At 37.2% G+C, this 288,358-nt stretch overlaps 6 protein-coding genes across 11 annotated transcripts; 5 read left to right on the forward strand and 1 right to left on the reverse strand.

The window, feature by feature from the left end:
* The first annotated feature begins 856 nt into the window (after positions 1-856).
* LOC128513862 (charged multivesicular body protein 4b-like) lies at positions 857-11,260 on the forward strand. The gene is made up of 7 exons (XM_053487412.1): positions 857-999; positions 3,110-3,287; positions 5,320-5,428; positions 7,568-7,628; positions 7,912-8,019; positions 10,391-10,513; positions 11,040-11,260. The coding sequence occupies exons 1-7, from the start codon at positions 867-869 to the stop codon at positions 11,258-11,260; spliced, it is 933 nt and encodes a 310-aa protein (XP_053343387.1). The 5' UTR covers positions 857-866.
* Positions 11,261-13,745: 2,485 nt separating this feature from the next.
* LOC128514272 (charged multivesicular body protein 4c-like) lies at positions 13,746-18,924 on the forward strand. Its single transcript, XM_053488045.1, has 5 exons — positions 13,746-14,138; positions 15,651-15,828; positions 16,594-16,702; positions 18,252-18,378; positions 18,483-18,924. Exons 1-5 carry the CDS (start codon positions 13,889-13,891, stop codon positions 18,542-18,544), a joined length of 726 nt encoding a protein of 241 aa, XP_053344020.1. The 5' UTR covers positions 13,746-13,888; the 3' UTR covers positions 18,545-18,924.
* Positions 18,925-29,608: 10,684 nt separating this feature from the next.
* LOC128513888 (GTPase IMAP family member 9) lies at positions 29,609-36,327 on the forward strand. The gene is made up of 3 exons (XM_053487441.1): positions 29,609-29,736; positions 33,188-33,967; positions 35,151-36,327. Exons 1-3 carry the CDS (start codon positions 29,706-29,708, stop codon positions 35,174-35,176), a joined length of 837 nt encoding a protein of 278 aa, XP_053343416.1. The 5' UTR covers positions 29,609-29,705; the 3' UTR covers positions 35,177-36,327.
* A 7,851-nt stretch (positions 36,328-44,178) lies between these two features.
* On the forward strand, positions 44,179-138,179 carry asap1b (ArfGAP with SH3 domain, ankyrin repeat and PH domain 1b). 4 transcript variants are annotated; one of them, XM_053487825.1, is made up of 31 exons: positions 44,179-44,337; positions 44,498-44,574; positions 47,253-47,379; positions 87,757-87,829; positions 90,552-90,697; positions 97,343-97,417; positions 98,895-98,944; positions 101,668-101,797; positions 103,176-103,261; positions 104,078-104,153; positions 104,412-104,498; positions 105,260-105,360; positions 108,002-108,071; positions 108,277-108,364; positions 109,055-109,103; positions 112,073-112,236; positions 116,023-116,156; positions 116,259-116,350; positions 116,488-116,674; positions 118,249-118,334; positions 119,045-119,160; positions 120,799-120,866; positions 121,424-121,531; positions 121,654-121,873; positions 127,035-127,103; positions 129,716-129,874; positions 133,199-133,277; positions 134,029-134,093; positions 134,207-134,715; positions 134,964-135,086; positions 136,970-138,179. In XM_053487825.1, the coding sequence occupies exons 2-31, from the start codon at positions 44,519-44,521 to the stop codon at positions 137,042-137,044; spliced, it is 3,468 nt and encodes a 1,155-aa protein (XP_053343800.1). In that variant the 5' UTR covers positions 44,179-44,337; positions 44,498-44,518; the 3' UTR covers positions 137,045-138,179. The 4 variants fall into 4 exon arrangements, with proteins under 4 accessions (XP_053343800.1, XP_053343798.1, XP_053343797.1 ...); XM_053487823.1 differs by lacking the exon at positions 129,716-129,874; XM_053487822.1 differs by lacking the exon at positions 127,035-127,103.
* Positions 138,180-138,454: 275 nt separating this feature from the next.
* On the reverse strand, positions 138,455-140,884 carry eef1a1l3 (eukaryotic translation elongation factor 1 alpha 1, like 3). Its single transcript, XM_053487826.1, has 7 exons — positions 140,672-140,884; positions 140,390-140,569; positions 140,014-140,310; positions 139,765-139,915; positions 139,417-139,673; positions 138,948-139,182; positions 138,455-138,800 (listed from the first exon to the last, which is right to left on the reverse strand). The coding sequence occupies exons 1-7, from the start codon at positions 140,813-140,815 to the stop codon at positions 138,688-138,690; spliced, it is 1,377 nt and encodes a 458-aa protein (XP_053343801.1). The 5' UTR covers positions 140,816-140,884; the 3' UTR covers positions 138,455-138,687.
* A 6,182-nt stretch (positions 140,885-147,066) lies between these two features.
* On the forward strand, positions 147,067-219,528 carry fam49bb (family with sequence similarity 49 member Bb). 3 transcript variants are annotated; one of them, XM_053488014.1, is made up of 12 exons: positions 147,067-147,384; positions 176,578-176,660; positions 197,000-197,081; positions 203,351-203,472; positions 205,428-205,533; positions 207,033-207,172; positions 213,424-213,501; positions 216,007-216,123; positions 216,253-216,332; positions 216,426-216,552; positions 216,856-216,926; positions 217,532-219,528. In XM_053488014.1, exons 3-12 carry the CDS (start codon positions 197,009-197,011, stop codon positions 217,593-217,595), a joined length of 978 nt encoding a protein of 325 aa, XP_053343989.1. In that variant the 5' UTR covers positions 147,067-147,384; positions 176,578-176,660; positions 197,000-197,008; the 3' UTR covers positions 217,596-219,528. The 3 variants fall into 3 exon arrangements, with proteins under 3 accessions (XP_053343989.1, XP_053343991.1, XP_053343990.1); XM_053488016.1 differs by lacking the exon at positions 147,067-147,384 and adding an exon at positions 147,534-147,551; XM_053488015.1 differs by lacking the exon at positions 147,067-147,384 and adding an exon at positions 174,475-174,595.
* Positions 219,529-288,358: the final 68,830 nt, after the last annotated feature.

The raw sequence follows: 288,358 nt of genomic DNA on the forward strand, positions 1-288,358 counted from the left end.
TTCTTATGGCACTGCTCACGGTTGGGTGTTTTCCTGTAATATGAAGTGTGCTGTTACGGTTACGTTGTGTCCTATTCACATCCTGCTTATAATTACAGGCTCTTTATGTTTTGTTTGTCTACTTCTAACCAAGTCTACTCTTTGGATTGCATACAGGCGTCTCCCTTTTACTGCATTGTGCCACTGCTGCTGCTTTGTCCTTTTACATGTTATGTTTTTCCCCTCTGACTTTGATAGTTAAATGTTACCATCATTAATGTAAGTAATGTTAACAACATTACTCTTCTTTTAACTGCTTCCTTTGCCAGTTTGTTTGCCCTTTTGTTTCCCTGGATGCCGATGTGTGCTGAAATCCAGATAAATGTTATAATTTTGCTTTACCTAGTCTCTTCAGTGTATGCGTTCAGAATTTTAAAAACTATATTTGATATATGTTTGAGCGCACAGCATTAGTAAATCATACATCAGTGCGCAAGACGGAAGAAACATGAAAAGTGAAAGATCTGGCACATCAGGCGACGGATACTCCCCACCCTGGAGATATATCCATCGTTTCTGTGGAAGTTCTGTGGAAGGTACGGGCCGATGCTGCCAGCTACGGAAGGAACATGGAGAGACTGAATTTCCTGGAACACTTGTTGTGTAGTGGTAAACCATGCAATTGGTTGTGCACATGTCAATTTAGCTGTACCTAAATTATAGGGCTTATGATTTTAAGCCCTCCCCAAAGCGTAAGTGTGAGGGATAAACTGTACACATCTGCACACTGTTTGGAGTTGAATTTGGAAGGTGGACACACTAAAAGTTCTGGATTCAAGAAACAGAGTTAAACTATAAAATACACCAGTTATCAGAAAGAAGCCACTATGAATCCTCAGGAGGCCATTGACAAACTGCGTGAAGGCCAAGAAATGCTTACCAAGAATCAGGAATATCTCAGAGGGAAAATCAAGCAAGAAATAATGATTGCTAAAAACAATGGCATCAAAAACAAAAGAGGTACAGTATGCTTTAAATTGTGGATTCAGTAGTTGAAATATGTGGTTAACAGCCAAATATGCGCCACACAGACTGCCTAATTTATACAAACCTTTCAGAACTGTTGATCAACTTCTCGAAGGAGAAAAGAAGAATACATTTCACTCAACAACTAAAGCTTTCTTAGTTATGTTTATTCAAGTATAGTTATAGCTTACAGATCTTCTCGATGATGATGATGATATTAACAATTACATCAAATAATCATATCATAACATTATTTTCAAACATTGCCTTTCGGCTTTTAAAAAAAAACTTTATCAACAAATTAAAATTGAAAAACTTGAAAAAAATAGAAAAAATTAAAACTGCTTCCTGACTCACCTGTTGTTCCATTAGTGTGAATCTTTTAACTGTGTTTTTTTTTTTTTAGATGATTAATGTCCATACTGGTGAAAGAATTTTTTTTAGTGGCAAAAAAAAATAATGTTTATTCAGGATTATTTTTATTATAAAAACAATAATATTTATGTAATAAAGTGACCTTTAATATTCATCTATTTAGGCTAGATAAGAAAATAAGGTATAGGTTTACATTTTTAAAACATTTGCTGTATTTACTGTAAATGTACAGTTATTTATTTATTTATTTATTTATTTATTGGCACATTTGGCAGCAGGTAGATAACAGTGTGAGTGCAACATCTTGCCATGAATCAAGTATTTTCTGTCCCTGACTGTACACCTTAAGTGTCACAAAAATATCTTGCTGGTTGAGAGTCTTTTCATTTTCCAACTCTAGCCACACCTTACATCATGAGCTGTATGCCAAAATCATCAATATTAAAACAATAAAAGGCTTGAACTACTTCAGTTGTGTGTAATGAATCTAAAATATACGAAAGTGTAATGTTTATCAGTACATTACAGAAAATAATGAACTTTATCACAATATGCACATTTTTTGAGAAGGACCTGTATATTTACAAATGAAATGAAGTTGACCAGACAAAACATGAAATATTTTGTGTTCATATTGTCTGCAATGAAATACAAGTCAAAGTAAATTTAGAAATCACTACTTTATTTATTTTTTCCATACTTTCCCGACTTTTTTTGATTTGGGGTTGTAGAAACTTTTAATTAATAATTCACATCTTCCTGTTTGTGGTATAAATATGACGTGACACAAAGGCCTATTTCTCTTGTCCACTCTTCAACATGGAAAAGACAAAAGAACACCTCATTCAATTAAGGCAGATGTGCGTGGACCTCCATTAGTCAGGCAATAGATCCAAGAAAATAATCACTCGCCTAAACTTGCCCATATCTACAGTCAGAGGAATCATTAAGCACCGCATGCCCACTGTGAAGTATGGTGGAGGATCTGTGCTGCTGTGGGCCTGTTTCTCTTCCAAAGGCCCTGGGAACCTTGTTACAGTAGGATGCAATGGCATCATGAAAACTGAAATAACAGGACATTTTAAATAAAAACCTGATAACCCATGTCAGAAAGCTGATAATGGGCTGTCGTTGGTTTTTAACAGGATAATGACCCAAAATGTGTGGTGAAATCTACACAAAATGTTTTCAGCAGACACAAAAGCTCCTCTCATGTCCATCTCAGTCCCCAGACCTCAACCCAATTGAAATCCTGTGGGGTAACCTGAAGCAGAGCGTACAGGAGAGAGGACCCTGGACTCTGGATGATCTAGAAAGATTGTGCAAAGAAGAACAGGCAAAGATCTCTCCCTCTATTTGTATTCTCCAATCTTGTGAAATGTTATAAAAGGAGAAGTGCTGTCTTGGAGCTGTACGAAGTATTAACATCAGGGGTGGCAAAAATTGCTGCCACCATGATTTTATGTAAAAAAAAAAAAAATCTTAATGTGGGAAAAATTTTACTTCCATAAAAGGTTCCATAAGAACATATCTTAACCAGAGGTGCCAATAATTATGACCAGCACTGAATGCTCCATTTTTTGACCTTAAAGCTTGCAAAAGAAAAAAGTTTATGGTATTCTATCATTGCATGATTTTTGTTCTTCTTCTTATTATTATTATCCATCTTTGTATAGTTGTTGTTAATAATAATAATAATAATAATAATAATAATAATGTTGTTATATAGTTGCACTTCAGGCTCTGAAGAGGAAGAAGCGTTTTGAGCAGCAACTGATTCAAATTGATGGGACATTGTCCTCCATTAGGGTTCTGCAGGAGGAACTAGAAAATGCCAATATAACTACAGAGGTCCTGAAAAACATGGGCATGGCTGCCGAAGCTTTTAAAAGAGTTCATGGGGAGATGTAAGGAACCCTCACTCACAGTGACAGGACATAAATCTTACATATATAAGTAAATTGTGAAGCTGTTTGTTTAATAATTTATAATTCTTTATGTCTTTCTAAAATAGTTAAAAAGGTAAATTAAATTTTCATAAAGTGTTGGGCCACTACAAACTGCTGAATCAGCTTAAAATCAACTCTGCCTATTTTAGACATTTGTGAGGTAGTGAGGTAAACTTCAATGGACATGTTGGGGAAGAGAACAGAGGTGATGTAAATGTGATGGGCAGGATTGGTCTTAAGGACAGGAATGTAGAAGGACAGATGGTGGTGGACTTTGCAAAGAGGATGGAAATGGCAGTAGTAAATACTTTCTTCCAGAAGAGGCAGGAACATACAGTAGGGTGACATAAGAAGCACTCAGGTGGACTACATCTTGTGTCGACGTTGCAATCTGAAAGAGGTTAGTGACTGCAAAGTGTTGGTATGGGAGAGTGTAGCCAGACAACACAGAATGGTGGTGTGTAAAATAACCCTGGTGGTGAGGAAGGTGAAGAGGACAAAGGTAGAGCAGAGGACAAAGTGGTGGAAGCTGAGAAAGTAAGAATGTTGTGTAGTCTTTAGGGAGGAGTTGAGACAGGCTGTGTTTGGTCAGGAGGTGCTTTCAGTTGACTGGACAACTACAGCCAATGTGATCAGGGAGACAGGTAGGAGGGTACTTGGTGTATCATCAGCTAAAGTGCAAAAGTGGACAAGAGGACTTGGTGGTGGAAAGAGGAAGTCCAGGAGTGTATACAGGGAAAGAGGCTAGCTAAGAAGCAGTGGGACTCTGAGAGGATGAAGAGAGTAGACAGGAGTACAGGGAGATGCAGAGTAAGGTGAAGGTAGAGGTGGCAAAGGCCAAACAAAGAGCATATGAGGACTTGATTGGATAATAAGGAGAGTGAGGTGGATCTGTACAGGTTGGCGAGGCAGAAAGGTTGAAATAGAAATGTACTGACAGATGCCAGGAGGGTGATGGGAAGATGGAAGGAGTACTTTAAGGAGTTGATGAATGAGGAAAACGAAAGAGAACAAAGAGTAGAAGAGGACTGTTGTGGAGCAGGAAGTAGCAAATATTAGTAAAAGTGAGGTGAGAAAGGTGTTGAAGAGGATGAAGAGTGAAAGACCAGCGGTGCTCTACGGCTTAGAGACAGTGGCACTGAAGAAAAGACTGGAGGCAGAGTTGGAGGTGGAAGAGCTGAAGATGTTGGGGTTCTCCTTGAGAGTGACAAAGATGGATAGGATCAAGAATGAGTTTATCAGAGGGACAACCCACGTTAGAAGTTTTGGAGATAAAGTCAGAGAGGCCAGATTGAGGTGGTTTGGACATGTTTAGAGGAGAGATTGGGAATATATCGGTAGAAGGATGCTGAGGTTGGAACTGCCAGGCAGGAGGTCTAGAGGAAGACCAAAGAGGAGATTTATGGATGCAGTGAGAGAGGACATGAAGTTAGTTGGTGTGAGAGAAGAGGATGCGGAGGATAGGGTTAGATGGAGGCAGATGATTCGCTGTGGCGACCCCTGAAAGGGAACAGCTGAAAGACGAAGAAGTAAGGTAGTGAGGTAAACACCATTTTTTCTAAAAGATATCCTGTTGATTGGTGCTTTAATGATGGTAGTAATGGTGGGTAGATCTGTCTAACTTATCATGCCAAAATCTCACATTGGTGTAGAACTGTAAAGGCCTTGTAAGGTAAAGGAGAACTTTTCAGAAACACATTGCATTGATTGCCAGAGACAAGTAGACCCGAACTATACCAGCAAAAAGCTACAATTTTTTTACTTTGATTTGTTTAATTTGATTCCCCATTTGGAATAAAGAAAGCAAAAGTAACATAGTCCATTCTTGAACTGTAACGTGAAATGGATTTTCTAGCTTGTTTAAAAAAGATTTTTTTAAATCCTATGTTTTAGTCACATCTACTACAGTAAACTGAAATTAAATAGTAGCTAGAAGGAAATTCTCCCAGAGTCAGATTGTGTACTTTGAGTCTTCTTGTGTGTTTTTCAGAGACATGGATAATATCGACTCTCTCATGGACAACATTACAGGACAGCTGCAAATAGCTCAGGAAATCAGCGAAGCTATTTCACAGCCTTTTGGTGATGAGTTTGATGAGGTAACACCTCAGTAAAAGTCATGTGTTTCACCTACTGCAATGGCTTATTGATTTAATAGTTTGTTCATTTATGATAGTCAAGTCAGTTTTTCTTCTTATTTCACTCTGTCCTTGCATAGAGAACAGAATGTTGGGAATATTGTGCAATGGTGGAAAAAGTATACTATTGCAGATGACAAAAATCTAACTGGACAATAGAGTAAATAAATGTAGGCATCTATGTAACATTCTTTACTGTTAAGTCACTTCAGGCTGGCAATGTGAATGTAGTCTTTACTATATAAGACTACCTTCACATTACCAGCCTAAAGTGACTCAATTCGGATTTTTTCCCCCCATTTTTTTTAGCTTGCACAACTCCAAGCTTTATCCATGAAAATTCTTAGTTCAAAGAGCTGCTAGTGACAAAATTCTGAGAAAATGTTTAGAATTGTGGGCATTTCCCAATAATTCTCTTTAAAAAGTAGTAGATCCTAGTAAAGATAAAAGTTATTCATCAAACATCTTAATGCTTAAAAGAGTGATGCGAAGGACTTTTATGAGCCATAGGAGTTTCTCAAGCACAAGACAAAATGACATAAAGGCAAATAACAAAGTACTTGCTCTTATGATAATAATATGATAATAATAATGTTGTTGTTGTTGTTTTTTTTATAAATTTTGACTGATCAATCACAGTCTTTATAAAAATGCATCATATCTACAACAGTGTCAGTCCCGCCTCCTCAGCCTCATTTTCTGCTTTTCCTGCTCAGTTCAGCTAAATTCTTTTAATGTTCATGAAAACTGCCCCAGATGTTTTTTCAGATTAAATCTGAAATGGCAAAGAGAAGAGCCAGGACATATCGATGTGTGCAGATAAAAGTCACTTGTAAATGTAAATGTGAACTGTCATGACACACAAATCAGATTTGAAGGAGTCTGGGGCAGGGTTATTATATTTAAAAGAAAAATACAGAATGGTACTGGGAACAGCAGTTTGGTTTATTACTTTCCAGATTTGTGAATCAGTGACAGTCATGTCAAGCTGTGACCCCTAGATGTTATCTTTTAAATGTGTGATATTTTTTTGCCCAACTTGTGGACAAATATCTGTAAGACATCATCAACTATGATCAAGAAGGTGCAGGTAAAATGCAGTTACATGTAATAAACATCATGCGTTTAAATGCATTTTAGGTAGAAGCTTAAGATAGATAATAATAGCATTATTGAATCAAAGTCACACTTACACAAATTACACAGACAACTAATTTTTTTTAACGAAATTTTTTTATGGAAATAATGTTACTGTTCCACTTTTCTGCTTATATAATGAATTGGTCACCCTAATTATGTTCTTGTGGAGATACTGATTGATTGCATGGCTAAAATAAAATGTCTATCACATCCAGCCATTACTGGGTTCAGGATAAAATATTATAAAGAGGAAAAATATATATACACTACTGTTTAAAAGTTTGGGGTCACTTTCTAACTCCATGATCGTTCCTGATTTTTATTTCTTTCTACATTGTAAAGGAGTGCTGAAGGCGTCCAAGAAATGCATTAATCTCCTTTAAACAGTTAATGGTGAGATGTTTCTGCTACTTCTGCTCTGTAAAGCCTCTAATCTGAGGTGCTGTTAATTAGTCATTTTTCAGGCTGATAACTCTAAATGAACTTCTCGTCTGCGGCAAAGGTAGGTTTTGGTCTCGCCCTCCTGGGACGGCCTTTATGAGAGCCAGTTTCATTATGGTGCTTGACGGATTTTGCAAATGCACTTGACAATACTGTTCTTGCAAGAACTATTACCGAAAGGCTGACCTCTGTGTCTTAAAATAACAACCAACTGTTGTTTTTGTTGTTGTTACGTAATTACCTAATTCCAAATGTGTTATTTTATAGGTTTGAAATTCCCAGTATTGTTGTAAAATGTAGAAAATAAATTTATTAACAAAAACTAAGAAATTTGGAAGTGACCCCAAACTTTTGAACGGTAGTGTATATATGGACAAATATTATAAAATTATTTGTCAGAAAGTAAACATATTTTATTTTGAAACTAAACATGAACAGTAATACTTAAGTAAGATACATATTAACTATTAACTATTTACATATTAACTATTTTTTGAAAGAATATCTGTCTATTTTTAGGATGAGTTATTGGCTGAAATGGAAGGGATGGTGCCCAGCCCAAGACCTAGTCATCGTAAACGTAAGAATCTTGGATCATTACTCATCATAAAGAGACTCAACCATGCTGAAAGCATTACTAAGAGCATTATTACTGGAATATTTTGCCTTTTTTTTTTCATTCAACAACAATACCATTAAATAAAACTATTTGTAATAAGTTATTAGCCTAGTTGTATCACCAACCTTGTAACCACTTTAGGCACTTAAGGCACCATAATGTTAATTAGCTTTATGAACAGTACAGTTGTCTTGAAAAAAGTAGCTTTAAATGACATTTGATGCAGACTTTGTTTTTATTACAGCGGCAATGAAAAAGACAAGCCCTACACGTACAGGAGTGACCAACAACCAAGTCACAGGGATCCATCGTAAGCTTGTCCCTAGAAGAACAGAACAGGACATCCATCTATGTAAGATAAACTTATGTATAGTCTACTTATACACAATCTTCATATTATTGCTCTGCTTTTGTATTCTTATCTTTTTCTACTTCACTCCACAGTTACAGCATTTATGTAGTTAAACAGTATTTTAAAAGCAGAAACAAAATGTTTAATTTTTTCATTTATTATTAATGGTGCATATAAGTCAATGAAATATTTACATGTATTTGAATAGGTAATAATAAGGGAGTGATTATTTTCTATACACACTGCACGTGTAAAATCAATAAAAAATCATTTGATCATAGCAGATCTTAGTATTGAACAAATACAGAACTTTTTTCACCATACTTTACTTTTAAGAAGTAAATAACATGACATTATCATAAAAAACTTTTACATTTTAATATAAAATGCAAAAGAAAACATGGTTTTAAAAATCTAAGCTATACTCAAACATATGCTCACTTCTAGAAATATTAGTAGTAGTAGCAGTAGTACTGTAGTAGTAGTACTACTATATGTATATTTTACATTTTAAAATGTAACCTATGTAGCCTAACCTATACGAAAGTATACTGTATTTAGCAATCCAAATAATTGAAAAGAATGAAGGAGCAATTTGTTCTGGCTTCTAGTACAGTGTGTTCTTCCAGGCTCCATCTTGTGGAAATTCTGTAACACACAACACATTTATTTAAATTCTATAATGGTGATGAGGGATTCAGAGGTAAGAAGAGAGGCAGATGAAACTATGCACCTATCATACTCATAAATTTTAACAAAATCGGAATATATTTTGTACATTTATGAATTACATTTAAAAATATATTTATAATTTTTAACAAAATTGGAATATATTTTGTACATTTATGAATAACACTTAAAAATAATCCAACTATGAAGTCAAATTTAATTACTACCATTAAATTTTGGCTTAAGGAACCAAATGACATGCAACCAAATGCATAAAAACTCAAGGCTGTTAAAAGTTCTTTAGTAATAAGGGTGGACACACTGAGTTATAGGTAATACTTAGCTATGACTTATAATTTAATTATAATTGGAATAAAATAGAATGACAATAATCTTCACAGACAGCTACTACACATCCTACATTTGCCAGGCAAACATCCTATTTAATTTTTTTATTAATTGAAGTTCATAAAAAGACATTTAAAAAAAACACTAGATGGAAGGTGATGTCATCAGAGTCATTTGGCCCATTCAAGTTTAGGGGGCAAAGGTGTTTTACTTAAGCAAGATCACATAAGAAGGAGTTATTTACTGCTGGATAAAACATGGCTGCAATGCTGTTGTAGGCATGAGGGTGCAGTCCAGATGCTGAAGGCATCATGAGATAATGAGATAAAAGTCGCTCTGAAAAAGGACATCTGCCAAATGGCAAAAATGCTAATATCCAGCAGTACAGCATGACCTCATGTATGATATTGCCCCCTTTTTTTTTTTTTTTACATATTATGATTTGTTTCTGCAGTTAGCAAGTGGCAGAACTAGGGCTGTGTATTGGCAAGGGCCTCACGATACGATACGTATCACGATACATGGGTCACGATACGATAAATCATGATATATTGCGATACAATACATATTGTGATATATTGCAATAGTTTGTATTAGTATGTGTGTAGGCAGATGAATTAAAATTCCTATTCCAATTAATTTTCCATCCATTCCAATTCATTAGAACGGCACAGTGTGATTGAAGTCCATATTGTTATAAAACACTTAACACTTAAACATTCAACTAAAATGTATATGCCACTAAAGTTACATATAAATTAAATAAACAATTTATAAAACTAAAATAAATTTAAGCAAAAAAATTTAAGTTCATTAAGTAAACATAAAACTGGAACATAATGCTCTAATATGAGGTATTCAATGTCACCAAACTGTTAGACCAAAAACTCTCTTGCCTCCAAACTATTAGAAACTTAAGTGTAGTACCGATACTTGAGGTTTGACTATCGATACACTATCGTAAAAGAAATTATCGCGATAGTTAGATGTATCGATATTTTTGCACAGCCCTAGGCAGAACTAACTAAATGCGATTGGTGGAGCTGGCGACCGACAGTTAGTGAACAACATTTTATAATAAGTAAAAAATTAAATAATAAAACATGGAGGTGTTAGACAGTTCTGTAAATCAGATATGGTTCTCTTTATATTTCCACTTATTCCGCTTTGGAATAACAACTCAGTTAACCCCAGGTCCCAGGGTAAAATCCTAAATAGTAGCTAATTGTACTTCTGAACTCTTTTGTCACTTAAATCAATTACAAAATCTGTTAATTAGCTTTATGTACAGTTGCCTTCTTTAAAAAAAAGTAGCTTTAAATTACATTTGATGCAGACTTTGTTTTTATTACAGCGGCAATGGAAAAGACAAGCCGTACACCCACAGGAGTGAACAACAACCAAGTCATAGGGATCCATCGTAAGCTTGTCCCTAGAAGAACAGAACAGGACATCTATCTACGAAAGATAAACTTATGTATAGTCTACTTATACACAATCTTCATATTATTGCTCTGCTTTTGTATTCTTGTCTTTTTCTACTTCAAAACTTAAACAAACTGAGCACAAACACAGAGCGGTCAAAAGTCAAAAAGACTCGTTTGTATAAATTGATTATCTTATCAGTATGCCCATAAAAACATGAGTTTAAGGACACATTTTGGACTGTTATAGATTATTTACTTTAATATTTTATTCTTCCTTGTTGGAATGAAATCATTAATAATATATAAAATAAAATAATAATATAAAACCAACGTCAATTGATTCAGTCTTGACTCTTATTTGACAGAGTTGGGGCAATGGGTAATGTAAATGTTTACAAAAAGGTACATTTTTATGAAAAAGAAAACCTTGCAACAATCACTAGACCATAAAAAAAAAAAAAAAAAAACAGGCATCGTACACAGTAGAACTGCCACTGCAGGTTTCTGTAAGATTGCTGAAATTACTGGAATTGGGTTAAGTACTCTCCACCACATTATTAAATACCTGGTGAACAGTTCTGATTGTTGTTGCTCTTTTGGCTGTTCCCATCAAGAAGTTGCCACAGCGGATCATCCAATCTGCATACAACTTGACACAGGTCTTATGCCAGGAGCTCTTAATGACACAACCTTCCAGTGGCTGGGTTTTCAGCTTTGGCCAGGCACCAAATAAAGACTTCCTCCTAGACCTTCTGTTGAACAAATGTTCTGTCTACGCCATCAAAATGTGGCCGTGAAAACAGAGCCATTATTTCAAGTTTATTGGGGATAATAAGGATATGTTTTCTACTCATTAACATGATTTGCTGTGTGTCTCCACTGTGACTACCACATTTGTTGCTGTTGTGCAAATTTTGTTTCATTAAACTTCTGAAACAGCCTGTAGCCATTTTTTTTATCTCAAGATTGTAGACAACAATGTGACACTTTCTTTGCCACATTAAAATCTGGCCAAAGCTCAGACAGTATAAGACCATAAATACTTAAACTAAGTTTGGATCACTTCCAGAACATGTTATGTCCAACTCTGTTCTCTATTATGATAATTCTTTTTATATATGTATATATATATTTCAAATATGGGGAAATCACTTTTCGGGGAAACGGAAGAAATGTTGAACATATAACCCGGAAACTGTAAAGTGGAATAAATAAAGTTGAGAAATGTGAAATAAAATGGAGATATTGCTTTTCAGTAGAAGAAAAACTAAATTCATGTATGAGAAATATAACCTAAAATGTATGGAAACAATTTGGAGAGTGTTAGGATTTTTTTTTTCTGGGAGTAAATTTTGATAAAAGATTGTCATGAAAAGAGCATGTGAGATGTGTGTGATTAATGAGGGCAACTTATCAATGTCAAAAGATGCCTTGCAGGGAAGAGATGGGGGCTAGTATTGAGTCTCTGAAGCTTATATATACCGCCCTTATAAGAACAAAGATGGATTATGCTAAGGTTGGAACTGCCCGGCAGGAGATCCAGAGAAGACCAAAGAGGAGATTTATGGATGCAGTGAGAGAGGACATGAAGTTAGTTGGTGTGAGAGAAGAGGATGTAGCCCTACTACATCAATGTCCTAAAATGGGAGACAACTTTTTGAGCAGATGAAAGGTTGGAAAGGTTTTCTAGAGAAAAATGATTAATTCAATTCAATTTAATTTTATCTGTATAGCGCTTTTAACAATTGTCATTGTCGCAAAACAGCTTTACACAATCAAATCTAGATGCAAGTTGAGCATTTTATCATGACTACCCAATTGAGCCCACAACCAAAACTACTTGAGCTGACTTAAATATTTGAATTACAAGTTGAGTCAACTTAAGATTTCGAACTGGGTACACTTTGTATCAACTATGTAATGTAAAATATTTTGTTTGGCCAAAAAAAAAAAAAAATTCTAAAAGGTGAGTAAACTTAAAAAAGCTGTGCAACTTGTCACTAAACATTTCTATGTTGAGGCAAGTTTTTTTTTTTTTTTTTTTTACAGCGTAATTGTTTAACCTTTCTCCACAATACCTTTCCCCTCCAACTTTGACAATTTGATATTGACTTCAACATCCACTTTTTTGGTTGCTTTTTTTTGTATGGCATGCCATTTTAACATTTAATTGCTAGTCTGGATACGTATTACAGATATCCATAATTTAATTTTTCCTAGTCAAAATTAAAGTTTCAGATATCCACAATTGTCATTTCAGATATCCACAATGTCATTTTTTCTAGGACAATTGACATCAGCTTTTTCCATTCATGTCTATGGAGTATCCCTTTACAGATACCTTTAATGCAGTTGTAGATATCTACAATGTGAAATGTGGATATCTACAACTAAATTATGACTATCCATAATTCTGATTAGTTTGAAATATCTACAATTTAATTATTCCAATTCAAAATATCTTTATCTCCCCTTAACTAAAGGTATCTATAATCTCTTTTTGTTTAGAAATCTTAAATTTTATTTTAATTAGGTTTTTCGCCTGCCATGCGGAAGGCCCGAGTTTGATTGCCACCCAATGCCCAACCCCCAGCCATTGGATGCAGTGCTCTTCCCAAGCCCGGATAAAATTGGAGGTTTGCATCAGGAAGGGCATCCGGCATCAAACCTGTGTTAAGCTGTTCTGGTGACCCCTCCAGGGGAGCAGCTAAAGGGCCAACAACAAAAACAACTAGTCAAAACTATATTTTAGATATCTTAAACTAGTCAAAACTAAATTTGCATTTATATTTAGGCCTACATTACATCATATTATATTTTTTTGTGCTAACACTTTTCAAATTATTTGTTTGCTGGGCAAGTATCCATTGGGAAGCCTTGTATAAGCTACATCATGCACAACATGCACAGCGTTCGATTGGAATGACGTCATGAATTTTAAATCGGTGCACAACAGTGTGCGTGACGTGAGCGCGTCAGAGGGAAGATGACGCGCTCACGAGAGAGGGAGAGACTGGAATGCCTGTTGTGAAAACCCATGCGATTGGTTGTTGACATGTCAATCAAGCTGTGCCTCAACAAATTATTTTTAAACCCGAGGGGAACTGTACAGGTTTAACGTTTATTATTGTTTAAAGAAAATACGTATTTAGTATTATTGGTTGTTTAACTATGCAGTATTTACAATGACTGAGCGTTTTATTGTGATTTTAGGTTAAAATATAACATGAAATACAGCTGAGAGTTGACTCTCGGACCCACCCCTCAGGTGGCTACGTCACTCAGGTGTGTCATTGTTTGGAGTTGAATTCGGAAGGTGGACGCTTAGTATTGTTGACTCTTCAACCGCATTCACTAGACTTCAGTAAACCTTCTGGATTAAAGAAACAGACATTCGAGACCGCAGTTATCAGAAAGAAGCCGCTATGAGTAAAGTTGCAAAGTTGTTTAAAGGGACTTCGAGTTCCTCTGGAGGGAAATCGAGCTCATCTGGAAGTAAATCGAGCTCGAGCTCAAAGGGCAAGCATCGGTCGCGCGCAGGCCCGACGCCTCAGGAGGCCATTCACAAACTGCGCGAGACCGAGGAAATGCTTAGCAAGAAACAGGAATATCTCGAGAAGAAAATCGAGCAGGAAATAACAGTTGCTAAGAAGAACGGCACGAAAAACAAAAGAGGTATGCTTTAAATTGTGGATTCAGTAGTTGAAATGTGTGGTTACATGAAGCCTTAAGGTTATTCCTTCTTCACAGACAGACATGGGCCGAGCAAACCATCTGATCTATACAAACCTGTCAGACCTGTTTATCAAATATTCGAAGAAATAAAGAAGAATACATTTTACACAACAAAGAAATTGTTTTTTTTAAACTATGTTTAGTATGGTTAAGTTTATTTATTTAGTTATAGGTTACAGCTTGCCCTGCTAATGATGATGTAAACATAAACAAATAATAATGTCAATAAATAATCATAATAAATAATAAATAAAGTTTAACAGCTAAAGGATGACTCTAGGTAGCATTGTTTTCCACTGTTGACTAGTCCTCCAGCTTTTAAAAAAACTTTATCAACAACCAAAAATGTAATAATAATAATAATAATAAAAATAACCCTAACCATAACCCATTACAGATGAAATATATTTTGTATGTTAAAGGTACAAAAACGTACATTTTCAAGATTATTCTTTAAATAAAAGAATAGTTGTTTATTTACTAAAATGTTCTTCAATATTCTTTTGTTTAGGATAACCCGAGAAAATTAGGTGTATGTTTACATTTGCTGTATTTAAATGTACTGTCCAAGTTCTTTTTTTTTTTTTTGCACAGTTTTTTTGCTGTTATAATTTTTGTTTTGAGCAGCAGGTAGATAAAGGCATGAATGCAACACCATGCCATGAGACAGTTTTTTTCTGTCCCTCACTGTGCACGCCTACCTTCAGTTGCACCCAAAATATCTTGCTAGTTGAGAGTCTTTTCATTTTCCAACTCTAGCCACACCTTACATTGTGTCACTCTAATGGTGTAGTTTCAGCATTGGTTTAGCACAAGTGGATTTAATGTTGAGAAAGTACCTTCAGTTTTTATACCGTTCATGGCATTGGAAATGTGGAAGAGTAAGTTCCGTTGATTTGTTTTTAAAATATACAATGCCTTAATTTTAAAATTTGGAGCGCAACACACCAGGAAATACTTGCATTTACTGATTCTCCCTCTATCTCTTGCTCTCTCACTTACACACAGTCCTAAGCATTTTATTGGTTTCTTACTTTAAAAATATATAACAGATTTTTTTTCCGCATAACTACACATCTAATGTTGCTAATGGTGAAAGCAAAACAACAGTGACTGATCATATGCTATTATTATTTGATTAGTGTAAAGCCAAAGGACAACTGTCTTGTTTGACAGTGGCATGAAAAAAACCTTATTTAATTGACTCATCTTTCCTTTTTTTTTCACCAAGCTAAGCCAACAATAAAAGTTCCACCACACATTCACCACATAATATTTAGCCAGGTGCTGTTTCACTCACTGAGAGATGGGTGTTCAGAGGCAGTGGACATTGGCAATTTTATTTTTTTTATGATCTCAAGGTTTGCAAAAGTAAAATTTATGCCATGTCATCTTTCCATAGTTGTTGTTAACAATAATAATAATAATAATAATAATGTTGTTGTTATATAGTTGCACTTCAGGCTCTGAAGAGGAAGAAGCGTCTTGAGCAACAGCTGATTCAAATTGATGGGACGTTGTCCACCATTGAGTTTCAGCGGGAGGCCCTAGAAAATGCCAATACAAACACAGAGGTCCTGAAAAACATGAGCATGGCTGCCAAAGCTATCAAAGGAGTTCATGAGAAGATGTAAGGAACTTTCACTCACAGCATTGGGACATAAATGTTTCATATATAAGTAACTTGTGAATTGCAAGAAGCTGATTGTTTGTTAATTTATAATTCTTCAGGTCTTCCTGAAATAGTTTAAATTAGAAAAAAACAGCAATTGTTTTAAAGTGTTGGGCCACTACAAACTACCAAATCAGCTTAAAATAACCTTAAAATCAAAATTGTATATACACCAAAAGTGAGGTATACACCTTTTTTTTTTCTCTAAAAGATATCCTGGCAGTTGATGTTTTGAGGACAATGGGGTGGTGGGTAGATATGTCTAACGCATCACTCCAAAATCTCCTATTGGTGTAGAACTGTGGAGGCCTAATTTTTATCCTAATTAAACCATTAAGTAACCCCTAATACTGTGTGGATGGAGCAGGAGTTACAATGAAGGAGACTACTTTAATCAGGATATAAATGTTTTATTGTGGGATTAGGCAGGACTTTACTAATAAGTTTGCATTGATAACTTGACTCAACTATACCAACAAAATGCTCCTATTTTAGCAAAAAGCTACTATTTCTTTCCTTTGGTTTGTTTAAATTGATCTCCCGTTTGGATTAAACGAAGCAAAATTAACATAGACCAGTCTTTAACTGTAACATGGAGTGGATAGCTTGTTTAGCAAATTTGTACTTGACCACAGTGCATATCTGTGTAATTACAATCAGATATTTTTCATTCCTACATTCGACACAGATTATTCACCTTGAGCCTTTTTCTGTGTTTTTCAGAGACATGGGTAACATTGACTCTCTCATGGACGACATTACAGAACAGCAGCAAATAGCTCAGGAAATCAGCGAAGCTATTTCACAGCCTTTTGGTGATCAGTTTGATGAGGTAACACCAGCGATGTAGCTTATTGATTTAATTTATGTTAATTTATAATAGTCAAGTCGATTTCTCTTCTCATTTCACTCTGTCCTTGCATAGAAAACAGAATTTTGGTAGTATTATGCAATAGTGTAGAGTATAGTATTGCAATGTTCAAATGACAAAAATCTAACTTGACAAAAGAATAATTAAGGCATCCACGTAACATTCTATACTGTTGATACAATAAGGCTACATTCACATTAACGAACTGAAGTGACAAAATTTTTCCCCCCTGATTTTTAAGGCTGTCCGAATACACAAATCTAAAATGCTGAAAATGTTTAGTGTAGTGTTGCTCCTAGTGATGAATATCAAAGAAAATTACTGTATTAGAATTGTGGTAATTTTAAAAAAAAAGTAGATCCTAGTAAAGGTAAAAGATATTCATCAAACATCTCAACACTCAAGAGTTCCTAATGTGAAAAACTGTAAGGAGTAGTAAGGAGGACCTTTAAGAGCCAGACATAGGAACTAGACAAAATACTTGCATCCATATTTGCATACAATGCAATTCTGTCACTTACTTGGATTTGTCAGCAATCACAGTAAAGAGCCAAATCATTTTTCTCCAGTTACTTTTAAATAGAAAATTACTACAATGCTGAATAAACTCAAAATAAGTAAAAGCAAGTGAATGGTTTTGGTTAAAATTTGAAAAATAGGCCTGTTATTTTTATATAAAGGCTTATACCATAATTTTCTACTTACGCACTGGTCATGCATTTTTCATACCTGCACCTGACTCAACCTCGACCGACATGAACCGCTTAACTGGAACTGGCACCCACCCACTCGCAAAAACACAACGTAAAACAATGTAGTTTATTAGCATGAGACTGATAAATAGGACAGAGGAGCACAGAAGACAATGAAGGAGAACTTCACTTTTGCCCCCTGCTGTCAAGTGTGGGAGGATAAATAAATGCCTCTAAAATGCAGTAAAGTAAAAATAAAAATTATAAATTAATTGTTTCAGACTTTTCTTGCCAGAAGTGTAAGCGCAGTGTAAACAAAAGCTACAGATACCATTTAGAGAGAAAAGTGAGTCTCTAATAATAAATCGTTCAGCTAAAGATAGATAGTAATAGCATTGTTGAATTACACAAAGATAACTCAACTAACTAGTTTGATTTCTGTTTGTTTTGTTTGAATAAAATTCCTGTTACTGTTCCACTTTTCTGCTTATGGTATTCACAGGAATGAACCCAGTAGTGTATTACAGACTTTAAATACTTAAAATGCATGAACATAGATGCTGGTCTGTTTATTCCTTGTTATATAATAACTTTCTTATCTCCTGTGTTATCATGGAAATATTGATCAATTGGATGGCTAAAATTCAATAAAGCACATCCAGCCTTTACTGGCTAAAATCCACTACTGCTGGGGCAAGGAAAAAATATTATGTAGTTAATTGTCATAGAGTAAATATATTTTACTTTGAGACTAAACGTGTACAGTAATGCTTAAAAAAGAAGTATATGAACTGTTTTTCCTGTCTGCCTATCTTTAGGATGAGTTATTGGCTGAACTGGAAGAGCTAGAGCAGGAGGATCTTGAGGAAAGTATGAAAACCATGGGCGGGCTGCCCAGTGTACCAGCATCTAAACTGCCCAGCACAAGACCAAGTCATCGTACGAGTAAGAATCTTTGTTCTTTTAATCATGCACAACCATGCCAAAAGCATACTGAGAGTGTTACCAATGGAATCTTTTTTGCTTTTTAAAAATTTTTTATTCAACAGCAACTAAGAAAAGAGTGGAGGAAGAAGATGACATGAGGATGTTATCAGCCTGGGCTTCCTAGTCAACACTAAATACACCTACACAGACAAGTTTGTAAGAAACAGGCAAATCGTAAAAGGTTAAGGGACTACTAATGGAATAATTAAATAATGAAATTCCAAATTCCCAAATTTTGGGCATGTACTGTTTATTGTAAAATCGAAGTATCGGTTAACTGAAGGAATGTAGAGTAGCTTGTAAATAGCATGTGAATTAGATGTCTAGTGAATTCTTACTATCACATGTGGAAATGGGCTATAAATAAATGACATGTAAATATAATGAGACACCAGAATCTGTGTAACATGTAATTATTTAATTCAGATTTTTTGAAGTTATTTTATTTTGATCAAATTATTTTCTTGTTTATTTCAATAAAGTCCAGTTAAAAATTGTTTTAAACACTGCTTTCTTGTCTGTCATTAAACAAAAATACAATTTTCCCAAACTTTATTAATTTCAGTCCAAAATACTGTAAAGGTAATAGGGCCAGGGGTAGCTCAGTGGTTAAGGCATTGGACTACGGTTCAGAAGATCCCAGTTTCAATTTCCACAAGCACCAAGTTGCCACTGTTGGGCCCTTAACCCTCAACTGCTCAGATGTATAATGAGATTTAAAAAAAATGTAAGTCGCTCTGGATAAGAGCGTCTGCCAAATGCGTAAATGTAATTCAACTGAAAACAGTCACTCATCATTCCCAAACAGTTCATCATACCTAAATGATGAACTGAGACCTTGTTTACACAAATCATTATTGATTTCAAGTGGATTTCATTGCTATTAGCAGTGGTAGCATTGGAACTGGTGAGCCACACTTTCCCAGTTTTTACAAAGTAAAAAGGACAAAAGGTACATTGGCCAAAAAAAGCAGAACAAAACCGAAAAAACAAAATAATGAAACTGAAAACAAAATAACAAAAACAAAATAACAAAACTGATTAAATTGTCATTGTGTTTTTCGATTTGTTCATTTGTTTTCAGTTTTGTTAATTTGTTTTTGGTTTTCTTAATAAGTTTTTGTTTTATGGTTTTGAATTTACTCTGTTTTTTCTGGTTTGTTATTTTGTTTTCAGTAGTGTTATTTTGTTTTGCACTTCTTGGCCACCGTAAAAAATTCCAATAATTTTATATAACAGACATGTAAGTTTCAAAAAGTTTATACAGTGGTGTTTAAAATAATAGCAGTGTGTTGAAAAAAGTGAGTAAAGCTCCATATCCAAATAATAACTTTCAATTTAAATCACATAAATGCATTGGACACCCAGCACATTCTATTCTAAATCACAACATGAAGAACAATATGCTAAATATATTATTAGTTTAATGTAAGTGAAGAAAAACAAATATTAGTTTTTTTAAAAAAATAGCAGTGTGGAGTTCAATTGGAGAGGTCAATTATTTTTTGAAAAACAGGTGTAAAACAAGTTCTTATTATCTAAGGATAAATGCAGAAAAGGTTATCCTGTGCCTTTCTCTCTAAAAATCTGAGTAAAATGGGTTGTCCAGACATTGTTTAGAAGAACAGCATATTTGATTCAAAAGTTGATTAGCAATGGAAAAACATACAAAGAAGTAGAAGCAGAATATGATAGGCTGCTCTGCTGAAATAATACCGAATCATTTTTAAGCTTTAAAATGGAGACCAAAACCAGAAAGACGTGGTAGAAAACGGAAAACTACCATTCAAATGGATCGAAGAATAACAAAATTGTCTCAAAGAACATCTAAAGTTACCTGTTAGTACTGTTACTTTTAGGAGACGTTTATGTAAAGTCAAGCTATCAGCAAGAAGCCCCCGCAAAGTCCCATTTTTAGAAAAAAGACGTGCTGAAGAGGTTACAGTACGCTAAAGAACACATTGACTGGCCTAAAAATAAATGGTGCAATATTTTGTGGACTGATGAAAGCAAGATTGTTTGTGACTTTTTTCAACACACTGCTATTGTTTTGAACACCACTGTATGTGATTAAAAAAAAATCCACAGGAATTGAATTAAGCCGTGTCAATCTTGGTGTTTTTCTTACTGCTGTTAAGATACGCTAATAGCCTGCTCTGAGCATACAGTGCAATATTCCAAACCTCAAGAAATAACCAGTATTTCCTGCTTACTTATCAAGTAATTAAAAAAACAATATCACTGTCCACTCTAAAAAGCTTCTGGCAGACAACATTTGAGCCGTCACCGGGTGTCCTCATTTCTTTTGTATATTCTCATTCTCTTTCAGGTGGACGTTTTTAATTTGCTTTGTCAGGTTTGGGGTGTTACCTTATTAATTTAAATTTTTTTATTTTACCCTATGTCACATTCTGCTCCATCATTGTTTAGCCCAGTGACATAGTTGCAAACACTGGGAGTTGATCAGATGTTGATTTATGGTTTATGTAGTTGGCCCTCATCAAAGCTGGTTGGCGCAAATATAGTCGTGTGACACACTGTTGTAAATTTAGTCCAAAAAGGTCATTTGTGAATATCAATGTATATCACATCATGACATTCTCTATTTGTAAAGAGATTCTCATCCACTTACAGTACATGCACAAAGTTCATGCTCGTACAAAACAACATCGTACCGCTTTTTTTGTTTGTTTATTTGTTTGTTTGTTTTTTCCTGAATTAGATGTCAACTTCTAAGAATTATTTGGGTACATGGAATTATGGATAACCGAACTTTCCTATTAAATAAGGTCTAATGCCTTATGGAATTGTCTCCCTAGACAACTTTGTAATGTTTGATGGATAAATTGTAGATTATGACATTACCACTCCTTGACCAGACGTAGCTAGCTTAAAGTTAATGTTGCTTTTTGGGAAAGCAGTGCTGTCTGCAGATTCATGTGTAATGTTATGGCTGGTCTATGTGTACAACCAAAAAATAAATTAATAACTATATGTTTTATAACTCAAACTGCTAGCATTCCAGCGTGATGTAACAATCATCTGGCTGGGCTTTAGTAAGTTACTCCCCAACATTCTGTAATCAGATAAGATTACTGATACAAATGGAGCTGATAAGCTTGTGTGCTCGCTGTGGGAGGAGAATTTATAGTATATCGTGTATAAAATTGTTTTTTAATGCTTGGTTCTAATGACTATACTTTTTGTATCCCTATTTTTATATGCTTTGTGAGGTTTTTGTATGAAAAAATAATTGGCAGAAAGCTAAATAAATTAACGTGGCATTAGTAGTTGTGAAGTAGTTGTGTCACCAACCCAGGCACTTGAGACATACTGTAATGTACAGAAAAAACACAATATATAAGACAGGTGACACTTAACTAATCCCAGTAGCTAATTCTATTTCTAAACGCTTCTCATTGACTGAAACAGTCAATTCATTTTATGTACAGTTGCATTAGTGAATAAAGTAGTCTTTGAAAGACATTTGTTTTGGTTACAACAGCAGTGAAAAAAGGCAAGCTCTAGTCCACAGAGGAGGCCATCGACTAAACCGTAGGGGTTTAACTTAAGCTTCCCCCAGGAAGAACAGGAGGGGGGCGTCATTCTACAGAAGATTAACTTATGATTTTGCTCCTCATACTTGATCTCCATATTATTACTCTCCTTTTTTCTGTTTCTGCTTCCGTACTTCAATACGCTGAGCACTAACACAGGGAAGGAGTCTTGTAAATTAAGTAGAGATAATGATTGGTTTATGTAAATTGATGGACTGTTCCTATTTAAATGAGTTTGACAATAAAAACATGACTTTAAACTAATGACACATTTCATTACTGTTTTAAATAAATTGATATCGGTTCCCATGCTGAGGTGGCATCCTATCATAGTACCATGCTGGAATTCATTGAGCTCCTGAGAGCGACCCATTCTTTCACAAAGGATCTATGTATATACAGTACTGTATATACAGCTCTGACCACTGCAGAATAATCTCTTTCTTATGTTTTCTTTCTTACAGATGCATGTATTTGGTGAGATGAACAGGTTTGTTTTATTTTTCGTGAACTGCTGATATATTTTGAATTGAGGATTTATTTCTCCTGAATTCAAAATATAACTATTTTCATTTAGAGTGTATATTTAAAGGAAATGACAAAACATTGCAACATCAAAATAACACTTTGTAACTTGGTAACTTTATACCATTTTTGGCAAAAAGTAAACAGCTCAGCTTTGCTTAATTTTTCTGACCATCCATTATATTGTGGCGTTTTTACGCCCGAAAGGATGGTGGAGAGACGAGTTATTAATTTGCTGCCCAATGCAAATGGCTGGGAGTATTTTATTGACTCACACAAGGTAACCAGCAGCATAACAACACACACACATCACACATATCCTGGCTGAAGCCACCAAACCAAACACCCTTCCCCAACAGGGTGAACACATAACAGCCCCCCCCGCAAAGCATGATGGTTCCCAAGCGAAACCCCGCCCCCGTCACACTGCCCCCACCCGAGCTGTGACCGTCCCCGGTCACCATGGCTCAGTCCAACAGACGTGACGGTGGTCGGCGCCGGCGTTGGGAACGCCGGAGTCTGGTTGCGGAGGAAGAGGGCCCGTCGCCCTCCTCCTGAGGCGGACTGGCCTCCACAGCATTCGACGATGCCCTGGCGTGGGGCTGATAAGGAGCCAGACGATCCCGGTGGAGCACGACCAGTCGCGACCGCCCCGCCAACCGCACCCGGTAGACCACGTCAGAGAGCTGTGCGACGACCGTGCAGGGGCCCACCCAGTGCGACATAAGCTTAGGTGAGAGCCCCCTTTTCCTTCCGGGGGAATACACCCAAACTTGCTCCCCAGCAGCAAAGTCTCGCCCCCGGCTGTGCGTATCGTACACACGGCGCTGCTTAACCCCGGCGTCCGCCAAGTGTCTACGCGCCAGTTCGTGGACACGGAACAGTTTGTCTTTTAATAAACAAAAATACTCCACACCTGGTTTCGTGGGTAAATCCACTTGTGGGGGGGACCCGAACACTAGATCCACAGGCGTGCGTAACTCGCGACCGAACATCAACGCAGCTGGCGTCAGCTGCGAGGACTCCTGCACCGCTGTACGATACGCCCAAAGCACGAGAGGCAAATGCTCGTCCCAATCTTTTTGCCGGTCGCTGGTAAGCACGGCGAGTTGGGTGGTGAGTGTTCGGTTGAACCGTTCCACGAGGCCGTCACTTTGTGGATGCAGGGGCGTGGTGCGGGTCTTTTTTACTCCGAGGCGCTCGCACACCGCCGCAAACACCTCCGCCTCGAAGTTACGCCCCTGATCGCTGTGCAACTGCTCCGGGACGCCGAATCGACTGAACACCTCGTCCACCAGCACTCGAGCCGTGGTGGAAGCGCTCTGATCTGGAACAGCGAACGCCTCCGGCCACTTCGTAAAATAATCCATGGCCACCAGCACGTAACGATTCCCGCGATCAGAGACGGGAAACGGCCCCAGAATGTCCACGCCCATACGTTCCATGGGCGCCCCCACCCGAAAGTCTTGCAAGGGTGCTCGTGAGCGCTGGGTAGGGCCCTTCTTTGCCGTGCAGACATCGCATCTGTGAACAAAAAGTTCGCTGTCAGTATGACAACCCGGCCAGTAGAACCGAGCACGCAACCGCCGCAGTGTCTTAGTTACCCCAAAGTGTCCCGAACCTGCGTGCCCATGAACCATCCCCAGCACACATGCCCGCAAAGTCCGCGGCACCAGCAGCTGAAAAGATTCGCCAGCGCCACACGGCCGTTCCCACTGGCGGTAGAGTAAGCCCCCCCGCAACGCTAGTCGGGGAAACTGCGAGTGGAGAGCTTTTTCTTCTGGACCCAGGTGGGCAATGGCGGCATAATCCGGTCTCTGGCCCGCGTTAACCCAACCTAATACCCGCTGCAGCGCCGGGTCCTTCTCCTGTTCGACCATTAGCTGCTCGCAGTCCATCTGTGGCACAGGCGAAACGACCACCGGCGATGGTTTAGGTGCCGCAGTGACTCGGCTGCACGCCGGCTCGGACGGCCGATTACCGACGGGGGCTTCGGAAGACTGCGCAGGGAGAATGTTCTGGTTCACGGGGGTCGGGGTGTGTTCGCTGTCGTGACCACCCACACGCTCTTCAGCCCGCTCGCAGTGTCGACAACGTTCCTTGCTACACGGCCGGCGGGATAAAGCGTCCGCGTTACCATGCAGTTTCCCAGCTCGGTGCTGGACGGTAAAGTCATAGTCCTGCAACCGCTCTAACCAGCGCGCCAACTGCCCCTCGGGCTCTTTAAAACTAAGTAGCCACACCAGCGAAGCGTGATCGGTCCGCAGCGAGAAGGATTGCCCGTATAAATATGGCCTAAAATGTTTTAGAGCCGCGACGACCGCTAGCAGCTCGCGCCGCGTGACGCAGTAATTCTTCTCCGGTCCAGACAACGCGCGGCTGAAGTAAGCGACAACACGCTCTTCGCCCCCGGCAACCTGAGACAGGACGGCTCCCAGCCCTACATCGCTCGCGTCCGTGTCGAGAATAAACGTACGAGCTATATCAGGATACTCGAGAACGGGCGACGTAACCAGAGCTTCCCGTAACCGAGTAAACGCACGCGCGTGCTCCCTGTCCCAGCGAAACGGCTGGTTCTTTCTCGTGAGCGCGTGCAGCGGGCTGGCAATCGTAGCAAAGTCCCTCACGAACCGGCGATAGTACGACGCTAACCCGAGAAAAGTGCGCAGCTGCGACACATTTGACGGCTCAGGCCAATTCCGTACCGCGGCAATTTTGGCTGGATCGGTGGCAATCCCTCGAGCGCTAATGACGTGTCCCAGAAAGACAGTTTCTTGCCGTAACAACTGGCACTTTTTGGGATTGAGCCGCAAATTCGCCCGCCGGATAGCTAGAAACACCTCCCGTAGGTTAGCTAGCGCGACCGCAAAATCCTTGCCGTGCACCAATAAATCGTCTAAGTAGACGACACAACGGTTGCGAGGGATCTCGGCCAATACTCTCTCCATCAACCGTTCGAACGTAGCGGGAGCGTTGCAGAGGCCGAACGGCATGCGCCGAAATTGCCATAGCCCTTGTCCGATAGAAAACGCGGTTTTGGGTCGTGCTTCCGGGGCGAGCTCTACTTGCCAGTACCCGCTACGCAAATCCAACGAGCTAAACCACGCCGAGCCCGCAACGTGTTCCAACGCATCATCTATTCGCGGCAACGGATAAGAATCTTTACGCGTCACCTCGTTTAACCGCCGGTAGTCCACACAAAACCGCCACGATTCGTCCTTTTTACGCACGAGTACAACGGGTGAAGACCACGGTCCGGATGCTGGCTCTATGACGCCCGAGTCGGCCATCTCACGCAGCTGCTGCTCGGCTATAGCTCGTTTAGCTAACGGGAGGCGTCTCGGATGTAACCGAACAGGAGCTGCGTTACCTGTATCGATGTGGTGCTGCACCAGATCGGTATGCGTGCACTCGCGCTCATCCACTGCGAAAATATCTGCGAACTCGTGCAAAAGGGACTTCACAGCGTCGGTCTGCGTCTGATTTAGCCCCACACTGCTACGCTGCATCAGCTCGGCCATTATTCTCGCTCGGACAGCTACCGGATGTTTACACGGCGCGTCCACCGGAAGTTCCGCCCCCTTGGTGCGTGCTACTAACCCGTCCGGCTGCGCTTTGGGCACTAGCAACCTAGCTAAGCCGAAACTACCACGCAGAGTCCCGTCCGCGAGATTTAGTACCGCACCCCACCTTTCCAAAATGTCTAATCCCAAGATACAATCATCCTCTATATCCGCCACAAAGAATGGGTGAAAAAGAATGATTGCACCTACTTGTAATCGCACTGTGCGACAGGCCCGTATCCTCAGATAACTCCCCGACACGGTGCGAATGTTCACGGCCGGGTCCGGCAGCACACGACCGCGCTCTCCATGCTCCAACAATCCCCCGCGCAGCAGCGAAACTGTAGAGCCGGTGTCCACGAGCGCCCGCAGCGAAACGTTGTCCAGGCCGCAGTCCACATAGACCCCGGCGCGATTTCCGACACGTCCCGACCGGAAGTTAAATCCGGCAGTTGGGGAAACAAAGATGGCTGTGGGAGGCGGTTTCCCCTCGGCGCCCCCCGAAGCTAGTTTAACGGCTGCTGGGGTACGCTGTCCTCCGGCCGGAGAACGTTGCAGCGGTGGTCTGGCGGTCCCTGGCCTCGGCGTCGTCCCGGAAACTCGGAGGCTGGGTCGAGGCCCAGCCGTGACGGGTAGCCCTGTCCCCGGCTAGGTTCACCTACCCAGCGGCCGCGAGCCACCGAAGATCGCTCGGCTCTCTCGCCGCGGTGTTCCCCCAAGATGGGCTCGGCGCGCTCGGCCTCACGCAGCGCCTCGGACAGGGACGCCGGTGCCGCTAACCGGAGGTGCTCGCGAAGCCGGTACGGCCGGACTCCCCGAAGGAACGCGCGACGAGCTAGCTCCTCCTGCTGGCCGTGTCCGAAATCCGGATAGCCCTGGCGCGCGAGAGATCGCAGGTCCATGGCGAACGCCCCTAGTGGCTCAGAGGCGCTCCGCACGCGGGTTGCCAACTCCTCGCCCGCGGCCTCGTTACGATCCCCTGCGCCGAAGCGGAAACAGAGCGACTGCTGCAGCTTCACCCAATCCCCCCGCTCATCAGCCCGGAGATCTTGCAACGCCCGCAGCGCGTCACCCTCCAACGAGAGAGCCACCCGGACAGCTGTTTCCGCCGGGGACCAGCCCGCGAATTTGGCGGCTAGCTCTACCTGGGCGATGAACGCGTGGGGGTCGCCGGCGCCGTTGTAGGCCGGCAGGCGTAGCTGCAGGTCGCTTCGCTGGCGGACGGAACACGGAGCTGTAGCTTGCTCCGGCGTCGGCGCCATGTCACTGGAGGAATCCGCTCCGAGGTCTAATGCTGGAACCTGGAACGCGCCGCTCCGCTCCGGTCGCCGCTCCTTGCCCGCGCTGGCCCCGTCAGGGAGGGTCTTCTTCCTCAGCTGCTCCGCCACTCGGCGGCCTCTTTGGATCCTCCGGATTTCCTCCGGGGTGCGCTCTAACTCGCGACTCTCCATCCCACTTCTGACACCAATTGTGGCGTTTTTACGCCCGAAAGGATGGTGGAGAGACGAGTTATTAATTTGCTGCCCAATGCAAATGGCTGGGAGTATTTTATTGACTCACACAAGGTAACCAGCAGCATAACAACACACACACATCACACATATCCTGGCTGAAGCCACCAAACCAAACACCCTTCCCCAACAGGGTGAACACATAACAGCCCCCCCCGCAAAGCATGATGGTTCCCAAGCGAAACCCCGCCCCCGTCACAATATATATATGAGATGTTTGAATGAGTTCTATCAGTCTGTTGTATCCCGTGTGATTTTGGTCTGAATGTGAGAGATGCCAATAGGCTTAATAAGCTTCTCAGTAAAGCAGACTCGATTGTGGGAATCAGACAGGACTCACTAGAGACAGTAATGAATCAAAGGCCACTTAAAAAATATATAGACAATGACTTTGACCCACTCTGTGTTTTCTTAACAAATCCATTAGGTGCTCAGTATAGAAAAAAGACACATACACCACATACAACCTTATTGTCCTGCATAAAGCAAAGAAGCAATTAATGAGATTGCCGAAATGGTTGAAATTGGGCTAAGAATTGTCCACCACATTGTTAAATATCGATGAATCATCAGCTTCACAGAAAAAAATTGTTGTTGTTGTTTGGAATCGCCACAGTGGACTATCCAGTCCGCATACAACGCATACAACTTGACACAGGTGATGCCATGACACAGGAAGCACTTGAAGTGATGCACCATCATGTATAGTGCCCACTGTACAAGCCTCTGAAGGCAGTGTTATGATTTGGGATTGCTTCAGGTGGTCTGGTCTAGACCAATTCAATGGGTTTTTTCCATATGTCATGGGCATATTCATTAGGCTCAAAATAAAAAATTAATAAATAAATAAAAGTAACACTAAAGGCAGTCCAAGAAAATATAAGTGTATTCATTTTTTTATGTGAAATAACTTTCATTCGAAACAGACTACTCCTGTTCATTCTTCGTCTATTGCTTAATGACACACTAATTACATGCTACTGCATCTATGGTATTATAAAGCTTTAAATATATTATTATTAAGCCTATTATGATGCAAATTACTATTATTATATACTACTATCATATTAATAAATATTATATACATTTTACTAAAGTCAACATATGTACACTTGCTAAGATGATTTTCATTTATTTGGCAGGCAGCTGTAGCCACTACATGCAGTACCGGTCCCAAGTCCAGTTAAAATAGGGGGGTTGCATCAGACAGGGCATCTGTAAAGCCTCTGCCAATTTGTTGTGCAGATTGATTGTCTGCTGAGACGACCCCTCAACAGGAGCAGCTGAAAGACAACAACAGTTTGCACCAAACAAGCCACAACCTTAACCGTACATGTTACTGTATGTAAAAGTTTCCTGGAATTTCCAAGAGACATTAGATTTCTATGATGCTCTCCAGAAAGCAGCACGGTGGCTTAGTTTTTAGCACTGTTGCCTTGCATCTCTAGGGTGAGGGTTTGATTCCCACCTTGGGGCTGTGCACATGGAGTTGGCATGTTCTCCCTGTGCTTTCCTCTGGGGTTTCTTCCCACAGTCAAGAGACATGCATATTAGGCTAACTGGCATTCCCAAACTGACCTTAATGTGTGTGTGTGTGTGTGTGTGTGCCCTGCGATGGATACATCCTGGGATAGGCCCCAGGCCCCTGTAACCCTGTTCAGGAAAAGTGGTATAAAAGATGCATGAATTAATTAATATTTGGTCTTAAATTCTTTATGATGGACACTCATCTTAATCATATTACAATGGACAAACAGTTCGGATAAACACTGCTAACATAAGCTATTTAAAAACAGAAACGCATTGCAGCCCATAATACAAGTGCAAGTAGCTGACTGATGATGTCTAATATAATGTAATGCAGTAAAAGAACACGTGACTTAACATTTTGCACGGTCCGAACACGTGTACAAATGTGCGCCTGCGCAGTGCAATGTAAGCGGAGGGCGCGGAGTCGAGCTACGCAGGCTGCGTGACGTCGAACACATCTCATGTTCTCTCGGCGGCGTGTGGGCGTGGTTAATGGATAAACCACGCCTACATAGTTACACGTTTCGTCAACCAATGAACCAGGAAATCCTTCTGTACAGAATAAAGAAACGATTAACTTAAAGAGCTTGAACAATATCATGGCGTCTAACAAATCAACAGAACTACATGGTAAGTGCTAAAGGTACTGCCTTAATAATGTAATCCAATGTAGGTGTTAAATCTAAGACTTTTTTTTTTACTTCGCTGTTTGACACGAGTTTGACACCGTCACTGACATTTCTGACACTTTTGCACAGACCTTACTTAACTGGCTAATAAACACTGTTTCGAGATTTTATTATTTATTTTTTAAGGTAGTAAGTGAGATATCTGATATCTTTAAGTCAGACTTACGAGTTACTGAAGCTAATTAAATATTTACCATCATCCAGAAACCTAACCCATTTACAGTGTATATAATCTCCCTATGGCGTGGCACAGCCCTCCTGCCAGGTAAGGTTTTACATCTAGCCTTTACATATGGTTTATTTAGAAATCGGGCCGGGATTTTATTTATTTTATTTGTATTTTTTTGTGCCGATGTCATCAGAGAATGTATTTCTTCACAGTTTCCTCCTAGCTGATGGGAAATGACGCCTGTGAATGTAGTTTCCCAATCTTATGATAAATCTGTAAAAGAATTCTGTCTCACATGATCCTTGAAAGAGTTTGGCTGATTTTCACTAATAGTGTTTTTAATATAATACACAATCCATACCAAAAATATTAGAATCTTTACTAATTTATTGACCTATATTTTAGCTGTGTACATTTAAATGACGTTAACATGTATGGAATTTGGTAGACACCCAAGAGCAACTTACATTTTTTATCTCATTTCACATCTGAGCAGTTAAGGAGGCTCGGTTGTTCGCACTGTCGCCTTGGGTCTGTGTGCATGGAGTTTGCATGTTCTCCCCGTGCTTGGTGGTTTCTTCCGTCTACTCCGTTTTCCTCCCACAGTCCAAAGACATGCAGATTATTTTAATTGGCGTAGTGTGTGAATGAGTGTGTGATTGTGAATACTGTATGTGTGTGTGCCCTGTGATGGATTGGCACCCCGTCCAGGGTGTACCCCGCCTTGCGTCCTAAGTCTCCTGAGATGGGCTCCAGGTTCCCGTGACCCTGTATACAGGATAAAGAGGTATAGACGATGAGTGAGTGTGAGCAGTTGAGGAGTGTGAGCAGTGGCAACATGATAGTGGTAGTGGGGTTTGAACTTGCAACCTTCCGATCAGCAGTCCAAAATCTTAACCACTGAGCCACCACTAAGCTTTCCCTGGTGTACCACACTATGTTAGAGTTCAAATTAAATCCTTAATATGAGCTTAAAGTCCAGGCTTCAACCTGAGTTTACAGTATCTACATCCAGATCAGCTGGACAGTGTAGGAATTACAGCACTTTATACATCCCTTTTAAGCGACTAAAAGTAATTGGACAGCTGACTTGACTTCACCAAGGGATGTGTTGTTTAGGCAATATCCCAAATATCACTCTGATTGGTTATTCAGAAGAAAGACTGCTTTTGTCTGAATAATCAATTAGAGTGATATTTTCAAGAAGACCAAAAAGCACAAAAGAGCCCCAAAAAACAACTCTGGTGCATAACAGATGATTTCTTTCCTTGGTGGACGAAAAAAAAACCTTTCCCAAATCAGGAACATCCTGTCGGAAGTAGGCATATTGGTATGATCAAGTCAATTAAAAGGAAAAATCAAACGATCAAAGAATAAATAGAGCAGATCAGATTAGACTTTTCTGAACTGTTTTTATGGCTCCTGTGGACGGATGAGACAAAAATCGACTGTTCTATAGTGGTTTTACATCTTACTTGTCATGGTAGCTCCAAAAGGGAAGTAGACCTCAGCACTGCAAATGACATGTCCCTGATCATGTACACCGGACTGCCTTAAATTATTGAAATGCAAGTTGAGAATACTGACATGAGTTTCTGTATGGCCCTTTTAAATGTAGTGTGAACATTTTAAGGCATACAAATAATAAACCCAGGATAATTTGAATTAATTTTTAGACGTCAAAATTGATCAAAAGTCTTGTAAATGGGGGAAAGGTCTTATAGGGTCCTGTATCTATTATTTATTCAATTCCAAGTTGGTATTAGTATAGTACAGGACCAGTCAGAGGTTTTGGACACACCTTCTAATTCAATGCTTTTTGTTTATTGATTTATTTATTTTTTCCATTCCACAACAATACTAAAGATTTCAAAACTATAAAATGTCATATGGAATTATGTAAATAAGTAGCAACAACAAAAATTATAACAGTCAGCTTTTATTTTAAGACACGACTGTCAGCCTTTCTGGACTAGTCTTTGCAAGTAACGGTATTGTGTCAAGTGCATTTGCAAACAACATCAAGCACCATGATAAAACTGGACCTCCTGAAGACCTTCCCGGGAAGGCAAGATCCAAACTCTGCTGCAAAGGAGGAGTTCATTTAGAGTTACCAGCCTCAGAAATCACCAATTAACAACCAGCACCTCAGATCAGAGCCGTGATAAAGGCTTTACAAAGCATACATAGCAGATACTGTACATCTCAATATCATTTTATATTTCAATGTGTATTTTATAGTAATGATGTACAATTACACAATTAACATATTTACATAATATTTTTCATTTTAAATGCAGCTGTGTCGTCTGTGCAGAGGAAAATAGGTTGGTAAAATATGATTCAGGGTTCAGATGTTAGACGTGGTGGAACAAAAGCGATGCAAACCTAGGGCTGGGCAATTAATCGAATCAGAACCTATAATCGATAAAATTTTCCCAGGTCAATTATTTCAATAACTTTGAAAACACTACCGTGTGTGGAGTCACGTGACCCCGCTCCGTTACATTATTCTGCCGACATGTCGAGCATGGAGAGCTTAAACACTGAGACAACTGAGCAACAAGAGCAAAAATCTCTCACTTGTAATATGTGAGCATATTTATAAAACTTGTCAGTGAACTATAAGGGCAAATAAATAAACAAACAAATAAATAAATAAAATAATCGTTCATTAATCGTAATCGAGTTAAAATGTTAAATTAATCGAGATTTTGATTTTAGGCCAAATCGACCAGCCCTATACAAACCACTAGAAGAAAGAATTTGAACGAAAAGTAGAGGTAATGTACATTTTGAAAAAGCCGTACCTAGCCTGTGGTGAATCATTCTTAGCTCAGAGGTATTGACATCATAATGACATGGTTGTTGTTGCTACTGTCATTAAACTTTTTTTTTTCGGGCCACTAATTAGCCACACCTAATTTGTTGTTACACCTAAAAATGTTGCCCTTCTTCATTGTCTTTGACCAGAGCACTGGTTTTGACTTAATATTTTGATAGTTTTTTTAAAACCTGGTCCAACAACAACCCAACCGAAGTGTATAAAATACATCTAATAAACTTATTAGCATGTCTAATTTTGACTAATTCCCATTCCGCTGTGGCATGGAAGAGAGTAGCAGTAGAAGATTCACAATGTGAACACAATGTTATGTTTATGTCATTTTCATTTGCAAGCAACAATAAAAAAAAAGTTTTTTTTCTTTATTTTTCCTTACAGGAACTAATAATTTAGATCATGAAGAGGACAAAAAAAAAAACGCGTCCAACCATCTCTCCGAGCTGCGTCTTATCCTTCTGGGCTGGCGGTGGCCTGGGAAAAGCCTGACCGGAAACACTATCCTGGGTTACGAAGAGTTTCGGCTGGAGCGAGCAGCTGAATTCTCTGTGAAGCGTGATGCAGAGCGGCTCGGTCGCAAGCTGACTGTCGTGGACACACCAGGCTGGTTTTCAGCTCAGACTACTCCAGCTGCTTATCAACAGGAGATGACCCGCAGCCTGTCGATGTGCCCGCCGGGGCCGCACGCTTTCTTGCTCGTCGTGCCTGTGGGCATGTTCACGGACACTGACAGAACGAGAATCGAGGAGAACCTGGTGCTGTTTGGTGAGGCCGTGTGGAGGCACACCATAGTGGTATTCACATGGGCCGAGGTGCTGAAGAACATGCCGATCGAGAGACACATCCGGCGCCAAGGTAGTGCACTGCAGTGGGTGCTGGACAAGTGCAAGAAGAGATACCATGTCATCAACAATGATGCTTTTGGAGAGCACACGCAAGTCCCTCAGCTGATTGAGAAGTTGGAGAAGATGGTAGCTGAGGAGGGAGGGTACTTTAAACCCATGACAGAAGAGGAGAAAGCAAAGATTCAGGTTACGGTTGCGGCTACTGATGAGAACTCAAACCCGAATGAGGTGAAAGAGAAGCGTGAGCTTGGAGCCAGGCCCAAACAGAACTGTTCCTTTAGCTCAGTGCAGTCTGTTGATGCAGAGAGTCCACACAGTAAGTTTAATGCCTTTTATTTCGGTACTTGGGCCGATCCCTTTTACAAACGACCACATCCCTCAAGTGTGATATCGGGTTTATATGTTTCACAAACACAATATATTATTAAAATTTCAAACAATGATTTAACCAGTAATGTGGCTACGCCAACACATATTTCTCTGTTACTGTGAGCGACCAACATATAGTGACTGACAATTTTTAAAAATTCTTTCCTGTAAACAATCCTGTGACTCTCGGGCCTCTGAGTGGTGCAGTGGTAAAGCACTCGCGCCATCATACGAAGATCGAGTTTGATTCCCGGGTGATGCTGTAACCTCTCGCAGCCGGAGGTTTAAAGGAAACATGTGATAGTCTTCAGCCCTGACTGAATTGTAGCATTAGCTTAATGTGGGAGCGCCCCTAGTGACAGGGAGGAATTGGACATGACTAAATAAGGGAGAAAAAAAAGTTAATAAAAAAAAATTAATCTCATTTTATATTTTCACTTATTTTGCTTTACAATATCAGCTAAATTGTGGGTCCTGGGGTTGAATCCCAAACAGGCTAAAAGCCGTGCCTCCGAGTGGTGCAGTGGTAAAGTGCTCGCCCTATCATCCAGAGAGCGCGAGTTCGATTACTGGGTGATGCTGTAACCTCTCGCAGCCGGAGGTCTAGAGGGAGCTGATTGGCTGAGCTTTCTCAGAGGGGAGGGATGAGAGGTACTTAGTGCTCCCACATTACTTATGGCTCTACAGCCAATCAGGCGCGTCTGTGAGCTCATGCAAGCGGAAGGTGCGGATAGCGCTGTCCTCTGAGTGTCACAGTGTTTTTTTAAGATGACCCAATGCTATCAGATATGTTTTCTTGCTGAAAGTGCATGTTAAAAATATAGAGCTCTTTTTCCTCAGAATGGTGCATCGTACAGACGTACTTTCACCCATGCTGGAGTCTGACAATTACTGTAGTGTAATTAACAGTTGCAAAACAACTTGGTTTATAGTCTATAGTTGAACGGCCCAGCCCGTGCTGTTGCCGTTATGCCGTACATTATCACCACTCCTGGAATGCCTCTCATCCAATTAGATTGCTTGACCCAAATAAATTATTGTATAATTAATATTATATGAAAAGTCTTGAAAGCGCCTATTTCTTAGACCTCTAATTTCAAATCTTTTTCTTTTGTGTTTTTTTCCTACAGATTTGATGGAAGAAATGTCTGATTGAGAAAAAAGAGATCAGAGAATTTATGCTGCTTCGTTACATTCCTTGATCTGAGGTCATTTGGTGAATATCTGCAGCTACAGGAAACGACTATTTATTTAAAAACAAGTTATGAATTTAATTTACGGATGTGCTGTATATCTTTTAAAAATTTAGACACCCCTTATCAATTGAGCTACACTAGTTATAGTTAAGTCATGAAAGTTAGTTTGTTACTCATTTTGTATTGTTGTTAATTTTTTTAAACTTCTGCATTAGTAAATCAGTGTCATATCAAAATATAGAATAAATATTGTTAGCGCAACATTCATAACCTAGATGCATAGCCCAATGTTATAATGTTTTTTTTTTCTTTTTAAAACTTTTTTTTCTTCTTTTAAATAATTTACTTGTGCCTGAACTGAAATCAACAATGACCACCAACGGGTGACAGATTATTGATTTGTGTCCGTCTCTTTTAAAATTGTTACTGTTGTAAATCTTTATTCAGCAAAATATTTTTTGTTGTTGTTTATTTTGTAGATGAAGTCACTGCATACATTCCTGTACCTTTTATTACTGTATGTACAACATGCTTTTAGAGAACACTTTTAAATGAATGAAGTAGAAACATTGTTTCTTTGATTGTTGTATTTAAGAACGGTTATTTAACTCTCACCCTTTAAGTGGATCTTTTGCTTTTATACTGTACACTGGACAATGGAAACGCTTGCACCAAGATGCACAATGAAACAACTTAACAGCTACACCTAACTGCAAAGTTTTGTTTGAACAAGTTAAACACTATTTTTTTCTCAAGGCAGAAAATAACACTGTACCACAGTGTAATACCGTCATGAAGGGCTTTGATCATTTTATGGAGCACAAAAAAAAAGGAAATTGACAGTGTAGTCACATCCATGACATTAAACAGATTGTTCCAGTTCTTCCATAAAACTTGGACATTGGAGCCATTTGGAGTATATTTAAATATATCGATCCATAGTTAAATAAATTAAAATAGGTTGAAGCAGGTTTCATAATTACTAACTCTGTGTGCTGTAGTTTTGCACTTAGTTTCGAAATTTCAATTAATTCAAATTCCAGACAAGAACTGCTTCAATTAAAGGTTAAATGTACATTTTTTATGTAAAATAAAGCCTATTGTATTACAGACTTTTTCTATATTCTTCTTTGTCTTTCGGCTGTTCCCTTTTTCTCACACCAACTAACTTCATGTCTTCTTTCACTGCATCCATAAATCTCCTCTTTGGTCTTCCTCTAGACCTCCTGCCTGGCAGTTCCAACCTCAGCATCCTTCTACCGATATATTCACCATCTCTCCTCTGAACATGTCCAAACCACCTCAATCTGGCCTCTCTGACACACTCTAACATACATCTTTGCCACTTCAGACTTCCTCATACCGTACCACGGCTCCTCTCTCACCCCCCTGTCATACGCGTTCTCTAAATCTACAAAGGCACAATTTAACTTCCTATTACATTATCTGTACTTCTCCATCAGCATCGAATACTCATGCCTCTTTTGTAAGAAGGTATTTACTGTAGCCATTTCCATCCTCTTTGCAAAGTCCACCACCATCTGTCCTTCTACATTCCTGTCCTGAAGACCAAACCTGCCCATCACATTTTCATCACTTCTGTTCCCTTCCCCAACATGTCCATTGAAGTCTGCACCAATCACCACTCTTTCACCTCTGGGGATGCTCTGCATTACTTCATCTAACTCACTCCAGAATTTCTCTTTCTCTTTTAACTCACATCCTACCTGTGGGGCATAACCACTAACAACATTGAACATTATCCCTTCAATTTTCAGCTTCATAATCATCACCCTACCTAATGCTCTTTTCACCTCCAGAAAATTCCTCACAGAGTCTTTTTTTTAGAATAACTTCTTTTCTTATCCACCCCGTAATAAAAAAGACTTGAAGACTACTCCTAAGCTTTCTCCTGGTCTCCTGGTCGCACAGTATATCCAACTTACTTCTCTGTATCATTGCTTTACCTTCCCTGTTATAATTTCAGCGTTCATTGTCACTTTTAAACTCTTGCCTTTTCTCTTCTCTCTCTCTCTGCCTACGAACATGCCCTCCTCTTCTCCTTTTTCGACCAACAGTAGCTCAATTTCCACCGGCACCCTGTAGGTCAACAGCACTCGGGCATCTGATCTGGTATGGAAATCATGTTATGATTTGCATGATTGATTCAGCAAATGTTTTATGCCGTATGCCCCTTCCTGCCACAACCTCCTGCATTTATCCAGACTTGGGACTGGCACAAGAAGAGACTGAATTGTGCCCCCCTGTGGTTGCATTACAGACTTTTTCTATATACTGTACATGTAATTCCTTCATTTTAGTAATTAAATAAAACAAATGTCAAAAATTGTCTTTTTCAAATCAAGCTAAATATAATTTTAAAAATATTATATTTTATAATCCATTATTTGAAAGTGATTCTGCTAAGCTGCTTTGCGACGATGATATTTTAAAAAGCGTCATATAAATAAAACGGAATTGATTTTATTAAAAAAATAATCAACACTGATTTTAAAAGTGTTTTAAGCATCATGTTTAATCAGTGGAATGGCTGTGTTTTTTTTTTTTTTATTTAAAAGGATTTTTAAATTGCTGCAGATAGGTGGAGGCAAATATCCCATTAATGTTTTGCATGAAACTGTAACTGGGTGTTCCTACTTTTTAGGATGTTAAACATATTGCATCTAAAGTGCTGCTATATAGATCTCTCAATTAAAACAATTTACTCATGCACTCACTCATTGTCTATACTGCTTTATCCTGTATACAAGGTCACGGGGGACCTGGAGCCTATCCCAGGAGACCCAGGGCACAAGGCGGGGTTCACCCTGGACAGAGTGCCAAACCATTACAGGGCACACATAGTATTCTTCTTCACAGATTAGAAAATGTAGTAGGAATTAAGGGTACAGCCCTCTCCTGGCTCAGATCCTATCTGACCCATCGTTATCAGTATGTAGACTTAAATGGTGATTATTCTGAATGTTCTCTAGTGGAGTTTGGTGTTCCACAGGCTTCAGTTTTAGGCCCACTGCTTTTTTCCCTTTACATGCTTCCTCTGGGCAACATAATTCGTAAGCATGGTATTAGTTTTCACTGTTATGCTGACGACACACAGTTATATGTCTCAGCAAAACCTGATGAGATAAACCAGCTTAATAAAGTTAAGCAATGTGTGCATGACATAAGAAATTAGCTGCTAAATAACTTCCTTCTGCTTAATCCAGATAAGACAGAAGTTCTAGTCATAGGACCGCATACAGCTAGAAGTAAGATTCTAGATCACTCTGTAACTTTAGATGGCTTTTCTGTTCCATTGAGTGCAACAGTAAAAGACCTTGGTGTGATTATAGACTCCAGCCTTTCATTTGAAGCTCATGTAGATAATATTACCAGGATAGCATTTTTTCACCTCAGAAATATTGCCAAGATAAGAAATATATTGTCGCTAAACGATGCAGAAAAACTAGTTCATGCTTTTATTACCTCTAGGTTGGACTATTGTAATGCCTTACTGTCTGGTTGTTCAACTAGGTGCATAAATAAGCTTCAGCTACTCCAGAATGCAGCAGCGAGAGTCCTCACTAGAACCAGAAGATATGAGCACATCACCCCTATCTTATCTTCACTTCATTGGCTCCTTGTGAAATTTCACATTGATTTTAAAATACTACTCTTGACATATAAAGCATTAAATGGTCTCGCACCGCAGTACCTGAGCGAACTGCTAGTGTCTTACGATCCGCCACGCCTACTTCGATCAAAGGATGCAGGCTGCTTGTCAGTACCGCGTATTATGAAAACTACAGCTGGGGGCAGAGCTTTTTCTTACAAAGCCCCAAAGTTATGGAATAGTCTTCCAAATAGTGTTCGGGACTCAAACACAGTCTCAGTGTTTAAGTCCAGGCTAAAAACCTATTTATTTAATCAAGTATTTTTATAAATAAGTAAACTGGTATGTTTGGATGCTGTCCTCCCCACTCTCATTGATCACTCAGGTTTGTTGACGGTGAGGTGATTGTTTGCTTTACATCTCAGGGAGCCCTTATGTCTGTGTTTCCTTCTGGCTCTCCCTTTTAGTTATGCTGTCATAGTTAGTCCTGCCGGGGTCTCTGCTTGCACTCTACAGTAAATATACATTTACATTATACATTATGTGACTGTGACCATACCTAACTGTTATCTCTCCTCTTCTTCTCTCTTTCCCGCTCTTTCTCTTTCCTCTCTCCTCCTGTCTCCCCCTTTCACGCTTTCTCTCTCTCTGTCGTGCTACACATGTCGTTCCCGAGCTGCCAGTGATCCAGACTCCCTCTGCCCTCCGGACCTGTCTGACCCATCCTGGTGCCCCGCTTCTGGTTGGAGATCTTGTCACATGGATGCCCCGTGTGTCTCTTTGGGATGTGTCTCGTGCCTGGGGATGGTTCTTTTTACCTAGAAGACGATTCTGGCCTTGACTGGTGTTGGCAGCTGTTTCTCTAAGGACTTGACAGTTCGATAGTTCATACAAGTCTACCTGAGTTTTCAATAACTAACTGGACTCCATATTAACATCAATTAACATCAACTGTTATGCTGAACTGCCTGCCAACTAACACACAGTATGAATGCAGATCAATTCCTGCTCTCTGTTTCACCCAGATGAGGATGGGTACCCTGTTGAGTCTGGTTCCTCTCAATTTTCAATTCAATTCAATTAAATTTTATTTGTATATCGCTTTTAGCAATTTTCATTGCCGCAAAGCAGCTTTACACAGTCAAAAAAAATTAAGGTCAAGGTTACCTCTCAAGGTTTCTTCCTATTACTATCTCAGGGAGTTTTTCCTTGCCACTGTTGCCCACAGCTTGCTCACCAGGGACTATCTGACCATTTTGATTCATACACATTCAAATTCCATACAAACTTAAATAATTCCTTTGATTGTGTAAAGCTGCTTTGGGACAATGACAATTGTTAAAAGCGCTGTACAAATAAAATTGAATTGAATTGAATTGAATTGAACGGAACATGCTGTACACTCACACTCAAATGCTCATTCACACCCTATGGGCATTTTGGGAACGCCAAACAGCCTTTTCTGCATGTCCTTGGACTGTGGGAGGAAACCGGAGCATCCGGAGGAAACCCACTAACCACAGGGAGAACATACAAACTCCATGCACACAGAGGCGGGAATCGAATGTCAGTGCTATTCAGTTAGCCACTCTGCCACCTACAATAATTTAATTCATTTAATTTAGCGCTTAAGCCAGGGTACTATTAAATATTATAGAGGTTTTTGTAAAATATAACCTATGACTTGTATATTAGCTCTCATAATCATAGAGGCAACTTTTTGCACATATTTCCAAACCAGTGGCAGGCTTCTAACTTAGTTACAGATGGGGCAGTAAAAAATGCGCGTCAGAGGGACAGTATTTAAGCGCGCATTGCAGATGAGAATCTATAAATGTTTGTTACGAAGTACCTAATGTTAAACTCTGCTCCAGAGCTAGCTGGGAGATGAGGATTAGGCATGACTTCATACTGTATGCAGCATGTTTTACTAACATGGATAACATGTATAGTCATGAATGTCACTCACTGCTTCACTCTTAATGATTCAGGTGGAGAATTTCTCACATATGACACATTTGAAGTGTCACATTGAAGTGTTTAACTCTACGGTAGATAAATTAGTCCTAATCTCAAGTAAGAATTACAAAAATGCTTAATAAGTGAGAAATAAGGAACTTGTTTTGTGGTTTGGATTGAAATGAATCATTCTCACCATTAAAAGTCTTTAACTATACAGTATGTGTATACACTGATCAGCCATCGTGTTATGACCACCCATCTAATACTGGGTATGTCCCCCCTTTTGCCACCAAAACAGTGATGCTCTGTGTTCTGATTCCTTTCTAAGGGAACCAGCATTAATATTTTCAACAATTTGAGCTACTGTAGCGCTTATTTTGGATTGTACTACACTGGGCAGCCCATGACCCTGTTAATGGTGGACTATTTTTCTATCTTTGGACCACTTTTGGTATGTCCTGACCTCTGAAGACTGAGACTGAGATACAAGATTGCAGTTTTAGAGTTGCTCTGACCCATTACAATTTGGCCCTTGTCACAGTAGCTACAGTTACAATATCTTGTTCCAGTGGCATCTGGAAGTGGGTGGGATATATTAGGCAACAAGTGAACATTTTGTCCCTGAAGTTGATATGTTAGAAGCAGAAAATGGGCACGCTTAAGGATTTGGGTGTCTTTGACAAAAGTCGAACTGTGATGGCTAGATGATTGGATCAGAGCAACTCCAAAACTGCAGCGTCTGTGAGATGCTGTCGGTCTGCAGTGGTCAAAACCTACCAAAAGTGGTCCAAGTTAATGGTTCAGCACTATCGATCAGGTTTTGTTAGTGTGTTCAAGAGTTCTAAACCCAGTTCCAGGAATTTCAAATGTCCTTTAAAGCAGCCCAATAATTTGACCCTTTAAAATAGAGACTTTTTTTGCCAGGCATGTGTAATATACTGTGACATTATGACCACTCACAGGTAGCTGAACAACATTTTTCACCAACATATACACCAGCAAACTGGCAACAGGATCAGGGGCACACAAGGCTCACCCATAATTGTGGGGACCTTAGGCCAGCCAATCAGGTCTAATCCCACAGAAAAGTCAATAAACCCACCGGCGCTACCACACAACCCACAGCACCAGGAGGATCTGCTGCCAACCTTCTGGTGCCACACGCCACAGTGCACCCCAGAGGCCCACAGTGCACCCCAGAGGTGATTTTATTGTTAATGTCATGCAAAGAGAGCAAAGAGCAAGAATTTTCTAAAGCAGAGTGTACACTGGCAACAACAAAACAAAGTTTCAGGTGGTTTACATTTACATTTACATTTAGGCATTTGGCAGACGCTCTTATCCAGAGCGACTTACAAAAAGTGCTATAATGTTTACATGGTTTAGAACATAAAGTTAATAAGAAACATACAGTTCCCTTCCATTAGGTAAAATGTTTTGCATTTCTGGCAGACAAGTGTCAGCTCTGGTGGTTGAGACCAATATTTTGGTTTGTTTTGTAGCATAAGGTTCTAGGACAAGGACACAGGTCCTGCAGTCAATGAGACAATAATGAACTGCACTTTATACCACAATATATTTGGACAAATGTAAGGGCATCAGTCCAGCAGTTCTAACTGAGCCAAAATTGGGTCAGGTAACAGTACAATAAGCCCAAGCACAACCAGCAAATCTACATTAGAAATCCTCCAGAACAATAAAATATCCAGGTGTTAGGATGGCCAAATCAAACTGAAATTATGTCATGGGTTCTTAAGAAAGTTGTCCATAAATGAACATCCATAAACATTAATGAACCAAATCATTGTTGTAAAGTAGAAGAGGCCAAAGGTTTCTAAAACAATGTATGAGACTGAGACACTCTTACAGAGAACGTTTTTTTTTTTTTTAATTGTTGCTAAAGCTGGTTCTATAGTACATGTTACTTAATGATAGGGTTTAATACATTTTTCCCCACAGGATTTCTAATTGTATACTTTATTGGAAAAATCCTTACATCCTGAAATCTGTTGTATTTTTCTCACTAGGATTATTATAATATATATAGATAAATAAAAACATAAAAATGAAGGGACATGATTTTTCTTTTTTACTTATGCATTTCTGATCTTAAGCAGTTCCAATCATTATCAATGCTCTTCTCTTCTCACTTCTCATCATACTCATACAAGTTTGTTTGTGTGTTTATATTTTTATTTTTAAGATGTTTTTGGAAAACTCTTATCTGGTCTTCCTGCTTTTGAGGCTTTCCAGTGATTTGCATCTTGTGGTAAACCCTATGTATTTATTTCCCTCGACTGTTAACACAGGTCCACATAGCTCCTGGAAGGTTTTTCTGTGCCTGGTTTGATTTAATTTCAGACTAATGATGGCTTGCATCAGTGACAGCCCTTTGGACTTCATGATAAGAGTTAATAATCACAGATTGCAAATGATTTCAAATACTGTTTTCTTCGTCCTTTTCCTTTTTTTTATTGCAAATAACTGCATCCTCTATTATGTCTGAGGCAAATTATGATTTGCATAATCAAATTTAGAATCCAAGAATATGTTTTAATATGGATCATTAATTTCGTGGGCTACAGAGATCTTATTGGTCAACTGATCCAAATTAAGGCTATAAAACCCTTGTCACATGCATGCCTTCTGCCTCTAAATAGGTTACATACTGCTGTTAGATGCGTTGGCCATCCAGAAGTAAGCAAAGAGCACATTTTTAGAGATAACACAGATTTAATGATGATTTGGTGTTGAATGGCTGCTGATCTGCTTTATCTCTGAAACACAATTACAGTATGAAAACCATTACTCAGTTCAACTGTTAAAAGCAAACAAACAAACACACAAAATAATGCACTCTAACATACAGTGGGTGGCAGAGTTTATGCCCATCTCCATGTGCCATCAAACCACTTTTCTTCCCTTGTCTATTATTCATGGCATTTTTACTGTATTATTAGATTATAGTCAGTATACAGTAGTTTCTTTGATATGTGTTATTATCAGTTTATTGACAAAATATACATTTACTGGCAGGGATTTTTCTACTGTGATTAAGAAGTGTGTAAGTCATCAGGCTGTACATGTAGCTGAGCAGTCGAGGCACAAGACTTTTGCATTAAAATAGTAACTGATTCTTTTACCGATTCTTACTAAATAGATAGACATTCAGATAGGTCAATAAAGTGAGAGAGAGAGAGAGAGAGAGAGAGAGAGAGTTTAACCTGTGAAACTCTAAGCAACATGTGAGGAAACTCCTCCAAAGCTCTGCCATTTCCTTCCACAGTGCTAGTGCATTTCCTCATTTCCTGCTGCTTTAGCTATTGGATCCTGTGCCTATTGTCATTGGGTATTTTTCTGCACACATTGTAGCTTCTCCCTTCCTCTCAAATGGTGGACACACAGACGGACACACAGCCGTTCCACTGAGCTCTGATGATGGCGGTGAGCATAGAATTGCCATGAAGCATACAGGGAGAAACTTATCTTGCTTTGACACTTTATTTGATGTTCATGAAATACGCAACACATACCAGGAGCTTTCGGGTAAGTGTGTCTAGCTCAAGACTAACTAATTAAAGACAACAAGTCTACTTCAACACAGGAGTGAAAATACCATGCCATGTAAATTTCTCATTTCACTATGAACTAATTCAAACAAATAGACAAAACTGTAACTATGGTATTTTATATATTATTTATCAAGGCCAGAAACTGACCGCAAGTGATGAGAGCATCAACCTCCCGCTTAAGTTTTTCTTCAAGGGATCCTATATGGAACCGGTAAGAAATTTAGCTTTTAGCATGCAAATATAGTTCATTAACTCGATAACCTTCTCCAAACAACCTATTGACGTTTTTTCCCATATATTAATTGATGATTGGTGCAACAGTCAGTGCTTGTTCAATATCCAGAGGGGCACAAAAATGTATACAAACCTCAACAGTTGTTATCTCTGCCATTTTTTTAAAACTTGAATTTAACTATGGCAGCAATGTGTAGTGTTACGTTTCCTCTAAAGATGTCAGTAATCACACCATCGTTGATGCTATCATGTGACCGTCAGGACCGTCGTGTTGTAGTGTGTATACCTCCTTTGTGCCTCTCTGCATTGCTTGCTTATCTGACTCCTAATATTGCCTTGTTTGTCTCTTAGATATTGTAACATAACAAACCCCACAATATTTTTTAAAACCAAACTAAAATATGACAACTAACACTGCACAAATGTTAAATCAAAGACATTCCTGCATTTAAAAAATGGCAAATTTTTGGTAAAAAAAAAATCCTGTCCTATTTTTTTTAAATCAGGTATTGTCTTGTAAATGAAAACAAAACAATTGCAGCAAGGCAAAATTTAAGAAAAATAAAATGTAAGATATAAAAATTTATTTTTCTTTAGATGATCCTTACGAATGTAAAAAAACTAACACATTTAAACAATTAACTGTATAAGGTTTTGTACACAATTTATTGTGTCCTTGTCAAGTTATTGAAATAGGCAACAACAACAATTATTTCTTTTGTATGCTGATATGTTTATTCTTTTACCCAGAAATCATGAACGAGTCTAACTTTTGTTTTTGACTCTACATATTCACATACTGTACATATAAAACTGTTTGTTTGCACAGGAAGTCCCATCACAGGCTTGTCATAGGCTTTCCTGTTACTGGGGTACACCCTGGACAGGGTGCCAATCCATCACATATACACATTCAAATCATCATGAATCACACTATAGGCAATTTGGGAAAACCAATTAGCATGTCTAATGGAGTGTAGGAGGAAAACTGGAGTACAAAGAGGAAACACATCAAGCATGGGAAGATGCAAACTCCACGCACACAGACCCGAGGCGGGAATCGACCCTGGAGGTGTAAGGTCACAGTGCTAACCACTAAGCCACTGTCACGCTAGGCATGCTTTTATATGTTTTGAAGAGCTATTATCAGCTGAACTGTCACTTGCTTTTCTTTTTTTCTGTTAAGTTTAAAAGACAAACATGCAGCTTTTTGTGATGGGGAGAAATAGTTAAAGACCTTCCTCATGAAACCTGTCTCATGGTAGAAAAGAAGGCTTTACATCGAACTGTTACAGGGCACTAAGACTGGAGTCGGTGGCGTAGTGATTAGCACTGTTGCCTTGCACCAGGGTCCGCCTCGGGGTCTATGTGCATGAAGATTGCATGTTCTCCCTGTGCTTGGTGGGTTTCCTCTGTGTGCTCCGGTTTCCCCCCACAGTCCAAAGACATGCAGATTAGGCTTACTGGCATTCCCAAACTACCCGTAGTGCGTGTGAATGACAACAATGATAATCACCACTAATTACGATGATAATGACCACTGGTGGCATGGTACTGTAGCTTAGTGGTTATCACTGTCGCCTTGCACATCCAGGGTCTGGGTTCAAGTCCCGCCTGTGTGCATGGAGTTTGCAAGTTCTCTTCGTGCTTGGTGGAATTTCTCTGGGTACTTCTGTTTCGTCCCACAATCTAGGCATGCAGATAAGGCTAACCGTTCCTAGATTGCCCGTAGTGCTGGAGTGTGCATGTGTGTGGGTACTGCTATGGATTGGATGTGCCCTAAGTCTCCTGGGACAGGCTCCAGGCCCCCAAGACCCTGTCTACAGGATTAAGCAATACAGATGGATGAGATGGGTGGAATAGAATAGAAAAAATGCTAAACAAACAAAATATTTATTTAAACAAGCACTAAAACACTCATTATAATCTCATTACTAACTTTATTTTTAACTAACGTCATATTTTATGCATGTACAGTAATTATGTAAAATCGATCTTCACAGCTCAGTCCCTGCCCTCCCTCAAAAAAGCGGCGCGTGACTCCGGGCATGCGCAGTGCTTCATCCGTCACTGTGGGCGGATGAAGCAGAGTGTGAGATAGATAGAGAGAAAGTGTGTGTGTGTGAGAGTTTACACCGTGTGAGAGGGTGAGGTTTAGTGTCACACAGAGAGTTGTGCACTTAGTCTCTAAAGTCTGGTGGATAAACACACAGCATCGTCGTCGTTGAATAATTCGTGGACCACTAACGGAAACCGTTTGTTCTGTGAAATGCCGTTTTGTTAGCAGCTATCGTTAGCGACGCCTGTTTGAACATCATCACCGGGAATGTGGGCATCCGCCGCTAGTCCGCTTCACGGCGTGTGATGGAACTGGGAGCAAACCGTCGAGACGTGCTTGTTAAAGCTTAACCTTTCACACAGAGAGTAAACGCAACAGTATTTAATAAAATATTTTAAAACTATATTTAAAAAAAGCGTTTGTTTGTTTATTGCCACGCGAAACGTTAGTTTGTTGCGCGTGCGGCTGGCATCTCGTGCGTGCCTCTACACACACACAGCGTCTCGGAAGTTTGTTATCTGTGAATGCTTTCCGTATTCTGAAGAAACATCTCCACCTTTTTTTGGTTTGTTTGTTTGGACTACACCTCACTGCAGGATGCCGGATCAGATATCGGTGTCCGAGTTTCTCTCGGAGACGACGGAGGACTACAACTCCCCCACGACGTCCAGCTTCACGACCCGCCTTCAGAGCTGCAGGAACACCGTCAGTGTTTTAGAGGAGGTAAGAGCTGCAAAACACGGCCTGCATATACAGTATGTGTGTGTGTGTGTGTCAGGGTGTATTATCTAACCGCAGTGATGGCGATGAGGCCAAGAAAAGCTTAGAGGATAAAACAGATGCAGCGTGGGCGATATTGTTCTTTTTTTTTTTTTTACCAGCTGGCATTTATATAAGCTTCTCAGTGCTTTGCAGATGGAGCTCTCAACCTGGATTCCTTATATTAGTATTTCAACTTCGTAGTGCGAGTAGAAGTACTAGATGCTGCTATTTGTCTTTTACATCATATTCACTTTTTGTTATCATTATTATTATTATTATTATTATCAATCATATGCCACTTATTTTTTATTTTTTTTGCTCCTGCCTAAGCCCTTAGTAGTGCAATCAAAAGCATGTTATAAATAAACCCACCTTTGTAAAAAAAAAAAAAAAAAAGGCTTTGGCAGTGCTGCCAACTCTTTCCATGAGAAATGCATGCTACTGCATACTCAGAAATTTCCTAGAAGTTGCCAGACGATGTAGACTAATTTGCAAATTCAATCCACCATCGTGATAATTTGCATATTAAAGCGCAGAAATGAGGAAGGAAGCTTTTCTTAGAGTAGATAGAGTAGAACTTATCTTATGTTAACGGGTTGCTTTTGGTCCTGTTTTCATGCATATTTACATATTTTGCAATGCTGTCACTTTCATTGGCTATAACTTATTGCACATCTGTTTTCTGTAGTCTATCCACTAACATTCATTCTAATTCAGTGATATTTGCACGTATTTATTTTATTCCTTATATATACACAAAGTGAGACAAAATTTTATACACATTTTTGCCTGACTGTTTTTTTCTTTATATATATTATGCTCTTTCTATCTTAATAATTTCTGTTGTAGTGAGGTTGTCTTCCAGGTTTTTTTTTTTTTTGGACTATACTATACATGTTTGACAATCTGTCATTGCTACTACGTGTTTATTGTCTATTATGTTACTACCCTTGATACTGGAAATTTCCTTAGGAATCAATAAAGTGTCTGTCTGTCTGTCTATCTATCTTCTAAATAAAGCTTGTGATGGATCAGGGGCCTCTCCTGGGATCGCTCAGAGTGAGAAGGGACGCTATTTTTTTGCAGGGCACCATGCACACACATTTATATACTCATGTACAACTATTGTTTATGTAGTGCATGCATTCTCCAACTGGCGTGTTTATGGGAGCTGGGATGAATACAGAGAACCCAGAGGCAACCCACATGAGATCATGTAAAACTCCAGACAATAACAGAACTCCGGGTTAAAGTGTGTGCCTTGGTGCTGTAAGGTGGCAAGGCTACCTACTGTATGACTTTGCTGCCAAGTGTATTTGAAAAACACAAAATAAACATCTGAAGAACTTGATTGCTTTTGCCTAGTCATGTAAACATGATGCCAGGTGTATGATGATGTTAAAAGGTGGTCACTTGTTTACACATCTTTACCTCGGCTACAGTGATGTCTTTCTTTCATAAGTTTGAGCAAAACTGCAACTAGTTATTTTTTTCCCTCATCGTCAAAAAGAAGAAATAATTTTTAATTAATTTTAATTAATATTATTATTACTATTATTTTACCATTATAGCTTAGTAGTTTGTGTTAAAAACATTTTCAACGTTTGAACTTTCAGAACCTCACTGTCGAAATTGAAATTCATTAAGCTACTTATTAATGTTGTTGGTAGTAGGAACTAAGAGGAGATGTGCACTGCTTCTGCATGTTATTGCAATGTCTTGCAATGTTGGTCTTTTTTAAATTGGCTAAAATGGGGAAGTAGCACACAGTAAGTGCACAGGAACTGCATTTCTATTTTGTAACTTTTCAAGTCAGCACTGTAATGTACAAAATACATGAAGACATCATATAACGTTTCTTACACTTGTATAAAAATAAATCGATATTTGCTAAATGCTCATTAAAGGCCAGACCTAAGAATCACAGTTTTTAAATTTCAAAAACATTTTGGCAGGAATGTTAGCATAGACTCAACTGTGAGTAGAACCTAAAACTAATTCATTAGAAACCTAGTTACATAGTAGGACTGCAAATCGCTATCACAGATGAAATGTTTACTTGTTAATCTAACTGGTGAATACACATGTCCATGTGTCTTGTGTGTTCCAGATTAAAAAAATAAATAATTTGATGGACCATCTTTACTTGGACTAGTAAATGCTGAACTTTGACCTCTTTATAAAATAAATAATTTTTTTTTCTTGATATACTTGTTAGTTCAATGTGTCTGGGGTGCTTGACTTTTAAACACCCACTTATGTTATATGTGCCAAAATGTTCAGCTGTCAAGTTAGAATTCTAAAATAGTCTATATGTAACTGCTATGTAATGTCTAGTACACCTGCTGTACACTCGTACAGTAGTTTGAAAAAGATATATGATGCGTATACATGTCATCTTATTGTTTCCACCCATATAATAATATACAATGTTCCACTGAGGTTCCCGAAACCTTTGAGGAACTTTAAAATTCCAGTTCCTTGCAAGGAACTAATTATTTCTGTAACAACTCTGGATTGTAGCTCCTGTACACAGTTCCTGTCCAAGTTCCTGTTTTGAGTTTCCACATCTCTGCATGAAACATTAACTGAAGGAACGCAAGCTGTGCTACAGGTGCAACAATCAGCACATGGCAAAAGCACAGCAGGCCAGTGATCCTAGAGGCAATGGAGACCTTGATTGCACTTGCCTAGTCATGTAAATACGATGCTTGATGCTAAATTTAATGTTGATTTTTTTCACAAAGCACATCTTGTACCGCTTGCCTGGTGGTACATGCTGTAGTTTCATGGCAAACTTAATGTTGAGTAGAAATTAATTATCACAGCCATGTCTCCTGTAAAACCAAATTTAGTAACTATTGGTTGAACAACCAATTGGCAACAACTTTATGTAATGTTAGGTTGTATTTAGTGGAATATTTCATTAAATAACTGAATGTGAAGAATTTACATTTGTAATGTTTATTGTGAGCACTGTTCTGACGAGTCACATTGACATGATGTGTTTGGGTGTGTGTATTAAGCAGTATAAGAGTTTAGACAAGCGAGAGGGGTTTCGCGTTCCTGTAAATTTGCAAAGCACAAAAAAGCTTCATAAAAAAAAAAATCTATTTTCAGTCTATTTTGAATGGCAACAGTTCACTTATGTGTATTTCCCTGTATTCAGATCATACTGCATTCATGTGTTCACATATTTACTTGGCAACAATCCCAGATGCTAAATAAGATAAGATAAAATAAGATAAACCTTTGTCACACCAGTGGGGACATTTACATTATTACAGCAGCAACAGGGGAGGAGTAGAAGAAGAAGAGAAAAACTAAACAAACAAAAAAATTAACAGCGGCAGGCATGTACAATACTAATTGGGATACACTGTATTCATTTATGCATTGATTCTAACTGTTATACAGAGACTCTGAAAATAGACTGAAAGCCACAGAGAAGTATATTAGACAAGAGCAATAAAATATCTAACAGTAAATTTGCTTTAAACTATTCATTTACATTTAGACTACCTAAACAGCTGATGTTAAGTTTATTCTAACCAGAATAATAATGTCACAAACTAATGTATACAATGAAGTATTGCTTTCCATTATTGCACATGAGGCTCTATAGTAAGAAAAAGCTTTTTTTTTTTTTTTTTTTAAAGAGGGTTGAAATTCCTTTGTAGAAAGCATGTGTTGTGTGTGTGTTTGTTTTTTATTATTTTTTTTACTTAAGTACAATAATTGTTTCTTTTGAAAAAATAAGTATCATGTGAGAGAATCATGATCTCAGTTCCCAATTTAGAAAAAATTGTTTACGTTTCACCAAGAATCATGCAGCTCTACTTTGTACTGTAACCTCGTGTCCACTCACTTCTGGCCAGCTTCACATTTTTACAATTATTAGTATTGTTTTTATACCCAAAAACATTTGGGTATCCACACACTCCTATACAACAGGTGGCAGTATGCATCTAGTTGGTTTGCAGTCTGCCAATACAGCGGAACCTTGAATTATGAGTGGGCTTGTATTCTAAAGCACTCGTAAATAAATTTCCCCATAAGAATAAAAATAATGTAAACTCAAATTATTCGTTCCACAGCCCAAAAAAATAAATGCATAAAAAGAATTATTGCAAAATATAAAGTAAAAATAAAACAAATTAACCTGTAATTTACCTTTTAAAAAAAGTAAAAATAAATCCAGACAGATAAGTGTTTCTGTTGCTAAGCGCAGGCGGTGTGTGCGTGTGTGTGTTGTGTGTGTGTGTGTGTGCATCTTACACAGTAAACCTTTCTTCTTTCTTATTTAAATTTCACACAAACACATACACACATTAACGGAAAGACTGTTTTGTCAGAAAAATTTGCAAGGAACATCGCTTATGACACTTTTGTGAGCGCATACCATGCACGCATTGTGAGCATTGTTTTACTTTACTGCTGTAAAGTAAAACAAATAAACCTGCACTTTACCTTTGGAAAGAATTGCGACAGAGCAGTGTTTCTGTGTAGAGCAGTGTTTCTGTGTAGAGCTGTGTGTGTGCGTGCCTGTGTGAAGCACAGGGGTGTAAAGGTGTGAGAGGGGGTGTAAAGGCGATAGAGAGAGATATAATGGTATCACATACAATGACAGGCTGAAACAGAGAGGAAGAAAAGGGATTTTTAACCTCTCTAATAAGAATTCTTTTGCTTTACACGCGCGCTGTACACGCACGCATACAGACACAGAATAAAATATGTTTTACGCACACACATGTGGTTGTTATAGTAAACAGTACATGCGTACAAGGATGTTGATAATACCAGTAAGAGACGCGCACTAAGACCCAGCAGGGAAGACTATTACCCACAATTCCGCAGCGCAAGAGAGGGAAAAAAAACTTTCTCAGTTCTGTTGTGATCAGTTGTGATCACATGACGCTAGGCATCAAAACAAGAAGCGCATGATACTCGATACTCGTAATCCAAGACTTGTTCGTTTTTCAAATCAAATTTTTTTTTTCTCCCCAATATTAGTCGTAGCCAATTCCTCCCTGTGACTAGGGGGCCCCCACATTAAGGCTACTACTACCACTCAGTCAGGAGGGCGAAGACTATCCTGTGTTTTCTCCAAACCGCGTGACGTCAGCCGACCGCATGTTTTCGAACTGCTTGCTCACTCACCATTAGGGGCGGAGTAACACACCTCGGAGGAAAGCGCTAGCCGCTCCTTCTGCGTGCGCGAGCTCACAGACGCCCCTGATTGGCTGTAGAGCCGTGATTAATGTGGGAGCGCAGGTACCTCTCATTCCTCCCTCCTGAGAGAGCTCGGCTTTACCATTGCGCCACTCGGAGGCCTTCAAATCAAGATTTATTAAAAATCTTTTCTCGTCTTGTGGAACACCCGCAAACCGCGATACTTGCAATCCGAGGGTTCCAATTACTGTTTGAAAAACATCTTTTTAAGTGGACTGTGCAAAACCACGGTGGTTTTATTTCCCCTGATGATGGTACAGAGCATATTTACTTCTTAAAAATATCAGATGTATATTGTGGTGGGCTGCCACAAATACGAACCAATGATTGACAAGGGCATGGAATCGCTTGGCCCCTTCTTCCCCATGCTTGTTCTGTCTTACAAGCATACTGACAATGGTCCTGTCTGTGATCAGTATGAGTCTTAAACCAAGTCTTAAAAACCCCCCAGCTTAAAAAGTGCGAGCAAATTAGTCATGAAACTGACACACATCAACCATGATAACCTCCCTGATATAAATAGAGCCAACACTGCCAAGTCTCTAGTGCAAAAGCAACTTAAGTAAGAGATGTCAGATAACCATATAGCTGATGTGTTACATCACAATATCAAATGTTCAAATGGGATTATTGCATATTTCGGATGCCCTCAGCATTGGTAGACAGTGTAGACCACTGTGAAGGTGTGTCCAGACTTTTGACTGGTAGTATACGTATGTGCACTTTGTTCGTAATATTAGCATAATTGTACTGGTGCTGTCTGGCTGACACATGTCAGACACAAGACATCAAAGACTTTAAAGGGATTCTTCTGCTTACTACTGTACTAGCATATTGTCTTATAAAAATGTGTTATAATTGTGTGTTTTTAAACTCCTTTAGCCTGAGTCTGGTTAACCTTGGAAAATATCATTTGTATCGTTCACAAAAAAAACTGCCAGATATTTCTATTCTTGTCAGACACACATTCTAAATCTCATGTAATGGACAGTTATTGTACATGGCTTTACCGTTCCTGGTTGTCTGTCTGTAAACGCTGAGTCATATTTCAGTACAGGGTCAATATTTAATGCTGCTGTAACCTGAGGTTAGAACAGTTTTCAGGGAAATTAGTAATGTAGTGTACTAATGCTGCACAATTCGATAAAAAAAATGAACCATCACTACCACCCAAAAAAAAAAGGCCAAGATAAACATTTAACACAGGTTTGAAAAGTCAGATAACCAAGTTGGTTATTTTTAATTAAAAATATAATCCTAAATATAATCCTAATGCATTGGTTGGATTTACATAACTTTTGACCTTGGTACAGATGAAGTGGGAAATTGGATGGGCTTATCTTTTTGTTAGTAACATGCAAGGCAGCTAGTGTGTGTTTTTGTGTGTGTATAAAAGAAATAATATTTAAAAAAAGGAATAAATATAGTGTGTTAACCTTGTCTTTTATTACATAGTACGATTTCGGAACATATGAGACAATGGAGAATGGTTTTAATGTATTGTAATCTGGGACAAAACTGGTCGTAACATCTCTTCCTCTCAATATTTTAATTTAATTTATGGCGCAGATTTAACTTAGTTGCATTAAATTCTGTGCAGCAGGTTTTGCGTGATGCTGTAACAAATTTCACAAACTGATTTCTGGTCCTCAAATGTACGAAACATAAATATATAATTGAAAGAGAGTTTCAATAATAGTCCTAATAATAAATTGCATATTTTTTTAACTGAATAATAATAAAAAAATAATCCAAACCATAATTGCCCATGATTTATAAAAAAAAAAAATAATAATAAAAATGAGGGGCTAGGCAAGGGTGCAGTATCGCCCAGCCGTAACCTAAATATCAGCAGTACCATTCTATACATTTACAGTTACATCATCATCATCAATGGCATCATAAACTTCGTCTAGTAGCAGGAGATTTTAAATGGCAGTTTAGCTACTTCTGCCAAGAAGCCACAGATGGGCGTTTTAACAGGGCGTTAATCAAAAACGTACATTTACATTTACTTGAAATAGTTTAATGAAACAGAGTCAAGCTTTTGTCATAGCCATTTCAGTCTTCTGACCCAAACCACATGGAAAACCTGTGAAGTGAGTCGAAGAAAAGGGGACCAAGGAAACTTCAGCCATTTGGTACGGGCTCAGTTTTCTTTATTTGATCCATTCTGACTGATTTAGTTTCTCTGGGGAACATCAGTAATAAATACTTTTGTGTTCTCCATCGTCCATAACATTTAAAACCACTTGTGTAATATTGTGTTGGTGTGCTTTGTGCCACAGAGAGAGCTCTGGCATTTTGAGGCACGAACTTACAAGACCTCTAAAGGTGTGCTGTGGTATCTGATACCAAGTTCTTGGGAACAAATCCGCTGAGTATTGTAAGTTGCTAGGTGAGACCTCTGTAGACTGGACGTTTGTCACATCCTACTTATGCATGATGAGACTGAGATCTGGGGAATTTACTGACCAAGTCAATACCGTGAACTCCCTTATGCTTCTAAATTTGAACAATGTCTGCATTGTGGCTGAAAGAGGCTACTGCCATTAGTAAATACTGTTGTCATGAAGGAATGTATTTAATAAGCAACAATGTGTAGGTAGGTGGTATGTGTCATACATCCACCTACCTACACATAACATTCACATGAATGCCAGTACCCAAGTCCTTCCAGCAGAGCATTGCCGAAAGAATTACACTGTCTCCGCCAGCTTCCCTTCTTCCCATAGCTCATTCCAATGTTATTTTTTTTACTCTATGTAAACAACGCGCATACACCCAGCCTGGTCTCTGTCCAGTTTTTAATTGTCCAGTCTGTACACCTGAAAGTGCAGGTTTACAAGTGTTACTAATATAGTGATTAATGAAAGTATATTATTTATGAAATAGGCCAAACACAGGTTTTTCTGATGTACCCAGAATAGGCCAGACAGTGGTGCTTAATTCTTCACTCAAGTGAACACATTTTTTCTGCTCTAGGACCCAGCTGATGCTTGGCAATATGAAAAGTGATGTTAAGCAAATGTATAGCAGCTTAGTGATGAAAACCAACTTTATGAATCCTCTAATGCACAGAGGTTGCTCTCAAAGGCATTTGGAAACAGGGACTGTAGTCTTTGCTTATGATGTTTTGTAATCATTTGTTTTTAGGTTTATGACTCAATAGCAAACAAAGATGTTTCCTGTTCAGCAAAGTTACTAAGTAGTTTGTCATGTGCTCCCATCAACAAATTAAGCATTCCCAGATTACTGAAAGCAGGAAAAACATTTTTTCTTTCCATTGGAGCCTTAACTTCTAACTTTTTTAAGCTCATATAATTTCATGCCCTAGCAGCAGGTGTGTTTGTGATTTTTATTTTTGTTTTATTTTTGTGTCATTTTGACTACATGCTTATTCCAGTGATCACAGACTAGACTTCCTTTCTGTGGCTGTTTTTATTTTGAATGCAATGAACATAACAATAGATGGTAAGATTCTAAGATACCTTTCAGCTTAAAATAGCAATATGGTAGAATTTGCAAGTTTCCCAACAGGATGCAGTGTCATTCCCTCACTATAAGTAACACTGAACTATTAGTTTTTTTCCATCTTTTTCTTTTTATACACCAGAACATTCAGATGAGTTAAAAATAGTTTTCACAACTAACACTTTTGGCTTAAAATGAGGGATGACTATAAGGAAAAAAGCCTAATCTCTTCTATTGTTGGACTATTGTGGAGTACAAATTGAGATTATATTTTTCCCCGTATTCCCTAAGAACTTTGTTTGTATACGTGGCATCATAAACTTTGTCTAGTAGCAGGAGATTTTAAATGGCAGTTTAGCTACTTCTGCCAAGAAGCCACAGCTGGGCGTTTAACAGGACAATGATCAAAAACTTACATTTACATTTACTTAAAATAGTTCAATGACACAGAGTCAAGCTTTTGTCATAGACATTTCAGTCTTCTGACCCAAACCACATGGAAAACCTGTGAAGTGAGTCGAAGAAAAGGAGACCAAGGAAACTGGAGTCATTTGGTACGGCCTCAGTTTTCTTTATTTGATTTCTGATTTAGTTTCTCTGAGGAACATCAGTAAGAAATACCTTTTTGTGCTCTCCATCATAAAATGACCATAGGAAGAGTGGGTTCTGTTTTCTGCAACCTCAGATGTTTGGGTCTCTTCATCATGTGATTTAAGAAAGTTTCTCTTTTCTCTCAGCATCAAAGTGACTTGCTTTTTTGCCATAGATAGATAGAAGTTTGTCATGTTGATTTATCTTTAACAACATATGCGGTCTTTATAGATGAAACCCAGTGTGTAAAGCAAGAGTCAGAGCTATTACCTATTTAAACAGGTTTATTTTTTCTGTTTCATGTAGTAGTATGTTATTTAGCATTTAAAATGTGGTTTGGGATGCAACCATCTCTTGTAGCTGTCAGGTAAATCAGTGCATTGGAGAAGGGTGCAAATTTTAAGAAATTGGAGTTTGTAAATTTTAAAATTATAGACATTTTCAAAGTCTTTATTTTAAATATGCTTATTTATCTAATGCCGATGTGTATTAATGAAGTAAATGGTAGATTCTCTTGTTCATGCTTGACATTTGTTATGCTACATGTGATCTTGTGTGATAAATGTCTTACTCTGTCTCTTTATTTAAAATGTACAATGCGAATTGGGCAGTTAAAAAAGATGTACAAGCATGACATGAATTAAAAACGAATATATCTAAGAATACATAAAGATTACCACTCAACTCTCAGGGTACTCAGTTTTATCCTACAGTCCAAAGACTTAATGTTTCCAAATTGTCCATAGTTTGTGAGTGAGTATGTAAGGGTGTTTGTGGATGGGGAAAGGATGGGAATCACCACTTACCTTCTGATACGTTATTATAAAGATACTTGGGTTAAAATTGCGATTCTATAAGTATTACGACTTGATAAACATACAGATTCGATATTTAGTTTTTTTTTCCTGATTTTGTTAAAAGAATTAGTTACAATAATTAATTAAATGTAGCCCATTAAACATATAAAATGTATTTATTTTCACTTAAAAACCAAAAGCAGCATTTAAACAATACAAATACAAAAGAGGTTAACTTTTACCTGAGCAGTATGTATTTGTCATCTGTCATAATTATTATTTCTAAACAAACTGAGCAAATAATTCTACTAATTAGCATTTGCAGTGTTTTGAGACACTTGTGAAATAAGTAGATTTGAGACTAATTCGCTTGCAAAGTTTGGGGAAAAAGGCTGATCGGAGGTTTTTAACATGCACTATTTTTGATAATTTATAATTTATAAAAAGGCATAAAAATGCATTTTTGCCATCCGAGTGACGCAGTGGTAAAGTGCTCGCCCTATCATCCAGGGAGTGCTGGTTCGATCTCTGGGTGATGCTGTAACCTCTCACAGCACAGGGATGAGAGGTACTTTGTGCTCCCACATTAATCACGGCTCTACAGCCAATCAGGGGCATCTGTGAGCTCGCGCACACGCAAGGAGCAGGTAGCGCTTTCCTCCATGTGTGTGACCCCGTCTCTAACTGTGCGTGAGCACGCAGTTCGAAAAGATGCAGTCAGCTCGCGTCACGCGGTTCGAAGGAAACACGTGATAGTCTTTGGCCCTCCCGGCTGAATGGTAGTAGTAGCCTTAATGTGGGAGCCCCCTAGTGATGTGGAGGAGTTAAACGACTAAATTAGGGAGAAAATCGGGAAAAAATAAATAAAAAAATAAATGCATTTCTGTTGCGCCAATCAGAGGCTTCTGCGGTTGCTACAAGGTCGGTTATATCTGAGGTTGTTACTTTGATCACTGGTTACGGCCAATTAAACTAAAAAAACAGCCAATTCTGGTCACTTGCAGTGGGTGATCGACTGGTTCTATCTATTACAAACGTAAAAAATCTAATTTGGATTTTTGAAATTTTGCAAGAAAGTTGCCTCAGCATGCAAATATATAAACTGAGCCGAACCGACCACAGGCTTAGTTGAGTATTCGAGCTGTTTAAAACTTATTTGATTTGTGTCAGTGGAAAGTCAAAAGAAGCAAGTTTACATTCTTTTTTATTTTTGCATTTTGTGAAAGATTTAATGAAGACATGTGGCACATGGGTTGAAAAGAATGTTATCAAGGATGGTAGCAAGAAGACAAGGAAGTCACTTTTAGTTTTTAAAGCAGCCGGTGCCAAAGGGAATCGTAAATTAAGATTACGTGAGGTTTAATTTAATTAAGATTTTGCTTGAATTGCATGTCTTTTCTAAATGTTTAGATTGTAATCTATAAAGACTTCTTTATCTAGGTTTATGGTCAAGTACCACATTTAAATTTCACATCAACAAGTGCTTTAGTTCTTTTGTTATGTAAATTTAGGCTGTTTATACAAAAATGTTCTTCTTATCGAAGAAAAGGAAGAGAAACATATGCATTGGGTGTTTATCCAAAGCAGAGCTGTTGGTTTAAAATAGTTTCGGCTTTCTTGGATGTGTAGATGGATGACAGATGCAAAATGTTTTTGCACAAAAGCTGACACACTGAGAGTGGGATGGCAATGGTTATGCTGTGATGAAGGATGGTGTGGCAGATATCCAGCATTTTCAGCTGGCTCTTGGTGTGTGCAGAAGCCCTGACAGTACTCTTAGCCAGGCAGAAACCATGTTTTCTTTTTCTTAGTGTACGTACGTTTATAGCTTCTTAACACCCTGAGGTTCCTTAAAGCCCTCTGGATATGAGGTGACCCAATATTCTCTGCTGTTACAGCTGCTGTGGTATAAGTAAAGGCTATGGCAGTAATATAATATTTTGGTTTATAATAGGTTAAATTTATAATATGCATCATAATATTTCGATTTGGAAGTGAACACAGAGGCAACAATGCTACATGTAACAGGATGGAAATTAAATATTCAGTACAAACTTTATTTCAGCGGTTAAGGGTTTCCCACATTCCTGAATTTCATCTCAAATTGGGGTGATTTTGAAATCATAGGGAGAACACTAGAAAGTTTGTGGGAATTTAGTATAACATGTGATGATAAATTTTTTTCAGACAAAAAAAAAAAGGTCTGTAGTGAAAGTGTTTTTAAAAGTAGTTGTCGTGATTAATATTTCTTAAATGTTGTACTAATCCCATGGCTAAATCTACCACTGATTAAGATTGTTATTTGCCTCATGTAACTTACAGTCCTGTGAAATCCTTTCTTCGCATATTAGGAAGCCCAGTTCGGAGCACAGGATCAGCAAAGATGCAGTGGCTCTGGAGCAGATTGGGTTAAGGGCCTTACGCAAGAGCTTAACAGTGGCAGCAACCCAGAGCCTTAACCATTTGAGCCACCCCTACCACATTGTGTAATAAATTACTAAATAGGGTGCTTTATGACTGCATGACCAAGATGTTAAAAATGAAGGCCTTACATTTTTTTTTTTTAACATTCTCTTCTTTTCTTGCTAGTGCTAGTATATACTTTACCATTGCATGTGTTAGTTTACGGTTTTTAACCACTACTGTATAGCCAGTGCCTAGGATGTTTCTGTCTTGTTTATATCACTTTGTTGCTTGTCTTTTTAAGAACAGTTCCATGTGACACCGAAGATAAGACAATAACATGTAAAGAAAATATGGTACAACAATCATGTTGCTGAGAACAGGATGTCCCTCTAAAATTGAGAGGACCAGGTGAAAGCTAGTCAAGAAGGCTGCCCTGAGGCCTACAGCAACATTAAAAGACTTTTAATACCGATTTCTGGAAAATACTGGTTGTATACTAAAATATATTTTTGGTAAAACATATCACAACAAAGAACACCAGGGAAGAAGATGGAGGTGGCATTATCATACTTAGGGGCTGCTTTTCTTTACCTGGAGCTGAGGCTTCAATCAGAGTGAAGGGAATAATGGACAGCTGTAATCAATCTGTGCAAAAAAATAAAAATAAATTTTATATATATATATATATATATAATATATATATATATATATATAAATTAAGGCTTTTGCTATAAAATTGAAAAGAAAGAGAAATTTCTGCTTTCAGCATGGCAACTACAAGGGCTGCACGTTTTTGTCCAAAGTTCACATTGTTTTTATTTTGACACATTGCGATTACAATATGTATCTTGGTTAAACAGCGCATAATGCCATAAAGCATTAAGTCACAAATAATAAAAGAATGTTTACAAAAAAACAAAGCTGGTTGTTTTGCACCAGCTGCTACCTGAAGCAAACATCCAAATCAGCAAACAAATGGATTCACCAAAACAAGACCAAGGATTTATAATGTCTTAGCCGAGAGTCCAGATCTGATCCTAAAATGAAAATCTGTGGCCTGAGGAGGACTGTTATAGAAGATGTCCAGAGTTTAAATGCTTTTACAAAAAAAAAAAGTCTAAATATTGCTGTAGTGCCAAACTCCAAATAACTATACCATCACTGTGTCTTCTGAAAATGAAGACAGCAATTTGTTGGCCAATGTTTTGCCTAAGAGATGATGTTCTTTCCTCATGTCACATGTAAAAAAAAAAAAAAAATACTCATAGCTAGGGATTTGATTTGTATCCATGTTTTACATGGATTTACTGTATATTGGTAGCTCTTTATGTAGAAAGCAGAAGAGTATTTGACCAGGCTGTTTTTTAGCTTGATCTGCCAATCAGTCTTGGATCTAACTTTGCCAAACACAGACCCCTCATGAGTGGCACGAAAAAGATGCATTTGCATATTGTAAGTTTGAATCCTAATACAGGCATCTGTTGCTGAAAGCTCTCAGGGGAAGAGTGAAGAGTGCATGCTTACAACTGTCATAGCACCACTAGTCAATTATGTCTGTCTGAGCTTCATTCCCACTCCCTATGGTCTGTGTGTGTTTGTGTGTGTGCAGCAGTTCAAGAAGCTTGTGTTTTAGATAGCTTTCACTCTCTGTTTTTATTTTAGTCTTTAGTTTAATTTTATTTGTACAAAGAAGTTCTGACCAGTAAACTGGAGTAAGTACTGTTAACTTGCTTGCCTAAACTATGTAATAATCCATGTTTTATTATATTGATTAAATTGACATTTTTCCTAAAGTTATGAAGCGTTTTTGTAAACCGCCGATTATAATTATTGTAACAAAAGAAAATATGAAATGAACACATACATTTATAATAAATTTATTTAGGACTATAGATATTTATAAACTCTATGGCTTAAGAAAGAAAGTTTTTGAATAAGTTTAAACATTGTTCTGCTTTAAAGAGTATTGCTGTTGTTTCAGTTGTGCAGCCCGCTTTGTACATTTAACAAAACCATATTTCTGCATTGGTAAGTTCATTCTCTAAATTCAACGAAGTAAAGTTAGAGTACCATTTGAAAATTTTCGTAGGATACATAAAGCGCTATAATAAGAAAAACCTTCAACTAAACTTTAAGAAATTAGTTTCTGTGTTCTGTAATCCTCTCTGGGGTCAGCAGCATACAGGAGTGTGTAAATACTTACGAGGGCACAGCCCAGATTGTTGCATAATTTTTCTTCTTGCTTGCATGTTTATCTCCTGCTTATGCATTTATTAGCAGAAGTGTGTAGGAGTGTGAGTGTGCATGTGTGCGCCAGTGTGAGTGTGCATGTTCGTGTATGCCTGTGTGTGTGTGCATGTTGCTGTTTGGGAGCTGTGACTCACTCTCTCTCATCCAGCCGCCTTACAGATGGTCATCTCTATCACTTATGTGTGCTTCACTGCCCTAAACCTCATCTGTGTGTATGTGCCCGAGTGTGTGCATGCCCATTCAAGTGGATCAGAATGAAGCATGCACAGTGACCCTAATTTTATATTAATGTGACAACCAACTGCTGAAAATAGCCCTGTTATGTTAGTATTGGTTTTGTTTGATCCTACTCGTTTTAGTCTGTAGACTAAAGCGTTTTGCACTTGACTGCAAGGACATGTCAATGTTGTCTGCTTACGAAATGGCTTTTGCATGTTTTCATGTTTTCTTGGTTTTATTTAAGTGCTACAAGTATGTTTTGTGACTGATAACTGTGTTGCCTCATATCCTGGCAAGTAGGTATATGGGTAGAAAAAAAGGACAATGGACTTTAAACAGTATTTCCACACAAATGTTAGATTTTCTGCTAACAACTTTCTGTTGCTGCCCAACAGCAAAATACAGTAGGGATGCACCGAAATTTCGGCCGCCGAAAATTTTCGGCCAAAATAGCATTATCGGTTTCGGCCGAAACGTAAGAAAGCGCCGAAAATAAAAGCCGAAATTGTCGCCACGCCTCTCCCATCCTCCCGTCTCGTTCGCGCTGTCATTACGCATCAAACACGGAGTATGTCGGCGGTTTGGAAGCACTTCAAAGTTTCAGATGAGGACAGCAAAGTTGCAATATGTTACAGAAAGAATTTTTTTTTAGTTTTGTTATTGTTAAACAGCCTTATTACTGTTATTTATTATCAATAAAAGTTTGATTGCTTAATTAATTAGTAGTTTTTTTAATACAAACAAAAAGAAAATATTTTAAACATGTTTTTTAATGAAGCCATTTTCGGTTTCGGTATCGGTTTTCGGCCAAGTGCATCCAAAAATTTCGGTTTCGTTTTCGGCCCAGAATTTTCATTTCGGTGCATCCCTAAAATACAGTGGTGTTGAATTTTGAATTACCATATTTTTTCTGTTACTGGTAACAGTAACTAGATTTTTTTCAGGGATGACGGACAGGAATAAATGCTACTGGTGTTGTTTCATGATGAATAAAAATATAAAATTTCTGTGGTATAATAAAAAAAAATAAACACACTTTCATTTTAGGCTGGTTTCTCTTGGTTAATTTAAACTAGCATATCACAGATTAGTTTCCTGTAACTGCATGTCTTATTGTGTTTTGTTCTTTACATGTCTAACTTTTGAAGGTAAGCCAGATGATCAGATATACACACGATCTGTAGGTTATTACAATTGTCACATCCATAACACTGGAGTTTTCCCAGTCCAGCACTTGTGTAACTGGAAATGCAGACATTGCATATGGTCTTTGGAGAGGTCCATGTTTCACACACAAAGCAGGCAAACAGGCCGTTTCACACACAAAGCAGGCAAACAATGTCAGAGACATTCTGATTTACAGTATTTCTGACTTAGAAAAGAAAAATGGTGAGTTGTTCTTTTATGGTTTATAAACAGCTTCCTATAAAAGACGGGATGTAATCTACAGTATTTTAAATTAGTCTCAGTAATCTGGAGATTCCCCAGCTTTTTGGGCAAATGACCCCCAATGGACATTTTTCTGTGACACAAGACTTGATAGCTATACATTAAAGTAAAACTACAGTAACACATCAGCCTTTATTTTGCAGTTAGATTTCTGCGTGATGTAAGTGACTAAAACTAAAGAACTTTACTTGCTTAGCCAGTGTAGTGGGAAGTGAACAAAAGGGTAGAGTGAGACAGACTGACCCTAAGCAAAGTGGGTTGATACTTTACACATGACTTTGCATTTGCTTACTGAACCAGTGGCAACAAGAATGACACTGATCACACAATTTGCTCTGTACAGTGGCAATTATCCAAGGCGTTATGTGAATGACTTGGAATTAGCTGGTTTTCTGCATTCATTTGACAAAATATATAATCTGATCTTCATCTATTTGACAACAATAGACAAATGCAGTGTGCTAAGGCTGAACAGTTGTACAGACAAACAATTATAATTTCTCATCTTTATTGAAAACACTCATTAAAAGTTCACAGTTCTGGAGGAAAAAGTATGTGAACCCTTGGAGTTAATAGCTGGTCAGACCTTCTTTGGCAGCAAAGCATGTGCTTTCAGTAGCTCTGGATCAGATCTGCCACGTTCATGAGAAATGTTTGATCTTTCCTCCTTACAGAACAGCTTCAACTCACATATTTGTAGGCGTCTGGTGTGAACGTCTCTCTTACGGTTGATGGATGAATATATATTTTGGATGAAGATCAGGGCCCATATTGACTAGTCGTCTCAAGGTAAAAAAATGCTTTTAAGTGGCCAAATATGCTCAGAGTAAGACAATTTTGGTCTTACATTTAGGACTAAGAGCAGCAGATTAACATTTCGTACAATTAGGAAATCAGTACCATTTCCACAAAAATGTAGAAGCGCTCCGGGAGGTGTCCTAACCTGGTTAGGAGTAGCGAGGAAATGGCATTCAGACAGAGACATGAACGGAGGAAAGATGTTTTAATAACATTGAGTAACACTGAACTCATAAAAGGTCCATTTGGACAAGAATGGAATTATTTATTTATCAACTTATTTATTTTTAAAACATCGTGTGTGGTACTGTAGATAACTGGTCTGTTAATGAACCTTCCATATGGGGTCTCCGCAAGTAAATACGTTACCATCTTTCTGTGCGAAAAATTTAACGTAAAATTTTTTGGCGTCCTCACAGAAGCCTTTGGACGCTGCAGAACTTGCGGACAGGCAGTTATTTGCGGCAGCTCAGGGTGCGTAACGCCGCATCTCACTTCGAGTCAAACTACATAGGTATACTCTGCATAAATTTTTTTTTTAATTTTTATTAATTAATTAATTTTTTAACAGTTGTAAAGATGCAGCTTTGAAACAGTGACGCAGCCGACAGTGTTGGCATAACAGAGTAGATCATGTGTAGATTTATACATTTCCCCACTGCACAGTGTTAAGTCAACAAAAAAAAACAAGCTGAGTTGTGGGCATCATGCATGGCACACATATTAAAATAATTATATTTATATATACATTTTATGTATTTAGATTAAATTATTTAAGTGTACACTCCTGGTTTAAATTTTTTTTTTATGAGCATCACTTCATTTACACACCTTGCACCCATTTTTCACACTCCTCGGGGGTACATGCTGCAGACTGACAGGTGGCACTAATGCTTTCACAAATTGCCATCTACTTACTCTTTATCTTTAGATGTAAGAGTAGTGCAGAATTTAGTGTTAATCATTTCTTTAAATTTTACTCCCCCCTCTGCAAGCAAAACGGTCTCATCCTCTCTCCAGATTCGTTTTCGTTTTGAAATCATTTTGTATAAAGATTTCACACAACTGCCGCTAATTTCACAATTTTGCTTTTCCGCCGTTTAAAACTACAAAAAAACTGTAAAAAGTACAACACCCACTTCAATGTGCAGCCTACTTTATAACTCTCAGTGTTGTAAAAAGTGACATCACATGCTTTCCTTGGCGCAATCCTAATCCTCCCTGAAAAAAAGAGTAGGAAGCTTCCTAAATGACGATCGGACATGTTCTACAGAGAAACACAGTATGGCACAATGAACGGGCTCCTCCTTAAAAAACTAACCAGGACGATTAACCCTTAAAACTAAAGCAGCACGGATCCATGCGGCACCACAGCACTAAACCGATTTAACAAAAAAACAACTGCTTGTATAGAATACCTGCCATGTGTTAACAGGGAGGCTTCAGACATCTCAGTGTTGTAGTTGGGTTTTCTGATGTGACAACTTTAGTTCTACATGATACTACTTTTAAAACGTATAAACTATATTGCTTATGGAATATGGAAATGGCATGGCAAAATTGTAGAACTAAAAATATGCTTATCATTATTATTATTGGTCACAGAAACAACCAAAAACATGAACGACCAAAAACATGAATCTGTGCTATTTCTTTGCCTATGAGACTCATTTTTTAAAAAACATTTTAAAATTATGTTTGTATAATTGGTTATCTATCTATCTATCTCTCTCTCTATCTATCTCTCTCTCTCTCTCTTTCTCTCTCTCTCTCATATATATATATATATATATATATATATATATATATATATACCGCACTTATTAAGCCCCCTTATTTTATAAAGTAAAATAGTGTAAACAACCAAAATTAGGCAAAAAGTCATTTTTTAGAGAATTTTTTATTATATTTGTTTTCTATAAGGATGCCTTCAAAATTATTCTAGACTTATTAATTCTTTATTTTTTGAGACATCCAATAAACTTTCCTGTATTTTTGCATATCGCAATATAAATTAAAGAAAAAAAAAGTTTTTGCAGTGTCAGTTTTTCCAATATTGTGCAGCCCTAGTTTACATGCTTTTTTTTTTTGCGCTACTGTATGTTATCTACATCCAGAAGATTTAAGTGCAGCATTCGCTAGGTGTAATGTCAGCAGCAATATATCCACCTCTCTTAGGTTTTCATGTGTAACTGGAAAATGTAGTAATTTCTAGGGATGGGTAAAATCAGTTATCATGCAATATGATACCGATTCGTTTTCTATTGTGATTCTGATGATTTTCGAAATATCCTGATTCAATATATTTTTTGTTACCCAAACTGCAATGTTTTACCACTTAAATGCCTCCAAAGTCTCAAAACAACTGGAAAATGTTAGTGTGTGGAGTAATAGAGAGCATGCACCTGTGCTTGACTTCTAATGCGTGTGAGTCTTGTGATTATTTTGAGGCTGGTGTAAGCGTGTGTAATGAGAGGGTTTTGAGCCTAATTTGCTTGCATGGTGCGCTACTTTTAATAGTGAAACGCTATAAAAAAATTTTTTGTTTTGTTACACCACTCAGAAACTTGAGAACTCTGCACAGAATTGTTTATATCCACAAGTGATCAAACTGAAAAACAGCCAATTCTGGTCACTGGCTAATCGACCTGCACTGTTAGAAATGTGAAAACAATAGTAATAATACAAAAAAAGTTTTGAAGTTGGCGTACCAATAGATGAATTGCCACACGCAAATAACTAAAACAAATCATGATTCATAACTGTATTTATATATTTTTCCCCATCTCTCGTGATTTCATGCACAGTGATATAATTGTGGCAGTGAAAAATCCAACCTTACATTCAAAATTATTCACTGATCTAGAAAATCCAGAAGGTTGCAAAAGAGAACAGAGCTTTCAGTAGGTTTGAAGGTGATGTGAGAGATAAAAAAAACATAGATTTTTTGTGTTAGTACTCAATAACGGTGAGTAGTTATAGATATGTGTCAGTATAATTGCTATGTGATTTTATTATTTTTATATTAAATGGTGCAGCCCTAAAGACAGCCCTCCGGTCTCGTTTATTTATGTGCATATTTGGCAGACCATGCTGTTGTATAAAAATAATCCTCCCTGGGTCGGTATGATGTCTTTATTTGCTTTATACCACTGGGATTTCTTAAACAATTGCGATTTTTCATTCATTAATCTCTCACCAGTATCTCATTTAAAGAATATCTTGAAATACTGAGAAATAGGAAAGTGCGTGTACACTAGGCATGGGCCGGTATAAGATTCTGATGGTACTGTATGATAACCTTGGATAAAAATATCACGGTTTCGCGGTATCACGGTATTGTAATTACTGTTATATTTAAATAATGTTATATTTAAATGTCTGGGTAAAAAAAAAAAACTCTTTTATTTTAGGAAACATATAGAAACAGAAAACCACACCCCTTCTGCCACTTGTTTTTGCACATGACCCCTGACTTCTGTGTACATCTTGGGGATTTCATTCTTTGAAAAGAATTTTCTTGATGGCACTTTGTAAAAAGGTGTTGCTGTTTTCATTAGTTTTAAAAAAACAGGTTTCTCCACAATTTGAAAAGGCATTATGTCTTTTGCAATAAAGTATGCCACCGCACTGTTCAGGTCCTTTGCAGCCTTGGATGTGGGTGCATAAGCAAGCTGTTTCTCAAAAGTTTCTTGGATTGTTGGCTGACCTGCAGCTTTTGAGGAGGATGGTCCTTTGCTGCTGAAGCCACAGCTGCTCTACAAAGAAGAAAAACAAAGACCTACATGTTAAATTTAAGCTAAATCTGTAACTAGTCTTTTTTTTCCACTTCATCTTTTAATCAGTGTACTTTTAAAAATAGATGTGATGTGGTAATTTTAATTTAGTTATATACTAGATTTAACAAAAACAACTAATTACATTATTTATTTTTTTTGTGTGTAAAAACAAATAGTACTGCTAAAAATATCAAAATAATGCTCTAAAATAAATTTTAATTATTTAGCAGAGTGCGAGTGTACTGCGCACACACAGTCTCATCAGTTCACGAACACTCAAAGACACGTGAGAGCCAGCGAGTTGTTGTTGTTGTTTTTTTTTAATTGCGTGATTTTGAAAAGATGTTAACGTGGCAGAAGGCTTAAAAGCAAAGACGTGATTTACCTTAACTTAATTGTTGTACTAATGTTCAATCACAGAAACGTAACGTTAGTACATATAGTCTGCTATTCCCCACTCTGTAAAATAACGTACAAGAGGAAATTAGTTGATGTTAGCTAATGTTTATTAATTAGCCGTGTTATCTAACTCGGTAACTTGGATGTTTGCAAAAGTTCATTTCAAGACAGCTTTAAGTTAACAACTCACCTTGAATTTAGCAAAGAGTGCTGGATGGTGCTCCCGTAGATGAGAAATCATATTTGATGTATTGCCTCCTTTAGCAGCGACTCTTTTTAAACATGATTTGCATGTCGGTTGACCTTCCTCCTCCAAGCCGTGGCCGTCAGAATTTTTCCGGTACCCAAAAAAATCCCACACCGCTGACTTGGTCTTTTTTGACGGGGGGAAAAGTTGTGGGGGTTCACCTCCTTCGGCCATCCTGAACTTAAATTACTGCTGAGTCTCACTGACTGCGGATCACATGCACAATCACATACACGCGCCTGCCAGCAGTAACCGGTGGGGGAGGGGCTGTATTGTTTTCGCTGCAGGTACGCGCGCACACAACCTAGTAGGGAGTCCTGCGCTTTCACTTTGACGACACAAAAAATGCACATATCGTAGGAACGGTATAACTTTTTTTGTTTGCGGTTTTGAAACCGTGACTTTTTCAAACCGCGGTAAACCTTGAAACCGGTTATCATCCCATGCCTAGTGTACACCAGGGCTGTGCAGTTTGTTTTAGTTAAAATTTTGGTTCCCAATATTTATGGAAAAAAGGTAATTAAAAGTTGTTGATTATTGTGCTGAATTTCTTTTTGCAATTATGTTCTCGTTTTAATTTTTTTATTAATCCAGCTCATATATTGGCTGCACAGCAGAACACTGCCCCCTCACCTAAAGCCAAAACTTACCTTCAGCCAAGCTATGGTATAATCAGTTTCGCCAAACACACTACACAAGATAGTTTACTAGCCTGTTAGCATCCTGTCACACAATCAGGCAGTTTGATTTTTTGGTTGAGAGATAGCCTTTGGTCAATGAGAAATGTAAAATTAATATAAATGTTTGGAAACACATTTGTTTCAGGGTGTCTGATAAACACTTAACAAATAATGTACAAAATTTGATGTTTTTTTCCACCTCATTATTTCTGGAACAGGAAAAAGAGCTTTAATTTCTGTATTCACACTCCCACTTTGGCCTGTCTGTGTTCTTTTCCTCTATTTCTCATACCCGTTAGGTTTTCTGACTGAGACATGTATGCTTTGCAGTGACAAGGTGGCAGTCAGCTATTTTGAGTGTCTTACATAACAGGACTGCATTTCTGACCACACTGAGTACTGAGGAGTGTACTGCCTTCATTGTGTTTTCTCCTGGATCTCTCTCTCTGCTGCCACACACAGCTAAATCACTGATGAAATACATTTTTCAAGGCTTTAGGCCCCTCTACTTTGGGTTATTCATGTACGGTACAATTGATAGCATTTGTATTGAACACAAATGTGAAATATTATGTTTTTAAAGAAGCACGTTGCACATTTTATTTTGGTTGATTTAGAGCCATATGTATTTAACTATGTTATGTGAAACAACTCTTCTTCTAAAAAGAAAAAACTTCTCTTCTGAAAAGAAAAACTCAATCTTCTTCAGGAGAGCTAAATCTATGAATTATTCAGGTCTTGCATTATTTAGACACACTATTGCTCTTTTTAAATGTCTAGTCATTGCAAACTGGTATGGTTGATTTATTTATGGAGCTCAACTTGAGTATAAATTGTGAGAGGAAAATGCACAGCTCAGTAAATAAGACTAGTAATAAGAAATAACTCAAATGACCATGTACTGTGTGATCATGTACTGTCAGTGAGGTCTGGGCTTATCAGTAAACTGTAGCACAAAAACATTCAACATTAAAATTAAGGTGATTCTTTTTGTTTTTCACCAAGTTCCTTTCACATACTGTATAAATTTGCCACTTGTAGCCATTCCATGACTTTTGTCTAATTCTATGCTGTCCTTCTAATTATAGCTTTTAGATATCTATCAGAGGCTGTGCTCACACTGAGACTTTAATCAGACCAAAGACCAGGCAAAACAAAAATAAGGATAAAAACAGTATGAATCCAGCTTTAATCAGAAAGAGAGAACAAAGAGTTTCTAGGTTCAGATTAAGACAGGACAGATGTTGAATACTCTGGCCCATATAACACTTAAAAACATCTCTTTTTCAGAAGACTACACCTACAGTATATAAAATTAGGTGTGTGTGTATGTATATATTTCACTTTTTAAATTTAGCAGAACATGTGAACTATAAATCAATGTTAAATAAGAACAGTGAATGACAACTAGACAAAAAAGAACATGGAGTGATGGACAGAATATATTTAGGATTTTGTCAAAGAGAGAGATTTGTAATGGTGTGGCACTAGGTTGGAACTCAGGATTAATTGGAAGGAGTCTGTGTGTGTGTGTGTGTGTACATGAGTATGTTACTCTCATAAGACTCATAATCTGTCTTTATCCTTTAATAGCATAGGGTGTTACATTAGGTATGCTGCTGTGCCGTGTCAGAAACTATGTATGTTATATCCTTCCCCTTCTCTCAATAACCACAGGCAGGAAACCAAAAAAGCCGCCCAGATTGCAGCCATGGTTAAAGGGTGTTCAGGATAAAGAGGAAGCACATAATCTTTTTTCATGCAGGGTTTTAGAGATTATTGGTCAAGAATTTGACCTCACGTAGGATGTGGGATGGACTCCTGCAGTTTGTCATATTGTGTTCTATTTAATCTCATAGTAACACACTTTCTGACCCCAAAGTCTCAAATGGATTAAATATTTTAAAGAGGCAACTGTCAAAGACAAACTAAACATTATAATTTTATTATAGGGGTGTACCTCAGTTTTCAAGTCATGTCAGTACATTTTAGGTACAGTAAAGTGGGGGAAAAAACCTGAAATTTGTTTTTATTTATTAGAAATTAAACTTGAAACTAATCGTCAACGAATTATTTTATTACCATGAAATATTAACAAGACCATCATCATCCATGCAATTTTTTTTTGCATGGATGATAATGGTCTTGTTAATATTTCCACACAACTCTGTGGACTCTTCTTTCTTGACAGAGTAAATTGGGACCATGTCTTTCGTGACATGAAATGCAACTGAAACTGAGAAGTCGTTTTTGGGTATTATTGCAAAATCTGACTTTATGGAATAATGTCAAATCAGCATGGTTGGCACAGCACGTTACTGCATTGAGTTTTTTTTTTTTCACACACCACTCAACAGAGCTGATCAATGCTAAAGTCTTCTGTGTTTATACAGGTCCTTCTCAAAAAATTAGCATATTGTGATAAAGGTCAATATTTTCTGTAATGTACTGATAAACATTAGACTTTCATATATTTCAGATTCATTACACACAACTGAATTTAGTTCAAGCCTTTTAATTGTTTTAATATTGATGATTTTGGCATACAGCTCATGAAAACCCAAAAGTCCTATCTCAAAAAATTAGCATATTTCATCTGACCAATAAAAGAAAAGTGTTTTTAATACAAAAAAAGTCAACCTTCAAATAATTATGTTTAGTTATGCACTCAATAGTTGGTCGGGAATCCTTTTGCAGAAATGACTGCTTCAATGTGGCGTGGCATGGAGGCAATCAGCCTGTGGCACTGCTGAGGTGTTATGGAGGCCCAGGATGCTTAAATAGCGGCTTTAAGCACATCCAGAGTGTTGGGTCTTGTGTCTCTCAACTTTCTCTTCACAATATCCCACAGATTCTCCATGGGGTTCAGGTCAGGAGAGTTGGCTGGCCAATTGAGCACAGTAATACCATGGTCAGTAAACCATTTACCAGTGGTTTTGGCACTTTGAGCAGGTGCCAGCTCGTGCTGAAAAATTAAATCTTCATCTCCATAAAGCTTTTCAGCAGATGACTGTGGGTACTTGACACTGGACTTCAGGCATTTTGGCATTTCCCTCTCCCCAGTCTTCCTCCAGACTCTGGCACCTTGATTTCCGAATGACATGCAAAATTTGCTTTCATCCGAAAAAAAGTACTTTGGACCACTGAGCAACAGTCCAGTGCAGTCCACTGCTTCTCTCTAGCCCAGGTCAGGCGCTTCTGACTGTATGCCAAAATCATCAATATTAAAATAATACATAAATGTAAATACATACATACGACAGCATGATTCATCATGCTTTACTCCAAACAAATGGTACGTACAATATAAAAACTGAACCTTACACATAAATTAAAATATTGAGTAGAAGGGAAGTTATGAACAGTGTTGCCAACTTAGCGACTTTGTCGCTATATTTAGCGACTTTTCAAATCCCTCTAGCGACAATTTTTTTTAAAAAGCGACTAGCGACAAATCTGGCGACTTTTTCTTGTGTTACTGGAGACTTTTGGAGACTCTGATGTGTCTGTACTGACTCTTCTCAACTTGCCACAGCAGCTGCCGCCGCCGGCCCCTCCCCCGTCCCAAAGCACTCACAGACAGGCCTGTCCTCTCGCAGAAGTCGTCCCCCCCAGCTGCAGTTACTGTACAGCAGGAGATGCTCACTCCTACGAGTCTCGACTGCAAATGAATTGCCCATGCGCAAATCCGCCGTTAAGTGATCCCGCCCTGTCTTGTAAGCGGAATGTAAATTAAAAATATCCTGTTCCGATGCATATTAAAAAATGTTCTTTGTCTAAAATAAATTGCTGCACAAGAATAAATCGCTGCATTCAGTGTTGCCAACTTAGCAACTTTGTTGCTGGATTTAGCGACTTGTCAGATTCCCTTGACGACTTTTTTTCAAAAAAGCGCCTAGCGACAAATCTAGCAACTTTTGGACAAACCTTAGCAAGTTGCTCTGATCAGTGAGCGCTAGCTCCGGCTGAAAGGAGCAGCAGATTCCCGTGACTGCACAGCAGCTAACATGGATGTAAATGAGCTGCACATGTGCAAACGGTGTTGCAACGGACCTATCACTTACCTGCTTCTCCTTTGCTTGAAATAAAACTATTTAATTTGACCATTTATTTTTCTTATTTATTTATTTTTTCTTCCGATGCACTTATATTAGTCACTGTTACAAAGCTTAAGTTTATAATTATATTGGACACATGAGGAAGGATTAGGGAACACACGCAAAATGCAAATACGACGTAATTACGTCATCAATATGCAAATATACGCATGACGTCATCTAGCGACATTTGGCGACTTTTCGAGCAGACTTTAGCTACTTTCCGTTGAAAATAGTTGGCAACACTGGTTATGAACAGTTTTGTGTCATTGTGATTATAAAACACAAGTTTTGATGTTATGGCATCACTATGGGTGTTTTAAATAGACTGCTGGACAGAATTTAATTAATGCGATGCTATGAACAATTATGTAATTTTATAATCTACTTTAATAAGATACTAATAAGATACTTGTCAATGTAAACAAACGCCTGCACCGATTGATATTAATTCAAAAATCTAAACTCAATATTTTTTCTGGAATTACATAATATTTTCACAGCTTTCACATATTTTCAATCTTTATTTAATCTACTTGTTCAATTTCTTATCTGTGATTTTCTCTCCAATTACCAAACAGGGAGTGTATTTGGCTGACGATGAAAGTGCAACTTTCAAACAAGCAATAAGATACTCAACAAACAAAAAGACACACTACAAATTTTTTTTTTTTGTATTACTAAGTGTGTGCAATGTTCTAACAGTGGCAGTATGGGTGGTCATGGAGTGTAAAATTATGTGCATTATGTGTATATCCAGTGTAATGACTCATTCAAACAACAAATCACTGGTTAATTTTCTTCTTAGAACATAAAGTTTTTAATGCTAATTTTGCTTTTATTTACACTGCTAATTGTGAGGAGAACTGTGGCTCTTTCACTGGAAGCTTATTGTGTATGCCTCCTTAACCCACTTTTCACTACTGGCATGAGATTGAAGTTCCTCGTGTCTGGAATAAAGAGTGATCTTGTCAGTGTGTGAGGTCTGGTTTATCTTCCAGTCTTGGTTGCCATCATGGCACTGAAACCCCTCCTAACTGATGTGTATTTATTTGTACGTCATGTAGTGGGGAAGTAATCAGAACCTCAACAACTTCACACATCTTACGGTCACATCCCATGCAAGAAACTGTGCACTGACCATTGCAAGTTGGATCCTGCCATAACTGCCCAGCTCTTGGTGGTCAGTAGACTACACACAAGGGTCCACCAGTCTTGCAGCCTGCAGCATTTAATTAGACTCGACCAATTTAAATCTGGTGTGGCGTCCAGTTCCTTCAGTTAAATATCATAAAGACATTTTGGTGTACGCACTATATCAATGATTAGTGCTCTGTGTGTGTGTAGAAATATTACACTCTGTTGACTTTAAATAATAAGTATTAACATTTTACAATTGATAAAAATAGGTTATTAAGTTAATAGGTCATTAATTCGAATATTCATGTTATTTTTTTATATGGAACATTTTTATATGTTCATTAATATAAGAATTTGGTGTTTTTGCACCAGTAAGTGCTTTGTCATTGTCACGGTGGTGGTGAATTTAGAAACTACAGCAGAAACACTGGGTGTGATGAGAGAGAGAACACACTGAAGAGAGCTGCTTTGTAATTTGATAATACAAAAAAAGACATCTAACTCTGGTGCAAACTTTAGCAAATGGACCAGGTGTGAAAACAGCCTAAATTTAGGCTGTTATGTGTTTCATTCGCTGATGGCATAGAGCTAGAACTAAGTTTGTAATGCTTTCCATGCCAGACTAAATAATGTCAGGAATTTTTTTTTCAGTCCCTGTGACTGAAAAAAAAAAAAATCTCCTTACATTATTTAGTTGGGCAATGAAATGTCTCTGAGCCGAACTCTGTTTGTGTGTGTGTGTGTGTGTGTGTGTGTTTCTGTATGTCTTTGTGTATAGAACAAACATGGCATACTGGAAATGTAGGTCATGTTCTTTGTGGCTGCAGGGAGTAAACAGAGATAAATGTTAAACTGGAGCAGATCGAGAATATCCACAGTGGTTTTATAACCTGACAATGTGTGTAATATGGACGTATCATGTGTACACCTCTTTTATAATACTGATGTGAACAGAAGTCATACAGGAGATTTTTATTCCAGACCTTTCCAATGACACATTAGATTTGATTTATTTATAGACCTGTTTTTTTTTTATTTATTTATTTTTTTTTATTTAAAGTTATTGAGATTTTTATTTAGGATATATGATTTAGAGAAAGTGACAAATTACTTTAACTTATTAAGAGGCTGTGACTAGATAGGCTAAGCTTTACACCTTGTATAGGTTCTAACCCTTACTGAAAACACCCCAGAAGATCGGACATTTTGTAGCTGACCTAACCCAATCATGTAGCACAACAGGGCGTTCGCCAAAGTCGCTCACATCCTTATACTCAGAGGTGGGTAGTAACCAGTTACATTTACTGTTACATTTACTTGGGTAACTTTTTGGAAGAAATTTACTTCTATGAGTAGTTTTACTGCACCATACTGTTTACTTTTACTTGAGTAGATTTGTTAAAAAGAAACGCTACTCTTACTCCGCTACATTCAGCTACACTCGACTCGTTACTTTTCTAATCATTTATTCTAAACATACAGCGGTAGAGCGGAACGCCCATAAATCCATGCTGCTACTAGTGATATTGCGGTTAGTGTACAATCTTGTGGTGAGTATATAATGTTTTTTTTTTAAGTTTGTATGATTATATGTACAATTAAAGTTAACATATAATGTTACTTTAACAATCTATGAATATATAAGTCTTGTACATTTTTATACATCCTAAAAAATATGATACATCCCTGGCATCATATACAAAGCATGTTTCGCTTGCAAAAATATAGCTTCATATTACAATGTCTTCGTTATCTGCCAATTTAACAGGATTTTTAATATACACTAATATATAATCATTATAATAAAGAAAAATCAGACATTACGATGAAACAGTTATTTAGTACTTAAGTAGTCTTTCACTGAATAATTTTTTACTCTCACTTGAGTAATATTTTGGATAACTACTTTTAACTTTTACTTGAGTAATATTACGTTAAAGTAAAGCTACTCTTACTTGAATAAATTTTTTGGCTACTCCTCCCACCTCTGCTTATTCTTCCCAACTAGTTGTCACTAGTGCGACACAATATATATATATATATATATATATATATATATATATATATATACACAGTGCTCAGCATAAATGAATACACCCCCTTTAAAAAGTATAAATTAAATCAGTAGCTCAATGAATAAAAGAACAATTTCCAAAATTTTCACAAGGCTGAGTTTTTTTGGAACACTTGTTTAACTCCATAACATAAAATTAAGGTTAATAATATAACTTGGATCACAAAATCTTCAGTTTTACTCAAATTGGTTAAAGCAAAAATGAATACACCCCGCAACAAAAACTGCTCCATCTAGTATTTTGTATGACCACCGCGATTTTTAGGGACAGCACCAAGTCTTCTAGGCATGGAATAAATAAGTTGGCGACATATTGCAACATCTATCTTTTTCCATTCTTCAAGAATAACATCTTTTACAGCCTGGATGCTGGATGGAGAGTGATGCTCAACTTGTTGGTTCAGAATTCCCCACAGGTGTTCGATTGGGTTCAGATCAGGAGACATACTTGGCCCTTCAATCACCTTCATGCTGTTCTTCTTTAGAAATGCAACAGTAGCTTTAGATGTATGTTCTGGATTATTGTCGTGTTGGAAAAGTGCACGACGACCAAGTGCACGGAGTGATGGCAGCATCTTCTCCTTCAGTATAGAGCAGTACATTGTTGCACTCATGCAGCCCCACATAAGGACACTGCCACCACCATGTTTCACTGTAGGCAACATGCATTTTTCTTTAAAAACCTCACCTTTACGACGCCATACAGTTTTAAAACCATTAGTTCCAAAACAGTGATCTTTGTCTCATCACTCCAGAGTACAGAGTCCCAGTAGTCTTTATCTTTTTCAGCATGGGCTCTAGCAAATTCTAGGCGTGCTTTTTTGTGCATGGGCTTTAGGAGAAGCTTCCTTCGTGGACGATACCCATGCATGCCATTCCTCTGCAGTGTGCGCCGTATGGTGTCACGGGAAACGGTCACTCCAGTTTGGCTTTCTACTGCTTTAGCTAACTGCAGTGAACTTGCATGGCGATTTTCTTAAACCCTTCTCATCAGAAGACGCTCCTGTCGAGATGTTAACTTCCGTGGACGGCCTGCACATCTCTGTATGATGGTTGCACTTCCATCTTTCTTGAATTTTTGGATCACTTTTGCTACAGTATTTTGACTAATATGTAAAGCTTTGCTGATCTTCTTGTAGCCCTCGCCTGTTTTGTGTAAAGAAATCATTTAATTTCTCAGATTTTGTGACATTTCTCTTCCACGTGGAGCCATTGCTGACAGCATGAAATGGAAAGGGCTTTTCTTTAAATAATGCCCTTTTATAGTCACCTGTCTGCTGGACACCTCTTAAATTAATCATTAGACTCACCTGTGGTTGAATGCCTGTTAATTAGAATTAAATGTCTTAAATGTGGCTTTTCTCCTAAGACTATAATTGGGGTGTACTCATTTTTGCAACATGGGTTTAAATGAATTTGTTAGGAAAATCACTTTTTTGTGTGCAAATTAACAAATCTTGTTTGCAATCAATGGCCCATATTTGTGGGAGTATTTTGTAGTTTATAGTATCTCATAGAAAATGTTGATTCTGAAAGGAAACTAAAAGTTTTCTGACAAATGTAGTGGGGTGTACTCATTTATGCTCAGCACTATATATATGCATATAAGTTGAATTGGTAGGTCCAAAACCGGGTCAAAATCTGGATCTGTGGCCTTTTATTCTATCTGAAATTAGGGATAAACTGCAACCTTACCGTCTGCATTCAGTGAGCATCATGTCTGTAGATACAGTACATGTACAAAACACACCAATGCTGCAGCAATGACTCATGTCTGGTGTTAAAACAAAAGTGTGGTGAAAGCTTCTCTCTGTCATTCCTACACACTTTTCTGGCTAGGCGCTTTTCACACATTTATGTTGCCACAGAAACATCACTGTCAATCAGTATGTGGTCTGACATACAGTTCTGACAAGACTTCAAGGAAGACATTTTGTACTGTAGCCTCTAGTATTGATTAAATTATACTTAGTGTATATGTCTTTAATCTGCTTTTTCTGAATGCTTATTAAACAGTTCTGAATTAACACAAGATATGCAAAAAATAAATAGAAGCCTGGTTTCCACAGGGTTTAATAACAGAAAGAGAAATAACATAATGCTTTGTTTTTTTTCTAGCTAACTCAATGTGACTTTTTATTGTGAATCAGCTGAGGATTTTTTTTCTTTTTTATGTTCTGATCTCCTTCTGGGTCAAGCTCTGTGAAATCACTGCAGGCTTCCCAGCTGACCATCTCAGATTTGCTTCATACTTTTTGCAAATAATGAAACTATTCTAACTAAATAGTGTGTAACATTTTGGGCTTTTTGTTAGCTTTGAACTGTTCGTGCTGGTTCAAGGGCATCAGACATGTTCGGCTCTGGGTATATCGACATTTAAATGAGGTCCTGAAGATTTGTAATTGAGGTGTTTTCTTTTTTTCTTTTTTTATTTAATTTTTTTATTTTTTAAACTTATTTGTTCCCACCAATTACCATCAATAACCTATATTTGAAATTACTGCTTATTTAGCAATTAGTGTAATTTTTTTAAGCATGTGCTAACGAACAATTAAGACTATAATGATTACTCTAATAAATCAAAAGTATGTCTTTTTAAGAACTTTCCTGCTGTTTTAAAAGATAACAGTCAAAATCCAAGGATAACCAAAGAGCAGCAAGAAAACATAAGTTACTTATAGTCCTGAGGACAATAAACACATTGGATGTCGATTACTGCTACTGTGGAAATTTCACACTTCAACGAAACTGACACGCTAGAAAACCTATACTATTGAAAAATATACTGTAAAATGTGTCAATGAGTTGATTAGAACATGAACAGTTTAATTCCTAAAGTGATTAATATTATTCAGTAATAATTGTTTATTAATTGCATATGCCTGTAGGTTATTAACAAATTACTAATATTTTTTTATATTATGAAAAGCTCCAGGCAAACAATGTTTAGGAGCCTTTGGCTTCTAAACCGAAAACATTTTAGAATTTTTTTAGGAAAATTTTGAGCCACACTACAACTATTTTCATAATGTGTACACTGACCACTGGAGCCAAAGAGTACAAGAAACTTGGTTAGCTTTGCTTGTCTATACTTATGCTATTAAACAAAAGGAAGTTTGATATATAATATATATAAAAATGTCATGATATTCATCAATTTGTGTCTTGTGATGTGTTAGATCTGCTTATACTAGAAGTACTTAAATTGTTTTAAATTACGATAACAGGATGTAATGAATAGCGGCACGGTGGTGTAATGATTGGTAGAGTGGTTAAATGTGGCGATAATATGCGAGGACAGGCTATAGAGCATAGCATCTCTCTGTTTTAGCAGGGCAGTAACTGAAAATTTTATGTATGTATATTCTGTCATGGTTCTCAGTTACATGGTAATAAAGTATAACATTTGGTTTGACGTTTAAAAAAAAAGTTAATTAAAAAGTAATAAAGGTCTGTCGTGTTTTTATGTCATTATGATTGGTCAGACACAAAGCTCCGGCGTTCAATGCTAAAACAGCAAGTCACATAGAGAGAGTACTGGGGAAACCACCGTCACTCAGCAGGACCTCCTCCTCTCCAAATCAGCAGTTTCAACTTTGGCTGTCTGCTGACGAGGACCTTTAAGGCAAAAGTTCTCACTCTTAGCTGGGCAGACCAAATGGAGTGTGTGTAGGGGTTGGAGGTCCGTGAGCTCCCAGGCAGGGTCGGCCAGCAGCATAGCTTTAATCGGCCTCCTTTTCAGGGTGATGACATGCTCGACATCAGTCTGGATACGCATGGCTTGTCGGAGCACATTAACCATTGTCTTCAGATTATCGAAGAAATTTCCATCTGGGCTTGTGGCTGATTTTTTGGTTTTTTATAAATTTTTTTTTTGACCCTGAGAATTTTCATCGATTTTGACAGGCCATCATGTTTTGATCAGAACAGACAACACAACAATGGTGTTGTATATAAACAGGCAAGGAGAGACTTGTTCCTTTCCCCTGTTGAAACTGTTTTATTTCCAGTTGCTATGGTTCAGTGCTCATCTTCTGTCCTAAAAGCCAATTTTAAAAGCCAATTTTGTGCTCTATGTAAATACGATTTGAAATTTACACAAATTTAAGAAGAGGCCTGAAACAATGCAGGTCTTCAGAAAGGCCTCAGACCCTAGGAGTTGACTTGAGGTACCTTAAAGTGGGGAATAGTGCATTTTTGTTTCTCTCCCTGACCTCAGTGAACCCTGTTTTTGTGTGAGGAATATGGATGTATTGGTGTAAACAGCTGAGACATCAATAGGAGTGGAAAAATGTTGTCTAAAATTGTAAAGAACTCACAGTAACACTAAAACAACAACAACCGAGATCAAATAGTGATGTACTGTTAGAGGCCCTGATTATACTGCATAAATATTATTTAGTACAACAAAATCCCTGAAAAAAAAAAAAAATAATATATATATATATATATATATATTAAAATATTCTATTCTGAATTTTTTTAAATATAACACTTTAATACTAACAACAAACAGATATAAACATAGATGGGTTGATTAAATGGATAATTGGTAGAGATAATCCTTTGTACAAATAAAATAGTCACCTAAACAACATAATTTTTTTTATTATAACTTATTATTGTACAATAAATGTCAATAGCTCTGGTTCTGATTTTTCACATTAGTTGTATGAAGTACTCAGATGTGGAAATTACCATCATTGTAGTATTTTTTATATAACATATTATGACTTTTTTTTAGGACTTAAGCTCTACTTATAATTAAAAACTGCGGCAATTGCAGGTGTTTTACAAAATGTCTCTTTGCGTCTCCTGGCAGTCACTTCACAAATTACTTTGAAATTTATTTTGACCCCTGGCGTTCTGCTGCAGCGGTAGGCGCAGCGGTAGTAGGCATTCTGGTTGACTACCTACTGTATGTGTTGAAAGGTTCAATATGATAGCTAAAGGTCTTCCTCCGAATGTGGTTGAGCCAATTCAAAGTGCTTGGGACTCATCCACTACAGGTTTATACACTTAAGTGTGGTGAGCTTTTAAATAATGGTGTTAAGAGTATAATATTCTTTCATTTTAGTGCCTTATGAGGGAGGTTGTGTTTTCTATTATTTGTCTTTTTAAGCTCTCATTATCAGCTTGTCATGATGGTTCTGACAGAGTGTCACCCGGTGCTCATCCACTGGCAATGTTTAAAAAAATAAATAAAAATATTTTAAAATAGGTGTACGCCGTCGGCACAGTTAGGTTCAGTGTTCCGTCTTGGAATTAGTTTATTTATTAAGGCCCTCTGTGGTCCTACATTTGAGCCAATTGAGTCTGTAGATTTCAAAAGCCTTTCATACAAGACTTTCTTTTTGCTTTAGTATCTGCTAAACGAATCGGTGATCTCCACGCTTTGTCCATGCACCCATCTTGTACAAAGTTTGGTGCTAATGGTTTGAAGGTTTCTCTTTGGTCGAGCGCCACTTATGTATCTATGGTTGTCTCCACTGATTATAGCTTTACGGTCTTCCACCTTCATAGCTTCTGCCCCACTCCCTTTTCACCTGAGGAGCAGGGAAAGTTGCATAATTTATTCCCTGTATGGGTCTACATGGGCCATACAATGAATAAGCTAGGGCTGCAACAACTAATCGATAAAATCGATAATTATCGATAATGAAATTCGTTGTCAACGAATGCCGTTATCGATTAGTTGGGCTGCTTACGTCACTGAGGCGCGCGACCACAAGATGCACAAATACACACAGATACACAGCCGCTCGCGCAATGGAGGTTACAGAAGCGCCGGCAGGAAAAAGCGCGCGCCCCGAGTCCTTCAAAGTTTTATAGCAATTTACATTAAACTCCTCTAAGAAGACGGTAACCTGCACGCTATTCAAGACCGAGATTTCATTGCATGTCATGCACGAACACTTAAAAAGAAAACATGTTGGCGTTACGGATGGCGAAACGTCAGCAGGGTCGGTAAAAACTGTATCTCTTCATCGTGTAAGTTGTGTAAGTTGTATAGTTTAAGTGCTTTTATTTAAACTGTTTGCTAACTTCGGGACAGTCGCGTCGCGCTAGATCTGTTCACGTGTATCTCGCTAGCATCGCATTGCGCAATCACCTCATGAGCAATAGTGATTAGTTAAATGGCGCTATTTTAGATCAGCTTAAATTACACGGTGTGAATAACAGTAGAATATTACATTTAGTGATTGTTGTGGTTTTCAGCGAATGCAAATAACAGTATATTTGTGACTATTAACTTTTTGCATTTCTACAGTTTTTTTTATAGTTCAATAGATCAGTGTATTTTTTAAACTATATATATATATATATATATATATATATATATATATATATACTACATTTCATTTAAGGTTTAAAATGTCAAAATTAAAGATTATTAAACTCTATATGTGGCTTTTGCATTTTTAAAAGTTTTTTTTATACATAAATAATACCCTGATTTATGTTTTTTTTTTTTTTTTTTTTTTTTTAATAGTTATAAGCAAAATATAAAATTAAAGAAGCGGTTAAGTTTTATCCGATTAATCGATTAATCGAACACATAATCGCCCAACTAATCGATTATCAAAATAATCATTAGTTGCAGCCCTAGAATAAGCGCTTATGTAATCCAATGTTTGTCTGCGTTTCTAGTCCAGTAAGGGGTAGGATGTTGTCTAAATATCGACTTTCTGATTATGAAAACTCTTATTATATCTCATTAGCTTGTAGCAGTCTTAGAGGCTTCTGAGGCATTTGAGGAGATAAAATATCACAGTTTTTCTTTTTTTTAATAATCCTACACATAGCGAACTCTGAACTATTTACACATTGCCATCCTGTGTGGTAGGGGTGAATTATTTGCCAAGTTTGTTTAGAACTAATTATGGTGAATGACAAAGATACATGCTGCTCAAAAAAAGAGGCTTTGTTGCTTATTTTAAATTGAATGTTAAACTCTGGTATTTTAAGTTATTTTGTATTGCTTAAAGCTTCTCTTGACTTTTTTTTGTCAGAAAACTAATGCTATAAGGAATGTGCTACATATACATAATCATTAAACTTTTTTAAAGGCTTAAAACTTTAACAAATTGGGGAAATTTAATATCGAATTTGGAAAGTTATACCATAATACTTATAGAATCGAATCAGCAGCTAAGGTGGTGATATCGGGAGGTAACTGGTGATTCCCATCACTATTGGTTTTATACAGACCAAAGTGACTTTCACAGTTTGTTGTGTTGCTCTTTTGTTAACATCTCTACCTGAGCTGAATCACCGACTTGTTATACTGTACTGAGCTCTACTGGCTTTATACATCCTGTAGTGTGCTGAGGGAACCATTCGGCTCATGGTGACAGTGTTTCATGTGGTGCTGACACTGCAAGAACATCCTGTAAGCTTGTGTCATTATAACAGGCTGTAAAAGCTTTTCCTTCAGTCAGAGAGAGAGAGAGAGAGAGAGAGAAAGAGAGAGAGAACAGCTCAGCTTTTTTAGAGGAAAATGCCTGCATTGCTGTGGGAGGATTACTGTCTCAGCAGAAATCCTTAGGCAGGCTTCACAAAAATGAACTCTGACCCTTTTGTCCTTGCTTATGAATCCTCATTAAAGGTGCCATCGTCAATTTCTTTAAATGTTTCTTTCACTCATGCAAATAGTAGAAATAACAATTTTATTGGTTTGTAGTTCTGTACACTTTTTAAATTGCATGAACATCCCATTAGTGTGTAGATTTCTGTGACTTCCTTGATGAAGTTAGATTCACAAATGCCTTTTTTTTTTTTTTTTTTTAAGGTGGGTAGATAAATAGACATAAATACATACAGTATCAATCCAGAAGGAAATTCCAGAGGGGATTTTCTGCAGCTTATCAGACAGGAGAGTCGAGCCACTTTGTACAGTCTTCTCTAGCACACATCCCGATGACTTTCAGAGGGTTACGTTCACGAATCTGTTCACGAATCTGCATAATTCCTTATGCAATCAGATCAGAGTCTCTGCAGTTGTCAAAGAAAACAATCCACTGGTGGTATAACATGATCATTCAGTACATTTAGGTAGTGAGCTGATTTCATGTTAGTGTCACAATTAGTCCTTTTTACTGTCAAGTGTTACTTAGCCTAGACTAAAAGTTCACACTTGAAAAATGGTTCATAACATTCGGCCTGATCAAGGATATCCTCCAGCAAGAGGTATGTGTCTTTGTGTTAAAGGCAACAATCAATAGTAAATTTCGAATTTACTGAATAAAATAAAAAAACCCAACGACAGTTCAGACTAACCGGAAAAGTTTTTTTCAAATGTCAAAAGACTTCAAATTCAAATGCCGTGATGCTGTAGTACTTCTTGTATATCTTGAGTCACAAACCTCTCATCCAATCACTGATAAGAGTTTAATTCGCATACTACCTACCTTTTCCAGTTTGTCTGAATTATTATTATTTTTTTGATTTGTCATTGTGTTTTCATTTTCGGATTTGTAAATTTTTTTGGTTTGTTAGTTGTTTTTTTTTTTTTAATCCCTCTTTTGTTTTGAGAGCTTACTAGTCAGTAAGCTAGTTTTGTTAGTTTTTGGTTTGTTAGTTTGTTTTAAAAAAAATCCCTTTTACGTTTTGAGAGCTTACTAGTCATAGACGGGGAAAGAGTGAAAAATCTGATAAATAAATAATGATCAGTAAAGACTAAATATTATGTAGCTAAACAAACTACAGTACAAATAAGAAATGGCGTTGTTAAACGTTTGTTTTTTAGTTTTTTCCGTTTCAGATTTTTATTTTATTTTTTTTACAACAATCCCTTTTCGTTCTTTAATTCTAAGTTTAAACAACTTTTGCACATGACAGCCTCTTCTGAAATCTAGATTAGATTCTCATCTAATATATTACATTACTCTAGATTCTAAACTATACTGAACATCAAACAGGATACCTAGTCTTATATCAGCAAACACATAACAGTGATGATGAATTTTATATACCCATGGAGTTTAAGCAATAACTGAGTAGAGCTTTAATTACAAGAAGAGGATTCTCTGGGGATTAAATGTCAGAGGAGCTGCTGTTGTATGTGGGTTTGTGCTAGCATTAGCCACAAATCCATAGACATAAAAAGTTAAAAGTGCATGTAAAATCATCTGAAGTGATTAAATCGTCAGAGCTGTTAACTATTTATACTATTTAAATAGATCAAACAGAGCCTGTATTTTTTACATCACAATAATGTATGTGCTGGAGTGTGTCATTCTTTGAGTCCAGTTGTTTCTGGAGTCAGGACTGAGCCGAATGTACCACTTATTGTGCACACGTGCCAATAATTAATTAATAGGGGTGCTTCTTGAAGTTTACATTAAATGCAGGTGGTACTGGTATACGGGATCTTACAATGAAGTTAATCAAACCAACGAGATTTCCCCAAATTTCCATGGTGACCTTGTCTCCCTTAAATTTGCAAAACTTTCAGCTGGCTCTACAGCGTTGGGGAATGATCTTAAACTTGCACAACATGTACCCCCTTTGCACCGTTGTCTCTTAGCACGCTTGTTGTTACACAACTTGGCAAAACAAGATACATCACATTAAAGAGCTTGAAAATCTTTGCTATTTTCTAAAAGTTCATGTCAATGAAAAATAACCATATCAAATGTGTCCACAACTCACTCACTCATGTAAAACATTTGAATGGTGCAAACATTGTAAAGGAGTCTGTACTGTATACTGTATGTGTGAATGACCGAACGGTCGAGGTGGCTCGAAGCCCACTGCAGTCATTCTCGCGGTCTTTCAGCGAGTAGATTCTTGAAAATCGGCGGATAACTCTTCACCAACCAAGAAGAGATGCAGCTGTTTGCGCGGCCTGGACACATAATTATTTATGAAGATGAATTGCACATTACAGGAACTCAGTGGTGAATTATTGCTTCCTTCTGGATTGAGTTCCTGGCAGGCCAGTATTTCAGACCTGAAGCAGGCAGTCTGATCATGTGTCCAGCGTACTGAGAAAAGTTTCTACCTTTATAGTATACAGTACAAGCACTAGTGAAACACTAAGCATTTCATTAGAGAAGCATGGCATTAAATAGAGAAAATAAATGTAGGTTTTACTCTCATAACAACCGAAAATTCCAGTCCTGAACGCTTCTCGTATATTGTAGTACATTTCTTCCTTAGCTGGTAGGAGGTTTAATTTATTTTTATCACAGCCCAGTTTGCTTCTTCCCCAGAGTGAATTTGACACTATTATTTACAAATTCAGGACTATTCTGCATCTCCTAGTCCATATTACTGACAACAACCAATCACAGATACTTTTTAGGAGTGATCTGACTTTCTCCACACAACTCTTTCAGACAGTATTGTAACATGGATACTGTAGCTTGCTAACTAACAAATAGTTGATAAATGCAGATTTGAATATGTGGTTAGGTGCTTTACACACAGCATCAAACAGCCTGGTGGATTGAACACTTTTTTTTTTTCTTTTATATATATTTTTTTTTAGCAATCATGCTTGGGTGCAGAACAAAAAACATCAAGTACAACCTCACTTAGATGTCTATAAATAAACTCTAGTGGTGACTGCAATATCTTGACTTCGTGTGATTTCCAATGAACTAACTCTCTCTCTCTCTCTCTCTCTCTCTCTCTCTCTCTCTCTTTCTATCTGAATAAATTGCCTTTTATATTTATTACTGTTTATTCTTTGTTGCCAGGCTTTGGATCAGGACAGAACTTCACTGCAGAAAGTTAAAAAGTCTGTCAAAGCCATCTACAGTTCTGGCCAAGGTAAGGATAAACCCCCACACATGAAGGAACTTGATATATTAAAGATTTCTTTCATCAGTCTGCATTTAACCCCACATACTCTTTACACACACAGTAAATAAACACACATGTGAATGTACAAGGTACAGAGCCATCAACAAACCGTTAGAGCAATTGTTGGGTGTTACCACAATGAAACTCATTCCTCACATATTAAAGAGCTACATCCTGTATTGTTTTGAATTAGCTAGCAAGGGTTTGACTGTGTTTTATTAGCAGGTAGTTCAGTGCTGAAAAATGCGAAGTGAAATGTTATAAATAAAAGATTTTGTAAATAGTTGGTGTGTTTATTGTAGTGTTGCTTATGAACAGTGAAATCTGTTTGGCTTTTAGTGGATCTTGAGATAACTGTAGCAAATGTACAACAATAGATAACATGTTTTTTGAAAACTTTAAAAAGCAGATTTTTTTTATTGTACTTTTGGTGTATTTCCAACATTATGCCAACTCTTCTGACACCCCTCATACACCTACACAGTTTTTATCCTGGCTGTGTTATTCGTGTGCACGAGCACGCACACACACGCACGCACGCACGCACACGCGCACGCACGCACGCACGCACGCACGCACACACACACACACACATACTCACACACACACATACTCACACACATCTTACAAACACATTTTATACTAATGAAGATGTATTATTAGGCTGTAATAGATCAGATGCTAAACTGCAATTCGTCTTGAGTCACTATTTAGATTTGTTCTATTATGTAATATCAAAAATAGAGCTCATTAGCTCATGTGATAGAAAGGGTACTTGTAGAAATGAAGTATCTCTGATTATCTGGCGTGGCGATTTCTGTTATTCCAGCTAAATGAGATTACTCATTAGTGTAAACAAACTCCCTGGAATAAATGCAATCTTCCTTGAAGAGCACTTCGTATTGTTAAACTTTCATATTGTTAAACTTCAAGAATATTACTCTGTGCAGGCACTGTGTGCCTCATATCTAATTCTTCATTATAAGACCAGGAAACGAGAGAGCAGACGAGACTAGATCACATTTAAGACTGTTTGGACTGTACATAATGTATCATAGTTGGACCGTTTTGACTTTTGATAATAAATGTCGTTTGTAGAGTAGTTGTATAAATGCAACATCACACTGGAGGTTGTGATTTTGTACTGAATATCAACATTGCTAGAAGGCTGTCGTAGGCACAAGGGGGCTGATATTAAGTATATTAACATATATCACCAGGTCATGAATTGTTTGTTCACTTAACCAGTTATTTTGCTCTTTCAACGCACGTACTTCTGTAAAGGGTAGAATCAAAGTTAATCTGGTGACCGGCAGAGCACAGGGGTAAAAATAGTTTTAAATACTTAACACCGGTGCTTTGTAGCCAAAAGGTGAGCAGAATAAATGTGCTGACATTTCTGAGAAACTTATGTGATTTACTTTATATTCCACTTTAGAATATCAGCGCACTTCTGGTTTCTATTTGAATCCCAAAATTAAAATGGATGAAATGGTAAGCTAATGTGCTACAGTATGTAAAATATACAATCTCTGGTAGTGCCCTTGACCAGGGGTTAGAGAGGGATTTAGGATTCAGCCCTGAGGTTACTTAAGCAATGAACAAAATGAATTAATTAAAAAAAAAATACGTGTCAGAGGCAATTTGAAAGTGGTTGTTAAGGAAACAAATAGTTTAATACATTATCAGATGTGTTATCAGTTTTTACATAGCTGGTTGTGAATGTGTTTTTTCCCCCAGACATCTGCTTTCCCCTCAGTTCTGTAGTACATGTAGTGATAATATAGAGCATAACACCAGGACGTTTAACTATGTATCACCACTCATCAGAGGCGTCTTGTCCAGTGAGATTAATCGGTCAAAATTGGTAATTTTCTTTCGTTCTAACACTTTGCTTAAAAAATTAAATTTCCTGCTGATAAGATAGTTACAAATTCCAGTATTAAAATCTACAATGAAGGATATGCACTGTAGTAGCAATAATCCATAACAATTACTTAAAATTTAAAGATGACAGGTAGCAATTATGGCAATTAAGTTAAGAAAACCGAGATTAAATCTATTTTTCTGATTCTATCAACTGTTAAGGCGTTTAGGCGTTTGAGATCAGCGCTGCCACACAGAAAGAAACGGCCTCTTCTAAACACAGATGTTATGTTACGTACATTGGGTGAGGGGCCAAGCATTAATGTCAAGCACCAGCTAGCTAGTTAGACAGCTAACTCTCTAAGATAAGACTTGTTTTTTTAAAGAGCAAAAGTGCCTCCTGCTTATCCAATAATTTTCCAGCATAACTGGTCTGCTCCCATGCCAGGCAAAGTAAGTGTTGCAAATAGCAGAGTTCTGGCTGAGATAAAAATGAAGTGCTCCCACTTTTTGGCCATTAGGGTGTTAGAAACAGTGGACATAACACGGCACAGAAAACCCATAGGCGTGTCATCCACTACTGATGCATGCATGTTACTTTGCTACTTCTGCTGCCACTCCTAGCATACTCTTAACTTTATACTGTAAGCCACAAGGGCTGTTTATACACTTAGAAGAACATGACCTTGTTAACAAAAAGTAAATAAAACAACTATCGGTTTCTATCCAAACAGATAGTAGCACTAAAAGAACTAGTTATCCGAAAGTAACAGTCCAAGCTTTAAATATATAAACATAACTGTGTGTGTGTGTTTCTCTTTAGAACATCTTCAGAATGAGGACACGTATGCTCAGGCGCTGGACAAGTTTGGTGGTAACTTCATCAGCCAAGAAAACCCTGACCTGGGAACAGCCTTTGTTAAATTTTCCACTCTGACAAAGGAGCTTTCATCCCTGCTAAAAAACCTGGTGAGCTTTTACATCACTTCCTTATGGTTATAAATAGAATTTTTGGTTATGTTTCTTGCTTTCTAGGAATCCTTTTTTGTGGGACCTATTTGCTTTTATATAGTACTATAGATGTGTTTCGCAGAGAATTTAATTACACACTCATAAGCGCAGTTTGAAAAAAATACTTCGCCATCTGTTGAATTTTGAGATAAACTAATGTTTTTTTTATTTTTTATTTTTTTATGATGTAAGGGCATTTTCCATTTGAAATTCAAAGTAGCATATCTTCTCTTCCCATGGGCCGATTGTGATTAAACAAAGCGTATATGTTACCTCCAGCTCCGCCAAATACACCCGTGAAAACCCCATTAAAAGCAGTTTAATAGTTTTTATGTGATCCACAGACAGACAGACAAAATCCCTAAAACCATCTTGATGTGTTCTATTACTCATCTTACATTCCCCAAAATAACTTTTTCATGAATATCTTTAATGTACTGACCCATTAACTTTACGGTTTTATTATATGTATATATTAATTATAATTTGTAGTCTGATGTTTTGCTTGGAGGTGTGATTTAACTCGAGCTCACAGAATGGATGGGGTGTAGTCTGTCTCAGCTGCCGGACGAGCTCTTCAGAGTGTTGTACACCGGTTGCTCTGCGTTGGTGTTGGAGGCTAGTTGCATGCTGAGCACAAAAATGTGTGAATGTGTGTATGATTTTGTGCTTGTGAGTGTGGGTGTTAATCGCTCTCGCTTCCTGGTGGTAGCATTGAGAAGAAGTGTCAGAAATATAATGAGTAGGAGACACTGCACCAAATACATCTCCTTTTGTTCATAAACTCACATGTATTCACTCTCACACACAATTCATGCAAGAAGGGTCTATAGAAGTGAAGTCAGGTGTGGAGTCATCTCTCAGCTGGTGTCTGAATGAAGGAAGAGAAAATGATTTCACACCTACACTTTACTTTTGTTTTCTCTCTCTCTCTATCCCACCCCCCACCTCTTTCTCTTGCTGTATGTCCTTGTTTGGTCACTAATTCTTTTTCTCTGGTTTATAATTGGTTTGAATTTTAGCTGATGTGTGAAGCTTCTCCTTTTTTAAAAACTCAATGTGAAAATGTATGAAAATGGCCCTGTGGCAGTCTCGCGCATGTTCTACATAGACGCTCACAGAGAGCCAGAGAACATTTAAAGCATCATTTTATTTAACATCATTGAGGGTGTTTGTGTGAAGGGAGTCATGATTGAACGTGTAAAGCACAGTACAGTGATAAGACTCTTAGCCCCAGTAAAACATTTAAATTGTTATACATGTTTCATTCTCTTATTCTGCACAATCAGTCCAAGTTTACTTTAAATCCCCATTGTATATGTATGTAAGTCTACTGTATATGCGAGTAGAAAAAATTATATTTTAAACAGGATTATAACTTAAATAGAGAAATAGACTCACTCTTATGGGGAGTAGAAGAAAAAACAAACAAACAGACAAAGAAACCAAGCAAGGCAGATGCTAAAGAAGCACATTCAGACAAGTGGAAAAAAAATGTCTAAAAATAAAATATCTGTCTAGATAAAAATTACAAAAATAATTCTACAATCAGGACTGCTGGAAATGTCTGCTGTATGTTTATTTGCTTTATTTTTTTATTTGTATTGCGATTTTGTATCATGATTTTATAAATAACCGACTTTGTTTGTATTGTCAGACTTTTAGATTTCTAAACAAACTTCCGAATTCTAAACAAACATCTAAACAAATAATTTGCCTCAACCACATAGGATGTGAAATGTACATTGTTTAGAGTGCAGCACCTATAGGATTATAGAGGAACAACAACATTTCACCACCTCAAATTCAAATAAATAATAATAATAAAATAAAAAATTGGAGTCACTGTCAAAAAAATAGTAAAATGTATACGACCAGTCAAAAGTTTAATACTGAAGATATTTACCCTATTAAAGAACACATATGGAATTATAATAAGTTTGTCATATATTATGAAAAAATCATATAAAGAAAAAGTAAGAAACAAGAATACAGTATGTTAGCTAGATTTAGCTTTGATAACAGCTTGGCACATTCATGGCATTTTTTCATCAGGTTTACGAAACAGTCAACTGGAATGTTTTTTTTTTTTTAATTCAACGGTAAACCTTGTGAAGAGTTGAGTTAGTTTGTGATATTTCAGTGTTTCCTACAGGTTTGAAATATGCTTGCGGCAGTTGATATGGTGAATTTTATTTTATGATGTTCATTTTATATAATTTTAACCAACTAAAGAAACATGACTTAATAATAAAAAAAGGGTTACATATGCAAAGAAATAGCACAGATTAATAAAATCACATGTTTTGATGGTTGTTTTTGTAGCATAATAATATGAATATGCAAATAATTTAGTTCTATATGTTTGCGCTAGGGCTGTGCGATATGACCAAAAGGAACCAATCAAGATTTTCTTGAACAATATTGCGATTTCGATTTGACACACACAGGCATGTTTTACCGTGTGAATATGAAACATTGTCTCTATAACAGACCTATGGCAAAAAGTAAGTGTGTGTGTGTGTGTGTGTGTGTGTGTGTGTGTGTGTGTTAGGTCTGTAGCTAACTTTAAGTATCAAAAAAACTAAGACACACTGTTATGTGCTAAAATGCCTCCCTGTCACGGATTGCCCCCACTCCCCCAAGACACATATAATCTCTCAATCTCTATCTAATATTAGATTAGAACATAAATTCATAGCTTTATGATTTACAAATTGCACCAATGAATTTAATTATAAAATAAATATAAAAAAGACATGTTGTATAAGGAAAAAATATATAATTTACATATATTTTTCATATACAACATGTATATTTTTATATTGCTTATTTTATAATAAAAATAATTTCATGTAATTTATCATCATAAACAATATTTATTTAGTGTAAGTATTTTTGAATTACATGGCAAACCCCTAAAAAATAAATGTGCCGCAAAATAGATTTTTCTATTAATGAATTTTGTATTAATCTGTCACGTGCCTAGCATTAATTATAATAGTAATAATATATTTGATAATAATATATTTGATGATAATCTTATGAATTTTTAATTTAATTTTAATTAAATCGTATTGTATCGACAGCCCTAGTTTGCGCCATCATTTTCTGAGAGCAGTACAATTTACACATTTTTAAGTAATAATCATTTTCGTATGACGCATTAGAAAACCCAAATGCACTGTTTGATGTTGAAACTTCTGTACAAGTGTTTTTTTTTTTTTTAACCAGTCCAGTGTTGTGACGATGAGTGTGAAACTGTTTCTCTGCAGAGCATGTGCAACAATCTTATACTTTTTACGGCAGTTTTTATCCACTGTATTTACTGCTTCCAGGACACTGTTCAGGTGCTACCGGGAAGGGAGTTCAAGACTAACGGGACTTTCTCATGATTGAATGTGTAAAGCACAGTACAGTAATGAGACTCTTAGCTGCAGTAAAACACTTAAATTGTTATAAATGTTTCATTTTCGTATTCTGCACAATCAGTCCCAGTTTAACTTAACTGCTGAACTGTTTATTCAGTTGGTGCCAGAGGAAACTGTCCACTAGTAGATAATAAATCATGGTTGGCAGATGGACCGATTTTTAAAATGAATTAACAAATATACTTAGGGTCTGCCAAAGTATTCTCTGTTTGTGAGAAACAAAACTCTCATGAGGAGCGTGCCAGAGAAATAAGACCCAGACCTACCTCTGCTACAGAGGATAAGTTTATAAAAAATTACAAGCCTCAGAATCTGCTGATTTTGATCAATTCCGATCAGAGCACACATGAATGCTTTTGAGTTGAGCAGACATATTTCATTATCCACTGTTCAGAGGAGACTGCATGAGTCAGGCTTTCATGGTCAAGTTGCGGCAGAACAGCAAGCAGAAGACACTTGTTTGGAACAAAAAAAAAAAAAAAAAAACATGGAATGGAGATTAAATCAGTAAAAAAACTGTCCTTTAGTCCGACAAGTCCCAATATGAGATTTTTTATTCTATTCTAACTGCCATGTAGTTGTGCTAAATGCAGTTAGATGTAGAGAGGATGAACAGATGGTTTCTGAATGTGTAAGTTTCTACTGTGAAGCATGGAGACCAGCTTGTCTCCCACAGCATTTTGCAGTGACGTGTTATCCCACCTGGTTTGCACATAGGGAACCATCATTTACTTTAGTTTGTGTGTCTTTTTGGTCCGACAGTCTGTGTGTTTGTGTGCGTTTATATATAAAATTAATTCAGTTTCCGTACCAGTCAAAAGTTTGGGCACACTTTTTTTTCCCCTTCACTTAAACATATTATTGAAATCATTGAAATTATAGACCAAATATGGAATTACATGGTCAACAGAAAAAATATGAGTTAAAATATGAATAATGTTGAGTACTTGTTGGCTGCTTTTTCGTTTTTTCAATCCACATCATTCCAAATCATCTCAGCTGGATATAAATCAGGAGATTGTGGAGGTCCGGTCATCTGATGCAGTTCTTGGACAAATAGCTGTAATATAACCTAAAGGTGTGTCCCTCAATTTTGTCACCAACAGCGTCACCAGCAACCACACATTCAGGTGTTCACCCTCTCCAAGTCTGAAATGCCTGTTAGAACTTATGAATCTGATAAGAGAAAACCATGAATGTGCCAAGCTTTCATCAAAACTAAATGCAGCCATGCTGACCAATCTAAAATATATTTTTTATTTTTATTTTTTATAAACACTTTTTTGTTTACTACATAATTCCATGTGTGTTCTTTTTTTAGTTTGGATGTCTTCAGTTAGGGTTGTGCCGATAGACGATACTATTGTCTATCGACGATAGTCTCGTCTATCGACGATAGTCAGCTATATGGACGATACAGATGTCGCCATTAAAAACCCACGTTTCAAGAAAAGGAATCCCGTGACTTGCCACGGCTGCGCACGGCAAGCTGTGAAAATGCCCTTCATTACCTGTATGGGGCAGTCGTGTTTCAGTCTGAAGTATTGTGTGTCTACTGAAGCCGAAAATGTGTTCTCTCTCCTAGTCACCCATTGACAGCAAGCGACAGAGCTCATAAACATGTCGAGCTCAAACTGTAAATACTGATAAGTATTAATTCTTCATTTTCTTCTCTCCTTCAATGATGATACTTCTTCGACGGCGCTTTCTTCATTCAGTATAATTATTATTAGTAGTACTGCTCCGAATTTATTATTGTGATTTTTCCTTATTATTGTAACGCACCCGCGCGTGTGTGCAAAAAAACTACAATGAGGTATGATATGTTAGCCAAATATATATTTGTTTTATTGTGTTTATGCGCTTTAAATATACACTAAACAATAAACACTGCCTTGTGCAAAGTGAAAGTGAGTTGCGCGTGCAACTTTTTGATCAAAAGGCTGATAAACGCGTGCGCAGATATGAGCAGATTTATCGATAAAACAACAGACATGAAATGAAAAAAAAAATAACCACAAAAATATGTACTACTCTCTGAATACAACGCGACAGCACGCAGAATCCCTGGGCTTTGACTACTATCGTGTATCGGCGATCTTACAGGCTGACGATAGGACGATATGACAATGGGCATTATCGCGCAACCCTATCTTCAGTATTACTGTACAATGTTGAAAAATGATCAAAAAGAAGGTGTGTCCAAACTTTTGACTAGTAGCATATACTTTGTTCTGAGGAGTTTCTTTGTGACGATAAGTAGATGTGCAAAGATGTCAGCCGAAAGGATCTAATTTTGATGGACATGAGGGCCTCTATTCTCTCTCTCTCTCTCTCTCTCTCTCTCTCTCTCTCTTTTTCTCCCACATTCATACCACACATGCACAGTCTGCAAGAAGTTCGTCAGTGACAGATTTAGGCCCTGCTGAGTGTTCTAGCTCTGAATGGAGATAAAACTAGGAACACATTAGCCCTGGCACCACAGTCACGTGATGTTGTGCAGGCTCTCCATTCAGTTGCTCCTGCTGTGCCATTTAAGACGGGTTCATTTTCCCATGCTATCAAGTCACCATAGTGTCAGTTCTGGCCAGTATTTCTCAGGAGGAATGCAAGGCTGCCAAGACAGACTATTATGACTATCTTGGCCTATTTTGTCTAAGGCTGGCCAGACTTAGTGTGCATCCTGACGTGCGCGTTGTACTCTTAAAGTGAAGGTTGAAGGGCATATAAACTAAAGGCTGGATGCCACCATGGACAGGGGAACACACAATGATTAACAATTTCCGTTACTCGATGGCGACCATGACAGTCAGACAAGCCCGGAAATGGCCATCAAGTGACCTACAGTATTTATGAATGACAGAAAGCCATCAGTTAAACAATAGCAGATTTATGTATCCCATGTCTGAAAGGGGAAAGTAACATTCCTTCAGGTTGTAGTTACATCTATTGAATCCATGTATGCAGTGGACATCATAAAGTGTTACAGCAGTCCTGTGTTACAGTATTGAACATCTGTATTGTGGTCAAGACTTGCGGTCACTAAAAAATTTGTCCTTTGGGGTCGTTTGCCCAAAATGTTTGCTAACCCCTGGATTAAGGTATCACTAAATGGCTGTTAAGCATGTTAAGCTATGAATCATTAATTTAATCCTTCTCTTTCTTTGTATAGCTCCAGAGCCTGAATCATAATGTGATCTTCACACTGGATTCTCTGCTGAAAGGAGAGCTGAAAGGCGTAAAGGGGGTGAGAGTTATAGACTGGCACACAAACACGCACAAAATCACACAATAAAATATGATCTGAAGGACTAAGCAGTAGTGATGGGGGGGGGGGGTATAGAACGTCAGGAATGAACAAAGAATTTTCTGAAAGGCAGAGCAAGAGACCGGTTCGTCTGTGAATGTCTTTATAAAAATAAGTGTTTGATTTAATCTGTATTGCAGCATAATCATCATGAGAATTTTAGGATTCTTCAAAAAATTACTTGATTAAATTTGAGGAATTAATTGGGGAGTAAAAGTTCGTAAACCTTGTTTCTCTCAAACACAAATTGCTTTTGTCATCATTTAAGGTAAAATTTTACATTGCCCAACAGACATATTGCATATATGTGGCTAATTCGGCAGAGCTATTAAGCCATCGTTTTTGCACACTTGTGTGGCTACAGTACAGTACAGTATGTGTGGTTTTTAAGGTTGTAAAGATTAGCTTTTAAAATTAACATTCCAGGACAGAGTGGAAAATTTACATTCTACATCCAGGACAGAGTGGTGGATGCAGTGCAGAATATCTTGGTTGAACATTTTACGGCTGTATGTAGAGAAACTGTATACCAGTGACACTTTGCTACTGTACATGTTTATTCAATAGGCTATGATTACAGTTCTAGTAAACTGTATGAAGTATGAGAAGGAGAGTTCTTCCGGCGTTCTCTGAGAAATTTATTGCTATAAGATAATTGAAAAAATATAGCTGCTGCTATTTATTCTAACTTTTCTGTGGTGCTCCTACAGTGTGCCCTCATTACCAGTTATTGATAGTAACTGTGGTTAAGGGATGTGGATATTTGGTTCAGGGTGGTATGGTTATGTTTATTATTTTTAGTTTTGAAAAATAAATTAATTACCATATAAAGTGACTTTTAACTTAATTCTAACAGAATTAATTAATGGTTAAATGTGTAATAAATAAAAAAAAAAAGAAAAGGTAAAAAAACACACAACCGAGAACAAAATATTCACATCGTCAAACCACGTCAAATCACTCACTGGTGATGAGGTATTGCTCAAGGACCCAACAGTGCCATCTAGGTTAATGGTACTGTAGCTACCACTGTCCCCATAGCCTATAAAAACCAGAGATGCGGGACAGTGCGCTGTGCATGGAGAGGAATTGGTGGACTTGTGCTCCTGATTACACGGTTATCATTCTGCTCTCAGTGCTACTGCTTCACTTCTGCAAGCAGACTTTCTTTTCCGGTGCAGGGATTGTCAAGAGAATATAATTAATAATTTACGCCAAGTTGTTTAATTAGCACATTTTTCTTATATTTCACAATAGCTTTCACAAACATTTTTATAAATATGGGATTTTCATTTGCTAATCATAATACTATTTTGTCATTTCCTATCTCAAAATTTTACAAAGACAACATAAAGAGCATTATTGTCTCTGTTTTAGCCTGCTTATAACATGCTTGTCTCTTTTGTTTTCTCCTGAGGATCTGAAAAAACCCTTTGACAAAGCCTGCAAGGACTACGAAACAAAGTTGTAAGTGTGCTTGTGTAACCTGGAATATGCCATTTATGTTTTCTCTGTAGTAATGTTTATTTGAATTTATCCATTTGGATTTATGTGCACAGTGGATTTATAGCAGTGTTCAGAAAACTGGCTGCTGGAGATGAGCAAATCTTAAATTTATTATCTAGCCCACTGGGTAGCTAGCTCATTAGGTAAAAAATTCCAGTGTGTTGCCTGGGTTCATGTTTTGGTTGCCTGGAGACCCAATTGACTAAGAAATATTAACTAAAAATGTCTAATAACAGTAATACCAAATGGATGACGTGGGTAGCTAGTAAAAAGCATTGATTACGATTAAAGAAAACAAGCAACTAGGCCCATTTTTGAATGGTTTTGGCAACTAAGTGACATGTATTATAGAGACAGCCTCCAACACCAAGGAATATTATTCGAACGGACAGAATTAATACTTCGCTAGTGCCCGAGGGGAAAATAATAAATAATAAGAACTGTATCTGTATAGACATGGAAAAATGCAGCTGCATAATTTTTGGTTTGTTTTAAGGCTGATGATGGCCCAAAGTTAATTCCTCAAAAATAGACTTAGACTTATTAGACTTATTAAGCTACAAATGCAGAAATAATTGAATCATTTTGATTCATACATATTTTTACATTTCATAAAAAATTCCATAATTGTCTTTTGATTGTAAAGCTGCTTTGCGACAATGACAATTGTTAAAATGCTATACAAATAAAATTTTATTGAATTGAGAAATGATTTATTCATTGTCTGAGTTGCTATAGTTCTGACATTTTAATCACCTGAGAAGCAATTTTCTTTCTAAAAGTTTACAAGTTACTGTTATAGCTAACACTCATGAGCTAACAACTTTTTTAGATTAGGAGCTAATTGGCTAGAGGGACACAAATTGTTCCACATAAATTATATCAACTAGTAAAAGCAAGTACAGTTCCTTGCAAACATTTTTATACCCCTTGAACTTTTCCACATTTTTCCATGTTACAACCACAAATGTAAATGTATGTTATTAGGATTTTATGTGATAGACCAACACAAAATGGCACATGGTGTAGTAAAAAGAAAATGATAAATGGTTTTCAAAAATAAAAAAATTTTGGTTTGTATTTAGCCCCCTTTACTCTGAACCCCCTAACTAAAATAGTAAGTCCCTAACTAAGTAGTAAATAGAGTCCACCTGTGTGTATTTTAATTTCAGTATAAATACAGCTGTTCTCTGAAGCCCTCTAATAAACCTTTGAGAACATTAGTGAACAAACAGCTGCATGAAGACCATGGAACACACCAGACAGGTCAGGGATAAAGTGGTGGAGAAGTTTTAAAGCAAGGTATGGTTATATATAAAATTCCAAACTTTGAACATCTCATAGAGCACTGTTCAATCCATCATCCGAAAATGGAAAGAGTATGACACAACTGCAATTCTACCGGGACATGGCTGTCCACCTAAACTGACAGGCCGGGCAAGGAGAGCTTTAATCAGAGAAGAGGCTCATGGTAACTCTGGAAGAGCTGCAGAGATCCACAGCTCACACAGGAGAATCTGTCCACAAGACAACTATTAGTTGTGCACTCCACAAATCTGCCATGTGCGGGACACAGAAAACATGTGGGAAAAGGTGCTGTGGTCAGATGAGACAAAAATGTACAGTAACTTCTTGGCCTAAATGCAAAATACTATGTGTGGTGGTGGAAGCATCATGTTCAAGGGGGTACATTTCTTTATCATTGACAGGGAATCTGTTAGAATTGATGGGAAGATGGAAGGAGCAAAATACAGAGTAAAGACTGGGGCGGAGGTTCAACGACCCTAAATATACAGCCAGAGCATCAATATAATGGTTTAGATCAAAGCTTATTCATGTGTTAAAATGGCCCAGTTTAAGTTCAGACCTAAGCTTGAGCTGTTTCCCGAAGTAGAATGGGCAAAAATTTCACTCTCTAGATGTGCAGAGACGTACCTCAAAAGAATTGCAGCAAAAGGTGGTGTTACAAAGTATTCACTAATAAGGGCTGAATACAAATGTACACCACACTTGAGAAAAAAAAATTAAAACCCTTTATCGTTTTCCTCCTACTTCACAATTATGTGCCGCTTTTTATTGGTCTTTCACATAAATCCCAATAAAATACATTTACATTTGTGGTTGTAACTTGACAAAATGTGAAAAAGTTCAAGAGGTATTAATACATTTGCAATGCACTGTATGTGGACACATCATTTCAACATTAACTAAAAAAGTCATTCAATATTACTAAACTATATTAAATTAGAATGCCTTATATTTCAGGTAATGTATTTAAAAGTATATATTTGTAAATGGCAAACCGTGACAGGTCTTTCAGTTTCGTTGACCTTTTACAGTTAAACTTTGTTTCTCACAGGTTTGTATACAGTAGTTCATGTTAGTACAGTACTTTATCTTTTTATTATGAAATAAAATATAGGGAAAGACCAAAGAGCAGATTTATGGATGCAGTGAGATAGGACATGAAGTTAGTTGGTGTGAAAGAAAAGGATGCAGAGGATAGGGTTAGATGGAGGCAGATGATTCGCTGTGGCGATCCCTGAAAGGGAACAGACGAAAGACGAAGAAGAAGATAAATAAATATACAGTAGCTGTATAATGTATGATGTGAAGTGTATGGGTTTTGTCTGTGTGTGTTTGCATAACTTTAAAAATAGATATATTTTATGGTCGGTCTACAGCACAAAGATAGAAAAGGAAAAACGTGAGCACGCCAAGCAACATGGCATGATCCGAACGGAGATCACGGGTGCTGAGATTGCAGAGGAAATGGAGAAAGAGAGACGCCTTTTTCAGCTTCAGATGTGTGAGGTGGGTGCAAGAGCGACTAGAACTGCAAACAACTACACAGAATACAGGCTCAGAATAAAGCAGCATGTATCAGACAACTATGCATCTGTTGTTCAAGGATAATCTTAAATCTCGATGGATTACAATATTTGGTCTGTTCGGTTCAGGGACCTGTTCAGACGCAAATTGAAGCAGTAACAAACCTCTACTTTGTCTGTGAGAATTGAGGCTTTTTTTATTTTTATTTATTGTTGTCATATTTAAAGTATTGATAGGAATGTGTGACAAAGCGCTCACTTTAGTCAGACGAGTGACGTGTGAGGTAACACAAAAGGACCAGAATGTGGAATTAATTGTTTAGATCATTTTACATTTTTTGACTTTGTACACATTCTCTTCAAAGACAAAGTTGCAACAGATTAAATGTGAATAAACATAATCATCAGTCTCCCAACTGAACAGATAAATTGCAGATTTTATATGGTCATCATCAGAGTTATCCATTAACTCATGAAGTAGATTATCATCATTATTTTTTTATTTGAACTGGACTAAGTATGTTATTATAGCTTTCTTTAGTTTAGAATTAAGTAATTTTATTATTATTTTATCTGTTGTGGTTTGTTTTTTTACTTACTGTATTAGTTGAGTTTTCCTTACTTGCTGAGATGAGTTTTCTTTTCATTTACTTATTTCTCTGCATTAACAATGTTAGCTACGAGGTAAATTTCCTGCAGATCTAGAAAACTTATTGTGTCTCTAACCCAGACCTCATAGTGTATTTCTTGTACACTGACATATTTACTCATACGATCCCAAGCACAAATGAATAATAGCTCACTTCTGAGGAAACTCCAAGTTTAGCTGAATTTTCCTGCTGTGGAATAAGCAGTAATTAGGATTATGTTTTATTCATTTGTTTAGGGTTTTTTTTCCTGCAAAACTGTCATGTTTCTATTTTTATAATAAGTCTGCTGTGAAGAAGCTCCTCCTCAGGCATCTGTACTGGTGCGGAAATGAGGACATTTGATTGCAGTATAACAGTTTTAAAATGGAGGCGTTGCATTTACATTTATCTTCTAAAGCATTTTATTGGTTGTTAGGATCACAGGAATTGACAGGGATTGATTGAAAGTGACAGCTATGACTATTGTCATGGTAGTATTCATTAAGAAGTGATTGGTTGCAACAAATCAAATGGCAGTCTTATTAGTTAAAGTGACATTGCAGCTTCTCTCCCCTTAGGAGGTCACTAAAAATGCAAATTTCTAGGCTTAAGCCTTGCTGTGTGTAAGTGAAAAACATCAGGGAAATCTGTGTAAATTGCTCACAAATGAGGAAGGTGATGAGAAGAAACTGAGAAATTTGTATACATGTAAAATTCCCTTTGATTTTGCAGTACCTGATCAAGGTGAACGAGATTAAGACCAAAAAAGGTGTCGACCTTCTCCAGAACCTGATAAAGTATTATCATGCACAGTGCAAGTAAGTTATTTAATCAACTAATTATAAATTGTCCTCGGGAACCAACGCACAAACATTTAGCCAGGTTATGGTTAGCCCTGGTGTCGCATTTGTTGTCAGACAGTGCTGATACTGTCGATTGCTCTATTTATGCGCAGTGTTCAAATTCAAATATTAAATGTCGCATACACGGCCTTACACAGTGAATATGATATGCAGTGAAATGCTTAGCATTCATGAAGTGATGTTGTACGATGCTCCAAGAGTGCTTTTCCACAGGAGTGTAAAAGGTCAGTGGCTCCTAACAAAGCGCAAAGCTGAGAAAGGCCAATATAAGCACTATCTTTGGTCTATCAGCATATCAGCAGAGTCGTGTCCTATTGATTTAAGAGCACTTACCTTGCAGGCCAGGACCTTGTTAAGTCATCATTCCTGCTGCAGATGTGCTGTGTACTACCACTGTGTAGCTTTTTAGTCCACAATCGTTCACTTAGCCTTTCACTGAACTCCAAGGTTTCTTACATGCAGAAACTATACTGCACAATGACCCAGGCATGTCCAGATGAGTCTTAGCAGCAGTGGGGAATTGTGGGTCTCTGACTCATCTTTGTCTTTCGATGTGGCAAAAATATGAGTCATTTGCATCAGTAACAGTTAATTAACTACTATTTTTTGCTAGAGCAAGTGTCTAAGTGGTGCTATTGAGGAAAATTAATCAGCATCTGCTGACCAATCAAAGTTTAGAATTCAGCAGCCCTATGGCATGAATATGTTATTAAAATATTTTATTTATTAAAGTGTACACCTTAATTTCATGTTATGTAAATTTTTTTTTAGTTTTTTTCAGGATGGCTTGAAGACAGCTGATAAACTCAAGCAGTACATTGAGAAGCTAGCTACTGATCTTTACAATGTATGTACCTTGCATTGAAACTGGAAACTGTTTACTTTGTACTATGTAGAAAAAAAAAAAAGGTTTTATATCGACCGAATTAAATTTCTATTATATTAGGTTTTTACTTTACCTACCTAAAAACAGTTTTGTGTTAAATTAGTATTTTTTCATTAATAACAGTTTGTTTTGGCTAGATCTCTTTTTCTCTGTCTGTCTCTCTCTCTCTCTGTGTCTGTGTGCATGCATGTAACTATGTTTTTTTTTTTTTGTTCATAGATAAAGCAAACTCAGGATGAGGAGAAAAAACAGCTCACAGCACTGAGGGATCTTATCAAGTCCTCTTTGCAGTTAGAGCAGAAAGAGGTAAGCAGACAGTCAGATGTACGCCACATTTAAATTTTATGACCAGAAACAGTTGCTGAGAATGATCAAGATGTCTCTGACTTCTTTTAAAGAAGTTAAACAGTAGCGGTAAATAAATGCCAAGTAAGAATTTAAGCAATTATATCAAGGAATGAGACGTTGGAATGTCTTTCAACCTTGATGGATTGTAATATTTCTGTTCAGGTGTTCTGACGAATGTGAAGCTGATGTTTAACTTCTGAAATCTTTATAGGTACACGTAGATCTATGTTTGAGAGTGAGAGAGGGAGTACCCAGTGCTGTACCATGCTGGTAGCCAGTATGAGGTCAACCTTGCTGGCAACCAGTTTTGTGCTCCACTAGTTGCTCAGTAGAAAGTCACTGACTGTATGACACTCTGTTTAGAAATGTGGACATGTTCAGTAGCAGCATGCTTTCTAACTTAAACTTGTCAACAATGTTCTCTTTTTTGCTACTACTGTTCATTTTTAATCTCTCTTTCTAACTCAAACACACACTCATGCACACACACACAACTGTTTTGTTCTTATCCTATGCTTTTCACACTTACTCCTATGTTTTCCTTACTTGCTGCCTTTTTGGATTGAAGTCTAGAAGAGTAAGTCTATAGCATGATAAGCATGCCGTGTACGTTGGGTTGTATAGTCAGGCATGCCTATGTAACAGGTTGTAGCACTGAGATTTATGTTAATTAATTTACTTTACACCAAGTTTATATCTATATGTTTATTCCTGGGCAGGACTCACAGAGCAAACAGGGAGGCTACAGTATGCACCAACTGCAGGGTAACAAAGAGTTCGGCTGTGAGAAGAAAGGATACTTGCTGAAGAAGAGTGATGGGTAGGAAAACGCATAACATGCATACATTTCTTTCTTTTAGAAATGTTGTAAATCCTTATCTAACCGAATCAGCCAAAAGCTTTTACCCTTTTAAATGCTGAGTCCTGCTGTGCAGCAGCCTTGTGTGACTAGGAGTTCAAAAGTGCCTGTGCTGTCCCCACTGAGGAGCAGACGTGGGCATGGGTTCTCACTATTTATTAGAGACACACTAGCCAATAAGTAGAGAGTGCTTTCCTTAGCATGTGTTCTGCTGTTCTGTAATGTTGCACGAACAGCACTTTGTAAGATGCAGTGGTGTCTGAGGAGGCATATGCTTCCGGGTCCACAACCCACTAGTGCCACTCACTCACTTACCCACCCACCCACTCACTTACCCACCCACTCACTCACTCACTTACTTACCCACCCACTCACTCACTCACTTACCCACCCACCCACCCACTTACTCACTTACCCACCCACCCACTTACTCACCCACCCACTCACCCCCCCACTCACTCACTTACCCACCCACTCACCCACCCACTCACTCACTTACCCACCCACTCACCCACCCACTCACTCACTCACGACAGGGTGCCAATCCATCGCAGGGCACACACACTCAAACACTTATTCACACACTACGGGCAATTTGGGAACGTCAATTAGCCTAACCTGCATATCTTTGGACTGTGGGAGGAAACCGGAGTACCCGGAGGAAACCCACCAAGCACAGGGAAAACATGCAAACGCAGAACACCATGCACGCAGAGACGGGAATCGAGCCTGGCCAGGAATCGAACCCAGACCCGCAAGGTGGCAGTGCTAACCACTACACCACTGTGCCGCCCCCACTAGTGCTAATGAAAGTATATTAAATTAAACGAACACAAAGCAGACACGTTCTGGGCATGAATTAAGCTCAAGTTAAAAATAATAAAATCCATTACAGATACTCCCTGTTAAACAAAAAGGAATAAATAGACCATACAACATTTCTAAGAACATGTGCAAGCCTAATAAGAGTTTATGGATCCCACTTGGATTTTTGTTAAATGCTGGAAATGGCTAAAGCACTGTATTGATGATCAAATACTCAGTAAACAATAGCTCTGAAATATACAGGGGCTTTATTATGCAGAGCCAGAATGTGTATGTCCTGTATCAGAATGTAATATTCTGATATTATCATTATCATCATTATCTCAGGCTGTGGCTGATGGCTTGTTATTAAAAGCCAGGACACTACATGTTCCTCAGCCCTGAGGATGATAGCTACTGTATAAAAACCTGAACTATGTGAGGGGTACTAAGAAGTGTGAACTTTCGCAGTTCTTCTTGCTTCTTCTTGCCATATAGAGCATGTAGAGTATTTGGAGGAAGGCCACTAAGCATGGGGAGAGCATGCAAAACTCTACACATACAGACTGAAGGTGAGATTCAAACCTACAGCCCTGGAGGTACAGGGCAACAGGGCTAACCACTAAGCCACTGTGTGACCCAGATCTCATTATTAGTAGGGGCATTCTCGGGGCTTTCCTCTCGCAACGCACCATTTTCAAGTTACGAGGATGAGTTTGGTAACTCTGCTGAACTACTTTCTTTCCATCATTCCTAGAGAGAGAGATTCCATTTGTTTTTGACCTGATTGGAAAACAAGATGTCACGTCAAAGAGCTCCAAAAAAAAAAAATCTAGTCCTTTGGTAAAAATCACATCAAAGATACATAACCACTTTAAAATGCCCCTAAACCACTTTAAATAATGTGTAAATATCAACTGACAGACTCAAGTGGACACACAGTAAAGTTGGGCTACTATCTCTCTCTTGCCGATTCAAGCTTTTTTTTGGAAACACACCCAGAAACCTTATACCAAAACAGAGAGCCAGGTCTTCTGCCTTGTTTAAACTTTAAATGGAGAAGATTGGCACAGGCAGACGCACACGCATTTACATTTACATTTAGGGAATTGGCAGACGCTCTTATTCAGAGCGACTTACATTTTTTTTATCTCATTATACATCTGAGCAGTTGAGGGTTAAGGGTCTTGCTCAAGGGCCCATCAGTGGCAATTTGGTGGTTGTTGGGTTTGAACCTGGGATCTTCCAAACCGTAGTCCAATGCCTTAACCACTGAGCTACCTGAGCTACCCCAGGCAGACGGACGGACAGGCAGACGGACGGACAGGCAGACGGACGGACAGGCAGGCGGACGGACAGGCAGGCGGACGGACAGGCAGGCGGACGGACAGGCAGGCGGACGGACAGGCAGGCGGACGGACAGGCAGGCGGACGGACAGGCAGGCGGACGGACAGGCACACAAAAATAGCCGACTCTCAGGGATCCTTTGGTCTACAAATAAGCTGTTTTCACTCATTAACCCAGGAAAATCAAACATTTGTGCATGCCTATTCACAATTTCTACAGGAACTATTTCTAGTTATTATTATTATTGCTCTTATTGTTTTGATGTTTAATGAACTCTAAAACAGTATGGGTTGACACTAATAAAATAATCTTCAGAACTTGCCTTGGTGTAGTGAATTGTGATTTGAAAGATTTGTAATGAAATTTAAAGTGTGTTTCAGACAGAACAACCATTCTTGTTGGGAACACTAACAAATAAACTAAGGTTAACAGCGTGGCTTTTTTGCACAGGCTGCGAAAGGTATGGCAAAGGAGAAAATGCTCAGTGAAAGGAGGAATTCTTACTATCTCTCATGCCACGGTGAGTTCTCAGTTCCCATCTGCTGACTAATAAAATAAAATTTTATATTGATATTAGCCAAGATGCGTCGATATACTGAATTATTTTTTACATGTATTATTATTATTATTATTATTATTATTATTTATGTTGTGTTTAACCAGGATGTTTTTTCATAAAAAACAGTAATTGCTGAATTTGTGTTTTTCTTCGTTTTTGTTCACAGTCAAACAGGCAGCCAGTCAAATTAAACCTACTCACATGTCAGGTCAAGCCGAGCACTGAAGACCGCAAGTGTTTTGATCTCATTTCCCGTAAGGACAACACTTCAACTTATTATTTTTTTTATATAACGCAAAAACAACAACCGCCAGGTTGACCTAAGTGCTTCGCATTGTAAACAAAAAACATAAAAACAAACATTAAAACTTTGTTCCTCTGTGTAAAAAAACAGGGAGAAAAGACAAGTTTTTAATTTAATTTAAGTAAAAAGATCTGTAACAGATCAGAGCTCATTAGGCATATAATTCCACAGTTTGGGGCAGCCACAGCGAATGCCAGATACCCCCAGCATTTTAACTGGGGCAGCTCCAGCATCAGCTGAATAGACGGCCTAAGTCGGCGTCTGTGGCTGGAGCTATAAACAATTAATAAAATAATAAAATTTTAAATGGTACTCTAAAACTCATTAGAAGCCTTTGAAAAGCTTGAAGGACAGGAGTAATATGTGAACATTTTGGGATATTTGTTAAAAACCGAGCAGTAGTGTTGCCTTTTGCATTTTTACTTCTAAGAAAGAAAACAAAGCAAAAAGGTTTTAATTACTTTTACCACAGTGATATAGTGCAGATATGATTATACTTCAGACAAAAATGGCTTGAAAAAAATAGAAAATTGTTTAATTTGATGTTCTATGAATATATTATATAAGTCTATATTTTATTAAACAAATAATAATGTGTTTTTTTTCCACTTTTTTTTCCCTTTTCTTTTTTTTGATGTAGATAATCGCACATATCACTTTCAGGCTGAAGATGAACAGGAGTTTGTAATGTAAGTGTATTTAGCCCATTCACAGTGTCATTGTTATGATTATACTACCTTTCTTTGCTACTGTATCTCAGTAAAACACTCTTCTGTATAAATTCTAGAAGTTAGTGCTATAAATTAAAATAAACTGCCAAATGCAGTCTAATGAAAATGTATTAAATACATTAGGTGCTTTCCATATATCAACAGCATAAGTAAAATAATTTTATGTTGATTTATAAGCTTTTTTCTTAATGAATTTAAAAGTGTAACATTAATGCGGCAGTTGCAGTTAAGATGGTGCATGCTTAGAGATTTATACTTCGCAAGTTACATTTTTATTGTGTCTACTAAAGAGGTCTGTGCCGTGAGAAGCTTATATATAGCCCAGTCACTGAAATCACAGCATCCTTTTACTCAGCTCTCCATCATTTTATTTGTTCTTATTTATAGCCCGCTCCTCCTCAATCTCCATTTCTGTCTGTGTCTTCCTTTTTCCACACATGCACTCTAGCTTTGGATCCCTCCTACTGAGGCTGTGTGTTGCATTAGAGGTTCATGCTGAGCTTTTGGATGTCTGTTATTACTGGCGATCCAAATCAACACTTTAGTTCTTTCCCTCGTCATAAACTTACCGTCTTTTAAAAGCCGTCAAGTCGTCTTTTAAAAGCCAAATGTCTTTTTACAGCTTTTGTTTGTACCTGTCATGGGGACTATCACAGACACAGAACCTATGTGTGTGTGTGTGTGTGTGTGTTTGTGTGTATATATATATATATATATATATATATATATATATATATATATATATATATATATATATATATATACACACATATACATATCCATACACACACAATGTGGAACCTCGGACTATGAGCATAATTCGTTCCAGAAGCAGGCTCGTATTACAAAACACTCGTAAACCAAATTTAATTTTTCCATAAGAAATAATGGAAACTCAAATTATTCGTTCTACAGCCCAAAAAAATTAATGCATAAAAATAATTAATACAAAATATAAAGTAAAAATACAACAAATTAGCGTGAACTTTACCTTTGAAAAAAGTAAAAATATATCCTGACAGAAAAGTTTTTTTGTTTGTGCACGCAGATGCTGTGTGTGTGTGTGTTTGCTTTACACAGAAACTCTGCTTTGTCGCGATTCTTTTTAAATGTAATGTTTGCTTCTGATGTGACCCCCGAATTAGGGGGACAGAGCAGAGTTTCTGAGCAGAGCAAAGAATGTGTGTCTATCGCTGTGTGTGTGGAAAGCAAAGAGAAGGAGGGGGTTGGAGGGGAGCTGTAAACGCGAGAGAGCCCCTCTCGCCTTTACAGCTCCCCTACCACCCCCTCCTCCTTTCGGCTTCCCACACAAGCGCACACACACTCTGCCTTACACAGAAACTGCTCTGTCGCGATTCTTTTCAAAGGTAAAATAAAAAACGACAGGCTGATACAGAGAGGGAGAGAAAAAATGGATCTTTATCCTCTGAGACTTGATTTTGCTTTATACGTGCGCACACACATTTGCGGTGTACAAACACGCTTACAAGCACAAAGTAAAATATGGTTTACAAACACACATGGTCACAATGTTATAGTAAACAGTACACGCATGCACGGATGTTGATTATACCAGTAAGAGACGAGCACTAAGACCCAGCAGGGAAGACGATTACCCATAATTCCGCAGCACAAGAGAGAGAAAATCCGTTGGCTCAGTTGTGATTACTTGACGCTCGGCGTCTAAACAAGAAGCGCATGGGTGATACATGATACTCGTAAACCAAGACGTGCTCGTTTTTCAAGTCAAAATTTATTAAAAATCTTTGCTCGTCTTGCGGAACACTCATAAACCGTTACTCGTAATCCGAGGTTTCACTGTAGTGATTATTTTCCTTGATTAAATTATGGGGGTGTAACACTTATAACACCCATAGAGATGTGTCTTTCTGTCCCTGTTTAGTGGTCAGAATAATTATTTAAAAAAAAAAATTATATATCTGGAAGTGGGCATGGTTTTCAGTAGTTATAACAATGTCAATAAACATAATGTTATTAACATTATTTCAATTAACATAACTTTTGAACCAGGCTGCTCGAAGACTTAAAAAAAAAAAAATTTTATCTTTTGTCTATGATATAAAGGAACGGGCTGACTGTACTAAATAAAGAATATGGTTTTATTTTGGAGCTCAGTGAGCCAGTGCTTAGATCAAGCTAAAACCCAACTGTGCATCGTCTATTAGTATCATTAATAATGCCACAAGCTGCAAATACTGTACTGCAAAACAAAAATGCACACAACTTTAGAAGAAGAATTATTTGTCACATGTACTTTATAGCACAGTGAAATATCTTCTTCGCATATCCCAATTAGGAAACTGGGGTCAGAGCGCAGGGTCAGCCAGCTTACAGCGTCCCTGGAGCAGATAGGGTTAAGGGCCTTGCTCAAGGGCTCAACGGTGGCAACTTGGTGATGCTGGGGCTTCTGATCAGTAACCCAGTAACCTACAGCCTTAACCGACTGAGCCACAACTTCTGTCTTTTACCATGAAAAGACAGAAAAATAATAAATGTGCTTTAGACAAGCAATAATTATCATAGAAATGAAAATTTAAATATTGTTTGTAATTGTATATTTGTATTGTACATATTGATTCAGGACACATGAAGTACTCAATATTTGTATTTTGTTGCATTCCATTTAAATTAGGAGTGAGAAAAAAATGGTTTCAGCAGAATTTAAATGAAAGCTAAAATTCTTTGAATGGGTTTCATTAGATTTTAAGAAGTTAATGCTGCATTATCTGTCCTGTATGAGAAAACAACTTTCGTGAAGGAAGTGCATCTGACAGTTATTAATTGTGTGTGTCCACCTCTGTGTGAGAATGAGAAGTCCTTGTGGTAAAGTACTGGAAGTACATAATACAATAAAACATTTGCATTTGTGATTGTCTGGGTGTTATAATGTGTGTCTACCTTTATAGCTGGATCTCAGTGTTAACTAACAGTAAAGAAGAGGCATTAAACATGGCTTTCCGAGGAGAGCAGACAGCGGGAGAAGACGGCCTGGAGGATCTGACTAAAGCCATCATTGACGATGTCCTGCACATACCTGGCAATGAAGTTTGCTGTGACTGTGGTGCTGCAGGTATGTGAGTGTGTGTATATATGCAAGTGTGTGTATTCAATTAATTATCCTTGTAACATTTTAGCTGGACTCCGATAAAAGTTAGCCATAGATTAAGTGCCAATACTAATCAGACTGGTGATTCACTTACATCTGCTACTTTTGTGTGTTCTGAATACATTTTCAATGAACACTTGCGATTGTGATTTTCCCAATCATAGGTTTGCCAAAAAGCAAATTATTTTATTACAACCAAATACAGTAATACTATACATGTGTGTATAAAATAAATCAATCAATCATAACATTATGTAAAATAACCAATGCTGCATTTAGCTTATGAACTATGAAACATTGTTAAATAAAACTTTTTAAAATATTTTAAAATTATTAACCTTAGATTTGATAGATTGTTTGCTACTTTCTAGTTTGCTCTAGTTTCTTCTTTGTTCTTAAAAAAACTAATCCACATGAAATTCAAAAAACATGCTGTCCAAACCTCCTGATTAAAATATAACCCTAACCATAAAGCCATGTTGGCCAAGCCTGACCAGAAGTTCGCACCAAGTACTTAACAATTTGACGTCAAACACAGGAAATACTGCACATGTGGCTCTTGTTCTTAAAAGCCAAAAACACTGTTTTTCTGTCCACATGTTCTCAATATCTTTACTCTAAATGGAGTTTTTAAAGGTCCATTTTAGCGACTGGTGGGTGAATATGGAGGGGAAAAAAACTTTTAAAAAACGTACATGTGGACAAGGCTTCAGTTTTAAGTGCAATAAAAAAATCATGTGGTTTGATTTACATTTATAACTATTTTTAGCTATGCTGATAGAAAAACCTCAACAACATTTGTTGATTGTGCAACTGGTATAGTCATGATAAGCTGAGAGTTAGTTCCATCTGGACTTTCTCATGCAGCATTACAAAGCCATCACAGTTTGTTACTGAAATGTTTTGTTTATTTGTATTAGTTGACATTAATAGGAACATGTGCACACAGTATAGTATGTATTGTACTATGGTTGCAAAATTCTTAAATTTCCTAAACAGATAGAAAAAAACATAATTAATCAATAATTAAAAACAGAAATATGCACATTTTCATTATTTATTTATACAGTTTTAGTAATACAATCCTACTGTAGCATATTAGTTGAGGAAGACAAAATGTCCTCTTTTATAATCAGTGCTGCCAGAAATGCATTTACAAATAAATACAGCTAAAAGACTATGTAAAATAATATACATACATTATACATTATAAATGCTGATACATTTTTTATCACTCAAATTCTTAATAGCAATTAATTACTCATTAATTACTCACTGTGTCATTAACACACCTAGGATGTACATTGAGGAACTATAGAAAAATGACACTTGTGTTGATGTTTTAATGCTTTTAAAAAGTCCACATTAATTTTTGAGTCCACTTTTTTTAAAGCACAAAATAGGTGCACTGAATTGTAGTTAATTTTAACCAACTAATGACGTTGTCATTGACCTATGCTGTTTGCTGGCACGGATCTATGCCGCTTGTGTTGTAAATGTTTTACGATGATAATGCAACCAACACGAATCAAGGTAAAAAAAATTTGGGAACAGAAAATGGAAAGAAAAAGTGAACAATATCCTGTTTACACAAATGTGTACACCCCATAACTAATTCATTGGCCCTTAAATAGTATTAAGGCTGCATGATTGACCGATGATGATTATGTTTATTTTTAAACATATTTGCAATGGTGATTGATACATATTTCTCCAGGCTAACACCAGATAATGCCACAATGCTCTCATGAAGAATCAGAATCAGGATTACTTTATTGATCCCCGTGGGGAAATTCTCTTTCATTACAGAACAAACTCCTGATGAAAATAAAGATTTAGCAAGACATATAAGGATGGTCGAGAAGATTTAAATAAAAATAAAACAATAAAGTAATAAAAATAATAAGAATAGAATAATATAAACATAAAAATAAAATAAAAATAATAAAAATAGTCAAATAACCAATAAAAGTAAAACCCTAAAGCAGCAATTATATGGACATTAAATTATATTGACATTGTTATTATCAACAGACGTATACACAGTATACATGGTTATTAAGGTGAATTGTGCATATGTGTGTGGTTTATGGTTTGGTGTGATCAGATATGCGAGTTAAATAGTTTTATTGCGACCGGCAGGAATGATTTCCTGTGTCTCTCAGTTGTGCAGCATGGAAGTTTTAGCCTGTTGCTAAATGAGCTCCTGTGGCTGCTTATCATCATATAGTGTAGTGGGTATGAAGGAGTGTCAAGTATTGACCTTATTTTGGACAATGTTCTCCTCTCCAACACCTTGTTGAAGGAGTCCAATTCCATTCCTACAACTTGACTGGCCTTCTTAATGATCTTGCCGAGTCTGTTAATGTCCATGACCCTCAGGCTGCTGCCCCAGCAGACAACAGCATACATGGTGGCACTGACCACCACAGACTCGTAGAACATCCGCAGCATCGTCCGGCAGATGTTGAAGGATCTTAGTCGTCTCAGAAAATAGAGACGGCTCTGACCCTTCCTGTAAACAATGTCCACATGTTTAGTCCAGTCCAGTTTTTTGTCCAAGTACACTCCCAGATATTTGTACTCCTCCACCCTGTCCACACCAACACCCAGAATGTTGACCGGGGTCGCTGGCACTTTGGTCCTCCTCAGGTCCACTACCAATCCTTTGAAGAGAATGTTTCCAACATTTATCACCTCAAAATTATTTAAATAATAAACAAATATTTCAAATATTGACATAAAAACTTCTTAAAAACTTAACAAAAATTCCTGACTGTGTGTTTATTACCTGTAATAAATTGCACCCCTTTTTTAAATAAAATAATTTCATTAATGTCAAAATAAATTGGTTTCATGAATCCCTCTATGTTGCCTGCAGCCTTAGTCCCAGCTGAACAAATGCAGCCTTATAGCATGAAGCTACCCTGACATTTTTTATTGTGGTTATACTGTTCTTTAAATGACAAGCCACCCTGTTTCCTACCAAACATATCTTTTAGAACCATCACTATAAAGTAACTCTTTATCCCTCCCTGGTCAGACTAAAAATAGCACTTATTTGGCAATAATTTAGCTTGTCATGCAAGGGTTGAGTGTGTGATCCCATCTGCCAAGAAACTGAATCTGGGAAGAAGATGGTTGTTTCAAAGTGACAATGACCTCAAGCATCGAGCCAAAATAACTGAGGAAGACCTTGAATGACCTACAGTCCACTGACTTGAGTCCTAGTGAAAATGTTTAGAGGATTCCATCAGGGGTCTCTTGGGGAATTGAAGCTGGGCTGCCAAGAATAATTTGGGGAAAAAAGGTTAATTCGTTCTTAGAATAGAAGTTCCAGTGGTGTGATTACCAACAACAGCCTTGCAACCAAGTGCTCATGTTACTAATTTGTGATTTCTAAATGCATTTTCACATTAATTTTATTACTGATTTTTTACTATTATTTTATTTTTTTTAAACAAATCTTGTACTATGCATCTGTTTTTGTTTAACTGTTCATATTTTTAAGTAAAGCCAAAAGATAATGTGTTTAAATTTGAAGTAAATATATTTGAGAAGTATTGTATATTAAATAAAAGCAAAAGTGTCTAAATGGATATCCGAGTGTTAAAATGCTCTCACTGTACAGTAGGTCTACTATTTGATAAGTTCAAAAAGACCTCCTAGTGAGGAAGCCCTCAAAATGAGCTAATATCCAGGTGTTTTGATCTGACTGCTGAAATGCTTTTGTTACCTTATATCCTATAGATCCAAAATGGCTGTCAACTAACCTGGGCATTCTGACATGTATTGAGTGTTCAGGCATTCACAGAGAGATGGGAGTGCACATCTCTCGCATTCAGTCCATGGAACTGGACAAATTGGGATCCTCAGAACTCTTGGTGAGTTAATCAGCCTCATAGCTTATCAAATATGTGAAATCTGGCCTTACTGTTCTTAGAACACTGTAGCTGTTACATCTAATCTTAATGTTCTGCTTTTAGCTGGCCAAGAATGTCGGAAACAGTAATTTTAATGAAATTATGGAAGGAAATCTTCCTTATCCCTCTCCAAAGCCTACTCCATCTAGTGATATGTGAGTAATTCAAGGCTTTGTCTTTATTCCAGGTTACGTATGTACCAACAACTAATACAAATGTACAAGTTCTCAGTTTCCTACATTTAAAAAAAAAAATCTGCATTCGGTGATTGCTGCTTTGTTTAATGTTTTAGGACAGTTCGCAAGGAATTCATAAATGGCAAGTATGTGGATCGTAAATTTGCAAGGAAGATTTGCACCTCTGCAGTGGAGAAGCAGACTGATCTGTATGATGCAGTAAAATCACGTGACCTACTGGCTCTCATCCAAGTGTTTGCTGAGGGGGTGGAACTTATGGAACCAGTTCCTGATGGAGGACAGGTGAGTCTAAAAACTTGTGAAACTTATTAACTGTAAGACTTATTTTTAGCTATCTTGTTTAAGTCTGTTAATACTCACCTCCACGTGCCATTATTTAACAGTGTAGTGTTAAGGATTTTGACACAAGTTCTATTTTAATAATTTCAAATCTGCTCAATGTATTTGTTTAATATTCTTTAAATTGTGCAACATGGTATGTCATAACTAAAATAAGATTAAACACTTAAACAATTAGCATTCTATGGGCGCATTTCTATTGATATATATGTGGACATTACGTGACAATGTGACAGTGCTGCAGTTATTGTTCTTGTTCTATCTGTACTGTGTTTATTTAAAGAGGTCCTGTTATGCTTTTTCAAATATGATCTTTCATGCAGTGTCATGTAGCTGTTTGTGAACATAAACTATCTGCACTATCTGCACGATAAATGAAGTTTTTGTCTATTAAAAAAAAGAATCGGCTCACATTCGCCTAAACGAGTCGTTAGCAAATCTATTTGTACTTTGTTACAAATCAACGTCACCCCAGAACATATTTGCATAATGTCCGCCCACGTTCTACGTCGCGAACAACTTGCCCGCCCACCTTTTACGTTGCGATCAACTTGCCCGCCATCTTACAATTAACGTTACCACACTCTTGTTGATGTGACCGAGCATTCATCCCGGGTTCGTTTGAACACTTTGTAATATAAAAAAAACAATAAAAACGAGAGCACACAAAATCCTTTTTAACTGTTTATTCTCCACCATTCACCAAAATTGAACTTAACACTCGCGAAGTGGCAAGGCGCGTGCACACACGCGAATTGCGCATGCACCTTGCCCATTCCCTAACCTGCCTTCAAACAAACAGCCAGGAAAGGGGGGGGGGGACTTCATTAACCCAGGTAAGACCAAACCATACTCGGTATACTCGCATACCACACATACAATAAACACGGACTTCGGACATTTTCCAATAACTCGCACACATACACATACAGTTTATTATATGTAAGTTGTAAATATTGTTTATATCTTTGTTTGGTTGTTGTGCACCTTTCTCGTTTAATTTATTTAGTTTTGTATAATACACGTTTGCTTTATCTACTTGTTTGTGTTTGTCCTTTTTGCACACCGGCCTTTTAACGCAGCACCGACACAAAGATAAAAGCCCTCTCGATTTTTGTAGCCACAGTTAATATAAATTAGCTGGTCGTTACACGGTAAAAGCGACGCCATCTTTTCTATGTATTGACAGGTCTCCAGAGACGTCATTCAGTTAAGGTAATGGGCGTTTCGTTTTTCAACACACGCTGTAGCGATAGACCGATCATAAAGGACTGTGCCATCTGACCAATCACAGCAGTGAGGGCTCATGGAAAGGAGGGGTTTAGACAGACTGAATTTTCGAACTGCTTCACACGAGTCGTTTACGAATCATTTAGAAATTAAATCTATTTTAAGAGAAAACTAAAGTGTTTTTTGACCTTGCATACATGTTAACCTGTTTTAAGAGACTCAATAGTAGCAACCTTTAAAATGACATAATAGGGGCACTTTAAATCTCTGAACTGAATGTTTTGTAGGAGTGTGGAGAGACAGCGCTGCACTATGCTGTGAGAACCGCTGACCACACGTCACTGCATCTTGTCGACTTTTTGGTACAAAACAGGTGAAGGAACACCAGCATGCAGTTGCCAACATATTTAAGGGGGAAAATTTATTTTTAATTTTTAATTTTGCATTTTAGAATTAAATATCCATTTCTTAACTCTGTCTTTTATTGATAAGTTTTAAAATTTATGCACATTTATAATTACCATGCAAATGTAAATGATAAGAATTTTAAACAGCATAGTGATAAAAAATATTTTCTTCATTTACTCTTCAAATTTGTCAGTGTAATTTTTGTGTGTTAACCCAAGGTCATTTTAGTTAACCTTTGGATTTGTATACTGGATGCTTAGGCACTTCTAGTACTGATCTACAGTTCAGGTTGAGATTTATTTTTGCTTTAGATTATTCATACAATTACATACTTTGGCTGCTGCACATATCTTGCATTATTTCAAATAAGCTTTTGTGCAGTTGGTGCAGTACGAACATTAACAGTGGGGGCAAGATAGCACAGTTTCCTCCACAGGCTCAACAAACCACAGCTGTGTCTTTAGTTATTCATCCAACATATGCTTCCAGCATTATATCAACATTTCAGCAGCATAGCTTAGTGGGCTTTTCAATGCCGCTTCCACAAATACTAAACCTCATAAAACTAAATCACACTTATGTTGAGTTTAGGTTATTGTTTTCTAGTTGTGCATTATGACATTGCCAATGTTGTATATATTTGCAACTAATTTTGAATGATTTGTGTGTGTTCAGTGGAAATCTGGACAAACAGACTGAGAGGGGAAACACAGCCCTGCACTACTGCTGCATCTATGAAAAACATGAATGCCTCAAATTACTTCTGAGAGGAAAACCTGCTACTGATCTCAGTAAGACAGACAGACAGACACATATACACATACACATACACAGACATGCACTTAGTAGTTATTTTGAAATTTGGAATGAAAGAAGATAAAAAAATGTAATCGTCATTTATTTTCTACCACACATTTTTTTTTTCTTTTTTCATCTTTTAATGATTAACTGTCCTTTTATGGAAAGCTGTATTTTAGTCATTGGAGGATATGCAACGTACAGTGCCTATAGAAACTTTTCAGACCCTTTCATCTTTTCCACGTTTTGCTATGGTTCACACCAATGATAAAATTTATTTAAATTATTTTATAGACCGTGATCCACAAATTTTATCATTCCACACAGAGTACTTTAAATGACAGGTGTTTGTAGTCTTTTTGTATTCTTTTTGTTATTTAAAATAAATGTAAAAATAAAGACTGAGCTATCCCATATTCAAACCCCTTTGTTATGACATTTGTAATTGAGCTCTGTTTGAGATGCTTCTACAACATCCCCCTGTGTCTAACAGAATTCATTGGTCATAATTAGATGGCATGCACCTTTCTGTAAGGCCTTACAGTAGGTGCCGTATGTCAGAGTAAAAACAAAGCCACAATGTTGAGAGCATTATCTGTAGAACTGCAAGAGAAAATTGTGTCCAGATCTGAAGATTGTCTCCCTAATCTGAAGTAGAATATAAGAAAAAATTTGGCAGCGTTGAAAGTGCTGAAGAACACTGTAGCCTTCATCGTTCTCAAATGGCAGTGATTTAAAAGGACCAACAGTCTTTCCAGATCTGGTCTCCCAGCCAGACTGAGTAATTGAGGCCAGGGTCAGAGAGGTAACCAAAAATCCAAAGGTCTCTATAAATAATATTTAGAGTTCCCTCGTGGAGATGAAAAAGCCTTATAGAAGGAGAATCGTCACTGCTGCACTCCTCCAATCAGGCCTCTCTGGAAGAGTGATCAGACAGAAGCCATTCCTTATTAAAAGTCACATGATGGCCCACTTTAAGTTTGGCAAAAATTCCCTAAAGGACTCTCGGACCATGAGAAACAAAATCCTCTGGTCTGATGTCATGAAGTTTAAACTATTCGGAACCAGGAACCCAGCATCGTCATGCTTTGGGGATGATTTCCGCAACCTAATCAAAATAAATCCTACAGTAAGTAAAACCATTTCCACAGTGCTCAGGATGTCAGGCTGGGGTGACGGTTTGGTTTACATTTTAACAAAACAGAAAGAAAGCACAGCAGCGGCTTCAGATCAACTCTGTGAATGTTTTGGAGAGGCCCAGCTAGAGTCCTAGCTGGGACCTGATCCAATTAGAGCATCTCTGGAGAGTGGCTATGCACTAAACATCCAACCTGGTGGCGTGTGAAAGATCCTTAAAAGAAAAATCCAAAAGGAAGGTGTGCCGATCTTGTATCATGGTTAACAAGCAGACATGAAGTGTTTTTGGCAAGTACTAATTGATGATACTTATGTAAATTGGGGATTTCATTCTTTATTTTTTTATGAATTAACAAAACGCACACCTTGCCATTGAGGAGTATTGCAATGATTTTATTATTTTTTTTAAGATGACTAAAAAATAACAAAATGTTAAAAACTTGAAATGGAAAACTCTATGAACTAACTTACTGTCTGCCTATGTTTTTTTATAGCCAATCACAATGGAGAAACAGCACTGGATGTGGCCAGGAGGCTGAGGATTGACCAGTCTGCAGAGGCAGTAAGTGAATAGTGTTGTTATAATTGTTATGAAACCAGGAACTTTCAAGAATTTTTTATTATAATGAGATAATACCTGCCGGCTTTTGTGCTTTGCTAACATTGATGGACTAAATGTTTTATCTGAAGCCCCCATGCAGTACAGAATTTCATGAAGACTCACTCACTCACTTATCTTCTATACCGGTTTATCCTGTATTTAGGCTCGCGGGGACCTGGAGCCTATCCCAGGAGACTGGCACGAGGCAGGGTACACCCTGGACAGGGTGCCAATCCATCGCAGGGTTCAGGAAGACTATAGAAATAAAATAATTTAAATATATTTAATTACTTGTCAGAACTGTGTAATCATAGTGAATAAAATTACTGGCAATGTATATAAAATAAAGTGCTAAAATAAGAAGCTAATGATAAAAAATGTAGGTTCTTTATTGGATTTATTAAAAAAAAAAAGAAGCAGAACTTAAAGAATAAAGCCTATTTATTCCACTAGATGGCAGCAAAGAAATTAGAAAGAAAAAAAATCATGCCTGTTTTTTTTTTTTTTTTTTGCTTTAGTTGATTCAAGCTGCAGAGGGGAAGTTTAATCCAAAGGTTCATGTTGAGTATGAATGGAATCTTAGGATGGAGGAAATGGATGAGAGTGATGATGATCTTGATGACAGGGTGAGATATTTCACACTCCATTTGTTCCAATAATTTTCTGTCATTTGAAAGTAGAAATTTCCAGTCTAAAACTGATCACAATCATATGCACATTCTTTTGCCTCACCTCTTTTCTTCCTCAGCCAAGCCCAATTAAAAAGGACCGGAGACCACAGAGTTTCTGTCACTCATCCAGCCTGTCTCCTCATGATAAGCTCTCACTTCCGTCTTTCCCTCTCCAGCGTGATAAATCACGCCTCTCCTACGGCATGTTCACCAATCAGATTTATAGCGTTTCTACTGACTGTCCCTCATCTCCTGTCAGTGATGCACCACCTTTACCACCCAGGAATGCAGGAAAAGGTAAAACAGACTTCACTTAAATTATGTAAAAAGGAAGCAAACAGTTTGCTTGGATCTTTAGGCTGCCTACAGATGATGCCTTTCTGACTATTAAATCCTGTGAAATATTCCTAAATTCTGTAGTATAAAGTCTGTGACCCAGAAATCTAACTTAAGTATGCATTAATTAATAAAAAATATATATATAATGAATGAATGAATTAATTAATGAGAACTGCATGTAGAAAAATACTGTATTAATAACAGTTGGAAAAAACTACAAATGGAAACCTTTGATCAACTTTGACCTAAAATGTTCCCACAAAACAAAAATGTTTTTAAGGGTTCAGCTTAATAAAACCGTGTGTGTAAGTAATTGTGTAAACTACATAGAACAAAAGATTTATTAAGGTTTTGCAAGGTTTTACTTATATTGCTGTGTGTATGTTGATTAGTCAAGGTTCATGGGTAACTTACTTTTCTAAGTTACTCCAGATAAGAGCCAAATGCCTAAATCTAATTGAATTATCTCCAGAGGGGCAATTTGACAAATATACAAATAGGGCAGTCACCCATAAATTTAATTTATTTACATTTCATGTATTTAGTGGTGGTCACAATATTTTATTAGATATTAAAGCTCAAAGGTTAAACTTAATTTATTTTTATTTTTACTTGCATCTATGACACTGATCCTGCTTTAACATCTATAATCAAAACAGTTCTGACCTTAGAAAGTGTGCTGTGGTATATATTGCACCAAGATGTTGGCAGCAGATTCTATAGGTTGCGATGTCGGGCTTCCATGGATTAGACATTTTTAATGGGTTAGTTAGGTGCTTTATTAGCTTGAGCTCAGTTCAACTGCTTAAAATCTTTATTTACATTTACATTAACATTTACATTTAGCAGACGCTCTTATCCAGAGCGACTTACAAAAAGTGCTTTAATGTTTACATCATTGGATACATACTTACACTGGGTTAACTAGGTTAATAACTAAGTGACTAGGTTAATAACTAAGTGAAAATGTCTGAACCCATAAGGAACATTTAAGTGTCACCTGCATGACCAGTGTGTGAATGACAAAGATTTAGCAGGTTAATAAACCCAGCAATGTTGTATAGCCCTTGCCTGAAAAGGTCTAAAGCCAGAATGAACTTTTTCACCATTTCTGCTTCAGTAGCTATTCTACAGATTTGGCAGGCTAGACAGGCTAGTTTTGGCTTATAAATCACATTGAAGAGCTTTATGAGCCAAGGCCCTGTGCCCACGGCCCTGTCACCAGTTCACCAGTTAACCTTTCTTGGACCACTTTTGCTAGCTACTAACCACTGCATACCAAGTACACATTTTAAGACTTGGTATTCTGGAGGCTTGGTATTTTTTCTGTCTCCAACACAAGTTTACTTGCTGCCTAATATGTTGCAACCCTTGATAGGTTCCACTATTTACTTATTTACTTCACATATTAGTGGTTTTAATATGATGGCTGATCAGTGCATATTGTTTAAAAACATGATGGCACCTGAAAGGAAAATGTGTAGGACAATATTTTGAAAAAAGAAATATGTATTCATATGATTATGGATCCAAACACAAATATGCATCTTGGACCAAAAATCCATCATCAAAGAGGGTTCTCTTAATGGCAACACACTTTACTGTAACTGCTGTAATGACCGTATCTATTGTTTTATTTTATGTTTATATATATATATATATATATAATATTTCAGGGTACTTAGAAGTCAAATGTAGGTAAGTAAGGGTATTTATTTGATCAATTAAGGGTTGTAGAGTACAGGAAGTTTTTGCAGCACATGAAGTATATTCATGTATACCACAATAGTCACTTAGTGCTGCATCCTTATCAGATGCCTGAACTGCCTTAACTGGCTTCTTTAAATGTGGAGGAGCAAGTGTTGAATTTACGTTTGGTATCTATCCATAGTAAAATGGACTACTGTGGCCTAAGGAGGAGTGAATGCAAGTGAAGGAGACCATGATAAATCAGGGTTAAAAAACAGACATATTAGAGAACTTAGCAGTGTATATTACCATTTAGGATAAATAATGTCCTGAAGAGGTAGGCGTAATGTCTACAGTCAAAAGATAGTTTCATAAAGGTAAATACTGAGGGCAGGTTTAAAAACACCTGCCCAGTTTTGGGAAAAATTCTCTGGATACAAAAAAACAAAACAAAGATTTACCTGAGAAACATACATTATGGAGGAAGCACTTATTATCCAAAGTTATAGGATTGGCATGTATGATGATTTGCTGCTATTTATGGATATCTGTGGTTGCTTAAAGGAGTAGCAGGATGAATTTAGAAGTGCATAGATATATACTTAAATTCTGTCAAATTCTGTAAAACTGATGTCATCATCTTAATACTGTATTTCAAATCCACTGTGGTGGTGTACATAGACACAATAATAAAAATGATTACTATCCAAATACTTATGGACCTAACTGTAGATTTAATTAATTTAGTTATTTAGTAACTAAATAATAGATTTTTTTTCCCTGATTTTCTATTCAATTCAATTCAATTCTATTTATATAGCGCTTTTAGAAAAATGCGTCTAGATAATAACGAGATGAATGAATGAAATTTCTCTGATGAGCAAGCCAAGGGTGACGGCGACAGTGGCAAGGAAAAACTCCCTGAGATGGTAATAGGAAGAAACCTTGAGAGGAACCAGACTCAACAGGGAACCCATCCTCATCTGGGTGATAACAGAATTTTCTCCCTAATTTAGTCGTGGCCACTAATACTAAGTTGCTTGTATAAACATTTTGTTAAATGATTTATTAGTAAATTAATTTCTCTACAGCTTCATAAATGAGGCCTATAGTATGAGAAGTAAAACAAAACAAAAACTCTACATCAGTGACTCCATTTTTATAAAAAAATAATGATTGCGGCTTCTATAGCAGATCCTCTGTTGTAGACAGTTATAGGCATTGTGTTAATTATTTAACCCAAGGTTCAGAGAAGTCATCTAATCACAGATGATGGCACTAGTCTCCTCCTTCCTGTGGTAATGTGAAGAACCACTAGGAAACAAAAATAATCACTTCACTTTGGTTACTTTCACATTACTCCAATGTGATATAAATCTGATTTGTAGGGCTGTCTTAATGCGCACATCTGAGATTTCTTTTTTAGATTGGATCTGAGTAACTTTGTATGTTCCTATGTTCCTAGATCGGATATACACCCATCAGCCGTAACATTAATATTGATTATCAATTATACACTGTAAACTGGTGATAGGACCATGGGCATTCAAGGCTTATTTATGTCTGTGGGAAGGAAAAGATACTGTAGCTTGCAGAATTTACAGAAAAGCTAATCTAGCACAACTTGTTAAGAAGTCAATGCTGGTTATGATAGAAAGGTATTAGAACAGTTAGCTAGCTGTGTATGGGGCTTAGCAGGCAAAGAGTTCAATGTTTACGAGCATATTATGCTAAAATCACATCTGTTGTTTGAAATGGATGAATAGTCACACAATATTCCAGAGTTTAATGCCTTCATGTAATGCCTGGTTTCTGTTGATGTTCCCATGGCTGCCTGTTGTCCAGAGGTAGTCTCTGATAAAGAACTCTATTAGGATGTGGTCACAGGAAGCAGAGAAAGCTCTGCAGGTCTGTTGTGAGCTACAGACTATGAGGTATTGTGTGAGCCAGCTGGAGTAGACATTAACAGCATGATAGACTACATCACAGGCTGTATTCTGTACAGCCTGTTCCAGTCATGAGGGTATGCTGTTTTCCCAAAATTAAGCCCTGGATTACCAAAGATCTAAAGAGACTGGTAAACTGGTAAAGAAGAAATCAAGGCATTCAGGGGAAAAAAAAGAATACTGTAGATAGGGAGAGTGCAGAAGGGGGTTGAAGATATCCTCATCTCATCACATCTTCACATATCCCAACAGGTCCACTTCCATCTCCCTCCCACTCTTGCAACACATTCCCTTTCACACTCTCAACTCATTCCCTTTCACACTCTCAACTCCATCACTCCTCCCTCACTTCAGGACGTTTGTGTGCAAGATACCATTGATCCTCTAACTTTCCCCATCTCCTATTCAAGATTGCTGTTGGTTATTATTTTTTTAACTGTAATGTGATTGTCCCTCTGGAATTATTAAAAAAATATCCATTCATCCATTCAAAAAACATAAACCCAGTTCTCACTTTTATGACTTTTGCTACAGATGTCTAAAAATTCACAAAACATGGGTCTTAAAAAGGTAAACAGTAAGATTGTGTCTCTCATGGTAAAATCTGTACCATCTGCAAGACAAAATCCACAAATTTAATGAAAATTTGGAATAATGATTTTAAGTGGGAGTGTTTCATGTTTATATATAGGCACAATAGCCTCGCATCTCCAGGGTGGGGAGTTGTATGTGACAGACAAGAGAACTAAACAACGTGGAGCATCTCACGGAAATTCACGGTGGTCAAAATACATATTATCTGCAAAGGTTTATCATCTAAAGGCTGCTTTAATGATCAGATATTTGATATTAAGTTAAATACATTTGTTTTCCACTACAGGTTTTGAATGGAAGTATAAAAGCTTTTGTGTTAAGTAGCTTCATATGTAACATCACAGAGATGTTTGACTTTAAGTTTAGTTATTTCCATAATACCATATTGTGTCTATACATGTATAAACACAGAAAAGCCAAGTTTTCCCTCTCAAGAAAATAGTAGCTTTATATACGAGAAACAATCACAGAGTGAGAGAAAAAGAGGGCTGGAAGTGGGAGGAGATGAAAGACAGTCAGAGTGGAGAAAAGACAAGAAAATGGAGAGATTCAGTCAGAAAGAACGTTGCTTATTATACACATTTGTTTTTGATTGAAGTGAAAATATATATAGTTAATCCATGGAGGAGAAAAGCCTTTTTTTTTTCTTAAAAAAATCAACGTCATGTTAAAGACTTAAAAATGCAGTATATAAAAGAGTGTTAAAAAAATCTGGTTTAGATATGTTTCGCTATCACTTATTGTGGAGCACAACATTGTTTTTTTTTAATATCTCAAATCCCTCTTTTTCTTTGGCTCCTATATTTTTCTTTTTTCTTTGATATAATATTTATGCATTTATTAATGACTTCTATGAAAATTCTATCTCTCTTTCTCTTTCTCTTTTGCAGCTCCTTCTCTGGCATTCCTTGGTTCTCATTCACACTATGCTACCGTGACTAGCTCTCGGCCTTACATCAGTGACTATGCTCTTGCTCTTTTTTTATCCTGATATAACCTGATTCTGAATATCTAGTGACATGAGTTTGAGTTGAAAACAAAGCAGCTGTAGTTTACATTTACAGTGACGAGAAATAAGTATTCAAGAATTTATGTACTATTCGCCTAGTGCATATATTCATTTCAAATTTACATAATATAATATTTTTATTATATTGTACTTATGAACAAACAATATGTATTCATAAACATAAATAAAATGTTTAAATCAGTGTGGATAGGGGAAAAGTGTCCAGGGTCTGCAAATGAACAACATTAAAAGTTTGCTGGACAAAAATAGCTATTTTTTTTTCAGTATTATGATAAAATTTGGCCCATGCCGTTTGGTAAATCGTTTTCATCTTAACAAGGTTACAAGGGTCGCTCTGATTAACTTGCACTCACAAAATCCTTCATAGCTCTTTAATTGGATTCAGGGCATTGGCTGAGCGATACAAGGCCCTCCTCAGTTATTTCGGCTGAATGATTGGAATTGTCCTGTTTAAATGTCCATGTTATTACAAGATTAAATTTCTTTTTTTTTTTTTTTTATAAATGAAAGCTTTATATAGATTTTTGTCAGATATCATTAGCTGTTTATCAGGAACTTTATGATCTGGGTTTCTATTTATTTTGTTCATATTTACAAGTACAAAGTAAAAAAAAACAACATGCAAAAAGTTTCCAACTACTTATATCTCCTCACTCTTTGACCATTTTCATTATTTGATACTTACATGCTGACAGTAAGAATGACCTGAAATTAGCCATTTTGTATATTTGAACTGCGTGGGCATAAATGTTTTATCACAGCTTTGCCTGAGCTGTTCCTGATTTTTTCTTGATGATCTTAGACTGAGCTTTTTATTGGCTGCTAAACAACAGAAATTATCCTACTGTTTGCTGTAATGTAATGGCTAACATACTGTACCTTGATAAATATTGGTTTTAGTTTTTAGAAAAAAAACCATTTCTGTCTAAATGGTCCATGCTATTTTTGTTTTGTAGTAAATTTTTGTCCAGTGTTTTCTTCCTCCTTTTAAAAAACGTGTTTGTAAGCACCACCTTTTTTAAGTTATCTACACTGCCTTTCCAAAAAAGACCCGTTCTGATGTTTTATTGGAACACCTTTAGAATTAAAGTAATGGGATTATTTCAACAACCATATGCAATGTCTTAACACTGATTTACATCCATCCATTTTTGAAAGAGATCATTCAATTTATTTCAATAGCACATAACACATGATTTAACAGTGCCCATTTTTACAAAATGCCTTTACAGATATATACTGTACATTTAAGAAATATGAAGTGTAAATATTACATTAACCCTTCATTAGAAAAAAAAAATCCTGAGGTGACAAGAGGGTGAATGTTTTAAAGGAACCAACCTCAAAACTCTCTATACCTGAGTGACACTAAAAAGTGCATTTGTGAGTTATTCTTTAACTATTTACTGTCATGTCAAGTCATGTTAAACATTTTTAAAGAAACTTGGGTAGGAGCAATTTCAACTTTACTTGTATTTATTTAAAATCTCTTGCATACAACTTAAATATTCAGTGAGTAGGACTATAAAGTAACTATATACTGTAGATATCTATAATGAACAGCCAGCTAGACAGATTAGAGCGCTTTATAAATTCTTAAAGGAAATTGCAATACTACAGCAGCCAGTTCACAGACTATACAACCAACAAGGTAAAAGAGAATATTAAGGCCAGGGTAAAATTGATTATTCACAAAAAGAATGGGCAAAGCAATGTTCTAAAGAAAGATCCTTCCAAAACACTCGGTTCTGTCTGACTTTGTCATACAGTTGGTATGCATAGCGTAGTAACTCATATTTGCACCATGCATTTTAAACCCAGAAGGCGGTGAATTCCCTTTTAATGCAGTTTTATCTTAAATATTCAGAATTTCAGGTATATGTAACTGATAAATAATGACCTCCTCGTTGAAAAATTTAGCAAATTAGCAATTATGCTTTGTTAAATAACAATACTTTGATCTTTCTATTACTACCCATATATTATGTCTGTCTAACAAGTCTCTGTAAAGTAATGGATACTACAGGAACAATAAGGTCTTTTGATTTGCATGACATTTGGAATCATGGTCATAATTGCTGACCGAAAATTATTCAGCATCTTCTGAACAATGAGATTTAAGAATTCAAGAGTGCTGTGTTGATAAAATGTTGCTCCTTATTCAGATAAATTGTTTGAATCTGTCAAATGCTAAATCTTAACAGAATGGAGAATCACATTTTAATACACTAGAATTAATAAAAACTAATATTATGCCAATATTATTTCATAATGCTATTTTCGTATGCCAAAAAAAAAAAAAATTTGAATGCAACATAAATGTTAATTAAAATACAATAAATTGTGCAGCCGTACTGTAGCTGAGCATGACCACGACTTCTGTTTCCTTTGACAATTCATCTACATCATGTCTACTCATTCTCCTCTTTTTAATTATCAGAATAATGAAACATATCAGTAATTTCTGTTGCGATTATCTCATTGCATGACATTGTGTTTTTGTTTTTTGTGTTCTTGTGTGTTTCTTCACCCTCATTCCAGCCCTGCCACCTTCATCCCCGCCACTCTCCCCTGGCTCCCAGACCCCTTCCGACAGCAGCTCTGCACTATCCAAGAGGAGACCCCTACCCCTTCCCCCTGGTCACAAACGCACACTGTCAGATCCCCCAACCCCACTCTTACACTCATCAATGTGTAAAGGTGCGCTCTTGTGGGTCTATGCTCACCACTCAAACTAAAACCACGGGCTCCATTTCTCTTGCCTTGGCTTATAATGTCATGCACTGTAGATGATCCAAGGTTTTTGTAGCACCTAAAATTAACATTTAAATTCCCCAGCATAAGAGCTCATAACCCTTTTTATTAAGTTGGCTTGAGAAAGCCAACTTACTGATATCCGACTTAAACTTATTATTATTCCTTTTATAACTTTATTAACCTGCCAAGAAAATTTTATTTACTCTTTCACAAACATGATTTGAGTAAGGAATGTACAGTACATCCAATGTATCATCCAAACAATAATTAAAACTTAATTTGAACACTTTCAAACTGAGAAATAACACAAAATATTTGTAAGATTTCATGTACATTCGATGTATAAAAATACAAATATGTAGTTTTACAAACTGACGTAATGCAGCATTATTAGCTAACAATTGGAAGCATAAAATTATGCACATATTTATTCCATATGAGTCGGGTTTTAATTCAAATAATTCACGAGTTGTTAATTGACCATATTGATTTATCTTGGATGAACCAGATATGAGGAATGGGACCCTGGTTAATTCAATACATATTGTTCTTCATAACTTTGTTCATGTCCGATTGTTTGATTGTGGTGTAGGTGATTTCACTGTCTCATCTCTTTATTTTAAACATTATATCAGTATTAAGTACAGATTTGGCACTTTTATTTTTGTATGATATTTGAGTACTATGTCAGCATTGAACACATAGAAGCTATCAAAAAAAGATGATTTACATACTCTTTTGTTCTTTAAATGACTAACAACCTTTTAGAGCACAAAGCTGCTAATGGAAGGCTCAGACTAACAATCCTAGTTTTTTTTTTTTTTTCTTGATCCCCCTGCTCATCTTACTTTCAGTACTTTGCATGATGTGAAGGATTTTCTGTAACTGCAAAGGTCAGGCGTGGTCATAGACTACAAGTAAAACAAAACGCAAAAAATTTTTTTTTAATGATTTAATAGAAGATACAGTGGATATGAAAAGTATTCATGTTGGGTTTTTCCACCTTTTAATGTATTGTTCTCTCTAAAAATGTTGTAATGATGAAGTCAGTGCTTTTGTTTTTTGCTATAGACTGTACATATTTATTTTGGTTTGCCATCAGAAAATGAGTATGCGACAGATATTAGAATTTCAGCTTTCTGAAATTTCTGCTACTGTATCTACATCTAGATGCTTAGAAGCAGCCTGATGAAACCACCACTCTTTACCGTGTGTGTGTGATGTTCTTGATAGTGTTTTTGCGCTCAGCCATCCTACCCTAAATACTGATCATGTAAAGAATACCAGATGATGATGTTACCTGCAGGGAGTATCACTTTTTATTAGTGTAACCAAATATTCTATTAATGATGCTGTTCGTGTGTGGGAAGCCTTTTTTGAGGCATTTTTTTGTCTTGTTCTTTTGTCAGTTTTGGAGGAAAGTAATATTACTGTGGTGCACCATTTTTCCACTTGCTGATGATGGCTTCCATGGAATGCCATGTTACATCTGACGTTTTGAGACTTTTTCGTCTGATAAAAACATTTTGCCAGTGAGATTCTGTCCATGCTTATCTTTATTTAATTAATTTGTTATTAGATCCCAACATCCTGCTAATTTTATATCCACTGTATATATGTTATATAGAACATTAGATGTGACCATATTTCTTGGACCAATGAGCATTGCCTGCAACTTTTGTACTGAATTATACTTCTGCATTTGTTTGACTCTGAGCATGTTGGGGTCCTCATGCAGTGACACTTGGACAAGATGAAGTCTTCATACTATATGGAAGAACCACATGAAAATTTACAAAAAGTACATTTTATTTAAAATAGAGGGTAAATCAAAAAATTGTTTTTTTTCATTGTTTTAAACTTTTTATTGGGTGATTTTTCAAAGATTACGTTTAGTGACAGCTGTAGCCAGTAATAAAGCCTTGCACTTTGTATTCATGTATCCTGTGCCTTAAGTGAGCTGTAACCTGCACAAGAAATCAGTTTGATCTAAACCACAGTGTACCCCTCCCCCGTTTTACTGTGTGCAAAAAATGCCAGTTTGACCTTACAATGATTTTAATACATTTGGATCAGAAACATTGGTTGTTGGTGGCTCAGCGGTACACTTCTTGTTTGCAACGCGGAAGCCTCATGTTTGATTCTTAACCAATGCCCCAAAGCTATCGCAAAGCTACAATAGGGTTTTAGTTCATGTTTTGTGCTGGTCCCAAACATACTAGCACACAATGCAGACGTAAATATCAAACACAAGGTATCAAAACATTTTCCTATTTAAATATTGTTAAAATTAATATCCACCATTGGTATGCGTATAATTTTAAATGCCAGAAAAAGAAAGTAATTCTAAAACTAATGGTTGCTGAGATGTCTGGGCAAAAAGCAGCATACTCACTTTTCCAGTTAGGCCAGTGGATAATTTACATAATCTGTGTGTGAGTCTGTCATGCAGCGGAAGACATGTAAGAAAACTGGGCCAAACTTTTCCCCCTCCCCTCACACTCACATATACACACACATACTGTACACACACTCACAGATCCAGAATAGGTGAATGGCCCTATCTCAGAAACCGTATGGCCTACAAATAAGCTGTTTTCACCAGGAAAACCAATTTACCCATGAACCCCAACTTCACAGTTTGTCAAGAAATTGTCTCTAGTTTTAATCTGTAGTTAAAAATTCAACATACTGCTGCGAGTGTCCTCACCTTTTAAACTCAAGTTCTATCACCCTTTTAACTTTACTTTAATCCCTACAACTGCCACAAATAATAATTAGTTTTCTGTAAATAAACCCAATTACAATATGTGATGATAAAGTCTTGAAAAAAATAACCTTTGAATGCACCTTCTTTACAAGTTATATTTCAATATATTGCTTTCACCTACAACAGTAGAAGCTATTTGTGAAAATGGAATGGCTTAACCTTGAGATATATTTTAAACAGTCTAAATCTGAAGCCAGAAAAAGCATAATGTTTTTGGGTATGATACCGAACAGACCTCACCGCCAACCAGTCAGCACAGCAACACAGCACTGTATACATTGCTAGGAAAGCAGGCTAGAGTGTCACTGCATGTGCCTTGTGAAACATTGTAAGTGCGCAAATATGCATCAATGCAGAAGTATAAACCAGAGCTTTTTATCTTTATTAGTAATGTTTTGTTGTGTCTTTGAGATGAGTAAAAATGTATGTACTGTATGTAGCTATGTACTTATGTACTGTATGTATGCATTATGTTGACATGTACTCTGTGCTTTTAGGAAGCGACTCTACACCTCCTCCAATCAATAAAATGTCACCCATAACAAATCGATTTGAAGGCATACTACAACAACAGAGGTAAATAGACTATACAAGGGCCTCAATCAGAATGTTAAATTCTGTATTTAATTTGGCTTGGGAAAGGAGAGTCACCCTGAAACAAGTCTTAAGTAATTACATTTTTTTCTCCAGTTAGCATTAAAATCATTGATGGCATCCTCCAGCAGTCTATGTACAGAAACAGAAAACTTAATTGAGTTTCATCTTGAGTTTTATGCTTTTAAACCCTAGGGTATGTAATTCCTATGAAACATTCAGTCAGCTGGACTGATAAAGCCTTTGTGGTGCAGGTGGAACATAAACACAGTTAATTTGCATTGGAAAGGTCACACAAGCCAGTAAAGATGTATTTGTGCTTTGTTATTTAGGTCAAATGTAGTTAAGTAACTTTCTTGTCACCAGCGATTGTTTAGACATGCAAAGCAGCTATGGCCATGTGGACAGGTAGAAACTTGTTTTAGTCCTTATCACATCATGCATTCATTTGATTTCACATGTACTTTTAACCGTGACAGAAAAACTGTACTGTGTTGTTGTAATTATAAATAACTTGCTTTAATCAAAGATATTTCTTTGATTTTGATATTAATTCTTTGATAAAATTGGCTCTTAGGCACCATATATTATAAGATTTTACAGTTAATTTCATATCTATAAAGTGACTCAATGTATTAAAGTCATGTGTTGAACAGAAAACACAATAAGCCATTCATTTGGTTGTAATTAATTTTGTACCAGTCACTCAGTTGGGTTGTTTTGACTTCCTTAGCACAGCGTCAAGTACCACTAAAGCTACACTTGGCCCAAGGGTTCTTCCCACACTACCTCAGAAGTGTAAGTCACTTTATTTCTGACTTGAAAAGTTTAAAGGCAGGGAACAGGGCACTTTGCAGGTAGCTATTGCTGTATATTTGGTGAAAACTGATGCATTCTGCTTGTGTCCTTAGTTGTCCTGCGTAAGACTGAAACAATTCACCACCCTTCAGTGGAGAAACCCAGCCAGTCTCCAGAGCCAGGGTTGTTTCCAAAGTCTCCTCCAGGGTTCGACACTCCACAGAAATTCTCTTTACCTGATAAACCTCAGCCAGGGGACCTCCATCCTAAACCCAATATCTCAGAATTACCCCCTAAACCTGGAGAACTACCCCCAAAGCCGCAGCTCTTTGATCTGCCCCCCAAACCTCAGCCAGGAGACTTACCACCCAAACCTCAACTCAAAGACCTCCCACCCAAACCACTACTTCCAGATTTTTCAAATCCCAAATATGGAATACCTGAACCTGTGCATAAGTCCCCTCCTGTAGACGTAGCTCACAAACCTGAGCACTTTGACATGCCAGTGACTAATCAACAAGATGAAACCTTACCTCCGCTCACTCACTCTACGGAAGACACCAATGGAAGCCTGGCGTCTGGCCCAGAAACTCCAACACCACTTCCTAGGAAATTTAGCACAGTGAGTTACTGAAGATTTTAAAAGTCTTGTAGCAACAAGTCAAGGTGTCTATTGTTATGTGCCTTAGCTTTAAGGCACTAAAACAATTTCAGAAGTGTAAGTTAAAATGTCTAGGTGAAAGTCACAATTTATTCAAGACCGGTGGAGGGCATACTGTTCTAAAAAGAAAACAAACAGGCAGCTCATGATATAGATCCATAACGTATAAGAAGTATGCATAATAATATATTTTCTTAATTTGAATGCAGGGTAAGATTAAACTGCGGCGAGTGAAGACCATCTATGACTGTCAGGCAGATAATGATGATGAGCTAACGTTTGCAGAGGGCGAAGTCATTGTGGTAACAGGGGAGGAGGATCAAGAGTGGTGGGTGAGTAAAACTTCTTTTTTTTTTTTTTTTCAAATATTTTTATTGAAAAAAAGGAAAACAATACAGTACTTGCAGTTACAGACATACAATTTACCTTTCTTCATTTTTCTAAATAAATATATTTATATATTATTAAAAAACAACTAAACACACACAAACAAAAAAAAAACACACACACCCTATTCCCCCCCCACCCCCGTCCCACACGGCTCAACACAACCACCAAACATATTACATAAATATAACAGTAACAGTTATACATTTAATCAGGCAATACCTCCAGGCTAGTAAAATAAGAAATAAAAGGTTGCCAATTGTGGTAAGTGACTAAAACCTCTTAAATGATAAATATTTTTGATCTTAAATATTTTTTTTTGCAAATTTATAGTTGGGCGGCAAAAGCAATCTGAAAAATATAACCAGTCATTTTTTCTATCTATTTAATATTCTATTAGTTGATTAAAGGAGGGTCTAGGGAATTTGGATGAAACATAATGTAGTGCAATTACTTTTCCAGGAAGTAATAAGTAAAGTATTTGCTGTTACATTTTAAAAGACACAATTAGTAGTTTTTAATGGATTACTTCAACAGTATGAGCTACACACACACAAATATAAAATGAATTTCTGAAATCCAGTCACTGGATTAATGGCAAGTCATTAATGGCAAACTAATTTAAGAGAAATAAGAGTCCTGCTGTATGAAAAGGAGTGTGTGCACAGGTGGTGTAAAAGTTGGTGTAAAAATTTTGTGCACTGTTGGTGTAAAAAAACACTTTATTATACTGTCTAGGATGCTTCTGTCTGTTTGCTTCTTATGGAGGTGCAAGGGATTCCTGGGTTTATATGGTGCTGTATAAACCCTTTCAAGTTTTCCACATTTTATCTTTTTACACTTAAGGAAATTTTTTTAAGGTAAAATATGAATGGAGAACAACTGCTTTTACTTGAACAATGTAACCACAGCTTTCTTAGCATAATCATTTAAGGGTGCGCGCACACACAGTCGGGCCAAAAAAGTCACAAACTATTACAGTATATTTTGTTGGAACGCCTTTTGCTTTAATTACAGACATGGCATTGTTTTGAATAGTTTATGCAGTGTCACAACATTTATTTCCGTCCAGAGTGTATTTATTTAGATAGATCCTGTATTGACGATGGGAAAGTCTGATGACCTCCCAAGGATTCTCTTAAGGTGGCCAACCCATGTGTGAAAATTGTAATTTTCATAGTAACATTACTTCATTCATTTCTTTTGTTATCCCAATGAACCCATCACTCTAAAACCGGGTCAATCTGGATTCATAAGACTACATGACCTTTTTTTAATGCTTCACACTCTATTCTTTGTTGTCTCACATTAAAGCCTTTCTTTCAAATAGCCTTGCTGATAAGTGGTTTTCATAAGGCTACCCAGCTTTTCAGCCCCAATCCCTGAAAAACATAGCCATGAGTTATACTGTTGTTTTTCATTATTATATTTCACTAAGCCTTTAATTGATCTTCCATTATGCTCGTTCAGAATGTTAACCCAATTTTAGTAGTTTCAGCAATCTCCTTATTTGTTTTCTTTTCTTTATGCAGGCCAAATAATTTGACTCTTCTGAAACAGCATAACATCTTTTTCATGACAACAGGGATATGTCTTCTGACATGGTTGTTTAGGAAATAAGAAATGCTTTTGGGGTTTCATGGCCAAATCCCCAAATACAAGAGACTATACGCAATCTATTTGATTTTATAAAACCAACTTCTGTTGGTCTGTTAAGAATTTATTATTCACCAACTGTACTGTGGCAAACTGAAGTGGTTTTCATAGCGGTGTGTCCTTAAATAGGATAATTTAAATGACTAATATTTTGTCTTCTTTCTCTCCTTAGATTGGACATATAGAAGGACAGCCAGAGAGAAAAGGTGTTTTCCCAATGTCCTTTGTTCATATCCTGTCTGACTGACAGCAGATACTGAGCTGAGTTCGATAACCCTTCTCACCTTGCTGATCTCCTATAAAGAGAAACTTGTAAATAGCTGTTGGAACCTCCATGGGTGTTTAAAATATGATGTGCCACAAAAAGATGCAGAAACCTCTTATTAACTTCCTCCCCAACATAGAGGTGCAGTGTGAATGATGAGTATTTGGCATCACCAGTGTTTCCATTCCTGTTCAGCACAGCTGAAACTGCACCCAGCACTTAGTCATATCCTTTTTCAGCTATTTTTTAGTGCTTTTGTATATGATACTGTAACTGTACATACTCATACTGGCTGCACAAACACATACACAGGGATTAGTATTGTGTGTAAATATGCAAACCTGTTAGAAAGTAAAACATGTACAGTATGATCATCGTCTGCCTGTCAGTTGTCTATACCAGGACCTGTGCTGTACAGATTGTGATGTGTAAAGTTTTAATGCAGACTGATCATTGTATTGTAACTAAAATGGCACACTTGGTTATAGGCTGTAGCTAGAATGACTGTTCAGGCTTGCTTATTTTAATATTTTCATCTCCAACATACAGTACCACTATAGCACATCTAGTGAGAGAATCATGGCTTGTAATTTTCACTTATTCCCTTTTGATTTTATTGTGACATGAACCTGTAAGCTGCATATACTGTACCTATCGTTTTTAAATTGTGTCCTCAGTATTAGAAGCCACATCTGATGAGCTGGAGCTCACCCTTCTGCTCTAAAGGATATTTGTAATGATGTTTTAATGTTCACTTTTATTGTATCATTGGTTTTTGCTCCATAAATATCTTCCCCCCCCAAAAAAAAAAAAATCAATGCACATTGAAGGTATTATACTTGAAGCATTCTGTGCACAAGAATGTGATGTACTGAAGAGTGTAGGGAGTTATAAAACATTGCAATGGCCATCTAATGAAGCACCACCTTCACCCTGAGCAACTTGCCATGCACTGTTATAGCAAGATGTTAGTGGTATACTCAGGTTATTGTAAATTGAATAAAATGGCTCTAGCGGAAAACTTCTTGCCACACAGCAAGCTTTAATAAAGTGAGAAGTTAATGTAATGTTTTAAAAGACTAAATAAAATGGCATTTTAAATGAAAGGCTTAACATGCATGCTGTTCTCTTCCATTACCACAAGAGTTGCCACATATAAAGTTAATTTACTTTCTTTGCACAGGGAGCTTTTTAATGCCACAGCATTTTTTTTTTGCATGGATTTTTTTTTTCCTTTAAAATAACCACCTTGCCATTCTCATGAAGTCCCCAGGAATGCTTTTAAACAAATTTGTCAGTTTCAGAAAACATTTTAAAGGGGTCACATGTGGAAGTTCACCCCACAGCCTTGATTAAAAAGGTAGGAAGATGGACACAAAAGCAAGCCAGAAATGCACACAAATCATTTATTTTGCAGTCTAGCAACAAAATTCCTCAGTAATAGTGCTCCAGTTAAATTATTTATGACAAAAAGCTTCCTTGGCCATCTTAACTAAAAGCAGGAGCTTCCTTTGCAACTCAACATAATTTGCGCAAAAAACAAACTCAATTTTAACCTCTTATGGTTTTTACATACCAGACCACTGGTAAATAAAGGTGTAAGAAAAAAAATCTAAGTGATCAACTCATTTTGATACTTGAACTTTTTGTGCAGTCCTTCTTGCTTGGTTCACCTTCTCCACAGACTTAATCACCCCAACAGCAACAGTCTGCTTCAGGTCTCTTGCAGCAAACCGCCCTGAAAGGAACAAAGAGGAAATTCTACAAACCTGACAGTAATGCCCCTACCCCAAGATTTTTTTTTTTTTTCGTGACAAATCATATGCGCTTCAACCAGATGTTTAAGCCACAACTAAAGAATGACTGCACAATAACCAGACTTTACCTAAAGGTGGATAGCTAAAGAAGCTTTCTACACAGAGGGGTTTGATGGGAACAAGTTTGACTGTGGCAGCATCTCCAGAGACCAAGAAAGGAGGCAAGTCTTCCAGTTTCTTCCCTGTGCGACGATCAAGCTTCTCCTGCAGCTCTGCAAAGCTACAAGTGACGTGGGTGGTATGGCAGTCCAACACTGGAGAGTAACCAGACTTTATTTTGCCAGGATGATTAAGTATAATCACCTGTGAAAAGGGCATACATTAGGTACCATTTATTAACCACATTATGCCTGATAATGTCTAAGAAATGAGATGAAAATATTAGAACAAAAAAATTTAAATCATGTGCTTAAACCTGAATGCAAGGACATTATAATTGTTAGTCAATGTTTAAGGGCGGGTCTGATTCAGTTCAAGTTACTACAATTCCAGGTCAGAGCTGATTATCTAGATGTCTTATGAACATCTCAAAGTTACCTGGGCAATGAAACTGTTGACATCAGATGGCGGGTCTTGCTGGGCATTACCAGCTACATCTCCGCGTCTTAAGTTCTTGACTGCCACATTCTTGATGTTGAAGCCCACATTGTGGCCAGGCAAGGCTGTCTGCAGTCCCTGATGATGCATCTCAATAGATTTAACCTCTGCAGTCAGCTTAGCTGGTGAGAAGGTCAGAACCATCCCAGGCTTCAGAATTCCAGTTTCAATTTTGCCCACAGGAACTGTTCCAACTCCTAGTAAAAAGAGTAAGGGTGAATAAATCAAACCTTAAGGTCACTATGGCCAAAATAAGCATTTTCAGTGCAACGAAAGTGATCAAACAACCTCCAATTTTATACACATCCTGAAGTGGTAGACGTAGTGGTTTGTTGGCAGTGCGCACTGGTGGATACAAGGAGTCCAGCACTTCCAACAGTGTCTTCCCACTTGAAAAGCCATCTTTTCTCTTCATTTTCCATCCTTTAAACCAAGACATCTAGTAGAAAAGGGTTCAATCCACTGTTATCCACAAGTCTGTGCAACAAAGACCATGTTTGAGAAGCTTTATCAAGTACTGTAGAATAACTAGCTTACCTTCTGTGAAGGTGCAAGCATGTTGTCACCACCCCAACCAGACAGGGGAACAAAGGGTACAGCAGTAGGGTCGTAACCAACCTTCTTGATAAAAACAGTTACATTTTTCACTACCTCCTCATAACGTTTCTGGCTAAAAGGTGGTTCAGCGAGGTCCATTTTGTTGACACAGACTACAAGCTGCTTAACTCCTAGCGTGTAGGCAAGCAAAACATGCTCCCTTGTCTGACCATTCCGGGATACACCTGCCTCAAACTCACCCTTTGCTGCAGAGACAACCAGCAGAGCAGCATCAGCCTGCAAACAGTTAACAGCACATCACTTAAATGTGTAAATAACATTTGCATTCTAAAACATTCTTGGGATTGGAAACTACCTGTGAGGTTCCTGTAATCATGTTCTTAATGAAGTCACGGTGACCAGGTGCATCAATTATTGTGAACACATACTTCTGAGTATTGAACTTTAACAAGGAAATATCAATGGTAATGCCACGTTCTCTTTCAGCCTTAAGTTTATCCAGAATCCATGCATACTTGAAAGAACCCTTCCCCATCTGGGGATAAAAAAAAAAAAAGAAATTAGCAAGTTTAGTCATCTAGAGAAAAAGATTTAAAACAAATATGGCCAAGCATAGAACCAACATACACACACCAACCTGGGCTGCAGCCTTCTCATACTTCTCCAGAGTTCTTGGGTCAACACCACCACATTTATAAACAAGATGGCCAGTAGTGGTTGATTTCCCACTGTCAACATGACCAATGATGACAAGGTTGATATGGATCTTCTCTTTCCCCATATTAGAGATAAATTCACTCGAATTCTCACTGGCAGTTAGGCTGTTTAGTTCTTGGAAGTTTAATGTTGCTTGAGGTACACCAAAGTTTTTAAACAGAGCAACCCTCATGATTCACTTAAATAGAGCACTATAATGCATCTCAGGTGTGCATGCCTCTAGGTTGATTTGCAAGCCTGTGAGAAGAGACACTTTTTGCTTTAATTACATCTTTTAGACCACATTTTAAAAAGCTGTTTAAAAAATATAGTATTACTTAACATGTATTAATAGTCCACCAGACCACAGCCTTGGTATATTTGTGTGTACTCTTTTAAAATATTTGATCTAATTAAATAATTAGTTTTTATTGATTTTAATTGGGTATTAGACCTGTTGGACCTAGTTGGCCACCTGTAAAATAGTGTATTAAACTTATGATGGTTTATTCATACATTCATTCAACTTCTATATGGCTTATCCTGACACGGTTGTGGGGGGACTGAAGATTTGGGCAGAAGGCTGTGTATACCCAGGATATTGCATTACACACACTGTGGACAATTTAGAAACACCAATTAGCCTAAACTGCATTTCTTTTGACTGTGGGAGCCTTGCACCTCCATTTTCCGGATTTGATTCTCACCTTGGGGTCTGTGTGCATGGAAATTCCATGTTGTCCCTGTGCTTGGTGGGAATATATCCTACAGTGGTAATCACCATTGGCCTCCACAGTCACTAGTTGGACTATAAGGGTTTCTGGAGGGATAGATGAATTTTTATATGTAGGTTCTCAACCTTGGTCCCCTTGCCTGCACATATCAGCATCTTTGCTCATAACCGAAGTGATACTAAAACGTGCTGGCAACCTGCAATCTAACTTATACTACAGTATTTGAGCTACTTCAGTATGTTATATTGAATGCTACATTCAATATGACATAGCCTACTGAGGTAGGTGGCTTAGTGGTTAGCACTGTTGCCTTGCACCTTCAGGGTTCAATTCCCGCCTCTGGGTGCGTGGAGTTTGCATGTTTTCCCCATGCTTGGTGGGATTCCCCCGGGTTCTCTGGTTTCCTCCCATATTTCAATGACATGCACCTAATTGGTGTTTCCAAATTGTCCGTAGTGTGTGGGAGTGTGTACGTATGTGTGTGCCCTATGACAGATTAGCACCCCGTCTGGGGTGTACCCGGCCTGGGATACTGAGGATAGGCTCCAGCCCATACACAAACCCCCGGGATTGTCACAATCAAATGAATTATTTAAGTTTGTACGAGATGTGAACGTGATGAGCAAGCCGAGGACGATGATGGTAAAAGGAAGAAACCTTGAGAGGAACCAGACTATTTGGGTGAAACGGATAGCGTTGGAGTGATCCAACATCCACGAAGCTGCTGGTATATCTAAAAGACCTGGCTCATTGACAAGCCTTCATCCAGTCCAAATGGGGTGTGTTAAAGGGTTAGGAGTTGACTGTGACCCTGTGCGGCGCATGCGCTGTCCGTAAGCACGCTTGGGAAACACTGCCCTAAATAACGGGACGGATCAGGTGTGGCTGGTGTCCGCGCAGTTGCACGTGTCGGCCACAGGGGGTAGTAAAACCCTCATCTGTCGCAGTGCTATGGACGCTGGTAGCAGGAAACATGAGGAGATATTCGGCACGAGACCGTATTTACTGTAAACACTTATAGTCAGCGTGTGATAGGGGAGAGAAAGAGGGAGGTTTTTACTGACGTGCTTGTTTAACGCCGCGTCGCTTTTGAACCTGTTCGAGGACGAACAGCGCGGTGACGTTTCACCAACCCGGAAATAGCAGTGAGACAGCGCGCGCGCGATAGAGAGAGAGAGAGAGAGAGAGAAGTAAATCACTCTTCCCAGGAGTTAGGCGTCGGAACAGGGCTTCTCAAGGTTTCTACCGCATTTACACGATAAAGGTATGTTTAATTTTCATATTCGTTGTTTTACTCTGGTTCGCTGTGTTGTGTTTTGTGGATAAACAGAGGGAAGAGCTGATAAGGCGAGCCAGTGAATGAAGCAGCGTGTGAATGAGGTCGGTTCCGCTGATTGACAAGGCATGGGGAACTTGTGAACAACCCTGCGGGTAACCTGTGGGCTTTTTACAGCTCTGCTCTGGTGCACATCCACACTAGAAGCGCTTTCTACCCCGAAGGCTCATATAAGGTTGTTTTGTCCTGAACAGTGTACATAACGGTAACTAGAGTAAACAGACTGGTACTGTTGAGTTTGAACTTACTGTAGGATCAGACAATCCAGATCATGTCAGGGAGGATAGGAAGTAAAAGAGCTTTTATTGTAAGACATCATGCAATGTACCAATAGGGACTTCTGATTCTTTTTTTTTTTTTTTCAAAGGATCAGTTATTGAGATTTAAACAATACAGTAATAATAATAATAATAATAATAATAATAAAGATCTTTAGAACTCCTCACTTTTTTTTTACATTCTGCTTTTCAAGAGAGCTAAATATGAACCTAGGAAATATAGTAAATCATAATATAACACAATGATTGATTTTAAGATTGCTTCTATGATATACGATTTGTTTTCTATAATATAAGATTTGTTTTTACTTCCTTTCATGAAATGCATCCATCAAATGAATGATCACTGTATGAGTAAAAACACAATTCCCTTTACATCAATCGGAAATCAGAAATTATATTCGGCCGTCATTTTGTGAATTATTATTATTTTTTTTACATTTTAGAAACTAGATAAACAGTTCAGAATTGACGGTCGCTTTATTAGTTCGATCCTCACCGCCACGTTATTTGCTGAGCCTTCTTCCCCTTTTATGGTATGGTAAGGTAAGGCTTTGAAAGTGGAAGCTGAAAGCATACAGGAAGTCCTTGTGCTAGTGGTTATGAGATGTTATGTGTCAGCATGTGTGTGCAGCATAGCCAAATTGACTACTGCTCCCAGCATGGCCATTTGTTCTGTAAGGCATCCCATCTGTGCGAGTGGGAGGATGCTGAATGCTTGCATTTCATTCCTGCTACATCAGGTGGCATCATAGAAACCCTGGGCATCACGCCATGGTACGAGGCTCCGTTGCACCATCATGCCATAGTGCAAGGCTACTGCGGGGTGGAATGATCATGTCTGCTGTTTCACCTTCTGTAGACTAGCATGTTTTGACAGGCTTTCAGCATGTAGGTTTTTGCCATCGCTGTTAATATTAATGATGACCATATTGAAATAGAAGCCACATGTTAGGACAGAACCACTAAAGTAACCATGAAATAGTGGATCTTTGGATCAATATGTAGAATTTCCAGTGCTTTTAGTGTTAAATATTCACTTACATTTTGCTTTTAAGAAAAGGCAGACTTACATTTTAACACAGAGCTAAGAGTCTAAGGATGTTGCTTAACATTCATGTTGATAGAACTCACAATATCCTGTTGATAAAAAGGAAAAGATTACTTTCTTTTCTTTAAATTTTTTTTGTATTGTAGCCTGTGATTTCCACTGACAAGAATTTTAGCATTTCTTAATACTGACAAAAAACATTGAAATCCCTTAAAAGCAACTTACTTATATTATTAGCTAAAGTAGGAGTACTGTACTTGAATAACACAGAATGAACATGCATACATATTTTTACCCATTCATCGCACAAGTGCCGAAACGTAAAATTTAAGTTTGTGTAGGATTTAGTATAATTTAACTAGTTAATTTGGCTAGCTATGTAGATTTAATTTATCACCACCACCAGGAATAATAGATCATGTAGTGCTTGCCTGACAAGTCTTTTAAAATGTCAAAGACGTGGTATTTAGAATAATCAAACGGTTTTGATATACAGTAGCGTGTTGTGTTTGCACCCTTGGCAAAATGGCAAGACACCTTTGGATAACATGTTGGCTCTGAGCTGAGGGGTTCTATTGCAGCACATGTAAAAGATGTTATTTGATTCTGGAGACAACTTTATTTTTGGCAGCCTTTGATTCAACCCAAGTCACCAGTGTTGGTGCACTGCACATGAACCCTGAGTTGCTCCTGACGACAGAAGTTCAAAGCAGGATTAGTAGAGCTCATTGTGGCTGTGATGTCAAAGTACTCTAATGAACACTGCCCGGCCACAAAAAAGTCACACACTCTTGTATATCGTTCGACTGTCTTTTGTTTTGAAAGGCATTTCGATAAGCCTATGCAATGTCACATCTTTTATTTCCATCTAGTCGCAATAATTTCTCTCCAAAATCTTGTATTGATGATGGGAGAATTATATTGCTGTGTAAAGCCTAGACCTGACCAACAGAAGCAACCCCAGGCCATAACACAGCCCCAACAAAGGTAGTTAGTTATGGTGGTACTGTAGAAACTTGAAATTATGGGTGCATCATTTATTCTGCCTCTCTGGACTCATCAGATCACATGACCTTTTTTTAGTGATCCACAGTCCATTCTTTATGCTCATTTGCAAATTGAAACCTTTTTTTTTTCTTCAAATACCCTCACTAATACTTGGTATTCATTAAGCAACACAGCTGTTTAGTCCCAATCCCTTGAAATCCCTCTTACTTTCATTATTAAACATACTGTAGCTATGAATTCTACTGTTGCTTTTTCAGGCTATTTCTTCACTACTATCCTTCCAGGTTTTAACAATGTGTTTAGTTCTTAACTTAGCACTAAAGATGTTCTCCTTAGTTGTTTTCTTCTCTTGATTTAGGCCAATAATTTGACACTTCTGAAACAAAGAGTAACATCTTTGCCACAACCACAGGATATGTCTTCAGCTCTGGTTGTTTAAGAAATGAGAAACTGCTCACTGCATCAGTTAGGGTTAAATAACTAACAGTAATTATCTAACTATTTGCTTTTTTGCTCAGTCATACACACAATATATACACATACATACATTAAAGATAAATTTGCGTGTGTGTGAGAGACTCCTGCTGTAACTAGACAGCCTCAGTTAAACAGCATGATCTTGTACTAATCTTTGTCTCAAAACCATACTAGAATTTTGCAGTTCCTTAGATATTTCGACCAAAATAAAATCAGTACACAGAATAAATTACGTCTAATAAAAAAAAAAAGGGATTAGAAAATTATACTGGAGCTTTTGCTTACTTTGTGATCTAGTCATTCAATTAATAGTGGTGGAAATTTATCTAGGGACCCCTAATACAATATTATCACGATACCCAGGTCCCGATTTAATTTGTATTGCGATTCTGTTCACGTCACAGTATTATAAATACTCGGATTCAAAATTTGACCATCTCAAAAGAAAAAATAGATTAATGGAAAATAGTTTAAAACAAAAAACAATCAAGTCAGTTGTGGCATCTGGAATTTGTAGAGAGTCAGGTTATAATTTTAGTATTTGTTAATTTTTAACTGATACATTTTTGAGTTATAAATGGTGGCAAACATTTTTTTTATTGAAATCATTTGTCCAAGTATTTGCTGTTAGCCTAGATAAATATGTTCGAATACACAATGGTATATTTAATAGTCACATGTTGCAGTTTATGTTTATCAGTGTGATGTGTGGGTGTGCATATACACTACTGTTCAAAAGTTTTAGAACATTTGCAAATTTCTTTGTTTTTGTTTAGTGATTTATTTTTTACATTCTACAACAGTACTGGGGATTTCAAAACTATAAAATAAAACATATGGAATTAGGTAATTATGTAACAACAACAAAAACAACAGTTAGTTGTTATTTTAAGACACAGTGGTCAGCCTTTCTGTAATAGTTCTTGCAAGAACAGTATTGTCAAGTGCATTTGCAAAATCCGTCAAGCACCATAATGAAACTGGCTTTCATGAGGGCCGTCCCAGGAGGGCGAGACCAAAACCTACCTCTGCCACAGACGAGAAGTTCATGTAGAGTTATCAGCCTGAAAATGACCAATTAACAGCACCTCAGATTAGAGGCGTTATGAAGTCTTTACAGAGCAGAAGTAGCAGACACATCTCACCATTAACTGTTCAAAGGAGATTAATGCATTTCTTGGACGCCTTCAGCATTCCTTCACAATGTAGAAAGAAATAAAAATCAGGAACGATCATGGAGTTAGAAAGTGTTATAAAACTTTTAAACGGTAGTGTGTGTATATATATGAGTTAGGCCAAGCAGTTAGTGACACAATCATCATGATTTGTGCTCTGTGTGCCGTAAGCACGTTTGGGAAACACTGCCCTAAATAACGGGACGGATCAGGTGTGGCTGGTGTCCGCGCAGTTGCACGTGTCGGCCACAGGGGGTAGTAAAACCCTCATCTGTCGCAGTGCTATGGACGCTGGTAGCAGGAAACATGAGGAGATATTCGGCACGAGACCGTATTTACTGTAAACACTTATAGTCAGCGTGTGATAGGGGAGAGAAAGAGGGAGGTTTTTACTGACGTGCTTGTTTAACGCCGCGTCGCTTTTGAACCTGTTCGAGGACGAACAGCGCGGTGACGTTTCACCAACCCGGAAATAGCAGTGAGACAGCGCGCGCGCGATAGAGAGAGAGAGAGAGAGAGAAGTAAATCACTCTTCCCAGGAGTTAGGCGTCGGAACAGGGCTTCTCAAGGTTTCTACCGCATTTACACGATAAAGGTATGTTTAATTTTCATATTCGTTGTTTTACTCTGGTTCGCTGTGTTGTGTTTTGTGGATAAACAGAGGGAAGAGCTGATAAGGCGAGCCAGTGAATGAAGCAGCGTGTGAATGAGGTCGGTCCCGCTGATTGACAAGGCATGGGGAACTTGTGAACAACCCTGCGGGTAACCTGTGGGCTTTTTACAGCTCTGCTCTGGTGCACATCCACACTAGAAGCGCTTTCTACCCCGAAGGCTCATATAAGGTTGTTTTGTCCTGAACAGTGTACATAACGGTAACTAGAGTAAACAGACTGGTACTGTTGAGTTTGAACTTACTGTAGGATCAGACAATCCAGATCATGTCAGGGAGGATAGGAAGTAAAAGAGCTTTTATTGTAAGACATCATGCAATGTACCAATAGGGACTTTACAGAGCAGAAGTAGCAGACACATCTCACCATTAACTGTTCAAAGGAGATTAATGCATTTCTTGGACGCCTTCAGCATTCCTTCACAATGTAGAAAGAAATAAAAATCAGGAACGATCATGGAGTTAGAAAGTGTTATAAAACTTTTAAACGGTAGTGTGTGTATATATATGAGTTAGGCCAAGCAGTTAGTGACACAATCATCATGATTTGTGCTCTGTGTGCCACCACATTGGATTTGAAATGAAACAACTACAGTACAACAGAATTGAAGTGCAGACTTTGTTTCATTTAAGGGTTTGAACACAAATATACAATTAAACATGTAGGAATTGTAGCTATTTTTATACAAACACTTCTCATTTCAGGGGCTCAAAAGTAATTGGACAAATAAACATAACCCTAAGTAAAGTGTTACTTTTTAATATTTGGTTGGGAATCCTTTGCAGGCAATGACTGTCTGAAGTCTGGAACCCATGGACATCACCAAGTGCTGGGTTTCCTCCTTTGTGATGCTTTGTCAGGCCTTTACTGCAGTTGTCTTTAGTTGTTGCTTGTTTGTGGGTCTTTCTGCCTTAAGTCTTGTCTTGAGCAAGTGAAATGCATGCCTGACTGAGTTGAGATCTGGTGATTGACGCAGCCATGGCAGAATATTCCACTTCTTTGCTTTAAAGAACACCTGGGATGCTTTTGCAGTATGTTTTGGATCATTGTCCAATCAACTTTGCTGCATTTGGCTAAATCTGAGCAGAAAGCATATCCCTTTACACTTCAGAATTCATCCGGCTGCTTCTGTTTTTTGTCACATCATCAATAAACACAAGTAACCCAGTGCCACTGGAAGCCATGCATGCCCATGCCATCACTCAGCCTCCACCATGTTTCACAGAAGATGTAGTGTGCTTTGGATCATTAGCTGTTCCAAGTCTTCTCCAAACTTTCTTTTTCCCATCATTCTGGTACAGGTTGATCTTAGTCTCATCTGTCCAAAGGATGCTGTTCCAGAACTGGGCTGGCTTCTTCAGGTGTTTCTTGGCAAAGTAAATTCTGGCTTTTTTGAGGCTAATTAATGGTTTGCACCTTTTGGTGAATCCTTTGTATTTATTCTCATGAAGTCTCCTTTTATGGTAGACTTAGATACTGATACACCTACTTCCTGGAGAGTGTTCACTTGGATGTTATGAAGGGGTCTTTCTTTACTATGGAAAGGATTCTGCGATCATCCACCACTGTTGTCTTCTGTGGATGTCTAGGCCGTTTTGAGTTCCCAAGCTCACCAGTGCACTCCATTCTTCTTAGAATGTACCAAACTGTTGATTTGGCCACTCCTTACATTTCTGCTATCTCTCTGATGGATTTTTTTTTTTTTTTTCAGCCTCAGGATAGTCTGTTTCACCTCCTTTGACCGCATGTTGTATGTTCACAGCAACAGCTTCCAAATGCAGACGCTACACCTCGAATCAACTCCAGACTTTTTAACTGCTTAACTGATGACAGGTTAACGAAGGAAGAGCCCATGCAGCCTTATTTGCTTTTTTCAGCCTTCTGCGTCAATTGTCCAATTACTTTTGGTCCCTTGAAAAAGAGGCGGCTACGTCTTAAAGAGCTGTAATTCCTACGCCCTTGCTCCAATTTGAATGTGAATACTCTCAAATTACAGCTGAGAGTCTGCACTTTTAGCCCATATTGATTATATAATTGTATCCTGAATATGTTTTTTGTAAACCGCTAAAATAACAAAACTTGCGTCACTGTCCCAATATTTTTGGGCCTAACTGTATATTTAGGCCTGTCATTTCTCTGTTTTCTTTTTATTTTCCATAAAATATTGGCAGTTCTGTTTTTGTTTAGATCTAAAATTTGTAGTCATTTATCTTCTGTCATTTGTTTTTTGAAACGTAAACTGATGGGTGTGAAATTATAGTATGTTTTGTGACATCTTTATAAATATTTTATGGATACCGATTTCATGAGACAATGGAAACACTGTGGTAGAGTGTGTAGTGTTGTGACCTCACAGTTCCAGGGTCCATGGTCTAATGGTAAGCTTAGGTTACTGGCTGTGTGGAGTTTCACATGTTATGTTTGTGTCAGTTTCCTCCCATTGTCTGAAAACATACTAATAGGCAAGTTAAATGGAATTTATTTGTGAATGTTGGACTGGTGTCCCATCTGGGGTGAATTTGCCCTTCTTGTCATTCGTGTTGCCATATTTATGATTGAAGGATTTGACGGTTATTGCCTGTTATTTATTGAATTATTTACAGTATATTTATTTACATTGCATTTGCTATTTAAAATATATATAATTTTACTCTCCTCCCTAGAGTTACACCCTGACTGCCAAAGCAGATGGTTAGCAATCAAGCCAAACACATTGGATGCCAACAGAAGATTCATTCTCTATAATGAGTGCTTTATATCTGGGTTAGGTGTCTGGCTAGTTAAATTGGCTGTGTATGATGTTACCTTGGTGGGTATTAGGGATTTTCTTATTACTGCTTATCTTAAACCAGATGTACTGGCATTTATCTGACTAAGACTAAGAAGAAAAAAAAAATATTTAATTCATTCTGTATGAAATAATATATAAACTGTAAAGATCAGCTCTACAGAGTTTGTCCTGGTGTGGCCAGTGGCTGTTTTACTGATTCGTGTTTTAAAATGTGATGAGAAATTATTGTGAAATGTTTGCTTAGAGGTGGAGAGGTTGTAATGAAGGGTAACTCTGAGAAATGTGGGTTGGGCAATAGATAACCAGGTTTTAGATATTGAGAAATGTTCCAGTGTGCAAGAACAATGTCTTTTCAAATGTAAAATCTCACTACCTAAAATAGCTATAAAAGCCTAGAGCTTTACCTTATCCCTCTGCACGGTTTTGCCTAATTACAATATGTTGCATGTGGTGTCACACCCTCATCAGGGGAAAATTTCAGCCTGTCCAGTTCCTTTCTTTATTTACAGCATCAGAGCCTGGGCGCAGTTTTGTTTTTGGTACGTTATTCCAGGGCCTCATGTTTCATATTACGTATTGTTTTGTGGCATTTTAGGTCGACTGGTGTCATCTAATCAAGTGTTACATGAAAAGGCTTGTGTAAGAAAAGTATTTCTGAATTGGGTTTGGAACAGAATTGGTCTACATACCGAGTTTTATGCCAAAGCTATCCAGTGTTATTTAACAGCCATAGCATTAACCTCACATAACGTTAACACTGATTAGCAATTATGTAGCAGTAAACTGGCGACAGGATTATAGGCATCCAGGGCTAACCCATGCTGTCCCAGTCTGATCTCACAGAACACCCAGTGCACCACGGCGCACCACACACAGGACCCAACAAAGACCCCAAGGCCGCCTACCTAGCCTCTAACCTCCCCGAGTCCAGTCCAATTAAGCACTCATGGGATGTGCTGGACAAACAAGACTGATCCATGGAGGCCCCACCCTGCAACCCACAACACCCAAAGGATCTACTGCCAACATCCTGGTGCCAAAGCACACCCCTAGGGGCCCTGCGGAGAAATGTCCTGAATGGCCATGAGAGAGAGGGAACCTACACAGTAATGTTTAACACTATAATGTTATAGCTGATCGGTGAATTTCTTGTCCTATGTTCAGTCAAGGAAGTGACTCATCACACGTGTCTCTTGTGGGCGTGCTGCAACTGATATTACTGTTGCTTGAGGGCACGCACCATCCACTGCTTTTATGTTTTAAAAAGAAAATGTGCTTCCAAAGATACCTAGTTGAATTCAAGTCAGGCTAAATAAAGCACTAATAATTGTAAAAAGCGTACATGATATGCAAGCCTCTTTGGTTAATTTGTACAGTAACTTTTTTTGCACTCTAGGTCAAATTATTACTCTATTTATGTCCAAATTTGATTATTTGCTAGCTCTCCCCTGTCGCATGACAGTCAATCAGGGAGTGTGTAGGCTATGACGTGGTTTCTCTGTGATATGAGAGACATCTGAAGCCAACCTCCACTTATGCTGCGTCACAATGCAGATAACAGACTTTTATTAAAACACCCACTGCCCTCTTTAACGTACTGTACATGACTTCACAGACACCAGAACTGTCTAGTATTGACCTAAATGATGGGTGAGAGTAATGCCACCCCTTCTGTGCAGAGAGCACAGCCACATACAGCTGTCACATTGTCAGGTTTTGGCTCATGGCAGTCCCATTTATCAAGCTGGATACAAACGAATTTATTCATGAATCAGTAAAGCTATTACGAAAGAAATCCCATAAATTTAGAAATAGCTAAATCTCTATCACAAACACATCCTTGTACGAGAATTGAGTAAATTGTGTAAAAAAAAAACATCATTTTATGGTGCGGGCTTTTATTAAAGGCTAATAAAAAATAACACTAAGCCCACACAAGCATTTTTAAAATTATTTTAAAATAATTATTTAAAATTAATATTTAGCTTTTGTTTTATCACCACCACCACTATATTTTATATTTTGCACGCACGTCAAAATATGAAGTCAAAATAACTTGCACTTTATTCTTTAAGGCTTTACTCTCATCGTTTATTTTATGCCACTGTCTGTGCATTTGTACTTTTGTGGGTGTCACTACAGTGTGCAGAAAACGCCTTGCACTGTACCAGTTAGCTTATGCACGTGGGTATGTAGAAAATCAGCAAAACACTGTAAATATAGTGAAAAATCTTAGATCAGTATAACTTACACAAACATTTCAACACAAATTTTCTTAAAAATTTGCAAGAAATGTGCATAAAAATTGCACTTTTAAATCTGATTGATTAGAAGGTGTTATTATTTTATTCCATTTACTGATCGTTGTTTCCTTTAGACAAAGTTTCAGATTTTTATTTATTTATTTATTTTTTGCATTTTTAGGATTTTTGCATTTTTTTTTTTTTTTTTAGGATTTTTTGGCTATTTATTTTTTATATGTCCTGAATGGCCATGAGAGAGAGGGAACGTACACAGTAATGTTTTGCACTATAATGTTATAGCTGATCGGTGAATGTTGTTTCTTTCTTGTCCTTTGTTCAGTCAAGGAAGTGACTCATCACACGTGTTTTTTGTGGGCGTACTTATAATTTTATATGACAGTTACTGACAGTAGACATTTTTATGTTTTAATAACCTCCACAAATAAAGCAATTAGAAATTTACATGTGCATATGTTTAACACACAAATACATATACATAATATAAACGCAGCAGTGGTACAGTACCTGGAACAAAATAGGTTTCCTGCTTATAATTCATTTAGCAACTTCTTTTTTTTTTAGATCCCTGACTGGCTTTTATTTTGACATGCATGCATTGTAATAAAAGAATTTTTTTTAGGATTTTCGCTCTACTTTTTTAAAACACACTGCGATATTACATTTTTCATGTTACATGCATAAAATCTGCAAGAGGATCGTCAGGGTTGTACTACAGTACATTATGTTGCCTGTAGTAACATCCAACACACACTTGTTTGGTTAATGGTTCGGATAATCTAAGACTAATACTAAATTGATTAAAGAACAAGGTTAATATTTTATAAACTGATCTGGTGATGTTTCCTGTAAAGAAATGATTATATATATATATATATATATATATATATATATATATATATATATATATACACTTGCAACTGAGCTCTGGTGTATTGTACTCCTATCAGTTGGGTACTTGAGATACTTCTACAATTTGATTAGAGTCCACCTGTGCCGAACTGAATTCATTTCACATTATTAGGAAAGGCACGCACCTGTTTATGTAAGTTGTCAGCGTAAATGGTGCATGTCGGGGTAAAGCCATGTGGTCGTGAGAATTATCTTTAGACCAGTGAGAGAGGATCGTGCCGTGGCACAGATTTGGGAAGGAATACAAGAACATTTCTGCAGCGTTGAAAGTGCCCAAGAACACTATAGCCTTAATCATTCTCAAATGCAAGAAATTGGAACAACCAACAGTCTTCTGAGATCTGTCCAGGCTGAGTAATCAGGGATGAAGAGCCTTGATTAGATGGGAATGCAAGTTGTTAAAATTAAGTCATAATTGAAACTAAAAACTGTTCTGTTCTATAATGGCTACTGAAAACTTCACACTTAGAAGGGATGCAGTCAAGCACAAATCATTAGGAGCCTTTGGCTTTAAACTTAAATTATTTATCAGCCAAATCATCCTTTTAGAAGTCAAAATTTAAACCCTTTTCATTACGTAACCAGTTAAACTTACCTAGCCAAACTGATTCAAACGGTTAGCTGTGCTTTGCTACTGTAGCATTAAATGATGATAATGACTGAATACTGGCTGAGTCTACCTGGGTTGAATATACCTGAGAATTTTTTACTTTTCAACGCACTGTGTTGATGGCAGCTGATGTCGCTGTGACAGGGTTTAGATAAGCAAAAGTCCTTGACTGACATTGGCTAACTTTTGGCTAGCTAGCCAGCTAGCTAAGCTACTGTATGTCATGCGTGTTAGCAAGCCAATCTGCGAGTTTTAGAAGCTTAAAAGATAAAAAAAGGAAATGACATACTGTAACATTAATAAATGTCACATTCTGCAGAAAATACTAACTAATTAAATGTTAATCTGTTGTTCTGCAGTTCACTTCACTTACTCCTATTAGCTTGAGAAGGTTCAGCAAGTTTATTCACTGTGGACAGAGCACCAGAGTACAGGAGCACACATTATAGTACAGAAGACTGGATTCAGTACCGAGAGCATATTAAATATTTGCATATGTGTGACAGTTAAATGATTTGTTGTTTGTGAGCTGTGCTGTCAGGTGTTCTCCTGTACTCTTGTGCCTGGGCTAGAACCAGGCAAGGAGAGGGTTTGTCATAGGATTAAAGATTGCTGCAAGTTTATTAGATTTATGTTTGTGAAGAGCGATTGCCACTGGTGGCTGTCTGGATAAAAAAAAAATAGTTGCAAAATAAAAAGGTTTTATGCATTTTATTTTTAAAATGAGCACAATAAAAAAGGGACCAATACCCAATACTGCTCTCAAATAATTGTACTTGTACAACTGTTCCAATATTATTGAAACCAAATCATTTTACGGCAAAGTTTGTTATGCAAATCGCTCACGTCCCCAATCCTCTCGCTTGCACCAGAACGTGTGCCAATGCCTTTGAAAAAAATTAAGAAAAAAAAAAGGCATGAGTGTGAACCACAGAAACAGCAATCGGGTCAGCGTGGGTTTTCTCCTGTAAAGTCAGCAAATAAAAGTACATTTAAAAGTAAGTCTTGTGCATGGACACATCCTTACATGAAAGACAATGCAAACAAAACTGCAGTTTTCTAAAATAGTTTTTTTTTATTGCAGTGACCGTGGTGGCAAATGGATGGCCTCTTTGCTTACATGTCGATTTGTTTAAATATATAATTAATTGTCTTTTCTTGAAAATTAAAAAAAATATGCATAGTTTATGTTACGACTTCAGCAATAACATTAACATTGGCACTGTTGTCATGGGCAGTTGCCATAGTACTAAAGGAGCTCAAAGAGTCCAAGAAGGGAAAGTAAAATGCATTTACTCTGAATTAGAATGATGAGACATATAACAGTCTATGGCTTTTCCAGTACCCACTCAAAACAAACAAGCAAACAAATAAAAACAGCAATATAACATACTTCCAAAGCTGTACAAAAGCAGTCTGTTGCAGGATGTTTTAGTCCTCAGCTTCACCACTGATATTTGGACTAGCGGTGTCAGCCCAACGTTTATCAGTTTACCGGCACAGTCGATGGATGAAGACTTTGCTCTGCATGCAAAGCAGTGTTGGGGGTCACGCACTAGCAAAGCAAAGACAGGTGCATTTGATGAAAAAATGTCATCTGAGCATTCCTAAAAAAAAAATCTTTGCTGCAGTCTATAACGGACTATTTGATAACATTTTCTCTATGGCAGATTTTACAGCAATTAGCCATAACATTACAGCGCAAATTATTATGACTAGTGTTGTGTAGGTTGTTTACTGGCCCTACCTTAACTCACTATCACAGAGTATTGCATTGTGTCATGCCGTAGCTCTTGTTTACCCATGCAGTTTATGGTGTCTTTTTGTCTTTTTTGTAGAGTTCTTAGATAGTTTAACTAATTCATGGTGTTTTGTCTTAGCTAGTCAGCTAATTGGTATATTAGTTAGCTAGTTAGTTTTGTTTATTTATGTTGTATGTAGCACCTTGGGCTTGGAGGAACATTGTTTTGTTTCACTGTATAATTAACTATATATAGTTAAAATGACAACTGGACTTGACTTGACTTGACTTGACTTGAGGTTCCCCTTGTGATCATCTTTGTCCTCTCGGATCATCGCTCTACAGGGCCTCTGGGGTGTCTGGCACCAGAATGTTGGCAGTCTGTCCTTTGAGTGCTGTGGGATGGGGTCTCGGTGGATTGGAATTGTTTGTCCAGCTCATCCCATGGGTGCTCAGTCGGATTGGGATTAGGGGAGATTGAAGGCTGGGTCGGCAGTCTTGGGCTTTTTATCTGCTGGGCCCCATGTGTGGTGAGCTGTATTGCATTGCAGGTTCTTTTCCCCTTCTATCAAGGCCAATATTGTCTTTTTTCAGCGATTTATACTCCATTGGCTTTTCTGTGGGATCGGACTAATAGGCTGGTACAATATATAATTGATAATGAGGGGTAATGTGTTAAAATATGTGTTAATGTTATGGCTGTTTGGTGTAAAGTAAAGATTAAGCAGAATTTAGTCATTTTATTTACATCATCAGTCATTACAATCTGAGCTCATGTAGACAACAGGGATGCATAAACAGAAACATTCTTTAAAGTAAGCTTGGGGGAATCCTAAATTGTGCAGCATAATGTCGGCAATTATGTCGAAGGTTTCCCCCATAAACATGAGAATAAATCTGAATTAACATGACACTTCAAATCAACTGACATCCTGTGTTTTCTTGATCTTACAGACCCGATGGCACCTCATAATATAGAACATTTATTGAAGCATTAGCAGAATCCTGGAAACTCATCAAATTTAAATATTACTGTATGTTCTGGTTTAAAAATCACTGAACACATGTAAGGACAAGGCATTGTAGTATTTTGTAGTTTATCACTTTGATAGTTGTATGCTAGTTCTTGACATAATGTACAGTATCAAGAAATTACCATGAAATGATGGTTAGAATAAGCACATTAATATATACTTGTACTGTAGTAATACTGCTGTTGGGTGAAATGAATCATCATTTTCTAACCAGTCAAGAGTTCAACAATTAGATCGTAAAGGGCACACAGCCCATGTGACTGGGTTGACTGACTCTCCTGTGAAAACCAGTAACTTCTGGTCTGTCACCTGCCATTTTCCAGAAACAGTAAAACAGGGGCCATTCGTTTTCTGAATATTTGCTCTATTTCAGGTCTCCAAACAGGTGCCTTAAAATTCAGACTTTCTATACTTGTGTAAGAAATTTGTAGAGTTTGTACTAGCTTCACTATTTTGAGTTAGCCATCAACTTATAACAGTAATGCTTCTGTGAAGAGTCGAGTAAATTTTGCACAGTCTGCGTATTTTTTCCTGGGTCTTGTTATGACAAGTGCTGGAATGCAGAATGAGCTCTGCAGTTCTGCTTTAGCTCTGCGGATCCCCTGGAATAAAATAAAATTTAATATATTTAATACTTATGCTTTGTGTCATTTTTCATTCTAATTTTTTCAGGGTTTTCATTCTGTACTATGTAGTTGTTATTGTAGCGGGTTCATGGAAACATTCGCTTAATGTGACTATACTGTAGACCCCTTTTTAAGAAAAAAGGCTACAAATAGGCCATTATTGTCCATTAACTTTCTGCAGTGATGCAAAATAGTGCATAACCAGTGTATTGCTCATTATTACAGTATGTTCTCACTGGGTGGAATCCATTGTACTGCCATTAATTAGAACAGTGTCTTTTTCTAAATTAACTGAAGTTGAAGTTCATGCTGATTTAATTTAAATGGTTTTGGGTTGGTTGTGTTGCCATGAGACACCAAAGCTGCTGATGATACATCGGATGCCCTTTCTGATGCCACCCTCCTATTTTACCTGGGCTTGGGACCCGCACTGCATCCAGTGACTGGGATTTGGACATTGGCTGGGAATCAAACTCGGGCCTTTCACATGACAGGCGAAACACCTACCACTAAGCTACCAGTGCCCTGTGATTATAAAATATAGAAGAGAGGTTAAAAATAATTGGGCAAAAGGAAAAAAAACACAGGAATTAATATACATCGAAGACCAGATAAGATTACCTCATTGGCATTGATTGATCATTTAGATACCAGGAAACTGGTAAGAATGACGGGCACCCAAGGCTCGCCCATAACTGGGCCAAATGTCAGCTCATCTGGTCTGAACCACAGAAAAGCCATTGCGGCATAAATCACTAAAAAAGTCAGTGCTGATTACGATTGAAAGCCGCTATTGCATGTGAGTGTAGTGAAAGATGGTAAAAAACGCAGTTGTCCAGGGAGATTAAAAGAAGTCTTGACATGTGGATCTGTATCCAAGGATGTACGACACATTAGTCTTTAAGGCATTTAGTTTCTGCTGCTGAGCTGCCAATCCATGTTTTTGCGAGATTCAAGCAGAAACATGAGTGTCTAAGAAAAGAAAAGGAGAGTGAGGTGAGTGTTAGAGCAGCATAGAAGTAGTATGGAAGCCCACATGAGGATAGAACTTCACTGACTGTAAAGGTATAGAGGGAGAATGGCACTGTTTTTTGAAAAGGTTTGCATGGAGCAAAAGTTGATCACACCTTTGTCAGCTGATGTGGCCATGATGTCCTACAAGAGGCAAGACCCATGTGGCTTCAGAGGAAAATCTTGAGATTGTCTCCATCAAAGCCTGCTGAAAGGAGTAGATGAGGAATGATGACTGGTTTAGCAACATGAAACCTCTAAGTTATGCCACAAGGGCAGCTACTGTGGAGAGTAGCTGTTTGGATCGCACTAGTAAGGATCTTGGACATAATACGAAGTAAGAAAGAAAGACAGTTGAAATGTATACTGATAGTGGTTGATATCTGAGGTATCTACAGTATTATTTTTTTCAGGATAGGAATGACTTTTGCTGTCCTGAGTGCAGGTAACTGACCAGATGCTACAGTCATGAGTGATGGAAGAGCTGAAGGGAGGAGGTTTTTTTGGAGTGGTGGGGATGAGATGGCACCAATGGACAAATGGATTGCTAAACAAGATTTACAGGATCTCTTCTGTAGAAACATTTAGTGCAAGAAGTAGGGAAGGACTGGCAGATTTCACAAATCCTCCTGTTAAAGAAGCTGGCAAAGTCACCTAAGTTTGTTACCTTAATGCTGTTTTAAATTTAGAAAAGGAGTATTTAGTAGTATTTTATGTCCAATGTGTTCTAAGGCTTGATGAATCCTGTTTGTAACATATGTAATGATGCATCTGTTCAACATTTCACTACAGTCTGCTTATACATGACCTATACTGATGTCCTGTTGGTGATGGTGAGAGTCTCTGAGGCTTTTTTTCCTAAGTCTGAGGAACATCTGAGGTGTGGTGCCAGAATGCTTTAAGGCAAGTTATATCCTGTGTTCACATGCAAGATCCGCAGCGTGTCACGTCAGTCAACATGACGCGGCATAAAATGCATCGGTTTAACAGATCAGAAAGTCTGGCAAATCCAGGCTTGTACTTATTACGCATTTCAGGAACAGGGCCCAATGAGTATCAGTACACAGTATTGATAAGCAATATTCTCAATAAATAACATTTGTATTTCTACTACACATACACAAGTGGCAGTCAAGTCAAATCAGGACTTTTGCTTGTGCAGAATATAGACCACGTTTATAAAAAGTAAAAACTACCTTTTTTCCCTCTATACAATCCCCTGAAACACTAATGCACTTATCCCAGCGTTTGGGTTAGACTGATTGCTTCAGGTCTGAAACTGTGGCCACCCAGGAACTCCTTTAATGGCTCAAACATGTTAAAAAAAGGTTCGGAGCAAGGACAGGATGTGGCAATAGCTGAGTTCCTGTAATGTGTGAATGATTGTGTCTCGAGTTCTTACACGGATGCATCCCTTTTTCAAGTTAATGGCAAGTTATGCCTTGATTTGGCTCTATAGAATTTACTACATAGCATACGGTCTCTAAGCATGTTTAGCTGAATTTTCATTTTTCCAAGGTGGCTTTATGTGTACGAGTTAGCACTATGACTGATAGATGGAGCTATCATGGAGCTGTTTTTTTGTTAGTTTATCAATAGAATTTTAGTTGTTTTACCGCAGTTCTGCCTTAATTTTGATTTAAAAAAAAGAAAAGAAAAAAAAACCCCTACAAAACCTTTTTCTCCCAAGCTCAGGATTTTTTAATGTCTTTTTTCATTTAGTAAGAGGAGTAAAAAGCTAATGTTTAACTGCATTTTGATGTGTCAAAGATCTGTCTGTTTTATTAATCCTCCCCTTAATATTGCCTGTAAAGCTTAACACTGAACGTAATGAAACACTGAGCACATCAGTTTGAATAAGCCCTCTGTTAGTATATGCTTTTAAAAGAGCGAGTGTCTCCATTGTTGCCTTAGTTGTTGTTTGCGCTGAACCTCACAATTCACACATTTAACCAGACAGCTGGTCATGATGTATATTTAGTCAGTCTTGTATTGCTTAAAGTCATAAATAGCGTAAAGACTGAGTTAGATTACTGTGGATGATACCAAATAGAAATTATCGGCTGTGAATATTTTTTCTTGGATAGCTTTGACTGTAAAACAAGAACCTGCGTCTGCGAAGGTGTTATAGCTTTAGTTTGCTACAGAAGAGTTTGGTGAAGCAATTAGCACGTTTGACTACAGTATGTAGCATATAGTTATAAAAAATAAAAGATTACAGTCACACTATGTGGTGTCATGAGGATGAGTGTTTTTTTTAGGTCGTCTCTTGGTTTTTTTTTTTTTTCCTTGCTATCATCACCCTGGGATTGCTCTTTAGGCATAAATGTATGTCTGATACACAGTATTGGTGCTGATTTTATTTTATATGTACCTTCAGATTGAGCCTCTTTGGCACACCCATCATTTTCTGTATATACACTCAAAATGCCTTGTTGATGCTAGAGGTCAGAGGAGAATAGGCCGACTGATTCAAGCTGATAGAAGAGCAACTTGAAACTAAAATAACCACTCGTTACAACCGAGGTATTCAGCAAAGCATTTGTGAAGCCACAACACGCATAACCTTGAGGTGGATGGGCTACAACACCAGAAGACCCCACCGGGTACCACTTATCTCCACTACAAATAGGAAAAAGAGGCTACAATTTGCACGAGCTCACCAAAATTGGACAGTTGAAGACTGGAAAAATGTTGTCTGGTCTGATGAGTCTCGATTTCTGTTGAGACATTCAAATGGTAGAGTCACAAAAACAGAATGAGAACATGGATCTATCATGCCTTATCACTGTGCAGGCTGGTGGTGGTGGTGTAATGGTGTGGGGGATGTTTTCTTGGCACACTTTAGGCCCCTTAGTGCCAACTGGGCATCGTTTAAATGCCACAGGCTACCTGAGCATTGTTTCTGACCATGTCCATCCCTTTATGTATCCATCATCTGTATCCATGTATCCATCATCTGTATCCATCATCTATCCATGTATCCATCATCTGATGGCTACTTCCAGCAGGATAAAGCTTGAATCATTTCAAATTGGTTTCTTTAACATGACAATGAGTTCACTGTACTAAAATGGCCACCACAGTCACCAAATCTCAACCCAATAGAGCATCTTTGGTATGTGGTGGAACGGGAGCTTCATGCCCTGGATGTGCGTCCCACAAATCTCCATCAACTGCAAGATGCTATCCTATCAATATGGGCCAACATTTCTAAAGAATGCTTTCAGCATCTGAAAGTGAGTCAAACACCGTATTAGTATGGTGTTCCTAATCCTTTAGGTGAGTGTGTGTTTGTGTGTGTGTGTGTGTGTGTGTGTGTGTGTGTATATATATATATATATATATATATATATAATATATAATATATAATATATATACACACAGAGAAAATGTGAGTGCCAAAGAGGCTCTTTCTGAAGGTTATGCAACATGGAAGTGACCATTCTTGCTTCCCTAAAGGTTTTAAGTTGCTAACTTCAGCCATTTTGCAGAGATGATTTTATGTGCACCCCAGAAATAACCATTTTTCAGCATTGTACTGTCTCGCTTTTAAACAATAATACTTAAAAATGCTGATTATTCATATTTGAATATTGATACTAAATTTGGTCTAAGCTCATAAAAGAATTCTTGCTTAAATTAAAGCATTCCGTGCAAATTTAAAGAGATCCCTCAACCCCCCCAAAAAAAACTGTAGTGTCAGTATTCATATTGTGCAATTTCTTCACTCTTTTGCTATTTAGAATAATACATGTTTTTAGGTTTATAAAAACCTGCTCTGTGTCTTTTTATGTGAAATATAAAATGGCAAAGTTTCATCTGAATGACTATTAAGATCATTAAAAGATTTGAATTCAAAAAGGTTACAGACACTACACCTTGGTGAGACACTTTTTAGCACCAATACCATGTTTTGCCTGTTACCAATTTTAAATTTCTGTAACTTTAGTGGCATTCACCTTTTATTATATTTCAGTAACCAAGAAGTGGGATGTTCCATACAGTGATGGGACAATGGATCATTTTAACAAGAAAATTTTTCACTGTCCTTAAATGTGGCTTTAATATAAAGCATTAATTTTCCAATGACTAATTCCAGCATTTATTGTTTTTGTGTATTGAGTTTTATGTGTACTGTTGCCACAAAACTATATTATAGTATAGTCTTTGGTATAGCACCCTGAATGGACTTGTCCAGCTAGTTCCTCTTTAAAGTGAGCTTGTTTGTTTTGTTTTTCTTATCAGATAGGTTTGCCGATGGCTTATCCAGCCCTTGTTTATTTTTAGATTCGGTATCAATAAATAAAAACACTAAGCATTAATACAGAGTCTGGAATTAGAGCAGAGCAGCGGGCTGGTAAAGCATAAGGTTGAACTTAAAGTTAATGCTAATCAATGTAAAGGTGACTATTAGATCTTCTTTGTCTTTCGGCTGTTCCCTTTCAGGGGTCGCCACAGCGAATCATCTGCCTCCATCTAACCCTATCCTCTGCATCCTCTTCTCTCACACCAACTAACTTCATGTCCTCTCTCACTGCATCCATAAATCTCCTCTTTGGTCTTCCTCTAGACCTCCTGCCTGGCAGTTCCAACCTCAGCATCCTTCTACCGATATATACACCATCTCTCCTCTGAACATGCCCAAACCACCTCAATCTAGCCTCTCTGACTTTATCTCCAAAACATCTAACGTGGGTTGTCCCTCTGATAAACTCATTCTTAATCCTATCCATCCTTGTCACTCCCAAAGAGAACCTCAACATCTTCAGCTCTGCTACCTCCAACTCTGCCTCCTGTCTTTTCTTCAGCGCCACTGTCTCTAAGCCGTAGAGCATCGCTGGTCTCACCACTGTCCTGTACACCTTTCCTTTCATTCTCGCTAATACTCTTTTATCGCACAACACACCTGACACTTTTCTCCACCCATTCCAACCTGCCTGTACCCGCCTCTTCACCTCATTTCCACACTCTCCGTTGCTCTGGACCGTTGACCCCAAGTACTAAAAATCTTTACCTTCTCACCTTCTTTACCTCTGCTCCCTGTAGCCTCACCGATCCTCCTGGGTCCTTCTCATTTACACACATGTATTCCGTCTTGCTGCGGCTAACCTTCATTCCTCTGCTTTCCAGAGCATACCTCCACCTCTCCAAATTTTCCTCCACCTGTTCCCTGCTCTCGCTACAGAGCACAATGTCATCTGCAAACATCATAGTCCATGGGGACTCCTGTCTTACCTCATCTGTCATCCTGTCCATCACCAGAGCAAACAAAAAGGGGCTTAGAGCCGATCCTTGATGCAGACCCACCTCCACCTTAAACTCTTCTGTCACACCTACAGCACATCTTACCACTGTCTTACAGCTCTCATACATGTCCTGCACCACTCTAACATACTTCTCTGCCACTCCAGACCTTCTCATACAATACCACAGCTCCTCTCTTGGCACCCTGTCATACGCTTTCTCTAAATCTAAAAAGACACAATGCAACTCCCTGTTACCTTCTCTGTACTTCTCCGCCAGCATCCTCAAAGCAAATACTGCATCTGATGTACTCTTTCTAGGCATAAAACCATATTGCTGCTCACAAATGCTCTCCTCTGCCCTTAACCTAGCTTCCACTACTCTTTCCCACAGCTTCATTGTCTGGCTCATTAGCTTTATACCTCTATAATTGCCACAGCTTTGCACATCTCCCTTGTTCTTAAAAATTGGCACCAATACACTTCTCCTCCATTCCTCTGGAATCCTCTCACTCTCCAAGATCTTGTTAAACAAACTTGTCAAAAACTCTACTGCCACCTCTCCTAAGCACTTCCATACCTCCACAGGTATGTCATCAGGACCAACAGCCTTTCCACTCTTCATCCTCTTCAACGCCCTTCTCACCTCACTTCTACCAATATTTGCTACTTCCTGTTCCACAACAGTCACCTCTTCTACTCTTTGTTCTCTTTCGTTTTCCTCATTTATCAACTCCTTAAAATACTCCTTCCATCTTCCCATCACCCTCCTGGCATCTGTCAGTACATTTCCATCTCTATCTTTAATCACTCTAACCTGCTGCACATCCTTCCCATCTCTATCTCTCTGCCTTGCCAACCTGTACAGATCCCCATCTCTCTCCTTACTGTCTAGCCTAGCATACAAGTCCTCATATGCTCTTTGTTTGGCCTTTGCCACCTCTACCTTCACCTTACTCTGCATCTCCCTGTACTCCTGTCTACTCTCTTCAGTCCTCTCAGTGTCCCACTTCTTCTTAGCTAGCCTCTTTCCCTGTATACACTCCTGGACTTCCTCATTCCACCACCAAGTCTCCTTGTCCACTTTCCCCTTACCTGATGATACACCAAGTACCCTCCTACCTGTCTCCCTGATCACATTGGCTGTAGTTGTCCAGTCAACTGAAAGCACCTCCTGACCACCTATAGCCTGTCTCAACTCCTCCCTAAAGACTTCACAACATTCTTCCTTTCTCAGCTTCCACCACTTTGTCCTCTGCTCTGCCTTTGTCCTCTTCGCCTTCCTCACCACCAGGGTTATTTTACACACGACCATTCTGTGTTGTCTGGCTACACTCTCCCCTACCAACACTTTGCAGTCACTGAACTCTTTCAGGTTACAACGTCGACACAAGATGTAGTCGACCTGAGTGCTTCTGCCTCCACTCTTATATGTCACCCTATGTTCCTGCCTCTTCTGGAAGAAAGTGTTTACCACTGCCATTTCCATCCTCTTTGCAAAGTCCACCACCATCTGTCCTTCTACATTCCTGTCCTGAAGACCAAACCTGCCCATCACATTTTCATCACCTCTGTTCCCTTCCCCAACATGTCCATTGAAGTCTGCACCAATCACCACTCTTTCACCTCTGGGGATGCTCTGCACCACTTCATCTAACTCACTCCAGAATTTCTCCTTCTCTTTTAACTCACATCCTACCTGTGGGGCATAACCACTAACAACATTGAACATTATCCCTTCAATTTCCAGCTTCAGACTCATCACCCTATCTGATACTCTCTTCACCCCTAGAACATTCCTTACAAACTCCTCTTTTAGGATAACTCCTACTCCATTTCTTTTCCTTTCCACACCATGGTAAAACAATTTGAACCCTGATGACTTGAAAGGTGACTATTAGATAATAACTGTTTTACACACGAGTAATACATGATGGCATCTAATTTGAATGGTATCTAAAAATATACTAAAGCTCACACACAAACACAAATTCTCCCAGTGTGTTACAGTAGGTCAGTTAATGTATTTCACAATTTTAAGGGGGACATATGGCAGTTTACAAGTAAAAGGGAAACGATGGCTCTCTGACACTTTAGGAAAGCAGTATGTTTATGTCTACTTGCTGAGTGAGAGGAAAAGATCTCTGTAAATCAATACGGCATTCTCCAGACTGATCGCCTTTATCTTATGATGAAACATTTATATCCTGATGGGAGTGGCCTCTTCCTATCTTAGGCTATAGCAAACCAGTCGAAGGTGCTGACAGCTAAAATAGCAAAGCAGACAGACAGACCTGACATGCAGTGTAAACTATGCAGTTGGTTAACAAAGGAAATCAAAGGATTAAAAACAATGTGTTAAAAAAAAATGTTGTTGCACTACCATAAGCCAACTTCACAGTTCAGTGGTTACAGCTTCGGTGCAAGATTCTGCAAGTCTCTGGAATTGTATTTTGGAGATCAACACCATTCTTTCAAAAGATATTTCATCAACTGCTTTTTTATGATTATATTGAAGGAGCTATTATAACTGATCACTCTAAAGTTTCCCATAGGTGTTTAGTTTGAGATCTGCCTGAGGCCATAGCATATGCATTGCACTATTTTCATCCTCCTCTGGTACCTAGTGAATGTGGAAGAAGGAAGTCATGTTAAAGTCTCTGATTGTACTATGACCAACTTGGGATTTAGAATTTTGCAATCGTTATAATCAGAAAAATTGGCATGAGTTTGCCAGAGAAATTAATTAAGCTGGGGAAATAATTATTAATAATTCAGAAACAACCCACATGGACCATATTGTCCACCAAAAAAAGCATACCTAATGAACGGAGTGGATGGAAGCTAGACACTATGGTTGTGTCTTGTGGAGAATAAAGCACATTAGCAAAGCCTCAGACTTTTCCACATACTGAGACTTTCTCACAAGCCCTAAACTAAACTGCTCGACTGCACACGATTCAGTTCATTGATGCACTTCACCAAGTGCTTTATAGGCCTCGGTTTGGGATCCAGACATGAATAGCTTCATCTCTTTATCTCCCCCTTGCCATGATCTTTTTCATGCGAATATTTTCCAAACATTTATTTATTTGTAATACTCTTATGTAGTGCACTAAGTGCTTCATGACACGTGGTTTTATAAACATGAAGAGATTATAGGAATATTTTTTTCCCCTCAGACACTCCACTCAGCAGTGGTACAGGCACAGTATTTTATTACCTGCACCACCACACCTCAACCAAGTTATAAAGTACACTTGATGCCAGATGAGTGAAACTGTGGGTTGCCTTAAGTACTGATGTTACTGCTTAACTGATCTCTAACTAATAGCGACCTGAATTATTATTTTTTTTTCTTTTTTTTTTTTAAAGAATCAATGCTTCTGTGTTTATTGCTGCAACCAAATGCAACATTGTTTTTACTAAGCATTAGTCTCTACTGCTAGATCAGATTTTATTACAGATCTTATTAAATCTCTTTAAGTCTTTGCAGAGCGTTGCATCACTATTTATTTTCTTTCATACTCTTCCTGTTTTACCCTGTGTGGCTTTAACTGGATTCGTTTGCTTCCTAAAAGGAGAGTGTTAAGAAAAGACATCCTTAGTGCAGTGGCTGCTTATAAACTTTTTTTTTTTTGTCAGCAATTCCAGCATTATGGATGTAAAATGTCTGCTTGTCATAGTGTAACTCTCTCTTCTGGCATCTTTTGGACGAAAATCACTTGGGAAATAAATAAGCATGCATTGTTTTCTCAAGAAGACTTCTGCAAAATCTGCATTATATAAAAAAAACCTATGGTATAGATCAATACAAATATAATGACTCATCTAAGCTTGTCTTATGATTTCAAGTTTAGATGCATAAATCATTAAGCATTCAAACATTTACAAGTGCTTAGTTTCATACTGCTATAGTCAGTAATATAAAACTATACTGAATGTGATGGTGAAGAACTGCACAACAAAAATTCAATGATTTTATTCAAAATCTCTATGGCTTTACAATTTTTTTATTTTGTGTGTATATTAGGACACTTTACATAATACATAATATTTGGATGTTTGAATTTCATAAATATGAAACATCAATAATGGTTGTGTATGTGTGTGTTAGCGAGAATCATAAAATCTTTTTTAAATAATTATTTATTTATGAGTTTAAATATTACCCCAGACATGCAGGCTCTTCTTCAAGCTTTTCTCTGGTTAAGATACATTTGGACCAATAACCTACCCAAGACAGTCATTATAGAAATACGTTAAGCAAAGTGTTTGGGTAGTATTACCTTTAAGAATTGTGATGGAAAATATATGTAGGCATAGGCAATAAATATTAAGATAATCATTCTCCTGGTTAACAGCAGCACTGGGCTCTTAGAATTAAATTTGTTGCCAGGGTTTTTTCCCATCAGTTCCCTGCTTGCATGATAGTTAATTGATTCTGGGATTTTGAGATGCAAGCTTGTTGCTCGTTGTCTTCTCCAACATTCATGCACGGTTTAAACAGGGTGCAATGCTTCGTTTTGTTTTTAAGGTAACTGTTAAGCAGCTTTGCCTTGCATTTCAACAAGTATCTGGCCCTTTCATAGGCCCCTTGGTCTATGTTGCTCAGTGATGGAGGTCGTTTCCTTCCTTTTCCCCTAATGAGAAAGTAGCCTATTGTGTTCTTCGGGACACCAAGGGTGATGTGATAGGATCTGACATAAAGCAAAGTTACCACCTTTTAAGTTAATGATTTTCCAATAACAGCATGTCCTAGTGTGTTTTATTACTTTTATACCATAGCAAGTTGCTAATGCTTTGCTCTAGCAGCAAGTTGGCATTGCTTGTTATAGCAGCAAGTTGGCATTGTTTGTTATATAGCCAACCATATTTCCACCAACCACTTTTTTCTCTCTTAGAAACTTTAAAAAGTCTTGTCACTAAAAATAAATCAATAAAAAAGACTGCAAAGCTCTCAGTCACAAAAAAGATTAGAACAGCATTGGAGATTCTATCAGTAACCATAAAACGTTATGAAAAAACATTTTTGTGTCTTTTATTAAATAATGTCGACTGTCTACTAAAAAGCTCCTGTGTATGTTGTTGCTGTGAACAGATAACATGCTGCAAGCAACAGATTGATTTTAAACTCATGATCTGTGTCGCAGCTAGCAGGACTGTAAGATCTACTTAAACAACACCTGATTCTGATCTTATACTGATCGATAAGAATCGAGCTTTCAACAGTTCTGCATTATAACACGGTCTCTGTAATCTGTAATCTTATTGCTGTCACATGGCCCAGTTTTACAGTATCAGAGTCATGTAAATCACTAAGGGCTAGGTAATTGTCACAACATTGTCATGACTACAATATGAGGTGACGTATTTCTGCACTGGAAATTGTGCTTAAATTAAACTAATGTTTTGGATTTTAACTTTAAGATTTATTCTGAATTACTGAAAAACTGCATGTACACGTGAGCAGGAAGTTTCTTTGCACGTGTGGTTGCAATTTATAATTGACCAAAACATTTCACACACTTATGTATTGTAAAAGTATTTTTAAATGAACGTTTCTATAGATTAAGGTTATTTGAAAAAGTTGTGGCAGAAATTTGCACATTTTGCAGTTAGGGGTGAGGGATGGGGTGGTGGTTTACTGAGTAAAATTGAACCTTTTTTTAAATTTATTTATTGTCTGCAATGCACATGTGATGAAAACTACATAATATTTTAGTTTAGCAATATATTTTATTAGAGATGGGTGGGGGGGGGGGTGGATTGATTCAGTGATTGACCATTTCCTACAATGAATCCAACTTTTATGTTTTTAATAAATAGTTTTTACATTTATAATAAGAGAGGAACCGATAGAATTGGCTGCTTTTTAGTTTGATTAGGGAAAATCAGTGGAAAATGTAATATTGAGTCAGGATTTATTCATGAAATTGTGATACTTTTTGGTAGAGTCGTCATTTTAATTGATTCAGCACTTAGGCATTGTGATAATATTGTATCAGGAGGTGACTGGCGATTTCAATGCCTGCATTTCATGCTTTTTACTTAGATTAAAGGTATTTTTTGGAATGTAAATAATGTACATTTTAAAGCGTCTGTATTATCCCTAATTATTTCATTTTAGATCAGTACAGATTGTTTTAATTACTCACATGGTTTAATAATGATTATATCAAGTTTTTATTGACTCCATTTTCAAACTGCTAAACCGCAGAATACATATTTCTTAAGTTGTTATTTTAAATTACATTTGAATTGAACTATATACATACTCAGTTTTGCAGAAATGCAACTATCCAACCTGGGTGTAAAACCTTTAATTAGAATGGTGGCGGTTAGAACTGACAAATTTACTCCATGCCTCAGTAATAACCAGCATTTGCCGGGTGGTTTGGCATTTTGGTAGATAATACACCAGAAAACACTTACTAATGCTGATGTTATTAATATACATCTAATGTCTTATTTATTCATAAAATTAGTTACTAGCAATGTTTATTAATATTTCTGTACTATAGTTTTATCAGAGGTTTGGAAAGTTTATTTAAAAGTTTGCACCAAGTAATATGTATAGTCTATGAAACATTAATCTACAGTGTGTAATGTGTACTGTGTATTTTTACATTTTAATAATTATCTGCTTTTTGTCTTAGTCACTGAGGAGTCCTAAAATGGTTATTGTGAAGTATGTTCCTCTTTACCATGCACTGAGAGAACCTTATGCTGTCACCTAGTTACTTCAACACTAGTTGTGCAGATTTATAGCTTCCTTTGTAATTTGACCAACCCACAAAAAGCTGTAATCTCAGAGTACAATACTGAAGTCTCTAAAGAGCTTCATGTCTCCTGGGGTTCTTTTACTCTGATACTTTGCTTTTAGGAATGTGTGGTATATCTAGGCTTGAGGATTTGATTACTTCTGTTATCCCACAGTCTCATTCAGCAAATTCGCTAAACCTTAAAAGTTGCAGGCTGATGTGCTACAGTAAATGCACCTCTGTGTATGCAGGCTCCTGTGTGTTCACTCTTCCAAGCAATGGTTTTACAACACAAACTTTTGAATACGGTGATACAGCGAGTGCCGTGGAGCACAATATAGTTACAGAAATGCAGATTACATGACATTATCATTGTCAGAACTCAGATCTTAAAGTGGCTAGTAAACAAGATATCCTCTCATGTTTACTATCAGGCAACGGGAAAAGGTCTGTGGTTGGTAGTCAGTCAGACTCTTCCTGTTAAAGCGGCAACCCAGTCGCATCGAAAAATCTGCAGAGACTACAAAGAGTCTGGTACTTTTTTGACGTGTGTCATCATCATCTGATTTAAACAGAGAAAGAATTTGACATGATCCATTTAGGTTGGCGGAGGCTACTAGAAATTATTAGAATTTTTTTAAATATGTTTTTTTCCCCCCTGATCTGATTGTAGTTTTTACTTTATAAAGTTATTTGGTGGGTTTATAAAGGAAAAAGAAGGAAACAGACGAGCTCTCTCTGTTAGCAAATGTATGAGGAAGTGTACGTGTGTGTGTGCACGCCTGTATGTGGTCACATGGTGTTACCAAGATTTCGATTTTTGTTATTCAATATATTACAAACCATATTTCTCTGCTTCACTTTGCCTAATACTGCAGACCTCTTTGAAAATTTTCTTTGTTGTCCTCTTTTGTGCACAGAGAACTTGTATAAAATATATTGAATGTTTTTGTTGTTTACTTTAAACTATATATAGTAACATACCTGTGTTTAAACAAATGTAACACGTTTAATCAATTGTAATGTATTTAAAATGTTTTCTTTTCAGTTATATTAAACTGTCATTTGCTTGTGTGAATCATATGAGGAAGCATAGATTAGGTAGCAACATTTGCTGCTCTTTGCAGATAAAAAGGGTAGTCTATGAGTTAATCCACACTTTAGCTATTTAAAGCTTCTGACATTTACGGTATAGGAAATGAATAAAATGTGTTTTAGCTGGTACAGAGGTTGCCGCATTGAAAAATCTGTATGCTTGTTGTGCAGATGATGGTGATGATAGTGTGCTAAAGCTTTAGTTCAGGATGAGAACCTCAAATCTGCTGCAAATAGGAGGAAGTCACTGCACAAAAGGAAGTGGCCTGATCGCCTCCCACTCTCCACTGTCTCGCTGTCTGCCACATGCCCTGCACTACACCCTCGCGCTTTAGAGATTAGGGCCAGGCTATACTGTTCGTCATTCACATCATGTTAAATATCTAGTAAAGTCGCTAATATAAAGTTAATCCTTTTTATAGCCAGTAGATCATTAGCCCTGTTATATAGTGGGGTAACTGAGGTTCTCTTCTCAAAACAGACTGCTAGTGTTAAGTACTAGAGCTTTTAACTTATAAACACCATAAGGTGTAAAATGACTTGGAGTGACTCAGTACGATGTTCCTGCCTTCTTTGAAAAAAAATATAAACAATACTAGTTGTTCATGTGGAATGAAAAAATAATAAAATAAATCTATAAATCATGGCCTTGGTTGATTAGGTTGGATATTTAACTGAATTACATCCAGTCATTAATTTTTTTATTAGTTTGTCAGAAACTGCTTTAGTCCAAATGACTTGCAAGTTAGACAGTAACTGTAACGGAGCAAGTATCACCAAACTGACCAGAATCATATGCAATAGAAAACAAAAACAGAAACAATTATGCTGAAAGTAATAATTTACAGCCACCATACTTTCTAAATGGGGAGAAAAAATACCTTTTCTGAATGAATATACAAAAATAAATTTCCAAGATGTTAAAAACTAATGTGGGTGTCAGCTGACCTTCTCAGTCTTCAGACCAAGTGTAGGCAGGGTAGGACGTCTGTCTGCTTTAGAACAGATATATCAACACAAATAAGGAAAATTTCCCTAGCAGACTGACAGAAATGATGGCTTACAGGATGCAGAGGCTGGTAGCTGTAATAAAGATAAGATTCAAGATAGCTTGACTGACCATGTGCAAGGGGTGCATTGGGCTTCTTCCTTGTTTCAGCCTCTATGCTTGTGGATAATAAGATGTTTTTAACACCATGTTTTTTTTTTTAACTTTAATGATTAATTAATCCTAGCCTATTTCTTGTACCATTGGTTTTCTCATTTTAAAACTTAGGGCGGAATTTAAACAATACAAACTAACTTCAAATACAAGAGTTTAACTTTAAATTAAATTAACCAAAAAGGCAAAATTATTCGGTCTTCCCCAATAATAATTTCTAAAAAACTTTTCTGCAAAGCAAATAATTCACTAATACCATCACGGGATGCCAGTATGGGAATAGTTTAAAGTGTGCCACCTGTTGGATTATAAAGAAACAGTAATGTTTTACCTCCTCAGATGCCCCAAAAAAATCTTAAACTTTACAGTGAGTGTGCGCGGGTTAAGTGGCTGCTAGCATGTGGGCACGCAGGGTTTCTAACACGTGCATTTTCACTGTAAACTTTAAGATTATATGATAGATATATGAATAGCCACACACACAAAAAAAACAATCACGATTCATATAGGGATAATGCAATTAAGGACACATGATTTTTGACTCACAAAGTAAAATTTTACTGAATGTGGCAACTGCATAAAACTTGAGATAGCTATAATATAAATGACAGGGCCACTCAAGTGTTTCAAACCTACCCATTGTTTTGGACTTGGAATGACTATTTATTAAGATATTTGGACCTGAGTTTGAGTTTTTTTCTGGCCAACACAGTACTTCCCCCTGCTGCTTAACGTAAAGCTAATAAATGAGTAAATCCGCTGTCTCTAAAGTCACATTGTTCCACTAGAATTATTAATCACGACCTAATATTCCAGCATCACGTCTGATATATATATTATTATATACTGTATATTGTGTATATTATTGTACATTGGCTTACATGAAGGTTAATCTTCATAGAGCTACATGAGACCTTCGTAAATCCTTCATGACAAGTGACAGTAAGCCTACTTAAATATTTATAAGGGCTTTTGGCAATATGCCTCAGTCATAAATACTGCTTTTGTCAATTTTGATGTCAGCATTTATTTACTGACTGACTTTTTGAAGGGTTATTTCAGTCTACATGTAGATGGTTTTATAGAAAAGCAATACAACATGAATAAGCTTGCAGTTTTATGAAACTAATCACCAACAAGTTGGCAGTTATCATCAGATTATTGCTGTCCTAAAGAATTTTTTGATTTTTTTACATCTTTACTTTATTAGAACTGTAACTGCAAGTAAGTCACTAGTAGTAGAAGACACATCATATGTATTGTTTGTCCACTATAAACAGTCAAAATCATCAGTTGGTAATTTTTTTAGTTATAGCTTTACTTCTACAGTTTATCTGATAGCAGAGACATCTCTTGCAGCTGGAATTGTTGTTCCATAGGTGATTTGTAATTAATCACATTCGGACAAGCATTGCATTATTGTGATGTTTTCCAGCTTCCAAAGTGAGTGTTAAATTTCAAATCAATCAAAGCTGCTTTGTAAAGCATCATGGACTTAGTCATTTATGTACTGTTTAATTGATGCCTGTCTAGAGAAGCCTTTAAAAAAAAAAATTTTTTTTTGTTATGAAGACGTTCTTGTGGCTGTCATGTGGTAATAGAAAATGGTTAACATGGTCTGTATGTTGTAATTAATTTTTCTTTTTTTTGAGATAGAATGGTTGGGGGTGGGGGAAGACCGAAAAAAGGACATCAGAGGGAAGTGAAATGAGGAAATGCCGGCATGTGTGCTGTTTACAGTGTTGCGTACTCCCAGCCCAGTTCAGATCAGTGGTTCAGTAATTTTTCAGTATTGATTGAGTCTCTCATCAACCTTTCCCTCCCCGAGTGCAATTGAAAGTGGATTTAAGAATCATGCTATAGCTTTATAAGATCATTTAAGGTACTGTATCTGATGGCTCACATATTTGCTTTATTTTTTTTTAGGATGTGTAATTGTAATACAAGAGAATTAGGGGAAACTGCAGTGCTGAGCTGTGTACGCGTTGTTTGACACTGTTAAGACTTTGTTTGTTGGTCTTGTACAGTAGATGTTCTCCTAAAGATTATACAAGTCATTTTATATGTACAAGTCATCCTCTATCCCAGTAGTTCTCAAACCTAATATTCAAAGGTTTGAATCTGATTCTAAATTAATTAATTTATCTGTTTTTTTTTTTTTATTTGCTTTTAATTTACAAGCAACATGCATTCACATTTAAGACAATCTGAGAGAAAGTAGATTCAAACATAGTGGAAAAAAGCCACTGTTTCACAATCAGATACTTTAACCAAAGAAACCAATTTTAAAACAACATCAAAAAGATAAAAAAATACATTACAAGTTAGTGTAAAAGAAATTTTCTTTTTTGCCTGCAAATTGTTGCTTGTCAACCTTTCAACATTATAAAATGTATATCAATTTAGAAGAAATTTTAACTACAAAAGAAAAATCTTTATTCAGTGTACTTCAAGCTAAAATAAGTGAAGTATATTTGTGATTATGCTTGAATTGAAACTAAATGACAACTTAAGAGGACACTGTAATATCAAAATGATTTTTAAGTAGAAGTTGCACGGTACTGTAAGGGCTTGTTCACATCACGTTGAAAAACATGAAAAAAAAACATTCTCCTTCTTTCCCACAGTTGCTAAGCAACCATGAGCATTTTTGACCATATTATTCACTATGGTGTATTATTCATGCTATCTGATGAGATTTAAACTCCTGTTAGAAATAACATTTTTTATTGAATGGTAATAGTTTTTAAACACTGTCTATAACAATAACAATTAATTATAGCTGGATTTTGTGCTAATAGTAGTGTATATACATCAGTGCAATATTGGCATTGTGCAGATTATTAGATGCAATTTAAAAGTACCATAAATGCAGTAATAGAGTAAATATTGTGCAACATGACTATACAGTAACTGCAGAGTAGGTAATGCTATGATGTGCCAAAAGATGATGTATAAGCAAAAATATAGCAGGTAATGTCCATAACAATTTAAATTTTATTTGTCACATACACAGTCATACACAGTACGATATGCAGTGAGTGAAATGCTTAGACAACTGCCCCTGACCTTAAAATAAAAGACTATGAAAAACAGTTAAGCAAGAGTTGAGCATTTGTATATATAAATGTACATGTATGCACACTGAATATACAAAAAGCACATAATTATACAAGCAAAGAGCAGCGCTGTATAATGTTAGCGTAATTAACAGGGGTAAATGTAGATTTAACTTGTATACCGTATAATGTAGCCAAAATGTGATGATGATAAAACATGTAGGTGGAGCACAGTCCTGTCCACTGTCTAACAAGACTTACATTATATTACCACTTATTCCGCTTTAGAATCTCAAATAGCGGTAAATGAAAAGCTAGTGCTCTACAATGCCTTGTTCCACACAACAAATAGTCCCCTTGATTGGGGGTTAGAGAGGGATTTGGGATTTAGTCTTGTGTAAGAAGCTAGTGAGCTTTGTAGTTTGCTTTAGCCGTGAACAAAACCACTCAGACATTTCAGAGGCAATTCAGAATGTCTATTAATAAGGAGGCAAAGTGTTGTTTAAGATGACATAACGCTATCAGATGTGTTATCAGATGCTGTGACTGACAGTTAGTGTAATTAATGATTGTTAGGACACCTGTGATGTGGAGTAATGCATATAGTGAAACGTCCCAGAGCCCAGATGTGCTACAGTATATCAACATCCGTTGAAACAGACAAATCTGATTGAAACCAATCAAACTTCCTGTTGTATAATAAATTCAATTGCTCCTCTTCAGCCAACTACTAGCGACTACAGTGTGGACACAGCGATTGAACCTGGGACAAAATTGTCTCTCTTTTTCTCTCTTTTTCTCTCAGTGTGAGTAGCTGTGCAGGACTGCGACCTTGGCCGAGTGCCTGGGTGGCTCTTCCTTCCCTCACCTTCCTCCGCTCATCTGCTGGTAAGTTACCTGTGCTGTAGTCTTTGGGGATATGTGTATGCATGAGATACAGATGGGATCACATTTTTTTCTTGATTTGTGAAAAATGTAATAATAATGACAGAATTTTCAGTTATTGTTAAATGATTTGATTAGCATTAACGTTCCATTCCCAAGTTAACCCTTTAATTGTTAAAATGTTCTGAACAGAGTGAAAATGAAGTTACCTTATGGCAACAAATCAAAGAAAGGTCTTACCAGACTGGCCCTTACGTTCATCACTGGCTGTGTGTAGAGCAGCAATTTACACACACCAGCAGTTTTTTGGGCTTTTGCACACAATGATTTACAGTATAAATGCATTGATAATCTATAGTAAAGGACACCATATGCTGTCTCTCATGTTTTGGTGCATATCATATAAATGTGATGTGCAATAAAATATATATTTTTAGTTTTTTTTAAAAACAGTGTGCCCATTGTACCAATTTCCATTAGGAAATATTGAAAAAATAACTAAATGAGAGCCTCTGGAATGTTCACTGCACTTGTAACTGTTGCGGCTTTGCAGCTTTGCGCTTTAAGTAACCCGACTATAGCAGCTTTGTATTGTCTTGTATATTGAAGTAGTATGTTTCATAGTAATCCCTGTACCTGTATACACACAGAACAAAAATAACATAATTGTTTAATTGTTCAATAATGATGATATTAATAATAGGTTGATCTCTAGGGGAAAGGGGAAGAAAAAAAACCACAATCAGATTTGTGATTTATTACTAAAATTCTTCCATCAAGAATACAGTATGCAATTCAATGTTAGGAATAAATCCTTGCTTTGTGTCACCCTCTTTGTATAAACAAGTATAGTTGTTTTGATGAGCAGATTAAACATGAGTTCTATACGACACATGCTGTACCAGTTCTGTCTTCCCGTTTCCCCATTGGCTGCGTAGGTAATCACAGGGTTAAAGATATCGGAATGTAACCCGTCAGCACGAGGAGACGAACACGTTCCACTGCGGATTAATCTCGAAAATGTTTTTAACAGTCGTTACATTCAAATTGGCATTTCTGCCCAGTAAGAGGAAAATTATGCCTGTCTTTCCCAAGCTTTGTGAAGTGCACGCTTGGGCCTGTTTGCTGTCTGTCATACCCTCATCATTCACCTACTTGGATGAACATATTTGGTCTCTTGTCTCAGTGTTGCACTTCAGTCAGGCCGTGTTAAAGCATGAATTATCTTTAGGTGCCTTTTGGTGCTGATTCCTTTTTCTCATGACAGACTGTAGTTTAGGTGCTTTACTCTAGCATGTAGCTACAGTAGTTTCTGTGGTGAGTTTTTTTTTTTTTTTTTTTAAACAAGAACATATTACTTTGTTAGTTCGGCATCTGTTGTGCCAGTTGATGATCTGTGTGGGTTAGAATATGGGCTCTGACTGTATTCGCCTTAGTCACGGCTGGTCAGTGAAAAGGTTCTTGTCTCTCACAAGTAATAGTGCTAATACTTTGTTCGTGTACATTTGTATTTCTGAAGTCTTGCTAAAACACCATGAGAACAGCACTGGTGAACTCCTCCCTTAGGTCTGTCTCATCCTAAAACATTATTGTTTTAAACTTGAAGGTAAAGGTTGTAGTCCTGAATTGGCCTTCCTTCCCATTTAAAATTCCTAAGGGTGAGAATTATTATTATTTTTTTTGCACTTCTCTCCATGCAGGAGACTTCGCTGACATTTTTTTTTACAGAAGTAGATGGAGGCTGTGAAATTTAGTACTAGGAAGGAAAGCATTTTGTAATTGGATTTCAAAAAGGTTTCAGTTATGTGCAATTTGCGTACTACTACTGGAAGTTGGTGTTCCTAAAATGATGCATCGACAATAGAGATTTGCACATGGAATAATATATGCACAAGTATACAAATACAGCAATGTGTCACATACAAGATTCAGACACAAAGCCATTCCCAGTGTTTCTAGTAGTAACTTCGTGTATACAGTAATTCTGTGGCGTGCTTTGCTCATATGTTGTAGTGGTGCTTTTGAGACCCTTGTACAGTCGTTTGGTTTAAAGGATTAATTTCAGTCTTATGACTCTGGACTTCTAAAGCTGTACACAGTCAGGAGAGAGCTAGAGCTGGGTTTTAAAGCTGTTCAGAAGTCACGTGACATTTGCAATATTTCCTGAGTTTATAATGTAACTTGAGAATTGTTAGCAGTGGGACAGTGCTGCCCCCTCCTGGTGAAGCCGCTGTATAGCTGTGATCCTCCCTATTAGCTGCCGTGTATTACATGCATGAGTAATGTTGTTGCTTTTCATGCCTGTACAGTGGACTTGAGTGACTGACTGATTTTGTGCCGAGGATGCCATAGTCTTTTTACAGGCATTTAGCTCTGGCACTTTATAAGCATGCCACTGTATATGGTTAAAGCTCTCTCTCTAAATCATTTCCACAGTGTGACGCATTGACACTGTATAATGACTGCATTATTTCTGATTAAATTTCACTGCTTATCATATCGCATTCTATGGCCGACTCCCTGTTGCATAGCGTGGGCACAGAACAACCTTTTTAATGTGTATTTCAATAAAACTTAAAGTTTGCATTTGACATATGTTGAGTGTTTTGTAATAAATAAAATAAGGATAACATGTGCTATGTGTTAATTTGCATCTTTCGATTTTTTTCTTTTACATTTGTTAAAACAACTCAGAATTAGTGTACCTTCAGTAGGTGGCGCTATTGGTCAAATTATGTCACTTGTATGTTATTGTGAGGATGGTGTTTGTGTGGCTTATTTTGTTGGTTTATGCATTTTATCTATTACATTATTTTAGTGTGAATTGGTATTAAATTATCTGAAGAACTACTATTCAATATAATTAAATAGAGAATGAAGACAACATTTCAAAACAACAAAATGCTATAGTCATATACGAATAATATGAATATTTATCATTATGTTATGACTTTATCAAAATCTTGCACACTTTCTATCTGAATGTTTTTTTTAATAGAAAAAAAAAAATCCATCATGATGCCCTAACACAGGAATTCAATTCAATTCAATTTTATTTGTATAGCGCTTTTAACAATTGTCATTGTCCCAAAGCAGCTTTACACAATCAAAAGAATTATTTAAGTTTGTATGGAATTTGAATGTGTATGAATCAAAATGGTCAGATAGTCCCTGGTGAGCAAGCCGAGGGCGACAGTGGCAAGGAAAAACTCCCTGAGATGGTAATAGGAAGAAACCTTGAGAGGAACCAGACTCAACAGGGAACCCATCCTCATTTGGGTGAAACAGAGAGCAGGAATTGATCTGCATTCATACTGTGTGTTAGTTGGCAGGCAGTTCAGCATAACAGTTGATGTTAATTGATGTTAATATGGAGTCCAGTTAGTTATTGAAAACTCAGGTAGACTTGTATACAGTTCCAGTCCTGAACTATTGAACATAGTCAAGTCCTCAGAGAAACAGCTGCCAACACCAGTTGAGGCCAGAACCGTCTTCTAGGTAGAAAGAACCATCCACAGACACGAGACACACAGGGCATCCATGTAACGAGATCTCCAACCAGAAGCAGGGCACCAGGATGGGTCAGACAGGTCATATAATATATAATGTGAATGTATATTTACTGTAGAGTGCAAGCAGAGACTCCGGCAGGACTAACTATGACAGCATAACTAAAAGGGAGAGCCAGAAGGAAACACAGACATGAGGGCTCCCTTGAGATGTAAAGCAAACAATCACCTCACCGTCAACAAACCTGAGTGATCAATGAGAGTGAGGAAGACAGCATCCAAACATACCAGTTCACCTAATACTCTACGTCCATGAGTCCCCCAGATCTGCTCCTTTACCTACGGCTAATGTATTTATAAAAATGCTTGATTAAATAAATAGGTTTTTAGCCTGGACTTAAACACTGAGACTGTGTCTGAGTCCCGAACACTATTTGGAAGACTATTCCATAATTTTGCGGCTTTGTAAGAAAAAGCTCTGCCCCCAGCTGTAGTTTTCATAATACGCGGTACTGACAAGCAGCCTGCATCCTTTAATCAAAGTAGGCGTGGCGGATCGTAAGACACTAGCAGTTCACTCAGATATTTGGGATCCTTAATACACCCACAGTTTCAAAATAAGCAGAGATGTAACATTACAACACAGTTAAGATATGCAAGCTTTGTTTGCACGGCTTACTTAAGATTTTTCCAGATTTTCTCCTAAATTTAGTCGGAATAAATTCCCACCAGCACTCACACATCAAGGCTACAACCACCTACCAGGGAGTGTGAAGGCTAGCACGTGTTTCCTCAGAGCCACATGAAGCTACTGTACCAACCGCATCTTTTCACTCACTGTTGAGAGCACTTTACCACTTCGCACTCTGGAGCTAGTTTGTGCTTTTTAACACCACTGTGACAAAAAAAATATGAAATAATATTTATTAGTTTGCAGTGCTTCTTGCTCTGTTTGAAAAACGTGTTTCTCTTAAAATTGCAAAAGTGGAGTTATCTCATTTTGCAGTCAAACTGTTTGTCATACTTCTAATTAATTTATAGTTATTTACTGCATTTAACAGAGATGGGAAAAAATCAGTTCAGTGATGTATCTTTTGTGAGGCAATTCATGTATTGTCACACTGACTCCAAAATAGATTTTTTTTTAATCATTAAGATATGTTTGTATTTGACGTGGTAAAATGTTGCCGTTCCTGTTTTATTTGTTATTTTTTATTATTATTATTTGTTATAATTTATTTATTATTGTATTATTATTAAATTGGGATATATGCATGCATATGTGTATGTATGTATGTATGTATGTATGTATGTATGTATATACAGTATATATAAAATAGTGACACCAAATCAGCACCTTGGTGTCGTGATAATACCGTGATCCTCATCCCTAGTACTTAATATTATGCAACATCTGCAAATCAAATTACTCACTCACTCAGTGAGTCGTGGGGGCCTGGAGCCTAACCCAGGAGACTTGGGGCATGAGGCGGGGTACACTCTGGACAGGTGCCAATCCATCAAAGGGCACACACTCATTCACACATTACGGGCAATTTGGGAACGCAGGTTAGCATAATCTGCATGTTTTTGGACTGTGGGAGGAAACTGGATTACCCGGAGGAAACCCACCAAGCATTGGGAGAACATGCAAACTCCATGCACACAGAGACGGGAATCGAGCCTGGCCGGGAATCAAACCCTAACCCTGGAGGTGCAAAGCGACAGTGCTAACCACTACACCACCGTGCCGTCCCTCTTGGTTACTACTGTATATTGCAACATTTCTAACAGTCTTTCCAACTACATTAAATAACCGTTGCCTTAATGAAAATTTTAAGACATCAGCAATTATTATATTTTGTTCTTTATTTTTGGTTTTTTAATCAGTTTACTCTTAGCTTGAGAGTAATGAGTAGTGTAAACCATACTGTTAAGTCCACCACTCGCATGTCCAAGTGTATTAGCATTACTATAGAATTGATTGGGTATTACACATTAATGTACACCTTCTATTTGCACCATGGCTGGCACTACATTCAGAGCTGTGCTGTTCTAGGAAACTAATCAGTAACTCATAACCAGTTGCATTTGTGAATTCAGCATCTCTGAGGAAATAAGGAGCTTTTTGACTTTTTTTTATTACAGAGGGTTTTTTTTTCCATTTAAGTATTTTTTGTAAATGACCTTAAAAGGAGTGACGGTTTAAGGCAGTGTGTACAGTATGTCCATGAGCCATATTATTTGGTGTCTAGTGTGGTTGTGTGAGGAATCTCAAAGGCATGAGACAGATTTGACTTGGGTCTGGTGACTCATGTAAAATGCTTGCAGTGGCATATGTGGATGTACGCGCTGAAAGGAGGGGAAGGATTATTTAAACATTTAAGTGGGTTAGTTTCCTTTTAATTTAGAAATGTGTCATCCAGTGATGGTCTACTCTTCTTACCCGACCACACACTGTGTATCCGGGATAAAACTTTCCTAAGCACATTTCTCTGGATAGTTATATATTAGTGGCAAACACAGATTTGTACTCCTGCTTGGACACTGCACTCCACCACTCCACTATTAATTAATATACCAAATTATTAGGAATAATACATTACTGTCAGAGGAAAGATTTGTTTTTGTAACTTTTGCTTAGGCCTTGTCTTTTTCATCCAAATCAACATTGAGTTGAGTAGGGACAATCAGAAAGCATGACCAAAAGTAACCAGAACCACAAGAAAGCTAATCATTAACATGACTCTGCTCACATTTTCTTTGCCCTCGAAACTCAGAAATATTTGCAGAGCCAAACCTTGAGACAGGGAGTGGCACCTTTCATACTTTAATCTCTGAATGCTCAGCAGAGGGTGCTATATGCCTTTACAAATCATCCCAATCCTCTTAGCACAAGTCTTCTGCATCCCAAACACACCACCCAAACCCCAGTGCCTTTGCCCCACCCTTAGCGCAAAAATCTCAACTCTTCCCCAGATTAACATCATTAATCTGAGTTTACACCTGGCCCTCTTCGTATGATTTGTATCTGTATGATGTCTAAGTAAAAAGGCGAGCGAGTTACGATCGAAATGTCGCTGAGGGTTTAGGCTAGTGGAGTGACTCGTGCTATTTTTACTTTTAGACATATTTAGATATAGGTGTGAATGTGTTCAGCTGTCTTTGTAGCCAAATGTGCTCATGGTACAAATACATAAATGAGACCCTCAGTGCTAATTTATAACTGGTGCCCCCAAAAAAATGTAAGCAAGAAGAGTTTAGATGAGCGTCGGGTGTAAAAGTAGGCTTTAGTCTAGTGATACTGATGTTACTGTAAGTGTACTATAAGTATGCTATGTGTGTTTGGGGGTGGGTAGGGGTTCATTTTTACAACTCCGTGAGGACAGAATGTTCTCACAAGGAGCAGGTGTGTATATCCTGTGCTGAGACATGGCTATTCATCATGAGGAATACTATTGTTTTATTTAAAAGCTGTTTTGTTGATATAAAAAAAAAGGAGAAATAGGCTTTGTTAGGTTAAGGTTGGGACTCGGTACGAACATTTTATTAATTTGCTCCATTAATAACGATGGTAGGACTTCACAAGAATAGTAAAGGGTGTGTCTTTGTGTTTGTTGACTTCTGTACGACGGCCCTGTACTAAACCACACCGTACTCTTGCTACGCATGCTTATCTTTTTCTCCTTCAGTTATGAAGTCTTATATGCAGGAGAAGATGCCTCTAAGGTCAGAGTGTCTCAGTCCCACCATTTCTAAGCTACAGTCCTGTGTCTCCGTTTTTTTGCTTCTCGTCATTATTAAAGTTAGCATTTTTGAAAGATTATGAGGATCAGGGTGGTTTTGAAATGCAAACAGGGGTAAGGGCAGAATGTATGTGAAGAGTGTTTGATGATCAAATAGACTTTGTAGGCCTTGTGCAGGTTTGACTTAAAATTCTTCCCCAGTCCATCAGTTGAAGGTGCCATGTTTTGGCTTGTTCTATTTTGTTGCTATGGTTTCATGCTTTGATCATGAATGGTACCGTGAAGACTAAGAGGTGCTATTGAAGAAGGGGATTAACCAAAACTGCTCTGTTAGATCCCATCGCCTCATGTCTGCAGATCTGACCTGCAGTAATAAAAATGAATAATTGTTAGATAATATTTAAACAGGTAACACACGTGATTTGACTGAGGTAATTGGAATTATGATTGATTTTTAAATAAGGTTCATGGCTTTGAATTTATTATTTTTTTTTGCTTGTCAGAAATCAAAAGAACTGTGTTTTTTTCTGATTAAGGAATAGTATTTTTTCTTTTTAGATGTTATTATTGTTTTGTTTTACTTCAGCTCTTTTCACACAGTGTTACAGCTTGTTATTCCATCTGAATGGATCTATAAATGACAAACATGCACTCGCCCATTAACCCTCTTCCATGTGGTTCATGAATGTGGCGTGTGCCAGTTGAAGGGTCAAACCCTCCATTTTCTGCCTTTTTGATGGGGAGAATATTATGGTGTCCAGGCTAATGCAAAAAAATTCAACAGTGCACCCCAGGAGATTCACCCCAGGTAGTAACTGCCTGCGCTGCTGCTGCAGCTGAGGACACAGTAACACAGTAGAGAGATGTGCATATTCACACACTCCCATACACACACACACACACACACACACACACACACACACACACACACACACACGCATGCATGCATAAGTACGTCATTAATACCCAGGTCATGTTTGCAAACTGTAGCAGACACATAAGCCAGGCATATCTATGTTGAGAAGAACTGTTAAGGGAATTATGTTTACTATATACTTTAATTTAACAATGATGTACAGTAAGAATAAACTGAGAGACCAAGATAGTGCCAAAGGCATTGGGCCCAAGGAATTGTTTTTCCTTCTACTAACAAACTTAATCAATCAGCTAATGCTTAACGAAATATTACTGTTTTTTTATCCTCATCTGTAGTGCAAGTCTGATTATCATAGTCAAGAATTACAACACGTTTCTCTGTACTACGAAAATTCTAATATTTACTAGAATGAGAATTTAAGAACTCGATGAATATTAAAATATGTGACAAATAAATCTAGCTGTAAAAAATATTGCAGACATAAACAAAAGAGTGAATGTTTTACCAAAGCTGTTTTTAAGTAGCTATAGCGGTGGCCAAAAGTATTAAGACAACATATTTGTCATGAATTATAGTTCTCACTGTGCACAAAACATCTGATTTACTGATTAGTTCTAGCTCACTGTATCTACAGTAGCTAAAGAGTGGTGCTAATTAACTGAAAAACTGGCTTTGTCACAATTGTACTCAGCCTCCCGAGCCATGGACTGGGTCATCTCCAGATTTCACAGAAATCTGTTGGACCATGTTGAAGGAAGCAGCACCAGTCAAGAAACCATCTTTTGTATCTTGAGGAAGCAATCAAGCATAAAAAAAGAAGAGAAAAACATGGAATTTCACTTTTGTCCCAGTACCTTTGGCCATTACTCTGTAGCAACACAGTAAAGTACTTAATCTTTGCAAAGCGAGATCCTAATTTAAGGGCAATTCTGTGTATTATTAAACCACATTCTCATAGAGGTACAACTGGGGTTTGACTGACACGATCAAAATAGGCCATGTTCAGAGTTCAGTTAAGGGCACTCTGTTAGGAGATAATGTACATCTCGGCAGTAACTATAAACTTGTACATTAATCAGACAGTTATGCATCACCTTCTTTAAAGTGAGCTACAATATCAGGTGATGGCAGAACAAATACTGTATAATGTAAGTGTAATAAAAGATGACTGCTTGGTCAGCTTATTGATTAAGCCATTAGCAAGTTTCACAAAATGTCCAAAGACATTACTTTTGTCGTCATGACCTTCATTTTTCTATGTTGGCACTTTCTTTTTGTGACTCCATTGGTGCATGAAATAATTTTTTTTTTTTTCAAAAGCAGTCACTCCTGCAGCTCTGAGCATTAGATAGTGACAGTGAAGAATACAGTGCATCGCTTTGATTAACCTGAATCAATGTGTTTGCTACACGCGTATGTTTTAAGGCAGGGTATCATAAGATATATAGTGATTGTTTAAACGCCATCACATTCTTTCTTTAAGAGTACTTTCTAGATAGTTAATCTGATGATCCTGAAGATTTCAGTGTAAACAAGTTCCTGTATGAGCAGAGGTTTTTCTTTTTTCTTTTTTTAGGTATTTAAATACTTTCCATGTAAAGTAACTTTGACAGGATCCTGGACAGTTTTTTTTTTATTATATATATATATATATATATATATATATATATATATATATATATATATATATATATATATATATATATATATATAATAAATTCCCCCACCAAAAGCTACCCTTACACCTCTCTTATAAGGTGCCTGGTTCTTTTCTGTTGTTCTGACATGAACGGTATCATACAGATGCAATCCCCCTTATTCCTGCTCCCATGATTCCTTGCATGAACTATGGGCAACATTTATGGTTACTTAATGTACAGTACGTTATCCAATCGGCATTACTTATTAATCACATGGCATTAAGGAAAGTAAATAATGTAGGAGCGCAATAATTTCAGAAGCTCCGGCTGGATAATATGATGATCTCACTGATGATCTCACACAGACCTATAAGCAAATACATCAAATAAGTCTTTAAGACATCTTTAAATCCCTAAAATGCATCCTGTGGGCCTTGCTTCAGCCAGGTAAGTAAAATGATTTCTTCAATGTTGGCTTCTGGAACAAGGTGCATATAGATCAGGTTAAAAGCCAGTGATCTGAAGAGTCTGAAGAAGCAGTGACTTACTAGGCAGTATATAGTCCTATATAATTACTAGTTATGACCAAGTAACTTATTTGGACTAGAGGTATTCCATGAGTGCTGATATAGAATAGAACAGCACTGGGATGTTTAACCATATTGTATGCATTACGCCAACACTTCACCGGTGTTCCAATAATCAATAACCCCTGATCAAGGGCACTATTTGGTGTGTGGAACAAGGGATTGTACACATAGCGCACTAGCTTTCCATTTTAGGCTATTTTGTATTTAACCCTGAAACTATTCTAAAGTGGAATAAGTGGAGACACAAATATAAACTTTTAATACACTAACTATTTAAAAAAAAAAAATCATGGACTCTCGGCAGTCCGCTCAACACTAGTTTCACCATTCACGGAAGAATATATGTTCACTGAGCAAAATAACTGGTTAAATAAGCAAACAAATAAAAATCTGTTGATAATAAATGACGTTTGTAGAACTGTAATATAAAAGCAATATCACATGTTGTTGTGTTCTGTTCACTGCCTCTCATGTGATATTACTGAATTATGAATCTTTTTATTTTCATATTAACAATATGACCAAGTACACCACAAGAGCTTTTGATAGTATGGTGGGTGGGCAATGAGCAATACAGCTGGGACTCTCTCTCCCTCTTTCTCATCGTCATACAACCATTTCACACTTACTTCTGGTTAGCTGCTGTAAACTTGACTTTGGTGGTACTTTTATCACTGTCAGCTCTTTCAACAGCGCCGTGCTTGAATTGGATTCTGTCTCATGAGCCACTTTGTGTTGGCTTAATGAATACATGCAAATGTGCGAGTTTAAATGTAAATCATTCAGTCAGTCTCTTAAATGATGAGAATGAAGAAGGATAGAGGCACACTTCATAGGCATCTAAACAGCAGAAATGCAAAAAGCGAGCGTTATATTATGCTTATGTAAATGAGCGCTTTTAAATTAAATGGTGTCATGGGTACAAACATGTGATTTGTTCACCAGCACAAGACCGCGTTGGTAATCATTTATTTTTATTCGCCAGTAGGATTTATCATACTTTATATTCAGAATAATGCAGTGCATTGGAATGGAAAAGCACTGCTTTAATTATCCTTTCATTACTTAATGTTCAGTGAATATCTGTGCTGTGGTGCTCAGACTCAAAATATCAATAATATGTAAGCGTGTATTCTCTCCCCCCATCTCTCTCTCCCTCTCTCTCTCCCTTTCACTCCATTTACGGCTGTACCCACGTGACAGAGGAGAAAAGGGAGGGGAGAGAAAACGTGCCTTTCTGGCACCAGAGATCTAGCGTAGTTCGTTGGGACACGTGGACTCCATGCTGCAATGCTGCAACAGAACGCCAGCAACCCCCTCATTTATTCAATGCATGCGCGCGCGTGTGTGTGTGTCTTCTAACAACTTTATTAAGGGGTGTTGAGCACTGCTGTTGTGTGTAAGGCTGTGGGTGTGAGGATGTTCAGTTTGTGTGGTTGATTTGCTGAGTGCTTGTATGAATAGAATGCAACATTTTCACAATTTTTTTTTCACAAAAGCAAAATCATTAAACTTACATACAGTACAAAGCAATTAGAGGAAATGCATTTTTGTTTTTATCTTTATCTTTTGTTCTTGACCTCAATTCAGTAAGTGGGTCAGTTCACATTGGCAGCCTACAGTATGTGAGGGCTAATCTCTTAATCGAGCAGGAATGTAGAATATTCTGAACTCCAGGTTCCATCTCCGCTTGTCACTATGGCGCTGTTGTATGAGGTCAAAGTTTTTGGCGCATTACCTCATCGCCATTCATGCTCAGGCTTTTAAGTTGTACTATTTTCTCATCCTCCACCTCCCAGGCTGCAGCCTCATTGGCTCTTCAGCAAAGGTTCAGACTTTTTTTCAGCACCATGGATACAGCGCAACGGAGGAGAGTTCAGCTTTGACCAATCGCAGGACAGGAGTGAATTCGTAAGCACCACACGGCCTCAGATGATCCCCCACGTGTACCTCAATCCCTCAATAGCTACTCTGCCCCAGCACGCAATCTCTCAAGTGGGGAGGGGGGTGTTGATGGTGTGCCAAGCACCAAAATCTCGCCCATGGTTGCGTCTTGGTCAGTGAGAGCTTGCGCAGAGAGACAGTGTCCTTCAAGATGGCTATGAAATGAGGTTTTTACCCAAAACAGCTTATAGACACAGCAAATACTGACTTGGTTTGTCCTTTTTTTTTATATATAATTGTATTATTGTGTCTTTAATGAGTTTAATGAAAACCACTTAAAAGTACAGTCAGAATCATTTTTAAATATTTCTTTTAGAAGGGTAGGAGACTTCTCTTATAGGCAGTCCTTTTAACATGAAACCCACTCATGTTGACTTCCACCAGGCTCACCCAACCTTTAAAACAATAAACCTTGTAAGATAAATGTGACATTCCCTGTGGAGCAGATAGGGAAAGATGGGCAGCAGACGAAATTAACATTATGGCGTCTTTAATTAAGCCCATAGTCTAAAGTGGAAATAAAAAGTTTTGTGATATCTTCCGCACTATACGTACGCCTACACCCGAATCACATCAGTGCTGATATTCAGTGCAACAGCATTCCTCCTTTTGGTGTGATCTTGCTTAATGTTTGTGTGATTTAATTCAGTGACTCAATTCTCACTCACTCTTATGCACAAAGACAAACTCACACAGCAATATTGCTTTCTTGGCACAGTTCTCTCTTTCCTCCAATATAAATAAATACTGATAAATTAACTTGATAACGACGGCCACATGTGGAAAGCATTACGTGTTACATGTGGCCAACTCCGTGTGCAGGGGATGCTCGACCACACCCGGCTGCCACAATCTTCTCAGTTACATAATAATCTTAACTTAAAACTTGTGCATAGAAGTGTTTTGTGTGTGTGATTTGGATCAAGGGTAGTACAGATGGCATCTGCATGCGAGTTCTCCTTAGCATGACCTCATTGCCGCGCTAACGAGATGGAGTGTGGCATTGTGGATGGGTGCACTGGAAAGAGTGGTAAACAGTACCGGTGACAAGGGCCTTGGGCTCAGACTTCCTCACTGCTGACACAAATCACACTGTAACCTACTAACACCAAACACTCACACAGCCACATTACAGCCTCAGTGGGTAAAATAGAACTTGTGTCTGATTTTGTGCTAAAAGCCAAATTCTATTTATTTTTGATGCACACATTTGGGCTTGCTTCTTATTTAAGTGTATTTAGTGCATTCTAAGCATTTAGTGAATTGTTTGTCTTCTTTCAAATTACATTTGCACTAATTTACACCTCTTACTGTACATTTGGGTGTATTCAGTCTCATCTGGTTTTTCATGTTGCAAACTGTACCAGAATGCATTCAAGCCACTTAATTAATATTTGGTAAGACAGCCTGTTACCACTGGAAAAATAGCTTTTTCAAACAGCAAAACAGTCTGTCTCCCAGAACATTAAAAAACTAATTTATTTTTAATTACGTGGGAATGTGGTGTATATTCGGCATTAAATGATAAAAAAAAAAATATTTAACCCATGCATTATTAAATTCAGGATTTTAGATTGAATTTTAATATCTGCCATAATTTGTTTTTATTTTTTCCCTGCCTGAAGTTTACCACGGCGGCGCTGCACCTTTAGGCTGCACCTTTAGGGTCCAGGTTCGATTCCCGGCCAGGCTCGATTCCTGTCTCGGTGTGCATGGAGTTTGCATGTTCTCCCCGTGCTGGGGTTTCTCTGTATACTCCGGTTTTCTCTCACAGTCCAAAGACATGCAGATTAGGCTAATTGGCGTTCCCAAATTGCCTGTAGTGTGTGAATGAGAGTGTATGGATTGGCACCCTGTCCAGGGTGTACCCCGTCCAAGTCCTCTGGGACTCCAGGCCCCCCTGAATACAGGATAAAGCGGTATAAACAGTGAGTGAGTGGATATGTTTTAGGTCTTGAGAACAGCTTTTAAGACCTAAAACTGTTGCACCAAGCTGGAAAATGATAAGATTTTTTAAGGATGTAAAACATGTAATAATTGTTTTAAGGTTTAAAAAGTTTTAAGGACACCCTTATTAAAAATGTAGTAAAGCGATTAAACACGAGTTCATCGTTAGATTATTAGATACGGTGTTCCACACAGATATAAATAGAGACACGAGCATCACACTCAGTGGTTTGCTCCAGTAGCCTGACCTATTAACAGTTTAAAGCATTGATTATTTTTTTTTTGTACATGACTGTCATTCTTAAACCTAATTAGAGAAGGTTTCTGGTACACCAAATGTACCCTTAACCAGATTTTTTTTTTGACAATTACTGCCTTCACCGGGCATCAGTCCCTGGTCTCCTGTGAGCTGTCTCTCTTCAGTGAAAGATTCATTCACGGGCGTGTCTGTGTAATCCAGAATTACATAGTATGTGTCCTTTTGTGTCTGTGGGTATTTTTGATGACCTAGACATGGCTGAAGAACAATACACATGTGCCAGAATATAAATATTAATGAGCCTATAATTTTATGCTGCCACAAGCAGAACCGAGATCTGCTAAAGCTCCGTATCTTGTATAGACAATAAGATGCCCAGTCAAGATCAAGACAGCTCCGTACTGTGGGCATCTGTGAGACATTGCCTGTCAAAGGATGTCAATAAGCAAATACTTGGTTTGGATACTCACTGCAGTGACTGATCTGTCTCTCTTTACAAATTTTTTTTAACCCTAGCTGAACAGCTTCTCATTTCTTGAAAAACCCTTTTGGAAAGTGTAGAAAAGCCAAACTACTGGCCTGTGAAGAAAACAAAGAAAAGAAAATAACTAATTTGACGATTTTGTGTATTGAATTGAGAACATCTTATTAAAACCTAGAAGGATGGTGGTAAACTGTCAACTTTGCAAGAAATGTGAAGAAATATGGTTGGCCAGTGTACACGCCTCTGGAGGATGAGTTATGATCTGAGGTGGCTTCATTTGTTCAGGTCTAGACTCAGCAACGTTATGCAATAACATGTAGTCAGTTAATGATCTGAATGTACAGAATGACCTACCGTAGGTTTGTACAGAATGACCCATCCCATCTATGGATTTTTTTTTTCTTCGCTCTTCTGATGACCCATGGCATTTACAAGCATATTCCAGGAGGCCAATGCCAAGATCCATCAGGCTCAAATTGTGAAAGACTGGCTCTGATAGCATGAGGAATCATTTTCACACAAGAATTGGTCACCACTGAGTCCTGCCCTTAACCCCGCAGGAGGTTTTTGGCATGTGCTGAAGAAGACTTTATGAAAAGAGTTGACTCTCCTGTCAAAATTTCAGCCAAAAATGAAGGCAATTCTGAATGGAATGAAATATTATGACTAACATGGAAAGAGATAAGGATAAAAGTGCAGTTTGATGGGTTTTTATGAACACATCTTTAGAAGGAGCACATCTGTTATCTGGAAAGTCTGTAGAGCGAACCCATGAGTCAGTGAACAGACAAGGGTCAAACGATCTGCAAGAGAATCAAAGTCTGTTGTACAAAAGAGGTTTAATAAAACCTGGCTCAGAGACACGAAGCTACAGTAATACTTAGCAAGAAAGTCCTTATAGACTGTGATTATGATTGCATGTGATTTGAAAAGTGAGTTTGCCCTGAGAAATAGACTTTTTTTTTTTTTTTTTTTTTTCCAGAACAATAAACCCAAGAGATATTTGTCGGTAGAAATCCCAGCAGATCAGCAATTTTTGGAAAAGCTCAGTCTAGTCCGTCTGGCACCAGCAACCAAGACTTTCATAGTCACTCAAATCACCGTTCTTTCCCATTCTGATGCTTGGTTTGAGCTTTAGCAGGTCGTCTCGACGATGTCTACATGTCTAAACGCATTGAATAGAATTCGAAGAGGTATACCTAATGAAGTGGCCGTGTTCCATCTGAGGTACAGGCGCTTCTTTTTAAACATCTCTGCAGGAAATTAGCTCGTTATATAACATTTTGAGCACATATTTAGTTAAATTCTGTATTTAATGAAAATGAGATAAATTATATCTTTAATGATTTTCAAGTGACACTAGGGTCATTTAGCCGAAAAGCTCGTGTAATAGATTTACATTTAGGACCTAAAAATAGCATGTGGGACTTTAATCATTCACCATCACTGCACCAACGAGTGTTGGACAGAGAAACGCAGGTATCAGACCCAGTCAGGACAGTAATACATATGGCCTCCATCTCTCCTCACCTGAGGCACTGGAATAACGGCTAATATGCTGGTTTAATGGGTGAGTCCTAGCTTGCTTTCTTTTTCATGGTTTCTTCCTCTGGCTGTCTGAGACTCGGGGTTCATCTAGGACACACAAGCTGTTTAATTACAGCATGAGTTCAGCAGCTGAGGAACTGAGTACTGGGGGTTAAGCTAAATGCGTATTTAGATCCCTGAAGTGAGGATGGAGCGCATTAAATGGTGCACTGATGTTTGCTCTGCCCCTCTGCCCTGATAAAATTGAATTTTCACCCAGTAATTTGGTTTATTGGGAGCCTTCTCTAATGATGTCTAAATCGTTCCCAGACACACACACACACACAATATTTGAAATAATCTTTCCCACCTGCTGTCTCTGCTCATTTTCTTTATCCATAATTCCTTCCATTGTCAGCTCCCCCTGTTACACACACATGCACAACAGGGACAGGGGCTATTTAAAATAATTTTAGTGCACATATTAAAATAGTTAAGGAATCCTTACAGTCTGATTAATCCCGACCTGCCATGAGTTGCTCTCACTATCCTGTAATAGTAAAATTATATCAGCTCTCTGTCAGGGTCAGCTTGGAATTGGCAGGAGCCATGATGTGGTGTCAACCATCATCATGGTCCAACATCACATACAGTGAATGGCAGAAGTTAGAGACAATCAGAAGTGAGAATGCAGGAAAGTATGAGCATCTAAACCAGGCATCACTTTAATGGCGGGCTGTTGTCCAATCCGTCCAAGTGACCGTTCTTTTTCGGACCCTGATACTTTTTTGATAAATGAGAATAATCAATAGACCAGTATCCTAGCACTTTTTCCCTCCATGCGGACATGGCTATAAGGGTCACTCAACACAGCCAATCAATTATATAGTTTCCTGTGGATAGACAGGAAGTTTAAAACAAGTTTGTCTCATTCTTATATGTTCCGTAGCCGTGGTGTTAATTAAGAGCAGTAACGTGAAGCGCCGTCATGAGACAAAACATGGGTTTGAACAAACATACAGTATCTGCAGCAGTCCGAGGTGAGAGTGTGTAAAATACTGTGGTTGAGAAGGCAGCGGGTAGCTAAAAGCAGAGTTTTGCTCTTTCTTCTAATACTTAGTAACTCTGACAGTTACGCTGATGTGTACAATAAAGTTATTTAATTTCTATTGTTCCAGTGGTGAGATGCGAAAACTTGTTTAGAGTAAAAAAAAAATCCTTCTGTACTAGATAGTATGTCACCACACTACTAGTGTCATTACTCATGCATAGTGCTTAGGGACTTACTCCAGAAAATGAATAAATTTACTGGTTTGGGACAGAACCTTAAAATCTGTCTGTGTGTGTCTGTGTGTGTGTCTGTGTGTGTGTCTGTGTGTGTGTCTGTGTGTGTGTCTGTGTGTGCGTGTCTGTCTGTGCATGTCTGTGTCTGTATTTGTGTGTGTGTGTATTTTGCAAATACACACACACGCAAATACACACACACACACTTGCAAATACACACACACACTTGCAGTAAGACAAAACATGGGTTTGCAGTGTGTGTGTGTATTTGCGTGTGTGTGTGTCTGTGTGTGTGTAAGTACAGTAGCTAACAGTGTTATGTCCTACTTTGGTCCTGCATTACCACCCATGGCAAGACAAGCTGTAAATGAAGCCAAGTCCCAGTTTGAATAGTTTGAATTCTAAAACAAGAATGTTTTGCACTGAATTTAATGGCATTTTAAAATGTAGTTCACACAGGTAAACTATATATTACATTTCACATTTAAGGAAATAATACATGCATATCAGGAAAAATGCAGTCACTGGCACACAAGAAATGTCAAAGATCTGTCAGGTTTACTAACAGACACGTACATCTGTTAAATCAAAGAACAAAAAGTCATTAACATCTTCCAGTTAAATTCCAGGGAAACAAAAGACTTCCAGCGAGCCATAGAATGTTTTACCATATATGGAATTTACTTTACTAATACAGTATCTTTAGCCATTAGCTAAGTATTTACCATTGTACTCAATAAGGAGGAAATAAAAATGCATTTGCTGTTTTAGAGAAAATCTCTGAGATGCTCATCCTGTTTATTATGTAACACTCTCACTGTTAGTGCGGTAAAATTGTGGGAACAGTTTGAGTGCTGAGTGTCATCAGTATTGTTTCTGTTTTCCTGCCTCTCATGCTATCTTTTTCCTCTTCTACATTCAAAGTGATTTACCACCTGTGTTTTTCTCTCTTACTGGCCTCACATGTGGTGGGGGAGGGCGAATTCTCTGTGATCTGTCATTGATAAAGTGTGGCGTGTGTGAGAGAATTTCCAGAGGGCTGCATGAACTTGTATTTAGCAATGCACAGGTTCTTACCGCCCATCAGAGGAGCGGATAGCCTGGGAAAATGTTCTCTCTCAGGTGCATGCTTTCTAAGAATCAACCGACGAAATGCACCAACTGTAGAATACTTCAAATTCCTGGACTTGAATTTGTAGCTATCACTGAGTTTGAGCTTTCTCAATGCTTGCTATTTGTTCGGTTGTTAGATAAAGCCTTACAGTCACAGTCTTGCAATTCTATACGTATACAGTATGCAGCTCTTCATATTAAGCATAAAATTATTTGTCAGCAAAATCAGCAATTAAAAAACTGATAATAGATAGTAATTAAGAGGAGTACTTACTGCCAACATATGTTTTTTATCTAAGCACCATACCTATTGTCTAGACGGTATGCAATATAGAATCTACACTATCCTGTTCCTGTTTTCTGGTTATATTAGATGCAATGGCAGTTTAACAAAGCTAAGTTACTGTACCAGACTGGCTATGTACAATCACTAAAGGCATCAACAACAACTTTTACTTTCATCATAGCTTTATTTCTGTTAGTAATATCTCTATACACATATTATCACATTGTGAGTAATTTAAAGACATTGTCGACCACATGGCACTGAATTCATCTGGAATTATTCCTGACAATTGTTGAAAATGTCATTTTACTGTCAAATCTATTTTGCATTGATTCGAGAAAATTGAAGTTGCTTTATGTCTGCCATTGTCACTAAAATCAGCATGATGCACATAGCAGTGAATGTCTACCTTTTATTTTGTTGCTTAGTAATGAATGTAGGGTCAGTGCACTCGGGTAAGTACCAGGCTGCTTTTCGCTTTACACTTCCTGAATGTTTTTGAAGTCAGAGTAAGGTACTGTAATGTGGCTTATCTTGGATAACTGCAAGGCATGTTTGCTTCTGATGTGACCCCCGAATTAGGTTTTAACCACAACGCTCTTAACCCTGTGTGCTTTTCCCAGGCGGTTAAAGAAATAAAGCTATTTAGAGCACTGCTTTCTGCGAAGACAGTATATTGTGTTGTTATTTCCTAACATTTTGACACTGAGAGCTTGAGGCCCCTCTACAGGGAACTGAGTTTAGCTGTAAGCAGACACGCACGGTTGGCATGAGGCACCACAGCACAGGGATTCCCGTAACTCACATGCAGTGTGTGGGTGTGTGGCAAGGCTTGCAGTTGGTGATGACATCTGGTAGGGTGTTCTTGTGCAGGAAAACCACACAGTCTGTCTGGAGAGGGGCAAAGAGGGGATGGGTGGGAGAGAGTCACATCTGGGTCCTGGTACCACTTGGTGAGAGAAAAAGACAGAAGGCAAATAAGCTGCCACATTTTAAATGTGAGACTCAAGAAGCTCTCTATCTACTAATCAGTCTGACTTTTTTTCCTAATCAATATATGTATTCCTACAAATCTTGTTCAGTCACGTGCATACCTTAAGTTCAATCATTTAAATCTTCTCTCCTTCTCTCTTTAGGTACCTGTCATGGGGAACCTGTTAAAAGTTTTGACGTGCACAGACCTTGATGAAGAGCCCAACTTCTTCCTCGATTTTGAAAGTGAGATTTCGTATTTATTCATGTACCTCGAGCATCCAATGGCAATCCACCATTTCTTTACTGTATGTTCAATTATATCCAAAAATAAATATGAAATTGTTTAATTTGGGAAATACATAAATGAACAACTTGTATCGATAAACATTGCAGCCAGAATTCAGAGTTGAGTTAGTGAGCTGTGACAGCTCGAATATATTAGAGGAAATGGTACATTTTATCTTGCTAAAGCTAAAAGGCAGTTAGTTATCTGCGTTTTAGTGTAATATATTATTATTATTATTTTTTTCAAATGTCAACTAATTCAAATAATTATACTTCAAATATACTCGCTGGCCACTTTATTAGGTAAACCTGTTCAGCTGCTTGTTACACAGGTATCTACAGTAAACAGCCAGTGACATGACATAACTTGATGGATTTCAGCAAGTAAAAAAGTCCGGGTTATCTGCTGAAGTTCAAACTAATCATCAGAATGGGGAGAAACAAGTGATTTCAGTGACTTTGGTTAGTAGACTTGGTTATTGTTATTGTTGCCACATCAGCTGGACTGAGTATTTCCAAAGCTTCTACTTTAATTTTTACCCACAACTATCTCTAATGTTTACAGAGAATGGTCTGAAAGAATAAGTATCCAGTGAACAGAAGTTCTCTGGGTAAAAATGCTTCATTAATGCCAGAGTTGAGGGGTTAATGGCCAGATTATAGTTTATTGAAAAGCAACAATAACTCAAGCGACAACTCGTTACATCTGAGTTATGCTGAAGAGCAACTCTGAATGCAAAATTTTCTTGGTACAAATTGCCAAACCATTATGATCGATTGAGCATCATTTTATTGCAACAGCCTACCTGGGTTTTGTTTCTGACCATCTCCATCCAGATAATGCACCATGTCACAAAGTTAACATCATTTCAAACTATTCTCTTGAACATGGCAATTAGTTCACTGTACTCAAATGACTTCTTCAGTCACCAGACCTCAATCCAGTAGAGCACTTTTGGGATGTAATGGAACAGGAAATTGGCATCATGGATGTACAGCACACCCACCAATTTGAAGCAATTGCCTTTAGCTGTCATGCCAGTATGGGCCAAAATCTCTAAGGAGTGTTTTCAGCACCTTGTTGATTCTGTGCCATTAAAAAATTAATGCAGTTCTAAAGGAAAACATGGGACCAACCCAGTACAAACAAGGTGTTCCTAAGGAAGTGGCTGGTGAATGTACAGTATAGCCAACATAAACATCATATACAGTAACTTAAAAAAAATTCATGGTACCACACATTAGTCTATGCATTCCTACCTGACAATCTATACTCATTACCTCCAGGTTAAATTTCTACAGTGTGTCTTTTTCAAATCACTGTTTTTACTATGGCATATTGTCTGGAGACAAAATGGTCTGCAATCAAGAACAATTTCCTGAATAAACAATGATCGCATATTATATTCACTCTTAAATTAGAGAATTGAATGTCTCTCAGCTTGGTTGCTTGCTGCCATATGTGCACATGTAAATTTAGCATCAACTTCATAAGTGTGTGTAGTGAGAGGCTTGAGGTTCTCAAAAAAATGTTTCAGTATTTAAAGCCCACCGAAGTTCAAAGTGGTGGTTGTGATTGCTCCTTAGATGAGGGCCTGAATTTTCCAGTGTTTAAAATTCCACAGTTTGCTTTACTGCTGCATAAATGAGCCCAAGCTCATCTGTGGAGGTCTGATTACAGCACACATGTTTCCTGCTGGGTCGACGCACTGCAGCGTTTAGTGCTCAATTCTCTGATTCATCAGCTAATTAACAAGTTCTCTATGAGGTGCATCAGCTGTGCTACAGTGGGAGAGTGCACAATGTTCACTTCGGCGGTGCTTCAGGAATGTAGAATAACTCCATTAGAAAGCCGGTATTGTGCCCTCTTCCTGTCATTTCAGTCTAATCTAAGCAAAGAATGTCAAGAACTCTGTCATCATTATGAAATATCAGTCACTTTTCAGGTTATGTGAACAGATTATAGGGTTTAATGATCTGATAACTAATTCAATAAAATGTGATATGGTGATCTCCCAATATGATGTATTTGTATACCGAATATTAATCCACATATGAACCTCGCAGTTGCCACAGTGACTTTTTTTAGTCTGCAGTAGCGTATGTCTTTGTGTCTGTGTATGTTAATGGTTTCCCCTGCATTTAAAGATCACAGAAGAGTGATGTAAGATGTGTTTGGAACATTAGCATGGTACTCTGTACACGTATTCGGCAGATTTGGCACATTGGGACATTCCAGCCCACTGATCACTGGTCATTGGAATAATAGTCCAATCAGGATAAAAATGCATCATGTAGACACCTCATTCGGAACAGACTCATCTGATCTGGCCAGATCAGTTTTACTCAAACAATCTGAAATGAGACATAACCTTTGATAATCCTTCAATGGGAAAATGTTGATCCAGAAAGTAGTTTCTGTCTTGTTCAAATAAATATATTCTTTCTGTTCGCGTTTGCTCCACGTTAGGTAATGTAACGAGCTGTGAAGGTCCTTTTGCACTCTACTTTCGTTTAGAATTTGCAGGAGCAGTAGTCTGCTTAACCCTTGTTTGGTCTTCAGATGCTGTATAGTATTAAGAGTCAAAAATGACGCACCTTCGTTAAACCTCTAACATAAAATCAGCTTCATTGGATTTTTGAATCAGCCATCATTCATAGAAAAACATAAAAAACATCTTTTGTGTTTTTCCTTTTCACAGTAAAGAAAGACTGTATTAATCAGTAAACACCATTTTTACTCACTCATCATGTATACTGCTTTTTTTATGTATACATGGTCGCAGGGGCCTGGAGCCTATCCTAGTAGACTTAGAGGACAGGGTGCCAATGCACACACACTCGCACTCACACTCTCATTCACATACTCCGGGCAATTTGGAGATCCAAAAGCCACCTCAGTGAACACCACTCATATTAAATTACAGTAAACATGCCATAACTTTTTTTTTTTTTTTTTTACCAAAGTAAATTATTATTATTTTTATTTTTAGTGGCAAAGGTACTCTATATATGTTTGTGTTGATACATATATCATTTACAGGATGCAACATAGTGATATTCATATATTCTGAACAATGAAGAATTTGACTCCAAAATATTTGTGTGTGTGTCTTTGTGGTGTGTAAATGATTTTCTATCTACCAGCTCGAAAATGACCCAGAAGACAATCTTTGGGGTGATGGTTGGTGATGCTATACTTTTATAATGTTAGGATCCATTACATTTAAGTTTTATTGTCATATACACAGTAAAGTAACATGTTCCACCCTGTACAATAAAATTTTTCCTTGGCTGTCCCCCTAATGAATGCCGCTAAAATGTAGAAAAATAAGCATAAAAGTAGAATAAAAAATTCAAATAAATAAATATCGGTATACAAAAGAATAGGTATATGTAAAAAAAAAAAAAAAAAAGATATACAGTATATCAACATAGAATTAAGGAATATGGAAAATATGCAAAAGTATGAATAAATAACAAAAATTTAAACACTGTAAAGACAGACATAGTGTCAAGTAGTTGGAAACATTTGAAAAAGACCATGCTTGCACACTCCTTTCAGCTGTTTAGGAGTCTGATGGCAGTGGAAAAGAATGAGTTCTTTAGCCTGGATGTTCTGCATCTCACACTTCTTTTCCCCTTGGCCTACCTCCAGCGAAGTCCTTGTAATCTCTTTAGCAGTCTTCACCACTTTCCGCAGGCGTTTGCGGTCCATCGCAGTAGTACTGTCGTACCACACGGTGATTCAGTTTGTCAAGATGCTCTTGATCGTACAGCTTTAGAAGTTTGTAAGGAGACATGCCAAACTTCCTCAGCCTCCCAAGGAAGTACAGCCCCTGCTGAGCCCTCTTAACCAGCTTTGTGGTGTTTAGTGTCCAAGAAAGGTCGTCACTGATGTGAACGCCTAGATATTTGCTGCTCACCCTCTCCACTTTGAGATCCCGGACGCCGGATCCATTCTGTAGGCTGCTTCGTCCCTACCAGTGATTCGTCCTAACACAGCGATGTCGTCTGCAAACTTCAGGATGGTGTTGTCTTTGTAAAAGACAACGCCACAGTCATGGTGAACAGGGTGTAGAGGATAGGGCTGAGGACACATACCTGTGGGGTGCCTGTGTTTGTGGTGATACTGGCTGAGGTCCGATTTCGAATTTGGATGGCAGCAGCTATCGCACCCGAGGTTGACCTGTTGGGCCGGTAGGCATATTGTAGGGGTTCACAGTGTCCAGTATGCTGCTCTGAATGTGGGCCAGCACCACTCTCTCAAAACACTTTATCATGATTGGCGTTAGCCCTACTGGTCTATAGTCATTGAGACAGGTGGACGGGTTTTTCTTAGCCGTCCACCTTAGGAGACAGACGATCGTTGTGTTTTTGAAGCAGGTGGGAACAGTGCACTGATTTAGGGAAAGGGTAAAGATGGAGGTGAAAACATCAGTCCTGTAATCCGTGATGTGCTGAGTCAGAGTCAGAAGTTGACTTCCAGCTTCTCTCTGTACTGCCTTTTTGCTGCTGTTATGGTTTTCCTCAGTCCGTACTTTGCAGCTTTGTACTCTGTCACATAGCATTATTTAAATGCAAGGGAAAGGGCACAAAACATGTGGGGTACCTGATTGTTTATCCAGGGTTTCTGGTTGGGGAACTTCCTGACTTGTATGTTGGGCACGATGTTATCAACACAGGTGCTAACATACCCAGTAACATACTCAGCATAGTCTTGTATACTGACAGAAGAGTCCTCCAGAGTGGCAGCAGCTTTAACCACATCCCAGTCTGTCTGAGAAAAACAATCCTGTAGGATGCTTTCAGTCTCTGGCATCCAAAGCTTGATTTGTTTGGTGACAGGATTTGTTTGTTTCAGTCTTTGTCTGTGAGCGGGATACATATAAACAGAGTAATGTGGTCCGAGTGTCCGAAGTAGGGGCGGGTGCAGCCCGGTATGCACCGCGTATGTTGCTGTAAACGTGGTGTAATGTGTTATGAAAAATTCATTACATTTCGTATTGTAAAAAAAAAAAAAAAAAAAATGTTGTTGGTTTCCCCTGCTATTTGAAATAGTTGACCCTGAAGACAACAAAGGGGTTAATTATAAATAGCAGCAGAGACAAGAATATTGTTCCCGAGACACAATGTTGGTCCATTATGTTCCACTGATTTAAATTTTTTTTAAAGGTAGAAAAAAACTACTACTACTGTACTTTTCTACTATTCTATAACTTCAGTTAAATTAAAGAAATATTGTCTATGTAACTGCTGCTAGTGTTTTAACCAGGTCATGCTGCCAAACCTCAAACCTTGGGGAATCTTCCAGCTCCTGTTTTTTTTCTCGAGCTAGTAAGCTAGTAGTGTAGTATGCTAGTATATTTATTTATAAAAGACAGCATGGTTAGGAGAAGCTTGTTTATTTTTAAATGCGTATTTATTACATATATAAATTACATATATAACTCATGCAATTTGAACAGTATTGTATACCGGATTTTCTTACAGTTACTGCATGTCAAGAATATCTTTTGTTTGTCAAAAAGAATAAAACGATTAATAATGTGCCTTTTGCTTTATTTAGAATGCTATCAGGGTTATAATAATGCTGACATATATATTGTCATGGTCCACTTTATTAGAAAAACCTGTAAAGCTGTTGTCGCAGCAAATCCCTGTGACTTCCTGGTATAAATTTTCATAAGTGTTTAATCCTGATGCAGCTTCTTGGTTAAAATTATTTTATTATGTATATTGTGTATTTATTTATTTAAATACGTGATGTTGATGGGGAAAGAGTTAGTAGCAATAGTTAAAAGGTTAAAGATAAAACTAAACTGATTAGCTTTATTGTAATCAGTGATATTATTATTTCAGGTTGAAGCCCACCTACATAAATGCATTTCTTTCTGTACAGCAGAACCCTCTGCTTAGCTTTTTAATACCAAGAAATAAAGTTTTGTTAGATTGAGTAACTTATGCCATTTGTTTTATTTTGTCCTGTTTAATAGATGTTCACAGATCTGTCCAGAATAAAATGGCATTAATACAGTCATTTTAATATGCCTATACAGTACATAAGCTGTCATGTACTAAAGCCATTTAAACAGTAATTTGGGAATGAAAGTGAATGAAAGACATGTCATACAATATGACACCCTGTATTTCTCATATTTTTAGTTATACTACACTTTATAAGTAATTTTTCTTTTCATTTGTCTTTTTTTTATTTTGTCTTTTAGATGCACAGCCCACAGAGGCAGAGAGAGAGACATGGAAGCAAGTGGACGTGGTCCTAATAGATGCTCGAGCAGTTCTTGATGAACTTCAGGCCTATAATGGAGCTGGGAAAGAGATAAGAGAGGTACACATACTCATTCAAATTTTGCATTTGCTTATTACTAAACCTGAATGGCAAATGCTTGAAAATAAAAACATATGGATGTAACAAAGAAGATAAATGTTTTAACGTGTGATTCACTGATAATTCGATACTGAGCTCAGAGTTCACAAAAAAAAAAACTGTTCCAAAACACCAATGGCACTTTTGACTGCACAAATGAAAATGTCTTCTCCTCTCTTGTCGTGTCAAAGTGGGTGTCCATGTTGACTACTACGATGAGGGATGAAGTGTGGAACTACCACTACCAAACAGTACTATCTGCCATTTTTGTAAACAGTCTTGCCTTTTAAACGTGGATAGTGATGACAAATAAATGTTGTTCTTTATGGCTGTGTAAATTTTTTTACTATATAATAAGAACTATCTTTTTTTTTAATGAAAAATATATATATATAACAGTACTCTTACAGTACACCACTGTTGTTGTTTATAAGCAGTTGCCATGGTACTGAAGGAGCCTAAAGAGCCCCGGAGGGAAAGGAGGCAATTTCATGTCCAACAAAATGTCTTTACTGTTCATTAGAATGATCAGCTGGGTAATAGTCATGGCTATGGCTTTTTCATTAAAAACAATTGTACTAAGATATAAATTTTCCTTACACTAAAAACTAAAAAAAAAACAAAGCATTTCCAAAACTGCTTGACTTTGTGAAGAACAGTGTCAGTAGACTATTGCAAGACATTTAGGCCTTCAGCTATTTTTTATTATATCAGTATTTTACATCACAGAAAGTCATTCCAGGTGGAAAGCAGTACTGGTATTCACACACTAGCAACATAGTAACGGGTGCATTTAATAGTAATGTGGGGTTTTCCAAAATGTTCTGTTAATGTTGGTACTGTACTCGGTATCAGCAAGTACCCACATTAAAATATGTGACTTACAATTACTTCCATTTGGGTACATACTGATACTTAGTGGTATTGGTGCACCCCTGTCTTAGTTTTTTGGCTGAGTTTAAAATAAATAAAAATAAACAGTATTTTAATGGGTTAGATATATTGAATGATTGTTTGTTTACTGCTGTGTTTAAAACCACAGACGATACTAGCAAATACTGTAGTTAAACTAGTAAAAAGTATCAAATGGCAAAACATACTTACCATTTATAATGTGCTTTTTTTGGCAGATATTGTATTTTAGTGTTAGGCTGGGGCTTTTTTCGATGGCAGACATTTGTTAGTTTTAAAAATATTCAAAACAGTAGTTTTTGGAATGACATGGTGAATTACCTTTCATCTAGAACGATAAACACTTGTAAAACAAAATGAAGAGAACTCTAACCACCCACATCTACACCTCTATGTAGGTCCATTGAAAGTAAATCTAGGCTTTATGAATACAACATCATTGCTGAATTTCATGGCTTTTTGTTCTATTTGTATTTGAAGGGTGTAGACAGACACATACACTGGAAATGCTCCAAACAATCAGGCATCCCATGTAGTGTTATTCAGTTTGCCAATTGATCATGCTTTTGCGTTATTCAGAAAGAGTGTCAATGTGACTGATGATCATGTTGCCACGGTGATTGTTGCTATACCAACTGGGTTGCCAGAGTATGCCAGCTTTGCCATGACTACTGGTGAATGGAAATGAATCCAGCCTTTTATTTTCTCTTTTATTTCACACTGCATTCTTTTTCTTTTCTTTTTTTTTTATTGGCAAAACCATTAATTATAGTTAGCACGAGGCAGGCCTAATTAAAAGAAATGTCAAAGAAAAGAACACCATGTATATTTATGAGATTATTTCACCTATAAATACATATGGTTTAAAGCTTGAGTAGATTTTTATATTGATTTAACATCTTCCAGCACTGCACCTGATTAACTTTGGACTGACACTGGAGCGTTTGTAAGGTCCATTTATAAAGGTAACTCCATTTATTTCTATTATTTATTTCTGTCCTCAGGCAATCCAGAACCCCAGTGATGAGGCGTTGCAGGACCAGGCTTGGGCTGCAGTTGTTCCCCTTGTGGGCAAACTCAAAAAGTTCTATGAGTTCTCTCAGAGATTAGGTAACTCCTCATGTTTCTTCACAGACTAATCACAGATTTGTTACCAAGTTTTCCGTTGCATGACCCTGTCCATGAGTTACGAGCAGCTGGAATAGAAGGCAGAGGGTGTAATTCTGAGAGGAGCAAAAGAATCACATATGTCAGGAATCACATGCCTTTGGCAAATACTGATCAAATGTGTGCGACACATCCGACACAAACACCAAAGAGACTGTGTGTGCCATAAGAGTCTCCGTGTGCACTGCTTCATAGCTAATATTTAAGGAAACAATTTACATGAAAGTATTCATGAGGCTACGAGTTAAGTTCATTATAAGCTTTGACTTCCATATAAATTGTTTCAACCAGTATTTAAGGGAAATATTTTTTAAAAGTATATATTTGTATTTTTAGAATAATTACTTAAATACTTACTTTAATATAGTATTGAGTGATGGATAGAGGTTGCAATTTTGTAAGTGATATACAGTAACACAAATCTGAACATTAGTAATAAAGCCAGCCTCTGGACTCTCTACAGCTCTTAGGACACTATTAGCAGTGGTGTCATTGCAGAAGAGACTCCAGGCAGGGGCTCTCATTGAAACCTGTCCTTGAAACTATAATCCATGAAATCCAAAGCCTCACTTCCATATGTTATGTAACCCAGTAAAGTAGGTCAGTCTTGCTGTATTTACTATTTCGACTTGAACCCAGTAGTCAGGTCACTAGACCATATAACTCATGGGAAACCTCAGCGGTTATACCTAATCATGGTGCATTTATGTGTCTCTCTTATGTTGCTTCAGAAATTATATTTAAGCCCAGTTTTAAGACACCATGTTTAGCTAACGTGTCACTACAGTCCACGTGGTCTGGCCGAACTGATTTAATATAAAGTGACATTCCCATCCTCAGCACCCACCTTCACCCCCTCATAGTGCTAGACTCACAGCTCTGTTTTGACTGGGATTTTTGTGTAGCCATAGTGGATGATTATAGATTTTAAACTGAGACGATAAAATCTGAAGATGTAGGTTAAGCTCAGCCTGTAACTTTTGCTTTCTTAAAGGGGTTTACTTGTCTAGCGTAACAGTGAACCACAAAAACTCAAGACATCCATAGCTAACGCAAGATGTACTCACTGCCTCTGTATTTATTGATTCATTATTGATTCTTGATAAAAAAAAATATATATATTATTTTAGATTTTAAATAAGTAAAAAAAAGTGTATCCGGAAATTCTTATGATTGGTTAATAGTTACGGAATTTTGGAAAGGTTAAATTTCGGATAATAAAATGTTGGATATGGCAATATCCAAAATTGATTTTCCAGCAATTCCACAAAACAGGATAGTCAATGTTTGGTTGATGCAGAATGCATGTTAAATAGGCGTGTTGATATATAGCATATAAACACATAAAGACAGACACACAACATCTCATTTGAAAGAAAAATCCTTAACAGTATGTGACTTTGTCAGTAAACATTGTCTTTTGTTGACCTTTGACCCTGCAGAAGCAGCACTGCACAGCCTGTTAAGAGCCCTAACCAATGAGACGTACAGTGATGCCACACAGCACCTGGAGCGCGAGCAGGCCCTTGCCAAGCAGTTTGCCGAGATCCTGCATTTCACACTTCGCTTTGATGAGCTGAAGGTACTTAATACCTCAAACACACTGCACGCACAGACTGATGAGATGTAAGAGTTGAGTCCTCAATTCTGATAGATCAGACAGTATTGATTCATTTCAAATTTTCTCTGACAAACAGTCAAGCAGTGCTGGCTGTTTATAGTGCAGATAAGTTATTTATCGTTGGTGACAGCGGTGGGCAAAAAACACAAATCCTGTACAAGCATAGGCACACTAGGTAAAATATTAATCATATTAAAGTTTAACTCCTCTATTTACGTTACTACTTGAGTAAATGAACAAATGTACTTACCATCCTGAAGTAGCACAACAGTGAAGTAAGATGAGTGAGTGAGTGAGATGAGTGCGTGACTACGTGAGGTAAGTAAGTGTTACAAATGAACCAGTTGTTTGTCAGAAAAACCATGCCCTAAATAAATCTGTGGTTCTTCAGTATAGTATGTATCTCAGTATTACTTAGATGAGCAAATTGATCACACTGTGGCACTGCAGGATCAAACTTGCTTCTGATGATAGAACATTTCTGTTATGCCACTCAGGAGGCCTTATTGTCCTTCTTCTCTTGTTATTTTATGATTAACAACTTACAGTAGTCACAGTGGACCAGTGTGCGCTGCTACGTTGGTTAAACATGTTATTTAACAAGAAATAACAATCATTAATATGAGGAATTAATCTATATGGAGATTTTATGAATTTATTACTTTCAAAGTTCCTGACAGTGAAAAGTGTTTAGGCCTTTTTACTTATTTGATACGTGTAAGAGTTTATCTGGGTCAGTGTAAGAAGAGACTTTGAAATAGTCGTATTTGTAAATTAAAGAAAAAGTATTGTAAATCTCTTAGCAAGTTTTAGAGGTAAGGAAATCCTCCTGTGTCAATAATGATTATATTTATGGTGCAACAGAGATTAGGTTTGTTATGTACTTTGTAGCTTATTTAGCAATATGTTAACATTTTAAGACTGCTTCCTAGAGCTTGAATTCGGAATTGATTATCTGTTTTATCGCAGTTTATCACAGTACAATAAAAAATTTATTAATTATTAGATCACAGTGTCCGTGTAGGTCTAAAACAAGTTTGCATGTTATGATGTCTTTCCGCTGCTCCCATTGAAGGGTCGCCACGCCAGACCAACTGACCCGCACAAGAGCTTGGCACAAGTTTTACGTCGGATGCCCTTCCTGACGCAACTCTCCCATTTTGGGACTGGCACTGCATCCAGTGGCTGGAATTTGGGCATTGGCTGGGAATCGAGCCTGGGCCTTTTACATCTATCTATCTGTCTATCTGTCTATCCGTCCATCCGTCCAAAACACAGATGTTTGTTTGTGTGGGTGGCTGATGGTGTTTGTACAGGTAGTCACCTGCGATTATCGGCTTTTATTTCATATTTTGGGCGTGTCACAGGCGTACGTCACCAACTCTAACAGTAAGCACCGTCATCTACGATAAAAATATTTACATCAGACTAAGCTCATAGCTACTAAAACCCCGGGAATAGACTGCTGTGCTCTAAAGTGACGGCGTGAGGAGCGGCAGCCAGTTGTCTGCACAATTTATTCACAGGTAATGATACTGTAGCACATATTGGTTTTGGTTATTTTTAAATACGGATTATTAGGACAGGCGGCTACAGCTGTCCCTCGTTTAGCAGTCGAAGAATGACCCTTAAGTATATGAGTCATTTGGGTTTTTAGGTGATCTTGCAATAAAACACCTGTTTTCCTTTTCTTGTCCTGTAGCTGGGACTGGAACAACTCACCAGTGGAATCAAATAAATATGTAGAATTATGTGGGACATGTTAATGCATTGCGGTGTTTGTTTTTCCCTAATAACAGAACCGCATGGCGAAAATATAACTATCCCAAAACGAATCCAATTGTTAAACGTGTACTTTTTTAAAAATGTTTTTTTATTTATATATATATTTTTTACGGATTTGTAAAACTAGCCGCTCACAGCAACACAACTGCTATGCATATCTCAGAAGGAAACACCCTGGGGCTCTCCAACATTAAAAGGACTAGACAGCATCCTAAGTATTAATAACAGTGAGGTTTTTTCTGATTGTTGGTTCGTATCTGTGCCTGGGGATAACTTTCTTATCAGTTTTGTTTCAGACGAACTCAACGGAAAATTTAGAGACAATGGTAATGGCTAGTATGGCAGCAATGCTTTTTAGAACATTTGCAAGTTGTAAGCAGCAAAAGTAGATTTTTACTGAAGTCATTATAAATTGATACAAGAGGCTTTTTGCAGATAAAGAATATAAGTGCATTTCCGGATCACACTCAGCACTAATTGAAGTAAATCCACTTAACACGCTCCACAACAATGTCAATAATAATTAATGGTGGTGTTTACTGTAATCTGTCATTATATATTAATGACTGCTAAATAGGCCTATACTGCCTTCGGTGATAAATAGTACCAGTAGGTATAAGTTAATGTTTGAAGTATTCTTAATTTTTAGATTTATAATAACATAAATGATGAATGCACAAGCATTCCTGATAGAAAAACACAATATAATTCACATATTTAGTTTTAAAATATGTCACTGATTTTCTTTTGTATTTATTTTTGTGTCTTAAGGTGTGTGCAAGATTCTTTTAAGTTACAGCTGTAGTCTATTTAAAATATTATTTAATTATATAATCAGAAATGTAATGAGATGTGGGAAAATCACTTCGGTTACTTTATAACCCTGTATGTGTCATGATTCTATTGTGGGCAATTTATATATTGCCACACTGACCTCAAAAAATCAGAAAAAAAATTACACACCCGTAGTGTGTGAATGGGTATGTGAGGTGTGTATGTGCTCTGCGATGGATTGGCACCCTGTCCAGGGTGTACCCTGCCTCAGGCCCCAAGTCTCCTGGTATAGTCTTCAGGCGCCTTGCAACCCTGAATACAGGAGAAAGCGGTATAGAAGATGAGTAAGTGGGTAGAAAAAAATAATTAAATTAAATAGTAAAATTAACATTTAGATTTTATTTTAAAGGTAGAATTTTTTTTATACATTTATTGACTTTTTAATTATATGTAAAGAATATATATATATATATATATATATATATATATATATATATATATATTTATTTATTTATTTATACATTTGCATTTGTGGTGGTTGCTGCTCCACTATAATCCTACAGGTGGTGTGTACTAAACCGTCAGCACATCATCCTGTGCAGTAGAAGCAAAATAAATAAGCAACATTTCTTTGTAATTGTAAGAAAATTTTACAATAAATATTGTATTATATTATAAAATCGTGATATTATCTGAATTGCAATACAACTTGAATCGTCACCTCTGTGTCGTGATATCATTTCGGGTGTGTACTAGTGATTTCCTGTTTTTTTGTTTGTTTGTTTTTTTTACTTTAAGAAATTGCTTAAATAAAAGGTTTAAAGATTAATAATAAAGGTTAAGGGAAGATAATCTTTAATATTTATTATACTCAAGCATGCTCAGTAATAACTAATTAACTTACTGTGTAGTACTGTGCAAAAGTCTTGGGCACATTCAAAATATGGCATAAGCAAAAGATGCTTTTAAAAACATTTCTGCATAAAAGAAACTTCTATAAAGAGCGATAAAGAATAATAAAATAAACAGTTAATATTTGGAGTAAAAACTCATTGGTTAAAATCAGGAGTTTTAGACACAGTTTTGTGCAGTTTTATAAGAAAACGGCTGTTAGGTTTTACTGAGCTTGCTGGAGAATATGAGTTCTTCTGGTCACTTTGTCACACTCGCTCCTTTCTATTTTTATGCAAATCCCAGGAGCGTACATTAGATTTTTTTGTTTGCATCTAAAAACTGGTCTGTCTTGTACTATATATTTTTTTCTTTACAGCCATGCATATATTTTCCTGTAATGTTATTTATTTATACATTTTTAAGTTATATATGGAAATACTGAATGATTTTGTACATAATTATGCAGACATGATAAACATGTATAACAAAGTTGGTACAGCATATAATATTGTGCCTAAGACTTTTGCACAGAAATTAAATTAATTTGGAATATATATTCCATCTATAATTTTTTAAGTATATACAAGTTGATAAAATATTTATATATGTATATTCCATATATTATTTTATTAACATAGGCTATAGAAGTTGATAAAATATTCATCAATTAGAAAAATAGGATAAATTAATATGTAAAATGATAAATGGATTAATTAATCACCTAAAAAAATAATCAATAGATTAATGAAAAATCCACTTTGCACTCGGGGCCACCTCACACCACCACAGCACTGATTCTTTTCCTATCACAGCACACTACATTGTGTTTCTTGGGTGTGTAAAGCTTTGAGCACTTTTGTCACAATGGAGGACTGTTTTTCCCTCAGATGCTGGTTAATGACCAGGCTGATTAGCTCAACAAGCTTCAATATCTCAGTAATTGCAGGATAACAAGATTAGCACTTAGCTAATGATAGGATTGTTTGTAGTAGTGCACCTGCGCAGTGCCCAAGGGATCTCCAGTTGGATTAAACTGGCATGTGAGACATTTATTTAACCCATGTCACATTGTGGTCACTATTATTTTGGTAACACCTACAGTCTTTTTGGCGCCCATAAAAACCAGAAAAGTGAACTCCAACTGTAACGTACAGAACTCTGTATTTAATAAAACCCTGTCACTTCGTGTTGCTTTTTATTTCCTTGTGCACTTTATCACTGTTATGAGTCAGGTCAGTTAGTTTATGCAAGTCCATCCTCTCTACCCATCCTGCATGTCTGTGTTTCAGACACTGCTACAACTTTAAAGGGTTGCCTTGTATTTTAGCTAATGTGGCCACAGGAGCTGACCTCATATGTCACAAGCAATCAGATCCACTTCTGTCTAGCCTGAGCCTTGTTTGTCTTAAAGATATTTTCATTGCCATGTGCTACTCTCTGTCTCGCTCCATCCATGCTAGAACACGCACATGCACGCGCGCACACATGCACACACTCCACCCCGGGGCAGTGGGATGAGATGGCCCAATTAAATATTCCCCCAGATGGGGGTGCTAAAAGCAGACAGGTAGGGGGTGGAAGGTGGCGTGCCAGCCATCCTCACCCTCCATGGTGCATCATCTTGGTACTGTGACCTAATTTAGTCTGCCAGTGTAATTTAGCACACCAGAAAGGGCTAGAATAAACTGTTTAACCCGATGCAGACAACACAGTAACAGACCGCAGAAAAATCTCCTAGAATGATGTGTTTATAGCATTATCTATAAATGTAATGCTCCAAAAGTCTGGTTCACTTAAATTCGGCAGATAAATAGGCAGTAATTTTAGTTTTAAAATTTAAATATGTTAATACTACAGTATGTACAACAACAAAAATATTTGCAAGTATTAAACTGCCGAGTATGTGAACTACCAAGGTGTAAGGTTGTACTGTAGATCATCAATACTTGCTGCTTCTTTTTTTATTTTTTTATTTAATGGGTAGAATTTTTATCCCTATGTATTTTCCTGTTTTCTCATTGATTCACTCACTTGTGTATTAATTTGATTATTTATTAATTGATTAATCTACAGTCACTTTGTTCTGGTCAGGGTCTTGGTGAATCAGGAGCTTGGAAACACAGAGCAGGAGACAAGAATCTCATACAGTATTTTAGCCAGACATGAACATCTTTTCTATGTGATGGAAGAAATGAACACCTTAGCTCAAAGGGCAAAGGGTGAAATGCCTTTATTATCAGAGGATAAAGATTGTGGTTTTATATACTTGCTTTGAAATGTAACAACTTTTTGAAAGCTCATAATCTTGTTGTTCATTTGAACAAGTATCTCTCTTATGTACCATATCTGTCTGACCTTTCACCTTTCACTGGACTTAGCTCTCCTCTTCGCAGCCTAAAATCATCATGCACGTCATGCACATATCCTACACTCCATCCTTTCCTCTACAAATACATGTCTACTGAACCTAGCTTTTGCTTAGAAACAGTAGGCTAATTGGGGCAATTAGAGAAAACCGAGCCAAGCGCTAAGAAAAACAGGGTCATCTTGGCAATCTGAAGGAGTCATAATCCATTAAATCTTATGATTGTAGTTTGCATTTCAACTTGCCTTACGATGTGTTTTATTCAGCATTTGTAAAATGGTCTTGTCATTAAAGGCCATGTTAAAGGTAGATGTAATGCCACACCACTAACACAATTACATGCACAGCCAAATTTACGTTATAATTAATAATGTTTCTCTTATTCTCCCTGTAGATGACAAATCCTGCCATACAGAATGACTTCAGTTACTACAGGAGGACCCTGAACCGCATGAGAATTAATAATGTCCCGGTAAGTACATATAAAAAGCTAAGTTTCCTGATATCTGCTTGTACTGTGTCCTAATTTCGTTCTCGTATTCTTATTCTAGTACATATCTAATTCCATTCTCACTGTCTTACTTTGTATGCATTTCTGTGAGAGATGGAAAGAAAATTTTTATTTAGTTATGAATCACAGGATGATCATCCTGGAATGGATCATCGTTACTGGAATTGGCTTGTTTTTAGCTCCAGGGTAGCCTTGAATATAACCAGTTCTGTGCTGAATATGTGAGCATCCGAATAGTGCAACAGAAACATGTTTTTATTGCATGATATTTAAAAAAATTGCGTGCATTAAAAAAGCCCCTTATCAGCCTTTTTCTCCCAAAACTGTGAGCAAATGAGTCTCGAAACCAACTCATTACACACGCTTACCCCATTTTAAAAACACCAAGAGCACAAATCAGTCTTGGAAATTGCCTGCATTGTAAGCCGCGTGTGCCAGCATTAGGAGCTGTATGCACCTGCGTGCCTGCAACTGATCAACACACACATTGTCAAATAGAGTTTTGGAGACTTTGGGGGGCATTTAAGGTGGTACACTGTTAAACTTTTTTTTTTGCACCTAGTGTACATGCGAAATATTTTAAATTATTTCTACCTTGGCTTTCCGTGTGGTAGAAGTGAACTATTGATGATGACATAACAGAGATGCCTCCGCCGCTTTAAAAATGTAGCTCTATTTTTTTATTATTATTTATTTTTAATTTAAGTCAAACATCAACCTCTTGTAATTTAAGTTATTTTGTGTTGTTTAAATGCTTCCCTTGGTTTTTAAATGAGAAAACTAATGTTATAAGCAATGGGCCACATTTAATTAACCATGTTTATTTCAGTTGTGAAGCCGTTGAATAAAGTTTAGGTATAAAACTTTTGAGTTATTACAACTTTATATAAAGGTTCTTTAAAATTGTAACAAAATCAGAGGAACATAAAGAATATTAAATCAGGATATTTATAAAATCATGATACTTACAGAATCACAATAGAAATTGAATCAGCAGTATGGTACAGTATGGTGATAATATTGTATCAGGTGGTGACAGGTGATTTCCGTTCCTATTATCTACTTTATACGTGTTGTCTTAACCACATATCGATCACACACCCCGCACACACCCCACACACACACACATCTGTGGTTTGGGGACTACTGATGCTAAGAAACGGACACCAGATAAGTAAGGTTGCACTAAAAACTACATTCCCTCACACACTCACACACACTCGCGTACACACGCACGCACACACACTCATGCACCTGAACTACTGCACATGCATTGTCCCTTGATACACATTCTCTTGAGATCTAAAATCTGAACTGAGATCTGCCTAAAATTCACCCCTGAAATACTCCCTGTGCAGATCTCAGAGGAGTGGGCTTGGTGCTTGGTAATCCCCTCTCATTCCTCCCTGCTGAACTTAGTGACCCCCTCATCCATGGCAGCTCCCTAGAGCCCTAGCACAGTCATTCAGCTCACTAGCCAGAAGCAACGACATCTTAACTTGTGTTAAATTTGGGACATGTTTTTTGGCTTTTACTCTAGAGTTTGCAGGTGTATGTTTTTTTTTTTTTTTTAAGCTGTGCATTCAATCGTTACGTTAAATACTCACTCACTTATCGTCATTACTACTTATCCTGTATTCAGGGTCGCGGGGGTCTATCTGGATCCTATTCCAGGAGACTTTGGGCACGAGGCAGTATACACCCTGGACAGGGCGCCCATCCATCGCAGGGCACACACATACACATACACACACTCATTCACACACTACGGGCAATTTGAGAACACCAAATTAACCTAACCTACATGTCTTTGGACTGTGGGAGGGAACCGGGAGACCCGAATGAAACCCATCAAGCACGGGGAGAACATGCAAACTCCATGCACACAAAGACGGGACTCGAACCCGGACCCTGTAGCAAAGACAATTTTAGCAATGATTCTTAAAATTCAATGTTTTCAGGACATTTTGTTCTGGCACAGGTTAAGCAGTGCTGTTCATCACACCATGTGCATAATCATCACACCACTTTATCAGCCTCTCTTTTGACTACCGCAGCTCATGTACATCATTAATAACATAGCACATAAAAAATGTATTTCATTTTTAATGCGCTGTGTTATCAATGATGTATTAGTAGGAGTCCGCCTTACTCATGGAGATGCACTGTCGTGCAGAGTTTAGTTCTAATGCACCTGATTCTGAGGCTTAGTCAGGGGCTTCAAGAGTATCTTAAAAATGCATGTAGGTGTTTAATTATAATTTGCATCAGGTGTGCTGAGCAGTCATCAGATATTTACACTGACAAACTCTGTTTATGTCGCCTTTGAATGATTACTTCTTGAGTTTAAACCTGTTGGTCAGTTATGAGTTTTGACAAAATGCCGTCATTTGTTTTAAGATGTTTTTCCTCACATTGTTATCTTTCCTTCACATAAATATGGGAAAAATGTGTCTTTCTTTGTAGGCGGAAGGGGAAAACGAGGTCAACAATGAACTAGCCAATAGAATATCTCTATTTTATGCAGATGCCACACCCATGCTGAAGACTTTGAGTGATGGCACAACAAAGTTTGTATCTGAGGTATGAAATGCCATAATTCTAATTTAAATTAAGCAACACAAACCCAATCTCCCTAGCAGTAAGGCACTAGAGGGAGAAAATGACCCTATACTCTTTTTTTAATTAATTAATTAATTTATTTTTATACAGAATAAGAACTTGCCTATTGAGAACACGACAGATGTCCTAAGCACCATGGCAAGTGTGTGTAAAGTTATGCTGGAGACACCGTAAGTTGTTCATCCTCTCTTATTCGTAATAAACATACTGTATCTAAGGTATTTGATATAAGATCTCAGTGTAGACACTTTGACTCTCTGCAGTGAGTATCGTAGCCGTTTCAGCAGCGAGGCCACTGTGTCATTCTGTTTGCGCGTCATGGTGGGCGTCATCATCCTCTATGACTATGTACATCCTGTCGGTGCTTTTGCTAAGTCCTCCAAAATAGATGTAAGTATATTTTAGCTGCCTAATAATGTCTAAGTAGGTTAAATAGGTATGATTTTAGAGGAAGTTTAAAAGTGTATAAATTTTGTTAATGCATCATAAATGTTGTATGCTGCTGAAAGATGTTATGTTTTAGGCATAACTCTTTCATACTATTTTAAGCAAAAACTATCTAACAAATAAAACATCTATATAGTAAACATGGAAATTAACCAGAAAACACACGCAAATCAAGCCTGTGACTGTTCATTGTACATTATAGTGTGAATCATTATTCTAACCTGCAATATTTGTGTCACCGAACAGATGAAAGGATGCATTAAAGTTCTCAGAGATCAGCCGCCAAACAGTGTGGAAGGCTTATTAAATGCTCTCAGGTAGGAAACAGAGAACACATCTTCTGCACTGAAACCATATAAAAATGTACACAGATGAGCCATAAGATTAATCTCACATAAAAATTTACATTATCAATTATATACTGTACCAGTACACTGGTAATGGCTTCATGGGCACCCAAGGATCATTTATGCCTGTGGGGAGCAATGGTCTACTCGTCTGGTCCTAGTCAACGCAGCACAGCTGCCGGCAGCCAAAAAGCCCAAGGCCGCCGACTCGGCCTCCGAACACCCCAGATCCCAATCTGATTGAGCACCCATAGGTTGCGCTGGACAAACAAGTTCGACCCAGCAACCCACAGCATCCAAATAATACACTGTCAAATAAACTAAACGTTTTGCTTTTGAGAGCCAAGTAAGGTCATGCTTTGGATGAACCACCTTCAAACAAATGTTTATAATGCAAAAGCTGAATTATTGTGTCATGTTTATTTTATGAAATATTTTCTGCATTTTTAACAAAGCAGGTATAGTAATGCACAATAATGAAATCTCAGTTTGTCATATTAATTTTTTACATTTATTTATTATACTCTGATTAATGGTTGTGTCATACGTCTACTAAAAAATTGTTTTCTGTGCAGGTACACGACAAAGCATCTGAATGACGAATCAACTGCGAAGACCATTAAAAGTATGTTGCAGTAAGCAGCATGATGGAGATACACACCACTGGCCTCAAACAAGTGTTCAGGGGACACACTCCCTCCCAAGCAACAACAATGCACAGAATGTCTTTTTTTGTTGTTGTTTCTTTGTTTAGTTTTTTTTTTCTTTGTCAAAATCAGACATACAAGTAAGACCAGTTAATTTTTTTTTCTAAAAGTGCATGCTATTTGCATTTGGTGTTTCTTTTTGTGCCAAATCACTCTTTGCAGAAATCTTGGTTTTAACACGTATAGCCATACTAATGATGGCAGCTACATAATGTGCAAAAAATATCTCTCTATATTTTGTGATTAATAGGTTAATTTTGCTTGTTTCCCTATTAAAGGGAGGGAGAGTGTTTTTGACTTGAAAATAAAAAAAGACATACAGTATATTAACAGAGAAATATAAATATATATTTTATTTTGTTTGATTTAATATTTAATATCATGTCCTCTGCATGACAATGTCATATTTAAGGAAAAAAACAACTAGTGTTTCAAAATTGTCTGACTGCTTGGTTTGTGTGCAAGTTCCAAAAAAAAAGTGAATTTAAATTATGTTCTGCTTTTAAAATGGTACTAGTCAAAACCGAGGTTTTCAAATTGTAGTAGTGTTTAAATTTTATATTTTTTATAGGTTTTGATTTATGTTTTTTTTTTTTTTTTTTTATAGTTGTGATTGTTTTTTTCTTTTGAAAACTAGTTTCGATATTTTTGGTGAATTAAACGTGGGTTTTGATGTATGATGACATGAAATTTGATGTTTAATTAAAAGTTGCTTTCTTTTTGTACATAATGTTTTATTTGGATGATTTGTTTCAGTGTTTGTTGAGAATCATCATTTTAATTGTTTTTGTGTGTGATTTTGCAATTTAATACACTTTAAATGAACTTTAAATATTTTCACAAAGAAAAGCCAGGTTATTGTTTATAAATTCCTACAACAGTCTTATACTGTAAACTAAATATTTCTTTTAATATATTTCATGTGTTTACAACAGTGAAATCTATAAATATGGCATTTATATAAATATCTATCAATATATCTATCACAATTATTTACTATTACATTAAAAATGACAGGAAGTTTTTGGAGTTGTGTTGGAAGCAGGAAAGATGGGCACATGTAAGGACCTAAACTATTTTGTCAAGGGCTAAATTGTGAGGCTAAATAATGCCAAAACAGCAGGTCTTGTGAGGTGTTCTTGGTGGATTATTGTTTTTATACCTACTGAAAGGGGTCCACAGAAAGACAACGGTAAACCAGCAACAAGGCAATTTAATACATATTGGGATCGGAGGCTAGCCGGTCTGGTCTGATCCCACAGGAGAGCTACTCCATCAGTGGGCCATGGGCACACAAGTCCCTGTTGCCAGTTCACCACTTAACCTTTCTTAGACCAGTTTTTGGTAAGCGCTAAACACTGCATACAGGAAACACCCCACAGGAGCTGATGTCTGATGTTAACCAAATATGGCTGATCTTTGTAAATAAAAAAGCAAACTTCTAAAGCCATCAATTCCCCCAACTAATTATTGATTGGCACTTGTTAACTCTCAATATTCAGCTTAACTTTAAAATATTAAGCCTTATATTTTCCTCACAACACTCCCAGCCTATTTGGTCAGCAATACCAAATAATATAACAAGGTGGCACTTCCGTTTTGGTATATTACAGCTGAATGTGTGTTTAGAAGAAGATCTTTTGCCACAATGCTGCTCTGATTACCTCCACTACTTGAACTTACTTTCGTCAGTAGTGAGTGGTGCTGGGTGTGACTACTACAGTATGTTCTATGGTTCACGTATAACGTATAGTGTGGAATTCCCCTTTCAGATGTTTTCTTCTGCTCTCTAAGCTCACTTGCTATTTTAGAACTGATGCTGATGACAGACATTGGCTTAAAACAATAAAGTTGGAATGATGTTCGATATTCGCTTGTTATTCAATGTTTTTTACATAATGATCCTCATTCACTTTTTATATACAGTATGTAACATAAAAACATATCACCAAGTGGACAGAGAAATCCTTGTTGTGTCACCTGCCTGAGAAGCACAGGCGGCTCATAAGGATCACTATCGATTGTCTCATTGTCATCGCACCTTTGCTCTATCTGCAACTCCTCCCAAACCATTCAAGGAAAAATTATCTGGATGAGTCTGGATGAGTCTGGATCACTGGCAGCTCCGGAACGACATGTGTAGCTCGACAGAGAGAGGGAAGAGAAAGAGCAGGAGAGAGAGCAGAAGATAAGAGATAACAGTTAGGTCTGGTCACAGTCATATAATGTATAATGTAAATGTATATTTACTGTAGAGTGCAAGCAGAGACTCCGGCAGGAGTAACACAAACATGAGGGCTAGAAGCCAGAAGGAAACACAAACATGAGGGCTCCCTGAGATGTAAAGCAACCAATCACCTCACTGTTAACAAACCTAAGTTTGTTGACCAAATAATACGTCCATGAGTCCCCCAGATCTGCTCCTTTACCTAAGGCAAATCTATTTATAAAAATGCTTGATTAAATAAATTAGTTTTTAGTCTGGACTTAAACGCTGAGACTGTGTCTGAGTCCCTATTTGGAAGACTATTCCATAATTTTGGGGCTTTGTAAGAAAAAGCTTTGCCCCCAGCTGTAGTTTCTATAATATGCGGTACTGATAAGCAGTAAATAAAAAATACTGATGAGTATTTTAAAATCAATGCGAAATTTCACAGGGAGCCAATGAAGTGAAGATAAGATAGGTGTGATGTGCTCGTATCTTCTGGTTCTAGTGAGGACTCTCGCTGCTGCATTCTGTACTAGCTGAAGCTTGTTTATGCACCTAGTTGAACAACCAGACAGTAGGGCATTACAATAGTCCAACCTAGAGGTGATAAAAGCATAAAGTTTTTCTGCATCGTTTAGCAACAATATATTTCTTATCTTGGCAATATTTCTAAGGTGAAAGAATGCTATCCTGGTAATATTATCTACATGAGCTTCAAATGAAAGGCTGGAGTCTATAATCACACCAAGGTCTTTTACTGTTGCACTTGATGGAACAGAAAGGCCATCTAAAGTTACAGAGTGATCTAGAATCTTACTTCTAGCTGTATGCGGTCCTATGACTAGAACTTCTGTCTTATCTGGATTAAGCATAAGGAAGTTAATTAGCATCCAATTTCTTATGTCCTGCACACATTGCTCAACTTTAGTAAGCTGGTTTATCTCATCAGGTTTTGCTGAGACAAATAACTGTGTCGTCAGCATAACAGTGAAAACTAATACCTTGCTTAAAGATTATGTTGCCCAGAGGAAGCATGTAAAGGGAAAAAAGCAGTGGGCCTAAAACTGAACCCTGTGGAACACCAAACTCCACTAGAGAACATTCAGAATAATCACCATTTAAGTCTACATACTGATACCGATCGGTCAAATAGGATCTGAGCCAGAAGAGGGCTGTACCCTAAATTCCTACTACATTTTTTAATCTGTGAAGAAGAATACTATGATCAATGGTGTCAAAAGCTGCACTGAGGTCGAGTAATACAAGCATGGTTACACAACCTTGATCAGAGGCCAATAGGAGTCCTGACTGATTCAGTTTCCTGACTGATACCATTTCTATGTAGATATGAACAAAGCTGCTCCGCTACCATCTTTTCCAGAATCTTAGAGATAAAGAGGATTGATATTGGCCTGTAATTGGACAGCTGACAGGGGCCAAGGTCAGGTTTCTTAATAATCGGTTTAACAACTGCTAATTTAAAAGATTTTGGAACATAACCAATGCTGAGTGAAGAATTAATTATTCTTAACAGGGGTTCTGTTATTGCTGGTACTATCTGTTTAAGAAAATGTGTTGGTACAGGATCTAATATACAGGTTGATGAATTTGCAGAAGAGATGAGTGAAATTAGTTTATTCTCTTCAAGGGGAGTGAAGTATTCTAGGTTCTAATCTGACATGGCTAGTTTAACATCTGCATAACTATGTTTGGTTTCAAAGCCTCAATTTTATGCCTAATATTTACAATTTTATTATTTAAAAAGTTCATGAAGTCCTCACTATTACACGATGTTGTTGTGGAGATTTCTGCAGTGGTCTTATTTCTGGTTAATTTGGCTACGGTATTAAATAAAAATCTAGGATAATTTTTGTCTAAATATATATAAATATATATTAATATATATTTTGATAAATTTTGACTTGTAAATAAATAAATTTCTTATACCTAATCCAAAGAATATTATTAAAACTAAAGTTTGACCTGCTTTATGAGTGGGTCCTATTACACACTGATTTACTACTACTAAGTCCATTATGGACATAAATGCTTTACGCACAGGGTCTTCTGGATTCTCAAAATTAGTATTAAAATCTTCAGCAATTAACGCCTTGTCTACAAAAACGATTATGTTTGAGAAGAAATCTGCAAATTCACTAAGAAATTCAGAGTACGGCCCTGGAGGTCTGTAAATGACAATTAGTGGAATCGACTGAGCTGACTTAATATTTGTAGCTGCACTTGTTATGTTACTATAAAGAACTTCAAATGAATTGAATTTGTGTCCGTGTTTTTGTACAATAGTCAAATTATCATTGTGAATAACTGCGATGCCTCCTCCTCTATAGTACCAGTTAACCGAGGCTGGTGTATGTAGCTGTATCCAGGAGGACTAGCTTCATTTAGAGCCACATACTCGTCCTGTTTAATCCAGGTTTCAGTTAAACAGAGTATATCAAACTCCTGATCTGTGATAATTTCATTAACTATAACTGCATTAGGTGCGAGAGATCTAATATTTAACAGTCCTAGCTTCAGATCAGAGGTGCCGTCTGCACATTCAGTATGATCTGAGTTTGTGGTCTTTATGTTAATTAAATTACTAAAACAGACTTTTTGGGTCTTTCTACATTTTTGCTTAACTCGGGGAACAGACACAGTCTCAATATGATGAACCCTGAGTGACCACTCTATGCAGCTAGCAGACGGTTGGTTTAGCCTGTCTGTCTGCTCCCTGGCCTGGGCTCTGGAACGTCACCGATTAACTAGGCCTCTTCTGAGATTATGAGCTATATTACAGGAAATGAGAGCAGCACCTTCCCGAGTGGGATGGACACCGTCTCGCCCTAAGAGACCAGTTTTGCCCTCAAAAGTCTTCCAATTGTCTATGAAGCCCACATTATTTTGGGAGCACCACCTGGACATCCAGCGGTTCAGCGACCATAACCAGCTGTAAGCTATGTCGCCACGTCTCATTGGGATAGGACCAGAGCATACTACTTCATCGGACATCGCCTTCGCTTGTTTAAACACCTCCATAAAGTTATTCTTATTAACCTCTGACTGACGAAGGCGTATAGGCGTATAGGCATTGAGGCGAACTAGCTATTCCTTGGAAGACTTGTAAATATTGTACAGGTTGACTTATGTGTACTTGGAGAACACAATGTACCTGTACAAAACTGTTTAATGTATCGCTCTTTGGGATTTAACCCAGGAAGTTAATAAGGCTGATATTCTAAAGTGGAACTATAAAGAGAAAGCTACAAGATTTACAGCACTGTCCACCACCTCCTTGGTTTATTCGCCTCACCTCTTGGCTAGACAGTACCAGAAAGTTTTTGGTAAAACTACCTTCAAACTTGTTAATTACACGGTCAGTACCTGTTGATTTCCAACTGTCGCACAGTTTGTTCTGCCAGTGACAAAAGGATATGTGTTAAATTAATAAACAAATCATTATCTGTTGATAGTAATTAATGTTTACAGAGCAATTGTATAAAAGCATGCTATATTCAGCAATACAGCACTACTCTTGTGTGATATTGCTTAATTAACTGTTATAACAATACAGGCAGTTAATAACATTTTTTTAGTTCAATTTTATTTGTATAGTGCTTTTTACAATGGTCATTGTTACAAAAAAGCTTTACAGAATAAAAAAAAAAAGGAAAAGAAAAGATTTGTCTACTTTAAATCCAAATGATCAGAGAAGAACTGAAAGAAACTATGAGGGGAACCAGGCTCAACTGGGTGATGTCAGATAGCAGGGATTGATCTGCAGTCATACTGTGTGTTAGGTGGCTGGAAGTTCATATAACAGAAGATGTGTTTAAGTTAATGCGGATTCCAGTTTCATTATTGGAGGCTCAGGTACAAAACTGTTTGTAGGAATTTCAGTCCTGAACTATTGAACTGCATCAGCCGAGTCCAAGGCCATCTTCAATGTTGGTTACAATATTACCACGACAAAAAGAGTATCACAGTTATGGAATAGACTTTTGATTAATGTTCAGGACTCAATGTTTAAGTCCAGGCTGAAAACATTTATTTACACCAGCAGTTTACAGTATGAATAGATTTGTTCTTGGGTAAAGGTGCAGAACTGGTGTGTGTTTGGATGTTGTGTGGTGTAGTCCCACTTCCATGAGCTCACTAAGGTTTGTTGACAGTGAAGTGACTGGTGGCGTTACTTCCCAGGGAGCTCTCATGCCTGTGTTTCCCTCTGGCTCGCTGTTTTATTTATCTTGGAGTCCCTGCTGGCATTCTACACAGAATATACGCTAACCTTATGTGACTGTGAGTTTACCTCTCTCTCTCTCTTTCTCTCTCTCTCTCTCGCTCTCTCTCTCTGTTGAGCTGCACATGGCACTCCTATGTAACCAGTAATAATCCTAAGCCCTTTAGCCCTCTAGACATGTCAATAGTCAACCTTATACCACATATTTATAGCAAGGATTCATTTATTTATTCCCTTTTGTCATCTCTGATGTTTTTTTCTTAACACCATTGCTCGTTCATCAGGGCCAAGCTGATTTTTTTTTTGTTGCATTTTTATAAATTTATATCCATGATTTTTATTCCCATGAAGCTGCTTTGCTACATACTACCACTGTTTATATTCAAAGCACTATACAGTACAAATAAAATTACATTTTCATATTTTAAAGACATACTCTGGAGCGTTTTCTTTTGAGGTTTTAAATGTGATGCTCATACGCAGTGTTCACGTCTTCCTGGTTGTGAATGAGAGTACTCTTTCCCCGGACATGGTGTGTCAAAGGGTTCTCAGGCTGAAAGTGAGAGGAGACAGCGAGGGTTGTGGAGGATGTGGTGGGAGCGTGGGCCCCTCACAAAGTGTCGGCTCAGTCAGCATGTGGTCCTGGGTGCTGTTTACACCTCTACAACTGCTCAACTATGTTTACTATGACATTTCCACATCCCCACACTCATGTGCATGTCTTTCAACTCACTTAAGAGGCCCAACAATTTTCCAGCATGACAATGCTTCTGTGCAAGAAGTGAGGTCCATGAGCACATGGTTTGCCAATGACTAGCCAACCTTGGCAACAAGTTGTAAGACTTTGTTCAGACTGCCAGATTCGAACTGGATTCCTAAAGACGTGTCTGAATCAGGATGCTCTAGCTGCTCAAATCCGGCCCTTTACGCCATGTACAACCTGATGCGGAAATTCTAGTCCACACAATCATGTGGTAAGGGACATTTAGCCGTGGTTGAAAAATGAGCAGGAAGGTGATGGAAGCAGAATAAATGGAAATATAAAAAGAAACGTACCAGATTTACAGGACTGTCCACCACCTCCATGGTTTATTCCCCTCACCTCTTGGCTACATATTACCGGTAAGAATTCAAAACTACTTTGACCTGTGTTAATTACACTATCAGTTACTAATTAAAAAACTAAGTACTAACTTAAAACCCAAGCGGCACAGATACATGACAGCAACACAACATTAAATTACGAAGTAAAAAAAAAAAATGATTTTACGAAAGCCTTGGCGGTGTAATGGTGAGACTTTCGGAACACAAGGTATCATTACTTTTATAAGGAAAGTTGCAAAAATGTAGAACTCTCAAAACGAGCGTAGTATTATTTATTTATTTATTTATTTATTTTGATCATAGAAACAGCCGAAAACAGGCATAAAAACATGTGATCATGTGTATTTGTGCTATTTATTTGCCTTTGTCACCCAGTTTAAAATTTTTGCCCAGTCATGCTCGGGGGAAGTTGGTTAAAATGAACAAAGATTCAGTTCACCATATTGCTTATTTTGTGCTAAAAAAAAAAAAAAAAGAATATGCCACTCTATCCTATACAATCCTGAGCCCTATACATGCTTATTAAAAAAAACTGCAAAACCAATAAAGTTTTACTGGCGGTGGGATATTCCCTTGACAAAAATCCACTTTTCATACCACCCTTCGATATCATCACTGCAGACATCACTTCCTCAGTGTGTATTCCTGCCAACATAAGCACCTTGGACATCTGTTGCTGCTTTTGTTTAAATTTCCCACTCTAAAAAAAGTAAAATAGTAAATATTTATTGAAACAGAAACTGATAGCATTACATTAGCATGTACAGTGTACTATTGAAAAAAGCATAATAAATATAAAGTATAAATAAATTATTGTGTATTTACTTTTACAGATTACTGGCCTATATAATAGTAAGAATTTATTAATTAAGTAGATTATAGAAAAATGTGTATTGTGTCATATCCAGTGAGAAATGTTGCTTGTCTGCTTTTGGCGAATTCATGAACCAGTGCTCACTTGTTCCCTACACCATTCACATTTACCTTTAAAGCGAGCAGATTTTCTCACTGTGGTTCGGAATCGTAGTTAACATGGCTGAACACCATGTGATATTCCACTTCCCTAGAAACTATAGTACTAGCTGTCTTTTTGTCTCAACCTACTGTACAGTACATTGTGCAGGAAGCCAGACATATGGTCCCAAATTCTATTTGTGATTGATGCTTTATTATTTAAGGAGGCTAAACTGCTTAGTGTTTAAATATGTCTCCATAAGTCATTTTGGCAAAACACCCTCTCAGTGCGAATTATCTGGACGTTCTGCTACCCTCCTTTGAACAATATTGGACATTTTCCTAGAGTCTGATGGGTACTGATATGAAACTGTCTTCCTACGTAATAACAGACGTTTCAAAGAAAGACCCAGAAATGTTACATGTGCATTATCAACAAAGAAGTTAAACGGTAGCTGTTTTTTTTCCCTTCTTATGTACATATATACAGTGAGACAGAGAAAGTTGGTTACAGTGAGGATAAGAGTTAAGCATGACAGCCAAACCACAACCTCCTGACTAGATTGCAACCCCACCTCTCCAGGGTTTTCTCTTCTAAGAATGACAACGTACTTCTTGAGTCCCCCAACTACCCCCCCACCGCCCCCCCCCACCCCCAAACCACCAAAATCACTTCCTCTAATGAATTCCTTTAATTGGTATAGTCTCCACCAAGAACCTTTTTTTACTGTAATGCAGGGTTTTCCAATCACCGGAGCATCATGGCATTGCGGGGGGTTGGAGAGACTGATGGAAATGTTAATAGTTTTACATTTAATTACTATTTTTGCAATGTAATTAAAATAGAAAAAGTGCAAAATAACAGTAAGAAGTGAACAAATACACAGAAAAGCGTATAGCTGAAATATATTATGTTATAATGCTGGTGCTATGTTTTTGGTATAACCTGACAAAAAAAAAGGTTTAACAAACACTTGCATATTTGTTTAACACATCCACGACAGTTTAACAAGGAATATGGAACAATCTTCACATGATTATTAGTGTTGTTGGTGTGATGTGTTTCTAGAGTAAACGTAGGGGTTTGGTGAACAACTAAAATGAGCCCGCCAGCTAGTTTGTTCTTTGTGAGCAATAAAATACATGTTGTCTCAGCTTGAAATAGTAATAGAATAACAGTTCCAGAAAGATGCAAAAACCCCAGCCTCAGGCTCTTCTTTTCTATTGGCTCAGGATTGGCAGAACTGCAGGGATTACTTTCACCTAGATGAACCTGGCACAAAGCGAAATTTGAGGAGGTGGATGTAAAAAAAAAAAAAAAAAAAAAAAAACACAGCCGGAAAGTAAATGCCTTTTTGTTACATTTCAATAAGTCAACTTTTTGTACTTTAAATCCCACTGGATTGCCTCAGTGCACATTTGTCATTATTTAAGAGATTAAACATTTTTTTATTTTCTTACTTCCCAAATCTTTAAACATTTTTTTATCACACATCAACATTTATTGCGTGGCCATGGGAAGCATGATCACCTTCAGCCTAATCCAGATAAACAAGCTTCTGTCCAATTGTGCATGACCTTGCAGTGCTCTTTCATCCCAACTGCCATCACAAAAGCCCCTGCCGGCTTTCTAATACAAGTGTGTGCTGATAGTGTACTGTATAAGCTACTCCAATTCAGCTGAGGTGTAAAAACTCGCCATTCTTTGTTTCTCTAGTCATCTAAATATGCCTGTTGGTCGTGATCCAGAAGGGTTTACGCCTTCTCCCCACTCTGGCCCCTTTCACTCTACTGTTCTGTTCTGGGAAAGCAAGCAAGAACAGAACTGTTACTGCATCAAAACTGTTAAGTCCATTGCCTGTAATCTAATTGGCACAGAGAGGCGTTATATTGTCAGCAGGCAGAAGCGTGGAGGCTGCAATCATGCCCACCCAGAGGTTTCCTGTCTGTAGTGTTGCCTCAGTCAGGAAGATAGTGGAGCCCACCATTCAAACAATTCTGTGCAATATTCTGTTTACTACTTACAGTACAGTGCATGTTACATTGGCTCTAGCCTTCTCAATACTACAGCAGTGTACTACCATGTTAACCTTCTTTAAACGCCTGAGGATCTTTATGATGTCAGGTTTATACGCAGAGGTAGTAGATGTCGTTTAAGATTATAAATGAAAAACATTTTTATAAAATCTTGTCTGTGACATACTGTGTGATAACATGTTCTCCATATCAGATAATACCATGAAGGCCCTCTAATGACAGCCCTGCGATTAAAGAAAATTACTGTGCTTTGTTTTTCTCATCAATCAGTGATCACACAAACAGAAACATCGTTTCTAATGTTTTGGTAGCATGATTTTTTTTTTCTGTTAGCTTCATAAATAAAAAGCTTTGTTTCTTTTATCCTTTGCTATCAGCTGCCCAGTGGTGTACAGTAGTGGTTAGCACCTTCAGGTTCCAGGTTCATTTCCCACCTCAGGTCTGTGTGCATGGAGTTTGCATGTTCCCCCCGTGCTTCATGGGTTTCCTCTGGTCCAAACCCATGCAGATCAGGTTAAACGGCATTCCCAGTTTGCCGGGAGCGTGTATGTGTGTACCCCACCCCCTCCTGCCCTAAGTCTCCTGGGATAGGATGCATGACCCTGTATACAGGATTAAACGGTATAGACAGTAAGTAAGTGAGACACTTTGCTGTCCTCCTATTCATGGCTTTTAGACAAGTGGGAATTTTCTAATATGGTTTATTTTTTTAAGAATCTGTTGCTGAATTCTGACGGAAATTTGTCATCTACTGTCACAGTGGTCCTAAATTTTAGTGTGTGAGAACAAAATCATCGCAAAGTTATCATTAGTTTAGTATGGTTTTATTTTTCATTTTACATTATTATAATTTAAACACTTAATAAACTCTTAATAAACTGTAGACTTGCTTGTTACTGATGTGCTTCCCTCATGGGTGAACCTTACACCAAAAGCATTTCTAAAAGTGTTTCATTCTTTCATCATCCGTCAGAAATGATCTTATATAAATGTTATGCCTCTATTTTAAACAGTGTTTTTATTCACAGATTTTTTTTTCCCCAAGAGTCTTTTAAGGCAATCAATGAACATATTTTTATTATGGTGATAAGTGCAAATGCATAGCAGTCTCAAGAAAGGAAACTTATAAAAAAAGTAATCTGAACACAGCTTTTTTTCATGGACATTTGTTAAATATGCCACCCTGAAAAATTAACACAATGAATACAGGTAAAGTGATATTTTACAAATACATTGGAAACAATATATGCAGCATTTAATATTTTTCAACAAACTAGATCTTGAAAAATGGTAGGAAAAAACCTCCCAGATAGCAGAAAACGCGATTAAGATCATGATGCAGATCTGTTGGAGGCAAAAGCCCCTTTTCCCCCAAAGTAAACCAGGTGCTAGTTCATGGCTGATGCTAGTGTGGTTTAGAGCCAGGTCAATAGTGAACCTCCTAAGAACTGGTTTTATTAATCCAAGAGCTGGAGAGTCAAGTCATTGTGTCACAGTATATGTCTGTGAGCGTCTCTACATTCCCAGCAATGTTAGCGGCGATGCTAGCGGCGATAGCACACTCCCATGTGGCTTTGCGGGCAGTTCTCCTGGAAAACATTACTTGAAAGTATTTGAGCTGCACAGTGTATATTGACTCCATTTTTAAAAAAAGCCGGTCACAAACTTTTATTTGCTCTTGATAATCCTGCCCCAAGCCCCTGACTTAAGGTTTTTTTTTAACCCAGCAAAGTGTTGTTGCCTCCATGGAACTGCTTTTTGCTGTCTGAGGGCCCGTACTTTGGCTGTCTGGAAAACAAAGAACTGGTTTCAAATTTGCCACCAAAAAGGGTTGAAAGTGATCAAAGTTGGGTCCAGATTGGAGTTATATGCTATCTGAGAATGCATCTGTCCTGTCATTTCATATATGGCCTTTTGTTTCCTTTTTTGAAAATGCTTCACCAGAAAATAAGAATCTATTGTGCTTTTAAAAAACAGAGTTTAATTTAATTCTTAAGAACTTACTTCCAACCCCACTGGCTAATTCATGACGGGCTTATGATTAGTTGATCAGATAAACTAGTCATGTAATTCATTTAGATCCCCAAAGATGGCGTTAAGATCCTTTAATATAAAGTGAAACCCCACTTTAAATGCATATTCATTTTTATAATCATCATGTAATATTCAATAATGTGAACCTACTGTACAGTAATAGGGGTACTGAGTCACCATTCCTGGGTGCAATTTCACCTTAAAGGGACCACTGCAAGTTTCTTAAGGATAAACCAGGACCTGGAAATATGATCATGATTTAGTGAAATTAATATTTACTGGCATCCATTGTATTTTTATTTATTTTATATAAATGTCTGAGTTAAGTTTTTTATTTTAAACTTCTTTCATTTACATGTTTTTTTTATTCATACTTTGGTTTTAAAGCTTTAAATGCTACTTAAACTACTCATGCTGTCCATGATTCCTTTATACGGATTTTCTTATAGTATCAATATAGAGTTGAATAGAATATCCTGAAAGTGTGAGTGAGAATATAGTCATGCACTTTAGATGAATCCAAAATGGATGATTTTATTTCCTCATGTTAAAAGTCAGTGTAATGTAAGAATGCTAGTAATTTCCCTTTTTCACATCAGCACTGCATACCACTGCTAACTTCACTGGAATACAGTATGTCAGAAGTACAGATAAAGCTGAACGAATGCTCGATTTGCAGTCATTGTAACTCATATTCATGATTATTGAGTTACACAAAATAGTAATCTTTTTGCTTGCATTGTATAAGCAATGCAAGCAGATTTTTAAACTATCTTTACTTTCTGATTCCACTGCACAGCTGCTTAGATTGCATTCATACTCACAATCTCAATGCACACAGTTTCCAGTTAAAAAAAAAGGTTAATCAGTCAGCGAAACAGTGGCATTTCATCACACTGCGGTTCAGATGGCGTTGTGACGGTTACTCGTCTGTTATAGCTATATAAATCATTGAGACAGTCCCCGATGACTTTGCAGTGTGCACTGAGGGTGTGTGCTGGGCATTTCGGCTTGTTAGTCATGTCCGATTTCATGAATGGAACATTGAAAAGTATTGCGGGTTGTGTGAAATTGTACCGGAAGTAGCTCCATTTAGCCACAGAGGTTTGAGTTTCGAGCAGACCTTCCTGATCAGGGTTTTCTGACTGCTGGCCATGTGTCCTGTAAGTTGTTTCTGTCAGAAAAGAGGATATTGAGCCACTAAGAAGGGGGAAGTGTGAAAGGGAACTGTCATTCAAAAAAACTGTCAAAATTTAATGACAAGTACAAGAGAACAGTAAAGTTGTTAAATTTCAGCTTGTGGGAGAAGTTGCTTATACTTTGCATTATGAAATACTGGCAAATCTAACTACATTTGGCCAAAGAATGAATTAAGGTATGAATACACAGGTAACCCCCAACTTCTAAACATAGCGTTTTGAGGAAAGCCAGATAAAGCACTCTTATAAGCAGATTAGCTTTCTTTATTTAGAACATAAACTGCATTGCTTCGGTTATACATATTGTATAAACAGTTACAAATAAAGCACAGCAATTTCTGCTTTAAAAATGATTAATAAACTGATAGAGCTATTTTTTATCAGCAGTATTTTAACTGATCCCACACTTACTGTACATGAAAAAGAGATCCATCAGTTTAGGATAAGATATACCTTTATTCGTCCCACAGTACGAAAATTTTACAAAGTGCAAACATAAAGTAGTGACAGTTCCGTGTATAAAGACAAAAAGAGAAATAAGACATAATCAAAAATAAAATTATTTATTCAAAGCGCATTGTATAAATACAAAGGAAGGGGGAAAAAGCAATTTAACACAGTAAATATTGTTATTTACTCCACAATGATTTCTAAATAAAAGGACTTCTTTTTCAAGGAAAGAAACTTATTATTTTTTTTGAAAATGTAAGTAATAAGTATAATAAACTTTTTAAAAATGTTTTTTGACACGTGGACGTTATAAATCACAAAGGGTAAAAATATGTTGTAAAAATTATTTGGGTTATATAAGCATAGAAGCAAGATTTTTCACTTCATCTCCCACAGTTTTCTCACAATGCATAAATCATCCTAAAGTTGTATTTGTATGCAGTTTAGTATTATATAGCACATTCCTGCTTTAAATTGCAACTTTGTAGTGACTCAAACAGAAAGTGGAGTGGGGCCAGCAAATTAAATCAAGGAATTTTCTTTTTTGATTGAAGTAATCATCTGTTTCTTTTACTCGAAAATCTGGTGTCAATATGTCATGCTTTGCTCAATAGGTGTTTAATGCTTCTAAAATTAAGTTATTACAGTTTTAAAATGAAATGCTTTAATGTAGACAACCTACTGTCAGAAATTTATAATTGCCAAAATGAATAAAAGGCCAAATATGGAACTTATTAAAACTGTTTAATATGTTTATTTTAATAACATATTTACTTCCTCCACCGAATGCTTTTTGAAAAAAATTATCAACTTCATTCTTTTTATTACAAACACTTTTCTACTGCTCTGGAACCTTTAAGGCAAATTATTATATCACATGAGGACTGTAATCAATGACATTTTCTGTTTTACTATGTTTAGTGCTCAAAATATTAATTAGTTGTATTTATACATTGTATTTTAATATTAAATATTATATAGTATATTAGTAAGTATACTATAAGTAATTGTAGTATATTATTATAAATGTATTATTTTTTTGCTGTGATATTCTGCGCAATAAATAGTCTGCATAAGCTTTATAGAACAACACTTTAGAAAAGCATATTCCTTTGTTGAGAAATATTGTAAAAATGTGGTTTTATTTTTATGCTTAAGTTGGGCTAAATTTATAGTGCAGTTCTACTGCAAATATAAAGTATTGCAAAAATGTGCACCACTGCAAATAAATTTTTAACAAAAACACAAAAAGAATAAAAATGTGCCAGACTTTTTATGTTCCCGAACAGTTTGCTTGTTTTAATTGTGGTGGGAGTTTGCTGAAACATGTCACCACTCCCCTAGGGCTTCCAGGAGCTGTTCTTTAAAAAAGTAAAAGTAAAAATTTTGTCCTTGAGTGACTTGACTTTTTTCTTTTCTTCACACTTATTGTGATAAGCACTTTCTAAGACAATAACGAAATTAATTTAAGATTTGATTTTGTCAATTTTATGCCCATTTTAATCGGGTATGATCAAAGAAAGCAACAAACTTGATGATAGCTGGCTTTAAAGATTCTTTAGATCATTTCTGTTGAATCTGTGGTCTGTGTTTCTTCGGTTCCTCAATCACAAATTCAGTTTCTACCTGCAATTAATGCCCATTTACTCCTTGCTATTTCTAATCTATTTATCCACAATTATCTACAGTATACCACTTATCCAGTGCTGGATTGTACTCCTTGGACAAGGCACAAGCACACACACTTTCACACAATAATCACAATTTGGAAATGCTAATCAGCCTATACCATGTTTTTTTTGGACTGTGGGAATCAGAGTACAATGGATGAAACTCAGCAAGTATGGGGAAGACACGCAAACCTCACACGCACAAGACCTGAGGTGAGATTTAAACCCCCAACGCTGGAGGTGCGAGGTGACAGTGCTAACCATTAAGCTATAATGCTTTTAAAAATAACAAATATTGCAAATTAGTCATAAACAGATGGTGTAAGCCAACTATGGCTGGTCATGATACTGAATAGAAGGGCTTTTAAGGGACAAAAGAATTGTACTAGCTATTAGTAACTTGTCATTACTTTTAAAAACCAATTACAGCAATTAGAAATGATTTGTCTTTTACAATTGAGTACTTAAGTGTTAAATAGTACAGAGTGACGTTGTAGCAATGGACCATGTGGAACAAGCATTTCATTTTTTCTTTTTTTTTCTTTCTGGTAATTGCACTGCAAGATACACATATATCCTTGAAATATCAATAAATAAATAAATGAATGAATACATTTCAATTCCTGCTATGAGACATGCAGGTCATGATCCAAAAATAAATAGAATTTTTTTATACAGTGCTTCATTTTGGACTACATTTGTTCAGTGGGACATCAGTGTTTTGTGTCATCACTGGAAATAAATGTAGCATAAAAGTGATTGCAAGTTTACTTTTTAAAGAAAGCTGCATTAGTAGTAGATCATTTTAGAATTGCTAAAAGTATAAATAACACACACACACACACACACACACACACATACACACATACACTTATTTATGCATTTGCATTGCCTTGGGCCTGCAGGTGGAGTCGTCGCACCAACTTTGCTATCCTTTTCACTTTCGTAGCGCAGTAGGGTCTGCTGACTGTGACCCCGGTGCAGGGAGAAAAGACTGATTCAGCACATGCTCACACACAGCCTCACCCTCCTGCCAAACATAACACCACCCCTACAAACAGGCACAGAGCGTCACAGAATCAAATGTGGCCACGCTCCCGATGGAGACACTGCCAAATGTGGCCACGCTCCCGATGGAGACACTGCCAAATACACATAATTTACATTGCCGTACCAAACCTGCATCAGTCACCTTTTCAGCTGCAATGCTCAATCATGAAAGTTAACATTAGAAGAAAATTTACATTAACCCTGTATAAAGATAGTGTGACAGTTGTCAGTTTGCTGTTTGTTGACATTCTCTTATAGGTGTAAATCTTATTGTGCCATTGTAAATTATTTGGATGGCTTGGTAAGCATATGTTACCTAAATATTATCTTATAACCTGGAATGCTTTGGACAGTAGACTTTCAATATACTGTACAGAATCTGGATCATTTTGAGGGGGAAAATATGCTAATTAGGCCATCTCAATGATGAATATCTATTTACAGTTTCACACTTTCAAAGACATTTTTATTAATTCTATTTTTTTTATACACAGAACTTTAATTTTCCTCCAGAGACATAACCGGGTCACCATTGGCACCTAGAGGACACCAAAGTCAAATATTGACAGGTACTGCAAAGTGGAATGTGAGGGGTGCTTCAAATATATTTAATAGCATAGTCATTTTTGTCATTCTCTGTTAAGGTAAGTCGAAAAGACCTTGTCCATGATGGAGAAGTTTAAGTTTCTTGACTTGTACTCATGAGTATTTAAAAAAGTAAATTATACTATAAATGGACTAGGTCAGTAAAAGCAGTGTTATCGTCTTTATACTGTTCTGGCCTAGTAAAAAATGAGCTCAGATTGTGTTAGAAAAGACAAAAGCATACTTTTTTTGCTTTTCAATATACTTTGTCTATCTGTTAACAAGCTTACTTATAAAATGTTTTAGGCTAAGCTGTGAGCCATAAATGCATCGCAGTCTTCAGTTATTCATCAGAGGTGAATGTTTGTCGTCTCCTTTCAGGGTCAAACAGGTGAAAGTCCGATGAAGCAAGATCAGGACTATAGGGACGATGCTTTCACATCTCAAAACAAAACGTTTTTGCAGAGTGCCGACAGTGTAGGCAGAAGTGTAGACTTGGATAAAGTTTAAATATAACTGGAGTTAGAGATATTATTATTTCAGGTTAAAGCCCACATACATGTCTGCCTGTCCTTCTGCATGGCGGAATTCTCTGCCTGCCTTATTAATACAAAGAAATAAAATTTTGCAAGAATGAGTATTTTACGCCTTGTTTTACACCAAGTTTATTATAAGTCCTTTCGTTGTCAGCCAAATACACTTTCTGTTAAAAGTACATTTATAAATCCGGCATATACATGTTCATACCATCAGCTTTACTCTACATTTATTTTAGTGCATAACCCTGGGCTCTTAGGCAAATACCACAGGACTGGCAAAGTTCTCTGTCCAGATAATTTTAAGTGATGCTGTAACAAAATCACCTGGACAGAAATACAGATATACAGACATACAGGCAGATTTTTTCTGAGTTTGTTATGAATACTCTATTCAGTATATCGGTTCCTTAACAGTGCCACTATAACAGTGATGCACCATGTGTTTTGATCTCAACCAGCATTAACCTTTTATCAATTTGATTTACACTAGTGTTTATATTGGGTCGCACTACACAGGCCTTCACTCCGCATGTGCATCAGTGAGCCTTGGCCAACCATGACCCTGTCACCAGTTCACCGGTTTTTCTTCCTCGGATTACTTTCTATATAGGCTGAGCACTGCAGCCTGGGAACATCCCACAAGCCCTGCAGTTTTGAAGTGGCTCTGACCCAGTCTTCTAGTAATGAAAATCAATTTGTTCAATCAGTATCTAATTCTGTTTGGCTTTACACACCTTTCACTTCCTACATTGATGTCAGTCGCATGCATCATCTATAGTATTAGCAATAGGAATAACCAGTCACTCATAACCTGTTTGTGTCAGCAGTTGTTTCAGTAAAAGCTGGTGTAAATGTTTTACCTCCGGACATAGATAATATCTCAGAGGTGTTCCTTCTGCTGCCCTTTCACTAATTTGGAGGTGCTTTGGGGGTTAAGCCCTATTTGAAAAAGAGTCTCAGGGGGTCAGGGAGCTTGGCCTCTCATGTCATGGTGGATTGGAGAGATTCTTCAGTTCCCTCTCATCCTGGATGTATGTTCATTCATAAAAAAAATAAAAATAAATAATAACCTGTGAGGGATCAGAATGTTGGTGAAAATGAGGGGGGTGCTATAACATTTGCTTGTTTTTAATTGTAAGAGGCTCACGTAAGAGAGTGAGGGGTGTGGGAGTTACCAAAAGACCTTGTATTCGACTACAAAGAGAGAGCTGTGAATGAAAAGGAGAGAGGGGATGAAAGTTAAAAGAAAGGTATGTGCCCTTTCTGTTCATTTCTGTTAGGCTAATAACTTTATGCAAAGCACTTAACTAGTAAGGCACAATCTAGTCCTAGTATATTGCTAGCTTAAAAGCCTCTGACCAGCTAATTCTTTTATTTTAAGTCATAAACAGCTCAAAAGGGCTTTTTGTACTTTTACAATTGCTGGTCATAAAACGTTTGCTTTTATACCCTTAAAGAGCAATTCATTGAGTATTCTTTATTAGGAGCATATACATACATTGCACACATTCTGATTATCTTTTTACAAAGACTCATGCATAAGGTAAATACGCTTAGATTTATAGATACTGTTTATAGCACTAGATGATATAAATCTATATCACATTTCGAAAGGCTTATTCCCATATTGCATCAGCGGTCTTAAATAAGACAGCTTTTGGCACACAATCTAAACTTTAAGTGTGAGAGTCTTGCTGGTAATTCACAAAATCACTAAATAATAAAAAAATAATTAAAGGATGATTATGCTCCTGTGTAGTGCACTAGGTAAACTGGTTGGAGACCTTGCTTTTAGGCTTGTATTAAATACATGTTCAATATTGGTCAATACATGTCAGATAAGAGAAGATCATTTATTTATTCAATTTCTACAGTATATTGCTTATCTTGTTCAGGGGCCCTAGGGAGAGTTCAGGTACGAGGCGTGGCACACATGTACAGGGTCCTGGACCATCGCAGGGCTCATATCCACACACTTTTTCTAATTTCTAATCTTCATGTCTTTGGACTGTAGGAGGAAACAAGTGTACCTGGAGGAAACCCACCAAGCACGTGGAGCACATGTAAACTCCATGCACACAGATCCAAGGCGAAAACTGAACCCTCAATCCGGGAGGTGCAAGGCCACAGTGCTAACCACTACGCCTCTGTGCCGTCTTCGCATTTATTTTAAAGGCATTATTTTGGCTTGCTAACAGCACATTTGTGAAATATTAATGACATGGTTACCTGTTATTTTACCATAAGATCATATATTCAAACCTACAGTGATGTAATAAAACTAAAAAAAAAATGATGATAAGGCGATGTTAAATTAAAATGCAATCTAAGCTGAAACTCAAAATAAAAACAAAGACAATATGTACAGTAAGTGATGCCAAATATGGTCATATTAAGCAACACAGGGAATTGTGTGGAGTGACGGTGGAATTTCTGCAGAGCCCAGTGTGTGTAATGCAGATGAGCAGAGCCACACTAACATACTGACCTAATAAACAATCCATCTGTCTGAATGTGTCACAGGCTTTCTGTTACAGGGAAGATGATCACTAACAACATCTGCCCCTGTCTTATTTCTCTCACTGTGGTCCTGCTAAATTATTATTAATCCTCACTGCTTAGGCTTGGGGTTATGCTTTATTACTTGCTTTTTATTTAAATAGGATAAATTCACTGGTTGGTCCAATTGGCAGTATTTATTAAAAGAGGGGAGTGTTGTAAGATGGATGGCTCTATTTTTGTGCCAGTAAAAAAAGTAGTTGCTGCCAGCGCATTGGTAATTTGGTTGGAAGTAAGCCAGCATGCCTGCACATCAGGGGGTGGGGCATTAAAAGCTGATGGTGCAATGTTAATTTTAACCCCTTGTAAGTGCAAAAAGGCCAATGCCCTCATACCCTCCCGAATAGTGCTCCAAGCCTCATAAAGCAGGATTCATTCCTTACAATTTGATCTTACAGATATTCACTATTATATTTCATTTTAACATAAAAAAGCTACTTTACCCAACTATTGATTGAATCGTTTTTATTTATAACAAATAGGAACGAATATATTGGAAAAACAAAAGTTTGCAGACACTTGGCCATTGCATTATATTCCCCCCATCCCTGGTATAATAATGAGGCGACATCATAAAAGTTTCCCCAGATAACTTAAAATATGTTTATATTATGCCAATATATTTTTTTTTTTGTAATATATTATATATAAAGCAATCTGAACAAAACAACTACAATGTGCTCCTCAGTAAATAAAGCTTTGATCACACTGGGATGATGATGAGATACTGGAAGGTTACATCCAGCAAGATGGAGCAACATGTCACACATCAGCAAGGAAGAAATTGAGTTCTTCTTTGGCAACAGGGTAGTTTCATGGCCACCTCAGTCGCTCAGGATCTGACAACACCAGACTTCTTCCTTTGGGGTGTGTATGAATCAAAATGATCATACTGTCCACGATGAGCAAGCCAAAGGCGACAGTGGAAAGGGACAGCTCTCTGAGAAGGCAATAGGAAGAAACGTTGAGAGGCACCAAACTCAACAAGGAACCCATCCTCATTTGGGTGAAAGTGAAAAGCAGGAATTGGTTTAAAGTTGTACGATGTGTTACGCTGCTGGAAGTTCAATATAACAGATGATGTGTTTAAGTTAATATGGAGTCCAGTTTGTTACTGGAGGGTCAAAACTGTAGGAAATTCCAGTCCTGACTCATGACTATTAACTATATTGACAATTAACTATTGGGCTCCCTGGGAAGTAAAGCAACCACCGTCATTCCATCGTCAACAAACCTAAATGATTAATGAGTAAGGAAGACAGCAACAATATCCATCAACATCATACTGAGTGTAGGTGTTTCTGTTTTTGATGGTAACACTTAATATTAATCAAACTGCTCATACTAGCCATCACACAGTACATTTACATGGCATGAATTGTGTTCGTCACAAATAAAAGGAAACATGTTAGTTGGACTAAAATCATACTTAATTGAACTTCTAGAAGTTGGACTTGCACACCCAGATAATGTGGTTGGGAGTCAAGCATCTCCTATCATGTAAAACTCAATCAGACACATAAATCGGCCTCTACAGTATGTACGCTCCACAGTTCCCACCCTGGTATATTCTGCCTTGTGCCCTGGGATACAGTAGGTTCTAGGCCCCCTGCGACCCTACACAGGATACCGGGTGGATGGATCGATGGATAAATGGATAGATGGAAACACAAATGTTTGGGTAACAACTTGATGGACTATATCTGAGCCCACGGGCACACACGGTTGGCTGGTGTCACTGTGATTGATTTAGGAGAAAGAGAAAGCCACACCACCTTTCTAAAAGCAGTAAATCTTTCTGTGCCATTATTGGGATTTGAGCTTGTGGTGACAGGGTAAATATTTTTCTGTTGCACCACCTGGGAGCCAAATCTATGAAGTCTAATCATATCTAACTATGAACATGTGGAAATGGCAGGTGCTAATCTGATGGAACATCAAAGCAGCACTTCTAACCTCACCTCTGCATAATGCATTTATTTTAACCTTAGACTGTTTGCCATTTACTTTGTTGTGCAGATGGTTGAAAAGAATATATTATGCTACATTTAATTTTTTTATTTGCCTGATAACTCAAAAAAAAAAAAAAAAAAGAAACACAAAGAGACACATAAAAAATGATGTGTTTTTGTAAATTTATCTCTTTTAACCGCTTTTCTTCTTTTGGATTTAGTTTTTATTCCTTACTATGTTTAGTTTGTATTTAAACAGTACATTGGAACCAGCACTACTGAATAAGTATAACACTAGTATAACACAGTTATTTTTATCTTGGCCTTTTATTCCTAGTTGTAACATGACTTTGACCTCCTGCCTGCCCAATTGCCTACTTTCTGCTTTCAGTACCTAAATATGAAGCAGAGGAGGAACTAGTAAACAAGAGCTTACTGGACAACAATGGCCCTCCTCCTGTTGCTAAGGGACTCCAGGCTTCAATTATGTCCCCTGTGGGATGTTCATCTCGCTGAAAAAAGACAAATTGAAATTAAGCTCTAAAGACAACAAAGCACAGTTTTACAGTCTGTGTTTATGATACGATACCTTTCGTGACTTGCAAACGCGACTCTTGTAATATATAGTTTATGTCAGGTTAATAAGGAATATAAATAAATAAAAATAAATAAATAAAATAAATTATATATATATATATATATATATATATATATGTTGCCACCTGATACTACAGGTGTGATTTTTTTTTCTCTCTCATTAATACACCCAGTACCTTATAATAACAAAATAAAAAAATAATAATTTTATGCAGTCAAACCATCACAGATAACCTGAGAATCTCCATCATCATCAAGTTAAACCAGTTACTACATGCCAAGCAGACCGTATGGGGCCATTTTGAGCAGCAGGCAGAGGCCTCCATGCTGAGAACTCCATCCGGATGTGGGGCACCAGTATGTGTCAGACAGGTCCAGCGGGCAGAAGGGTCAGGATCACTGTTAGTTGCTCAAGAATGCCATGGCTAGCTCAACAGAAAGAGGAAGAGACATGTTGCCACATTCTCATGACTAGAGTAGTCCAAAATGGATTTTTTTTTCAAAGCAAGCATTTACATTCGAACCTTAAATCAGGGAGATAAAATGGCTTTTTTTTCCCCTTTTCTGTAAACTGCATTATGATGCAACATTAAAGCAAGGGATAGTTAAGAAAAATATCAGTATTATGATGGCATTAAAAGATACAGAAGAAAATATTCCGTAAAGATTTAGAATATTGCCACTATATCATTGTAGGAATCTCTCAAACTGTCCGACAGACTTATTACTGCTTCTTGCTTAAGCTGATATCACACAAGAAATATTACTTTTAAGGACAGAATAAGGCATAACTGAAATACGCCTCACTAATAAGCTGAGCTGACTAATAAGTGTGATAGAGGTGGCAGATAGCCTTTGTCATAGATCGTTTTTGCCATGGATGGTTATTCTAGTAAATCCCCTCTTCATCCCTCCTTCTGTAAAAAAAGGTCAGCTATAAAATAATAATGTATGAGAATATGCACAACAATATTTTTTAAGGTCACTGGCGGTCGTATAAGCATTTCACTGCATATCGTACTGTGTATGACTGTGTATGTGACAAATAAAATTTGAATTTGAGATTTGAATTTGAGATTTGCATGGTTGGTTGGAAAAACCCTTTGCAAGGTCACATTTTAGCACTAAATACTAAATATACATTTTTAACCAAATTTGAAATATGTTTTCCTTTTGAAATAATCTAAAACAGAAAATGTATTTTTTTACACATTGTATATACAAATACAAATGTAAGTCTTTTATATAATCTCTCTCTGTCTGTGACTTGTGACTCAGGCTAACAACACTGGAGGAATAATCACTGATTAAATTACTGATTGATTGATTTGACAGAACTGGAGCATCAGATACATTTTTTACAATCATAAAACATAATGCCATGTAAATGTACAGTATCTGATTAAAAATGTACCTGATTACTTTTAAATTGATCACCCATGAACCATTTAAGTTTTGAGTTCCCCTACTGCTGCTCAGGGTGTGGGTCCATGGGACCTCCGGGACTCTGCAGTGGTGTTTGCCAAATCTGGGGAATTTGGAGGCCAGTCAACAACCTTGAACCCTTAGTGTGCTCTGCACGGCAGACTGTGAAGCACCGATACCTTTGGTCAGTGTTGACTTTTTGGGCAGTTTTTACTGCATTGCCTGGTCTGTGAGATCAGGCTGGGCGGACTAGCCTTTGGTCCCTGTAGGTGTATAGTGCATGGGCCTTAAGTGACCATGGTCCTGCCGCTGCTTTATTGGTATGTAATTGATAATCAATATTACACAATTAAACTAATGTTGTGTTAATGTAATGGCTTAGGTGAAGCACAGAACTCTTGGTCCTACGCAGACAGTCTCAATGAGCCCTTCTCGATCCATATCTCCGCCCTGGGTAGACAGACTCACTTTACCCCTCTCTGACACCCATGGCTATGGCTGATTGGTGTACGCTTTTTTTTTCTTTGGCATGTATTTTTTCCAAAAGCTGCATTCAGTCTTAAGAAACCCATGCAGACTAGGCCTCAGGTCATCTGTAGAAAGGCTTTAAAAAAACAAAACTTAATTTTTTTTTGTGAAAACAAAAGGTTTCTTTCTATTGCCATTTCAGGAAGTTTTTCATTGCCACCTTCGCCCTCGGCTTGCTGATCAGGGACAATCTGATCATTTTGATTTATACACAATTTTCACATTTTATACACATTTTAATAATTCTCTTTTGATTCTGTAAAGCTGCTTTGTGACAATGATGATTGAAAAAAATTTTTTTTGAAAATACGAGAAGTGCTCTGACACACAAAAGCATTTGATGATCTTAAATTACAATGATGAACTTATTCACATTATTCTTAATTCTGTACTGTTAAACTGTCTTTTTCTATCTGCTGCACAGACAGTTTTGCGCCAACATGGTTAAAGCTAGTAGGCCTATATAATAATCAATGCAAAATGTGATAGGGACCAATGCAGTGGGGATAATATACAGTATTTCTGATGTGGTCATATCTTTTGGCTGTGAAGGACTTATTCTGTAACAACTAGAGCTTGTTTATGCACAAACTGGAACATCTACACAGCAAGGCAATACAATAATCCTACATCGATCAGCTGTCTTTAAATTAAAAAAAATGTCTGGAAAAAGCTGAATCAGTTCTTGCATGCATGCCGGTGGGCAGTAACACATTTCATTTCATTGGCCTGTCTAAGATGCTCTGCAATCGAAGTTTCCCTGATGGAGCAGAGGTGTCTGTTTAGTTGTTGTTTTTTTTATATTTTGCTAGTAGAGATTTATGTTCTTCGAAGAATATATAATAGACATCTACAGCATCGGTATTTTACTCATCATTTATACCGCTATATCCTGTATAGAGCATGGCGGGGGCCTGGAGCCTATACCAGGAAACTTAGGGCACGAGGTGGGGTACATCAGGATGCCAATCCATCACAGTACACACACACACACACACACACACATACACACACACACACACACACACACACTACAGACAATTTGGGAACACCAATTAACCTAATCTGCATATCTGTGGGAGGAAACCAGCGTACTGATAGTGTGTTCTGTTTGTCATGTGTGGTCACTATACCAAGGTGTTAGTTCATTCTTTCTGAATGCTTTTTTGTGCAGCTACTTTAGGTTATAGCAAAATGTTGACATTTTGTTGGGTCTGTGAGAAACATTAAAAAATTATTGATTAAACCATGTAAAAGTATATTGACCATGTTAGCACAGCAAGATGCATTAATAATTAAAAAGTCACATTTTAAATGAGGCCTGATCACGAACAACGATGAGTCGGCCGACCTAGAGGAGATTGGAAATCTGGAGAACTGGTGCCAGAGGAACAATCTCCTCCTGAACGTCAGCAAGACAAAGGAGCTGATAGTGGACTTTTGTACAAAGCAGAAGAGGAACTACCAGACCCCCATCATCAACAGGAGCCCAGTGGGGAGAGTGGACAGCTTCTGATACCTCGGTGTTCACATCCTGCAGGACCTGGCATGGTCCTGTCACATCAACAGCGTGGTGAAAAAGGCCCGGCAGCGTCTCTACCACCTCAGACGCTTGAGAGACTTCAGACTGCCCTCCAAGGTGCTCAGGAATTTCTACTCCTGCACCATAGAGAGGATCCTGATGGGAAACATCACAACCTGGTTTGGAAACAGCACCATGTAGGACAGACGAGCTCTACAGAGGGTGGTGCGATCTGAGCTGAGCGCATCATCCGCACCGTGATTCTGACCTGCACTCGATCTACAGCAAGTAGATTCCGCTCCCTGAAGGCCAACACAGAGAGACTGGGGAGGAGCTTCTTCCCGCAGGCGATAAGGTCTCTCAACCACAACACAATACAGGACTAACATCATCTTTTTACATCGAACACTGACTGGGCATTCATGGCCACTATGGACACATTCATGCACACTTTTGCACTATATATTTATATTTTCATTTATGGACCACTGCACAAATCACTTTAATAACGAGTCACTTTTATGCATATTTGCACATCACAGTCCTTTCTACATTTCTGATTTGGACAAATTTCTATTTTCTTCTTTTTATATTTCTATATTATTATATTGATATTTGTTCTTATTTGTACAGTATATTTTATTTTACTTTGTACAGTATATTTTACTAGTTAATTTTATTTACTGATGTATTTCTTTTATTTATATTTATCTCTTATGTTTAAGCTTTTATTTTTAAGGTCACTGGCAGTCGTGTAAGCATTTCACTACATATCGTACTGTGTATGACTGTGTACGTGACTAATAAAATTTTAATTTAAGTGTAATAATTGAGGATAATATTAAAATGTGCATGACAACATTTTTTATATTTAAATCTATACCTGAAGCTTAAAATTTGATTACAAATGTATGTACATACTGTATGTAGGTTTCCTGTAGATTCATGAGCCACATACTACTACACATTACTAAATTCCATCTATAAATGGGTAACAGATTAAAAGAAAGAACAGCTAATAGAATAGAAACTAACAGCAAATAGAATAGAAAATAAAGAATAGCAAATAAATATTTTATAAATTGCTGTTTTGCTGATGGCGCTTAAGTAAAAACCCATAGGATAGAGGGATCTATATTCAGAGCAGAACATTGTTGAATATGAGAAAACAGCTATTGTTCTGTAAAGTGAAGAGACGTGTTATAGCAAAATTAAATCAAATGTAGTAGCAGTTAAGACCGCTAGCAGGGTTTGTGCTTCCATGTGGGTGTTGGAAGATATGCAGTGTGTTGACCGTCCTGACTGCCTCAGGGAAGTCTGCTGGTGGTGGTTCCGGCTGGCATGGGTGCTCTGGTACCTTCTGCCATATGGCAGGAGGGTAAAGAACCCACATATAGCAGAATATTGTTGATAAACAACAACCATAAAAGATGTGGGAGAGGTCATCAACAATGCTGGGGGATTTGTGGAATAGTGGTGTTTGTGGAATAGCTTGTAAATGGGAAGTAGAAAGACCTTCATGAACTTCTCAACTTTTCTCATAATTTGCATAATAAGCAGTCTTAAACAGTGGGTGCAGTTCTTGCCGTAGCGAGACACTTGCCATGGCACACTGTACTGTCATTTTGTCAAATGTGGTGACATTGGAAAGCAAGTTCTGCTTAACCTCTAAAGAAAGTGAAGAACCTGCTGGACTGTCTTGTCTATGTAATGTCCATCAGGTACTTTGATCTTTTTTAATATTTACACAGAAGAGTGATAACAACAATCCCCTCCCAAAGTCAACAATCATATCTTAAGATTTATTGACAATGAAAGATAGATTGTTTTCTCTGCACCAATCTGCATGCTACTTTGTTCTTCAGTGCTGACTCAGCACTTTTTCTAAAGAGGCATGCAACTGTGAATGTGATTGAAGCTGGGATTTGCAGAACAGTCATGAGTCAGCAGTGTAAATAGCAATAGATGAGCCATGAGAATTGTCTGGCTGGACTGGGGATTAAGGATCAATCTGCAGAAAGAGGAGCTCAGCAGCTTCATCATCCCTTGCTGTGTGCTGTGTGCTGACTATATTGATGATAAATGCTAAAGAGCATCCTCACATAATCCTTTTTTCCCCCAAGTGGGTCAGAGACAGGTGAATGACAGGTGAACTTAAATGAGTCTAGTGTAGTGAGGAGACTGCTCTTTATGTGTTTCATGACTAGCCGGCCATGAGTGCTACAGGTCAGCTTGTCCTGGTACTTATTCCAGCCTGCCGGAAACAATGACAAAATAGCAAGCACGATCATTAGTGAAATAAGTGATAACATGAAAGATGCTTTGAGAACCTGAAAGGAATAGGACATTTTCCCATTCTTTAACATTTTTAGGATGCAGTAGGAACTTTATGGTCTTCATCTTAGTGTGATCTCAGTGGGCCTATGTGCCAATCCATCACAAGACACAAGCACACACACATTCATTCACAGAACCTATGGGCCATTTGTAAATGACAATTAGTCTAATCTTCAAAACCCACCAAGCTTGGGGAAAACATGCAAACTAGACGCATGCAGACCCAAGGTGGGAATCGAATCCTAAAGACTGAAGGTGTTTACAAATGCATGAGTAGAACTACAGTTGGCACAATGCCTTAAAGTCTTACTGTGACAGAGCACACAGCTTTACATATTGCAAGGATCTTATTATTTTTATTGGGGAAAACACAGTTTATTTGAAATTTACTGCAGCCTATCATATAAGGAAAATTTGCCAATAAGGAAGAAATCCCACTTGTTATGATGCATAAAACCAAGGACAGTCTTGGTTTATGGATATATGAGCTTCGGAAGCAATAAAGTCAGAGCGGCATGATTGAGCGGCATATCAGATGTGCGGCGGCATTGATCAGTAGCTTTGATCAGCAGCTTTTTTACAACATGTATATGTTAAATAATGCAGGGGATACGATTTGACCCCAGCTTACAATTGGCCATTACATGCATTCTGAGTTATCTGGATTATATCTGGGTGGAGCCTGCACATATAAAAATGAACATATTTGTGCAGTATTCGAACATTCAAACCTGTTCAGGAGGTGGTCTTAAACATGTTTCCCATGGTATAAAAGTGAAAATGTAACTGTATATCAAAGGCACATGTGACAACTAAAAACACTCCCAAAATATGGCTCACATGCTCAGTGGATTGAGGTTAAGCATAAAAAATAGGATTTCAGTGTAATCAGATTACAATCCGGGTAATGTGAAGATGTATATTTGAATCAGATGAATTTACAATGTGGATAACTACTGTGTCTGTACTGTGCATACTAATTATTTAGTTCAAGCACCAGGTTTCAGTGTTCCTGGAAGAGGTAGCCCAGCGGATTAAAGCTCTGGGTTATTGATCAGTAAAGTCAAGCCCTAGCTCCACAAGGCTGCCACTGTGGGTCCTTGAGCAAGGCCCTTAACCCTGTCTGCTCCGAGGTGCCATATCATGGCTGACCCTGCACTCTGACCCCAGACCACATGCTGGGATATGGGAAGAAAAGAATTCCACTGCATAGTAAAGTATATGTGAGAAAACAAAGGCTTAAATTAACTTAACTCCTACCTTTATGCTGCTGTTTTTTATATAAAATCTGGTCTTAAAACTTATCTTTTTAAAATTTTATTTTGGGTTAAATAAAATTGTTACACTTTAAAGATTTTCTTTAAATATAAAGTGCATTATAAATAAAATGTATTATTATTATTATTATTATTATTATTATTAATAATAATAATATAAAATGTTTTTATAAGATATATATAAAAAGCATAAATAAAAGAGAACATCAATTTAAGAGATTATTCTTAAATATTTATTTTTTCATATTTTTTCTATATTATTTTTTTGCCATCGTTTAGGTTGGTTCCCTCGGCTGTTTAGACATTTCATATTTATGATAATACTAATCCCAGGCGTTGTGATGGCCAGAACAGTATAATGTAAATGAAAGCATACCTTGTCCGATACCATGTCCCAATACAAGTGTTTCTGGGAACAATTTACAGTATGTACAGTAAGTTATTTAGGAGGAAGTAACTGTCTGAACTGTTAAACAGGCTGAACTCAACTTAGAGGCTTATCATGTGTTATCTTTGCACAGTTAGCACTCAGCACAATAGGGGTCATTCAAAAGTCACACATCCCTCTTAAACACAGATCTGTAGACCTGATGGCACGCTAGCTGGCCTTAAGTTACTGCTGTGATTGTCTCTCTGACCTGACCAGTGATGTCATTTAAATATCCAATTCATGACAGGGCTCTGGATGCCCACCAACAGCTAAATAAATAGCTTCATGGTTCATAAATCCAGGTCATCTTCCAGAATCACCTACTGCTTCAATACCGCAACTGCTGCAGATTCTGGGGATGCCACCGAAAGCAATGTTTAGGTATAAACGTATTGAAGGTCACCTATATGAAGTCTGATATCTGTTTCTAATGGAAACTTTAAACACCAGCTGCACATTATTGACTGACCGTATGTCTGGCTGTATAATAAAAAAATGTCAGCTATGAGTTTCTTTGGCAGTTTGACCCAGGTACAGTAATAGATTTTAGAATAAGTAAAACCTAGTGTAAATGCTCTAAAAAACACAGACACAGACAAATCAAAACAGAATTTTTTTTTTTTATAGACAGAATTTTTTTACAGCACCAACAAAAAGGGAATAAAGTTTGAATTGTGTTGCCATGTCAATAAAAAAAAACTTAAATGATTAAAATCTCAAAAATTTTAAATGGTTGAATTTTGAATTATTGAAACAGACAAATACAGACAATACCCAGAAATGCATTCAACATTTTTTTTTTTACAAATATGAAGTAATAGATGATGCACAGTAGCTGATTTATCACAACAATAACAACAGGTGTATTTGATAGACCTGCATGTGTTCAGCTCTGTCTTACATAAAAGGTTGAGCCTGTCAGACTGTCAGAAATGATATGCACTTCTGTACTGTCATCACTGAGTGTTCTGTTTAATGAATTGACTGAATGAAGTCAAATGAACATGACCTGGCAATGAAACAAGAAAACAACCAGTAATTATGAGAAATTATAGGCTTGGAGTAAATGGAGCTCAAGAGATTTTAAAAGAAATCATGAGCAAAGCTGAGCTCTTCTCAGTTTTATTGGTTTTACTGAACAGAAAATAGCTATAGACTTCCTGTCAGCTGAAATCAGTCTGATCATTCTCTGATTTTTCACATCAGTGAGTGTTGCTCATCAACGAGTGTTTGGCAGTCTGTAGACCCTCCGTTCATGGGATATTTTTTGTTTTTCACACAATTCTGAGAAAAGAAATAGAAAAAAATCCCAAGACATCAGCAGTTTCGGAAATTCTCTAGGCAGCCTATCTGGTACCAACCTCCATGCCACAGTTAAAGTCACAGAGGTAATTTTTTCTCTTTCTGTTATCTTTAAGTTAAGCTTGTGAAGTGTATTTGCATGATGTTATTCTTTGTGTTTCTGCCACATGATTGAATTATTAAATTCCTGCAAGATTGAGATGTATATGGTAAATGAACAGTTTTAAGAAAATAGTAAATGCCTTAGATAAGCCCAGAATTTGGTAGATAGCAGTAAGCTAAGTTCATTACAACAAATTAATAGAAAATGGAATATTCCTTCTAGCACTAGAAAAGTTTAGAGGATTCTTCAAGATCAAAGCACACTAATAAAATGATTTTGGAATTGTGTAGCTTTTATTTATTGATATGAAGCCGATTTAATACATTGATTATTATTATTATTATTATTATTATTACTATTATTATTATTATTATTATTCAATGATGATGATTTTTATTATTTGGCAAAAACCACAATAACCACATCCTAAGGGTGCCAGACTCTTAAAGCAAATGTTTAAAAACTTGTAGGCATTATAATCAATAAATCATTTAGTCAACTGAGTTTAAAGAACAATCACTGACTTGCTTATTTTATTCGCTTTAGGTCCTTTAAAAACTTAGGATTATCTGCACATCACATTCTAAATAGCAAAAGTGATTCAATGTTTTTGGAAGAAACACCAAAGCTGTATTACTGCCAAGACATCCACGTGCCACTACATTGATGATTTTGTAGACAGTTCAGCTTGGATAAGCCCTCAAGCAATCTTTTTCCCCCTATGATCTGTAATGATCTGCAAATCATTACATAATTTGTATGGACAATTTATTTCTCAACAAGATTTAAAATAGGAATTTCGATCACAATTAAAATGCCGTTACCATTTAATCTGTTATGTGACACAGTTTAATACATCTGAAGGATAAATGCAAACTGATACATTTATAGCAGTACATTTAAGTAAGTCAGTTTTATTACAAGGAGGCTAAATGACCTGCATTATATGACTCTGTATAAATTACTCTCTAATGGTTTTGTTACCTTGTTCAGAACCTGCAGTTAAAAGTAGTAATAATATAAATTTTTGGTTTGTATTCCAATTATTCATTATTGTTATTCTTGTTCTTTGATTAGCCCCAGACAAGTTAAAGCTAAGAATAATCATTCTTTAAACCTACATCCATTTAGGTATAAAATAACAATATGGGTCCTATAGTAAGACAAGCGTTGTGCATTTATGATTAACTTTGTTTACTGTCTGACCCACTTCCTGTCAGACGTATATGTTCTTCTTAGGTTTCTGCAGAGTTCATTACTCATGACTGGGTTAAATCCAGCTTTCTTCACCTCAACCGTTATCTGTTTTTTTTTTTTGTGCTAGAACTCTACAGCTCTTCCAAGTGAGGCTAAATAAATCCTTCCTGTACATCCTGTTCACCAGAACACTAAAGGCAATTCCCACCAATTCAAAGACTGTAAAGAAAACTTGACTCACCTCCCACGTAGACTGAACATGAGAGAATAAGGATAAATGTCTGTGTGTCTCAGCATGTGAGAGTTAATATTTATGTGTCTAATTACTCCCCATTACTCTTCTGCTGGGAACATTTCCTCTCCTCCATTCCTGCTTGGCTGCTCTTTGCCTGTGAGGAGGTATTGACCTAATGATCATTCTATCCTCTTCACACTTTATCCCCTCTCTGAAGAGCATGTTCTACAGGCATGAGTATAACATGGAGTACAACGCCACAATCAGAAGAAAAAAGAACTATACAACGTGTGCATAATAATAAGAATGATGATGATGATGATGATGATGATGATGATGACTATTATTATTATTAATATTATTATTATTTTATATACCACTATGATATATTATTATTATTATTATTATTATTATTATTATTATTATTATTGTTATTATTATTATTATTATTATTATTGTTATTATTATTATTATTATTATTATTATTATTATTTTTGTTGTTGTTGTTGTTATTATGAAGTGTATGAGCAGGGCACCAAGCACACATACTGTATCCACATTTACACTCATTTATAAGCTATTGGTAATTTAGTCAGTCCACCTATCTGTATGTTTTAATCAGTGTGAAGAAACCAAAGCACCCTAAAGGCATTTGTGTAAACACACGAAGAACTGTTCAAACAGTTCTGGATGTTATTCAAAGTGAATTGTGATGGGCCATCCTCTAGTAATTATTCCGGGCATCCTGGACCTTTAAGAACACACCAGGCTGCTTATTCATCTCAGGCTCAGAAGGTTACAATCGCTCAATAACATTTGTACTCATCTTTGCCAGAGATCAAAAGTGAATGCATTTTCAAAATTTGTTGTATATACAGTACAGTATGTCACTTTTTAAATAGGACTACAGGTATTCAAACTACACTTAGGATTGGGCGGACTGAATAAATATTTCCCTGTGTAAATATTAAGGTTACCCGGCTTTTGTAATAAAACTATCGGCAGTCCCATTTAATTAAAACTACAGATTTATGTTTGTTTTGTGTGGCTCATAAGTAAAGTGAGTCCTGCATTACATTTAGGACTACGTCAAGTGTAATACTAGCATAGCTGTCAATATTGTCTCTGGCTCCTAAGATAAGTGAAATTTTTTTTTTTTTTACTATTTTTAACACTTATGAAAACTCAATAAAATATTATGACACTTTCATAACAAAGTAATGTATATTGTGTGTAGTTTGGAAACTTTTGCTAGTTACATTTAGGATCTGTCACATCACCACAATTATAGTGAGATCGTTAATTGATTCACTTTCTAGAAAGTCAGCCAGTATGGTTTTGACCTAATAACACATTAGGTCAAACATCTATGAAATAATCTATTGAAGGTGCCCTGTCAGCCTCAGACTTGAGCTGTGCTAAGTACTGTAGGCCACCTGTTTGGCCTCTGCTTTGGGCACAGCTGCCACACTACTGTTACTTTTTGCCTGCAATGCTTCGCTAGACATAATGTCCATAGCCAACCCCCACCCACTTCAGGGAGCCCCAGCACATGTACTGGTCCAGTTGAGCTTGACGTTGGTTAACCTGTCTCTGGTTCTGTCCAAGACCAGATTCTTGTGGAACCCAATGTAAGATCTCCCAGATCTCCCAATTAGAAGTCAATCTGCTACATCCATAATTTACACACAGAAAAATATCACACAATGTAAGAGAAGTACCTCTGGCACAAACGGGGCATGTATTGCATGATTTAAAAATCGTAGTTAATGTCTTATGGCAGACCAAGAGCTGAAAACTGGGAAAAACTAAAATCAAAATGTATGGCCTTTCACAATATATAATTGGTAATTAAATTCAGCTAGGCTTATTTTTCTGTTTAAATTTTTAAATGTGTTGTAGAGCTGTAATGCCTTAGGCTTCATCGTAATGATGTACTCTTTGAAACTGGAATGAAGGGCTGGTGCAAAACTTTCCATACACTGCAGGTAGGTGAGTAGGTGCTAAAGACTCACACTGATTAAACCAGAACCCACATTAACCATCCTGTCAGTTTTTCCTTACAGAAAACCAAAGTTCTTTCAAAAATATTACCATCATACTGAGCAACAAATTTAGTCACTAAAAATTAGTCACTAAAGTTTAACATTATGTCTAAAACTCTTTGCTGGGTAATCAACAAAATCCCCAGTATTAGTACCCAAACAGATGATTAAATAACCATTGAGTGTTTATACAGGTCCAGGTGAACCATAAGAAAAAGTGTTAAATCAATGTTGGGGATTTTACATTGTAGGCACCAAATGCCTATGCAATTTGGTACCGTTATTAATCAGATTGAATGAATCTATTGAGTGAATCAATATGAATTAACACATCCTACTGTGCTTTAGTATTAATGTAGTGAATAGTAATAAAATTGTTCACACTTGGCTGCTATGATCTTAATATTATAATAATGTTTCCGTATTCTTTGTTTGGCCCTTAGCCTTGACTCATCAAAATCAAAGGGGAAAAACTAGTAAATCTGAACCACATGTGAGCTTTCTTCTCAGTACTAACAACCTCACAGCCCCCAGCCCCCAACCCACCTCATGTGCCCCCTGTGGAAGTATTTAGAGGGCTCTGAGGTCAGCAAATTCACTGCCGTAGGTGCTACTAGTGAGAGTAAATCATTTGATCTCAGCATGATGCTTTCTTTCAAAAAATTAACCAGCAATCATGGCATTTGTTTTGGTTAAAGGCTGTTTAACCAGAGACTGTTTAATAGCCTTGTTCTATCATTTATGTGAAAAAGAGGAACTCGTTTAAGGGAACCTTGTTTTAACATGAAACCAGTGTCACAGCATGCGTGACAATCCAAGCCCAAAATATTGCCCTTCTTTAACAAAGTTAACAAATGAAAAGAAAAAAAATCTCCTTTTTGCAAACAGAAGTGGTGAACTGGTTGTAGAGAAGCAAGTCATAAGTTTCCGTAAGTGGGTGAAGATGCTGTATTTAGGATAAGGGGGTCAGTAGAAAAAGTTACATATAGGATTTAAATCTTGTGGGTTGTGTTCTTAACTGTGTAAAACAATCTTTCAACCATGAAATCAATTGAAGTATAACTGAACTCTACTTACATACAGTTTATTATGTGATTCAGAATGCAATGATCACAAGCTAGCTGATTAGCTTTTTGTGAGGAAACCAAAAGACCATGCTGTGAACAAAACCTGGTACTTAATTTAACATTTCTTAAAGTTTTGGCTCTATTATCCCATCTTTGGTTAACCTACTGAAGTGAAGCTGAGTGTTTTTCTATGAATGGAAGATATATGACGTGCTTTGATCTAATTACTATTTTTTTAAACTGAATAAACATTTTATTTGCACTAGACATTGTAATAGTAAGTGTAACATAATTTATTTAAAAGTCAAATTAAATTATGTGTTAGTTACTTCTAAGTACCTTTACTTCCCACTGTCAAGGTAATCTGGTTCTTGCTGGAGTTCTTTGATCTGGTAATTAGCCATACAGAAACTATAGCTTTAAATGCCAGTATACAAGCCTTCCTTTTCTTTCATTTGCTGCCAAATCAGAGTTTTTGTGGGTTAGCCATCCATGGACCGCCTCTAATCATACCGTGAAGTCATTGCTTAGCACATCTTTAGCATCAGGTTTAGTATCTGCGGTTGGTGCTTTGCAACAACAGAGTTACCAAAATGAAGAAGGAGAGCTTCTCCTTGGCATGTTGTCATTATAGTACAGTACAGTGGCTTTAAATGGATACATGCTAAGTTTCTCTTACCTAATCCAATATTCCCTCAGTAAATGTTTAATGCCTCATATACATATGTAGTTTGTGTATTTTTTTCACAGAATAAGTGAATGACAATATAGAGATCTTGACTTATCTCCCAAAAACATCTCAGTAGATAAAATGGCTGTACTAAATTAGTCCTGAAGTGAACATGTGTGTTCTTGATATATGCAATGGGCTGGTAGTCCATTCACAATGTATTCCTGCCCTCCATCCAGTGTTCCTGGGAGAGTATTCACTAACTGAGGTTGAACACCAAAAGGTACATTTTATGGGCAAAGGTTCGTGGACACCAGATTTAAAGACTCTTATGTGCTTCTTAAACTTCCCATCCCATGCCAGGCTCCCTTTGCTGTTATTATAATCCCCACTCTTTTGGGAAGGCTTTCCTCTAGATTTGGAAGTGTGGCTGTGAGGGTCCGTGTTCACTCAGCAACAAAAGCATTAGTGAGGTGAGGGACGGATTGTTAGCCAAAAATCCTGGGGAGCAGTCAGCATTCCAATCCATCCCAATAGTGTTGAGTTGAGTTAAGGTCAGGGCTCTGCGCACACTCCTTAAGTACTTCCACACCAACTGTGGCAAACCTTTCAGGCTTGACAGACTGTGCTTTGTGCACAAGGGTATTGTCATGCTGGAACACGGTTGGTCCAGCCTTCTTATTTCCAGTGAAGTTAAATAGCAATGCTGCATCATGCAGTGTGTAATTGTCCACTTTATACCTCCTTTTGGAAAGACCATCAAATATTATGGATGTGAGGTTCAGGTGTCCAGGTACTTTGGATTACATTGTGTTGTTGTTTTGTTGCTCCTTTTAGGGGTCACCAGTTGATTTTGGAACAGGTTTTTTGCCAGATGCCCCTGCTGATGCAGCCGTCCTATTAATATCTGAGTTGAGACCTGCACTTAGGTTGTCCTGGTAGACATCTGAATAGGAGGTGGCAGGTCTACCACTTAATCATTATGTACAATCAAATAATTACTTAAATTATAAAGTACGAGTCTCTGCAGTGGAACCTAATAGAGTAAGCTTCTGTGGCCTTGGACATATGCTTGAATGAATATTGCTTAGAGCATTGTGGTTGTGGGTGGAATAGAAGCAATATATTTAAGCAAAAACACATAAGGGGAAGTACTGTTGTGCTGATATTAACTGTGGCTCTTTTAGCTGACAACCAACAGTTAGGGACTGAGAGTTAGTGTAATGAACAGGGGTAAACTTACTTTACTGGTATTATGTAGCCAAAAGGTGGGGAGAATAGACCAAGGAGGTGATAGACACTCCGGTTAATCTCATAAGTTTCTCTTTATATTTCCACTTATTCTGCTTTAGAATATCAGATCTGTTAAGTTCTGGGTTTCAGGGTAAAATCAATTCATGGTTAAACATATAGTTACAGTAAACATCCCAGTACTGTTACCATCCATTATCACAACTTGTGGAATGCCTCTCTTGTAATCAGTTGTAAATTGTAAAGTGCTTTGCAAAAGTATTCATACCACTTGAACTTTCCCACATTTGGTCAAATTAGAACCACAAACATGTGAACAACAAACACAAATGTATTTTATTGCCATTTTATGTAATAGACCAACAGAAAGTAGCACATAATTGTAAAGTAAAAATAATGAATGGTTTAAAAAAATACAGATAAAGTGTTCAGCCCCCCTTGAGTAAATACTATGTAGAACCACCTTTTGCTGCAATTACAGCTGCAGGTCTTTTGAGGTATGTCTCTACCAGCTTTGCACATTTAAAGAATGAAAAATGTGTCCATTCTTCTTTGCAAAACAGCTCAAGCTCAGTCAGGTTGGATGGAGGGTATCTGTGAACAGCAATTTTCAAGTCTTGCCACAGATTCTCAATTGGATTTAGGTTTGGCTTTGGATAGCCCATTTTAACACATGAATATGATTTAAAACATTTTATGTTAGCTCTGGCTGTACGTTTAGGGTCGCTGCCCTGCTGGGAAGTTGAACCTTTGCCCCAGTCTCAAGTTTTTTGCAAACTCTTTGTCTAAGATTGCCCCGTATTTGACTCCAACCATATTCCCATGAATTCTGACCAGCTTCCCTGTCCCAGCTGAAGAAAAGCATCCCCACAACATGATGCTTCCACCACCATAAACGGGTTTTCTTCCTCAAATACTGTGGTACATTTTGGCCAAAAAGTAAAATTTTGGTTTTATCTCACCAGAGGACCTTCTTCCACAAGTTTGCTTTGTCTGCAAACGGGACTTCTGTGGATCTCTGCAGCTCCTCCAGAGTTACCATGAGCCTCTTAGGTGCTTCTTTGATTAACGCACTCCTTTCTTCACCTGTCAGTTTAGGTGGACGGCTATGTCTTGGTAGCTTTGCAGCTGTGCCATACTCTTTCCATTTCTGGATGATGGATTGAACAGTTCTCCGTGAGATGTCCAAAGTTTTGTATAATTTTTAAAATAAACTGAACCTACTTTAAATTTCTCCACAACTTTATCCCTGACCTATCTGGGGTGTTCCTTGGTCTTCATGCTGCTGTTTGTTTACTAATGATTTCTCTCTGTTCCTCTGACGACTTACAGAACAACTATATATTTACTAAGATTAGATTAAACACAGGTGCACTTTATTTACTAATTAGATGCCTTCTGAGGGCAATTGGTTCCACAGGCAATTGGATTTTACATGATAGGGCTTGATACAAATGCATGCCAAATTTTTAAAGGTTTTAAAAAAAAAAAATTAAAACATTTATCATTTTTTCTTGGTCTGTCATATAAAATCCTAATAAAAATACATTTATTTTTGTAGTTTTAATGTGACAAAATATGGAAAGGGTCAAGAAATATATACAGTAAATACTTTTGTAAGGCACTGTATATATAATATGTATTAGTGACATATAAAATGTTTTTATTATTGTTCTGTAATAAAATCTTGAGGCTTCTATGTTTTATAGGCCAAAGGATCTTTCATTTATTTATTTATCTATTATTTTTACCAGCACTATTCAAGGATTCAGATTTCGAAGAATCTTAAGAAAGTCCCTTACCACGTTTTTTGGAATTAGACAAGTCAGTGCAGTTTACTGTATATAAAGACACATCTGTTGTACTTCACACGGTATGATTAAGGGGGATGAGCGTCCAAGATATTAAGCTTATTACATAAAGCTGCACATACTAACACACTCACATAGTATTGATACATACAATATAAAGACATTAATAGATCGATAGATAAATAGATACATTGGTGAGATTCAGTATGTGAAAGAATGTTTGACAATTTGAAATTGCATAAAACATTTAATAATTTTTTTTTTTCAATTAAATGCTATTGTATAAATGTTTGCAGAGTTTTGGTCCACTGCTGAAATAGTCATATTTGTGGAGAATGTAGAACATACTACATATGAACCTTATTAATCCACTGTTCTTTTACACATACACATGTAGACACTTTTCTTTAATAATAATAAATGAATAAATGAATAAATAAATAAATAAATAAATAAATTAAATATATATCTGCTTTTCTTTGGTCACTGGAACAATGGCACATGGTGATCTTAAAGTCCAGAGTATGTTTTTACTCAATTTACAGAATGCAGGAATGCATGAAAGAATAGCCAACTGTGTGGAAATCTAATACAGGATATGCTATTACGTTCTGAGGCCATGTGATTTACTGCCCACATCTTAGTGACAGCTGTCTTCGCATGCAGAGTAATTTGACCGTTACCAAAAAGATGGTGACATATTGTCTCAACAAAAAACACCCACTTCTTTAAAAAAACTTCTTTAATTGCCAAAGAATTGTCATAAATGCACTTTATTAACTTGTTCTCATGACATGACTGATAATAAATAATATAGGTCCTAAGATTTATCTCTTGGCATTGCGCGAAATAAAAAATTGGCTAATATATATGTGGCTAAAAAGGTTCTTTCCACAAAAAGCCCTTTTAGAATGTGAAACAACTACACATACTGTATATAAACCCAAGCTAAATTCACACACTGAATAAAACTTAGGTAAGAGTGAGAAGGGCTTCAGCAGCTTTAGAGGAAAACACAGTCTTTAATCCTGTTGAAGCTTTTAAAAATGCTGTGTCTATACTGATCCGCAGATAGAGAAGCCCAGCAGCTTTTGTGTGCAAATTCCCCAGTGGGGAAAAAACAGACAGCAAAAGAGAGAAAGAGGAAAAATGTGCATAGAATTTCATGTCAATTTCTGACCTATCTACATGGGTCTTGTTAGTGGCCAGGTCAGCAGCCAAAGCTAGTGAAGTCATTCATCATATATGATATGCATTCTTCTTTCCTAGACTACTGTTTTTAGTTCTGTGTTTTATACTTCATTTAAGTATAAACTTAAATGTTTATACAGTATGTACTTTTTTTATACTATACTTTTGTGCTTTATCCATTTCTGTGTTACTGTTAATGGCAAAAACTGTTAATGGGACTTGAAAGAATTATTAAATCTGTAATCACAATTCTAAATAGACATCAAACCAACATGGGCTATAAAGAAAAAGCCTTGTTTTGCCCCAGCTACTGTGCATGCCTGCACATGTGCTCATTTTTGTAGAATGTCCTTTTCCTGGTGAAAGTGATTATATTCCTTGGTGTTTCCTTGTTGTTCCTGGAATGCAAGTGTGGGAATTGTCTTAAGGGGCTAATATATCACCAGGGTTGGTACATCCATATTGACATACTAAACTATCGCCTAGAGTGACATTTGATTGAAGGCAGCCAAATGTATCGAAACTATTCGCCTATCTGTTAGAAACCTGCCTGCAGAGCATGCTGTTGAACAAAGCTCTCTCTGAGTGTCTGTATGCCCAACAAATGTGTCAGTAATTAATAAGGATGTTAATGTTGCAAAGCAGGAAAATAACTTTTTATATATTTTTTTATTATATGTGCCATGTTGTTTTGGATAACCATTTATCAGCTGCTATGTTCCTGATGATATGGAATTATTGTCTGGTAAATACTTATAATAAATTGCACGCAGATTGACTACAGAGCGACTGTGACTCAGACCAGGCTGAAGCAGTTACTAAAGATGAATGAATACATGGTTTTCAACACTAAATAATAATAATTTAAAAAAAACGTACTTTATGGTAATAGTTGAATATTTTGAAATCTGCTTCAGTTCATTAAGTTTTGGACATTCGCTTATGCACAGCTCTGGTAAGGTCCTGCTATATCATTTTAATTGGATTAAGGTCTGGACTAGACCATTCCAACACTTTCATTCTGTTATATTTCAGCCATTCTGATGTAGATTTACTGGTGCGCTTCAGATCATTGTTCTGTTGCTTGCCCGAATGTTTAGTTGTCTGACAGTTGGCCTCACATGTTTTTAATAGAATACTCTGATATACAGAGGATTTCATGGTCGACTTATTGACTGCAAGGTGACCAGGTCCTGTGGCTGCAAAACAAGCCCAAATCATCACGCATCCACTGCTGTGCCTGACAGTGGTTATGAGGTGTTTCTGCTGAAATGCTGTTTAGTTTCCTCCCAAACAAGGCACTGGGCATTAAGCTTAAAATAAGCTCTTGTTTGGGAGGAAACTAAACCGCATTTCAGCAGAAACACCTCATAACCACACCCAAACAAGGCACTGGGCATTAAGCTGAAACTACTCCACTTTTGTGTCATCTGTCCATATGTCATTAATTCAGAATTGTGGTTTGTTCAGAGGCAGCTCATTTAAGCTTCCACAGTATGTCCTTTTTAGAGGAAGAGGTTTCTCCTGTCTTCTTTTAATTGTGCTGTCATGGACTTTAAACATGCTCAGTGAGTCCTATAGATATGTGGTGTTTTATTTGTATTTCTCTGAGCATTGCACTGATCTTGGGGAAATATGGGACGTCCACATCTATGCACTCCTGGTAAGACTTGAATGTTTTTCACTTGTCAGTACTCTTTTTCACTGTAAAATGTTGATTTCTAAATTGTATTGATTTTATATTACAGTGGAACCACAGTGCGCGTATACTGTTTATTATAACACACGTGTGCGCGCGAGTAAAGCAAAAGAAAGTCATATTAGAGAGGTTAAAGATCCATTTTCTCCCTCTCTGTCGTTATGTGTGTGCGTGCTCTTAATTTGACATTGTGCCCCTTCACACACACACTCTCGCCTTCACACCTCATAAATACCCCCCCCCCCCCGCTCCGCCCCCTTCTTGCCTTCAGCTCTACACAGAAACACTGCTCTGTCGCGATTCTTTTCAAAGGTAAAGTTCAGGTTTATTTGTTTGTTTGGTTTACTTTACAGCAGTGATTTTGTAAGTATGCGCTCATGCAAGTATCATTAGCGATGTTTCATGTTAATTCTTCTGACAAAACAGTCTTTCCGTTAATGTGTGTGTGTGTGTGTGTGTGTGTGTGTGTTTGTGTGAAATTCAAATAAGAGAGGAGAAAGTTTTACTGTGTAAGATGAGAAGGGGGTTCCTCCTCTTACTTCACACACATAACCACACACAAACACACACAAACACAAACGCACAGCGCCTGCGCGCATAAATGAAAAAAAAGTATTTATATATATTTTTAAAGGTAAAGTGCAGGTTAATTTGTTTTATTTTTACTTTATATTTTAATTATTTACATGTATTTATTTTTTTAGGCTGTGGAATGAATACTTTGAGTTTCCATTATTTCTTATGGAAAAATTTGTTTTAATTTACGAGTGCGTTGGAATACGAGCCCGCTTCTGAAAGGAATTATGTTCGTAATCCAAGGTTCCACTGTATATGGATTTTATATATGTCAAATTATATGGATTTTATTGTTTTTATAATCTTTTCCACGTTGATGTTCAAAAGTTGCTTCTCTAAGGCATTTTTTATCAGCTTTTATAGAGGGGCAGCACGCATGTTGATAATGATTTGCAGCATCTGGCTGCAACTTAACCCTAACCCTAACCCTAACTCACTTAAATCCCATGGAACCAGTAACAGGGTACTTAGTATTACTTAGTATTGCTGGCATGTTTTTTTTATTCTTTTGGACTCCATTTTTTAATTAAATAAATAATGGCACAATGAAAAAAGTTATATATTATTGTTGGTCTGAGGTTGTAGGACCTGCTATGATTAGATTATTTGAATATGTATCATGCAAAAAAACAAACCAAAAAATCCTTGAAGAAAAGAGAGGGGCACTAATTTTTACACATGCCTATAGTCCTTCCTTTCTTCTCCATCTGTTTGTTATTTTTTTGTGTTTAAATATACCATGAGAAAACTATGAGCAGAAACCAAGCCCTAACAGCTAGAAGGAAAAGGGAGAAAGTGAGTTTATGAGTGAATATAACCTGGGGATATCTGTTCTCTGACTACTGACTGCTTTCTTATTATCAGATTCTTATCCAGTGACACCAGTTATTGCTTTAGTGCTATTACCCCATAGCATGGTTTAGTCATAACTCATAACTCAGAATTTCTCTCCAATTGTCACTTACATGATAAGAGACAGGCTCTCTACTAGGGTCAATACTTTACTTGAGGAGTTCAATGAATAAAATGCCTAATTTAGTAGATGTTATGAAATATTAATAGTGAGTCACAGAACACTCACTTTTTTACTTCCACTTCAGTCTATAATACTCCTGTAGATATGAGCCTTTAGCTCTTAGTTCTTTTGTCTCCTTTCCAGATAATGTGTTTGCTGTCTTATACTGTAGTTCTGACCCTAACTAGATACTAATATGGATTTGCCTGAAATAACATTAATTACACTGAGGATGATTGATCCATAAATAAATAAATAAATAAACAATAATAATAATAATAATAATAATAATAATAATAAGAGGCGGTACAATGGCTTAATTGCACACTCTAGGGTCCGGTTTAATTCTCATCACTGGTCTGTGTGCCTGGAGTTTGCATGTTCTCCCCATGCTTGGTGGGTTTTCTCTGGGTACTCCAGTTTCCTCCCAATGTGCAAAGACATGCAGGTTAGGCTAATTGGCATTCCCAAGTTGATTGTAGTGTGCGAATAAGCGTATGAGTGTGTGTGTGTGTGTGTGTGTGTGTGTGTGTGTGTGTGCGCTCTCTGCCCTGTGTACCCCGCTCTGTGCCCTAAGTCTCCTGGGATATGATGACTACACTATTGAATCCACGTTAAATACATGTGCAATGCCAATCATCAGGTTCACAGCAGGAATAGTAGATTAAACTCAATTGAAATTGCTTTAATGTTTTAATCTGTGTATCACTCGTTCTGTCGTTTTTCAATTTAAAATAAAAGATTAACAAGAAAACCACAATTTTCTGAAAATTCATTTGCAAAACCAAAGTAAAAACCTCCAACTCACTTACATCTGATGAAAAACGAAAAATGGAAAGTGAGTGCTCATTATCTGTTCTTTTCTATTTTTGATTTGAGCACAAATTCTGTTTTTTATTTAGATATGGAAGCAAATAGTAAAAATACAAATGGTTTACTTATTTTTTATTTTAGGTTTGAAATTTAAAAAACAAATGATGCAAAGATTTGCTTTTTATGCAAGAATTGAAAATAATGAATTAATTGTACCTACCCAGAAACATTAGAGGCAGAGGTCTCTTGTAAGTGAAACAAGTTGTCGGAGAGAAGATACACACAGTAAGCACAGCAAATGTACTGTAGACACTGTCGAAAGACAAAACCATAAACCAAGTTGTTGCAGCAAAATACCTCAAAACAACTATAAGCAAAGACATGACTGGGTAGCAAGCATTTTGGATTGGCAACTGTGCAAGAAATACAGCTTTCCTACATGTTAGGAGTGGTGGGAGCAAAAAGTACCAAAACTTTTCATAAAATAATGAATAAAAAATACTGTAATTTCAAAATTCAGACAGACCGACACTTGGATAATAATATGGCAGACAACAGGTCATATTCACATTAAAGAGAAAAAGTTATAGAAAAGATTATTAAATACAAAGACCTATGTATTGAAATTAGAAGATTGTGGTAAAAGCATGCTAGAATAGCCCCAGTTGTTACTGGTGCCCTAGGAGAGATTCCCAAAGCTCCAAAGAAACGTTTAGAAATACTGTAAATCTAATAGGATTTGATTCTAAATTAAAAAAGAACAATCCTACTAAGAACACTGGTCACAAAATCATACATGGATAATTCTTAGGTCTTTGGTTGGGACTAAAACTTTCTTATTATGTTTTTTTTTACATTTTTGTGTGGCAGCAAAAGTTGTTTCTGATTTTTGGCACATCAACTTTATCATGAGGCACCTTGTTAGGCTAATTTATGGTTCAAATTAACTTATAGTCTGTAGCAATGGAAATGGGTCATGCGCTCTGATGAGTCCATGTGTGACGGACACGTCAGGGTACTGTAATAGCACTCGCTGTGCCGAGATCTGGTGTTGCTTGATCAGTTGGTCAAGGCTAAGTAACGTAATGTAAAAATTAAATGAAGTCAGGTGATGACATGAATGTACCAGGTTATCCAAACAATGGCTTTCTAAGAATTGTTAGTCAGTTAGTTTCCTCTTTTGCACACAGAAAAACAAAAAAAAATAGGACTAAAATGGTCAATTTTATTCATCATCATTTATTTATTGCTATCTATATTGGTCAGGGTCTCTGAATCCTCCCACCATATGTCATATTTCTGTCATGTCAGCTTTCTAGAACACTGTGCAGGCTACAGACATGGCTGGCAAGGACAACAGTTGAGAGCACCACTCACATGTTCCCACTCACAATCTCCTGACTACTAACCTGTCACACCTGTCTTGCAGTATCCACCACTGATTAAGAGAGATTCTTGTCACTAGCGTAGTGTAAAATCTATTTCAGCCCCATGTCTGACATTTGTGACTTTCATTGTTTGTGACCCTGTTTCCTAGTTTACACTGCCAGTCCCAAGCCCGTTTCAAATGGTAGGGTTGCATCAGACAGGGCATTCGGTGTAAAACCTGTGCCAAGTTGCTGTGCGGCTCTGGTGACTCGACAGGAGCAGCTGAACGTCCAACAATATACAGTATACAGAGCAAGAGTGTCTTCATAAAAGTTCTTATACATTAAATAATGAAGAAAGTCTGTATTTAGTGTGACAATGCTTTGAAGCACCGTCTAAGGTACAATTTGTGCAGTTTTATTAGGAAATTAAGTTTTACTGGGCATCCTGCAGAAGCCCGCAGAGTTCTTCAGACAACTTTGACTGTTGCACCTATTCTTTAGTATGTATCATATACTGCTCAAAAAAATGAAGGGACCACTTGGTATGTAAGGTTCAAGTCAAACTTGAATGTTCCCTTTTTTGTGTGCAGTATATATATATTGTCTAAAAAGCAGTCGCTTATTTAATGTGCTGGTTTCTTCTCTGGCAAAAAAAAAAAATTCTTTAACTTTTAATTTTGTGGTAGAATACTGATTTTCAAAATATATATGCCACATATAAAAAGCTGCCTCTGTGGAGAAGTTTATAAAGTTTATAAAGACTCTGAGAAACTTGGTCTGTTTAGGAATAATAATACTTCATTGTTCCATCCACATGAGCTATAGAATAACCCAAAGCTGCCAAATTTGCTTTGAGAGGACCATTTGTTGGTGTCATACCATGAGGAAATTTAGTTAGTTATGCTGCTGTTCTTCTTTGACAAAAGATAGTGTTTCATTAGAAAGCACCAGGGTGTCCGCACAGTAAGTTACAGTGGAGTCAGGTCTAATTATGGTGATGGTGCAGCACAATTATGCTCATGTATTTCAAGACTGAAGTAATTTTATTTGCCATTTGTATACATATCAACAGTGTCAGTCATCAAAATGTCAACAATGAAAAAACAAAGATAAAAAAGTAGTATAAACATATAATATAAAAATAAATAGTAGAATGATTAAAGCTATCAGACTACAGTATATGTATTTCAGTGTAAACCAGTCCTAAATGTATAATGTACCACTGCACCTACTACAGTGTTTAAACACTTGGTTGTGTAAGACGTAACACCATCACGTAATGCCATTAATATAACTACTTGCCGCTAAAGAAGGTCCTGTGAACAACCATGATATTATTGTCAATAAAACCATAAGAAGAAATTTGGACTGGAGTCAAACCAAACAACTTAGATATTGTTACTTAGAAACGCAGTTGCTGTGATAGTTTTAGGACTGCAAATGCCGTGATCAGTTTTGCACTCAAATTTCAATCAATATCCAGTTAATAACTTCAATAAAATGAGCTTCATGTTAAAGCCATAACACACAATCCAGTGTCACCCACAGGTGGTTGGTTTTCTTTTTAAGGAAATATAGGACTAACATGGTTATATTGATATAAGTTGAATTTAAAGGATTTTTTTTTTATTTGACAGAGTTTAAGATCAACTTTTTTGTGTGTTTATTTTCTTAATATTTTAAATGTTATGGTTAGTCCTCTTGGGGGCAGCACAATGTACAATTCTAAAGGTAAAAACACACACACAGTTACTCTACACTGTTAATGCACTGTAAGACAGGGTTTGTGAGGAAGCTGCTGAATAGCTAACTAGTATTTAACGCATTCAGCGATTCTTTTTGAATTACCAGTATACACTGTTTGTGTAAGGTCCCTAAACAGTAGGCATTTAACTTATGACTAATGACTTATGACCATGCTTGGGAATAAGTAGCAAAAATTAAAAACTACAGAGTGGAATACTGGATGCCTGAGTAGCATTGTGACGCAGAAAAATACAAATAAAGTATTATTCAGCAGAGGTCTGTGAAACATTTTTTTAAAGAAAAAAATGATACAAACATTTTTAAAAGAAATGAGCATTTCCAGTTAAATGATTTTCCAAAAGGGTTGTATCCAACATTGTTGAGATACCGTAGACAAAAATTATATATCAAAGGATTTTAATGAAATTAAATAATGTTCCAGCAGAAACCGTAATACTGGATGATTTCATCACATTGTTGTAATAAGGTTGCAACATCGTCCCCCCAAAAGACTATGTGACTTTGATAAAGTGATGTTGGGATAACATTGAATTATTGACCCCATATAAACAACTCAAAAATCACAACTAGAGAACCGGATGAACACAGCTTCCACACACAGTATGTGTATTTCATGTATCTTGTACACAAAGCACTTGTGCATCCCTTGAGTGTTGCTGCAATATCTCTCAGTTTAATTTTCTTTGCGAAATATTACTGTGAATGCATCATGGCTCCCAAATGCAGGGAAACCTAATAATATCAACAGCACGGGGCAAGGGAAAAGTATCAATTTGTAAGACAAATGGTTATTAAACAATACAAAGATGGAAAATCTGTGAATCATATGACTTATTATTTAGGCATGTTGCACATATACAGTACAGCTGCACACATGCAATATACCATATAGCTTTGCTAAGGATTTGCATGTGTGTACTGCAGTGTTGTGTGTACACAAGCCAACAAGCCTAATGCTTTGTTAAATATGTAGTAGTTTTTATTTTAAGAGTTATTATTTGGTGCTTTTTGTTTGTTGTCTATACTACTATATTGAGGTTGTATACTGTACACTATGTGCACTTATATGGGTAGCATACAGGGCTCTTACCTCACTGAGGGTTTAAGACCTGCTCAGTCCATCAACTTAGTTGCTGAAAAAAGAAAGAAAACTCTCTATCTTTCTCTTTATCTCTCTCTCTCTCTATCTATCTATCTATCTATCTATCTATCTATCTATCTATCTATCTATCTATCTATATTTAGATAGATAGATAGATAGATAGATAGATAGATAGAAAGATAGATAGATACAGTATAAATAAATGATGTTGTTTTGAAATTGTATTGGATTGGAGTTATTCATTCAAATTTATCCCAACATCATGTGTCTAATTTTGGTCCATTATTTTCTCTCTCTCTCTCTCTCTCTCTCTCTCTATATATATATATATATATATATATATATATATATATATATATATATATATATATATATATATGTGTGTGTATATATATATATATATATATATATATATATATATATATATATATATTTTTTTTTTTTTTTTCCTAATATTTACAGTGCCTCGCCATCACTTAGGTTGTCAGGTAAATGTTTCCATGTTCTGACAACCAAAAAGTCCTGCTGGAAAACACATATATGTGTAACCAGAATTGAGAAATCCAAAACATCATCACCCAATATATTAATGAACACATGTGGGCCTCACACCTATTATACATTATCATACAAAACTTTTTTTTCTACTTTTAAAACTTCAGAGCATCCCTACCATAGGTTAATTTAGCCCACTATATGAAGCATCTTAACACAAGAAATTACTCTGACATGTTAACAACTCACAACTACATTTAACATCAGCAATGTATGGTGCAGGCTGTATTACAACAGGCAACAATAATCCACTGAGAACAACTGATATAATCAGAATATAATATGGGCTATGATATGTCGCTAGATGAGTCTAGACTAATGCAAACTGTAGAGGCATTGGCAACATATCCATTAAGTTTCTAGTTCAGTAATACTGTAATCTATAGCTAATGCTTGAGGTATGATTGGGTCGTAGAAAATAGAAATAATTAAATTACATGAAACCTGCTATGAATTAGGCTAACTAGTGCAATGCACTTAGTAAGTTTGTATCTAGTGTAAATCCTCAACAAACTTTCATATTCTATCTACATCGGTTCTATGGATACAATATGAACAGTTCCAATTTTCTGGAAAAGTTGCACATTTCTAGACAGGGACTTTAAAGTTTCCTTCCCATAAGAATAACCAGCAAGATTGAAGCTTAAAAAATAAATAAATAGTTAAATAAATAAATAAATAAATAAATAAACAAACAGTTTCCAGCAACCTGCGCTGAGGCCTTTGCCAGCTTGTAGCACTACATTCCTGAACCCAGCCTAGGGCGGCAGCTGTTCCTGCCAACCCAGGTTCCTCTGCCAGAAACTTCCCACATCACTCCACCGTTTTTTGGGCATAGCTAATGTTTTTGGTTTGTTTGACCCTTTCCTCTCCTAATAAATAAAACTATATATTTACTAAGTGGTAACAGTGTTGAAAAGCTTTACGTTCTGAATCTAGAGAACTGCCCTTGAAAATGCAATAAAACACAGTGTTTAGGTCAAACCTAATTACAGTCTGTATTTCCTTCAGTACACCCAGAAGATTGTGGGGAACCAGTTAGATTTGTGCAGTCATCCAAAGCAATCTTTAAGCCTGCCTAATACTGAGCACAAATAACACAATGTCTTTTTATCATGCTATCAGATGTTTTAGTGATGGAAATGATTCCTTACAAACATACCACAGTATAGTGAAATTATTCATTTTAATCTATCAAATGATTTATTATTAATAACAGAAGCTCTGACAGTAGTGTAAGGATTACTTTAATAATTTACTTAAATTACATTTTTTGTTTTGAAGAATTATTAGGAAATTGTATGGTGGACATTATAAATACACAATTAATTATCATAAAATTGTATCTAATGAACTTGCATGGTGGACATTACACATAATATACATAAGTGTAATGACACAATACACATATTTGTACGGCCACAGATTTGTATGGGCTTCCAAATACTTTTTGTCGCCTATTTTGCAATCATTTATGTATCTGAATATCTCCAAGTCTGAAACCCAAGTTTTGTGTTATCATAAAATAATAACATAAAATAACATTAAACCTATTCTGTATTTACAATAGACCAGGACATTTAAACAGCCTTTACAAAAATTTTGAAGCACACCTTGGACAGGCATATACATAATGGTATTTAACATATTCCATTTACATTGAAAATATTATAAAGATTTAAATTCCATTATCCAATTTGTAAACCTAGTGTAATTTTTAGACTTGATTTAATGTGTTTATGTTATATTATGTATGTATATATATTTTATATAACACACTGAAAGAGTGCGAGAGAGAGAGAGAGAGAGAGCGCAGGTTGTATGGTATTTTTTTTCTCCCATCCAAGAAAAAAAAAGGGCATGATTTAAAAACCTTTTATTAATATTACTTTTATTGTTAAAAAGTGGCAGATTCTTGCCTATATAATAACTATCAATAGCTCAGGAATTCAACACATTCCCCAGCTGGGCAAGAAAAGAAAAGAGAGAAAGAAAAAAAAACTTAAAATCTTAAATTACATGGACAATTTTACAATACTCTTCAACACGGTCTATGCTGAGAAAAAATATGCATAAAATAATGGTCAACCTAAAGCTGAAACCCTTTCAAGCTTGAAGCAAACCTGGCCATTTATCTCACAGCACTTCAAAAGCATACGTCAACCACTTCTCAAAAGCTAAAGTGGCTTCTCAAAGACATAGGAATTTCTTCCCAGTTCAGTGTCTCAACACAAATTAGACAAGGAGGAATTATCATCCTTGAAAGCACACCCTGACAAAAGAAACATGTTGTACTCATTTCCTCAGCTGTCAATAAATAGCTTCTGATGGATGTCTCATCATGTGAATGAACACAGATCAATCGCAAGAGCCCAATGAAAGCTAGTGCAGCATACACAGTTTGACTCGTCTCCTTTTACAGGAGGCCCATGCACTACCACAGGCTATTGAAAGATTCTGGCCCACCACAAGGGAACAATGATTGTGATGCTGGAGGTCTAAGTTGGTGTAACTTTGAAGATTCCTTGGCCTCCTTGAAGGATGAACACCTTCTTGGGAAAAAAAATGGACTGTCACCCTGCCTGGCCCCCATGCTGTGCCCACAATGGTCAGTAACAAGGCATACACATCACCTTAAGAGACCTCATTCAAGCTCTGTCACCATTCATGGCCGTCACTTCCTTACAATAAAAAGCCTTCGGAAGGTCCCTTTTATGTCATTGTCAGTACTTCCCTGTGTCCTTCCCAGTCGGGACCCCAAAATGGAGTATAGTGAGTTAAGCTCAATCTGAATCCCTGTACCTTCAGCTGCTTCATAAGGGGACCCACCCCCACTTCTTAAACCACTTTTGTTCCCTAAATCGGTGCCTCAAGCTGGGGCAAATCAAATCAAACCCTGTGCAAGCAATGGAAAGTGGGAGCCACCAGGAGATCCATTGTTCCTTCATTCATCAGCCACTCAAATGGGAGTGGAGTGGACATTAGTGGTCCCAATAAGGGACAATGTCGGCACAGAGTGGCAGCTCCAACTGAGAGTGGAATGCAGAGGTATTGAATTTGAGTTTTGCATTTGTTTTTGTATGCCCTCAGTATACAAAAGTATGATTTAATGGGTAAGCCTATGATAATTCTCTTTTCGCATGAGTTCATTAAAAGCAGTGTGGTCCCATGCACCAGGACACGGTATGCTATAATAGAAGCAACCTTTAATATTATTGGAATACCTTATTTTCATTCACAAAAACGCTTGTACAAAACTGCATAGTTCTTATCCAGTCTCATAGAAGAAACATGCACATACAGTATTTTTTTCAGAAGATTACATAAATTATATATAGATTACAGTATCTCTCACATAAACACAGTGTCTATCAATATAACAAACCTCAACATGTGTAGGTCACCTGTGTAGGTCATATTTTTTATCAGTGTAATTCACACAGTAATCTACACCTACCTTCAGGTCTATTTACATGTTTTTGACAGTGGGAAGACACCCATGTGAACATGAAGCGGACATGCAACTCAGTATAAACCAATGTCATAATTAAACCCCTGAACTTTAAGACAGCAATGTCATTATTATTAGTCACTCTTATAATTTATAAGTCATGTTTTTTTCTTGAACATATCCTGTTCCCTTTTTGTGTATTTGTCTATTATACAGGTAATGACAGGGGATGAGGAACGTTGCAGAACAAGACCTGCATACTGTAGCAATTTACCAAGAGCTTGATGTTAATACTGTATGTGTAGGGTGCCACAAATAAACGGCATAACTTTTTTTAGCACAAGGCTGTCATATGTACTTGGCAAACAGTAAAAGCAGATGCAACAATAAAAAATACTATGAACAAGCCCCTGTCAGCATGGTAATCATAATGCTTTATTTTTTAAGTACACCTTGCTATTACTGGGTTTTTATAAAAAAATATAAAAATTTTTTTTTTTGGTAAATATGTTTGGTAAATTATATTCATCAGTATTTCTATGTTGAGCAAGCTGGGCCCGTCTTTTGCCTTCAGAAATGCTTAATTCTTCTTGGCATAAATTCAGCAAGGTGCTGGAAACATTCTTTAGAGATGTCATCCTATATTCTCATAAGAACATCATGCAGTTGCTGCAGATTTGTTGGCTGTTAATTTTCCATTCCACCACAACCCAAAGTGATCTATAGCACTGAGATCTGGTCACTGTGGAGGCCATTTGAATGTTCTCAATTCAATTTCAAACAATGCTCAATTGGTACTAAGACCTCCAACATGTGCAAATATCCCTCACACCATGCACCACCACCAGCCTGAACTGCTGATACAAAGCAGAATCGATTCATGCGTTTATATTTTGATTGTAAACTTCTTACCCTACCATCTGAATGTTGCAGCAGAAATCGAGACTTATCAGGTGACATTTTCTATTTTTGAATCCATGCAAATTTTATCCTCGGATTCTTGTTCTTAGCTGACAGGAGTGGCACCGGGTATGGCCTTCTGCTGCAGTAGCTCCAAGTTACTCCAAGGTTCGCCATGTGGTGTGTTTAGAGATGCTCTTCTGCACACTTTGGTCGTAACAAACGATTGTATGTCCCTTTTAATTTGTATGTTAATTTGTTTCAGAAAGCAGAGGGTACAAAACCTTTCCCCACTGGACACTGGACTGGTTCTCACCATTCAGTATTTTCCTTGTTAATGTTCCAGGTCAGGTCCCCTACAACATTCCTTTGAGGTTTCCTAATTTTCAGCTGGGTTCAAGTCAAGTAGAGAATCTGATTTGACAATATTGATGATATCTGGCATAACAGTCACTGACTAGCATGTAATTCCTTTCAGGGAATCTAAGGAGTATGGGTTTACACCCATAGGAAGGCCACTACCCCTGTGAACCTGGTAAGAACAGTGACAAGGAGAGAAATGGTCTCTTGATACATGGAGCTGACATGGAGGGTAATGGGTGTTGCAGAGGTTGCAACGACAGCTGGAGTTTTTCCACAAGGGTGTAATCAATGAAGTTTCCAGCTGCACTGAATTGATCAGTGCTGTAACATGAGAGACACTCCCTGAATGAATGTGGAATCTGAACTGGAAGTGCAAAATTTGAGAATAGCAGACAAGCACAAGGCAAAAAATCCAGAAACCAGCTTTAAAAACCAGGAGGCAGGATATCAGGAGTTCTTACTATATGGGTGTGTACTGTAGGTTAGGTAAATCTGTCCAGGTATGTGCAATCAGTAGTCAGGTGAATGTAAACGTGTGACTGCACACAATGGCTGCAAATTGTAGTCACTGGTGGACATGTATGTAGACTGCTTCATACTCTGGAAGTTTAAGTTTAGCACCAATTCCAGTGTTGACATGACAGGCCCAAGTGTCTGTTGAGTACAAAACGTCCTTTACTTTAAAAGTGGAATTTTATACCTGGTATGATAGATAAATTGAATAATTTTTCCTTATTATTCCCTCCCCTTTCTATTAATGGTGACTGTCTACAGAGGAAGAGATCCATCATGTCCTGGCTGTTTCCAGCTACTGTGTGAGGCGGAACTCAAGCTTGCTTCCAGCATGCACACTTCTTTAGGGGGCGTACAAGTACCTTGTTACTGCTGTTTAAACATCAGAGGTTGAACCCGGGAAATGACCAATCACAGTGATTAAAGACAGATCACCTTCTGCCTTCTGTCCTCTGCACCGGAGCCTCTGATTGTGTAGGGGCATAGATTTATTAAAAAACATAATTAAAGGCGGTGTGCCTAGACCAGACTTGGCTTAATCTTGGTCACAATATGAGAAAAGAAGGGGTCTAAACAAATGAGTTTGTCATAACAGATTCACTCATGTGGATTGGCCTTTTTAAAAATGGTTTTAAACCAAATAATATGAAGTTGTATTGGTCCAAAATGGTCTTACAATTTTAAATTTATGATTTATTTAATAATATAAATAATTACTTTTTAGGTAGGAATTAGTGGTCATAAATTTCCTCTTTTCCTTAAATTCATAAATAATTATAACAAACCTGTCAAAAGTTTGAACATGGGTTTGGATGTATTTTTCTATATTGTAAAACAGAACTGGAGATTTCAAAACTATGAGATAACCAATATGTAATTAGGTATTTAAGGTCCAATTACAATAAAAGTTGTAACAATTATTATTTTAAGACACAAGATCTGGCTGTTCTGGAATAGTTCTTGCAAGAACAATATTGTCAAGTGCATTTGCAAAACCCATCAAGCACCATGATAAAACTGGCTCTCATAAAGACTTTCCCAGGATACCAAACGAAAGGTACCTCTGCTGCAGAGGAGAAGTTCATTTAGATTTACCAGCCTTAGAAATCACCAATTGACAGCACGGCAGATTAGAGCCATTATGAAGGCTTTACAAGGCATAAGTATCAGATACGTCTCAATCTCAACTGTTCAAAGGACGTTATTGCATATTTTAGACGCTTTCAGCATTGTTATACAATATAGAAAGAAATGAAAGGTGTCCCAATATTGTGTATACACACAGAATGCAGAATGCAGAATGCCTCTTCCTGATTTATTGTTTTTTATTGCTATTTGTTTATTTATTTATTTGTCACACCTAAATGATCACGATAATTAAACAAATTTTAATATTACACATAGATAACCTGAGTAAATACAAAACACATGGAAAGAATGAAGGAAAGAGGGAATTTTGGCCCACACTTCTTAAGAATTGTTTTAATTCAGCCATCTTGGATGTTTTTGAGCATGTGCAGCCTGTTTAAGGCAGTTTTTTTATGATTTCATTCATTTGGGGAAAAAAAAAAAGCTGTTCAAATCTGCCCCAAACAAAATTTGGAATAAACTGTGAACTTCTTTTTAAAAAAGCTGAGTTAAATTTCACTTTCTATATAAAGGCTGGTTCCTGCCAGACCTGTTGAATAATTTAAATTCGTCCTATTTGACGTATTTAGAAGTGAAGTGCACTAAAAGCAACAAATTGTGCCTAGAAGAAATTCAAGAACTGATAAGAAACAAAGTAATTGGCTTTGATTGTGTAAAGCTGCTTTGCGACAATGACAATTGTTAAAAGCGCTATGCAAATAAAATTGAATTGAATTGAATTAATTGAGAAGCCAAAATACTTTTTGGAAGGTGTGCATCCCATTACTGTACCTCTGGCATAAATCTAACACAGCATTACATATAAAGAACATCACACCACAACAGTCAAACACGGTGGTGGTAGTGGAATGGTTTGGGGACCAGGACAACTTGCCATAATTGATAAAACCATGAATTCCGCACACTGTGTTTGTGACTTAGCAAGTCCGCCTCTGAATGAAAAAAAAAAGGTTTTGGTGTGGACTAGTCAAAGTGAGACTTAAATCAGATTGAGATGCTGTGGCATAACAATAAACTGGCCTTTCATGCTTGAAAACCCTCCAGTGTGGTGGGCCAAAATTTCTTCACAGCGATGTGAAAGACTCATTGTCAGCTATCACAAATGCTTGATTGCAGTAGTTGCTGCCAAAGGTATCACAACCAGTTATTACATTTGGGGGACAAATATATATTTTTTTAACAAAGAGATAGGTATGGACCTCCTTTTCCCTTAATAAAAAAAATCATTACTTAAATATGCATGAAAATAATAATTAAAATAAAAAAAAAATCAGAAATACTTTTCCACTATATAGTTTGAGTTATCTTAGAACATAATATCATTGATTGGTGTGTCATTTCTTTTTTTTTACCAGCAAGTATACATGTGGTCATCCCTTCTTCTGCCAGCTAATAATGGTCATATTTTTTTCCCTCATCAGTTGCGTGTGTTAACGGGATGGACATTTGTTCACTTTATAAAATAAAGTCTCAAAAAAGCATTGTTTGTCTCACCATAAATCCGCCAACAGGAGACATATAGGGATGTGTTATCAAGTTAGACATCCTGCTAATGCTCCTCTTAGGACGCACTTAAAGCATATTCCTTCTTCCTGAGAAGTCTGGAGCGATAACAATGAGATATCTTTGCTGTGTGACAGGTGCGGCCTAAACCTTGCTGCGCTAGTTTGTACTCATCCCTGTTCTTATCAGAATTAGCTTCGCCACACTGCTTAATCGGGCCTCCCTTGCCAGGAAACAATAAATCTCTGCCTAAGTGCTGGCTAAGTGGGAATTAGTCTCTTTGAGTCCGTCCTGCTCACAGTTGCTACTATTTGCATCAAAACAGCTGGGGCACATTAAGAGAAGGGAAGGGGTCCTAGTTTCCTTCCTTAGGAAGAATCTGTCTGCTGAAAAGCCCCAGGGCAGCGCTATTTTGGTTTCTAAGCAGACCACTTACATGTGGTGTGTGCATGTGGCTATGGTGGCTCATTAATAATACAGTGTTTAGTAAAGCCGTAACTCTGCTATTGTAAAGAAGGTCAGATGAAGAACTTGAATGCATCAATGGCAAAGTGAGCCTGATGTGATAAATCGTTTAGCAGCTACTGTATATACAGAAGTGTTGAGTTCCTTAAACTGTAAATGACATGAATATTTAATCTCTCTACAAATTTAATGTAACTACAAACAGTGTACAGTCCTGACCCCACTCCAAGCTATTTCCACATGTTTGGTCCATTAAAAGGGTTCCTGTGAGGCCAGAGTTTCAGACATGAAGCAGGCAGTCAGATTATGGCGTCCTGAGAAAACTTCCTACCTTGGTGGTATCCAAGCAGTAGTGACGCACTTTAGTAATCTACTAAACAGCATTTTTGGATTCGGCATACTAAGAGTCATAAAATAGATGTGTTGTATGCGAGAAGTTGTTTTGGTGGCACAACTAGTTATATCTCTCATGCCACATCCAATCAGGATTTGTGAACTCTATTATCAACTTATGGATATGACCGAAGACGTAGTTGGCTAAGTTTTTTGGACCAGATCAAACATATCCGCAGCAGTCCAATCTGAGGGCGTGTAAAATACCAGAACTGAGAGGGCAGTGTCATGTACCAAAATGCCCCCGTCACCAATTTCCCCCTACATAATCACTATAAAAATATCAAACATAATTTTATCAAACAAAACTGGCTGGACAGAATTTATACAAACTTTTGCAGTATCTGCCTGAAGTTTAACCTGCGCCATAAATGAAATCAAAATGTTGAGTAAAAAAATCAATGTTATGAACAGTTATGTGCCGGATTTAATAATCTGACATATGACTATAAAATTATCTACTAAAAAGCTACTCGATATAAACAAACAACAACACCAATACTGTAGATCTTAATTAGAAACAGTTAACTGAATGTTTTTACTGCTGAATAACAGCGCTGGAGTGGTCTTAACATGCTAAAGTCGTTTTAAGCCAAAACTTTATCTTTATTCATTTCTCACCTGTGATTCACTCTACAGTTACCCAACAGGGAGTTTATAGGACTGACGATGAAAGAAGTACAAGTTGGCGTAAACAAGGGGTAAGTTATTCAACCTTACAATATTGTATCTCTTTGTTTTAATAGGTGTGTGTGCTGTGTGCAGAATTGATTTCCTTTATGGCAGTAGTTTGATTCCTATTGAATTACTTTTGATGTGTACCATGATGTGCATGTTCCTTTAAAACAATAAACAGGGCCTCACCTCCTCCAACTCTCACCTTTTCTGTGCTGTCACTGTTTTCGTCATGGAATCTGTTATGTCATCTGCCACACACTCCATGTGCGTACGCATCACCTGGTTTCTGGGGCAACTGAACCACTGAGCTTCCTTCCTGTCTAGTGTCAATTGTGTATGTGTGTGTGTGTGTGTGTGCGCGCGCGTGTGTGTGTGTGTGTGTGTGTGTGTGCGTGTGTGCGTGTGTGTGTGTGTGTATGTTTGGGTGTGTATGTGTCTTTATCTCAGCAACTGCTTAAAAAAAGCAGTTTCAGCAACAACAAAAAAGGTTTCACATCACATTCTAAACATACAATTTTTAATTTATATTTTATTTATGGTTTATATAGATAGATAGATAAATACATACATATGATATAATACATATTTTTATATTTTAATGATGAATATGGTTGTCCTTTAAATGCCAACATGTTTTTTTTGTCATTTTGAAGAATTTCATTTAAACACAGAATACTTCAGTATAACATATTATTATACATTAAATGAACTATATATCTCTTTCTCTTACACACGCACACACTAAGCGCTGGAGCAGTCCCAGAGCAGTCCCAGATTCACTCCCCCACACATACAGTATGCATGCATGACCACTGACCACTAACACTCACATTCACACCTGTCCTGGACACAGCATAAATTTAAACACACACACACACACACACACACACACACACACACACACACACACACACACACACACTGGAATACACACTGAAATACACAGGGGTAGACTGAAAATCCAAACCAACTGCCATTCGCTCACACGTTAGAGTGGCAGTGTGCCAAAGCTTATTCCTGGCTAAGCTCAAGTGATATTGCCATGGCAACAGAAATGCCAGTGTTGCCAAGGGAGCAGCTGGTGGATAGTGGAATATTATGCTTCGAACCAATTTACTGGCAGAAAGAGAGAGAGAGAGAGAGATTGAATCAGAGAGAATTAAATTCAGAATAAAGATGTCCATCTACTTGACAAGAAAGATTTTTTTTTTCTTTTAAATGAAATTTAACTAGCAAGCTTGGTTTAATAAATTTATTATTATTTTTTGTAACTGTACTTTTAATAAATAAAATTATAATATTTATTTAACTTATTTTCTAAAGGACTGCATGAAGACTTCCTGGGATCTGTTTTTTTTTTATTTGTGATAAAATGATCATTTTGTTTACAAACAAATCAGGTAATGAATCCTTTGTGGGATCTGTTGATCAGTCTTGTTCAGTTTGCTGATTTGACATGCTTGATAATAACTCTAAATAATGTTATTAGATTTCCTAACAATAGGAAGCCACACAGTACCATAAGAATCAAAGCCCTCTTTAACCCCATACATGTTTAAACTCTTTGCCGTTTAAAAGCACCGTCTATGAAATTTATAAACAATATGAACCTGCCATATCCAAGCACTCACACTTAAAACAGTAATAGTTAAAGTGACACTATCAAACAGTCTGGAAGTGGCTATTATCACTCACACATTATGGAGTGTCTAGACATCTAAGGGCTGGAGTGAATAAACAGAATAAATCAGTATGATTCAGTGCGAAGCTGAAATTATTCTGAGACGTAGAACAGACATTGAGCACAGTCTGGGCCACCTGCAAAACTGTTCAAATGAATATGCTGTGATGAAAATCTTGTCACTTCTTTATTAACTGTGGACGTTGAAAATAATCCGTTTTCATGAAGGGTTTTCTGTATGGAACCATTTCTGAGATTTATTCGATTTATAATAAATTTGATAAGATTTATAGCTCTTACATTTCCTCAGAGATAAATATTGCTTTCATTTCTTGCCATGGAATTTAAAAAGACGTAATGAAAGTGCCGGATGACGGGGCCTGAGAACTGCATGGTGGCATATGGGACGTGTTGACACTTTCAAATGCTCCTTAATTGAGTTGAACCAAATGATTTACAACAAATGATGAACATGTCTTGTTTGATTTGCTACACTTTATTCACTGCAGCTGTACAACTCAGTAATTAATAATACAACCATAATTTAATTAGCCTTAACTTATTGTAGTGAACACAAAAGAATTGGAAAACAACAGTGAAACTTTTCTCTCTAATGATTCTTATACAGTAACTTAAGGTTTGGGCATTAAAGAAGACAGTCAAACCTCCATCTATTGGCATGTAAATAAAAATATTTAAGCAATATCACACAAGAGGGAGTGCTGTTGCGCTCAATATCAACATGGCTGTGATGCGGTTAAAACCAGATTTCTGAAGATATCACATCCGTGCTGATGTTCAGTACAACAGCATGACCTCCAGTGTGATATTACTTTCATACAACAGTTCCATAAACACCATTTATTACTAACAGGAATTATTAAAAACAAAATAAAGTTATATTGTAATAAATAAAATTACTTTAAAATAATAAAGTTATTTTGCTTCACCAACACATATTCTTCCTCAGCTGGTGGCCAGTACGTAGCGACTGACAGTTAGTGTAATTAACTGGGGCAAAAGTACTACAGTATGTACTTAGTACTATGTAGAAAAATAAACCATGTAGTTCGAGAGTTTAGAATATCAGCTTATTTCTGCTTTATAAGATAAATTCCAAATAACGTTAAATGCAAAAATGCACCTACCAGCAATTTATCATATAGTCAGTCCTTAAATTTGTATGTTTTAGGGACTGTGAGGACACAGTAGAGCCTGAAGGTAACAAACACAGGTGCGAACACACAAAACTCCTCAGAAACATTAAGGTCAGAATTAAATTGTGGACCTTGAATTTATAAACTGTACCTGCTTTTTAAAGTACAGTAATCATTTTTTTAAGTACAGTACCCTACATACAAACATTTGAGTTACAAATGTAAGATACAAACATGCATTTGTCAATATTTAATAGCAGAAGTTAGAACAGTTAAAAAAGTCTGGCATACTGTACATTATGACTTGCATGCAGCGTGCGTCCCAGGATGTCTGGAAGCAAGCGTAAAAGCACTGGTACTGCTAAGAAGTGCCAAGCAACAACGATGGAGACAAAAGTAAAAATAATTAAGAGAATGGAGCAAGGTGAAAAAAGGGCAGACAGTGTTTGTTGTTTTAACATTAATTCTATTATTGGCACTATTCTAAAGAACAAGGACAACATCATGATAGATGTTCATTTTATATTGTGTATAGCAAATTGTTTTAGTATCCTAGTACCTAGACAATGTTTGTTGGACTTATGAACAAACTGGACTTACGAATGAGCTCTCAGGACAGAACCCAGTCATATGTAGGGGACTTGCCAAACATTGGTTTTAAAGTTATTGCCAGCCCAACAATATTCTGTAATTTCTGTAGTAATGAACAAGGTTCAAGACATTTGTCTTTTCTTCGTGCAGAATATTTCAAGTGCCGTTATATCGTTAGCTTTGTGTATGTAGGCTTCTCTCTTCAAATTGTTGCAGGGCTGTTTTCAAAACACACTGATTTTATGACTTTCATGTTTTGCTTTTAATACATTGCTGGGATAATTTTCAATTAAAAGTCAGGATTTAACTGCATAAGGATGAAATTTGGGGGGATAAAATGTCCTGGTAAGGAGAGGAATTTATGATGCCATCAATCTTCACAAGTCCCTGGAATACTAGTAACAAAAGATTTTGACAGCTTCAAACGCCCTATACAAGATGGCTTATACACCCTTGAATTTATAAAATACTTTAAGCCATTTCCCAGGAGAGCATGAGTACATTCTGATTTCACTAACGCATTTATCAATGACTTACTTTCCTGCTGAGGTAAGTAAGTAAGCAGAGCCCTATTCCACAATCCATTCAGATAAAGTGATTTCAGTTTATTAAAAGCACAATAACATTATGTGATTATGTTCATATACAGTGGAACTCCTGGAGCTAGTCAGTTTTTCAAATTGTATATACAGTATTTACGTAGATATAGATATAACATGTCTATTTGTTCTTTTTAAAATGTCATTTTGATTATGTTCATATCCAATAGAGCTCCCAGAGCTAGTCAGTCTTAAATTGTAATGTCTATATATATTTCGCATGCGTAAGATTAATAGCATGTCCATAAACATAAAAGTAGAACAAATATTAATACACAAACCCATGAGTACTGTACCTTACTCCAAAATCATCACCAACACCCTGTTCTGTGAACATGCAACACCCTCAAACATCTCAGATTGCCATACTGAATACCCAAGGTGGTCTTCAGATTTTCTTTCATATATTATGTTACAGGCCAGCCTGTCACTATTGGGGGATAATTGGAACTGACTACTTAGGACCCCTTGGTTAGAAAGGCCCTCGAGAAACAAACAAACAAATAAATGCTACGTCTAAAACCAACTTTCTACAGTGGTGAAGATTCTACTCTACGTACATCTGTTTTTTGGCAAACCCCCACAGAATCGCATGTACCTTGAGTTTGAAATGGCTTCGGTTTAGCCTGATTGGAGCCTGAGTCCTGCAGTGATGATTGTCCTTCTTTAAGGCTCTCTCCACAAGAGATCTCATTTGTCATAACCTTTAGGTCCAAATCTCTTCTATTTTAGAATGATGAAGTCTACAGTGTTCTTGGGTGCTCTCATTGTTGTAGGAATGTTCTTAGATCCTTCACCAGATCTGTGTCTTGGCCCTTTCCAATCTCATACGGTAGGTACTGTAATTCTTTCATCCTTTTCATTTCACTTTTGTTTGTTTCCTTATTATGTCCAATAAATTCGGTAGACTCCAATCAAGTTGGAATCATTTGTCGGCTGCATCAACACTCAATTGCAAATGTCATAACAAAGGGACTAAATACTTGTGTAAAATTTATTAAAACATAACACTCCAAACACCTGTTTTTATTGTCATTGTGGAGTACTATGTGTATGTAGGATGATGACGGGGGAAGGATGATTTAAGATTAGCCCAAACATAAAATGCGAAAAACATAAAAGGCCCAAAAAACTTTTCACTGGCACCCTGTTTTCCCTTTAAAATGTATAAAATACATTATAATTCATAAACAGTTCACTTAAATGGACTTTTCTACTATTAGCCATAAAATCACTAATGTGTTACTGAGCAGGAACATAACATCACAAACAACACTTCCCAATAACACTATACCTCAAGCCTAAGAAATGATGCACAATCGGACATGATGACCTATAACAGACCACTTACCCTGTGCCCTATGAGCACCATCCTCACCATGTCACTTGGTAATAAATCACAGCTGTGATCTAGGGTTCATCGTAGAGTGTGCTATCATTTCATGTGGAATGCAATTAACCTGTGTCCCAACCTTTCATTACTGATCACATCATCACTTCCTTACTTAAAATTGCTGTTTTGTTTTAGTAATTCCTTCCTCTGTCTGTGGCACTAATCTTCCCGTTACATGCATATCCTGGTCATGACTTTTGAGGTCAAACAAAATGGTCTCTCTCACCACCAATCTGTGTCACTAGTGCAACATCTATTAATACATTTGATCCAATGCAACAGGAAGAGTATATTCCTGGTCACGGTTTTTATTTTTCATGTGCAGTCTGGAAATAATGAATAATGATGGGTGCTCATCACTTCAACTATAAGAATGGAACAGAAGGAAAAATGTGATCTCAGTATCACATCATGGTATCATTTTTGATGCCAGATAAACTAGTTTAAGTGTTTTAAAAAAAATACTGATCAACTGAGATTTTTAGGCATTTTTCAGGAAAAAATTCTTAAACAAAATGGTACAGATAAAAAAATCCAGTGGGTGGCAGTTCTGTGGGCTTTTGATATTCTGAGAGATCTGAGGAGAATGGCCAGACTGGTTTGAACTGACAGGAAGGTTATAATAACTCAGAAAAGCAAAAAAGCATATCTGAACACACCAAACTTTTACTTGGCTGGGCTACAGCAGCTGAAGACTACTTTGGTTTTCACTCTCGACAGTCAAGCTCCGGAACCTGAGGCTACAACGTGCACAGACTCTACACAGTTTAGGAACATTTTATGGTATTCTCCAACCTTTAAATTCAAATACTTTAATAACAAGAGTTAATGTCTACAGTAAATACAAATACTGCTTAGAGAGTAACAATTAAGCATAGTACAGAAATGTTCATGGTTTTTTAGGGGGAATTTTTTTAGGAAACTAAAAACCCTTAACTCCCTTTTCTTCATGTACAAGTCTCTTAATCTTTGCTTCAAGAAATATCTTGTAGTCACCCACTAAACACAGCATAGCCTGTCCAATTTCTGTCCAAAACCAGCAAATCAGCTTTTACTTACTTTAATTTACCCCTTTATGTGGTTTAGTAAAAAGACATAAACTCATGTGGTCTCGAACAAGAGAGAGAGAGAGAGAGAGAGAGAGAGAGGGAGGGAGAAAAAAGATCTGACAGAATATTTACCTAGAATACAGTAATGCTGGTGATTTAACGGCTCTTTAAATGAAATAGAATTTTTTTCCAGAGCATTAAACATCGAAGCCAGAGCTGTGCTATTTCTGTATTTCAGGCTCGTGGCTGGAGCTTGTGTCTCATGGCAGGTTTGGCTTGAGCTCAAGTATGCCAATAGGGTGAAAATCAGTGCTGGAAGACTACAGTCCTGTTGCCTGATGACTGGCTTCGCCATGCTGTGTCATTTTCATTAAGGCCGTGGTACGTCACAGAAGAACACACACATGAGATTTGTCAGTTGGGAGCGAGGAAAGTTCAGACTAGACTTGGCCTGGGCTCAGAATGCATATTTGTTTTTCATGCCTGACTGATTTGATTGATTTATCTTTGTTGTCATCAAATTTCGTTAAGCAACCATTTAACAGTGGGCAGTAAAAGTAAAAAAATACCATCCAGTGATCAGCCAGAACATTACAGTGCAAAACATTATGCCCAGTGTTATGTAGGTTTCCCTTGTGCCACCTGGGTTGCTCTGGGGTGTACTGTAATGTTTGGCACCAGGATGCTGACAGCAGATTCTTTGCGTGCTGTGGGTTGCAGGATGGAGTGTCCTTGGAACAGACTTGTTTGTCCAGGGTGTATCTTATGGGTGCTCGATCAGATTGGAATCTGGGGAGTTTGGAGGCAGCCTTGAGCTAATGTGTGCTGTGCACAGCCAGCTGTGGTGCACTGGGTGTTTGGGTGCCTTTCTATCATGGCAATATTGACCTTTTTTGGCAAGTTGGACTTTATTGGCATTGAAAGGCTGGCCTTTGCTTTCCACAGGCATAAATTAGCCTTGGGTGGCCATGACCTTGTCTGGTATATAATTTAATGTTGTGTGGTGTTAATGTTATGGCTAATTGGTGTAAAAACTAAGAGCAGAGCATAATACGAAAAACAAGAAAAAAATAATAAAAGAAAAGAAATAACTAACACTGGAGGAGAACCATGTGGAAGAAGACCTTTAATAATAATACAACTGGCAAGTTGGACAGTGTACAGTAAGTGTCCTTTAAATATGGTAATAGGGTTCTAGTGATAAGCTGTGGCGCCTTACCCACATGATACAGATCCTTCAGGTCCTGTTTCATGCAGCTGCCTACCACACTGTACCACAGCAAGTCAGGATGCTCTTCATGGTGGCTGGACACAAACTAACCAAACGTTGTTGCGGAAAGTGGAAACTGCTTTTACTTAAAGTCTCTTCTCAGCCTTTTTTTTTTTTTTTACTAGGTACTGTATAAGGTGTCAGGTCTGATGAAGATCCAGGAATTTGAAGTTTTCCATCCTCTGTATAAGAAGGGGAAAAAGTAGAAATGGTGGAGAGCTTCAAATTGTGGATTATGCATTTTGATTTCCGACACATGGTGTTGTCATCAGTAAACTCGACAATAATGTTGGATGAGTAGACGAGGGAGCAGTCATCTGTTAAACTGCACAGCATAACAAGACCACAAGACCCAGTGTTTTTGCATGAGATCAAAAATAGATTCTTTAAACACTGTTAAATAGCAGAACATTTAAATTATTGGTACAACAGAGAGAATAAATTGTTACACACAAAAAAAGTTTGAATACAAACAGGAGATGAAGGTGACTTTACAGTCTGATTATTTTGATTAATACATATTTTCTCACACATTTCATACTAATTTTTCCTTAATTTTTTTGTTATTCTGTCAAGCTAATTTGCGACAATGACTATTGTTGATATAAATAAGATTGAATTGAAATTTGGACTAACTCAGGAGTAAAATACAAAGGTGTACATAGTGTTAAATAAAAGTAGTCTATGACCAGGTTTGCATAAATAACCCCCAGTGTAAAGTAGATAATTGTTTTCCCACAACACAAAGATTTGCAATTTTTTATAATTTTAAGATTTAGATTTAGATTTATCTAAACCTGTCATTTAGGCAACATTCTGCAGCTGTTATAAACTTAATCCACACTTTCAGGTTTGAGACTTCAACAGCTTTTTTAAACAGACTATTTTTTTTTCTGTTATATTTTTATCAGTTTCATTTCACATTGTTACTTATGGATCAGAATGACAAGCATAATCTGTGTATTATGAATGTGATGTTTATTACAGAACTGAAAAGAAAAACGTTTGTTTGGTTTTTTTTAATAATTGAACATTCTGCACCACAGAAAAGGCACAACTGCACTATTTGTGTAACCTCCTTGTTTCTGTTACATCTTTTTTCTTTTTATAGATTTATGGTTGCTTCCCAAATAGTGCTGGCAGTACAAAGCCGAAGGATAGAACTGTTATTCGGTTGCATATATAATATGTAGTTATATAATCTGAACAAAGGCCTTGGCTAATCTTTGGTATGTGGTTTGGCAGTGCTCCAGGCTACACTGAACACTCTGTACTCTCCTGCCATGTTCTTGTTACCAGCTGTTTTTGTCAGGCAGCCTGACAGGTGACACCTTTTTTTTTCACTTGCTTTCATTTTCTTTTCTTTTGCCTGAGGGTTTTTAAATGGTAGTCAGTGATGTACTAACTTCTCTTCCCCCCCACCCTCCCTTTTTTTTGCTTTCCCTTTGATGTCTTTACATATGCCCCTGATCAAGTTTAGGATCAAATTTAACTGTGCAAGTGTGGCCTTTCTTCCCATCTCTTTCTCTATCTCTTTTTCTCTTTTTTTTTCTCAGGCCACTGCTGGAAAAGTTGATCTATGTATTGCAGCTGACATGCACCTGCCCTCTACAGCGTTGTGTGTGTGTGTGTGTGTGTGTGTGTGTGTGTGTGCGCGTGTATGCACGTATGGCCTCTCTACTGGTTCACAGAAAGTCTTCCACCTGTTCCTGCTTGCCAGCGCCCGTTACTGACGCCTCCTCTCTCTTTTCCTCCTCTTGCTTTGCTTCTTCTGTGCACCCTTGTTCTTATGTCAACAAATGATGTGAGTCCATAACGGCTGCTGTTCAGGCCAATTGGCTTTCAGTTACAACTAGCTGCTTTTTGTAGGTCTTCTTTTTTTTAATCATTATACATACAATCCTTTCTTGCTGCAGATGCAGTTATTGGCTGGTTAGCGAATTAAGTCAGAATTTGGTAACAACACATGCAGTCTTTAAATTTATGTAATATTTTGTGGGAATAAAAACAACAAGGCTATGATTATAATCTGTCCGTGGTGTTCATACTATAAGCATGACTATAGTCTTTAATACCATGGTACTCAAACATTTTTGCTATTTCATGGTAATTGCACTTAATCTACAGATGTGGTACAGAAATATTCCTTTAATCCAGCGTTACACTAATAGAGATCGATATGTACAGTATTCATGTGTATATTTTATAAATAATAACCTGAATATACAAAATCATTCCATTAAAAAAAAAATTAAGCTTTCCTTTACGTTCCCCCTCTTGGATAATTAATTAATGGAGGACATACGCTTTAGTGGCAGAAACAACACCTATTTTTTGTTGAATGGAGAAAGGCGGTAATATAAGAGAGAAAGGTAGGGAAGGAAGTGTGTTATAAATGGAGCTTAGTTGTCATGGCTACAGTAGCTTTGGACAGGGAAAAAGCTTTGCACGCCGTATGGACATCCATCCTTATGAACCGTTACGTACCATTAAACAGGCTGATGGACCCTGAATGAAGGTACTAAGCTGAATCCGCTAATATTGTACTTTGCATTCGATTAGACAACATTGCACATTTGTAACACATAAGATACAAGGTTAATGCTAAAGCAATGTTGTTGCAGATGTAGTGTTTGTATATACAGTATGAAATCTTAAAAAAAAAAAAAACATGAATGATGGGCTGAAATTAAATTCCCTTCAAGTTTTGTTGAAAATCAGTTGTGAACCACCATCATGTTTGACTATAGACAGACTGCAAATCTACCAATTTAACACTGACGTCTACATCATGTTTTTTTTTCTAAACATAATAATTTAATTTTTCACCACAAATTACTTGTTCGTCATGCCCTTTCTACAACATAGATTTCGCTCCCTGTCTGACGTGTGCTGTTCCTGTTTGTTGTGGTCATTTATTGGACTGAATGACTCACTCTTTCCTTTCCCCATGCCACATCCTTTACCATGGAAACTATCATCCATCTGTGCTTGAAACAGCTGGGTGAGCCAGAGCAGGACATATGACATGGTGATGTTAGACTACTCAGAACATTACACACAACCAACAATG

This window comes from Clarias gariepinus, chromosome 26 (genome assembly GCF_024256425.1).
Source record: "Clarias gariepinus isolate MV-2021 ecotype Netherlands chromosome 26, CGAR_prim_01v2, whole genome shotgun sequence".
In the NCBI taxonomy this organism is placed as follows: Eukaryota; Metazoa; Chordata; class Actinopteri; order Siluriformes; family Clariidae; genus Clarias; species Clarias gariepinus.

What these genes read in the sequence shown, in the direction of transcription:
- LOC128513862 (XM_053487412.1), top strand. Translation starts at nt 867, where the DNA reads ATGAATCCTCAGGAGGCCATTGACAAACTGCGTGAAGGCCAAGAAATG. An exon ending in TGGCATCAAAAACAAAAGAG is followed by an intron (nt 1,000 to 3,109) that starts GTACAGTATGCT and finishes GTTGTTATATAG; the next exon opens with TTGCACTTCAGGCTCTGAAG. An exon ending in AAGACCTAGTCATCGTAAAC is followed by an intron (nt 7,629 to 7,911) that starts GTAAGAATCTTG and finishes TTTTTATTACAG; the next exon opens with CGGCAATGAAAAAGACAAGC.
- LOC128514272 (XM_053488045.1), top strand. Translation starts at nt 13,889, where the DNA reads ATGAGTAAAGTTGCAAAGTTGTTTAAAGGGACTTCGAGTTCCTCTGGA. An exon ending in TTGGTGATCAGTTTGATGAG is followed by an intron (nt 16,703 to 18,251) that starts GTAACACCAGCG and finishes GCCTATCTTTAG; the next exon opens with GATGAGTTATTGGCTGAACT. An exon ending in AAGACCAAGTCATCGTACGA is followed by an intron (nt 18,379 to 18,482) that starts GTAAGAATCTTT and finishes TTTATTCAACAG; the next exon opens with CAACTAAGAAAAGAGTGGAG.
- LOC128513888 (XM_053487441.1), top strand. Translation starts at nt 29,706, where the DNA reads ATGGCGTCTAACAAATCAACAGAACTACATG. An exon ending in CAAATCAACAGAACTACATG is followed by an intron (nt 29,737 to 33,187) that starts GTAAGTGCTAAA and finishes TTTTCCTTACAG; the next exon opens with GAACTAATAATTTAGATCAT. An exon ending in TGATGCAGAGAGTCCACACA is followed by an intron (nt 33,968 to 35,150) that starts GTAAGTTTAATG and finishes TTTTTCCTACAG; the next exon opens with ATTTGATGGAAGAAATGTCT.
- asap1b (XM_053487825.1), top strand. Translation starts at nt 44,519, where the DNA reads ATGAGAGCATCAACCTCCCGCTTAAGTTTTTCTTCAAGGGATCCTATA. An exon ending in CCGTCAGTGTTTTAGAGGAG is followed by an intron (nt 47,380 to 87,756) that starts GTAAGAGCTGCA and finishes CTTTGTTGCCAG; the next exon opens with GCTTTGGATCAGGACAGAAC. An exon ending in AGGAGGATCAAGAGTGGTGG is followed by an intron (nt 135,087 to 136,969) that starts GTGAGTAAAACT and finishes TTCTCTCCTTAG; the next exon opens with ATTGGACATATAGAAGGACA.
- eef1a1l3 (XM_053487826.1), bottom strand. Translation starts at nt 140,815, where the DNA reads ATGGGGAAAGAGAAGATCCATATCAACCTTGTCATCATTGGTCATGTT. An exon ending in ATGAGAAGGCTGCAGCCCAG is followed by an intron (nt 140,570 to 140,671) that starts GTTGGTGTGTGT and finishes TTTTATCCCCAG; the next exon opens with ATGGGGAAGGGTTCTTTCAA. An exon ending in TGCTTGCACCTTCACAGAAG is followed by an intron (nt 139,916 to 140,013) that starts GTAAGCTAGTTA and finishes CTTTTCTACTAG; the next exon opens with ATGTCTTGGTTTAAAGGATG.
- fam49bb (XM_053488014.1), top strand. Translation starts at nt 197,009, where the DNA reads ATGGGGAACCTGTTAAAAGTTTTGACGTGCACAGACCTTGATGAAGAG. An exon ending in TGAGTTCTCTCAGAGATTAG is followed by an intron (nt 205,534 to 207,032) that starts GTAACTCCTCAT and finishes TTGACCCTGCAG; the next exon opens with AAGCAGCACTGCACAGCCTG. An exon ending in CTAAGTCCTCCAAAATAGAT is followed by an intron (nt 216,553 to 216,855) that starts GTAAGTATATTT and finishes GTCACCGAACAG; the next exon opens with ATGAAAGGATGCATTAAAGT.